This window comes from Anabas testudineus, chromosome 12, assembly GCF_900324465.2.
Source record: "Anabas testudineus chromosome 12, fAnaTes1.2, whole genome shotgun sequence".
In the NCBI taxonomy this organism is placed as follows: Eukaryota; Metazoa; Chordata; class Actinopteri; order Anabantiformes; family Anabantidae; genus Anabas; species Anabas testudineus.
Window position 1 is genome coordinate 1395134 of NC_046621.1, and position 234735 is coordinate 1629868.

Genomic DNA, 234735 nt, shown 5'->3' on the forward strand with positions numbered 1-234735 from the left:
TGTACAAACAAATCTCTACATTTTAAAGTCAAATGTTCCTGTCAAGGGTTTTACGATCTGTAGAATGACACTCTCTGTACTTTGGATCAGGTACCATAGAACTGGAACGAACCTGACCCAAGTTCTGTTGTAAAATGCTATTGACAGATGAGTTGAGTTTGGCAAAGTGTCTTTTTGTTATTCAAACTTACAGCTTGAGAAGAGAAAGCAGAACTTGGGCCAGGTTGTGTTTGGCAGAGGACCAGAACATTTGAGATAGACTGTTTTAAATTTTTTGTTTAAAATGTTAACACCTTACAAGACTGGAGGAGGTATTTACAAGAGATCTGATGGAGAAACACTGAGCATGAAAGTGGAAGGTAGACGAGGAAAGTGTCCCAGTGATTCAAGGTGAGTAGTGAAATGATGTCCAAGATGGTCCGGTAAGCATGTTGGTTCTGAAAAGGTTTTAGAGGATGATTTGAGGCGAGAGCTTGAGACAATGCACACACCTGGTAGAGTCAAAGTAACACACACACAGGTAATATTGAATGACTGACAGCCTCAACAAGATCCAATTTACAAAGTAAAACCTCCAGGTGTTGATTAGAGCTGTTCTGTACATGAACAAACACATCTCTAGATGTTAAAGTCAAAATGTGTTGTTACAGCCAAATGCTCTAAGTCAGAAAGTGTCTGTAAGAAAGGGAATGAAGGGGTTTTAGTTCTTAGAGGACACAATTAAAAAGACACAATGTTTTGGCAAATGCAAGGTGTGGGTACAAACAGGGTCAAAAACTAGGCACCCTCTGATTAAAGAAATCACAGAAACAACTGTAACTGAATCTCAACCAGGAACTACTTATTATTATTGTTATTGTACCATCATCATCATCACATCCACAGGGCAACTGGGAAAGATCATTTCTGTCTGTGTTCTGAGTTAAATATCTTGTTATCACCAGAAAACAAAAGCACTTTTCTAATTTTGGATTCAACTATATGGACATTACGACTCTTTTGCTAATCATCATAACAGGTTCTAGTACAAAGAATAGGTTTGTCTCTTTCCTAACTGCACTACTGTACGTGTCATTTAGATTATATATCTGTATATATACTGAGTTTTCTGTGCTGATGTCGTTCTGTATTTGTGTTGATGTGGATCTTTTCTGGTTGTTGTTCCTTTTCTTTCTGTGTGAGTTTGGAGCAACCGTAACAAAGCAAAACAATTTCCCTCTGATTAATAAAGTGTTTTGAATCTTGATATTTGAACAAGTAATCAGTTTTTCAGGTTGCCTGTTCCTCAACACCCAATTCTAAAAACCTAAGAAATCAGCTTGAAGGGAGTTATTTAAAATTGGGCACAAATGTCACTTAATCTTGGACAGTTTAGATCTTGGTAGCCAAAAGTCAAAGGTCAAGGTCACAGTCACCTCATGTTTATCCAGTTCGTCGTCAAAGGTCATCAGCAAAGGTCACTGTGACACCATGTGTGTCTTATCCCTGTCAATGCTATTTCCTAAGAAACACCTGGAAAGAGTTTCACTACACAGGACAAACATCCACGTGGACTCATGTATAAACTACAATGGTCAGCTGAGCCAAACAACCACAGTGTTCCAAATCTAGTTTTACTGGCAGTTAAAGATGAGATAAAACTTTCAATCAATTCCTCATCTGATTCTGGCTCCCAGCTGTTTTCTTTGTTTCCTTGGAGCTAACACAGTGACTTCATCATGACGTCGGCTGTAACAGGGTTTATTATACCTGCATCTCCATGATTCCTGCAGCCTGCAGACTTCAGGGAGACTCACCGCTGCAGCAGTTGGATTAAGGTGACAGAACTCCAAATGTCTACTGTTCGTTTGAGTTAATATTTGTTTTACATTTTCATTTAAATACTTTTGTCTCTAGGTTATTTTTTATAATTGTTACAGTCACTACAACAGACAAGTTATTAGATTTTTTCATTTAATGTAAATATAAAAACGAATTTTTAGCTTTCTTTAACTGGCAGGTTAATTTTTAAAAGTATATTAATGTATAGAATGTAATTTGGATTTGGAAAGGGATATTATGCCAGTGTGACCTGAACTGTTGTTGGTTGAAAGTTGTGCAAAATCCACAAACATATTTCAAATTGTATGATCACATTCTAACAACACTGTTATAATATTGATCACTAACTAATTGTGATATAGAATATTTTTCCAGTTTCATCTCTAATTGATAACAAATTTTTTGACAGTGCTCAAGCTTCATCTTCATCATTTAGTTGTGTTCTTCTCGTTGAGTTGGATGCAGATTTGTGTGTTTCTGTGTGTGATCTGAGACATTTTCTGTAAAATGTGAGAGTGGAGTGGCTTTTTGTTAATACTACATTATTCTTATTGTATCTGATGATATCTTATAACTTTATATCCTGTAGATCTTATATCTTGTGATTTTCCACATGGCAGATAAAATATCCAACTATACTCTACACGTTGATTTGACATGTTTTTACACTTGATGCCCTGCCAGCTGCAACCCTCTGGGCAGCAGGGCTTGGGAGTGGCACCAAGGTCGACCTTAGGGGCTGGGTGGGGCCATACCTGGTGGGGTGGGATTTAAAGTTATGGCCTTCTGCATTCCAACCCAATGCTCTACCACTGAACCACCAGTAAAACCACCACCCCAAATAAAATATGAAACTATAAAACAGTTAATGGAGTTAATAATAAAGTAGACACACCATAAAAAATATTATCACCGTGAACACAGGTAAAGAAAAACAGTAGTGAAAGGGGGCAACATAACAGCTGAGTCAGTCAGTTACTACAGGTAACAATCAATAAACTGCAAATAATAGGATTTTAAAGTATCAGCATTTAATACAATTCCTACAGGTAACTGATTGACCAGAACAGTTAGCATCAGGTTACTGTCTTTACTGTCTGACTAAAACCCACTGAGTGCTCTGTGTCTTTCTTCCTTCTTAGTTATGTTCATAAGACTTTGGGCTGTTGCTGATATGTTTAAGTTGCATTGATTTAATTTCTCTCAGGTTGCAGACATGGCCTCAGAGAACATAGAGGTTGCTGCCCTCGGTCGACCTTTCACTGTGGGAATGCTGTACGATGCTCGTAAAGACAAACTGATCCCAGGTAAGAAGCACTCAAACAGCATTACTGTCAGACATGAACAGTATGTTACACTACGATGTCATTATCAGACAAGTAGCATGTCTGTGTTTAATTCATATTTAATTGAATATGATTTAAACTCAGAAAAGTAAACTAATTACAGGAACAACACATAATAATAATAATAAAACACAGTCCTGATTGAAAAGAGCTGAGACCTGTGTGTTTTCAATGGCCCCTGGTATAAGAGATACTGTGTGATATATGATACTTTACAGTATGTTGTCTTCAGCTTTCTCTTCTGACTTTCTGTGAAGTAGCTAGAAGGTGGACAGAAGATATGCCCCAAAAGATACACATGTATATACAGTACCTACACATAGATAACAAATCAATGGTGCTGTTGGTTTGAAAATCTTGGTACTCAGAAACATTCTTAATCCAAGTCAAATCATTAAAAGTTACATTTTGTGTTGAATATACCGGAACAACTTGTACCATTTGTTCTTTGCAAACAACTAAAGTTTGTAAATGTTATCAATACACTCAATTTCCAGCGGGGGCTCTGGGCTCTGACTTGGCCACTCCAAAAAGTAGATTTGTTTTTCTGTAGCCATTTCGGTGTTTTGGGATGTTGCATCATCCAACCTACGTACAGACGTTATCACATTATCCTGAAGAATTTTTGACACATATGGGAAATCTTCCCCCCAATCACTGTAAGCTGGCCCGGAACTGATGCAGCAAAGCAGGCCCAGAAAATGATGTTTCCTCCACCAGACTTTACGATTGGGATGACGTTTTCATGATGATGTGCCGCGACCTTTTTACACCAGATGTAGTGCTAAATCCTTTCCAAATAATTCAATCTATTTTAATCAGTCCACAAAACATTTTACCAATACTACTGTGCAGTGTCAATGTGCTCTTTCAAACTTCAAGCTGCAGTAATGTTCTTTTCAGTAAGCAGCAGCTTCATTCGTGGTGAACTGCCATAGACACCCTGCTAGTTCAATGTTTTACAGTTCTAGTGATGCCTTTTAAATCTTTGTCTGTCACTCTGCGTTGTTTCTTCACCTCATTAATGAGTGTTGGGTCATTTTGACTGGTCGCCCACTTCTTGGTAGAGTAGCCACAGTCCTGAAGTGTTATTTATATTTTATACCTGGTATTGTAAAGATGGCGGTCTTCATGTTTAACTGACGGGTGGTGGTTTATCCTTTAATAGGATTTACACTGTGGGATGATGCAACTCTACAAAACAAGATTCATGAAAGCCCTCAACAGGGCAGTACATTCCAGATCACTTCATCTGACTCCATACAAGAAAAGACCTCTCTGTTGGATGTCGAAGCTTCTCTCAAAGCCAGTTTTCTGGGGGGGCTGATTGAAGTTGGAGGATCTGCAAAGTATCTGAATGATCAGAAGAAATTTAAGAATCAGAGCAGAGTGACCCTTCAGTACAAAGCCACCACCCACTTCAAACAGTTATCAGTGACAACACCTGAAGCCAGAAAAACTAATCAGATTGACGATTCTGTGAAGAGCGTGGCAACGCATGTAGTTACAGCAATCCTCTATGGGGCAAATGCCTTCTTTGTATTTGACAGCCAGAAACTACAGGCTGACAGTGTTCAGGAAATCCAGGGCAGCATGGAAGCAGTGATCAGGAAGATTCCTGCACTTGACATTCAGGGCAAAATTGACATCAAGCTGTCTGATAAAGAGAAAGAACTGACTGACAAATTCTCCTGCACATTCCACGGGGACTTCATTCTTGATAGCAACCCAGCAACATTTCAAGATGCAGTGAAAACCTACCAGGAACTTCCAAAGCTACTGGGAGCACAGAAAGAGAACGGTGTTCCCCTGAAGGTCTGGCTGACGCCACTGAAGAATTTTGATTCTTCAGCTGCTGATATGGTGAAACAAATCAAAGCTACAGTGGTGAGCAAAGTGCAGGAAGCTCTAGACGGTGTAAACGAACTGCAAATGAGATGCAACGAGTCTTTGGAAGATAGTTTGGTAGAGTGTTTTCCACAAATACATAAAAAGTTGAGCAGATTCCAAAGAAACTGTGACGACTACAGATCTAGTATCAAAGAGGCCATTGCCAAGAAACTGCCCTCCATCCGGGCAGGTGAGGAAGACGAGTGCTCATTAGAAAAGCTGTTTGAACACAGAGATACGTCTCCATTCAGTGACGAAAACCTGAACAACTGGCTGCTGGATAAAGAGAGACAGATCAACATCATTAAATCCTGTTTAGATGGGATTGATAGAACAAACATCGTTGCTAATAAGTCACAATTTGACAGAGTGATGTTCACTCCAGGCGTAGAAGATCTTCTGTGCTTTGTTTTCACGTCTCTGGAAAGTGCCGACTCCTACCTGGACAAGATGGTCAACTACTTACACCAGCATGACTCAAAACAAGCAGTGGATGTCGATCCACCTTCTAAAGACCGCTGGTACAAATCAGATGAAGTGATATCAAGAATGAAAGAAAAGGCCAAACTCTTCCACGCTCTTTACAAAGAGCTGAAGAACAGCAGCAGAGTCCGTCTGGTTGTGACAACCAAGTCCGATGAGAAAAACCGAGGGGCAAGTTTGTACCATTACAGTAAAGGCAAACTGATCACTGCAGATTTTACAAAGCCTGACGTCCCTCCTGTGGAGAAAATCAGTGATAAAAGCTCTTTAATGTGGTGTAAGTACTTTTTTAATACATTTCAGTCAAAACAATACTGACTCTTCATTAAATTAAAGGATGTATGTACACAGATGTGGAGGCGAGATGATAACATAACAATGATCCCTAGCGATGAACTGTGTCTTGTTTTCTCCAACAGATGCCTGTGATCTCACCATGGACACAAACACAGTGAACTACGACCTCACTCTTTCTGATGGCAACAAAAAAGCAACACGTGGAACCAGACAATCGTATCCTGATCACCCAAAGAGGTTTCGTGATTGTCCTCAGGTGTTGTGTAACGAGAGTCTGACTGGGCGTCATTACTGGGAGGTGGAGTGGGAGGATGGTTATAATGAAGATGTAGCTGTAGGTGTAGCATACAAAGAAATCCGAAGGACAGACTATAGTTCTCAGCTGGGATCAACTAACATTTCCTGGTGTTTTGGCCTCAATACCATCATCACTAAGCTCTTTGTGGGGCACAATGATAAGTGGGAGAATTTCCCATTCCCCCCTACAGGCTGCAAAAGAGTTGGAGTGTACCTGGACTGGCCTGCTGGGACCTTGTCCTTCTACCAAGTCTCCTCCAACACACTCAGTCACCTCTACACCTACCATACCACATTCACTCAGCCCGTTTACCCGGGCTGCTTCATTAAGAGCCAGGGCAGCTCTGTGTACCTGTGCCCAATTAATTAAGAAACAGACAACACTCACTTTCAAAAAAAGAGTTTGTCGGCATCAATCATCTGTGACTTTTACTGTTCACAGACACAAACATGCAGTTAAACCTTTGACCTTCTGATAGATTACACAGGCATTTAACATTTAGGCTGCAGTTTCTTTCTCTTATTACCACTTATGGGGATGATGGTTTATTTTATGACACTGTTACTATGGGTTTGTCTTTCAAATATATTCTGTTATATCCCTTTATATTTTAGAGATTTATTCTACAAAGTAGTTGAACTGGTGCAGGATTTGAATGTGTGCAGCAGATTTTCTGGCAGTCCCTGTAACATTTCACCAAATGTCTGTTGACATGATGATCTGTTCACTAAAGTCAACTTAGTGGGTTCAAACCAACAAACCACTACCACAGCTAAAATCTGTTAATTTTCTAACTCATGTGAATCTATCTTTGCAACTAATGTTTAATGGTAATTATGTTGGACAGTTGGCTTCAAGAGACGTGTAACTGAAGACTGTTCTTGTTATTTCTGATTGGTGATGGGGGTTCATCTATTTCCTTTTTTTAAATACTTTACTTAGGGCGTTCAGGATTGAACCCCTGTGTTTTGTAAAGAAAGCTTCTGCTTAGCGTTCTGGTGGCTGAAAACATAAATTCTGTGATAATACATTTGCTTTCATGTGTAATATTCAATAAAGCAACGAATTAAGCATCAAGAATCGTGTGCCACTTATTTTATTTTAGTTATACTGGAACATATGAATCTTCCACCTGCTGCTCGTTTTCACAAAACTGAAATCTTGAAACGTGTGTAAATTCTATTAGCATCTTATCTCTATCTATCTATCTCTAACTTTTAGAGATACTTTAGGACTTACTTAAGGAGTTTAATGGTTTGACCTCTGAAGCAGGGCAGTCCAGTGTCCAGCATCAGGGTCACTAGAGAGACCACAGCATCCATGTAGGGAGAGAAGAACCAAATAACAACACTTTGGAGAAACGTCTTTCTTAAAGAGCTGTGGTCTGGGGTTTACACCAAAAACCCAAAGCCACAAAGTCTTAGAGAACCCAGGTTACACAAGTAACAACACTATCTGTATTTATTTATTTATTCAAAAAGAAGCTAAACGATCTTCAGCTGAAACACGGCCTGCCAAAGTGTTGGAGCAGCACTCACGTCTTTCTCACTTTATCTTTACTTTTACAGTTTCTTACCGTACAGCCAGATATCCTCGGACACACATCTCCATGAACCATTTGAAAGGCGTGGCCTCCATCTTTCCTCCCATGATCATCACCATCTCGTCTGTCAGCTTGATGTCCGGCTCCCAGCCCAGGTTACCACCAGGAGAGCTCTCAAACATGAAGCCAAAGTCTGTAGGAACCGAGGCAGACATGAACACAAACCTCATTTTGTTGTTCCTGGTTTCTGTAAATGAGATTCCTCTTTCACTCCAGACTTTTTGTATGCCTGACTCACAGATTCTAACTGTGTAGTGACAGAAAATAATGATTCCTTTAATTCTCTTTTTATTTTGATGTGTGTGTTGTGCAGACTGAGCACAGTGAGACAGGCAAACAGAACGAAGCTCCTTTTCACAGCAGGAACTGTCTGAATTAAACAAATACATGATGAAAACTGACTTATTTATACCTCTGAAGGCCACTGTATCATCGTATCATCAGATTTGGACTTAGGACAGACTCGTACAAACAAAGTGTTAGCAGGTTACTGAAGAGAATGGAAACACAGTCAATGACCAAATGACTCATGCTGTACCTATGTGGATGAGATGGCCTTTGCTGTCCAGCATAATGTTGCCGTTGTGTCTGTCTTTGATCTGCAGCAGGAACAGTAGGAGGCTGTAGGCGGCCATACTGCGGATGAAGTTATACCGAGCCTGTAGGAGGGAGAAGAGGACATGTGCTTGTTTAGATTGTGATTAACCTTCAACAGTAATACCATCAAATAAGCGACAGCAGCATCTTCTTGGTTTAAACATCTTCTGGATAAAAATGTCTACCAAATAGCTAAATGTAAATGTAAACACATTTTACAGTGAACGTGTTCCAGTTCCTCCCTCTGACCTGGTCTGTGGGCTTTGTTTTGTTCTGTCTCACTCTCCTGCCACACGCCCATATATGGACTTCCTCTGCTCTCCACTCTCACTCACCTGACTAATTGACTCATTCAGTTCACCTGGTCATCCCTCCACTTTATAAGCTCCCCTCAGTCCTCTGCTCATTGCTGGTTTGTCACTTCTGCTTATTCATTCATGCTCTCACACGACTCCTCCATGAATCTGGTTAGTCTGTCTGTTCGTTTGTCCGTCAGGAACCTCCATTTTGTTTGTACGTTTGGTTTGTCTGGTCTGCGGTCATGCAGTGTTTTTTAGTTGATCCTTTGTCCTGTTTGCTTTGTATGTTTGTTCTCGTTTTTCCTGCCTTCAGCACTGATTTACCTTTGTTACTTTTGTATTTCTGTTAGTGAGTTGTAGTTTGTATTTTTGTCTGGTGATTTCTTGGTTGGTACTTTGTATGTATTGTTGGTTTATTGGTTGGTACTTTGTATGTATTGTTGGTTTATTGGTTGGTACTTTGTATGTTTTTTGTTGGTTTATCGGTTGGTACTTTGTATGTTTTTTGTTGGTTTATCGGTTGGTACTTTGTATGTTTTTTGTTGGTTTATCGGTTGGTACTTTGTATGTTTTTTGTTGGTTTATTGGTTGGTACTTTGTATGTATTGTTGGTTTATTGGTAGATACTTTGTATGTATTGTTGGTTTATTGGTTGGTACTTTGTATGTTTTTTGTTGGTTTATCGGTTGGTACTTTGTATGTTTTGTTGGTTTATTAGTTTTGTGTTTTGCTGCATTATGGCAGCGCTTTTGTTTGTCACTTTGTTTTTGTCCACCGTGTTTCTTTCAGTTGTTACTTTGTTGGCGTTGGTTAGTTCCTTGTGTCCCCTGCCCTTTTTTGTTAATAAATATACTTTTTGTTCTCACCCGTTTGGTCCCCTGTCTGTCCGTTTTGTAACAGAACACTCACTTTGATATCTGACACACCTTTTTGGAAGGCGAGGGTAGATTCATCGCCGTACTGGTAACGGAAGTAATCGTACATCCCAAAGTCTGTTTGTCTGCCCAGCTGGTCTCGGGATTTACAGTCTGGGATGCACTCGATCACACCACACTAAGGAAAAGAAGATCAATAAGTAAAAATGTAATAATGAAGTCAAAATTCATTTTTTACAGCCTACAAATAAAGACGTTTGATAATTTTGATAACTTAAAACTATTTATTCTGACTGGTCTCAGTTTCTTTTTGGAGATCTAAAATTATCTCACAAACACTGTTAAACTCAAATTTCCTATCTTAATTTATTTTCCCTGCACAAGTCACCGAGTAACTCTTCAAAATGACAAGAGATCTACAGTACCAGATTTGGAGGAATTAATGAAACATGAATTCTCACCCCCGGTGCAGTGGCCACGACTCTATAAGGGAAGACAAACAGATCCAGCCCCACCAGCTGGAAGATATTCTTAAAGAGTCCAATGATCTGCAGAGCGAGCATATCCTGGAGACAGAAGAGAAACACCGGAGGACCACAAGACTCAGTCAGAGTTTATTCCTTCGATATGTCTGAGGAAATATGAAGGAAAGGAAATAAAAATACCTGTCTGCAGTCATCTCCTACTTTAAAGATGGCAGCCTGCCAGCAAACCCTGCGTGATCCATCTGGATTCTCCTCTCCATCCTCCAGAGACTCTGAGGGGCAGCGGAGACCCTCCCTCTCCAGTTCACTCACTCCACAGCGCTTCACCTTAAACTTGGCCAGATATGGAGCCTTGGCAGCGCTGTAACGACAACAGGTGAACAAAACAAAGCTTTCATGAGTTAGAGGAAACAGCATGTGAATAAATGATGGACGACAAGAAGTATAAACAGAGCAACAGACAAATCAAGACCATGAGCTTTGTCTAAAAGGAAAGTAGATTTCACAAACCTAGGGTCCGACTCCATAGCCAGAGACCACACAACACACAAATGCAAGTTAAATGAAGGTTTATTGACAAAAATGATGTGTAATGGAGTCACAGGACTCAGCAACTGGACAGGGCTGTCGCCAGGGGAGTATGGAGGTCTAGGAGAGGAGACAGAGTTAAGTCAAATCTGTGGCTGCATCTTGAGTAGTGTTAAGGGGGTTATTCACTGGAGTCTTGGTGACTGATGGTCGAGGGGCATGGAGGAGTGAACCAATTAGGAGACTGTGAGGAGTTTAGACTGTTGAATGGTGAATTGGAAGTGGTGGTTTGTAGACCGGTGAATATGGTGGAACTTCCAAGATGGCCGACAGCAGAATGAAGCACGTGTAGACTGGGAGCAGAGGAATATGTTCTGAAGAATGAGCTATGTTACAAAAGCAGAATGCTTATCATTTATATTTATTATATTTATTGCTTTGTAAAGACAGGAAGCTTTAAATATTTTTGTTCCTTTTCTGAATATGTGAATTTTGAGCTCAGTTCTCTTTCAGAAATGAATAAAGATGTGTCGTTGATGAGGTGTCTCTGAGTTTTACTGCACTTATCTATCATCATGCTTGTTGTGCTCACATCGTACCTGAAGGCTCCAACATTTACCCTCCTGCATGAACTGATGCTTCTCTATTATACACAGACTTCTGCAGACTGGTGCATGTTAATGTTCACATTATGTTAATTCTTCTGCATGTTCAGTGGAGACAGAGACAAACTGCACACATAAAAAGTGAAGGGGAGGTTTTAAAGAACATTTCAACCTCGAAAATAAACAGAATTAAAATGAAGAACAGAGATAAGACAAGTGAGGTCCAGTGGATTATTTAATGAAATGTTTAAATTTTAGAATGATATCTACTTATGTGACACTTTATGGAAACATCTCATCAGATCAGACATTTTCTCAGCAACCTTTAATACAACTTCTTAATTCACTGACTACAGTTAATATTTGAATTAAATGTTCTTTAATAAAAAAGAAGATGCAGCTTCCACTATCCAAAACAATAAAGCATCTTTTTCTATCAGTAAAAATATTTCTGTTTATTGTGCTTAAATACTTTTTGCAACCATAAACATTAATTTTAAGTTTAGAAAAAACATTTTTATTTCATAAACCTTTTACATGAGTCCAGTGACATCAAACAAGAAATAACTGACAGTATCTTTTAAAAACAGACGACAGCTAACTAACTAAGACTAACAAGTTTAACTAACTAAACTAACATTGATTAAAAAACACGTGATAATAAGCAGTGGTACTTACAGTAGTACTGCTATTTTATTTATTGTGTATTGAGTCTCAGACACTAGATGGACCTGTGGAGTTACAGTTTGGATGAAGGAAAAAGGTGAAAGAGTGACAATATTTATCACTGCACCGCCTTCATTAGTGTGTTTTAACTGGTTGAAATAGAATGAAATAAAAAATGTAGAAATAAACTTCTGGATGAGAACAGGGAAAAAAGACTAAATGTTTCACAAAGCAGCAGATTAACACACAGAAAGAGAAGAAACCATTAATTAAGGGAGCTCTCCTTCATTTATAAATACTGTTAAAGATGTAGTTTAGACCAAATGTTGAATCTTTAAAACATGTAGTGAAGAAGAAATGATCCTTGTTTCAGTTGAAATGAGTCAAATTCTCCTGCAGGAAACAATTAAGAGTGAACAAATACTTATATAAACCTTACATGGGCTGCTCTTCACATTGTTTCTCCATAGAAACATGAAACAACAATGAAATGTAGACGTAAAACAGACAAAGGAAGTCACACGTCGAATTCACACTCTACATGGTGACATGAGGATTGATGCTTTGATATTAAAACGACCACAATCATTCAAACAACTCATTTACTTTGAAACAGGACTTCAACAGAGCCTCTCTCTCTTTATATTTCTACAAGAAGTAAAGCAGACTCAATAATAACTTGTTTAAACCAGTTGTAAAGATGCGTCAGTGTCTCCTGATCCCTGTGACATTTATTCAGAACAAATAACACCACGAGTGTGTGGTTACTTCACTTGATGCTTTTTGTGTGATGAGCAGTGATCTACATAAAGCCCACATAGAGAGAAGCCTGACTCCCTATCAGGTTGGATGGTGTCTGGTCCAGTGCACGTTGTAGGAGCTTTTCTCTCGTTATGTTTGTATCTGTTTCTCCAGGTGTGTTGAGGTGTGGTTTCTGTGGAACCACTTTCTCTGGCAAGTCACCAAAGGCAGTAAAGGCATAAAGAGCAACTTCTGCCTGTCAGCATAGATCTAAATAATGATAATGAATACTTTATTAATCCCTTGGAGAAATTGTGGTTGAAAAGCTGCCAGACAGTACATGTCAGCTCTACTACATGGATTCAGTGTCGTGCTCAAGGACACCTTAGAAAGTAACCAAGAGGAACCGGGAATCAAACCACTCACACTGGTGTTTGTAGACAGCTGCTCCACAACCTGAGCTACAAAAAAAGTTTAATGCAAGACTGCTGTTCTGTTTGGGAACAGTACTGAATTCAGTACTGTTTCTGATATAGGAAATGTTTTATTTGCCATAACTTATTGGTCATATGAGTTGGAACATGAGTCGAATCAGGCTCACAGTGTTACAAACTAAGACTGAGGGGACCAAACAGGTAAGAACAAAAGGATATGTGTATTAACAAAAAGGGCAGGGACACAGGGAGGGAACAAACACTGAAAGTAACAACTTAAAGAGACCCGAAAACACGGTGGCAAAATACAAACTAAACCATAACCTGACATACAAAGTGAAGGCAGGAAAACGAGAACAAACATACAAAGCTAACAGGACAAAGTATCAACTAAAAACGCTGCATAAACGCAGACAAAACAATTCAAATGTACAAACAAAAACAGAGAGGGTCCTGACGGACTAACGAACATATGAACAAACAGACTGACCAGATTCGTGGAGGATACGGCGCAAACAAGACATGAACATGAGTAGTGTGAGAGCATGAATGAACAAACCAGCAATTAACCAGGGGACTGAGGGGTGCTTATAAAACAGAGGGATGCACAGGTGAAATTAGTCTGTATCAGTCCGGTCAGCGGAGAGGGGAGGAAGTCCATACATGGGTGTGGCAGGAGAGTGAGAAACAAAACAAAACAAAACAAAACAAAACAAAACAAAACAAAACAAAACAAAACAAAACAAAACAAAACAAAACAAAACAAAACAAAACAACAAAACAAAACAACAACTAAACTAAACAAAACAAAACAAAAAAACAAAAAAACAAAACAAAACAAAACAAACAACAAAACAAACAACAAAACAAAACAACAAAACAAAACAAAACAAAACAAAACAAAACAAAACAAAACAAAACAAAACAAAACAAAACAAAACAACAAAACAAAACAACAAAACAACAAAACAAAACAAAAAACAAAACAACAACAAAACAAAACAAAACAAAAAACAAAACAAAACAAACAAACAAACAACAAAACAAAACAAAACAAAACAAACAACAAAACAAAACAAAACAAATAACAACAAAACAAAACAAAAAAACAAAACAAAAAAACAACAAAACAACAAAAAAAACAAAACAAAACAACAAAACAAAACAAAACAAAACAACAAAACAACAAAACAAAACAAAACAAAACAAAACAAAACAAAACAAAACAAAACAACAAAAAACAACAAAAAACAACAAAACAAAACAAAAAACAACAAAACAAAACAACAAAACAAAACAAAACAAACCCACAGACAGGGACAGAGGGACGAACTGTAACACACAGCAGTCTTTACCTGCTCCCCTACTCAATGTTCTTAAACTTCAAATGTAAAATGCACATAAAATGGATCTAAAAACCTATTTGCAACATCAGTTCACTGGAATCTGTGATCCAACATTACAGAGACAGATTTTTGTTGCCACATCACACTGATAAGCTTAAAGCTTACAACAACTTGCCAGAATTGCCTGAAGAAGGATTTTTAACAGAGATGCTGATGCCAACTCACGTAAGAGTCATGTCACGGCAAATTCTGCCGCTACAGTGAGATTAATCAAAGAGTCACAAACCCAATCTGTCTTTCTGTGGTTTTAATCTTGGCCAAGAGAGAAGAACACAATAGCACACAAGGCGCTCTGTGTAGTTCAGAGGTCAATGGTCACATACATTCACTAAATATATTTAAGAATCCTCCAGTCATTGGCTGCATTCAGTTCCATTTCCCTTTATAGTGTAGAACATTTCAGTACAATTCAATTCAACTTTGAAGTCACCTCAGAAATGTATAGAAAACCCAACAACCCCACTGAGCAGCACCAGGAGACAGTGGAGAGGAAGAAACCTCCAGCAGAACCAGTGGTGGGCGGCCATCTGCCTCAACCGGTTGGGGTGAGTGGAAAGAGGAGAGAAAACAACAACAAGCAGCAAGAAGACTGGACAGGTTGGTAGAACCAGTAACTGGACTCTGGAGATGTACAGGTCCAAGGAGGAGGATACCTGCAGAGGAGAACAGAGAGGAGGAAACACAACTACAGGAGAGAGAAGACACAAAGTTAATGACATGAAATGGTAGAATTTGAATGGACAGAGGAGAAAAGAAAGATAGAGCCTGAATATTAAGTGCTTTATATGTGAGGAGAAGAACTTTATTCTGGATTTTACAGGGAGCTAATGGAGAGAAGCTAATGTAGGAGAAATATGATCTCTTATTACTTCCAGTCAGAACTCTGGCTGCAGTTCTCAAGAACAATGTTATCTATACTGATATCTACCAAGGGGTGAACTGGGTGCATCTGGATTTCTTCAGTCCTGTAGAATGACACTCTCTGTACTTATGATCAGGTACCATAGAACTGGAACGAACCTGACCCAAGTTATGTTGTAAAATGCTATTGACAGATGAGTTGAGTTTGGCAAAGTGTCTTTTTGTTATTCAAACTTACAGCTTGACTGTTTTAAATTTTTTGTTTAAAATGTTAACACCTTACAAGACTGGAGGAGGTATTTACAAGAGATCTGATGGAGAAACACTGAGCATGAAAGTGGAAGGTAGACGAGGAAAGTGTCCCAGTGATTCAAGGTGAGTAGTGAAATGATGTCCAAGATGGTCCGGTAAGCATGTTGGTTCTGAAAAGGTTTTAGAGGATGATTTGAGGCGAGAGCTTGAGACAATGCACACACCTGGTAGAGTCAAAGTAACACACACACAGGTAATATTAAATGACTGACAGCCTCAACAAGATCCAATTTACAAAGTAAAACCTCCAGGTGTTGATTAGAGCTGTTCTGTACATGAACAAACACATCTCTAGATGTTAAAGTCAAAATGTGTTGTTACAGCCAAATGCTCTAAGTCAGAAAGTGTCTGTAAGAAAGGGAATGAAGGGGTTTTAGTTCTTAGAGGACACAATTAAAAAGACACAATGTTTTAAGATACGGTGTGTAGAGGTGGAGGTAAATACAGGGAACCAGCAGGGGAACCAGGGAACTCTGGGTTAGTGCAGGAGAGAGCAGGGGGTGAAAAACACAAGGCAGAGCAGGAACAAGGCAAATGCAAGGTGTGGGTACAAACAGGGTCAAAAACTAGGCACCCTCTGATTAAAGAAATCACAGAAACAACTGTAACTGAATCTCAATCAGGAACTACTTATTATTATTGTTATTGTACCATCATCATCATCACATCCACAGGGCAACTGGGAACGATCATTTCTTTCTGTGTTCTGAGTTAAATATCTTGTTATCACCAGAAAACAAAAGCACTTTTCTAATTTTGGATTCAACTATATGGACATTACGACTCTTTTGCTAATCATCATAACAGGTTCTAGTACAAAGAATAGGTTTGTCTCTTTCCTAACTGCACTACTGTACGTGTCATTTAGATTATATATCTGTATATATACTGAGTTTTCTGTGCTGATGTCGTTCTGTATTTGTGTTGATGTGGATCTTTTCTGGTTGTTGTTCCTTTTCTTTCTGTGTGAGTTTGGAGCAACTGTAACAAAGCAAAACAATTTCCCTCTGATTAATAAAGTGTTTTGAATCTTGATATTTGAACAAGTAATCAGTTTTTCAGGTTGCCTGTTCCTCAACACCCAATTCTAAAAACCTAAGGAATTCAGCTTGAAGGGAGTTATTTTAAATTGGGCACAAATGTCACTTAATCTTGGACAGTTTAGATCTTGGTAGCCAAAAGTCAAAGGTCAAGGTCACAGTCACCTCATGTTTATCCAGTTCGTCGTCAAAGGTCATCAGCAAAGGTCACTGTGACACCATGTGTGTCTTATCCCTGTCAATGCTATTTCTTAAGAAACACCTGGAAAGAGTTTCACTACACAGGACAAACATCCACGTGGACTCATGTATAAACTACAATGGTCAGCTGAGCCAAACAACCACAGTGTTCCAAATATAGATTTACTGGCAGTGAAAGATGAGATAAAACTTTCAGTCAATTACTCATCTGATTCTGGCTCCCAGCTGTTTTCTTTGTTTCCTTGGAGCTAACACAGTGACTTCATCATGACGTCGGCTGTAACAGGGTTTATTATACCTGCATCTCCATGATTCCTGCAGCCTGCAGACTTCAGGGAGACTCACCGCTGCAGCAGTTGGATTAAGGTAACAGAACTCCAAATGTCTACTGTTCGTTTGAGTTAATATTTGTTTTACATTTTCATTTAAATACTTTTGTCTCTAGGTTATTTTTTATAATTGTTACAGTCACTACAACAGACAAGTTATTAGATTTTTATTTAATGTAAATATAAAAACGAATTTTTAGCTTTCTTTAACTGGCAGGTTAATTTTTAAAAGTATATTAATGTATAGAATGTAATTTGGATTTGGAAAGGGATATTATGCCAGTGTGACCTGAACTGTTGTTGGTTGAAAGTTGTGCAAAATCCACAAACATATTTCAAATTGTATGATCACATTCTAACAACACTGTTATAATATTGATCACTAACTAATTGTGATATAGAATATTTTTCCAGTTTCATCTCTAATTGATAACAAATTTTTTGACAGTGCTCAAGCTTCATCTTCATCATTTAGTTGTGTTCTTCTCGGTGAGTTGGATGCAGATTTGTGTGTTTCTGTGTGTGATCTGAGACATTTTCTGTAAAATGTGAGAGTGGAGTGGCTCTTTGTTAATACTACATTATTCTTATTGTATCTGATGATATCTTATAACCTTATATCCTGGAGATCTTATATCTTGTGATTTTCCACATGGCAGATAAAATATCCAACTATACTATACTCTACACGTTGATTTGACATGTTTTTACACTTGATGCCCTGCCAGCTGCAACCCTCGGGGCAGCAGGGCTTGGGAGTGGCACCAAGGTCGACCTTAGGGGCTGGGTGGGGCCATACCTGGTGGGGTGGGATTTAAAGTTATGGCCTTCTGCATTCCAACCCAATGCTCTACCACTGAACCACAAGTAAAACCACCACCCCAAATAAAATATGAAACTATAAAACAGTTAATGGAGTTAATAATAAAGTAGACACACCATAAAAAATATTATCACCGTGAACACAGGTGAAGAAAAACAGTAGTGAAAGGGGGCAACATAACAGCTGAGTCAGTCAGTTACTACAGGTAACAATCAATAAACTGCAAATAATAGGATTTTAAAGTATCAGCATTTAATACAGTTCCTACAGGTAACTGATTGACCAGAACAGTTAGCATCAGGTTACTGTCTTTACTGTTTAGACTAAAACCCACTGAGTGCTCTGTGTCTTTCTTCCTTCTTAGTTATGTTCATAAGACTTTGGGCTGTTGCTGAAATGTTTAAGTTGCATTGATTTAATTTCCCTCAGGTTGCAGACATGGCCTCACAGAACATAGAGGTTGCTGCCCTCGGTCGACCTTTCACTGTGGGAATGCTGTATGATGCTCGTAAAGACAAACTGATCCCAGGTAAGAAGCACTCAAACAGCATTACTGTCAGACATGAACAGTATGTTACACTACGATGTCATTAACAGACAAGTAGCATGTCTGTGTTTAATTCATATTTAATTGAATATGATTTAAACTCAGAAAAGTAAACTAATTACAGGAACAACACATAATAATAATAATAATAAAACACAGTCCTGATTGAAAAGAGCTGAGACCTGTGTGTTTTCAATGGCCCCTGGTATAAGAGATACTGTGTGATATATGATACTTTACAGTATGTTGTCTTTAGCCTTCTCTTCTGACCTTCTGTGAAGTAGCTAGAAGGTGGACAGAAGATATGCCCCAAAAGATACACATGTATATACAGTACCTACACATAGATAACAAATCAATGGTGCTGTTGGTTTGAAAATCTTGGTACTCAGAAACATTCTTAATCCAAGTCAAATCATTAAAAGTTACATTTTGTGTTGAATATACCGAAACAACTTGTACCATTTGTTCTTTGCAAACAACTAAAGTTTGTAAATGTTATCAATACACTCAATTTCCAGCGGGGGCTCTGGGCTCTGACTTGGCCACTCCAAAAAGTAGATTTGTTTTTCTGTAGCCATTTCGGTGTTTTGGGATGTTGCATCATCCAACCTACGTACAGACGTTATCACATTATCCTGAAGAATTTTTGACACATATGGGAAATCTTCCCCCCAATCACTGTAAGCTGGCCCGGAACTGATGCAGCAAAGCAGGCCCAGAAAATGATGTTTCCTCCACCAGACTTTACGATTGGGATGACGTTTTCATGATGATGTGCCGCGACCTTTTTACACCAGATGTAGTGCTAAATCCTTTCCAAATAATTCAATTTATTTTAATCAGTCCACAAAACATTTTACCAATACTACTGTGCAGTGTCAATGTGCTCTTTCAAACTTCAAGCTGCAGTAATGTTCTTTTCAGTAAGCAGCAGCTTCATTCGTGGTGAACTGCCATAGACACCCTGCTAGTTCAATGTTTTACAGTTCTAGTGATGCCTTTTAAATCTTTGTCTGTCACTCTGCGTTGTTTCTTCACCTCATTAATGAGTGTTGGGTCATTTTGACTGGTCGCCCACTTCTTGGTAGAGTAGCCACAGTCCTGAAGTGTCTCAATTTCAGAATATTTGCCTAACTGTAGACTGGTAAATTTCTAAAGTATTTGACATCACTTTGAAACCATTTCCAGCTTTATACCTGGTACTGTAAAAGATGGTGGTCTTCATGTTTAACTGACGGGTGGTGGTTTATCCTTTAATAGGATTTACACTGTGGGATGATGCAACTCTACAAAACAAGATTCATGAAAGCTCTCAACAGGGCAGTACATTCCAGATCACTTCATCTGACTCCATACAAGAAAAGACCTCTCTGTTGGATGTCGAAGCTTCTCTCAAAGCCAGTTTTCTGGGGGGGCTGATTGAAGTTGGAGGATCTGCAAAGTATCTGAATGATCAGAAGAAATTTAAGAATCAGAGCAGAGTGACCCTTCAGTACAAAGCCACCACCCACTTCAAACAGTTATCAGTGACAACCCCTGAAGCCAGAAAAACTAATCAGATTGACGATTCTGTGAAGAGCGTGGCGACGCATGTAGTTACAGCAATCCTCTATGGGGCAAATGCCTTCTTTGTATTTGACAGCCAGAAACTACAGGCTGACAGTGTTCAGGAAATCCAGGGCAGCATGGAAGCAGTGATCAGGAAGATTCCTGCACTTGACATTCAGGGCAAAATTGACATCAAGCTGTCTGATAAAGAGAAAGAACTGACTGACAAATTCTCCTGCACATTCCACGGGGACTTCATTCTTGATAGCAACCCAGCAACATTTCAAGATGCAGTGAAAACCTACCAGGAACTTCCAAAGCTACTGGGAGCACAGAAAGAGAACGGTGTTCCCCTGAAGGTCTGGCTGACGCCACTGAAAACTTTCGATTCCTCAGCTGCTGATTTGGTGAAACAGATCAAAGCTGCAGTCGTGAGCAAAGTGCAGGAAGCTCTAGACGGTGTAAACGAACTGAAAATGAGATGCAACGAGTCTTTGGAAGATAGTTTGGTAGAGTGTTTTCCACAGATACATAAAAAGTTGAGCAGATTCCAAAGAAACTGTGACGACTACAGATCTAGTATCAAAGAGGCCATTGCAAAAAAACTGCCCTCCATCCGGGCAGGTGAGGAAGACGAGTGCTCATTAGAAAAGCTGTTTGAACACAGAGATACGTCTCCATTCAGTGACGAAAACCTGAACAACTGGCTGCTGGACAAAGAGAGACAGATCAACATCATTAAATCCTGTTTAGATGGGATTGATAGAACAAACATCGTTGCTAATAAGTCACAATTTGACAGAGTGATGTTCACTCCAGGCATAGAAGATCTTCTGTGCTTTGTTTTCACGTCTCTGGAAAGTGCCGACTCCTACCTGGACAAGATGGTCAACTACTTACACCAGCATGACTCAAAACAAGCAGTGGATGTCGATCCACCTTCTAAAGACCGCTGGTACAAATCAGATGAAGTGATATCAAGAATGAAAGAAAAGGCCAAACTCTTCCACGCTCTTTACAAAGAGCTGAAGAACAGCAGCAGAGTCCGTCTGGTTGTGACGACCAAGTCCGATGAGAAAAACCGAGGGGCAAGTTTGTACCATTACAGTAAAGGCAAACTGATCACTGCAGATTTTACAAAGCCTGACGTCCCTCCTGTGGAGAAAATCAGCGATAAAAGCTCTTTAATGTGGTGTAAGTACTTTTTTAATACATTTCAGTCAAAACAATACTGACTCTTCATTAAATTAAAGGATGTATGTACACAGATGTGGAGGCGAGATGATAACATAACAATGATCCCTAGCAATGAACTGTGTCTTGTTTTCTCCAACAGATGCCTGTGATCTCACCATGGACACAAACACAGTGAACTACGACCTCACTCTTTCTGATGGCAACAAAAAAGCAACACGTGGAACCAGACAATCATATCCTGATCACCTAAAGAGGTTTCGTGATTGTCCTCAGGTGTTGTGTAACGAGAGGCTCACTGGGCGTCATTACTGGGAGGTGGAGTGGAATGAGGGTTTTAATGAAGATGTAGCTGTAGGTGTAGCATACAAAGAAATCCCAAGGACAGACGAAGGTTCTCTGCTGGGAAGAACTAACATGTCTTGGTGTTTTGGCATCTATACCAACAAACCTGAGCTCTTTGTGGGGCACGATTATAAGTGGGAGCATTTCCCTTTCCCCCCTACAGGCTGCAAAAGAGTTGGAGTGTACCTGGACTGGCCTGCTGGGACCTTGTCCTTCTACCAAGTCTCCTCCAACACACTCAGTCACCTCTACACCTACCGTACCACATTCACTCAGCCCGTTTACCCAGGCTGCTTCATTAAGAGCCAACGCAGCTCTGCGTACCTGTGCCCAATTATTTAAGAAACAGACAACACTCACTTTCAAAAAAAGAGTTTGTTGGCATCAATCATCTGACTTTTACTGTTCACAGACCAAAACATGCAGTTAAACCTTTGACCTTCTGATAGATTACACAGGCATTTAACATTTAGGCTGCAGTTTCTTTCTCTTATTACCACTTATGGGGATGATGGTTTATTTTATGACACTGTTACTATGGGTTTATCTTTCAAATATATTCTGTTATATCCCTTTATATTTTAGAGATTTATTCTACAAAGTAGTTGAACTGGTGCAGGATTTGAATGTGTGCAGCAGATTTTCTGGCAGTCCCTGTAACATTTCACCAAATGTCTGTTGACATGATGATCTGTTCACTAAAGTCAACTTAGTGGGTTCAAACCAACAAACCACTACCACAGCTAAAATCTGTTAATTTACTAACTCATGTGAATCTATTTTTATTGTTTAATGGTAATTATGTTGGACAGTTGGCTTCAAGAGACGTGTAACTGAAGACTGTTCTTGTTATTTCTGATTGGTGATGGGGGTTCATCTATTTCCTTTTTTTAAATACTTTACTTAGGGGGTTCAGGATTGAACCCCTGTGTTTTGTAAAGAAAGCTTCTGCTTAGCGTTCTGTTGGCAGAAAACACAAATTCTTTGATAATAAATTTGCTTTCATGTGTAATATTCAATAAAGCAAAGAATTAAGCATCAAGGATCACGTGCCATTTATTCTATTTTATTTTAGTTATACTGGAACATATGAATCTTCCACCTGCTGCTCGTTTTCACAAAACTGAAATCTTGAAACGTGTGTAAATTCTATTAGCATCTTATCTCTTGAGTAACTTGGTAATTTAATAATTAATGTGTTTATATAGTGTTTTGTTCTGGAGTCCACCACAGCTGATCAACTTTTTCATTGTCCTGCTTAAAAAAAAAAATAACTGATAAAATGTTTAATTTGTAAATATGATGGTGTCACACATGATACAAGAACAGATGTTAGCTTCATATGAACCGGCAATGATGCTGCCACAAACTGAGCAAATACAGACAGTTTATATTACACAGTACTGACCAACACTTGAGGTTCACTGAACAGTGGACGTACTGTAAGGAGTGACAAACGCAAGGAAAACAGCAACTCGGTAAAATCACCCACATTAAAATGGCTTCGTCAGAAACTTCTCTCTTTAGAAGCCACAAACCAAAATAGTGTAAATGTGTAGAGTTCGATAACGTTTCACACCTCAGGTCTGTAAAAACAGGGAATCATAGCTACAACATAAAAACACTTCTCAAGCTTTGGGATCAGGATGGAAGGAATCCAAGAACACAACACACGAACACATCAACATACATGGATATATTGCATAAAGTTAGAGTTTTTTGTCAAGTAATACTACAGTTAGCCGTCCACTATGAGCCTGGTTCTGCTGGAGGTTTCTTCCTCTAAAGGGAGTTTTTCCTCTCCACTGTTGCCTAAAGCTTGTTCAAATGGGATTGTTGGGTTTTCTATATCATTTTTTGTATAAATATTTTCTGTAAGGTCTTAAACCTTAAACACTGTAAAGTGCCTTGAGATAACTTCTGTTGTAAATTGGCGCTATACAAATAAAACTGAATTGAATTGAATTGTTTAGATTGTGATTTACCTTTAACAATGAGGTTGTGTTTAGACAACATCACAGATCTCAGTAAAAATATTTCTGTTTATTTTGCTAAATAATTTGTGTACAATAAAAATTAATTTTAAGTTAAACGTTTTTTTATTTCATAAACCTCTTCATGAGTCCAGTGAAATCAAACAAGAAATAACTGACAGTATCTTTTAAATACAGACAACAGTTAACTAACTAAGACTAACTAGTTTAACACCAATTAAAAAACACATGATAATAAGCAGTAGTACTTACAGTAGTACTGCTATTTTATTTATTGTGTAGTGAGTCTCAGACCACTAGATGGACCTGTGGAGTTACAGTTTCACACATGTTGACATTTATTGATGCAGGATGAAGGAAAGAGGTGAAAGAGTGACAATATTTATCACTGCACCGCATTCATTAGTGTGTTTTAACTGGTTGAAATAAAAAATGTGCCCATGCATTGATCATTTATAAAGGCTTAGAAATAACGTGCTCATGGTTAAGATGTACAGGATATAGGACTCCATAACCAGAGATACATGGAAAAAAAAAACTGGATGAGTTAAAAGGTTTATTACTGAAAGGAATATGATACTAATGTGAGGGGATCCAGTACAGTCAGCCTGAGTCACACAGCAGACTATTGATGTAATAAGAGGAGTAGATGACCTGAATGAGAGGAGCGAGGTGACCCAGGAAGTGAGGAGATGGTGAGATGATGACGACCCGGATGTGGTGTAGAGGTGAAAGGTGATGACATCACAATTCAAGATGGCCAGTGCAGATCAGAGAGCACATGGAGCTGAGAGAAAGGAGGTGGAAACAAAATCCTGAGGCACAGAGCAAAAGCCTAATGGATGGTTACAGGAGCATGCAAAGTCAATGCAGAAGCACCACATCAAATAATCCACAATCCAAATATCCGAATGATAAGACAGTCAGGGATCATACACAGAAAAGGGGGTTGCAAGAGGTGGTCGACAGGGTAGAACTAAAAGCAGAGTAGAGGAGACAGTCCGAAGTCATACAAAGAGAGATCCAACAAAAAGGCAAAGTAAGGGACAAGGGGGGAATGGACACAGGAAGGGATCAGAAACAGGGAGGAAGGCAGGTTGAGAAGGAGAGCAATTCTGAAAGGTTCTGAAATTCCTGAAAGGTTGTGAAAGGCTGTGGAACAGTTGCGATCAGCTAGAACGCACAAGAACCAAAAATGTGTGACGCTTCCCCATCTAAATAATTGGAAGCAGGTGTTCCAATCACTTCCATGGCCACAGGTGTATAAAATGAAGCACCTAGGCATGCAGACAGTTTTTTCAACATTTGTGAAAGAATGGGTCGTTCTCAAGAGCTCAGTGAATTCCAGCGTGGAACTGTGATAGGATGCCACCTGTGCAACAAATACAGTGGTGAAATTTCCTCACTCACTAAATATTCCACAATCACCTGTATTATAAGAAGTGGAAGCGTTTGGGAATGACAGCAACTTAGCCACGAAGTGGTAGGCCACGTAAACTGATGGAGCAGAGTCACCGGATACTGAGGCCCATAGTGTGAAGAGGTCGCAAACTTTCTGCAGAGTCAATCGCTACAGATCTCTAAACTTCATGTGGCCTTCACAACAGTGCACAGAGACCTTCATGGAATGGGTTTCCATGGCCGAGCAGCTGCATCCAAGCCAAACCAAGTGCAATGGAAAGCGTCAGATGCAGTGGTGTAAAGCACACCGCCACTGGACTCTAGAGCAGTGGAGGCACGTTTTCTGGAGTGATTTATCACGCTTCTCCATCTGGCAATCGGATGGACGAGTCTGGGTTTGGAGAACTATACTTGTGTGGCTGCATTGTGCTAAGTGTAAAATTTGGTGGAAGGGGCATTATGGTGTGGGGTTGTTTTTAGGAGCTGGGATTGGCCTCTTAGTTCCAGTGAAAAGAACTGTGAATGCTTCAGCATACCAAGACATTTTAGACAATTCCATGCTCCCAACTTTGTGGGAACAGTTTGGTGTTGGCCACTTCCTCTTCCAACACCAACACCAGTGCACAAAGCAAAGTCCATAAAGACAAGTATAACAGAGTCTGGTGAACTTGACTGGTCTGCAGTGAGATCAATCAAAGAGTCACAAACCCAATCTGTCTTTCTGTGGTTTTAATCTTGGCCAAGAGAGAAGAACACTATAGCACACAAAGCGCTCTGTGTAGTTCAGAGGTCAATGCTCACATACATTCACTACATATATTTCAGAACCCTCCAGTCATTGGCTGCATTCAGTTACATTTCCCTTTATAGTGTAGAACAGGGGTCTCAAACTCCATTTACCTGGGGGCCGCAGGAAGCCGAGTCTCGGTGAAGCTGCCTGCATCAGGTTTTCCACAAGAAAGGTTTTGTTTAAAAAAAATCCTATCTTCTCAAATCTCTTTATTTTTATTTTTTAATACAAAATAAATAAAAACATAAAAAAATAATAAGAAAATAAAACAGTAATAAATGAATAAAATAATACTAATAAAAATAATAATTAGATTCCTCTAGTTGCCGACTATATGTGGTTTCTTCAGTCTTCTATATCTGCTGTATTCAGATTCAAATGTCTGTATTAACAGTTCTTTAACCTTTAACCTTCTTCTGAACATGAATTGAACATTGAAGAACATGAACTGTTCTTCTCTTGTCTACTCCTTGCTGCTACAGACCTGGCAGCGCTTCCTCGTATAGTCGAGCCACATGTGGTTTTAGGGAGGAAGCAGCTGAGACCCTCAGTATGGTTTAAAGATGATCATCAGTAAGTCTGCTTTTTCAATTCAATTCAATTTAGAAGTCAATTTGGGGCAGCAGTAGCTCAGGGGGTAGGGCATTCACCACAGACCACAGGTCTGTTTGAATAACAACCACAAAGTGTTTGTTATTCAAACTCTACAGCTTGAGAAGAGAAAGCAGAACTAGGGCCAGGTTGAGATTGGCAGATTTGTGTGTTTCTGTGTGTGATTTGAGACATTTTCTGTGAAAGATGGGAGTGGAGTGGCTCTTTGTAAATACTACAATATTGTTATTGTGACCAACTAACACACAGGATACGAGAATAACGAACAAAAAAGATTTTATTGCAACCCGGTTTCAAAAAACAGAGGACAAAGGAAATCAACCAAGTGAGGGAATTAGAACGAACACGACAAGAACAGAGATTAGATGTGAAAACAAAGTGACGGATGATGGAAGAGGAGCCCTGAAGATACTAAAAGAACACTACTGTGTACTAATATCAGAAACCGAGAGTGTCCCAGACTACATCATAAGAGTAGAGAACATTATCACAGCTCTGAGAAGTGCTGGCGAGTCATTGAGTGACGGTCTAATCGTACTCATGGTCCTAGGCGGACTACCAGACTCCTTCAAGCCGCTAGCTGTTCACGTCACACAAAATGAGGATAATGGCACTTTTGCAGACTTCTAGAGAAGACTACGAGTTTATGAAGAATCAGAAAAAATGAGAGTGACAGAGACAACAGATAATATAATGAAGACACTGCATGGAAAAGCCGACACCAAGTCACACAACAGGGAAGATGACGACATAGATGTAATCTGCTACAAGTGTGGAATAAAAGGACACAAGGCAAGAAAGTGTTCCAGAAAAGTGTGGTGCAATCACTGCAGAAGCAACACACACGCAGGATCCCTTTGCAAGAAAAAGGGAGAAAGAGTTGGTTTCAGAAAGATAGCAGAGAACCAAGACACAGGCCAAGACCACCTCTTCAAAGCCAAGCACATAAAGAAAGAAACACCAGCAGGTACAAGAAAGTTAAAAGGCATCATGGTGGATGCAGGAGCAACGTCCCATATCGTCAGTGACATCAGAAAGTTCACCAACTTTGACAGCTCATTCCAGCCAAAGTCTCATTCTGTAGAATTAGCTGATGGGACAAGATGCAGTGGAATAGCAGAGAGAAGAGGCACAGCGGTGATCTACCTTCTGGACGACGCTGGGAGACAGCACAGAGCACAGCTACGAGACACACTCTACATGCCCTCCTATCCACAAGACATCTTCTCAGTGGCAAGAGCAACAAATGGAGGAGCAACTATTACCTTCAAAAGGGATGACAATCACATGATTACCAAAGATGGCAGCAGGTTTGACATTCATGAAACAGGGTAGAATCTGTATTACTTGCCAACTGTAGAAGAAAATGTTGACCAATGTAATGCATGTCATGATATACAAACCTGGCATGAAATTCTAGGTCATCGTAACTATGAAGATGTACAAAAACTAAAAAAAGTGTGCAATAAAGAGAAATTCAGCCAGTCAAGGAACAGGGAACCAGATGCAAACGCAAAGAAACCCTTAGAGCTAGTCCACACTGATTTACGAGTTGTTCACAGGCAAGAAGCTAAACCTATACAAGATGCAAATATTTTGAATCTACATGTTTTGCTTACAGGCAGAAGAGTGGGAAATTAGACTCTAGATGTGATAAAGGCATTTTCATTGGCTATGATAAAAACAGTTCAGCTTACCTGGTGTACTATCCAGACACAGAAAACATTCTGAACCACAGGTTAGTGAAGTTTGCAGCTAAAAAAAAACAAAGAGAGAGAAACACAAACTTCTGAGCCATACATTTAGTATGTGAGCATGAATCCTATGATTCAAAATCATATGATGCGATGAAATGGAATCAAGTGGTAGAAATGATGTTTGTGAGGTCTTACCAGAACAAACTGAATCCAAGTGTCCAGATGAAAACACAGGGGAGGAAATCAGAAGAAACCCACCGAGAACAAAGAAAAGACCAGTGCGTCTACGTGAATTTGAGACCGAGTTCTCCGAGGACAAAATTCAAACGTGTTGATTCCTGTTACAGACTAATATGTTACATATCTCAAAGCTATGAGGAAGCCATGTCATCAAGTGTTTCACAGCAGTGGAAAAAGGCTATGGATGAGGAGATGAACTCACTGGAAGAGAACGAGACTTTCACTCTCACCCAGTTAACACCCGGGAAAAGAACAGTGGGAGGTAGATGGGTCTACGCACTAAAGACAGAGATTGATGGTCATGAAAAGTACAAAGCAAGATTCGTAGCAAAAGGCTACAGTCAGAAATCAGGAACTGACTATGAAGAGACATTTTCACCCACAGCTGATATGACAAGTGTTGGAGGAGAAGGCAGCTCAAGAAAATTTAGTTTTACGCCAGATGGATGTTAAAACTGCTTATGTACATGCACCAATCGACTGTGAGATATACATGGAACAACCTAAAGGTTATGAAAAGATGTCAGAAACAAGTGAAAAACTTGTTTCAGAAACAAGTGAAAAACTTGTTTCAGAAACAAGTGAAAAACTTGTATGTAAGTTACAGAAATCACTTCATGGTCTCAAACAATCAGGGAGAAATTGGAATGTTATGTTACACACCTGCTTAGTTGAGAACAGCTTTACACAGAATCCAGCTGACAACTGTGTGAATACAAGAGAGAACTGTGATGGAAAAGTGATCATAATAATATGGGTAGATGACCTGATCATGGCGGCAGACAATACAAATGTACTGACAGACATAAAGAAAACACTTAAAATGAAAGACCTGAGAAAGTTAAAACATTTCTTAGGAATAGATTTTGAACAAACAGAGGAAAGTGTAAAGATGTCACAAGAAAAATATGTGATAAAAATATTGAACAGGTTTAACTGTAAACCTAGAGCAACCCCATGTGAACTCAAACTAGACAAATGCTAAGAAAATTGACGACCCAAGAATGTACAGGGAGGCAGTGGGAAGTTTAATATACTTGTTCACTTGCACCAGACCAGATCTAAGTTTTGTGGTCAGTAAACTGTCACAGTATTTTGCTGAACCAACAGTAGCATAATCTACTTGTGAGGCAGAATATGTATCTTTAGCATCAGCCATGCAGGTGAGTGTTCATCTGGAACAACTCCTCACAGGCATTGATTCATACCAATACACAAAGACCAAAGTGTATGAAGATAAGCTGGGGACTTTAGCACTAGCCAAAAACCCAGTTAACAGGCAGAGGTGCAAACACATTGACATCAAGGGAAACTGGTTTTGTCATTAGGTCAGCGACCATCTTGTCAGTTGGGCAGTATTCCAGAATGACTTTGTCACTGTTTACAGTTTCCCTAAGCTGAAGTTGACAATGTTTGCTGAAGACATGTTCGGTGCTTGAGAATATATGTAATGTACCACATGACCAAAGTAATGGGTTATTATTGGGATGTTTTAGGAGCTAAGTTCCTGAGCTAAGAGCGAGACTGGTATGTTGTGTGTGTTGTATGCGCCCTTACTCATTGTTATTTACGTAGTGATGAGGATGTTCTGTGCAACGTTTTCACCGGTTTGTGGTACATGTATGTGTGTAACTGTTGTGACCAATATCAGATGTACAGAGCCGACAAAAACGTTCCTGTGAAAAATAAACAGCTTGTTCTTCAGCCAAAAGAGAAGACTTAAGATAAGATAAGATAAGATAAAGCTTTATTGTCATTGTACAGTCACACTTGGTACAACAGTACAACGAAATTGCAAACTGTCCCACATTGGTGCAAGGAGAGAGTAGAAAAACAACATAATAATAATAAAACAGCTTACAATTACCTTTCATACAAAAAGTATTTAAATATATATACATATATTCATATATATAAATATATATATACACAATTATATATACAAATATACACATGCACACCAGCTGTATATACAGAATATACAATCTACATTCTTCTAGAAAAAAAAAAAACTAAACCAGATGTGTGTGTGTGTTCATGAGGGCTATTGCTCTATTGTAGAAACTGTCTCTGAGTCTGTTGGTCCGTGACCTCAGCACCCTGAGTCTTTTTCCAGAGGGCAACCATTTAAACACCCGGTGTCCCGGGTGTGTGCAGTCTTTCAGGATGTTGCGTGCCCTCCTAAGACATCGGGTGCTGTAGAGGTCTTTCAGTGAGGGAAGAGGGTGGCCAATGATCTTTTGGGCAGTGTTTATGACCCTTTGTAGAACCTTTTTTTGTGCCATGGTGCAGCTTGAAAACCACACGGAGATGCAGTATGTTAGCACACTCTCAATGGAGCAACGGTAGAAGGCAACCAGCAGCTCTCTCTTCAGGTTGACCCACTTGTTCTTTACAAACCAAGCATGAGTTGCTGCGCTCATCAGAGTTAATAATAAAAAGTAGATACGCCATAAAAAAATTATCATCCTGAGCACAGTTGAAGATAAACAGTAATGAAAGGAGCTACTGTACATAATAGTTAGGTCAGTCAGATCCTACAGGTAACAATCAGTAAATACAGGTAACTGATTGACCAGAACAGTTAGCATCAGGTTACTGTCTTTACTGTTTAGACTAAAACCCACTGAGTGCTCTGTGTCTTTCTTCCTTCTTAGTTATGTTCATAAGACTTTGGGCTGTTGCTGATATGTTTAAGTTGCATTGATTTAATTTCTCTCAGGTTGCAGACATGGCCTCAGAGAACATAGAGGTTGCTGCCCTCGGTCGACCTTTCACTGTGGGAATGCTGTACGATGCTCGTAAAGACAAACTGATCCCAGGTAAGAAGCACTCAAACAGCATTACTGTCAGACATGAACAGTATGTTACACTACGATGTCATTAACAGACAAGTAGCATGTGTTTAAATCATATTTAATCGAATATGATTTAAACTTAAAGCAAACAAATTACAGGTGTAGCGCTGACATAGTGTAGCGCTGACATAATGTCTAATAGCTGTCCACCCACAATTTCCCCAAGGGGATCAATAAAGTATTCATTATTATTATTAAGTCATTTCAGAATTGTATAGAAAACCCAACAACCCCACTGAGCAGCACCAGGAGACAGTGGAGAGGAAGAAACCTCAAGCAGAACCATGATCAGGCTGGGTGGCCATCTGCCTCGACCAGTTGGGGTGAGTGGAAAGAGGAGAGAGAGACTCTGTAGAAATACAGGTCCAAGGAGGAGGATACCTGCAGAGGAGAACAGAGAGGAGGAAACACAACTACAGGAGAGAGAAGACACAAAGTTAATGACATGAAATGGTGGAATTTGAATGGACAGAGGAGAAAAGATAAGATAGAGCCTGAATATTAAGTGCTCTATATGTGAGGAGAAGTGTTTTAAACTTTATTCTGGATTTTACAGGGAGCTAATGGAGAGAAGCTAATGTAGGAGAAATATGATCTCTTGTTACTTCCAGTCAGAACTCTGGCTGCAGTTCTCAAGATCAATGTTATCTATACTGATATCTACCAAGGGGTGAAAAACACAAGGCAGAGCAGGAACAGAACTACTTATTATTATTGTTATTGTACCATCATCATCATCATCACATCCACAGGGCAGCCGGGGACGATCATCAAGTGTTTTGAATCTTGATATTTGAACAAGTAATCACTGTTTTGGGAGTTATTTTAAATTGGGCACAAATGTCACTTAAACTTGGACAGTTTAGATCTTGGTGACCAAAAGTCAAAGGTCAAGGTCACAGTCACCTCATGTTCATCCAGTTCTTGTTGTGAATGTGATGTGTGAGGAACTCTTTGAGGGAATTTCTTCAAATTTACAAAAATTGTCAGTTGGAATCAAAGATGAACTGATTACATTTCTGTCGTCAAAGGTCATCAGCAAAGGTCCCTGTGACACCATGTATGTCTTATCCCTGTCAATGCTATTTCTAAGAAACACCTGGAAAGAGTTTCATTACATAGGACAAACATCCACGTGGACTCATGTATAAACTACAATGGTCAGCTGAGCCAAACAACCACAGTGTTCCAAATCTAGTTTTATTGGCAGTGAAAGATGGTTTGAGATAAAATATTTTTTCAATTCCTCATCTGATTCTGGCTCCCAGCTGTTTTCTTTGTTTTCTTCCAGCTAACACTGTGACTTCATCATGACGTCGGCTGTAACAGGGTTTATTATACCTGCATCTCCATGATTCCTGCAGCCTGCAGACTTCAGGGAGACTCACCGCTGCAGCAGTTGGATTAAGGTAACACAACTCTAAATGTCTACTGTTCGTTTGAGTTAATATTTGTTTTACATTTTCATTTAAATACTTTTGTCTCTAGGTTATTTTTCCTAATTGTTACAGTAACTATAACATAAAAGTTAATTGATTTTTATTTAATGTTAATATAAAAATACACATGAAGAATTGTCACATGAAGTTTGGTTTAACAGATTAGCTTTCTTTATCTGGCAGGTTAATTTGTTGTTGCGGTTATAATGTGTACAAAACCCAGTACTTTGTTAATACTTAACAGTACATTTCAGAGCTGTATATGTAATTGAAAGCTGATAGTAACAATAACAACTAAATTTTTCAGCATGTTTAAACCACACTGTTATAATATTGATCACTAACTAATTGTGATATGGAATATTTTTCCAGTTTCATCTCTAATTGATAACAAATTGTTTGACAGTGCTCAAGCTTCATCTTCATCATTTAGTTGTGTTCTTCTCGGTGAGTTGGATGCAGATTTGTGTGTTTCTGTGTGTGATTTGAGACATTTTCTGTGAAAGATGGGAGCGGAGTGGCTCTTTGTTAATACTAAAATATTGTTATTGTGACCAACTAACACACAGGATACGAGAATAACGAACAAAAAGGATTTTATTGCAACCCAGTTTCAAAAAACAGAGGACAAAGGAAATCAACCAGGTGAGGGAATTAGAACGAACACGACAAGAACAGAGATTAGATGCGAAAACAAAGTGAACGCAAACACGGTGGAGAATAAAGTAACAAACAAGGCGGCAAAAAAATACAAACTCACAAACCTGGAATACAACGTGACAACAGTGAAGTCACTGCAAAGGCAGGCAAACAACTCACAAAGTCAGAAAAAATAAAGACTAGGTCCAGGTTGTAGCAAAGTGGTGAATCCATGTAACAATCCATATAATTCCCTGTGCAACAATCTGAGGACTGAGGGGAGCTATATGGGTGAGGCCACTCCTGGTAGGGTGGAATTTGAAGTTGTGGCCTTCTGCAATTCAACCCAATGCTCGGCCACTGAACCACCAGGAAACCACCATCCGAAATAAAATTTATAACTATAAAACTGTTAATGGAGTTAATAATAAAAAGTAGGTACGCCATGAAAAAATTATCATCCCGGGCACAGTTGAAGATAAACAGTAATGAAAGAAGCTACTGTACATGATAGTTAGGTCAGTCAGTTCCTACAGGTAACAATCAGTAAATACAGGTAACTGATTGACCAGAACAGTTAGCATCAGGTTACTGTCTTTACTGTCTGACTAAAACCCACTGAGTGCTCTGTGTCTTTCTTCCTTCTTAGTTATGTTCATAAGACTTTGGGCTGTTGCTGATATGTTTAAGTTGCATTGATTTAATTTCTCTCAGGTTGCAGACATGGCCTCAGAGAACATGGAGGTTGCTGCCCTCGGTCGACCTTTCACTGTGGGAATGCTGTACGATGCTCGTAAAGACAAACTGATCCCAGGTAAGAAGCACTCAAACAGCATTACTGTCAGACATGAACAGTATGTTACACTACGATGTCATTATCAGACAAGTAGCATGTCTGTGTTTAATTCATATTTAATTGAATATGATTTAAACTTAAAGCAAATAAATTACAGGAACAACACATAATAATAATAATAAAACTGTGTGTTTTTTAATGGCCCCTGGTATAAGAGATACTGTGTGATATACAGTATATACAGTACCTACACATAGATAACAAATCAATGGTGCTGCTGGTTTGAAAATCTTGGTACTCAGAAACATTCTTAATCCAAGTCAAGTCAGTTTTTTTTACATTTTGTGTTGAATATGCAGAAACAACTTCTAACATCCGTTGTGTTAGCTATGCGTAGCTATAAATATTTCAATTTGTTCCTTGCAAACAGCTAAAGTTTATAAATGTTATCAATACACGTAATTTACAGCGGGGGTTCTGGGCTCTGACCTGGCCGCTCCAAAAGGTGGATTTAGATTTCTGAAGCCGTTCTGGTGTTTTGGGTCATTGTCCTGTTGCATCTTTCCCCCCAAATCACTGCAAGCAGGCCCAAAACATGATGTTTCCTCCACCATACTTTACTGTTGGGATGATGTTTTCATTATGATATGTAGTGACATTTTAGCACCAGATGTAGTGCTGTGAGTTTTTTCCAAATAGTTCAATATAGTTTCATCAGTCTACAAAACATTTTTACCAATACTGCTGTGGAGTGTCAATGTGCTCTTTAGCAAACTTCAGGCTGCAGGATTGTTCTTTTTACTAAGCAGCAGCTTCCTTCATGGTGTCCTGTCATAGACACCCTACTAGTTTAATGTTTTACCAACTGTAGACTCATGAACACAGAAGTTAGCCAGTTCTAATGATGCCTTCAAATCTTTGTCTGTCTCTCTGAGTTGTTTCTTTACCTCATTGATGAGTGTTTGTTGTGCTCTTGGGGTCATTTCGACTGGTCGCCCACTTCTTCGTAGAGTACCCACAATCCCAAAGACTGTTCAACTGTAGACTGGTGAATTGCTAAAGACATCACTTTTGAACCCTTTCCAGCTTCACATAAATCAAAAATTTTTTGTATGTTCCTTTTTCTGTATTAAATGCTGATACTTTAAAATGCTATTATTTGCAGTTTATATAATATTAATTTATTTGATAAAACTGTGGCCAAACTACTCATATGAAGACAGGTGTATTAATAGGAACTATTCACATTAAATCACAAATATTTGTTAATGGTGAGCAGCAGGTATCCATGATACATCTAGCATGCACTCATCCATTACTTAAATAAACACAATAATTTATACCTTATTATAGAAGAAGAAACACCTTAATTTGTCACATTACAGATGAAATTTGTCCTCTGCATTTAACCCATCCCCCTGGGGGGAGCAGTGGGCAGCTACATACAGCGCCCGGGGAGCTAGCGTGGAGTGTCTTGCTCAAGGACACACCTGGTGTCTGTGACAGGGTTTGAACACTGACCCTTCTGTATCTCAGGCCAATGATCTACTCATTGAGCCAGCAGGCGACATCAAGTGGGAATTTAGGTAACAGGATGACCAGATTGAGATTCATCCCCTAAATTATAGCAACCAAATCTCCTCTTGCTTTGTGCATCGTTTTCAGCGTTCTGTTAATTAGCCACAGCCACACAGCCAGTGCACCAGGTGGGGCTGTTCTGATGCAGTTCACATTAGTGGTCGACCAGTTTCAATTCAAATTCAGTTAGATACTGGCCCTCCACCTTCCAGCTCACTACGATTGGCATCAACAATCATTAAAAAAATCTTAGTTCACATGATCAGGTCAATGTCACTGCAGAGTCTCTTTAACATTTTTCATATTTACTTCTGGACACCACCACTGAAAACTTTGACATTTAAATCAGCAGATACCTGGTACTGTAAAAGATGGTGGTCTTCCTGTTTAACTGACGGGTGGTGGTTTATTTGTTATTTATTATAGGATTAACACTGCAGGATGATGCAACTCTACAAAATAAGATTCATGAAAGCTCTCAACAGGGCAGTACATTCCAGATCACTTCATCTGACTCCATACAAGAAAAGACCTCTCTGTTGGATGTCGAAGCTTCTCTCAAAGCCAGTTTTCTGGGGGGGCTGATTGAAGTTGGAGGATCTGCAAAGTATCTGAATGATCAGAAGAAATTTAAGAATCAGAGCAGAGTGACCCTTCAGTACAAAGCCACCACCCACTTCAAACAGTTATCATTGTCAACCCCTGAAGCCAGAAAAACTCATCAGATTGACGATGCTGTGAAGAGCGTGGCGACGCATGTAGTTACAGCAATCCTCTATGGGGCAAATGCCTTCTTTGTATTTGACAGCCAGAAACTACAGGCTGACAGTGTTCAGGAAATCCAGGGCAGCATGGAAGCAGTGATCAGGAAGATTCCTGCACTTGACATTCAGGGCAAAGTTGACATCAAGCTGTCTGATAAAGAAAAAGAACTGACTGACAAATTCTCCTGCACATTCCACGGGGACTTCATTCTTGATAGCAACCCAGCAACATTTCAAGATGCTGTGAAAACCTACCAGGAACTTCCAAAGCTACTGGGAGCACAGAAAGAGAACAGTGTTCCCCTGAAGGTCTGGCTGATGCCACTAAAGAAGTTGGATTCCACAGCTGCTGATATTGTGAAACAGATCGAAGTTGCAGTGGTGAGCAAAGTGCAGGAAGCTCTAGACGGTGTAAACGAACTGAAAATGAGATGCAACGAGTCTTTGGAAGATAGTTTGGTAGAGTGTTTTCCACAAATACAGAAAAAGTTGAGCAGATTCCAAAGAAACTGTGACGACTACAGATCTAGTATCAAAGAGGCCATTGCCAAGAAACTGCCCTCCATCCGGGCAGGTGAGGAAGATGAGTGCTCCTTAGAAAAGCTGTTTGAACACAGAGATACGTCTCCATTCAGTGACGAAAACCTGAACAACTGGCTGCTGGATAAAGAGAGACAGATCAACATCATTAAATCCTGTTTAGATGGGATTGATAGAACAAACATCATTGCTAATGAGTCACAATTTGACAGAGTGATTTTCACTCCAGGCGTAGAAGATATTCTGTGCTTTGTTTTCACGTCTCTGGAAAGTGCCGACTCCTACCTGGACAAGATGGTCAACTACTTACACCAGCATGACTCAAAACAAGCAGTGGATGTCGATCCACCTTCTAAAGACCGCTGGTACAAATCAGATGAAGTGATATCAAGAATGAAAGAAAAGGCCAAACTCTTCCACGCTCTTTACAAAGAGCTGAAGAACAGCAGCAGAGTCCGTCTGGTTGTGACGACCAAGTCCGATGAGAAAAACCGAGGGGCAAGTTTGTACCATTACAGTAAAGGCAAACTGATCACTGCAGATTTTACAAAGCCTGACGTCCCTCCTGTGGAGAAAATCAGTGATAAAAGCTCTTTAATGTGGTGTAAGTACTTTTTTAATACATTTCAGTCAAAACAATACTGACTCTTCATTAAATTAAAGGATGTATGTACACAGATGTGGAGGCGAGATGATAACATAACAATGATCCCTAGCAATGAACTGTGTCTTGTTTTCTCCAACAGATGCCTGTGATCTCACCATGGACACAAACACAGTGAACTACGACCTCACTCTTTCTGATGGCAACAAAAAAGCAACACATGGAACCAGACAATCGTATCCTGATCACCCAAAGAGGTTTCGTGATTTTCCTCAGGTGTTGTGTAACGAGAGTCTGACTGGGCGTCATTACTGGGAGGTGGAGTGGGAGGATGGTTATAATGAAGATGTAGCTGTAGGTGTAGCATACAAAGAAATCCCAAGGACAGGCGAAGGTTCTCTGCTGGGAAGAAATGACATGTCCTGGTGTTTTGGCCTCTATACCGTCAAACCTGAGCTCTTTAGGTCGCACAAAAATAATTGTAAGCATTTGCCTTTCCCCCCTACAGGCTGCAAAAGACTTGGAGTGTACCTGGACTGGCCTGCTGGGACCTTGTCCTTCTACCAAGTCTCCTCCAACACACTCAGTCACCTCTACACCTACCATACCACATTCACTCAGCCCGTTTACCCAGGCTGCTTCATTAAGAGCCAACGCAGCTCTGCGTACCTGTGCCCAATTAATTAAGAAACAGACAACGCTCACTTTAAAAATAAGAGTTTGTTGGCATCAATCATCTGTGACTTTTACTGTTCACAGACCAAAACATGCAGTTAAACCTTTGATAGATTACACAGGCATTTAACATTTAGGCTGCAGTGTCTTTCTCTTATTACCACTTATGGGGATGATGGTTTATTTTATGACACTGTTACTATGGGTTTATCTTTCAAATATATTCTATTATATCCCTTTATATTTTAGAGAATTATTCTACAAAGTAGTTGAACTGGTGCAGGGTTTGAATGTGTGCAGCAGATTTTCTGGCAGTCCCTGTAACAGATAGGACATTTCATCAAATGTCTGTTGATATGATGATCTGTTCACTAAAGTCAACTTAGTGGGTTCAAACCAACAAACCACTACCACAGCTAAAATCTGTCAATTAATTTACTAACTCATGTGAATCTATTTTTATTGTTTAATGGTAATTATGTTGGACAGTTGGCTTCAAGAGACGTGTAACTGAAGACTGTTCTTGTTATTTCTGATTGGTGATGGGGGTTCATCTATTTCCTTTTTTTAAATACTTTACTTAGGGGGTTCAGGATTGAACCCCTGTGTTTTGTAAAGAAAGCTTCTGCTTAGCGTTCTGTTGGCAGAAAACACAAATTCTTTGATAATAAATTTGCTTTCATGTGTAATATTCAATAAAGCAACGAATTAAGCATCAAGAATCGTGTGCCACTTATTTTATTTTAGTTATACTGGAACATATGAATCTTCCACCTGCTGCTCGTTTTCACAAAACTGAAATCTTGAAACGTGTGTAAATTCTATTAGCATCTTATCTCTTGAGTAACTTGGTAATTTAATAATTAATGTGTGTCCACCACAGCTGATCAACTTTTTCATTGTCCTGCTTAAAAAAAAAAAAAAAAAAAAAAAAAACATGAAAAGTAAAATATCTCAGCAACTTTGACACTGATAAAATGTTTAATTTGTAAATATGATGGTGTCACACATGATACAAGAACAGATGTTAGCTTCATATGAACCGGCAATGATGCTGCCACAAACTGAGCAAATACAGACAGTTTATATTACACAGTACTGACCAACACTTGAGTTTCACTGATAACAGTGGACGTACTGTAAGGAGTGACAAACGCAAGGAAAACAGCAACTCGGTAAAATCACCCACATTAAAATGGCTTCGTCAGAAACTTCTCTCTTTAGAAGCCACAAACCAAAATAGTGTAAATGTGTAGAGTTCGATAACGTTTCACACCTCAGGTCTGTAAAAACAGGGAATCATAGCTACAACATAAAAACACTTCAAGCTTTGGGATCAGGATGGAAGGAATCCAAGAACACAACACACAAACACATCAACATACATGGATATATTGCATAAAGTTAGAGTTTTTTGTCAAGTAATACTACAGTTGTGTTAGGAGTAATGGCTTTTAGGTAAAATCATCACATGTATTATAACATAAATATCATCAAAACACAAGAGGTTCAAGAGGAATGTTTGTTTTGTCTTTAAAAAAGAGGGAGTTACACACACTGAAGGATATGCACGACACAAAATACTGTAGTTTCACCAAGTATTCAGATCCCTTTACTTTCTGCACATTACTGTGCTTAAATGGATAATGCCATAGCTGTCAACTCAACACTCAGTAACGACAGTGAAAACGTTTTTAGAAGAACATTTCTTTAACATAGAAAACTGTGTAAAAAGTGAAGCGCTCTGAATACTTTCTGAAGTATTTCAGTCACCTAGTCAACTCCTTCCTGTTTTCCACTACAGGAACCTAACAGACTGTAATTTAATGTGAAGTCATGTCACAGGTTCTGCTTTAACTCCAAATGTTAGTGTCAGCTTGTTTTCAACTCGGCTGCCAGGAGGGTTCAGTGCACAGGTGATGATCTGTTCTATGGTTTGTCTGTGTAAACTGTAAATGTATGAAGCATTGAAGAGGACACCACCAGTTGAACCATGTTCAGGCTGCACAGGTACAGGTTTCTATTAAAATTAAAGCTTTTAGAGAGAGATCCCAGTTTTATGGAAACGTTTATGTTTGATTTTCTGTTTTTCTGAGTATATTTTGTAGATTTTTGTGTATTTGTGGGAATGGAAACAGCAAACTAGCTGAGGTAATGAATTCTGCAACAGGTAGAGCTGCATGTAGTATTTAATTTGTTAATTATCACATATTTAGAAATATTTTAGATTTGATTGATCAAACTACAAAGTGTTTGTTTCAGAAAATTTCAGCCACAGTTTGGTGAAATGAAGGTAAAATAGAATAATGTAAAATAAAAGATGACGGGTACAAACTGGGACTATTTGAGCTCCTCTATGAGAAACAGAATCCAAAATATTCCTGTTTGTATAAAACACAAACACAGGACAGAACCTGAAGCATCACAGTCTCACACGTCGTTAGAAGTTCCTGTAGTGAAAAAACGAATCTATACGACATCTTGTATCAAAAGACGGACATGAGGTTGTTCGACATGAGAGGGTTCGTTACAAGTTTTTAAAATATTCTGATAAATATGTTCACATTTAAGTTCCACATATAAGTTCCACATTAATCACAGAAAAATACTGTGATCCTGATGAGATTCTACAGTAAATAGCATAATGACTTAGACCCTCTAAAATTTCTACTGTTAGATTAGATGCTGATTGATTCTTGCATTGATTTTAAATCTATTAGACAACACCAGCTCATGTTCTACGGAATCATAACAACTAAAATGTCATTTATCAGCTGATTGAAATGCAGATTGTTTCTCATGTTTAATCTCTATTTAAGCTCTTTTTCACCGGCAGGTGAAACTAATGAAATACAGTGATCTATACAGTGATCTATAAAGTGCATTGAGTGGATAACAGCATAGTAACAAAATGATAAAGATGATGATGATGATGATAACTGGCTCCCTTTATGGCCACCTTCCTCTAGTGTGACAGTTTCATTAATGCTTGTTGAATAACATGAAGAAAATACTTAAAGGGTGATTCAAATACCTGTTTTGGTAAAAGTCACACATCGAGTTAAATCAACTAGATCTACTTCTCAACTCTAAACTAACGATCATTATAAAATCCGACAGTATGTTGAATAAAAGTGCCACATTGTTGTTTCAAAGGAACAGAGCAGTGTACAGAACAGTTACCTGTGAGGTCCCATCACTATATTAAAACCATCCAAAAGAAGGTTTGCATTGCTTGTGTGGAGACGTTTGTCTTGGACGTACAGTGCAGGTCCGGCAGAAGCTCTTCAGTATGGAATTTGGTTCTGGTAATACTGCAGCATGTCATAGGTTTTGCTCCTGTTGAAAACATCATGTTACAGGATCAGTCTGGTGAAAATGTATATTTTTCTTAAGCTTTTCGATTCAATGAGTCTGTCATCAAACCCAGAATTAAGTTCCTGTCTCAGCTCTGGTGAGGTGTTCCAGAACAGTATAGAGTGTAGGTCATCTGTGTTTCAAAGCGGACGTGGGTTCGAGTGTTTTTCTCACCTGCTACTGAGGAAACAGCTTTGGATGATTTTGATGATGAATGCTGCTGCTTCCTTCTCGCTCATTTGTGGATTAAACCGTCCTCTAAATTAAAAAAAAGTTCTTTAGTGTTTACACAGCTGTTTCTTCTCAAAAACCCAGAACCTCGATAAATCAAATAAAAACACACAGAACAAACACACAGTGATAAAAAAGACCAAACATTTTTAAATGTTTTAATCTATTATTCTCAGTGTGTCATTAGTCTTCGTTCTGGAACTTCCAGATACAGGTTTATTTCATCTTTTGGCTTTTGCAGAGTATAAACAGACGTCCTACTTTAGGACTTACTTAAGGAGTTTAATGGTTTGACCTCTGAAGCAGGGCAGTCCAGTGTCCAGCATGAGGGTCACTAGAGAGACCACAGCATCCATGTAGGGCCTGTATGTCGAGAGAACAACCAAATAACAACACTTTGGAGAAATACAGTCAAAAATACAGTCAGTGTTTTGACGTCATAACGTGTGTCTTAAAGAGCTGTGGTCTGGGGTTCACACCAAAAACTCAAAGCCACTGAGTTTCAGAGAACCCAGGTTACACAAGTAACAACACTATCTGTATTTATTTATTTATTCAAAAAGAAGCTAAACGATCTTCAGCTGAAACACGGCCTGCCAAAGTGTTGGAGCAGCACTCACGTCTTTCTCACTTTATCTTTACTTTTACAGTTTCTTACCGTACAGCCAGATATCCTCGGACACACATCTCCATGAACCATTTGAAAGGCGTGGCCTCCATCTTTCCTCCCATGATCATCACCATCTCGTCTGTCAGCTTGATGTCCGGCTCCCAGCCCAGGTTACCACCAGGAGAGCTCTCAAACATGAAGCCAAAGTCTGTAGGAACCGAGGCAGACATGAACACAAACCTCATTTTGTTGTTCCTGGTTACTGTAAATGAGATTTCTCTTTCACTCCAGACTTTTTGTATGCCTGACTCACAGATTCTAACTGTGTAGTGACAGAAAATAATGATTCCTTTAATTCTCTTTTTATTTTGATGTGTGTGTTGTGCAGACTGAGCACAGTGAGACAGGCAAACAGAACGAAGCTCCTTTTCACAGCAGGAACTGTCTGAATTAAACAAATCCATGATGAAAACTGACTTATTTATACCTCTGAAGGCCACTGTATCATCGTATCATCAGATTTGGACTTAGGACAGACTCGTACAAACAAAGTGTTAGCAGGTTACTGAAGAGAATGGAAACACAGTCAATGACCAAATGACTCATGCTGTACCTATGTGGATGAGATGGCCTTTGCTGTCCAGCATAATGTTGCCGTTGTGTCTGTCTTTGATCTGCAGCAGGAACAGTAGGAGGCTGTAGGCGGCCATACTGCGGATGAAGTTATACCGAGCCTGTAGGAGGGAGAAGAGGACATGTGCTTGTTTGTACTGTACTTTTCTGCAGGTATCCTCGGCCTGGAGCTGTACATCTCCAGAATCCAGTTGACCTGTCCAATGCTCTTGATGCTTGTTGTTGTCTTTATTGCCTGCTGTTCTTTTTTCTCTTCTCTTTCCACTCACCTCAACCGGTCGAGGCAGATGGCCGCCTACTATGAGCCTGGTTCTGCTGGAGGTTTCTTCCTCTAAAGGGAGTTTTTCCTCTCCACTGTTGCCTAAAGCTTGTTTAAATGGGATTGTTGGGTTTTCTGTATCATTTTTGTATAAATATTTTCTGTAAGGTCTTAAACCTTAAACACTGTAAAGTGCCTTGAGATAACTTCTGTTGTAAATTGGCGCTAAACAAATAAAACTGAATTGAATTGAATTGTTTAGATTGTGATTTACCTTTAACAATAATACCATCATATAAGCCACAGCAGCATCATCTTTTTGGTTTAAACATCTTTTGGTCTGTGTTTAGACAACAGCACAGATCCCGGATTAAACCTTTGGCTCAGTGGTTCCATGAAGGTGGAACGACCTATGAACCTCTGCACGCTCAGCTGTGTCACTCTCTCTGCACTTGAATCTTTCTCTTTTCTCTGCTCTTAAAAACCTCCTTTAAAAATAAACTACTTTAAAATTGGCTTAGATATTTTACCTGTTCACTTGTAAGTTGCTTTGGATAAAAATGTCTATCAAATACCTAAATGTAAATGTAAACACATTTTACAGTGAACGCTCACTTTGATATCTGACACACCTTTTGGAAGGCGAGGGTAGATTCATCGCCGTACTGGTTACGGAAGTAATCGTACATCCCAAAGTCTGTTTGTCTGCCCAGCTGGTCTCGGGATTTACAGTCTGGGATGCACTCGATCACACCACACTAAGGAAAAGAAGATCAATAAGTAAAAATGTAATAATGAAGTCAAAATTCATTTTTTACAGCCTACAAATAAAGACGTTTGATAATTTTGATAAATTAAAACTATTTATTCTGACTGGTCACAGATTTGAAAGGAATTAATGAAACATGAATTCTCACCCCCGGTGCAGTGGCCACGACTCTATAAGGGAAGACAAACAGATCCAGCCCCACCAGCTGGAAGATATTCTTAAAGAGTCCAATGATCTGCAGAGCGAGCATATCCTGGAGACAGAAGAGAAACACCGGAGGACCACAAGACTCAGTCAGAGTTTATTCCTTCGATATGTCTGAGGAAATATGAAGGAAAGGAAATAAAGATACCTGTCTGCAGTCATCTCCTACTTTAAAGATGGCAGCCTGCCAGCAAACCCTGCGTGATCCATCTGGATTCTCCTCTCCATCCTCCAGCGACTCTGAGGGGCAGCGGAGACCCTCCCTCTCCAGTTCACTCACGCCACAGCGCTTTACCTTAAACTTGGCCAGATATGGAGCCTTGGCAGCGCTGTAACGACAACAGATGAACAAAACAAAGCTTTCATGAGTTAGAGGAAACAGCATGTGAATAGATGATGGACGACAAGAAGTGTAAACAGAGCAACAGACAAGTCAAGACCATGAGCTTTGTCTAAAAGGAAAGCAGCGTCCTCTGGAGGAAGATCATTACCTCTGCATGGGTGTTCCAGATTTGTAGTCGATGTCCAGCACTATAGCCTCAGGGTTACTTGGCAGGTAACAGCCTACAAAACACAGAGAGGAAGAGACAACAGGGATCATTACTCCTTTTTGTATTTACTTTCTGACACTTTTCATTTTTAATTAAATTTTTTTTAATGAATCATTAAAATGAGGCCTGTTTTCAGTGCAGTTACTGTTTGTGGAGCTGGGTGTTACCTGGTTGGACTTTGATATCTGACAGAGCTTTGAGACAGGCCCTTTTTCTCTCCTCTCCCTTTGGAACTGGCCTGAAACAATAAAAAAAAAGTGTTATATCATTTATTGAGAACCAGCTAATAAAGGACCTGATGATGAATGATGACGTACTTGATAATGGCGGACACGTTAGTGATCTTGTTAAAAAAGTCAAACTCCCTCTGGTAAAAGTCTTTGGCTGGACCGGACAGAGATCCTGTGATCTCCTCGACCATCTGCTCCAACAGATCCCCGATGTCAGCTACAAATGAATGGGGAAGGAACAGGTGTGATTATATCAAGCTAGGTTAAGTTGATTAGCAGTTTTTTTATTTCCACTAGTAAAACATGGAAATACATCTCAAACTGGGTCCTTCTCACCTCTACAGAGATGCCAAAAGGCAGAAGACTTAAGCTGTGCGGAAACACTTTGTGTACGAACGTCAACACCCATCAGAGTACTTAATGATTTCACTGCATGTTTCGTGCGTGATGTGTGAAAACCACTCACGGTCTTTGGTGTGTCCTTCCTCATCCATGAAGATGTTGGTCTTCATGTTCCAAATAAACTGATGGGCCAGAAGTTGAGACTTCTGGGCCGCCCACAGGATGTACTCTCTCACATAACCCATCTGAGGAGGACAGAGACTCAGTCACACTGGTGTCAAAGGTTTGTGGATGGCTCCAATACAAACGGAGCCATCCACATAAAGTGCTATATAAACTTTGACAGGAACTCTATTAAGACAGTGTTATTAATGTTTACCTTATCATAACGGAGGGCTTGTACAATTTGAGGAATGTAGAACAAGATGGCGTCCTAAGAAGAGACAGTAACAAATGTATTATATGTTAGAAGAATTGTTGCTTTGTTGTTACAGCACAGAGGGGAAAAGGAAAAGAATTCCTGTTAGCAGATGTGACTTACTGGAGGAAAGGAGCGGAGCACCTTCACCCCGTACTGAGCAGTTAGAGGATGAGGAGGGTACATGCTGCTGAAGTAGGACAGACCAGTAGGTGGGTCTGCTGGAGCCCAACACAGTATATGACTCAACTCCGGAGAGTCGGCATCGATCGTGTGCCACGTCACCAGGAACTGGTGAAATAGTGAAAGAAAATATGATTCATTCACAAGTTCCCAACACGTATTGGCTGGGTTTTACTGGGCTCAGTGATGTTACCTTTACAGCCTCAGGTACGTCACTAACTGCTCCAGGGTCCAGTCTCACCAGCCTGGTCACTTCAGCAACAATGGCGTCATTTTTAAACCTGAAAACCAAATTAACCAAATTACAGTGGCACATTTAGTCGCAGTTTGTTGTTAGAAAATGTCTCTAGTAGCAGAGAGAGGGTGACAACCTTGTTGGTAGCTGCATAGCGAGATAAGGTGCAATACTCCAAGCCAAGTTGACGTTGTCCTTCCACTGTTTCTCGGTGAGACTGATGTATTTTGATCTCCAGTTGGCGATGCTGGTCTCCACTGACTGCTCTGTGGCGATGGCCAGCTCCTGAGTGGAGAGAGGGTTGTACCACGTGGTCAAGCGCTCTATCTCACTGGCCTGCAAAGAGAGAGGACACAGACAGAAAGAGGAGAGGAAGACGGTATAAAAATGGTTAATGATGGCCAGGTATCCTAGCTGGAATCAAAACAAGTATATGGTAATCCAGTCCCAGCCCTCACCAGTAAGGCCAGTAAAAGAGTCCTGCGCTTCATGTAGTATTTGTGAAGCTGCGTCCCTCTGTTACTCTTCTTGGACGTGCCTTGGACGAAAAGCAGTTCAGAAGTTAAAATACTCTGTAGTTGTGTTCTCTGTTCCAAGCACTGATGTCTCGATAACATTTTAAACCTACGACAACATTGGCTGAATAAGCAGAGTAGATACAGTCTGTTTGATCCTGGGCAGATACAGTGTAGTTGGTTACACAGAGTTACATGTTGATTTTAGGCTGCTGAGTTCGCTTATGTGATGATCTACATTTAAACAAACAACATACCTCATCTGCATTGAAAACAGTAATATCATGTTTATTGTTATTGCTCATATACAAAACGTAAATGCTACCTGATTTCTTGGATGTAGCGGACATGCCACTGGACAGTGGGTAGGTGTTGATCCAACCCTGGCCGCTCTGCTGGGATCGAGAGCTGGAGTCTAAGCTGCTCCTGAGGTCTGCAGCATTCATCACTGACAGACTGTTCAGTGACGGGTCCTGATTATCTGTACAAATACATATGAACTCAGTATCAATAAAACATAGATTAAAAAAAAAAAAAAACACAGAAATCGGAGGTCTAACTTATTTACACACTTCAATCAATATTATGACTTGTAAACAGTGAAAACATCAATAATATGATTGATGATGAGGGAGATTTTGAAGAACGAGATGAACTTAGTCCTCCTCTACAGTTGTGATGGTCATGCACTCGCGGGGAAATCCAGCAGGATTCATATGTTAGGTAGAAGTTGCCTTGAACCACTGATACTGGGTCAGATATCATTTTGTCATGTTAGTGCGCGGGAGGCTGGGAACTAATTATTCTGATCCAGGATCTGTGTTGAGGACAGGTCTACCTGAAGCAGTTCGAGGTTTATGAGAATGACATCTCAGGTTCATCAGGAATGAAGAGGAGAGGATTTTCTGGGGTGGAAGAAAAATATTTTATATTTTATAAGGATCCTTTAACACCAAATTGATCCATCAAGGAGAGGGGCAGACGGGTGGGCTGACATGATGAATAATCATGCATCTTAACGCGACTAACAAATTTGTGCTCTTCCTCACAGCTGCTTAAAATTAGTTTGTAACAGTACAAAGGGTAAGAAACTGAGAAGTAGGAGAAAGACGTATAAAAAAAGTTGAAAATGTAAGAATAAGAAATAAAAGAGACGGAGAGAAGAATGTTGAGAAAACAAATGTTTGTACTATAGATAGATGGAGGATCTATCAGCAACGTAGTGAGGATGAACAGCAAATCTGAAGCGCGTAAAAGCATGCCCCTGCTGCAGTGCAGTCCGAGCTCCACCGCTTTAGGCTTACTTAAGATCGATATCGGAGAAGTGCTGGACACGATAAGCGATCCAAATATCCCGGCAGAGAGCGTGCTCGGGGCTGGGGTAGTACCAAGCTCACCAGGTGGGACCAGGTGGCACGCTGCCAGGTACTTCTTGTCGGACAGGATGCTGGCGTAGAAACGGATCATGATGCTGATGTCCTCGCGAAGCCGCTTGTCACCTTGGGTGGGAAATTTCGGAGACACGCTGGAGAGAGAGAAAATGAAGTTGTGACGTGAAGAGTTAACGTTTCTTTTTAATTATATTTATATTTTGTCATTATGTGTAATTAATATTTTACTAACATTTTATCATAATCTGAACTTGTTTCCTTTGTGATTTAAGGTCTAAATCAAAAAAGTGCAAATAACATAAACATCAGTATTTACCAAAGTGACAATCAGATCATTAAGTGTATTAAGTATTAAGTATATGAGATTTTGTTTGCTTGCCTTGTTCCTCACATGTAAGTCGCTTTGGATAAAAGCGTCTGCTAAATGACTAAATGTAAATGTAAATGTAACTAGTATAGTAACAGTCACATCACAGACATGGATGCACATTTGATTTTGTACTTCACTGGGTGTCTGCGTGGATGAACATGTTCACACATTTATCAGCACCAGACCTAAAGTCCTGCAAACGGATGTCTGTGTGGACCCTCACAGACATGGGTAGATAAGTAAATATGCAGCTTTCAGACTCCGGCAGTAACTATAAATTGTTTATTTCATCAGTTAATTTGAAATATACCAGGTCTGGAGATCTTAGATACAAGTGAAGAATTGGATAAGTACATAAATAGTGAAATGACTGAATGAATGAGTGAGTGAATGAAAAAAAAAAAAACTCTGATAACCATTTTATATTTTATTAAGCACAAACTTGTAATTTGTCTATTTGGTTATTTATATAAAATGAAAAACATGATAACATCATCTTTTCATATGGGAAATTGAAATGGGCACTAACATAATAATGTGAATTACTGATTACATGTTGCAGCTGGTTTACGCTCTGTAATGTGAGAGTACCTGAAGTAATCAAAGGCTGTAGAATAGATCTTCTCTCTGAGAACATTTCTTATAGTTGCATTGGTGACGACATCTGAGTGGAGCAGAGCCAGACCCAGCGTCAGCAGCCTGACAAAGAGAATAAATACTTAATAATAATATTATGTTTCAAACTCATGCACACAGTAATTTAATTCTGCCTTTTTTGATAATTTGCATTATCAAACTATTTTCAGTACAGAAATAACTGACAGCACCAAACATTTTCTTTGTGTACCTGAAACGAGATCCAATAGCAGCAACGTGGCGGTTGAGGCTGCTCTTAGTTCCGCCTACATTAAGTGACAGCGAGCGCTGAAGCAAACTGCAAAATATCTCCACTTGATCTGCGCTGGAATACTTTGCTATCTCAAATCTCTGGACTAGGAACTAAACAGAAAGAGGCAGATTAAAGAGGCAATAAGGGGAGAACATTGACAGAAACATGTACTGACAACACAACCAAAGTTGTCTTTAGTCTCACCTCAATCCATATGTAGTGAGGGGTAACATCTGGGGGGCAGGGGACAGGCTGACTTTCCTCTGATGCAGCCAGAGGATCAGCCTCCACCTGGGCGTCTGAGAACAAGCCCATCTTCAGCTCTACAGTCATCTGCCACGCCCCTGCCATCTCCCGCATAAACTGGGTAAGAGACAAGCATGTTGACAATGCACTGAAAAGGTTCAAAGGACAAAAACATGACAAAATACATCTACGTACGGGTACTTCCACTCCAGCACGAGCTGCTAACAGCCACTCCCAGCAAGCAATAGCCGTTTCCATGCCATGCTCTGTAAACATCTTGAGAGGAGACCAGCAGAGGTGGTGCAGGAGCTGAGGATCACAGTCTAGAGCACAGCCAGAGGAGAAAATCAAAATCACAACAGCAGTCAAACAACAAATCCTGACCGTACTCAAGGGAACACAGATTGATGTTTCTGATTCTAAACCACAGAGAAAAAAATCAAACCTTTGGCGCTAATGAGCAAGGCAGCTAGTTTAAACATGGCCTCAGTGAAAGCTTCAGGCTGTGCTGAGTCCAAAGCTTCCCCCATCTGTTTGATCATGAGGCGGTTCAGGTCTGCCTGTCCCCGTATTGCCTGGGCAAAGTGGATCATACCTGACACCTACAGACAGGGCGGAGACGATATGAGCAGGAAAAGAGTTAATGTGTCTTCATGCATCACTAGATCTTTGTGTGATCACTTATTTTCTAAGTATAGAGTTGATAATCAATTAACATAACTGTTGTCATTGATTATTTGTATTTATGTATCAGAAATATAATTATCAATATGTTGTATTAAAACACAATACTGGTGATGAGAGTTTTAACATGATATAGTTATTTTCCCCCAGACTGTAATAATTGGTGTCATTCTGTGGTTTTACCTCTCCAGCGTATCTGTTCCTGAGATTGAGGGAGGCCATGAAGTTTGAGTAGTCCTTCTTCACACAGGCAGGTCTCTCAGTCAAAAGAGTGGACTGTAGGTGAAGGTGATAAAATAAAGTAGTGAAGAACATGAATTAGATTTATTACATAGACTGTCTGTATTCTGACTGAGTATCTCAGCTTCTTGGACAGATAACTCAAAAATGATAATTGTGTGGTGTCCCACAAGGCTCCGTTCTTGAGCCTGTGTTTTTCCTACACCTGTGTTATTAGCTCGGATTTCAGTAAATATATGCTAATGATAAAACAAAATTGATTATCAGGTAAAAACAATGTGGCTTTGGTGCTACAATTAAAACCAAACTACTAAATAACCATTAAGATGTGAAACTGTTAAGTTTAGAACCCACCCCCAGGGTGGTGCTCTGTCTGTTGTAACCAGCAAAGTGCAGGATGCTTTCTGTTGCCATGGCCAGTCCTGTGTGCTGGGAGAGACCTGAAACCCAGTTCTGATGTTTGTTCAAGTATTCCTGAAAAAGACACGTGCAGTACATGGATTAAAAGCCATTTGTATGGTCACCATGTTCATTTTATTTTCTACATAGGTGTTTATGTGTAAGAGTCTTTTTTTTTATAGAACTCAGTGTTTTAAATCTAAATATTACCTGCAAGTGGGATTTGGTCACAGATGGAGCCCACTTCATAGCTTCTTTAAGGATCTCACCACAACGAGCAGCGAAATCCTTCACTATGCTCTACAATTTAAAGACAGTAAATTTTTAAATCTGTTCTTTGTACATAAATAAAGTAAAATGATTTATGTCAGGTTCTGAATAAAACAATATTACCTCTCTGGCTTCATATGTATCCGGGACAGTGATTCTGTAAGGTGTGTCTGGGATGTCGTAATAAGGTTGGTCTTTATGAATGTCCTGCAAATATGCAGCATAAATATCACTATTAATATCACTGTTTTCACTTTAATTAGATATGAAGACAAACTGAAAGAAAGGTGATATACTGATGAATAGTCCACTTACTGCACTGAGTGAGAGAGACAGAGTCTGCAGGATGTCCAACATGGTCTTTAGCACACAGCCACTCCATAACAAGTGGGGGAAACTGAGGAGAGAGAACATACTGTTAACACTGCGTATGAACCTACATTTTAAACAGTTTATAGAAGCAGCAGTTTGGTCTTCTGAGGAAATGAGAGTAAAACTCACGTTTCTGCCAAGCCAGACAAATATTTGTCGGCCACTCTGCGAATCCTCTTGTGGATGTGATTGAAGTTGACCAGGAGGAACTGAGCGTGGCGTTCCAGTTCCTCTTCATGGGCTTTGGTTTTTGGCTTTAAAAATTTCATAAAGACTTGTAACTGACCTAATGAGTGACTGTTTTCATTATTAATTCACATGCATGTTATTCTCTCAGTTAATCAGTTATTCATTTGGTCTAAGGATAGTCAGATAATATGTGTAACATGATGAAAAGTATAATAACACACTTATCCTCTGTGAATTATTATAAATACATGCAGAAAGTAAAAAATAACTGCCTTAAGCTCCTCTATCTTCTTTTGCATTGTTAAGTACTTTTCACAGGATTTAGGATATTTCCAAACTTTACTTTAATTTCTTTGTGTGTGTGTTTCACTGTTTGGATTCAGGTTGTCTCTGCTGACCCAAATTTCACATCTGCTATCTCTATCATTCACTCATCTGCACAGAACAAATGTGTCTGAAATCACACAATTTTCAATAGCTTAGTCCTTTAATAAGGACAAACACAACTGTCCATAAGGAAGTGTCACACATCCTAAGTAAATATCCCCAACTTACCTTTTCAGCCATCATTTGCAGGAAGACCTCAAAAACCTTGTCACCGACAGCAATCACACACTGCATCATACCTGGAAATTATTCATATATATATATTTAATCTTAAATTATGTATATAAAAATTCTTTCTTTCTTCTACTTACCAGATTTATCCTTCTGTATTGCTCTGTCCTCAAAGTATCGAAACATGACCTGAAAACTATCGGTGTCCAGAGAATGCAGCATCCTGGCAGATTTTGAGAAAAGATAACAGATTAAAGGTTACACTTAGAAGTGCTGATCAGAGTCAATCCCATTAAGTAAATTGTAAACATCATGCTGGTTTACCTCATGTATTCCAATCTGTAAACAGACAGCAAATATGTTGACATAGCAAAGTCCAATTTGTTGATGAGAGCAGCCACCTCAGGAGGAGGATCCAGCAGGTTGATGATTGTGCTGCGCAGATCATTCAGCTCTGCCTGCGATTCAACAATGAATTAAACGACTACCAGAATACAAACTGTATGCATGTTGGCAGAAGCACATGAGTGTGATGTCATACCGGAGTGACAGTGTCATTCTTCAGTGCAGAGTTGTACTGCAGCTCTGAGCGTAAAGGTTCTCCGCTGGGAAACGTGAGAAGCGGTGATTTGGTCGCAATCTCACAAACACCTTCATACCATTCTTCTGGCCACAGACCTGAGACATTGGAATTTTAGTTCATTTAATATCTGAAGAGCAGTAGAGAAAGATGATAATAATTCAGTGTCAACATTAGTGTTAAAGTTTAACCCAACTCTTCACCTCCTTATATCTGCACTTTATCATGACACAGTTAACACATCCTCACTTCTGGACATCATCACCATTGCTTATTGCATATCACCTCTGTTCATGCTTTAAACTTTGAATTTCTGGAGGTGAACAAAATATCAGCGAGCAAGGTCTCTCTACCTGAGCCTTCCACAGCAAATCCCATGACAACAGAGTAGAGCCAGAAGTCCCTGAAGAGCTTCTGCAGACGTGGTTTTGCTTCCTTAATTGGTGGCAACCTTTTAGTCAGCTAATGGCAAAATAAGAGAGATAAGAGCTCTGCAGTTACTGAGGTAAATTAGACTCTAAAGAGCATTAAATAAGATACTGGAGAGGTGAATCAAACAGAACATCATGTGCTACATTTCTATTGACACAGAGAGATATGTGAAATGACTCAATCTCATATTAAAGAAGGAAAAGAAACCACAGTGACAACACTGAAAATCACTTACTGCTGCAATAACTGGAATAAGAACACCAAGGTTTCCAGCACTGCTCGATGCCTGTGGAAAAAAAGAGGAGAGTTGAATCTCCAGTGGAACATCTCGAGATATTCTTGTATTTTTCTAAATGTAGTGTAGAGTTAATATTTTCATGCGTGTGCATTTGTGTCTCACACCTTCAGAGCTGGACCTTTGTCTGAGGCTCTCTCACTGGCTCGTTTTCCTTCTAAGCCCAGCTGAACAAAAAGCTCCAGCAGGTTGACCAGCAGCTCATCGACCATCTGCTCAGCCTGAAGGTTTGCTGCTATGTTACCCAGAGCATTTATCACAGCCAAGGAACAGTGTCTGCACAGAGAGGATGGAACATTTATTAAGTGAATGATGATGAAAAACTGTGAATAACACGTCTGCAATAAGTGGAACACATTCTCCCACTTTATCATAGTGAGGTGGTAATCACCTGTATCCATGGTCCTTGTAGTCTTTGGTGGAGTAGACCATGGAACTGGCTTTGACACTGATCTGCTGGAACAAATTCCAGACCTCCTGGTAGATGTATTGCTAAGATAAAAGACAAAAAAGAGATTTGTTCTAAAACTGGGATTTAATTTGCTGCAGCTGACTCTGTTTAACAAACAACAAGGACGATCAAGATATAAATATGAGAGAAGCGTGAGTGGGAAACACCTGCTAGGGAAACACTAGCAGGATTTGGAATAAAGACTCTTCTCTTGGCTTTTTTTTTTTTTTACTACTCACATTCCCTGTGATGACCATGCAGCCAAGCTGGTCTATGATGAGGACATCAAGCTGGGATGGAGGCTGACAGAACTTCTGCTGCAGGATCTGTAGTATGGGCTCCATTACCCTGGGGGTGTCCCGTAAGGCTACAGCAATGTGACCCAATGCCCTAATGGTATGGTCTGGTATCAAATGGGCATCCCTGGGGGGAAAAAGCAGGCAATATGTAAATATAGTGTACATCATTACTTCACTCTGATGAGTGAGTTTAACAGCATGCTTCAGTTACTTGTCGTTTTCTTGGTAGATGTAGAGACGGTTCGACAAACTGGCGAGAAAAGCTTCTACAATGACGTTGTCCATGGTCAGTCCTGCTTTCAGGCACCTGAAGACAGAATAATTAGAGAGTAAAGGTTATGTTGATACCAATGTGTTTGAATGTGTTATATACAGGAAGTGTGTATGTACAGTATGTGAGTGTGGTCACCTGCAGATGTTGTCTATGGAGATGTCCCGTAGCTGCTCATACATGGACGGCTGGCTCTTCTTGGAATTGGTGCTGAGGGTTGACTGGGAATATTCGTTGGTCACATGGATCTTTATCTCACCACCCCCTTTGGAAAATTATTACTCTGTAAGTAAACTGTGAGGAAAACATTTGCGTGAAGTATCTGAGTGTTCTGTTGTTACCTGAAGTGCACTGGCTGTGATATTTGTACAGCTTCACTAGAACAGGAGAGGGAACCACCAAGAAGTCTCTTAATGACATGGTGACAGAGTGGGCCACCACAGGAAAGCGCTCACACAGACGCCCCAAGCCCTGAACACAAACAAAGAAAACGAATATTAAATATTTTAGTCACATCTGATCTTTGATAACAGACATGTATCGAGCACTGTTCAGTTTAGGAGTTCACACAAGCACAGAATTAACTGAAACGCAAGAAAAGACTAATAAAAACAAAACAAGTCAAACACAGATCGACAGCAGGTGATACATGTAAAGAGATGAGACATAAAACAAAACATTTATTCTGATCTGACAGTGAAAACACTTTTAAAACAAATAATTAGTCTTTAGGCAGTTTTAGTTTCTCTACCTTTCTTATTTTTATGGTTGCTACAGCAGAGAATGGCATAAGAAACAGGAAGCCAGCAGATTAAGAAGACGAGTAGTAAACAGTTACCTGCAGGCAGCAAATGAGGAGAGGCATGTGAGCAATGATGACTTTACTGGACGTTTTCGACTGCAGCTTCTCTGACAGCTTAGTGCAAAGGTTCTCAGCCCCTGAAAACAAAGAGACAGAATATAATGCAGAAGTTCCCTCAAAGACTGGTACCTCCTTTATGAATGGACTGTATGTAGTCTCACCCTGCTCCTCAGTAACAGCCCACACCATGAGGTCCACACAGGCAGCATTGGCCTGACAGCGCAGTTTGAGCGGGCTCAGTTCACTCTGGAGGTACTCGACATCATGCAGGATCCTCTGCAGCTCCGACTGGCTGCTGCTGAATTGCTCCAGCACAAAGTCATGAACTTCCTTTACATAGTCCGTCTGAAGGTCTGATTAGCAAAGAAAATACATACATAAAAGATTCAATCAAATGGTGGCTTCATTTCTGAAAGAGGAATAATGGTTTTGTTATGGTGAAGACAGAAATAAAAGGTTTCCTTACCTTTCAAATTGTACAGCGTGTCTCTTAGCATTTTAAATATAGCTACATACAGAGGATCACTGAAGGTTTTGTAGTGCAGGTGAAGACCAGGTTTCAACTTATAGGAAAGAAATCGAAATATAACATTGAGCCACATGCGTGTCATGAAAAGAACAGACAACCGTGTTTGGATTTAAGAGCTGTACCTCTAGAAGTTCTGCCAAGGTGTCATCCAGGGATTTTAAAAATGACTCTGAGACAAACAGTTCAACCTGCGAAGCAGAAGCAGGGGGAAAAGCATATTCAATTACACACCAATAGCTGCATGTTTGTGATTTAGTGCAACTTTTAGTGCATTTATTCTTTCACTGTGATTCCTGCTGACCATGTGAAGGAGTTGTCTGAGCATATCTAGAGGGACATGAAACTCCCCAGAGCTGCTTCCAGTGAAAAGAGGGGAAACAGAGAAGCTGGAGCTGATGGTTGAGAAGTAGTAATCAGGGTCCACTGCACTGCCATCAGGGAGGTATGAGCCTGAAGAGACAAAGCGGGATTATCTAAAACAATGAATCACAGATTTTCCTGAATCCTGGTAGGTTCAGAGGCACTTACCTTCGAAATACTGTGCAGAGGGATCTGCCGGTGAGCTCGGGGTCAGGCCTGCTCTCTCTGGGCTGGCCTAAAAACAAAAAGTATTAATATATTCTGTCTTTTACTCAGGTCATTAGTGCTGGCATCTTGTCTACTTAACTTCTAAATTCTTAATACCTGTTGAGACAAACTGGACACAGAGGAGCCTTTACGTCTCAGAGTGTCTCCCTGACACACCGTGAGCAAAGAGCTCGGCAGGATCGAACGGAAGTCATTGAAGGACCTTCTACGAGCAGTATCAGTGTCGTCACCTGTAGGCACCACAGGAGCGACTGGTCGAGGGAACAGCTTGGACAGTAGCGGCTCATCAGTGTTGCTGTACCGGCCAAATGCTCGGGCCACACCAAGTAAGGTGGGCACAGTGTACCTGCACAGGTATTCTGTGAGAATACAGAAAGTGGAAATGATCAATACCTATTAAAACAGAGAGGAATCATTAGTGTTCGTTGTGCTTCTACCTTTATCATGAGCCTCTGGATTCTTGCAGATATCTTGCAGGACCTGCATGAGATCCATGACCGCCTCCAGGATCTGAAAGAGATGTTATATAATCACATACACATCAGTCTCTGCATCAGCAAGGCATTAGACTCATTTAAGATGAGATTTGAACAGGTGACAGTTGGACGTGTTTCCAGGATATTCATAACAAATATGAGGAATCAAGTATATACAGACTATAAAGTCAGTTTTATCTCTCTGCATTAGGTCAGCCGTCATTAGTCTAAACGATGATAAAATGAGAAAGTGTTACAGTTCTGGCTTCTCCTAAGTTCATATTTTTAAATTATCATAGACACAGTGTTAATTTATGCAAACTTTCACAAATTACATATGAGGTGCTGCTGGTTTTCCTCACAGTCACATAATAAAGTAGAGGAGGTAAAGCAGGGATTCAAGTCATCACACGATGAGCACACACACCTGTCCTCGCAAGGTCTCATCACACTGGGCAACATCTGAGAGAAGAGTGGCAAGACAAAAGCTGAAATTCTCTGCGACAGGAAGGGTATCTGTAAGACAAGACGTTTACCAAAATACCATTAGACAGCAACATAAAAAATATTAAAATGCAACTAAAAAAAAATCTTGCAACTGAATAAAAATTCAGTTACGTTAACCACAAAACAATAAGGTTTGGATTTGGGAAGGAAAACACATTTTGTGACACCTTAACATGATGTGAGTTTAACATGTTTTGGTTCAAAATGTTATTGCTGGATATTGAGTAAATGTTTGGATTTCATATGTTAATACATTTAACTAACACTTAGTACTGCAGAGCTCTATTTGGTAATTTGGTTTTATGGCATATTTAATACTGTTACAAGCAGAATACTAGAATCTCTGATGCACTTTTACCTCTAGCTTTGCGTTCTGAACTTTCTTCAATCCACTGAACTTTAGGAAGCCCTTTAAGCAACCCAAGAAGGTAGGGGACAATGACATCTTTGTGCTGCAACAGAAGAATGGGGTTACCACTGCTACATCAACATCCTGTAATGTCATGAAGTGGAGTAATAAGTGCCTACACCGTTTACCTGCAGGTTAGACTCTACTAGAAAAATGCCCAAAGCAATGACAGCATCCCTCCTCCTCTCATCCAGCTGGAAAACCCCTCTGAAGTCTGCAGGGCACATGCATTGTAGCTTCTGGACCTGTGGAAAGTCAAAGCGTAGCAGTTACCATGTGCTTGACTTTTAACCCCTCTCGACTGGTTAGCCAAAGATTATACAACCTACATAGTTTAACTTTAGGGATTAAAGAGAGACATTGCCCACGTCTAGATGTATTAGCTCTGATGATTTTGTCTGACTACATGAGCTTCAGGAACAGAGCCAAAAACCTGCTTGTGGCATTAACTAGCCTAAGGCTAAAGGTCCAGAGTTAAGCTCCCATTAGAGAGGATTAATGACCATTTACACAATGTGAATGTGATCACTTGTGTTTTATCTATTACTAGAGGCACAGGATGTTTTTAACTTATAACAGACCATTAGGAAAATGTGTGATGTACTGTACTTAAGTACAAACAGCTGTTCTGAGAGCAGAGAGATATTGTTCAAACAATGAGGCCTTTGTGTGGATACACTGGGGCTGGGATGTGAATCTTCTTACTAAGATGTTCAGAAACTAAATTCTGCAAACAATCACAGGTTTGGGACCTTACCAATCAGTTAATGACTACGCAATATTAAAAGAAATGATTTAATCAATGATTAAAAGTCTAAATATATTAAAATCAAAATGGCAAATTGTTACTGCTACTACGTGCTAAAATGTGAATATGTGTTGTGAATTACTGAGATACTGAACTAAATAGTTTTATACCGTTGGTTGGATAAGTCAATAAATTTGATTCATTATTTTCTGGCATGTTGTTCACATAATATTTAGCCGATTATTCAATAAAGATTCATAGAATTACGGTTAGTTGTACCTCACATAGGTTAAAGACAAGCTTGATCTTTGTACCTACTCTTCATAGGTTAAACTGCATTTATAATTAGCACATTTCAAAAGGTGTTGCAGAAACAGTAAAAAGCAGAAACAAACGGTCACTTATCAAGTTCCACAAACTGACATCCAATAATTCACTACCATGAGCCGTTATTGCTAATGCAGCTATTTCATTACGGGATAAAGTTCCGGTTTCACATTTCCTCATTCTGAATCTCTGTGGTTTTCTTTTCTTGTCAACTTCTTCTTTAGGAGTGTTTTAGACCTTGTGTCTAATAAAATTCAACAGTTTTGTTCTAACAACGTACCTCAAAGGCGTTTAACACAAAATTTAATCTTTTTTTAATACTTCCATCTAACACATTGTTCAACAAGAAAACTGAAGACTGTCTGTTGTGAATTGTGCCTGCTCAATACCAAACGTTTATTCAGTTCCCAGCATGATGAGGACTATGGTGTTTATATGTCATCATTGTTGTAGTCAGATTAACTTGTTTTGGGCCAGAGTCGCCTCAGTGTTCCAACAGAATACATGATTCTAGTTTGGGTAGCACATTGATTTATATGATTATATATACCTATATTAAATATCTCTCAGCTACTAGTAAAATAACATCTTCAGATCACCTCATCTGGGGCAGATGTATATTAGACCGAGTACAGTCACAGAAAAGCAACAACAAAACAATCAAAACACAACATTTCTTTAGTGGTTTTTCTTTTGGCTTCTGTGATATTTAACTAAATGTCTTTGGGTTTTGAATGGTTGAATGAACAAACAACTAGCTTAACATTTGACCTTGGGTTTAGGAAACCTGTATCACTGACATTTTAGACTGAAAGCACTAAATACACCATTTATCAGTTTATTAAAACACATGTCCATTCATTTTCTGTTGACTGTTGTCGATTAGCTGCTGCAGCTCTATGGGATTTTAGTGGAGGCTGGCACAGAAATTCACTGTAGCACCTCTTCTCCATTGAAACTGACTTTTCATACATTTTCTATAGAACAACATAAAATAAAAATCTGAGTTTTCGAGCTTAAATTTCTGTGAAAATGAACAAACAGCCAAGTTTCCATCTGCCACTTGTTCCTGTTTGTACACTAAGATGGAACAAGCAACTAGGAAATCTTTATTTCAGAAGGAAAAAGTACACAATTGGTGATATGTCAGCTGTGTTATTCTTATAAATAAAGTATTTATGTTTGAGCTAAGGTGTTGGATGGTAGAAATTGGCTAACGTTAGCCGACGTTAGCCAATTTTAAAGTCAAATGCTATGGAGTAGCGCCATGAAATCACAAAATAACGATGTAATTCACACATTACACTTAATAAAATACATGTTTGTTGTATTCTCGGCTTCGTAACACGGATCACAGTCGTAGAAAATGTGAAGTTTGGGCCTTAACACCAAACACTCGGACTGGTCTTAGTTAGCTTGTTACTGTCGTTAGCTAACACCGTGCGCTTACCTTGTCTATCGGCGCCTGTCGGTGAGCTGCCAGTGACCGAGCCAAAGACAAGACAGTGTTAAAGTAAAATCCTCTGCTTCCACCTCCATGAAGAGACATGTTTTCAAATGAAACCTTAACACAGCTAAACAAACACAAACACAAACATCTTCTCTCAAATGTCCCGGAGACGAATCCGCACTGACAACTACGGCAAGCGGAAGGTCCAAAAACGCGAAGCAAGGTCACAAGTACTACAGAGATACTACAGGAGTACTACATGACTACCACATGAGTACTACATGAGTACTACATGAGTACTACATGAGTACTACAGTGTTAATAATACAATTAAAGGTCTCATCCTGTCTAGAGCGGTGGTAATTAACTCATTCACATGTTTACAATTAGGTAACAGCTGTATTTACTTACACATGTTGTTTTTAAGGTGAATTATTTTTATAAATTAATCTGTCAGAACATACATTTGTTGAAATCAGCTCCACATTTACCAGCTGCTGGTTTTGTTCAACTCAAGTCTCTGCACCCAACTGCAGACGGTTGACCTTTTTCTATTATTTACCAGAAAGTATTCTTTGGCTTATTTTTTTACCTGTGAAGGTTTAATTTAAGATGAACTTAAACCTTTGATTTTCTCTATTAACAGTGAGAAATGTCCAACAATTATTTCACAGTGCTTCTGTCCAAATAAGAGTATTAAAAATATTTTTACCATCTGGGAAACTGAACCCATTTATGTACTTTGACATGAAAAAAGCAAGAATAGCATGATAAGAAAAGTACCTTAAATTTGTACTTGGTCTATAATGAAGACAGAAATAAAAACAACAACATTAACAGTCTGATCCAGAATTTACTTGTGAGTATACATATTACAATTAATTCGACTCAAGGCACTAATACTGTGTTTTAGCTCCTGGATTTTTTTTTCATCCGTTAGTAGTAAAACTCAGAGATTTAAATACCTATGACACAGATCTACACGTATGCAAGGCCAGGTTAAACATCAATCTTAAAAGGGAGGCTCAAAGTAAACACTGTGTGATGAGCACAAATAAATTCTGCATTGCATGTAAACATGCCAGAGTCACAAGCTACAAACTCAAGTTTTTAACGTTGCATTTTACACTCATGCTGTCAGTTTATTAAGTACACCCAGCTGAAACTCAGGCAGACTATCCTTCTTTGTGAAGGGGACAATGTGTGAACTGTTGTATGGTCATTTTGTAAGATGCTGTTGAACTGAATGGTACTTGTTGAGGCTAGGGTAAATAATAACAGGGTTTCTGTATTAGACTGCATTATGTTCTGTTTCTCATACCTAATAATCTGACAGAGAGTGTATTTATGAGCAGCAGTTGGCACAAATTGGTTGTCAGTTCACATCATAAGTAAAAGGCAATTAAAATTTAAAAAAATGGAATCTGAAAATCAGCAAAATAGCTAATTCTAAACCACTCATCCTGCACAGAATGAGATGCAAGGCACCATTAATGGCATTTTTCTCACAGGCACACCTATGCAGTAAAGTAAATAAAAAGTTTAGAAGCATAAATACCAGCAGTGATGATGAATCGAGAAGATATGAACATCTCATCATGCCTGGAATTAAACATCTGGCACCACTGCAGTGCAATTGAGTAAGTGATTAAAACAATCTGTAGTGACTAAGTACATACAACATTCAATCATTCTTAATCTGAAAAGATCTCAAAATGAATCACATAATACATAGGCACTTTTTTTAGCATCAGTCTTGTAAATTAATGGAATTTAAGCATCTCTGCAACTTAAAAGTGAACCCTCTTTAAACCACTTCACCAGTTTTATGGAAATGTGTGTTTCTAAATAACTAGTAAATATAGACTATAATTAAAAATCTGCACCTCTACGGATCCTGCAATCGTAATTCATTTTTAAAGTTGTGATTTAAGGCATTTACTTCTTAACATACCAGTAGCCTCTGAGTAGTACTGAATATTTATAATTTTCTTCAAATACTGAATGAAATAATAGCTTTGAAAAGGAAAATTTTAAAGAAAACTGGAATACTTGCATATAAAAAGGGCTTTAAAGTATTTGACATCTAGTAAAATCTCTCATTTTCAAGTATAATTTCTCTGTCTCTGGCGCCTAAATCACATTATATTGGGTCAGGTTTCTCTTTGATTAAGTACATACAGCATTAACATAATAGAATTCTAAGCGCTGTACGAGAAACCCACTTCTTTGTGCTGATAAGTGTTCCCCTTTCTTTAGTCAAGCAGGTCTAAATAAATCCCCCGTCACCATCCCTGAGGTCTAAGGGAGCTTCCCCCTTCTAGAATTTAAGAAAAACAAATCTAAGTAAATAATTGTGCAGTCTGTGTGTTTTTTCTATGCAGATAGTCCTTCCTTAACTATGTTATTAAAAGAACCAAGAACCAATCTTTTTCTTTCTAATAATCAATTAGAGGTAGATATTAGAACCTACAAGCACTGTTTAAAGAGACTGGTTTGGGACTTAGCCTTGTTAATAATGTGGATGGTCTGTCCTAACACTTCTGCTTTGTAGCACCATGGTCTCCACTTCAGTCCGTCTTCCAAACTATGTTCAGGACCTTCACAACTTCTTCATAGATAACGAAGACTATGGCCACATCCATACACACCCGACCCAGCCGAGGCACAGTACCTTTGTAGAACCTAAAAGGAATGAAACGAGCCAGTGAATGTGTTACTTCAAGGTAATAATATTTAGTAGAGGTCTAAAATGAGGTAATGAGGGTTTGCAGACATCGTTTTATCTTTGTTAACATGGTGCTTTCTGACACACTGGACATATGTCACACACTCTCCATTAACACAGCCTACATTAAATATGTCTCCATGAATCAAATCAACGCCGCAGACAAACTTACGCCATTGGTCCCTCATGTTTCATGATCTTAACGGCACAGTCCAGCGTGCTTTTGTACTTGTGGGCTTCAAGACCCTGTTGAATAACACACGTATACACATATCAGTCTTATATATACATATTAGTCACTACAGTCTAGGTTAAAATTATGACACTATTAGAATTTCACGTTGTTCAACCAACCTGCATTCTGGTCTTGATGACATCCAGGGGAGTGTTTCCAAACACACTAGCAGCACCAGCAAAAGCTCCAAACATTCCAGTTATCACAGGATTAATGGATTTGTCGGGGTCATCGCCTTGATGGTAAAATATAAAGTAAAATGAGTCTTTGTCTGATTTTTGTTTGTACGTGTTGGTTAAAAAAATCTTTATTCAGTCACAAACCTTTGTACCAGTTCCTCAGTGAAGTCATCACGTAGAAGCGGATGGCCTGGTTGGAGCCTTGTTTCAGTACGGTGGCTGTTAGGCCCTGATAAGTCCCCTTCAGTCCTGTACATACACCACCGTCATTATTGTAACAGAGGCAAAGCCTTCACAGCTTTCCTGTTTAATTTCATCACCAACAATTACATTAATGACATTCTCAGGAGTGATGAGCTGCAGGAAGAACATTAAGCTCCTCGAAACAATAGATGCAGGAACTCAAATCCGTGAGAAATAATGAACCTGGAGGAGGATTTTCCTGTGTGCAACATGACCAAGTGGTGGAGATGGAACAGTAGGTGGCAGTAAAATGCAACTGACTCCGCACTTACCTTGAGATCTAATAATCTCCCTGACCCCATGGAAAAATCCCCTGTACTTTGGGTTCGCTGACGTCTGATCATGGATGAACTTGACCTAAATGACACAGTAAAATTTATTTTTATTATATAAGTGATTCTACAAGCCGAAGGACCAAACTAGCTACTTAATTTTATTTATTTAATTCTCTTTAGTGTGGGTCCTCCTATGACCCTAAAATCATGAGTTTTTCTTTATTGCTGCCACTTACCAGCCAGTATAATACAATCTTTAAGGCAAAATAAATTATATTTAGTTTGTATGTAGGCAGAATGGCTCACTGGCACGTGAGAAGGACTGGATGAGTGAAATGAACTCCAATCACTGCTGAGGTAAGCAGTCGACTTTGTTTAGGACTCTCTGTCCTTTTCTGTTACAGAGGTGGTGAAGGTTATTTTGTTTAAAGATTTACAAGAATCAACAAAGATGGGTTGTGAAATGTTCAGACTGCATGACGGCTGTGAGACAGGAGACAATTTATTACATTTGATGTTGTTGTTGATGTTTTATGGTCTGTAGAAGTTTGTTTAAAGTGTTTAAACCAAAGTAAAAGTTCTGAATTATACTTAAGTAAGAGTATAATCAGTAAAATGTACTGAAATAATCAGGTCAAGTATTTGTTCTGCAGAAATACGGCTTCTGTGACTGATATCATATACATGTACATACATGCTACATGATGCAGGTTTATTTTTGTACCTTAATCGTCTCCATAGGGCAGACTACAACCACAGCTTCTGCAACTCCGGCTCCAAGGCCACAGAAGAATCCTCTCTTGCTGTCTAGTTTACCGCTCTCATCACGCATTTTATTACTGAGGAACTCAAACATCCCAAACCTGAAAACAATAATGGAGAGTTAAGAAAAAATCATCAATGAAAATAGAAAATCAAACAACATATCCTTATAACGTCTTCATAAGTTGTATTAATTGTTAATGAAGCCATTAACGCATCAATGTTTGGGTTGCCAGGTTGTGAAAAATCCCTCTCAGTGAGGTGTGTTAGAAATGAATTGTTGTACTTTTATATAATGTCGGACTGAGCCGTTTGTGAAGTGTGTATTTGTGCATGCACATGAGTGTTTTAACTTGGAGAACTACATTACCTCACAGCTGCTTTAGGTATAGAGCCATAGAGCAGCGAGCTTAGGCCCCTATAAAGACCTTTCACCCCATGACTGTTCACGGTCTGCTTCACACAGTCAACTGTGGGAGAAATAGACAAACAAAGGTAGTAAGTTTTTTATATATATCCAGGAAAATAAAGAAAGAAAATGAACAGCAGACTTCCAAAAACAGAAACACTGATTTACTACTGGTATCAGAAGAGAGCAGCCAAAGAAAAGCTTACTCAGGCAACTTAATCATAAGCTGCATTATCACATCATGTTTTTAAGAGACGAGAGCAGTGAATTTCCAGGTAGAACGTGTGCATACTGCAGCCTGAAACAACAGCCCGTTACACCGAGTTCCTGCAGACAAACACGATCTATGCCAAAGTTCACAGATTCTCATCGAACAGATAACACAGAGCAACATGCTACGCAAATACACGTCTGTTTGTCCAAGCTTACGCTCTAATCTGCAGCATCACAACGTCTGGACTTACTATGGATTGTTACTCACACAGAAATCTACACAAAAGGAGTGCGCACACTTTAAACATCCTACAACCACTGTAACCTGTTGTAAGATCCCTGGAAACCAGTTTATTCAAACCAGTCAATCACTGAGGTTTAGATGACATCACAAGTCAAGTAGCACAGGTGAATCTGCTCTACAGCAGTTTGTCTGTGGTCCATAAGCTTTTCAAACTACTGAGACAACCTGCTTCACTTACCTACTATATATACCATGTTATGCAAATCAGTATCAATACTCTATATATAAATATAAATATATAATCTATATAAAATCAATATCTATATTATTGTCTACAAATACAAAAGTTTGAAACAAGCATAAACTCACCGATGCCTCTGTATTTGGGAGGATTTGCCTTCTCATCCAGCTGCAGCTGAGTTTTAACGTATTCTGTGGGGAAGGTGATGCAGATCTCTATACCTCCTGCTATTCCACCTGAAGCACGAGAAGAAACACGCCATTAAGAACAAGCTCATTTTAACTAGAGACTAAACAGACATGAGATGTTTCTGTCAGTCTACACACACACGTGCATTTCAGGGAGACAGAAGCATTAATCTGACAAACGGCATCATCACACCAAACCTTGACAAACACACACACCAGTGATTCATTATTGATCATTAAAGTGTAGTTTTTCTTTATTTAACGTATATTATATATGAACAAAATGTTCACTACACACCAGTTCATTTATTCACACTATTATAGCCTCATCCAGTTTCATTAGAATAACATCATCTGAAGCTGTGATGAACATTTGTCACTACTTTCTGACATTGTACAGACGTAACACTTCAATTCATTTTCTCCTACTGGCAGGAATGAGCTTCTGTATCAGTCTATTCCTGCCTCAGTGAACGTTGAAGAGTTTGTCAAATGACAGATGCAGCTTTCTAGTTCTGTTTCCCAAATTAAAAGACTATAAAACTTAAATATACATGAGAGAAAGAGCAAAACAAAGTAAACTTATAAATGTCACCACACATAACACATGCAGTACAACAGGGACGTGTTCAGTACAGTACAGAGCAGCTCCACCTTAAACTCCTGGTTGACACACATCTGCCGTTCAACAGCAAACATGCAGCCTGCAGTGGATTGGCTCTGCTGATGTCAGTGCGATGCTGTCTGCTGATACTCCCCTTGGCCCTGCTACAACTCAAGGGGGTGTGTTAACCTCCAGAGATCACACTGCTCACCACATCACCACCGGCAGATAGTGGTCCGATTCCTCTGGTGAGCTCCCGTCATGTTTGCATCACGTACGGTACAGAAACCCTGAGCTGAGTGTTCAGGAGCATCTGACACTAAAGATTTGTTCTGGTTAAACTTGACTACAGATGCTTAAAGAGACTCTGAGGGAGTGAAACTGATTAAAAAACTGCATATTTGAGCAGTGGTGGTAAAACTGAAACTACAACCTGAAGGCTGGAAGTTTAGAGCAGAGTCCTGTGTAGATGCAGTTAATGTGCATTCTTCTACCAAAATATCATGCAGGGAACAGTGAGCCATGCACACCGCTGCATGTACAACCACAAGATTACAGCTTAACAAATGACTGTTTTCACCCAAACATCCAAAGGGTTTCAGCTGGAGCCACATGAGGCTCTGACGGCGGCGGTTAGGACACACACCCAGGCGCTGCTTGGATTAGACGCTGGCTTTCCAAGTGCAGCTGCACCTACTAATTAAGTTCACCTCCAAAACAGTGCACATCATTATCATCATCTGCAAACAGGCCTCTGTGTCGTACCTGCATAACTCCTACGTGTTGAAGCTGGAAAAGACATAAAACCAGTTTATCGAGCCCAGCGTGCAGGTAACCTGAGGAGAGGGTCAAACTGTCAGTGTAACAGGCCGTTCACCTCCAGAAGTAGCTTCTACGTCTTCAGACAAAACCTGAAAGGTTTGTTGATCTGTCTAGAAAATAAATACGGATTTACTAACACAGAAAAACATGATTACAGCCGTATCATCACTGTTAACGGTTCCACCTGTGCTCCATCTGTTCAGAGCCACTATTTAATGATTATTTATTATTTCAGGCTGGAAGTGAACATGTTATCCTAATGTTGAAACATATCTATTTTTATTTCCACACTTTTTTAATAGTGTCACTGATTTTGCTCATTTTGACACTTATTTTTCCAGTCTCATGTTTCTCGTGTGTTAAATTTGAAGCTACTCTTAGCTTAGCTTAGCATAATGACTGGAACCTGGTGGAAACAGCTAGCCTAGCTCTGTCCAAAGGTAACAAAGAATGACTGAAGCTCACTCATTAACTGTCTCGTTTGTTAAGAGTTTAATGTGGGAAAAGAGGTTTGCTTGTGATTTGAGTGAGTGGGTATCAATCAGAACTAGTTCCTGAAGGGTCATTAACTGGTATTAGTTAATAATTCCAGAGTTGTTTTTCTCTTGCTTGTAGCTGCCGTCTCATCCACTCATATGATGCAATGACTGAGTTATTTTCATCCTAATTTGAGTTGCCATGTTACCATACTGTTTATTAACACTAAAAGACTTAACGAGAACACAGATCTGTGGTTTCGATGCACATCGCTGCAGGATCAAATGAGAAACTGCAGGTAAACCCAGGTGAATGTGTGCTGAGGCTGACAGAGCAATGTGATTGTCACTGTGACCCCGGCCTCCGGGCACGAACCATAATGACACGAGGTCAACAGAAAACACCGAGCACACTGCTGACAGGAACGTGTGGAGCCGGTAACAACTATCACATCAACTTTAAACATCCAAACGTGATTCATCATAATAAACTATGAGCATACATGTGGCTGCAGGCTCCTAATAGTTCCTCTGTCAGCTCTGAGTGACGTTTGTGACTGATTGACTAACGAGTCACTCAGGTGAGTTCATGGCACTCAGGCTGTTTTCCACAGGGTACTAAAGTCTACAAGTCCAGCAAATACCAGCAAACAGTCCAACCTTCAGCCCCGAGCTGAGCAACACGTTTTACTACTATAGTCCCAGATAATCTGTCCCGACTGGTTTGGCAGGACAAAGGTATGAAATGTTCAAAATGCAGCCAAAGCATATTGACCTAAAGACAATTCCAGCCAGATGAACTGCAAAGATCTGCAGTGAATGATAACTTCCATTTGCTTGTAGTCTAAAAGTCCCAGGACACAGGACATAAATAACAAGCTCTGTTACTGTGGCCTCAAATTATCTGTCCCCACGTTCAGTCAGTACTCTGGTTCAAAACCAAAGCTTTCTCTGTAAACTCTATTTATACTACTAAAGTTTGATGTTTTATTACCTCGCTATAAAGAGAGGAGCTACTGTGTCATTCAGGCTCTCTGCAGAGTTCCCCCATTTAAACTGAGCACTGAACATCAACATATGCACTGAAAACCAGTACAGATAATAAGACGGTGACTGTTTTTAATAAGTGCATTAAATTCCAACAACTCTGAATAAAACAATAATTATTATAATACCACTGGTCACAATACAAAGTAAATACTACATAAGAAGCAGTTTAAACATTATTACTACACCATTTAAGACCTTTAAATGAAAGGTTTTAAATAGTTTTTTCTAAGGAAACTGAAGTCCGTGTCTTTAATGACTCTTTAATGACCTGCACACATGGTGTCTTTAAGACAAGTCCAGCATGGTGAACCACACCTCGTCCACTTTCTCCAGCCTGCACTGCTCCATATCTTTCATATGCACGGAGGACAGGAGTGATATGAGAGGACGGAGCTGCAGCCAAATGAACTCACTGCTGCTCGAACCTGTAAACAGGTCAAACAGGCGCCTCCGTGCTCGAACCGCCGCTGCACAAACTTTCTTACCTGCCAGAATCGCTTTGCCCGGGTGCGTGAGTTTGGCTTTCCCCGCCGGAGCTGCAGCAGCCAAACACTGGGGTCTGCGGAACGGGTTCACGAACAGAGGCTGCCCGGACATGACTGCGATAACCTGGCCTAACTTTCAAACCCGATCCGCCTTCACAGCCGCCTGTTGTGTGCAGCAGGAGCCGCGGTGCAAACATCCAAAGATCAGGCGGCGCCGACCATTGGACCCGGTCTGGAGCTGATAAAGTCCGATGTGGACTTTTGACAGTGAAGTTCCCTCCGTGGAAAACACGCACACACGCACGCACACACGCGCGCTCACATGCGCCCACACACACAGGACGATAGCGTCGAGTCACAGTGTTCATTCAGGGCGGGGCGGGGGGGGGGGGGGGTTAGGGGGGGCATGTTTGTCATAAACACTTAAGGAGGACCGGAGAGGTTCTCTGCAAGAGAGGGTGAGGGGTGACCGGTAGGGGGCGCTGTTTGTCACCTCAGTCCTGCATCAAAAGAGTGAGTGGAGAAGAAGAGAAGAAGAACTGCTCAGTAATGAGTTACTGTAGAGAGTCATGTGGGAGGAAAGGAAAACTACTAAACGTGTTGTGCAGTTGAATGTTAAGATGAATGTGCCGTAACAGGAGATGCATATAATACAATATAATGAAGTTTGTCACTAGTGATGGTTAAACTGTTGGAGCACAGCTCTCCACTGTCTGAATATAGTCATCGTACAGGGTGATGGTTGTTGGCAGGAATGACTGTAGCTTTCCTCATCACAGCAGAGCTGCAGAAGTCTCCGACTGAAGCTGCTCTGCTGTTTGACCAGAGGATGTGAGCTGTTTTCCATGATACTTAACAGTTAGTTTATTAGTACTTCCTCTCTAACTAGATAACTAATGATGAGAGAATGGAAAATACCAAATTAATCAATCTGCAGTTACTGATTAGTGATTAGTAATTGGTAGTTTCTGCAGCAGATGGTGAGTTGATACGTTACTTGAAAGCGTTCTGGGAGATAATAAACTAGTGAATCAGTTGTTTCTGATTAACTCAGAACCTCAAACTATAGTAACAGCTCATTGATAATTAATTACCTAATCATTGGTTTCTTTTTTATGTAGGGTGGACCATCATTCTGAGTAAGTACTAAGTAGTCCCTCTTCTGGGACAACAGCAACAACAAAATCTCCAGGATATTTAGCTCCAGCTCCTCTTCTAGAATTGAGACGGTGGTTAACTTGGCACCTAAAGTGCACAAATATCCCACTGTTGTTTGTCACATTAAACTAGGCCACCTCACCTCTGTGTTATGTTTCACATTCACCCCACTGCTGCAGAGTCATCTGAGAACTGCAAGTTGGACACTTTTATCATTACTTACATGTGAGTAAGTAGCATTCAATTAAATTATTTAAATATTAAAAGAATGGCAAATAAAAGCACCCACACAAGAAAGTAATGATCTGTTTAAATGACTTAAATGATTAATTCTACATTTATATTGAGTCATTTATCAGAAGCTTTTATATTATTTTTCTATATTTTAAGTGCAGAGAAAGTTGTCATGTGGTAATTATACTTTTACCTGAGTAAATAATCTGAGTACTTGTCCCTCCACTGTTTATTCTACAACCCTGTCAAACATTTGTTCGTGTTATACTCTTTGATAAAGACCCAGGCAGGTTGGAATAGAGGGATTGTTCTCTTGCTGTTATTTCTAATCTTTGTTCACTTTCTCACTTACACCGCGCATGCTCCATATGTCTCCTTCATTGTGCCCCGTAGCTGTTACAGACAGTGCTAAGCTAAGCTAGGCTAAGCTAAGCTAAGCTAAGCTAGCTGTCAGTCAGTCAGTGAGCAGCATCACACCAGGGACACTCCAGGCTCCGCAGATTACATTTGCAAACACTTTAGTACTGGTAAGCAGCGTTAGCAATGCTAATTAATCTTTAATACAGCGACGAGCTTTATTCTACTTTACTTCTTTATTTTCAAGGTTAGCCGCACAGCTAGCATTTGAAGAGATTTAACGGTAGCTAACGGTCGCCCTGTGTTATATAATGATGTTTAGCCTTGTGCTGCCTGTTTAATCCTGACATGATTGGGTTTGGGAGTGAACAGATTTAAACATATAACGTTGGCCACGCGTTTAGCCACTTTAACAGCTGAGTCTGTGACATGCAGTCTGGATGTGAAGGGGTGTTCCCATTACTTTGAACAATAACTCGCTAGTTAGCTGTGTTTCTGTGCAGCAACTAGCTTAGTTAGCTGGCTGTCTAACCCCCACAGCTCCTTCACTGGTCCACCTGTCGTCCTTTGTCCCACTGAGAGATGCATGCTGCACGTAGCATCTGTTAACAGCAGAAATCGGTCTCAATCTCAGGATTTGTCTTCACCTGCTGTTCACACCCTGAACACACCTCCAGTAACTGCACAGCACTGATCTTTAAATTCATTTCTACAGACTTTCACATATGTTGACCATAATACAAAAGTCCACTTTCTCTGATGCATGAACATCTACTAGCCTTGCTGTTTCGTGTTTTCTGTGTACAGGCTCACGTTTCTCTTCTATGGTGCAGTTCTAGGAGTTTTTAAGTTCAAGGCTCCATTAGCGTCTGGGTTGAGTGCAGTGCAGAGCTCGTTAGCTGTTAGCTGTTAGCTTCCCAGCTCCCTCTAAACGAACAGATTGTTCCCCACTGCTGAGGCCCGCTGACAGACTCGGCTGTTGAGTCATACCACAGCTTTTTGCACTGTTTCTGCATTAAGACAGAACCACATTGACTTTGTTGCTAACAGCCTTCATTCAGGATCAGCTTTGCTAATGGTGCAGCATCATTAACATCACAGAGATCCTACAGGCACTAAAGGAAAGACGGGGGAGTGAAATGGAATAGAACAACATGTATAAAAAAATCCCTTCATACACACACAATGGGAGCCTACGTCTGTTCCTGATGTGTAGTATTGTTTTACACAAAGTCTGGCCTTCTCTCGTGCTGATAAACTTCTTTGTCTTCTGCAGAACAATGGCCGTCCCTCCTTCATACTCAGACCTGGGCAAAGCTGCCAAGGATATATTCAGCAAGGGCTATGGTGAGTTCTGTTTTAGTCCCGAAAGGAACGATCCAGTACCTTAAAAATCAAAGTAGTTTGTTACAGGGAGATGGTGGGATGGGAGATATTATGTCTATGCTTCATTTAATGACTTCTGTTCTTCTGAAATCCATCAGGCTTTGGTGTGGTGAAGCTGGACCTTAAGACCAAATCACAAAGTGGAGTGGTGAGTTCTTGATGTTCGTCCTTTATCTGGATGCTCAGTACATTTCCTCTGCTTTCTCTTCACAAACCCACTGCTTCTGCCATCACACCAATACGCCCCCCCACTACAAAACACTTAAACTCTTAAACTACACACAGTTTTTTGTTGCAGTAACTGAACCCCTAGAAACTGGGAGGTTTCTGGGTTGAGGGTCGACTGGTGCAGACCTGCTTGGCTTAATGTTTGCTCTGTTGTAGAGAAACACGACAGAAGCGCAGGTGTGTGTTTTGTGGCCTGTCTGTCTCTCTACCTGCCTTTCCTAACCCCTACTCTGTTTCCATGCTGCTGCCCTCCGTGCTGGACTGCTCACGCTCTAACGTAGATGGTAAGATCGGTTTTAGAGGAATGAGACCATTTTCCATCTTTGTTTTTCTATTAACCACTGTCTGATTATTTTTGTGTGATTAACACTTTATGTTACAACAAAGAGTTCTTTTCCATATTCTGTTTCATCTCTGTGGCGAGTGTTGAGCCAGTTTCAGTTAGTCAGCTGGACACAGATGTAGAAACTATGTTCTGGTTCAGTCAGATATATGTAGGTCAGACTAAAGGAACTAAACTAACTAAAAACAGACCACATTCTACTTCTTTTAGTAGATCTGTTTCCAGCTCCTCCTGTTGCTCTTCCTGCGGTTTCTTTAGGAGCTTTTCTCCTCAGATTACAAGATACTGTATATTTATTATATGTTCCATATAAAAGCTGAAAGTCTGCAAGTTAAACTCACTATTTCAGTGACACACTGACCTGAATATTCAGTCCATCAGCTGTGCAGAGCAACTGGGACAAAAAGCAAAGTCAGCCTGTTTAGGTTGAGGTCAGTAATCGCAGCTGTTTTCACTCTTGTCGGTCAGTGTTTTCTAACCATTTCTCCTACTGTCAGTTGCATTTTATATGGCTCCCTCACACCTGCAGTATCCATAAAGTGTATCTGTGTGTCTTTCTGTCTCATGTGTTACTGCCCGGCTTTCTGTGAACAGTTTATTTCTGTTCAGTTTAAGTATGTTTGCTCTGTCATAGTTGGCACAGTTTCCCGTTCTCTTTAAGGATTCTTTCTTTTTTAGGATCTTCTACCATCAGACTCTTTACTTTCACTCCTTGTGGCAGTTTCTCTACACTCGCTGTGTCTGATTAACCCTTTGTCCTACAGGAGTTCAACTCATCTGGCTCCAGTAACACAGACACAGGAAAAGCCTCAGGAAACCTGGAGACCAAATACAAGATGAAGGAGCTGGGCCTGAGTGTCAACCAGAAGTGGAACACAGATAACACGCTGGCTACCGAAGTTACTGTGGAGGACCAGGTAGACGTCGTGTGCTCACAGAAAACAGATCACATCAGACTGTTTGAGTCTTTCACTGTTAACTTCATGTTTGAACTTCACCCACAGCTGGCTCAAGGACTGAAGGTCGGTTTGGACACGTCTTTTGTACCAAACACAGGGTGAGACTGCATTTATCTGCATGAATGACTGAAACATTTACAGCAGCTGTTTTTTAGACTTTTCTGAATTAAATTTTTGAGCTAAATCACAGTTTTTTGTTTTTTTTTAAACAAGTGAAGATTTAAGTTTTGTTTTCAACTAATCTCATGAAAAGTCCAGAATGACCTTCTACCTTCAAGTTACAATCCTGCACGTCACACTTCTTCAAGTAGATTTGAAGTGAGATCAGCTTACGTGCACATCTGTGAGATGTAAGGTGAACTCGGTGAAAGTTTCTTTGCAGAGTCAAACTCGGCATCATTCAGATCAGCAAACAGACGACGACACTCGATCCAAAGCAGACATGCACAGATTGATTTTCAAAATGAAGAGACGGGATCCCAAGAAGACCCAAGGACAGCAGAATCATAGACCCAGTCCAAGCAGAGAGAGAACACAAAGCAGCATGATGCTCTGTCAGTTTTAGTAGGTTTTGAACAGTGGATTCGACCTTTGGTGCAGACGGCAGTTGTTGGTTCAGGTCTTTTCAGACCATTTGCTGATAACACGAATAGATATAGAAAATCTCCAGTGTTAGAGACAAACTAACATTTAACTTGTTCTTCCAGTAAGAAGAGCGGGAAGCTGAAGACGGGTTACAAGCGCGACTACGTGAACCTGAACTGTGACGTCGACTTCGAGGGTCCCATCATCCACGCGGCTGCTGTGTTGGGCTACGAAGGCTGGCTGGCCGGCTACCAGTTGGCCTTCGACACGGCCAAATCCAAACTGGCCCAGAACAACTTTGCCCTCGGGTACAGGGCTGGGGACTTCCAGCTGCACACCAACGTGTGAGTACTCCACTGACTTCACACGTCACCTACAGTTTACTGTTGGAGAGTACTATCACAGTACTGCCCAAATACAGTCCACCGAGGCTGTGGAGGAAAGTCGGGAGAATAAATCTCACCGTGTCTGAATCGGTGTCTTTTCTCTCTCAGTAACGACGGGACCGAGTTCGGAGGCTCCATCTACCAGAAGGTGAACGACGAGCTGGAGACGGCGGTCACTCTGGCCTGGACCGCCGGCAGTAACAACACCCGCTTCGGCATCGCTGCCAAATACAAGCTGGACAAAGATGCGTCTCTGTCTGTGAGTCCTGCAGCTGTGCACCTACAGTTGTGATTCTTACCAACACGCTCTGCTGCTTCGTTTCATGTCTTTTTTCTGTTTGCCACCACAGGCCAAAGTGAACAATGCCAGTCTGATCGGTGTAGGCTACACCCAGAGCCTCCGACCAGGTGGGCCACTATTTCTTCTTCTCTGATGTTAGTGACTGAAAACAGCAGTGAGGCGCTCAATGTTGAAACAGCTGTTTTTGGTCCTCTGGACAAACTCTAACTTGTTGTTTAGCTCTGGACTGAGTCATTCGTTCCTCTTCAGTTTTAAAGTGACACGTTCATTATTTCTACCAGTTACTGTTGTAATTCTGCAAGTTAGGAGCTGTTCTTAGTTTCAGGGTTTTTGTGTTTACAGGTCAAAGCCCATGAATACACGTCTCTATCCAGAACGAGCTTTACCTTCTTCTTTGAAAACATTGTTTTGTCAGAGTGATGACTCGTGACCGTGAATCTCGCTCAGATTCAGATCTGGCATGGACCTACATACTTTAGAAGACTCTGACAGACTATACATATTTCTGTCTCTGCACTCAGTTTAAATCATTAATCTTCAGATTTCTATTAAATCTGATAACGTGTTGTGACTCAAAGAAAACAGTTTCTGACACGTTGTGGTTCTCGTGTCTGTGCAGGTGTGAAGGTCACCCTGTCAGCCCTGATCGACGGGAAGAACTTCAATGCCGGTGGACACAAAGTCGGCATGGGCTTCGAGCTGGAGGCATAAAGGAGGAGTCCGATCCACCAACAAAGAAGAAAATGCCCAGAGCCACATCACCCCCCCCCACACACACACACACACACATTCCCATCATGTAGCTCCTCCTCTCTGCTCCTGTTTTGGCCGCAACAGTCAAGTCTCAGAGGAGCGGTGAGGTCGACCCTGGAACCGACACCATTTCTCTCCCTGTAGGTCTTTGTCGAAGTTGTGGTTGTTGTAGACGTCACGAAAGCTTCAGTTTTCCCAGAAATGATGTGAGAACGACGACATAGATGATGCAGCTGAGCGCTTATGTTGGTTTGGACACTTTGGCTGCTGTTGCCATCTGTGGACTGTTTCACTCTTCTAAATGTTTTGTTGTAACATGGCACTGATACGATGAAGTAAAGCTGCTTTACAGGAATAAATGTCTCCACATGTGCTGCTAAATAATCTTCAACTCCTTTGTCCTTCTCGTGGTGGTAGGTGAAACCAGTGCAGTGGAATCTTCCTGTCGCTTATGTAGTTAGTCTGCATTTCTACAACATTGTTTGCACCTATCTGTCCCAGGACAGCAGTTACAGAGGAGAGTGAGGTTATTTTGCATCTGTTTGAAGGTCACTCGCTGGTCAGCCGGTTCCTCTTGTTGCTCAGAGGCTGCGCTCGTTGCTGTCGGGGCTCTCGTAATGAAATCGATCTCTCACCTGTACATAAAACAGCTGATTGTCCTCTGAGTGATTCCCATCGTGACACCTGGGAGGCTGCTGTGTTCCACATGATGATCCTGTTCTTCTGTTTTTTGGAATCATGCATCAGTGTTTTTTCCATCTGACTGTTGTCATGATCACAAAGTTCATTTTTATTTGTCACTTAGACTCAGTACCTCATTTTTTTCCAATGTTAACTTAAGGGAAAAATAAAAACATTAAATTATGTCTGAAGGTTTGTGATTATTTCCTCCACTAACAGTGATAAAAAAATAGTAAGAGAACCTTGAATTAAATTACTAGTTTTTAGGAAATATAAGCTTCGAGAGAATGAGAGGATATCAGTGAAACCTCACACTGTTTATAATAAATACGTAGCTGCAGCAAATCAGTGGCATCATTTCAATCAGCTTCTGCAATGTCTCAACATTTATTCTCGTCCAGAGTTGCATGAATTTGTCTCCAAGATCGTTTTGATGAGATGACGAGATGAGAGACGCTGCACAAAGTCTTCTCCAGCACATTCCAAAGATTCTCAGAATCCATGTGTGAAAATGATGCGTCCTGCTCCCTGAACTACCAAGCATCAGTCTATTCCTGTAGGATTTTGTTTATGTCCAACAGAAGTGACATGAGAAGTTCTGCAGCTGTTGCATTAAAGATATAAATAATAAAATAAAATCTCTCAGCCATGTTTAAATGAGGTCTTTAATTTCTAGTTGGTACACATTAAAGTTCATATTGGAATTATTTGGACTGAAAGTGACCTGAAGTGTAGCATCTTAAAAAGTTCAATCTTACGCACAAGTCTGCACGTGTCTTTGGATTTTCATGTATTTAATAAATAAAATGATTCTGAGACAAGTACAAGATTCATTCTGTAGCAAGATAAATGTGATGTTAGGCCTCTAGCTGGTGCTGTTGTTCATCTGCAGGTCCAAGACAGAATTACTTCTACTGCAACAGCTCAGGAAGTTCACATGTTGCACGTAGTAGAAATGACTTCGGACCTTCCTGACTTGCACCAACATTAATTAAGGTCATGTTACTGTCAGTCGATAAAATAAATATCTGAATTGTCCCTTTTACAGTAAAATATGCAGGTTACTGCTCTCCTGTGTGTCTCGTCTTGTCCCTCAGGTTCTGGGTTTTCCAGTGAAAATTGTCCTTCACGCTTCACCATACATGTCTGGTTGAGCTGCCTGATACAGTATCTGGAGAATGCTCCGCTCAAAAGGGTTTAAAGGGTCGGTTCACCCAAATAACCACACAGTCTATTTTAGCCGTGTGGTTCTGTTGGGAGATTTAATTCTCTGATCCCCGTGAGCTGTGCAAACAAACTTCTCTCTCTCTAATTTGAGTGAACTGATCCTTTAAGGACACTTTGAGGCTTGGACAAACCTTCATATCTTCTCTGTTCTTTGTCTGTGCACTAACGGCTGCTCCCCCCCCCCTCCCCCCCTTTAACCAAACCACTTTTGAAAGCTCTGAGTTGTGTCATACGTTTCGTAACCACATCACCTCGCTGTGTCTTCACGGTTTGACAGAATGTGAAACATCAAACTACTTCCTGCAGGCCGTTCACAGCAGGTTGACCTTGGCCACCACTTGCTTGCAGCCCGTCTGGGAATATTCGTGCCCCCCCACAGCGGAGTAATATTCAATCTCCCCTGCGAGGCGCTCTATATTGGTATGATCCGGGTAGAACCCCTCTCGGGTCATTTCATCCAGGAAGCACTCCATCACGTGGCCTTTCTCCAACAGGCCCAGGGGTAAGACGTCCGCCTCCGTCCACAGGGGGTGAAGCTTTTTCAGAGTGTTGCGTAATATTGGAGTCAGCTCTTTCACAAGGTTGCTATGACGACCGGATGCTGTCATCCCCATAGAAATACTCGAGGAGTTGTGTAGCATGTGTTTGGTGATGTGTGCATGACCCAGATTGCTCAGGAACAGGTAGATGGCATTCAGGTATTCATTGGACTGTTTGGAGGCCACGAGCTGCCACAGCACGTCCAGGATCTCGCTGTGCATGTGTTCGGCCTCGTCGAAGATGAAAAGCGGGATCTTCTCCTCGTCCTCGGCTCGTTCCACCATCTCCGAGATCAGGGCGTAGAGGTCGTGGGCGCACTTCTGGGCATCGGCCTCCTGAGGGCAGTGGTGGAGGACATAGTACTGCAGCACCAGCGTCTCCCCCACCACGGAGCGGAAGTGTCCCGCCAGGAGGCGACCCAGGTGGCTCTTGCCCACTCCGGTGGGGCCGTGCAGGGACACAACCAGGGGCTTGTTGTGGACATAGGTGGACAGATAGTCCTTCAGGTGGGACAGTAAACCCTCCACCGCTCCCTGCTGCCCAAACACCTCCCTCCTCAGCGTCTTCTCTAGTCCCTCCAGGTCGTATCTCAGAACGTGGTCGTCTAGGTTCTCGATGGCGTTGTACACCTGCAAAGAAACAAGTGACAGATGTTCAGACACGATGAGTAAATCTGTGAAAGACCACCAGTGAAGAGTCACGTCCAGCTTTAGAGATCTCATCCAGGATCTCACCTGAAATCACCTGAAATCACCTGAAATCAGCCAAAATCTAAATCTGTGTTTAGTTTGTTTAGTTAGTTTTTACATCATATTCAATAATCTCCCAGGAAACAGATGATTGATGCTTTAATATTAATGTGGATTTAGGACATTAACAGAATCAGAGAACAAGAGATGTTGGACCTATTCAGACCCAGTCCACATGTTAACATCTGGAAAAGCAGCATGTGATCACATCCTCTCTTTGAAAGTGTTTCACAAAAACAAACGGCTCAGGTCCAACTTATTTCCACTGAGACAGGAAATAGTCTCAGTGTTTGTGCTTGAAGCTGCCACATGAAGTGCAGAGCTGTGGGACAGAGACACGTGAAGCGATGGAGAAATGAAGTCGAGTTGAACCAAACAATGATTAGTGTGTTGAAACTTTGTGTGACCACGAAACCGTCACAGGAATCTGAACTTTTGCTTCATACTGTGCAGGAACGTCACAGTCCAGCGAGTTCTTATAATAACAGGGTTTGATTCCTATTGTTCTCTTTCAAACTGAAACCATCTCCAATACAATAGTACAGAGAAACAAACTGTCTTATATCAGATGTGCTGCTTACACTGATGACGACACATCCTCAGCTTTAAACACGACCACATGAACAGCTGTTAGGTAACGAAGAACAGTATGAACTCTGACATGACCGAGCGCGTCTCACTCTATTATTACACTCAGCAGCTGATTATTCACAGTCCTCACTCACAATCAGCAGTAGAGGTGGAGACGGTGATGTCATCCTAAAAAACCTTCTAAATGTTAAACCATTAGAGGTCAAGCTGTGTGACCATGTGTACATCACACTACATGTTCACATTAGGGATAATTGAGCCCACAGGAAGACTTCCAGAGGCTGACCAATCAGAAGAGAGCAGGATCAGGAGGATTGGGGATCCCTACCCACCCAACTCCTCAAGGTGGTGACCATCGTTTTCTCCACTAAAAGACAGCTACAGTAAAAAGTTGGAGTTGGAAACCTCACCTGGAGGAAGACGATGGCACAGAGCAGGTAAAGGCAGTATTTGGCTCGGCTGTGCTCCTGCTTTGGCACCGTCCTGCGGCCCACCCCGTTGGGAAACAACACCCGCCTCTTCTTCCGCTTCTTCTTCTTCTGAGCAGCAGAGTACGTCAGGCCGGAGAAGGCCGAGGGGGTGAGTCCTTCGAAGGTGAAGATTTTGGGGCTGGCTCGTGATGGAGCTCCTGTGAGGGCCCCTGGTCCCAGGACCAGCTCCTGACGCCGCTTCTTCATGGCCTGGTACTTCTGTTTGATGCGTATGACGGCACGTAGAGATGAGGAGAGGGAGGACAGGCTGGGGGTCGGGCTTCCACTCCGCTTTTCATGCTTGTCTCCTTCCTCCTCCATCTCTTCGTCCATCTCTCCCTCGAACTCTCCCTCGGTTTGAGAGGCTGAGGCGCTGCTGTCTTGGTCACTCATCTGCAGAGAGAAACACTTTGAGCTGCTGTAATCTGTATTTTTACATGAAGCATGAAACACACAGATCAGAGCTTCACCTTTTGTGAGCAACCTGCCTCTTTTAGTTCTGATTTGGTCTCCACCAACTGTCTTTTTAGCTGCTGGACATTCACCAGCTGGTTTCTAACTGGGTCTGTCGGCTGTGAGACATGAGCCTGTTGCAGAGTTTTCTGTGTTCATGATTACGAGAGATTCCTTTTGCTTCATAACAGGTTGAAAATATGGCTTTTACAGTATTTCATCAATATTTTAAGGAAATTACTCAAGTAACCTGACCCAGGTATCTCTGCTCCCAACTACCAACTCATTAAGTGTGTTTTGTGCACTTAGGTGACCTGACTGCTCAGAGAAATCAGGTTACGCAGGTAATCAAGCCAATCACAGCGCTGCTTTCACAGTCTGCTGCAGGCTCATGCAGAGTTTCATCAGGGGGAGGAGGGGAATCTGTCATCTATCAGCTGGTGTAGGATCAGTGATAAAGCTGAATTATGTGTTTTCTTACATTACACAGTGAGAATCAATTAAATATTTACACAACAGTTTGAGGGAAAGTGTTAAAAAATGTAAATATATAATCTAATATAGACCAAGAGATTCACGGCATCACAATCAGCTACATAACCTGGACCTGAACGTGCACGTGCTTGTCCTCCAGCTATTTGTTCTGCACACATGCAGATTCATTTACCTGAAGTGAGGTTTCTCTATTCTAATCTACTGGTAACATGACATTAAAGACACCGGAGTGTTAAGTTAAGGTCACAGAGCCCAGCTTCAGATTTAATGGACGGACAAACTATTTCCCTGCTGCTGTGATCCAGTTAAAGAACTGAAGGTAAATAGAAACAGACTTTTCCTGCTCTAACCATCCTTCTTCTTCGTTATCTGACCATTGACGCAGTCGGGCTCACACTCCCAAAACATGTTGAATACAAACTACTTAGTCAGACTATCAGTTACAAAACATTCACATCAGGAGGAAACTGGACAGCGGGTGTGTCTAAACAGCTTGAGGAGCAACAGTTGGAGGTTCAATACTCCCTCTGCTATTTTCTCTTCTCTCATGGGAACAAACTACAGCGGGGCAACAAGAAATTAGGGGAAATAAAAGAGCAGAACCTAAAACCAGCGTCTAAACAGAGGATCACATCTCATTCTGCTCTTTTTCCCACGCTACTATTCTGTTGCATTTCTCTGCTTCATCTCATCTTTTATTGCTAAATTTCCTCATGCACAGCTTTCTATGGACACAGCTGCTGTTTCCCTTCAGACCGTTCGATATCATATTCAAATCATGTAAAAAAAAAAAAGCTTTGATGGTTCTGCAGAAAGAAGGAAGTGCCGTCCCTTCAGGAACTTTCTCTGGTCATTCACCTCTGCACTGTGAGAGCTGCTCCATGAAACACTAACTACAGTAAACTTTAACTTCATATTGATATAATCGTGTGCAGCTTGTAAAGCTCTTATCTTTCTGTGTTTTTTTGTAGCCTCACAGAAAACGAGGAACTCTCAGTTACACCCAGAAGGGGTCAGGTCCACGACAAACGGTGCAGCACCATTAATAAAGCAATTTGTCAGAAGTTGAACCTGCTTTGTTTTCCTGGCACAGTGGAGGAAGTTCTTTGGAAAAGCGAGAACAGTGTTTGCATTGTGAGAGTCGATATTAATCTCGGAACAGAGACACTTTCATTTCTGGTCATTTTATGACGCGGCCTCCTTTTCACTTCAGAACAAAAGAATTCAGAAAACAGGAGGGAGAGTTGGAGCTTCATCTTACTCTGACTTTCCGCATGCAGAGACCTGAAAGGACGAGCTGCATACCAATCATTTTACAGCACTTTGATGATCACTGTGTACAAGTCCCTTCACTAAGTCACTTTGTTCAATGCTGTGTCCATGCTGGCTGCAAAAACATGCATTTACTACAACACATAAAGACAAGTTGCAGGTTATTACAGTTCTAGTGTTTCCTGTTGCCCAGTTTGACCAGTTTGTACCAGAACATCAGCAGGTATTCACACACTCACAGCAAGATGTCTGCAGAGCAACGAGAGTAGAAGTGTGAAGTGAAAGAGCGTTCTTACCTTAAAACGTGTCCGGTGCCTTTGAAAGACAAGAACATTCAGTGCAGGTTCAGTCCATAGTTTGGCAGTGAAGAAGCAAAAGAGCTTCAAGTCAGGAAGAGCCCTCCTATCTATGTCACCTCCAAACCCTCGACCAGCCTCACTCGTGCTGACTCCTCCTCTTCTTCCTCCTCTTCGATTCCTGTGCCCAGTCTCTGCTGCTTTTTTCAGCAGGTCTCACACGTTTCACCACAGTCACATTTCATTCATGTAGTTGTTCTTTGACATCACTGACCACAGGTGGGAGCCAGTAAACAAACCCCCGACACTCTACATACTTCTGTTTTCACATGAAGATGCAAAACAAGATAAGAGGGTTTTTTCATTTAGATTCAACACATTGTTTCTTCCATCTTTGCAAATAATATTCTGGTTTCACTGTGGGTTCGTCTCACTTATCTACATGTTACACAGGAAGTGTGACTTGTAATTGCAGCTTATCTCCACCCAAAATAAAAGCATGCTAATGTAACCACATTCCTTATTTAGTCCCTTTTAAATATCACGCTGCACAAACTACAGTAAATGCTAGTGACTGACTTAGAGGAACTGTTCGACACATTCAGAAATATTCCTGTTTGCAGACACTAAAATAAGTAGATGGAGCTAAATATAACAACTCCCAACTTCATATTTACTGTGCACACGAGCGGCATCAATCTCCTCATCTAATGTTTAGCATTATAGTAAATTACTTAAAATAAACTCCACATGCAGCCTTCTGTTTGAAACGTGTACTTGTTCTGCTTGTACTTCAGTCAGTACTCATTGTTGTATTAGTACTTTGTATCACTGTCTGAAAATTAGAGTGGATTCCTCTGTTTTCATTTTAGCAGCATTGTGGTTGTTTGACTCGACCAATCAGTGACTTTCGACCAGATGCAACAAAAATATCAATAATTCATCTATAAAAGTGAATGAAATGAAACGTGCAGGCTGTAAATGTTAAACTTAGGAAATAAAAGAACGAGGTGTGAAACATATTTACATGAATCATTTGCCTACAATGACGAGGTGTAAAGTTAGAGCAGCTTATTACTGTGGCGCCTGTGCACAGATATCTACACACCCCAGCGTGGTGTCGACTCACAGTGACAGGGGCATAAACTAAGAGGAGTGGTGCATTATCAGACAGCATCAACATCAGGAAGTCTGAGCTATTATTAAGTGTGTTTCTACAAAGGAAGGCGCCTCTGTACACAATTTACTTTCAACAAGCTGCTGGAAGTAAACTGTTAATGGTGCCGTAGGAGGATGAGCGATAAGTCACACATGACACCGGTTTGCTGTCACACGAGGTAAAGGTCAGTCAGCCTCAGACTGATGAGCTAAAATACAAACGAGCAGCGAACAGTTCGTTTGAATATGACGCAGTGACCCTGTTCCCAGTTTTCATGCTGAGGCTAAGCTAAAGCTCTCTGTGTTGTAACTAACAGTTAAAGGTTGAAGCTGCTAATTAAGGTCCTTTGGATCCATCTACAGCTTTAACATGGATATTCTCAAAGTTCAAATGTTAAACTAAGAAATAAATCTAACACAAAATACAGTGAACAGACTCACTTCATCACATCCTTCTACAAATTGTGCAGTTCAGTTTACTGGAGTGACCTTTAATGTCCCTCACAGTTATGAAGTATTCCGATATATAACTAAAGTAATATTACTCCATTATTAGATATTAATATTTCTCGTGCATTTACTTGTCAGGACATTTTAATGTTGCAGTTAAATCGAAGAGCTGCAACAACATCAATTCTTCATGTGCAGATTATCACAGATCAGCTCAAACTCCTAAAGATTTAATATTTCAACACAAGGAAAAGCACAAAACATTGATGCATTTTAATTCACTTTAGGCCGTTACGAATTGATCATAGACTAATCACTGCAGTTCTAAGTGTCCACTTTATTAGGTACATTTATTAAAATACTCCTGATTCAATTCAACAGTTCTCCTTCACAAACTTGATAAAGTTAGGTTTTGGTTGAACAGCTGATTCGACTGAACGCACCATTAGTATCCAGCACGTTACCGTAGCTATGGTGACATGTAGCTACGGTGGCCCTGAGAGTCCAACAAATAGAAATGTTGTATTTGTGTTTTTTGATGTTTTCTCTATTTTTAAATGTCGGCGTTTTTTTGAGCACTCAGGGTCACGATTATAAAAATTAATAAAACATCCCCATAAATTAAAAAATCTAATATATTAAGAGAATAACTGACAGACATATCATATTATGACTGATACAGCACTTCCTATAAATCTTCTCACTACAAACCCAACAACAGGCCACGATTTAGCATCTGAATACTGCTCGATGTGTAAAGTGGACACTATGTCTGTGTGCAGAATGTGAATATGTAAAAGAACCACAACTACCAAATAAGAAATAAAGTAAGAAGCACTGTACACGGACATATAGTGGAGTATAAGTATCAAGTACATCAGAATTGTACTTGTACCATCAGTTCATAGTGTCCCGTGGCGCCGATGGTTATGACTATAAATATCCTCCAGCCTGCCTTTAACTCATTTGCAATCCAAATCGTGTGCTCATCTTCCTCTTCAACACAAATATGTGCATATACTGTATTACTTGTCTTTCCACTGACCCCTGACTGCAGTAGTACCCACTCTACTGTGGTACATGTACTTGTGGCTGTCCGCTGACTTCTGTCCCTCGATTCCTAACACTGATAAAATGTATTGATGAGAGAAGAGAAAACCTAAAGACAACATGTCAACGTTCATATTTCACCTCCTCTACTTCTTCTCGTCTCCAGTTTGTTTGTTTTTTTGAAAAACAAACAAAAAAAATTCAAAAGAAAACATTTCAGCTTTTAACTTAAGAACAGACACAGAAATCGAGCCTAAAAAAGGTTTATGAAAATATGACAAACCTTCAGAATTTTCTTTTACACAAATCAAACATTCGTCTTCCAGTTCTGTAAAATGTGTAAAAGAAAAAAACAGAACATCTTCACTTATCAAAGTAAAGACGTCAGACAGACTAATAAGAATGACTGATAAGAAGCAGAAATCAACATAACTTTGAGCAAATAAAAACTATTTATGACCAAAATAGATCCTCTTCTTACATTTGGAAACAGCAAGAATATATTTACTTCACATAGATGGAAAATATATTTCGAAGCCATAAAGGTAGTTTAGCAGTAACGACTGAACATCCACCCACGCGTTGCACTACTGTTCCTGTAGAAGCTACATTAAGTTAAAGAGAGACGCTGTGCAGGTGAACATCTCACATATTTACTCTTTCAAGTCTCGATTGTTCCGATGATGCAGACGCATGTTAACGAAAGCCAAGCTGTGACGTGTGTCCATGCTGAGAGGCTGCAATAGTCTCTAGCACTTTCCGGTAGATATTAACAGCGTCTACTTCCTCTTCCTGCCCCGGCCTCTCCTGCCTCTGCCAGACGAGGGGCCTGCTCCTGCTGAGTCCATGGCGCTGTCTGATGGGTTGGCTGCGATGTTGATCTGTCCCTCCTGGATTTCACTGCGAGCTTCTGGAGGCAGGTGTTCAATCTGCTGCTGCGTCTCCAGATAAAACATCACGTCTCTCAGCTGCTCCTGGAGTTCTGCTATCGTCATGTCTTTACGGTCACCTGAAGACAAAACACCGCACACGTCAACCACATTTTAAAGAATAAAACACTAACTGTCATCAAACAGCTACAGAGCAACATGATTCTTCATGTGGAGTGTTATTTGTGTCCTGATGAATCTTTTACCTCTTGTTTTGGTCTCCACTCACTGCTCAGGGTAATTTCTCGCTCGTTAGCCGCCAAATGCTTCACCATATACACCATATACACTATAAAGTGGCTTTTAAAAGCTTTTCTTCTGAAAACAGCTGCTTCCTGCTGCGGCCAGAGATGCTGCTGTGAGTGAACGCTGTGGTCTGGACGCTAAACAAAGTGAAACCCACTAAAACCTCTCTGCGAATCCCAGAGCAGCAGCAGATTCAGCTGATTATTCTTTGTAGGTTCATCACCTTATTTCTCTGCCCATGTATATACGGAACCAGCTGTGTACAAGAGCGAATGTGCGGGACACAGGGTGCAGACACACCCACCCATAAACATGTAAAACCCTAAGAACACGAAACCTTTGTCTAATGAAATAAAACATTATTGAGTGAAGCTGAACAGTGAAGAGTGAGAACTCCCTGTGAAGCTGCTGCACTTTCAAACTCTAACTAATGCTTAATGCTATAAAACCACTCGGAGCTGGTTCAGAGCTACAGTCTCCACACAGCTGTGTGAACTTCCTGTCTATACAAGAGGCTGACAATTTATCTCACAGATGATCTGGTGTAAGAACACATTCCTGTTTACTTCACGACACCCAGTGAGCCCACAGGACTTAGAAAACATGTTTCATCCAGGCGGCTGAGTAATGAAGGACGTGTACTTACGTCCAGCGCTGCTGTTCTAACCAGCAACACTCGCTCCAAGTGGTAGAAACATCTTACGTTGGAGAAATGGCATCAGTGACTCTTCAACCGTCACATATGACACGGCCATGTGGATCCAGTCCTAATGCTGGTTGATATATTTAGCAAATAGTAGCTCATTTCATCTATATTAGCATTTAAATGTGTGTATACAGTTCACTAGAGCTGGTTTAGAAACAGCTTTTCCAGCTCATTATCACCAGGTTTATTATTTAGCATGCCAGCTTGCTCTGCTTCACGATAAGTTCAACTTCATCATTTGTGCTTTGATTTGAAAACCTCTGTTTTTTCGGCACTCACTCAGTCACAGATACTCGCCCCACGGCAGGTTTCTGTTTACCTGCAGAATGTGACCCCCCTCAGCTACAGGTGTAGCTGCAATTTGTTTATGATTTGCACACATTACTGTCTGAATGAGGGAAGTGTTGTATGACCACAGACAGCTGCACAGAAACAGCCCTTCGAGCTTGTACGACCTTTGGTTATTGTCACCATGTTATGAATATCTAAACCAATGTTTGAACCAATGTTCAAACTCCTGTTGACCTTTCTTTTTACATGGTCCTGTTGTTCTGGGTTGTCCAGTCTGAAATTAAAAACCTCTGACCTCAGCAGCAGGTGACACAAAGACGAAAATGAGCAGATGTGCATGTTGGATTTTCTGCTCATGGGACCATTTTGTCGGTCGATCACAGCACGTTTTACTTTTACCGTTTCCCCTTTGTGTTGCTGACGCTCATTAAAAATGGATTTATCAGTATGATATGACTTCTTCAGAGTGTTGATAGGAGAATTCATTTAAATTATTTAGATAAAAACGTTTCTTTCATAGTTTATCACGTGTACTCACTACTCTCTTTTCCTTTGCGTTCCTCCTCCACAAGCTGGGACTGCAGCTGCGTCTGGTTGGCTCTCAGACAGCGGTTCATCTCCTGCTCCTCCTTCAGCTCTTGGCTCAGCTTCAGCACTCGACTGTTCAGCTGGGTGCACCTGAACATACAAACACGGAGCTGTGAGATGAGTTTATTGCATGTTGTACTGCATTTTTGCTGATTTGTCAACAGATTAAAATAAAAGCAACCCAGTAGTCTTCAAAGTGAGCATTTCCAGCAGGTATTTTGACTTGTTGTAACAGCAAAAGCACAGTTAGGAGCGACAGCAAAGTTAAAATGGTCTGAACCAGCATGAGCAAACCCAGGAACCTGAAAATAACTCGTAATCACCGTTCTTATCTTATTGTGTGAAAAGGTCTATTACACATGTTTAGATTCTTTTCCAGCATCAGTTACATCAGCGTAATGTCTGACTGGTCCTAAATTCATTGTGCTGTGGAACAACAAGCCCAAACACACAGACACACAAAGAAAGATGTTCAGAGAAGAGCAGAGGGTTCTGCTACAGATGGTGTGGACCCCATAGAGCCCTGATCCCTTGGAGTCAGTCTGAGACTACATGGTGGTGTCAGTTTAAATGATGTTCACACAGAACTCGTCAACAGAGACTGTGTCTTGAAACTGACTGATCACCAAGTCGCGGGTCCCAATTTAACACACACTAAAGGTTGGTGACGAGGTCGACTACTGGGAATGATGGTTCTGTATTTCCTAGAAACTTTTCACCAGAACCTGTTATTGAGGGACTGTGTACTTGTATTTGTTCTGTGTGTGTTTGTTGGTTTAACAGTAGTATTTAACTCTTGTATGAATTGTCTTCTGTTTTCTTTTTCATTTTGTAAAGCACTGCGAGCTACATTTGTGATACATGTACAGTATAAATAAAGTTTATTATGATGATTACGTGTCTTCTGCAAACCCTCTTTTTCAAACCACTGATGTGACTGAAGTGTGACTTTCAATTACACAGAAACCAACAAAACGTCTTCACAGGAGACAGTCTGGTTCGTGACAGCAGCAAAAGCAGAAGTTTAATTGATAATATTAAATACTGCTGCGGTCCATTTATGTGAGCTCCAGAGTTGTCGTAGTGTTGTACGGCCTCCTGGACAATTTTACTGCTCTTTTGACACCATAGACTGTTGCAGCTTTACTAGTGTGATCTGAAATTGTACTTAGCGTTAAGACAGTAATAACAGTAATATAACAGCTGTACAAAGGATGCGTCTGTCAACACCTACTTTTTATCTAGGCTCTGCTTCTCTTTGGTTATTTCACCAAATCGTTGCTCCAAGTTATCACAGCGCTCCAGGGTTTCCTTAAATTTTGCCTTCATGTTGTTAATCTGTAACACATGAGTTAGAGAACACAGTTACCACAAATGACAAAGTGATATCAGCTTAATTTAAAGGTACAGTGTGTAAAATAGGAAAGATTGAGTGGCATCTGGTGGTGAGACTGCAGAATGGAACCTCCTGAGCCCTCACACCCTGGTCTCCAAGAACAAGGGAGCCTCAATAGTGGTGATGACACACTGACACATAGAACTATATTTAATCTCTGCTGACAGATCACTCTAAAACTTACACACTGCACCTTTTAAGACTTAAAGCCTGTATTGTAAATAAGAATGAGTATCATTCATTAGGAGTTTATTGATCGATACAGACACACTATGACACTACATCTTCACCTCTAACCATACTTGTCTGTGTTTGTAGAAATACTCTTAGACCATTTGTGTAAAATGCAGTGCTCAATGTGGAGGTGTAGCTATGTGTTAAAGTGAAGAGGGCCGAGCTGAGGCTGCAGCCCCGCGGTGCTCTTGTGTTGAGAATGCGGGTGGAGTAGGTGCGACTGCCTGTTCTCACATGCTACACATGCTTCTTCCAACTACAGAGCATGCAATATTATTCACAACATATACGCATCACATTCAAATATCAGAGAGCAGGGCCCAGATGTTCTGTAGCTCATTGGTCATTAAATCCAGCTTAACCATGATTACCTCCTCGGCTGTCTCCTTCTCCAGATGAACAATCTTGTTCTCCCAGTAAATCCTCTGTGACTCCAGCTGACTTGTCAGCAGGTACGAGTACTGCAGACATGGAGCATTAATTAGAACACATAGATGTTTTTTTAAAAACACAACAACTAAATGACTCACTTACTTCTAACTGAAGTGCATCAATTTTCTCAGCCTGACAGGTGTCTCCCTCACATTCATACTGCACCATCTTCCCGTCGGTCTTACTGGCCACCAGCCGATGAACATAGTTATCTACAACAGCAGAACAGATGAAGACAAACATTCACTGGTTTCAGCTTCTCAAATGTAAAATTATTTTAAACTGCAGAAGTAGTCTGTTCTTCTGCAAGAAGCGTTGCTGGTAACAAGACATACACAGTTTTATGTATATTTAACCTTGTATTATTTTCACTGTGCCACTTCTAATTCACCATCTACACATGAGGTTAATGACATCAACAATGTTGTTCTAAATATTGAGCAACACTTTTTCCCCCAGGAGCTTGTGGACACTAAAGCAGATGAAACACTGGACTTAAATTCACTAGGTTGACACAAACACCAAGTCCAACCTCTAAGAACAGCTGTATCCAAAGTCGAGGCCCAGTTTTGAATTGCAGGTCCCTAAAATTCTCTCACAAAATATAATCTGAACAACAATTCAGGCCCCTTCATCTCTTGGTGAAGGCTCCAGAACTGCTGCTAAATACAACAGAGACAATTCTAATAACTAACAAGACTGTGTATGTTTATTTTTGTGTTATTCTACCCTCTGGTGTCCAAAATGGATTAATGCAGCTTGAAGTTGGGGTGTTTTTGCCATTGTACTGCCATCTGATTGTTGGCAGCTAGTTGAGGTTTGGATGAGATGTTTTGGGTTTTTAATTTAGCAGCACCTGCACAGAGGGCCTTTATCTTTGTACAATGAACTGACAATAATATTATAAATAATCTCCCTTCTCTTCCCTAGCTAGCTGAGCTGGACTGTAACACCCATAAACACACACACACCCACACACACACACCCACACCCACACAAACACACACCCACACAGATATCTATCCAGTACCTCCTGCATAGTCCCAAACGCGGTGGTTGGTGAGCTGCATAGCGTAAGTATGCTGGGTTTCTTCAAAGTGCTTATAGGCATGCCGGCTAACGTAGCGCCCACAACCGATGTGCCCGCAGATCAAACAAATCCACAGGTTCTATGGAAGCAGAAATGAGCAAATGTTGTATGTAATGTTAAAAATGTTGTAGACTAAACAGAAGTCAATGTAAAGTAACACTGGCATCAGTTACCTCCTGAACTCCACACTCAAAGCATTTGTTCTCCTCAACGGGTTCTGGAGTTTGACAGTACCTACACACAGGACACCTGAAAACAGAGCACACATTTAGCTGCAGTCACACATGTGCATCAGCTCTTTGTGGAACAGAAGAATACATGAATAGAGACGGACAAAAACAAACACCACATGACATGAAGCCTGGAGAAATAACCAGTACACTGAGAATCAGGTCAGAGAGCATGTGATTCTGACTGAGAAGGTTCTTTTATTGATACAGTTGTGGTTCTGTGCTATGCTGTACCTATACTAGGCTAAGGAGGGTAACGCTGACAATTGTAAAATCAAAGCTGAACAGATTTAACTTATTTTAGCTGCCAATTGTCCTTTAAACAACTTTTAGACTGTAAATTACTGGAGTGACCAAGCAACAAACATGTCGCTCAAATATAACAAAACACAAGACGATGTCCAAAGTCCAGAGGTTTTTTTCTAGGTTTGTGTCTTTACAACTCACGAGGCATCTTCCCACCGCTGGAGACACTGGCTGTGAAAGCTGTGGTTGCAGAGAGTGGTGAGGATGCCGTTTACCGACTCGTCCATTCTCTCCAGGCACACGGTGCACTTTGGCAGCTCGGTCAGCTCCATCACCGGCAGACTGGCACCCTGAGGAGAAAGGGGCGGATTAGAGAAAGTGAACCATGTGTAGCGTGGGGTCAAACGTCTGCAGGGTCACAGTGACCTTTACAGACAATGGCAGGAGAGGTGTAATGAACAAGTTCCCTCACAAAACAATATGACTGATTCTCCTTGTCCAGTGATCCGATGTTTGCTGAAACTTTATATATTCACAAATAGAATAAAAATTTAGAATTAAAAAAAATGTATGTAATAATAAAACAGTCATCATATATTAACTCTCTGTCATGTCACCTTGACAGGAACCAGTACAACGCCACTGTATGTAGATAAAGATTGTCTATAAAAGGTAAGACATCGCTCTGTAACACCTCTGAACAATCAAACCTTCAGTTGTTTAAAGCAATCTAACAACTCTACAGATGATATGATTCAACGTAGACAACAACATAAACATACTAACTCACAGGTTTTAGGGCTCCTCATTTTAGAGAGTGATTCTGAATTTGAGACACACCTCAGAGTGAATATATATTTACCTCTTCAGATTTTATAACCTCTGCCCGCTCCACATAGACCAGCTGACAAACTGCGTCTTCTATGGAGTTGAACTGACGGCCATTACACGCCGTATAAAAACTGTCTGCATCTGCCTAAACAAGGACAGAGAAGAAAACAGAAGCATTAAAAGAGAGAGAAACATGCACAGATACATTCATCTAGTACTACAAAGTATTAGAAGCACAAACCTCCAGATACTCTTCAAAATTCAAAGGTGAACTCTAAACTGTTTCGTGGGGGTTTCGTGAGGAAATAGCCGATAACACTGACTAACTGGGAAGTCCTAGAGCTGAACTTCCCTCCAGCACATGAGCACAGCACAGTTTAATCAAATAAAATACAGAGCTGGCTAAACATCAGATCGTGGATTTTATATCCACCAATGTTTATTCAAATCACTTTGATACTTAATACATATTATTCTCCTCTCCCAGGTATCTGCTTTGCAAAAGAACATTACTTTCATCATATAGAACTGAGCAACTCAGTCTAACCAGTCCCTTCAACCCATGAAGAACAAGTGGAAAAAAGACATGGACAGAAAAGTTGATGCCCCCACTAATGAATCACTGTTCATGAACAATAGAGTCTAAATGAAACAAGCTGCAGAGATCTTACCTGTGTACAGAACTTAATCAGAACCATGTACTGGTTCGGGGTGGAGTCCCGTATGATCTTCATATGCTCCATGACATCATTAAACGGCGCCATGAGCTTCATGAGGTCATGGCTGGTCATGGTCGCCGGGACAGTGAGGATACACACCATGGCACTGCGCCTCACGTCTTCAGTCAGTGAGGTCATTTTGCTGCAGTGAGACAAAATTAAAATCACATCTCGTACTGAAACAGCAGATCAGCGTTGGAGCAGAAAATGTAAATACACATCCAACTGGGCTCACTTGGTCTTGTAGAGGTGCATGATACCGTGGACGATCTCTACAGAGGGGTTCCCGCTGAAGAAAGAGATCTGGTCCGGCAGCTGCTTAGAGGGAGAGTCGGGAGCCGTGCCTGTTGCTTCACCGCCGTCTTGTGAAGCCTCCACACCGTCAGCTGCACTGCTCTGCTCTGCTGAACCACCAGGTTCTTCACCTCCTCCTTTATCTGCAGGTATATCAATTGAGTTTTGTGTTTTTATTTGTTCTGCTTGTTGGCTTCAACACATTCTGCAGGATGTGGGTCTTACCTGGGCTGGGTTCAAACGTTTCTATGACCATGTCCCCCATGGCTCTGCTGCCAATGTGTTGGTGCAGTACAGCTGCTCTCTCCAGGTCGGTCTTTCCACTCAGAGTGTGTTTGGCTAAACCCAGAGCTTTCTCCTGAAGTTCCTCCTCCGACATGTCTTCAACTGCAGATAAGACAAAAGACAAACAGACAGGTCTGAGTTCCACATCTTATTATAAACACAGCACATATGGTGGAAGTTATTTCGGATACATGACTGCCCCTTTCGTTTGAAAATGGTTCAAATCAGATGTGAATCAAACATATGATGTGTGAACAAAGATGTGGAACGATTAAACTCTAGATTTGGTCAAGAGAAAAAACTTTCATCCATCTCCTAGTTTTTAGTTCAGTATTTGATATTAATAGTCAGGTTTAGTTTGTGTTTAGATGGTTCATTAAGACTGATCACTGTGGCCAAAGATACTGTTGAATTTCAAAAATAGATTTCTGTTAATTGTCTGTCGATCTTCACTAAAGATTAATGAACAAATGCAGCTGGATTTTAATTTAACACGTTTTATGAGAACTTCTCGTCTACATTTTACTGTTAGCTTGTGTACTTTTACTAATGATCATATTATAGATCATTAAATCACTTCTTCACCATCAATATGAGTTCATAGTTAAACATTCACCTTCAGAAACAAAATCACCAAAGGAACTGCAGTTTAAAATGACAAGTTCACACATATGATGACTGATGTTTACATAATGTTTATCAAGGTAAAAAGCCTGGTTTTAATAACCGATAATTTAATAATCCATTTTAATAACTTGCTGACAGATGATCTTCAGTGAAGTCTTCACTTGTCACTTAGTTAGCCGTTAGCTCTTTGGCTAACTTGACACAAAAACACTGGCGTTAGCTGACGTTTTGAGATTTAACCTACCAGCCGAGTACTGGAAGTCCAGTGGGAAAGGAGACTGGTCGGCTAATTCCAGACGGATAACGACCAGAGACACGCTCATGTGTTATGAAACGAACTCCCAGTTCAGCAGAGAACGACACAACTCGGTCACAGCTAAAGCTAAAGCAGCTAGCAGGCTAAGTAGCTAGCGTCTGGACATAAAATCCGCCGCAATAAATTACTTTTAGTTCAATTACATGGAAAAGTTAGCAATATGTCAGCCACACTACTGATATGTTCGACAGTCATAAATACATATTTCAGCTTGATTTACAACGTAAACACAGAAACGAACGATCTCAGGCTTCAGCTAATGGTTCCCAGCTGTTTCTAGCATGTTGCTCTTCTTCACAAGTCAACGCGAAGAAGCAGCATTTAAGCGCAGGTGTGTTGCTGCCACCTGCAGGAGTCAGGTATGAACTGCAGCCGTAGAACTGGTGCTGCAGGGTGAAAACTCATTCACACTGTTAATGTTTATAGTTTGAAGCCACAAAGAGACAAAAAGCGACTAAAAAGAGACATGAAAATTATAAAAAAGATAAAGATAAACTCATATCAAACATTAAGAGTTAAAACATGAATACAAACTGTTGAAAAATGAACAAAAAGAGACACAAACATTAAGAAAATGATGAAAAACAAACACAGGACAACCAAAGATGAAATCAAATTAAACATTAATAGTTGAAAATAAATTATATAAAATAAACTGTTGTAAAATGACCAAAAAGTGACTACATAACTTTATAAGCAAACACACCTCCACTCACTAAGACACACAAAACAACCACAAGGTGCAAAATGAAGCTTTGTGTCTCACTCGGTGTATTAGTTTTGTGCCTCTTCCTGGTTATTTTGCATCAGTTTATACTGTACACGTATGTATGTGTTGTTTTGCATCATTTCTTGTTTCAACATGTTTTTTTAAGAACATTATCCATGTCTATGTAGGAGTTTTGTGTGTCTGTTATTTATTATTCTGCTTCTAATAATATTGTACTTTTACTAAAGTACGAGTTAGAATCCAGGACTTTTACTTAATAAAATATCCAAAAAGTACTCCAATCTAATAATCATATTCTTTTAGGTAATAGTCATGCATTCAGAAGTTTAGTAAAACAGGTTGTTGTCAAATATATATTTAGATATATTTTTCTCTCTCTCAATCAAATAGTAATAAGAGTTCATTCATTATATTTATAGTTTGGTAAATAACAATAAAATGTAAAAATGACTAAAACAATTAAAATAGTTGCAGATAAAGTTTCTGTGAATCAACTTTTAGATTTGAAATAATAAAATAAGAGGTATAGACAAAATTCTCACATATCCTTGTTTTCTTTTATTTAAAAAAAGCTTCGACATTCCAGTGTTTCGGTTTTCCATTTTCTAACAAAAGTGGGTGGTGCGATGCCTCCAGATTGTCGACCTTTACTCTGAACCTCAACAGCAGCAGCAGCAACACGCAGTCGGGTCACAGACGTCTTCTCTGCATTTGAACAGCTGGGTTCTTACTTCACAAAAGGCTTTTATTAGCAGAAGTGTTTGTGATCGTGATGCACGTACAAGACAAACAGGAAGGGAAGGTTTCAACGTTGACTCACATTTTCACACAGCTCTGCCAAAACCTTAATAAAACAGTAAAAACTAAAATCCAACTGCACTCGACCTGCAGTCGTGCATCAGTGCTTCTTGCTGATATCCGTATGTAAACTGTGCCTGCTCTTTATTAATCTCATCCATTATTCATAACAGCGGAAGATGCAAATTTTTCACGAGCTGACAAAATGCTGAAGCTGTTTTGGTTCATGATGTTTTTGAGGTGGTTTGGGCGTCTTTAGTGGGAATGACAAAAACATTAACACCAGGACAAAGCTCAGCATCTTCTGCAGCTGCTTTAAAAACCACACTAACATCCTCACACGCTATGCTCTGAAAAGGCTGCCTCAACTCCTATTTACAGTTAGGTCCAATGTTTTCCTGTGAAATCCACCTCTATGGGTTCAAGCTGGTAAAACCAAACTACATGCTGGCTGAAAGTAACTGTCCCTGCTATCAGATCCCCTCGGTGGTTTGGTCTAGACTGAACTAGAACACGTGGCAAAACATGCACTGTTTCATCAGGCAAATTAAAATTTGCATCGTTGATTTTGTCAGAACATAGTTTGTGATGATTTCTCTCGTCACTTGATTGAAACCAGTGGTTGCATAAGTCTAGAAAGATAAACCGCAGAGGATTTGAGAAGAAAACACTCATTTTCAGTGCACATACATACGCAGGTGATCACACATGGTGACTTAATAATTATCAGTCCAGTCAGTCTTAAAGGATTCTCATTAGTTGATCCATGTCTGATTGTGTTTGTGCTGGAACAACCCAATTTTTACAGACAAGTTTACCAAGCACCACTACAGCTGGAACTTAAAGGAAAAGAAAAGTAAAGCAGCAGACAAATGAGAATTAAAAAAAGGGTCCTGTTATTGAACTCATGCCACTGCTCTGTATAATACTGCAACTACAGAGGTGGTTCCACTTAAAGTATCAAAGCAACACACAAGATGCACAAAGCAAAAAACACACAAACAACAAAGCAAAGTCAATGACAAAACTTTTGAACGGAGAAACTTCAGTCTGGCGGCTTCTGCTGGGAGCCAGGTGTCCATGTTTCCACAGAGTGCATCAGTTTGAATGCAGAATTGCTCCTCGTGATGGAGAGAAACAGGAAGAGCAGCAAAGACTTCTCCTCCTCCGCAGTCACCAGAAAAACCGAAGAGGAAACGTAACTGACCAACGAACAGGATAGTGGTTTATTGTGTCTTATATTCGCATTTACTCGACGAGTAGTTGCTCTTTACTATGTACAATAATTTATTAGATTAGTTCATCTAAAACTGCTTATTCGTGATTCCTAATTTACTATATGTACTTTAAAGAAGCATGTTTGTTCCTCATCTTCACTTAAATTCATGACTTTACTTACAAGCTTATGTGCTATAAGAGTTGCAAATGTTCCAGGGGTGTGCGTTGAAGTCAAACTAAGAAACATCCAGACAGGAGGTCGTAAATGCTGAGTAAGGAATATGCAGGAAAGGAAGGAGCTCAGAAATGACGTGTGACGGGGGGGGGGGTTGGTTTGTTGAACCAGCCAACCAGCTGCTGGGCTGACAGTAGACAAGGTGAAGGTCACGGGGGTTTGACAGCGGGAGTATAGTCATCTTATTCTGGGGTGTGTGATGGCATTCAGATCTTGAGGTTCTTTAAAGTTTCTGCTCTCTTTTTGAGCAGATCTCCCACCTCCTGTAGCGAGCGCAGGTAGCTGCTCTGCACCTTGTCCATAGCAGCTTTTGTAAACGACGCCTCGTCCTGAAACACACACACACAGAAACACATCAGCGTCACAGAGCTTAATATTTTGTTGTAGATGTTACTGGCAGAATCTGATGAGCAGTATAATCACATAACACACTGTTGAGGTTTGTTAGGCTACATCTCGCTGCACACACCAACCTGTGTGTTTCCTTCTATGGTTAAACTGGCCAGTTTAAGGGCCGTCATGCCAGTCTCTTGTCCCTTTATATGCTCCAAAGCCTGCATAAGCAGATCCTGCAAACTCCCTGTCAACTCCTGGAACCCGCTCACCACCACCGGCTGCAAGAGACACAGCATCAGAGCAGCACTGATATTACAGACACCTGTTAACAGAAAAGTGTGTTTTATATATTGTAATATTTTAAAGTGTGTGATGGTGAATTTACCAGAGTTGTGTTAGCATCCTTTTTCTTCTTTTTCTTCTTCTGTAGACTTGTCTTGAGTGGTCGGAGGATCTTGGCACAGTAACTAGCCATCAACAAAACTATGCACACCGTCTGTGCAAAGCAACATTAACATGTTACAACATGACCACATCGAATTCAGTGAACGAATGAAGAAACAGAAACTGAAACACTGTAGAAGCTAGAAGACTTCTCACCTCAACAAAGAAGATGAGGTTTTCTAAAAAGGAGGGCTGGGTTTTTAATTTGGTCTCTTTCAGTTCCAATAAATCCCCTTTGCATTTGTGCAGTATTTCTGTAGAAAGCAGAGAAACATAAAGCACAACAGACACAGAATAAAGTTTAGCTCTGTTAATCTGCAGGAGATGAAAAAGACTTCAGCTGCTAACTCACCTTGAAGCTGCACTACTATTGATTTGAAACCATTACAGATCTGGGTTTGGAGCTCAGATGACTCATCTAGGAAGATACAAAGAGGAGTGAGTAAGAGGTAACAGGAAACATCTGGGCTTCATGTTAGCTACCATCTCTTCTTACCAAGTCCAGCAGTTTCCAGATCCTGTAGGTGGACAGACAGCTGGAGAGCTGCAGCCTGACACTGACAGCTCCCACTGGACAGGGCCTGGGCCAGGCGGGTGCAGGGTGGTCCCGGGAATGGGTACTGACGTGCAACATCAACATCAATACGGCAATTTACTCCTACTTACTAACATAGTACATTACAAGACCTTACCTTGTTAAAGATATTCTATGTATGCATGAATCTGTAATCACAGTAAATTTAGGGAGTTCTAAACTGAAAACCTGGAGCACTTTGTGCAAACCTACCTGTGTACGTTTTTCTGCTAACTGAGCCGCTGTCTGGAGAGTCTGGTTGAGCTGGGAGAGCAGGCTGCTGTGGACTGAGCTCTTGTCACCGACACCATTCTCGTGGGTCTTCTCCGAGTTTTGCTGTGATGCTGTGTGTCCCATGGCGGCCAAAGAGGCGAGAAGTCGAAGTGTAAGAGAGCGTATCCTCAGCCAGACTGACTCTTCCTCCAGAGACTGATGTCGGTGCTCGTCAGTTAGCTCTCTGCACAAGGAGGATGAACGAGTTGATTTGGGGTTTGAGAGTATCCAGGTAAGAATAAGTACATCAATTACTACTTATTATGATAATTGTTCTATACCTCTCTTTAGGGTTCCAGCTGGTGAAAACAGTCAGATCTCTGTTGTCCCTCATATTGTCCCAGGGGATGTCGTCCTCCTCTGCAGACAGGGACATGGCCTTCACACTCTCCTCCAGACTCAACACACTGGAAAACAGGTCAGAATGACAACCATCAAGACATCATGTAAATGAAGAATTCAGCTCCACATCAGAAGTAATATTAAGTAAATTATTCTTACATATCAGCCTCAAGAAACAGGTCGAGCAGCATCCTCTCAGTGCGAACTTGGGCAAAGTGCAGCGATTGGTTCAACCTGTTCCTGAGGGCAATGAACTCTGGGATCTTCTCAAACGCTCCGTACTTATACGCCTGGATGATATACTCTGAGGTCTGGTGGGAAGGGAAGGAAAAAGAAAGCAGGGTGAATAAAAGAACGAACAGAAAAAGGTAACAGAGAGCTGGAGATGCTTCATTTTAAAAGTCAGGAAGTGGGATAGACTTACATCTTTCTGGTTAGAGTGGAAAAACCTGAGGGAGAAATTACAGGACTGTGAGGCAGCAGCGAACTGACCCAGTGGCTCAGCGTAACGTGTTAACAGAAACCTGAAAACAAAAACATAAAAAGATATACTGCCTTGTTAGTATGGGTTTGTTGTCATCAAGCATAATCATCACACGTCTGTGTGACCACACAGCTTTCACTGCTGCTCTGACAGAGAAGTGAAGAAAGAGTTAAGACTAAATGTAGGTGTTTGTTTGTACCGACCCTATGGTGTCATGCTGTACATGCTTGGCATCCAGGCTGGAGTAAAGGTCCACGACAGGCTCGAAAGCTCCCAGATGACAGTAAAGGAGCAGCAGCAGCAGTTTGAACTGAGCGTTGGAGAGACTGTGAGACAGACCCTCCTCCAGGAGACCCAAACATTGCCATATCATGTTTTCATCCCCTAACAACACAGAGGGCAACGCATTTAGACACATCGTCACAGAAACACATGAAGGAACAAGGAATATGACAAAGAAACTCACCGGTCTCTGTCCATAAGTCAATGTATACATGAGCTGCCATGAGACAATACATATCAGAGAACTGCAGCTCTGTCTTTAGAGCGCTCTTCCCTGTTAAAGACAAGTCAGAAAAAGACTATTTACAGGTAAGCAACCAGAAATATGAACATTTAACTAGAAAACAATTTTCACAGCCAACAAAATAAATCACACGAGAGTTGTTTAAATTGTGTTTGATGTAAACCTTGTTTAAAAGTGAAACTCCATGTTCATTCACAAGACAGAAACTCTGCAGCTCCAGCTTTTGTATGCAAATGTCTTTGTACAGAAACACGTATTTGAAACAGGAATAACAACAGCGACAACACTCTTGGTTTGCATGTGAATGATCTACTGAGAATCATCATTTGACTGAGGCTGTTTGGACGACTGTTTCAAGCTTCATGAAGTCTACCGAGTTTCTGAGCCAGGTTTAGATAAGTCAGTATCCCTGACCTCCGTGCTTAATGCTGCAGGTTCCACTTTATGGTAAAGCAGTGGTCAAAGCTATTACCTACGACACAGAGAGAAGGCCATATTAAGCGTGGTTAAACTAAAAATAACAGATGTTCTTACCAAACTTGAGCCCATGATGATAATGAGCCTTGAGCTCCGTGATAAGCAGCAGTTTTCCATCCACGTCGAGAGAGTGGTGTAGTCCGAGTGCTCGACTCAGCTGACACATGCACAAATGTCTCTGCAGGGCTTTGGTGTCCTCTGGAAAAGCGAATCCTTCCTCTCCCCGCTCCCCCAGTGGAGCCGCTTCACTCAGACGGTTAATGAACTAAAATGTTCAAAGACAAATGTGGTTCTCAGTCAACCCGTTTTTAACTAGCTCTTCAACAACACTGCTGTAAGTGTGTCTTACCTGAACACGCTGCTCAGGAGAGAGCAGATGTAGGTATATTTTTAGATCTGTTATGCAGCAGGGTTTGTCTCCAAACTTTGCAAAGAACTGCACCATTAGCTCTAAAGGCTCACCTGTTCAGAGCCAAACAACAGACTGTCACATACAAAGGCTAAAACACCTGATATAATTACATTGTTTGTACAACCCATGTGTTTTACCTAGCAGGCTTTCTTCAGGACAGCCCCTTGCTCTCAGTCTGTGTATTAATTCCAGTCGAGCTAAATAGGGCCCTCTGAGGGAGCGAGACTCTTTCCCGTCCTCTCCCTTAATTCTCTCTTCTACAAACCTCACCACTTCAGCCACGGTGTGATGAACAGAACCCTCCGAACAGCTGCAGACAGACAGAAACATACAAATGCAGATCAAAACTGGATAACAGTCTCAAAAGGAATTCTGTTCTCGCTTGTTGACCTCCAAAGTTTAGAGGTAAACAACAGAACAGCACCCCAGGAACCCACAGAGATCCAAACACAGCAAGTCCTAGCTGTTCTAAAATTCTTTGACGCATGAGCTCTGTAATTATAATTAAATCAAATCAGCAGAAAATAAAATGTAATGTAAACTCTGATTCTGATGTTGACTCAGTGGGTGAACATCTTGTGGTTTTTCATCATCATCATCTTCATCATCAATAAAAGGCTGTGTTGGATTGAAGTTGGAAGCTGTTAGTGTTACTACATGTATTTTCAACTATTTCATGTGAAAACGTGTCTTGGTCAGTACATACATATAAAAACCTTTGTACTCACTGTTCTCCTTCTTCAGGCGGACTCCATGACTGATCCATCAGGTGGAAGAGAGAGTCAAAGTAGGAAGGATAGAACTGCCAGTCATCAGGACTAGAAACAGAGACACACACGTTTGTTTCTGGGGTTTTATTTCTGTACTTCTCTCTGTCTGATCTCAGGTACGAGCCTACACTCACTTTTTGAGTAGCAGCTTGTGAGCCAAGGCGTTACACTCCGGCCAGCGCTGTAGCCGCTGGTACAGCATCATACACTTGTTTTCTCTGCTCTGCAGCTCACTGGTCAGCTTCTCTGTGGGACGATACACAGACAAGGTTCTGCTTCATTTGTGTGCTTCCGCTCCACTCTGCTTAGTCCTCAAATAGTGAATCAGTGAATCTATTTCAGTATAATATTAGTATAATAAAGATGATTGCATAAGAAAGTTTTCACAATACATTTTTATTACCAACACATCTGGTCTTTCAAGGTAAGTTAAATACTAGAACTAGTGTCAACTAGTCTCAACAAAACATCAACCAGGTGCTGAGAGTTCAACTTGCAAACCTAATAAGTGATAGCCTAGCTAACAGCACGTGACACAAGCAGTTCTTGGTTCTAGCAAAGAGTTGGAGTCACTCTGGAACCCGTTTCCCTGGCCGAGAGCTGGTTATTTGGCTGTCGGAGGAAGAACTGGTTCAAAATTAAGCACTGGCTCTGAAGCAGACTGGCAACTCGCTCAGTGGAAAAGTGGTAACAGGAGGACATTATAAAAGTTTAGAAAAGAAAAAATACAGTCATATTAACTAATAACTCAAGAATCGAACCACAGGAAATAAAGAACATCCACCTACCCCCGAGTGGACCTCTGATCACTTCCAGAGCCTCTACACATTTTCCCAAACGCTCTAGAATCATAAAATACAGCTGCACCTACAATGACACATAAAAGTTATGTTAAGTATAAGTTCACATTTATCTGCTTGTTGGAGTTGGAAGTAAACTACAGTGTTGTGCTTTTCTTGGCCATTAAAGACCTCGAGTTTTGATGAAATAACATGACAACTCTCAGGACGTACAGACAGATTACTCACCTCTGCTTCTGCTTCTATCTTGTCCTCCTTCACCATTTTTTCCACCATGCGTTCAGCCAGAGGCAGAAACATGGTTTGGGCCAGTTTTTCATCTTGTGCGGAGATGGCCTAAACAACAGAGCACATGTCATCTACAGAACAGTGAGGATGTTAAAGGGATGTGAATGTGCCTGCACATACCTGCATCACCAGACTCATGACAGACCAGAAGTAATATGGATTCTTAGGGACGATTTTATACAGAGCCATTCCTGCCTGTAGAGAGTGAAGTTAACATCATCTGCATTATTCTCACTCTGCATTCATTCAGCTGTTGGTCTTTGTGTATTTACTCGTTTCTAAGTGCAGACACCATTGTCTCACCTGCTGCATCTTCTTGTACTCTCCCACACGAGCGTATGCCATGAAGAGGTGAGAGTGATACTCCTCGCTGAGAGGAACCTTCTTCACTGCAGCTTCATACAGCTTAGTGACCAACTCCGCTGTGAACAACAGCCACAGTATTCAACATGGAGTCCCTCCAGTGTTAGTAGCAGCATTCAAATAGGAGTGAACATGTCTGTGTGTACTCACGACGATGCATCTCTCTGTACAGAATAGTCAGAGCTTGTAGTGAGTTGTCATCGGTGGGCTCTAGAGTAGCCACTTCCTGGGCCAAACTGAAAGCTTCATCCTGCTTTCCAGTCCTCTGAAGGCCAATAGCCTTTAGGACCTGAGAGGAGGGGGAAAGATAAGAACAAGGACAGAAAAGAAGAGGAAAAACTGGTGTAAGGTGAAGTTCATACTCAACAATACAGCTGTGAGAAGACTGAATGTGTGGAAGGAGAACATAGAAAACCACTTCAGATAATCATATGCAGTGTAGCGTTTGTCTATCAGAACCACTGTGGGCAACTACAGTAAGTTACAAGGCAGCCAAAGATACAGTGGCAAGAAAAGGTATGTGAACCTTTTGAACTGTTGTGGTTTTCTGCATTAATTCGTCATAAAACACTTTGACATCACTTTTCAACCCTTTCCAGCTTCATGTAAATCAGGAATTCTTGATTGTAGATCCTCTGAAAGCTCCTTTTGGAGATGCATGGCTCACATAAGCAGATTCTTCACTTATTTGGTGCCATGCTTCTGTCCACCTGATGCATGCATGTGCAATATGTACTTTCTTTCTAGCTGGTTTGTTTACCAGTTAGTTTTCAACTGCTCCTGTTTGTTGCCGAATGTTTTCTTTCTAAAAACAGCAGCACTCCCTGCAGCTGAAAGACAATGTTATAAGAGCAGATGCTATAGTCCGACAATGGCCAACAGCCGACTGTCGGATTTATGCGCCACGACGCTAAAGGAGAGGACAGCAGATTGCCTCCTGTAGGTTCATTGTTTTATTTTTATTTCTTAATACTGTGTTGCCTGTGAAAAAACTCATTTTAGCTGCTTCAACAAGCAACCAAACTACCTCGTCTTTGTTCACAACAATCTCAGGGTAAAAAGCATTTCGTGCATGTGAAAACAATTAGCCAATGCATCACGTTGCTCACATTGTGTTGCAGATAAATATCCATCTTTTTTTAAGGCACAATGCCGCGTTGTTTTGATGTAACCTGTCTGATGTGTTATCACACTTTTCCATTTAAATGAAAGTCTGTCTGAGCATGATGATGTTGTTCTTAATATTTACATCTGTCGCCATGTATAAGGGGATGTAAGAAGACAGGTGGAAATGTAGACTAAATATATGTCTCCAAAGCAAACAATGTGAGGGTTTTATGGTCGTTTAGTTCTGCTTTAGTTTATAACCACATTGAAACATTCAGCAAGTTAAGTTATTTCTCTTTCAGTTTGTTTAGAACTATAATCTTCAAGCTACAATGTGCAACATAAGCTAGTGTTAGCATGACAATCCAACTCAATCCATTCTTACCCAAGTTGCCAAATTAAGCTATCAGCTGGAACTGGTTGTCAATTTAGTCTTAGAAAAATTGAAATTAAAAAAATCAATCAGTATAAAGGGCCTGAAATCGGACCATATAATCCGGACTGTTTAATAATTATTTACCATCTTTGCTGAGAATACAAACATTTTCAAAAGTATTCTGAGATATCAGACTGAGCCAGGTGGCCCTATCTAAAGTCTGGCAGCCGTGACCCCTACAGCAGCACCAGCAGCAGCAGTAGCACCAGCAGCATGTGTTCATCCCTGTCAAAGTGTCCTTGAGCAAACTGCTTCAGTGTGCCGGTCTGGTGAAATGTACGTTTCTCTTAGAGGAACGAGCAAAGAGAAATCCTGACAGTGGAATTTAATAAATTTAATTATGTATTAACAGCTGAAAAGTCCCTTTAGGTATTTAATTTTAGGGGTTACTTCAGAGTACTGCTATCTGTTTTGTATGCACAGGCTTAAACAAATCTGCATATTTGTAACATCCATTCAGGCTTATGCCAGCAGTGGAGGCGGCTTCATAAAAAGCAAACAAAACTTTCAGAGAGAATAGTCCCTTAGTCGCCTACCTTGGCACAGTGCAGGTCCTTATGTTTCTTCAGCAGTTTATCTGCCTGCTGTATCGCCATTTTATTGTTTCCATTATCAAGGTAATCTGGGGAAAAACAAGAGAAAACAGCACACAGTATATGAGTGTCAAATGCGTAGTGTATTCACCCAAAGCAACATCTTTAAATGTCTGTTTAGTCGTAGATTGATATGAGTTTTCTCTGGTTGAGACTGATTTTTAGAAAGCAGGGAGACAGATACATAATGCTAAGATGTTTTCCCCCCAAATTAATAAGTACGAATGAAACAGAAATATGCTGAACTAAAATGAGGATTTAATTAATTATATAAATTCTTTAATTATTTCAAGTTTAGAATACGTGGATGACCTACACTCCATACTATCCCTGAACGTCTTATCGTGTGCAGCTATTCTTAAAGAGCTATTTAGCAAGATTTCACCCTCTATACAGATAATTGTGTACAGAATAAAAGAAAGTAACACAAGCTCTCGGTTAAACGTAAATGTAGTCTGACACCTAGTCAGTGTCTTTTATGATTCACAGTTTCAGTACAGCTTAGTTTGGAATCAGACTGAACTTATCAGCCCTGGATGTAAAAGATACGCGTCAAAGTTCCTCAAATTTCTGCAGTCTTTCTTTGGTTCACCTGTGGTGACAGTTTGAACAGAGAGAATAGACATGACATAATCACTGTGTACTGTCTGGCACAGTTAATTTTGGCACCCAGCTGTCCTGAGGTTTTTCTGTGTGTGTGTGTGTGTACATACTCTGGCTTTTACCATCCCATCAGAAAGACAAAGCTCTATAGTTACACTGACAGCTGTACATTATAATTAATAGGCTAATTTTTTATAATGAAATATATAATTAGTACTATACATCAAAAACAAAATACATGTAATATAAACAGAACTGCCCAACCTGTCTTACATTGTTGCTTCCACAAGATATTGTGAAAATTCCCCCACCAGATGTCATATTACCATATTGACAATATTACATGACGATGTGTTTGCATATGTGACCCAACATGAGCATTTCACGTGACCAAAAACACAATGAGTAATGAGAGCAGACTTTTTTTTTTTTTTTTTTTTTTTAAAATCACTGTATGTGCACAGCTCTGATACACCATAAATAAATAAATAAATATTATGTTCTAACCAGCTAGCCGTTGAAAAGAGACTCTTCAGGCCTCTTTAGAATACTTTACCAAATCATTGTTACTGACTGGGTTTAATACAAATTGAAATTGATTATTATTTCTATTATCTATTACTTACTAAGTTTCTCAAACCAACAGATTCAGGTTACTGTCACAAAGCATCTACTTCTTCATGAGAAGTATCTGTCTTTAGCATCTTTAAAAATGAACTAAAGGATTAAAGATAATCCAAATAAATTCACCATTACTCTAACGATTATTCGTTCATTAGTCCCTAGACAGAAAATTAACCTGCAACTATTCACCTGTTATAGTGCTTTTTTATGCATATATGTAAAATTCTTTACATTTCCAGCTTCTCAAGTTTGAATACTTGGTGCCTTTCTTGGTAACATCATATCAAATTGAATCTCTCAGTCACATCACATCACAAGACGTGCGTCAGTGGTTAAATCTGGGTTTTAGGGTTAATTGACAAAAATGATTATCCATTTAATGTAAAATGTAATGTACTAGTCTTTTAATTAAAAGTATTTATGCTCATTATTTGTGAGAATATGAAACAGTGAAGTAGTATTATTTTTTATGCATTTCAGAACCATTATCAATAAAACAACCTGCAGACTGCTGGTAAAGGAAATGATCTTAACTACTCAGATGAAGTAACAGGAACTGTACTTCATCAGTGGACAGTAAACAAGTGCCAGCCATGAGAAGTTTGCTTCCACACATTCAAACAAATAAAACACAATTAAAAGCCCTGCATTTCCTTTTTTCATTTGTCTAATCGTCTGATCTAAACATTTAGATCTTACTAAGAAGAGCTCCGTGAGCAGTGACAGCTCCATGCTAGCTGGCTAGTTAGCATGCTAATGCCTCCCATGTACTGGAGTTAGCTTGAAGCATTGTCCTTAAACTATTATGAACCTGATGCTAGCTGGAAGAAAACCGTGTAACATTTAGCTACAAACCACTGGACAAACCCTGGACCCGGACAACTAAAGAAAACAGCCATCAACTTGTGTCACTCAAACTAGTTAACTCTCACAATTAACCAACTTTTCCCTTTTTAACGTGTGGAACTGTTGCTGCCTGATTAGGGCTAGCTTGCACATTAGCACGCTAGGCTAGCTGTCAAACACCGACCGTTAGCACATGAGAAAGCACTTTAAGTCAAACTGGTCGACAGAAAAAGCCCAAGTGCCGCGACACATCTGAGGATGTCCACGGGTTTAAGGCACAGACACGCACTTTCAACCGGAGACCCGCTGTGGCGGTCGTACAACAGACCGGGTAAGGTGCACTGTCATTGGGCGCTGCGGGCAGCGGAGTCCGTGGTTGGAGCTGGAGGGGCCGCACCGCTGCCCTCCGACTCCAGCACCCTCTTGTTTCAACAAATGCTCTGGTACAGGAAACTGAAACGTTTAGCAAAGCTCGGAGCACGAACAAATGTCCAACTCCCCATTGAGGGCTCACCGTATATTGGTCTGAGTCTCCTGTCGTTGGGGTCTTGCACATGGCCTCTCGCCGCCATGGTGGAGTTTACCTGCTGGGTAAAGGCTCGCACATGCGCACTGAGAGCTGCGTCTAGGAGCGATTAAAGGATTTTAGAATACTCAGGAGCAGCAGTACTCCAAGTACTTCAAGTACTCCAAGTACTGCAGTACAGTTACTCAGACACACAGTACAATTGTACCACTGCATTCATTTAACGGTTTAGTTACTTTGCAGATTCATGTTCTGAATAAACAAATGTTTATCATGATGCACTTTATCATATTTGTGATGAGTACTTCAGATTTTGGTATGTTTTCTACTTTTACTTCAGTAAAAAGTATTTCTACACTGTGGTAATACATTTACTCGAGTTGAAATCTGAGTAAATGTTCCACCACTGCTCAGTAGAACCAGAAGCCCAGTCCAAAAACTTACACTTAAACTTAACAAGGTGTCGACATTTTAGAAGTACTTCCAAACTGTACTTAAATAAAATACTTAAGTGAACTTAATTGGAGGCTGACAGTAGTACACTGGAACATAAGGCTAAACTGCATATCACCAATTTAGAAAACTGACAATGCGATATGAAATGTGATACAGTGACAGCCCTATTTTTGTCTGCATCCATTTCTTCTGTCTTCTTATTTACAATTCCCCATCAATACCCACAGTTCTGCGTTTGATAATGTTAACTTCTGTTATAAAAGCCATTTTTATATATGTTGTGCGAGTGTGGTGAAGATTAGATAAGAAATATTTGCTACACAAAAAACAAAACAGGAAACAGCACATTGATTCTCTTATTTGTTCAAATTTATTAGATATCCTGTTATGTTCCATTGTCTAGACCTTCTGTCACAGCGTGAAAGCTGTGAAAGACAAACAAACAAAAAAAAAAAAAGGAACTAATTGAATTACATTCACTACTAATTCCCCTGAATGTTGCCTTATCAGAAAGAGAAACTTGAATACATTGTGAATCTTTGTCTTTCAAAAACAAAAAGACATAAAAGAAAAGAACAGTAGATTTTTGCAAGTGCTTGTTCATGATTACAATAAAGAAAAACAGTAATTTGGACTCCATCTGTTCCCTAAGCTTCTAGCCCTCCCCTCACAGTCAGTACCTGGCTGGCATCACTGGTAATGCTACTAAACTGTACATCACACAGCCTTTTCTAACCTACAGGGCGACTCCCATCACCATCAAACTCAGCCAGGCTTTTCACTCCTCGTGGGTGAACGCGAGGTCGAGCTGGATCTGGTTTTATTTTGAGGGGAGCCGCCCTTTTAAAATGATTTTACTTTCCCTTCTAGTCTGATGCAGTTCAGCAGCATCTCAAAAACACTGGTGTACTGATCAAACACAAAAGGAGAATAATCAAGAGATAACAGGGATAAAGATTTATTTAAAAAAAAAAAAAAAAACAGAAAAAAAAAAGTGTTGAGCATGCAGATCCAAATTTCAGAAAATCCACTTGTCCTCATGTGTTGATATAATGGCTCCATGTCATGCTTGTACACATGTTGTACATTCATATGCATGGATGAGGTACAGTTCAACCAAGGTATGAACACATGGACAGTTTGCTCCACTTTACACGCACAGCACCACTGTCCACAGAGCTGACATCACCTGCTCTAACAACACCATAAACGTCCTTTAAGTTACTTTTAGCAGTACAGTATAGGATGAACCTGACAACGCCTAGTAGCTGTGAAAATCTCATTCAAGTCCGTGTTTGTATGTACAATTTGTCCACTTCTATAATAAAGCACAGTTAAAACTCTTTCTGACATAAACCACACACAGACACGAGACCTAAGAATTTTGGAAATACTCATACCTGATCAAACAAAGCCTTAATCATAGCTGTGAAACTGTAGTAAGCTATGCCATGATCATAGAAAACATCACTAAATATTTTACCTTGAGCCCAACGGGATCTGAATGAAGCTCAAAATAAACACAGCTAAGCTGAACTCCTCTGATAAAACAGTTACAACCTCAAGTTGATGCAGCCACAACAACAAAAAAAACAAACAAACAAAGAAACGAGAAAAATAAAGTAGTGACGCCGTAAAGAGACAGGGATAAAGATGCCACCTGTTTTCAGATCACCCAACATCAACCTAAACCATTAGAGTCAGACTGAGCGAGTTCATCCTTAACTTTAACTAGTCAAGAAAAGTTCAGACTGACCTCGTAGTTTCCTGTGGTTAAGGTAGATTACCAATAAAATAATTAAACAAAGAGACTATACATGGTGAGAATATAAAATTAAAAACTATACACCCCTTTCAATCCACAACTGCAACAAACATCGCACATCTGCCTGGACCCATTTGCTCTTGTCAGTTGAGAGAAGAAACAGCAGTTTGACAGATATAAAAGAAAAACTACTGTGATTCATGCACGCAGCAACGCTCATTTGTTTTAGTTTAAAATAAAAAAAAGAGAGAAATAAAAGCTTTTGTGGGGGCAGTGGGAGCCCTCCAGTTAAAGCCCTAGCCAAGGAGAAAGGACACGCAGCGACAGCATGAGGCAAAGTTCAACAGGCTGTTCGCAGAGTGAGAGCACAGCAGCTGTGTGCCGACACCACTCTGAAGCCTTGATATTAAGCTGAACGTTCTCCATCCCAGTCCACAAGAGTGAAAGTCCTTTAAGAGTGAAGGCAGTAGATAACACAAACAAGCACACAAATGCACACGCTAGCTGACAGACAGACAGACACAAACACACACACACACACACACCACCTGTGTGTTGTACAGACTCTCCTAGAGGGCGCCAACCCTCTCGCTAATCAACACTCCATTTGAGCATTGCTGCATTGCAGCAACTATACACATGCAATGACAGTTTAGTGAGGAGCTGCAGTTGTTGCACATGCACTTGTGACGGAAACGGAGGGCCGGTGTGCATGTCAAAATGTGGGACAGGTGTGGATGTGAAGGGGGAAAAGGAGACAATAGAGAAAGAATGATCCATCATGCATGAGCATTATATTTTGCTGTGAACTGTTAACAGGCATGGCTCAGCCTCAAAAGTTCAAACTGTAAAGGAAACGAAAACATCGGTAATCCCCGACTAACTGCCAGACACAGGGAAGGTGAGACAACAGGTGGGAGATCTAGACACCAGGACAAGGATACAGACAATATTGAGGTGAGAGACACGGATTAAAGTAGAGACAGTTAGAATACAAGGGTGGGCGGGGAGATAAATGGTCCAATACCTGCTAAAGTCATCTTATACCAATTTTTGTGGGAACCTCTTATACTTCTAAAAACAACATTCTAATTTAAAAGGCTTGACTTTCGGAGTCACGGTTTACACACCTGAATAAAAACAAAGCCCATTGTAATAATCAACTAACAATTACATATCAGGCAATTTACGTTCTGTGCAAACAGTTTTTTTTTCCTTTTTATATATTTATGCAAAACCATGTTTTTTTTGTTTTGAGTGAACAGGAGGCTTGTGATTGGGGTAGAATCTGTACAGTACTGTTAACCAATCGTATCAAACCCCCCAATGAATCATGTGAGACAGGAAGAGAAGAGGGCCACTTCTTCATCGTGGTGGACGTGTCTCTGATGACGTCATCACGACAGGGTTTGGTTGATTTGCCTCATTGCTCATGAGCAGCACTGGTGCCTCGAATCGGACCTGTTTTACGCAGCTGAGGGAAGAAGAGAGAGAGAGAGAGAAGGGGTCAGTTTGGTGAACGAGGGACGTGTGGATCTGACAGCAATCAGCCGTGCACATGCAGGAAATCTGGCTAACATCCAAACAAATCAAAGTGAAAGGCGTTCCAGCAAGGCGAGCTGTTATGTTTAGTCCCACGATCACAAAGCATCAGGAGGAAAACAAACTGAAAGCAGAGTGAAGAAGAATTGAAGCAGCTGGAAGAGAAGGTTAAGACGAGTGAGGAGGACAGATATGAGCTGATGAATGTTCAACAGGAGGAAAATAAACATGGCCCTGTTCTTCATACATGCTTCATTTTAGTTTAGGATTTGACAAAAGTCTGAATTTGGTTTAGTTCTTCAAAGCTGCTAAAGAAAGCAAGAACTAAAACTGCTACACAATAACAGTGTCAAGGATGTTGAAATAAACAGCATCAACTCTGCCTTGCAACAGCAGTCTAAAAAAAACACAATTAAATCTCTGAGTCATTTGACTAAACGATGCATTACATGTTGCAACCTTAAAACTTATGTATCTGTGCACAGCAACAGACTTGATGATACATTCATAGCTGGCAGTCAGCCAAGCTGAAATGGCCGCTGTAGATATGACATTAGGTGCTGCAGTGTGGTGAAGCATAAAGAGCTTTAGACTAATCGCTAACAGTCAAACATTCTCTCTTTACATTGGTAAAATAGGCTGCCTGACCACAGAGTGCAGTATTTGGGTATTTGCAGTACAGAGATACAGTATTTTGCTGAATTGTCCTCAATGATGAGAAGGATTAAGTATCTTGTACTTATATCTGCAGTGGTTATGTTAAGTGTCTGTTTATTAAAGAACTCAATCACTGCAGGTGAAAATGTCTTCAGTGTTAGAAACACAAGCTTATCTAATCAGAATCTAGTCAGTCCACCATCCTTCCATTACTGTATTAGATTACTAGGGCAGAGTCACACTGGTCATTACAAGGTAAATTAACAATTGTCCAACTTTATTTGTTTTGTTATTGTCGTATCTAGTTTTATTATGAAAGTCCTGCTAGCAGCAACATGACTAACAGAGAGAGACGAGAGCTACAGGCAGAACTGAAAGCTGAACAAAAAATAACTAACAATAAAGTAAAAAGGGACAGAGCTGCAGTTTACACTTTTCTTGCCGCTTTTTCAGATGATTCATCACATCTTTATTTGATATAGTGATGATGAAATGACCGGTGTTTTAGGTGGTGTTTATCTTACATTTTTGTAAAATTACACATTCATACTATAAAGATCCAACTATAATGGCATCAAATTAAACATGTATATGCTGATCAGAGCTGAGAGCTGTTATTAAAGATGTAAGCCTGTTGCAAGAACAGGGCCCATGAGAGGAATTAAAAATTAGAGTATAATGGAAAAAAAAAACAAAAAAAAAAACATGTACAGCAGCTGGACAGAGGTGAAACGTTAGAGGAGACAATGAGAACATTGTGAAGAAAATGTTGGAGAATGATCCATGCAGCTCCACCAATGAGACTTACTCAGCCTGCCTCTAGTGTTTGACCTACAGTGAAGGGCCTCTACTCGTCTGTTGCAGAGGTGCCTCGCACATCTCCCTTCTGACGCATCTGATGTGAAATTCAGGAGTAAAAAAGGTTAATTAAGGTAAATTAAGTGTGATGTGTCATCTCCAGCTGTCTGATGAAACAAAACATTTGTACGATTCACTCTCAACAGTATTTTCCTTTGCTGTTACAGTAGCTGTGAACTTGACTGAGTCCTGCAGTCCATTTATAATTTAACTATTTCTACTGCAACCCTTACTTGGATTTTTAACTCAAATCACCACATGAGAGAGAGGGGGGAAAACAGCCTATTTGGCAAGTTAATTACCTCCTCAAGCTCTTTTTGAGTCTCCTCTTCCATCCGCCTGATGTCCTCCATGGTCAAACCCACCCATTTGTCAATCCAGCAGAACAGCTGGCGGTGGAAGTTGGTGAAAATACGCTTTTCTTGCTGTGGAAAGAAGGAAACGAATTAAATAAAGTAAAATTAACTTCCATTCTGCACAGCCCAAATAACTGGCAGGAAGAAAGTGGGAGACTCTTGCTTCCTGTCTCCAGTAAATCTGTCAGCTTAATATTTAACTAGAAAGACAAAGACAGTATTAGGAAGGCATACAAACGCCTGTTAGGGAGATATTTTCTTTAATTAAATAGCTACAGATGAGTAAGCTTTACTTTAGTCATGCCATCACTACCTCTTCTGTGATCCAAGTTAAGCTTTTCTCAGTTTAATTTCAGGTGCAGGGATTTTAATTAGGTAAAACCAAACTGTTCCTGAAAGCCACGTCTCCCTCTGCTGAGCAAAAGAGAAACGTCAACTCTCACTGATGCTAAATGTGCTAAAGTTAATGCATCAAAGTTCACGTTGGGTAGAAAATGTTAAAACACAATGGTTCTGTGAGGTCTTAGGCTTAAACGACATAGTAAACTATGGTAATTTTTTATTAAAAAGCTTCTTACTATGACTTGCAGAAAAAAAAAAAAAAAAACAAACAAACAAAAAAAACAACAGATTATTTAAAAAGACAGTGGATTTTACCCTGTGGATGAAATTTTCCACTTTGGTCTGCAGTCCCCACCATCTGAACTTGACAGTGACCAGTTTGTATGCACACATGTAAGGACAATCTGTCTTCAGCTCATTCTGGGAAGGAAGGATAATGAAACATAATTCAGTGCTTTAAGTTTGTTATGTGTCATTTTACTCATTAGCCTTTCTGCCTCTTGGTATTACGTCTGATACCTTCCACTCAGGGCCTAGAGGTCCTCTGTCCGTCTTGGCAGAGTGGAAAAGAGCAGGATCTTCTTCTGGCTTATAGTCCTAAAAGAGAACAAAGCACAGCAAAGTGTTAAGATCCTGCATCAAGACAGGTTCTACCCAAGTCTCACCCGTCTACCACAGCTGCTACTGCATCAACACACTTTCTGCAGCGTTTCTCGCTCTGCTTTGCAGCTCACAGTGTCAAGAGCTAGTGGACGTCTTATTTTTTCCTGTAGATTTTTCAAATGTTATCTGAGGTTAAATGAGGCTCTGACAGTTCAAATCAAGTGGGTATTTTGCAAATTTCAAGCCTTTTTAGTACAGAATTCCCTGATAGTATTTGCTTTTTAAACAGCTGTTGTGGATGGATGGTAACACAAAGATGACTTTGTTTTAAACATATTTATTGCTGAAGCTTGACATAAAAGGCTACAAAGAACTTTTATCCTGATAATTTTCTAAGATAACAAAGTTAAGTTTAAATTTAAAATAAATTTAATTTTCCAAACTGTAGATGAACAAAGTTCATAAACAAAGGATTTCCTTAGGTCCACCAGGTAAATCCTCTGTCAGTGTTGATACTGATACTACCTTTAGTTTGTAGGGTTATCCTGTTCGTTAAGCTAAACAAACAAAACCTAGTTGATTATTAGACAAATTTTACAAAGCTTTAGCATGTGTTAGCTCACTAACACATGCATTTTGGAGACGCGTGGTTTTCATAGGACAGTGATGTAAGTGGGTTTCAGAGTAAGGTGCGTTAATGTCAGTCACTGAACTCCTGAATCCTACTTGTTTGTATGTATCCAAAAGAGAACACGTTCAGACTGGCCAGTGACTCATTCATATCGAAGCTGTTTTCCACCTGTGAACACTGAACAATCAGCAACCGCAAGACTGTATTTGAACTGCAAATCCCAACTGTGGAGCTTAAGGCTCACGGTGCTGTTTTAATCTATCAGGTCTGCTGGGAAAGAGTGATGGATACCTGGAGCAGATGGACATTCAGATTAAACCTCGGGCTCTACCCTGATCCACTTAAGTCATTAATGTACAGGACAGTGTAGGAAACATGGGGCAACTGAGGCCCACCAGGTTGAAAACGGCTGAAATGATTCCTCAGTGGTGGTACAAATTATGAGACTTAGGCTGAACAGCAAAGACATAATGAAAAAGTGATAAATGAATAGATAATGTACGTCCTCGAGCTGTTCCACAGAGTGACTAATGGATGAGTTACTGGACCAGTGTGACAACAGTGATGGAGATTAATCTGATGTTAATACAAAGAGTATTTTATTTTTTCTCTATGTTGGTGGCATGTTCAGTCCCAGCAGTTTCTAAATGTCAGTAGTTAAGGATAAAATAAAGTAGGAAGCTCGTCTCCGTTCTGTTGCTGATTCAGGATCTTTATTCTGGTCTGTGAGCAGCTGACAGTGTAAAATCACTGTTGCTGTAGCTGGAATATTCTCTACCAACTCCGTGGCTGCCTTCCCCTTCAACTCTGGACATAAATTTGCTTTATTAAAAAAATGTTTTTTAGTGTCTAACATCTTGTGGCCTCAACCATTCCATCTGTGTTTCAGTCACATTTTTACTTATTATCCCTTCCCACAAAGAGGAAGAGGAGCCTTATCTGGTGATTTTAGGGCTATTGATTATGCTAATGTGTGCTGCGTTTTGGTGTATGAGAAAAGTTCAAATTCGGAGATCTATTACTCAACAGACTCAACACTGTTACTTGTTCTCGCTCAGTGCTTCACACATTTGACAGATCCTCCATCACTACTCTATCTGGTAATGACTGATGGCACTGGGCTGAAAAACATGATGACTGAGATGGTCAGTGGAAGAAACTTGTTTAGTTTTAATTGAATGATGGATTCTATTACTTTTGAGATAAACAGATTCCAGTGTTTTTCCATGGCAGAGTCGTTGTCGTCACAAAAAATGGCAAAACATCTACATTAAAATAATTTATTACCCGTTAGCTTTTGTTCAAAGCAGCTGTTGACTTGAAATGTTTGCGATTAAACATAGAACTGATGCAAGTACCCACTGTGTCTCCTGTATGACCACACTCCTCCTCAGTGTGGAGACATCCTGCTGTAAATCAGCTTTCAGGTATTAACACCATCAGACTGGTCACATTCTTATGTCACCAGATCTTTCATCTCTGGTTTTGTGGTGTGAATAGGTCTTTCAAGACAACTCACCCCAGGGGCCACTTCTTCTTTGTTTGCAATATCTATGGGAACCACCTCCACAGTCCGCCACGTCTGCTCGTCCAGGTCGTGCACCTGTCACAAACAAAGACAAACCATTATAGCATTATGATATTGAAGATCACACCGAGTGTGCAAACAGTCAACAGGGGATATTTTGTTTCAGCTGAGGGCCATATTCAAATCTGTGTTGAGTCCAAGTCAAATTAGATTCAAATTCAAAAGCAGAGAGGTGCATTAAAACAACAAACTAAAAGAATCAACCTGCCTAGGATCACGTACACACATCAAGAGGTAAGATAGGGATAATCTGTGGACGTAAAGGAGCATACCATCTACTTTACACATGTAGTTCATTCAATCGTAGTTAATTCATCATGAAAATATACAAAACGGCAACATCGGTGTCAAGGCAAGATTACCATTACAGAAGGCACAGACTTCAGTATGTTTATTGCAGCCACACTGTGCGACATGAAGTTGATGAACAACTAAATTTTGCGCTACAACTGTCTTCAGCACTCATGATCTATCTGTGCTGCTACTTGATAAAATGATGATGAAGTCTTGTGAGACCATCATCCTAAATTTCTGACACTGTCCGAATTTGTGAAAAGTGACAAATGCAGTTTTTTTTTAACTAGTTTCAAACAGAAGAAAAGGCAACTACATTATTTAATATTAATATTTCTGTGTATTTCCTAATGAGAAAACAGATTTAAAGGTTCAACAACACTTTTTGTGTCACATATAGCATACGTTTGTCTAAGTTTTTTTTATTTTTTTATTAACCGTTAGCAACACTGTTATTAGCAGTTAAATATTAAAATTAAAATGTCAGAACACCATTTAGGAAATCATCTTATAACTCTACACAGGGTTTCAAAAGGACAAATGACCTACTCCTTGGTTGGTCCCTGAATGCCTCACACTGTGATGTGCTTCTAGCAGTTGATGGAAAAAAGTGGACATGTTGGATTATGGGAAGGAGTATGAGTGGGAGCCTGTGATTTTGTGACTCGTCAGAGGGATCTAGGTGCTCCTTTAAACACCAACATGCCTCCACTCTGTGTCTTCTGCTCACTTACGTTTTCTATTGTTCCCATGTCAGGTTTGTGCCACGTCTCAATCTTTATCATAAAGTCGTCCTTCATGTACTCATTCTGAAAAGCAGGAGAAATAAAAACTAATTCATAAGGAAATAATGAATATTTTGCTTTTTAAAGAAAACTTGAGCTATTACTCAGAATTCACATCCCACTCCTAAACTGACAGCTGCAGCTGACTTCAGCCAGTGCAAACAGAAAGAACCATGAATGGAGGGTTCTGAGAGATATACTTAAACCCTACAGCTAAATCCAATTAACAAATCAGACGTTTAGACTGAAACAACACTGGTGATGCAGCACTATTTTTAACCCTTGCAACAGAGGTCAGCTAGCAGACCAAGCACAACAGACTGTGGAAGATCTAAGCAATACAGTGGTATAAAATATCTGTGTTGCACCATAGTGAGTAATTTTTGTGTACAAAGGGATCATATATTATTACAGCCTACACGGTCAGCCACACTAACATTAAAACAGCTAAATATTGGAATCAAAATCAAAATGGAATTGGTGCAATTAACCTGCAGGTGTTTTGCATCATCCACTTTTATGAGAGAACAAACTGCTTCACACAAGAAGAAAAGCTTCACTTAATGAATGTACAGTAATTCAAATTAGAATTATGAGAAGCTTTAAGAACAAAAACAGACCGACATGGGACATGCAGATAAATTCCGCTGTTTTCATTTTGTGGTGTGACTTAGGAAGTTTAACACTCACCGTCACAACTGCAGAGGATAAAGGAAACGAGGGAAAGGGACAGGAGATAAAAACATCAGTATCAGCATGAGATTCATCACGTCATCAAACATCTGAACACTTTCAAATTATATATGGTTCAGCAGAAACTTACTGGTACGACAGTAGGGGTAGGCGTTCCAAGCCTTTTCGTGAAAAACTAATGCTCCCTCTGGTGCAATCATCTTCACATACCCTGGGACTTTACTGCAGTGGGAGAAAAACAAATCACACTCGAGTCAAAGAAAATCAAACTTAATTAAAATCTGAAACCTCAAATCATTTTGTCTTGTGAGGTTAAAGATTAAAGACAATTATCAGTATGTATCAGGGTTAAATTAAACATTTAAACTGTGTCAATTCTGTCCCTTTGTGGTTGTTTGTGTCAATGAGCACAGATTTCCTGCAGTATCAATTATGCAAAAATAAAGAGGCTGAACAAATGAGGAAGCACATGACGTGGAGAAGGATCTGTCTTCAGGACAGCTTCAGTTAAAAATTATAAACCATTGTTTGATTCTACGATAAACCTTTTCTTCACCTGAACCATAACAACAGAAGTGCTGGTGACACAACTGTGAGATTCACTTTACAACAAAGTATGAAGATGGCAAAATGTAACAAGCTGAGTACTTCTCACACCTAATGTCTCCCCTCTCAAGTTGGCAGCAAATACTGCTCCACTATCAGATTCAACAGCTGGCAACCGTCAACGGCGGTGAAAGGTTTTCTGTGATCCAGATGGTGGTAAAAATTCAGATCATGTTGCTCCAGGTTTTATGTGCCTTACTTGCTAATATTACCTGTTCGGGGAGTTGGCTGAAGATGACAACAATGTGATATACGACTGCTTTGTGCAGATGGTATTTATAAATGAGAAATGTTTCCAAGCAGCCGTATTGTGATGCTGGTATTTATGGCTGTCACAAAGGTGTTGCTTCAATTGTGTGGTAAATATTAAGGTTACAGATGTTCACCTGTGTGTGGAGCCTCACTGAGATGAGCCTCTCCTCACAACTGCTGCTTGTCTGACACACCCCTTTTTTCATCAACTGATAATAAAAATATTAAGTCCTCCTATATACATTTATTATCATTTTCTAAGACTTGCCTCTTTAGATGGTATATTTTGTGTGTGTACTGTCCCTTCTCGCCATCCTTTTCGTAGGGTTCATTCTTCAGAACCTCGATGCCTTCTCCTCCTCCTGTCTCATTCTTGCTGGCCTCAGCCACCGAGTACAACTGCCCTACTTGATACTGTGGGAATACAAGAAAAGAAAAGAGCACATGCAGCTTTGAATAACAGACTAATTCTGATGCTGCACAGAAATATGCTTTATTGTATTAAATTTTACTATTTTCATACTGTGGTGTTTTTGATGCTTAGCTGTAATTATATTTTGTTGTACCAACATTAGGCCACTGAGGCTTCTTCTTCTTTATCTATGCCAGCAGTGACCTTATGCCAGTAGGGCATCAGTGGCATGAAGTGGCATTCAGACCTTCATTTTGAGCCATGGTTCAGTTGTTTCTCAGTTTTTGTTGTGTTTTTCAGGGTTAGGGGCTTTAAAAAACACAGATGACCTACACCGTGGGTTTGTGTAGATAAGTAAAGCCTTTCCTAAGATAAACCCTGTGCACAAAGACAGTGATAGATCTTCGTATGACAAGAAATATGAGACCACCTGGAACCACGACACAGGACTGTGAACGTGTGTATTGCGGTCTTGGTTTCAGAAGAATGAAACAGGTACAATTTCCCCATGGGGATTGATTAAAAAAAAAAATAAAAACAAAAAAAGTTATATCATTTAATCATCTAAATGCTACAGTAAAAACTACCAAAATGAAATCTAGCAACACATCTGGACGTGTTTATTCTATGCAAATGTTTAATTTCTGTACAAGAAAACAGTTTTTGACATACAGGAGAAAATGAATATAAAACTATGACTCCAACCTGCTGTAGCTGTAATGTAAGAGTGGATTCAAAGGATGTGTTCAACATGACTTGTCACACAATATTAAAGAGGGGGTAAGGATACTCACCTCTTCCACAGACACTGGCAACACTACACGGCTGAGAAAGGAAGGATGAGGGAGAGGTGGTGCAGGAAATGGAGAGAGAGAGAGACAAATAACACATTAAAACAATCAACATTAAGTCATTGTGGATTATACAGGGAGACATGCAAATGTTAAAGATTGGATGGAACAGTGCATGGGCAGAAGTCAGTGTCCAAACCATTCTATTTTCTTGTCATTTTGTGCAGACTGTGCATTTTTGTATTTATATAACTACAAACACTTGAGCACTAAAGCCACCAGAATCTTAGAGTGACCAAACAAAGATGGGAAAGCACGAAGCTGTGGACAAACTTAACAGACTCTGACCATCTTTGGGAAAAAATGAGCTGGGCATGTGCTAAGAGGAAAATCTGGCTCCTAGTGTGCTGAATGTTGCCCCCAAAAGCCTGTCATTTAGAAAAAGCTCATGGTTTTATTTGCACTCCAATAAAGGCAGTAATATTTTCCCAGGCCTGAGAAACCAAAACACTAGGAGCCACTTTGTATTTACAGCAGTACAATGCAAGGACATAATAATGAAAATGAATTAACAGCAATAAAAAAGGTCCTAATACAATGACTATCTGTAACTGAGCATTCACGTTAGTAGCTAATTTATATTCATTCTCTAATAAAAAGCACGTAAATACGTAAAGTATTTTATGTTTTATGTCCCATCAATAAGACCAACTTAATTTTGGATCATAATAGTGTAGTTAGTTAAACACAGAGGAGGTTAAAGCAGCACACACAGCAATTTAACCAAGGTGCTGATCATACACAGCCTATACATAGATATTACGACTTAATTATTAATGACACAGACACACTAAAGGGGAGCAACTCCTCTGACCTGTCACAATTCATACAAATCCTGCACTAAAGTGAGCAGATTCAGTTCCCCATGTCTAACCTAAACATAAACTGAGCAGTATGAAGTACTCAATTCAGTCCCTCAGCCAAAATCTACAATAACACAAACGGCATCATGCTACGATATGATATCGAAGACAATGAGGAGAAATAGCGAATATAAAATAAGAACATTCTCCTATAGATTTTAAGAAAGATGAGGCCACTAATACTTAAAAGTTAATATAGTTTAGAGCTGAAACTATTTTAAAAATTTTAATTTTCTCAGTTATCAAGTGAAACTAATGAGAAAAAAAACCCACTTATTTCTGAGCTTTCAGTTTTAAAAATGAAGAGACTATTTATCATAATTACTGCATTTTAAGCAATGCATTGAAAAAAAATATTCAGCAGATTAAATTATATAAATGTGTAAGCTAATAACCTGATTATGGTGTAAGTATTTTTCCCAGCAAATAGTATTTTAGATGTTTATAAACTGAATATTTCAGTTTGACATGTTTCTCTGATATACTATATTACTGAGGTCACAGTGAGTGGGTCAACACCACAACCTCAACACTTCTAACATAAACTAAGACAGAAGATTATCACCTCTGTCAAGGTGGAATTTATGGCTGTGTTGTACTGTTTTAGATAGTACAGGTTAATAAGTGGCCAGTGTGTGTATATATGCACATGTACATTCCACATTTTGAAAGACAAGCCAATTTTGGCAGCGACAGCCATGTAACTGGAGGAACAATGAAGCACAACTGGAAAAACAAAAGCAGAGTGCAGTGTTTTCTGGTTTTGGCTCACACTAGCGTGTGCTGCAGCTTTTCTACCAGAGAGAAATTAACATGCTGGCTGTGACAAAATGTACACAAGCACCCACAGCATGTAGAAGCAGATCAATGAAGCATAGTGAGCATGTTACCCCAAAGGAGTTTTAATTCTGTGCCATGAAGAGCTGAGAGGTTTCACTCCCAACTGAAGTCTACACACCTGTTCATTTCCCCGATTAGCATATTGTGTCAGCACAAGATGAGAAGTAAATCAGTGGCCAGTCGTACACCTGCTGCCACCCTCTACGATATTTAGTACCGTTTTATATGGTGGGCCTTTGCTCTAAAGTAATGTTGCATGAGTTTTACTTCACTTCACTGGTAATAAAACAGTATATTGGGATTATGTATTCTTTAGTTTGCCTATAGGTATGTTAATTCATTATCTCTTTATTACGTGCTGTTAAGAAACTAATCACTTTGTGCTTGGAGAATAGCCCAACATCAACTGTTTAATCCTCCACTGAAGACAGACACGCATTACTTAATACGTCCAGTGACTGCTTGTAATTTGCATCCTAAGTATTCAGTGTCATGCATTAATTATACTGTAAACCCGAAATTAATTGTGATACAGAGCAGTAATAGAGGCGGCAGACTGATTGACACAGTCACAGTTCAAGTGGTTTTGTAGTCCAAGTAACATGTAGTTATGTCTTCACAGACACCTGAAGCACAGGTATAAGGATGCTTAAACACAGAAGGGCTAATCAGCCTTTGTTAAAGCTAAAGTCTGAATTAAGAGCAGTACGATTCATTTTTCTCTGCTGTGACTGCATAAATCATCCACTGTATGTGGAGATCATAATAATTTTAGTTATTTATTACGTAAAAATGTTACTGATTTCAACTCCTCATATGTGATGACTTGCTTCTTTTCATTGGCATAATGTATAATGATCTTATTCTGAACAAGCATTTTTACTTGGGTTTAAATTATAATGAACGATTTTCTGACATTTTACAGATTGAAATAGTACAGAGAAACATCTGAGTGTCAGCAGGTCACTTGGTTAAAATAGTTTAGCAGGTTAAGGAAAGATAATAATCTTTATTGTCAAATGAAGGTAAAATATTTTTGAAGCTGTGATTTAGTGCTCAAAGCCAATACTCTGAAACTGCCAAAAACACAGAACAGAATAAATATGACCAAGAAGCTGAATCGACATTCTCGTAGTAAAAGAAGATATTTTAACTGTTCAGTACTGCAACAACGCTCATACTGTACTGTTCAGTTTATGAATTTTACTGAGTCACAGTAATAACACGACCTCACAGTAACCGTTGTTTCATAGACCAGATGTCTTAGATGATTCTAGTTCAGGTTTTGAATGTGTAAAAGTAAATATAGGGTGGCTGCACTCTGACATTAAAATAATCAAGTAGACATATCTCTAAATGTTTGTAGTAGAAAACTCCCTCTGTCCCTCTCTCTCTTCAGCTACAGTGGAAGAACAGAGGGAATTTGCACTAGAAAAGCTGCATCTTTGGATGATATCCATTAATGTGACTGATTTGGAAGGTTGAAGCCTCATTGCTTCTAATCATTTTCATATTTTTGCACAGCATCTTCTGTAGGCATCTTATACACGCTTGCAGGGAACCTCACTATATCTCCAAGACAGATGTGAAACATTAGCTGATAATTATGATATATTCAGAATTACCTTGTTAATAATGCATTCACTTCTATAAATCAAGCCTAAAAAAGTACTTCACTACAAGCAGAAGAACAGATATATACTTAAAAACGCCGTTTGATTAGTGGCATTAAGAAATTAAATGATGTGAAACTTAACTTCTTATCTAGTGAAATAATTTTGCGACGTAATGTGCAAAACTGAACAAATATTTCAAATACCTCAAATCTGTGCAGAATTAGATTAACGTACATAGTTATTTGATCACCTCAGTATATGTGTATTATTATTATTACATCATAGTTTATTATGATATGTGATCCAGTTACTGTTTGTATATACAACACATTTTGCCAAGTTGCCGTTATCTGGAGCGGATAGGAGAAGAAGTGGATACACACGGACACTGAACAGTCCCGATACAAGTGATTTATAAGCAGCAGTGTGATGATTAATTCTATTACAAGGCAGAATTTCTCTCCTGTCCGTATTAGCCGCCCAGTTAAAGGGCTAACTCTTTACTGCTAGCGCCAACAAAGTAATAGCAAAGTAGTGCCAGTCCTTCCTAACCTAAGCTAGCTAGAGGGGTACAAGCTATGTGCTATGGGTCGGTATTGGATGATTACTCCTAATGAAATATCAGTTATCGCTAAGGTTGAGTTTAAAAAAACCACCAGGTGTGTTATAACTTCTAATTCAGTGTGACGTGTGTGCATTAGAAATAAACTCCGGTGTCACATAATTGTCGTGCTAGCAGCTAGCCGGTTGCTAAAGCTAACTGAGCTAGCTAGCATTATTGGTAAATCCGACGGAGAAGGAACCTTAATCTGTCACTCACGGGACCAAAGCTTAACATTATGGCACTTTAAGGATATAACGCTAGCTAACACGCTGCTAACGGGCTAGTTACACGGCTGTCGCTGATGCACTCAGCCATTCAAGCCATCCTAACTAACTGAATGTGCATGTTGTTTGTTTGTGGCCAGTGCAGCGTTTTTATGTAACTCATGTTCATTAAGAGGCTAATTATCCGCTCGGCTGCTACAACTCAAGCTAACGCTAGCTTGCACTAGCAACGCCTAAAAAAGACCGGTGTGTCCCGTTATCCACATCCTGATCCACCCTGCTCAAAGCTGGGTTTTTATGGGCTAACAGACAGTAAAATCCTGCGAACGACAGCAGTAAACGCCACGCACATGTCTACGCTTCAGTAATACACCTTAAGACTCATGAAAATGTCATTATAAATGCGACAAGAGACATTTTTAAATAACACCTCAGACTCACTATTCCTTGATGAGCACCATCTTCGTCACCCGGGCTGCGGCTGCGCAGTGGGAGTCGACACCACAGAGAATTATCAACAAGTTTGTCCCGCCCCCATGGCTGAATCTGATTGGCTGAAAAATCCACACCATTCTTCTTCTATTACCAGTGGTCAAAGGTAACTGAGTACATTTACTCAGGTACAAGTACTAAAGGGTAATTCTGAGGTTCTTGTACTTTAGTATTTCTATTTTATGTTTTCTTGGAATTACAATGAGGTGTAATTACTGCTACCTATTGTACAATACTCTATGCAGCCTCTCAGCTAATTGAGAATGGAGATTCTCAATAGAAAATGTAAACAACTTATCAATCATGCATTTTTGTGGATGAATCACCTGTGGCGGTTTAAATAGTAAAACCAGCTCCAGCTTTACCAGCTGCAGTTTCTGTTCCACATAAAGATCTTTGATTCTTTCTCTTTTAATCTTTATATGTTTCACCTTGTGAATGTGAAATGAGAATGATCAAAAATCATATAAAGTGTTGCTTCAGTTTAAGGTACCTTTTAGGAAAATACTTGAGTTTAACTTTAACCTACTTTATGCAGAATGGCCCCTTTAAATAGTAATTGTTATCTCACTTTAATTTCTTCATGTGCTGCAAAGTACCAGAACATTTCTTGCCATTTTATTAAAAGCTCAGATGCTGTAGATCTAAAGTCTAAAACATTTACTCTATTTGGTGTAGAATTCTACACATACAGAGAAAAAGTATTATATTTCCCTCTGAAATTTCATAAAGTTTAACTTGAAAATATTAGTAACATAAAGTATAATCCTGGGACAGGATAAACATTAATACCTATGATATTTGATCTACAATTTACCATTTTGTATTTATAATATAAAAGTAAAAATAATTTGTGAAAAATCTTCACTTCCATTTTGGTCACCAAAGCAAGACAAGGAAAGGGACATTTTTATTTGACAACTGGTCGAGAATTGTGATATTTCTGAATAGGAGTCTGGCACCGCTGCAAAATTGTACATTATAAAGGTCATAGAAACACTTAACAGCAAGAGGTACCATGCTGACAATCACACATTAAACCAAATCTCCATAAAAATTATCAAAATGTTTTCTTTACTCCATCCTTGTGTGGTCTTTATAAAATGTGTAATAATGAGTGGAAAACACTGTTTACGTTAAAAAATAAATGACAACAGTGAACAATAATAATGACATTTAACAATAATTATTAAATCAAGATCAAATTCAACTTACACAAATATAGCGAGCGTTACGATGAATATAAAATGTCATCTTTTTCCCAGGCATTCAGTCAACAGACTGTAAGTCAAAATGTAATTTCAGTGTACATGGAGGCATTGAGACACATGCTCTCTAGTCAATAATAAAAACACAGTTAAAGCCAGAGTCAGATTGTCCTTCCAGCTCTGTCCAGACAAAGGCACATTCATCACATTCAAAACATTAAAATCATGTGTAAAAATCACTGTCAGTTCAGTATGAGACATGACTTCCTCTGTTTTTCAGCAGGTATTGCTAAAAATGTGGCTGCATTTCACTTCTGTCACTGTACAAGCACAATAAAAACTAAACAGAAGCTTGGTCTAATGGGTTTCGTCTGGTAAATGGCCAAACTCAACATTTAGAAGATGGAAAAAAATGTCCAGGGGAGAGGAACTTGTAGCCGTTCCCAGAGGGAAGTCTGATGTCTCCTTTGGAGTTGGAGGGAGGGTTAGAAGTTTCCTCCAGCTTTTGGTGACCATTAGGTCTGTTGTCACCGTTGTGATCCTCACGAGCCTCAGTGTTTTTTCTGACAGACTCGCGTCTCGGTGAGAGATTTAACAAACCCAAAACATCTTTCTGAACTGTGCTCATCTTTTTACTCCCTCCTCGGAGTAAACTAGCATGGCAGGGCACATCGTGTTTTGGGCTGGCGGTGGCCCAGAAGGTTTTTAAGTTATGAATCGTCTGGACTTTGTGATCCTGTGCTGACTGGTTCAGTTTGGGGGTGTTTGCCGGGCTGGAAGAGGCTGAAACGGATCCTGTGGAGGAGTAAGAAAGAGCTGGAGATGGGGCACTGTCAGCAGGGGAGCGGGAAGGTGAGATGTGGGTGGTGTAAGGTGAGGTAGGGTATTTCAGTTTTAGCTGAGCCGGCACGTGCACATCTGGGGAAGGTGAACCCTGCTCCTTCACAGAGAGAGATAAAGAAGGAGAGGAATGAGCGGGGCTGTTATAGCCTGAGCTGATTTTCTGTAGAGAGGAGGAGCGGGACGGTGGCTTGGGTCGTGTTGGAGGAGGTGTTGAGATGGAGGTGGAGAGGGGTGAAAGATGACTAGAGAGTGAAAGAGGGGAGGACGAAGCCTTCAGACTTGCTCTGCTGGGTGGTCTGCTAAAAGCACTGGTCTCAGAGGGCTGAAAGCCTCGTGCTCCTCCAGTTGGAGTCATAGTTGGGGTTGTGGGAGTAGAGAGGGATGGCTGTCTGCCATGTGCCTCTTCTCTCCCCTCAGGTGCCCTCAGTGTCTTCCCTCTTATGTTTGCTTTCTGCAAGTTCTCCACAGCTTTCATGTGGCTCTGGGTCTCCTCCAGGATCTTCTGAGCCAGTTCCTGGGGATCCATTTGTCCAGCAGGTCCTGTCCTCTCTTCCTGGGACTTGACCGTGCTGTCGGTCTCAGTGCTCGACTGGTCTGAGTCTGAGCTGCTAACTTTGCTTTTCCCAGTTCTCTGTGGAGATGAGCTGGAAAAAATGAGGAAACAAATGATAAAGACATGAACATAAAAACTGGAATGACACCTGATTCAGCATGTTACCATGTAAAATAAGAAATATTTCAGATTCTGCACCAGTTACGATTAAGAAGGGAAACAAGGTCAAACATGTGATGGGCTTTTAGAGACGACTACTACAGCCTTCTTCTGACAGGACTTCTGCTGATTTTGGTTTTAAAATGCACATGGGGAGTGTACACAGCTACCAAGACAGACTGTGATCTGATCACTCAAACCACAGAGGTGGTCTGGGACACATTCATAGTATAAAGGCTGTGTCCTGATGCAGAGCATGCAGATGCAGGCATGAGGTCCTGACTGTCTTATGTCAGAAGCAGTGATGCAGAAGTAACATCTCAACACAAGTGGTCTGCTGGACTCCATGGAGACATGTATATGGACAGGTGTGACCGGTGAAGGGTCTCAGCAGTCCACTTGTGATGTGATCAGCGAAGGCACGTTTTGTAAACCACAGGTAAACAGGGTCATGCACTGCTTTTTGAAATCTCCGGTTCAGCTTTCAGCCATGACGTGACTCTGACAAAGCTCCTCTTACCACACTTTCAGTCAGTTCTGATGTCACATGTCTTATTGTCACAATGCTGCTTAGTCAGCAACGTTCTGCTGGAAACTTGGGGCAGCGTCACATTTGTAACCGGAGAACAATGAAGAATGGCTGCAGGTTAATTTACTAAACGAACTAAGAAAAAGATCAGAATCTGAAATATTTCTTCTTCAATATCTGTCTCAGAACTAGTTGTGTTTCTAAATCCTCACACCAGGTTCATATCAGATTTTCAGTGTGGTCCCTGCTGTACTGTCTGTCAGTGTAGTAGACCAGCATGGGAATTCATAGCAGTTTCACCTCTGTTCAGTGAATCTTAGAACAGATCTTCTTGACTAAACTAACAGAGCTGAACTTACATTTCCTGCTTGACTTTGGTTGGAGCAGTTTGGGGCAGTGGCGGTGGAGCTTTAATTGGAGACGTAGGTGTGCTGATGCTTCCTTTGGAGGAAACCGTTACAGGATACCCATGCCCCCCGGCAGATCCTCTCCCAGCACCACATCTCCCATGTCTGTGTCCTGCAGGTAGGGGCAGTGTGTCACAGTCCCTCCCCCCTCGTCCTAAGGGCTCACTGCTTATAATGGAGTACCCCTCGTACTCCTCGTCCTCTCCTTCTCCTGCCATTCCTCCTCCGTGGTTGCTCAGGCGACCTCTTGACAGGCCACCTGGATGGTGGTGCGAGGTGTAGAGGCCCGTCCCTCTCTGAGCTCTCTCTGGTTCCTGTTGATGTGAGCGCTGGCTGATGATGTCGCTTCCTGCTGGCTCAGGCCGGGACAGGAAACTGAGCGAGGAGGCGAGGGAGCTGAGGCTGTAGACGGAGATGGCGTCACAGGAGAGGTTGTCCGGGCAGACTGGGGGTAAGAAGGGGGGCTGAGGTTGGTAGCAGTTGAAGGAGAGGGGTAAAGAGTGAGGCTGGGAGGCTGATTGGGACGAGGACAGAGACTCCAGAGAGGAGGAACTGTCCATGCTCAGCCGTTTGGGGAGTTCTGTGGAGTCTAGAAAAAGATGAGTTACATATTAGATTAAATTCAGAAGGAAATAGTTTTGGAAAATATCCAAAGTTCAGCATGATTCTCACCAAACAGCGCTAAAAGGGACTGGAGGGCGAAGTGCATGGTGCGCCTGCTGGCCTGCTTCCCAGTCTTCAGCACAACCTCCTCTTGGCCCACCTCACACAGATCAAACCCTAAGACAGGCGGTTGAGGGAAGTAACTGAGTACATTTACTTAACTACAGCTTTTAAGTAACAGACACATGCTAACTTTGAGTTTTCTTCTAATCCAACACCTTTGTACCTGTGTTGAGTTTAACAGCTTTGAACTCATTTTCTCCTGTGTTTGCGTGTGTGTCCCAGTCTGACCTCAGATATGTATCCTCATGTTGATTTGTGTTAGGTCTGTATTCATACTCCTCTGTCTTTTCATAATAATGTAAATTCTCACTGGTGTTTGTACTACTATACCTACAGCTGCTAAAACCAGATGCATTCGGGGGCTGTGAACCAAACAGTGGCAAAACTAAAGAAGTTAGCTACTGTAATGACAGTAAAGTGTGAAAAAAATGAAACTGAAGTTTGGTTTCTTCTGTTGACGACTCACCGAGTGCTGCCAGGAACTCGTGGCAGCCTGGGAGCCTCCATAGCTGAACGCTTATCGACACCTGAATGGGAGCCAGTGAAAAGTCTTGCTCTTTGTCGCCTGACTGTAACTGCACCAGCACCTGGTGAAGCTATAGAGAAAAAAGACAATATAATGCCTGGAAGGAAGGACGAGAAAGAAAGCATGTGGATGCTGCTCCTCTTCTGACTAATGCCTCACAGCACATCTTATTACTTACCATTCCCACCATGCTTTTAACCGCCTTTGTGAGGTGAGTATGAGAAAGGAGGAAACACAACTTTAGTGGTTTATTCCTACGTAAATGTTGGGTTTGAGTCACTGCACACTCAGACATGCATGAAGGACAACTTGCACCCATATGGTATGGAAAAGGTCCAGAGTCATGCAAGAGCAACCACATGACCTAATACTAACAAAGAAGAGTGACATAACCAAGTGCCTGTCACTAACCTAAGCACATTCACCAAGGGTTTAACTGCACATGCACAGTGAAATGCAGCCATACAGCAGCTCTGCAGTAGCATTCTAGTAGTACTTTTATACAAAGCTCTAACTTGGAGTACTTCTTCCAGCACTATGTGACAGTACCTTATGAATGAGCTGTTCTCCAGCCTCAGAGGTTGAGACCAGTTTACACAGAGCCTGCAGAGCTGGAGGAGTGAGACCTGGAGACGCACAAAACACAACTTAGATCTTCAAATAAACATTAATAGCTCCACCACAGAACAGTTTTATGAATTAATACCCATTCAATACCATACTTAATTTTTAACAAGCATAATTCACTTATTTTACTTTATTCATGTTTTAAAATGTTTTATTCTCACAGATATTATTGTTTTATCTGTTTTAAAATTTTTTACTTTTGCTATTTACTATTTTAATCTATTTAAAAGTTTTTTATTATACATTACAATACACATGGTGCATCATGTAGTGAAATGCTTTTGTCATATGTTGTTTAAAACTTTATTTTAATATGTTTTATTGCTTTTATTATTTTGTCATTGTATATTATCTGTTTTAACATTTTTTAATATTTCTTCTAATCAGTTTTCTTACAAATTTTGTCATTGGTTTTATGTTTTTATCATGTTTTATGAAAGAATTGTCTGTCTTTCACACAAATTAAATATAATTTGTTAGCAGACAGCTCCCAATTCTTGAACACACTATTTTTTGACATTGTTGTTAATGTTAATGTACAAGCTGTGGTACCAAGCAGGGACTGTAGAGTGGTGCTGCACTGTTGTAGCCGGTCTCCAGGGTCTGATGTGGGAAAGAAAACCGCTGCAGGAAGACTAGCACTGCTACCAGAGAAGTCCAGCCGGAAACCCACTGCAGACAGGAGGGCCTGCCACCCGGGTACCCCGCCGACCTTTTTCAGAGAAAGAAAAAAAAAACAAAACACATGAACATGAGATGAGAAAATGCAGAAGTTGACATTTAAAGCACAGATGAACCAGCAGACGCTCAGACCTTATTCTCTACGCTCTGTTGCGATGTGTACATTGGATTACACTGTCCGCTCTGAATGCGCTGCAAAGACTTCTCAACCTGAAGAGACAAAGACACAAAGCTCATGTTATATTGTATCATCACTCACCTGGAAACACACACCTTTAACACAATTAGCACATCCTGAATCTGCATTGTGAGATCTGAGATCTGTAGTTTCCATCTATTTTTGCAGCGTATATCATATTTAATTAAATAGGTGGAAGAAAGTGACCATCATAACCATTAGACTCCAAACCACAAACATTTTGCTTAAATTGTGCAAAACTGCAGCTGCAGCTAGAAAGTCACAGCAGATCTGCAGTTTGTTCTTTATTAACAAGTGCTGATGTGCTCTATTCATAGAGCTGATGGCTAAATCTGCCTGTCAGTGTTAAACTTGAAAGTGTGAAGGCGTCTCACCAGGTGTAACATCACCCTCAGAGCGTCTCTGGCTCTTTCTGGGTACTGAAGAATCTCTGCCAGGGCTTGGCCGACCAGAGACATAGGGCTGTTCAGCTTCACGTCGTTGCCAATGAGCATGTAACCTAAAGAGAAATACACAACAGGATAGAAAAGACATTCAGGTTCATGTTTATATAGTTAGATATGCAATAATACATCAAACCTGAAAAAGGTGAATAAGTTGACCATTTAAAATTAAACATTATCGTTCATGGCAGAAGTCTCTGTAGAGACCATAAACAGAGAGGGAGATATCTGTTCCTTAGCTTTACTATGTTCACCAGTAAGATTTCAACTGTGTGTGCTGCTGCTAAAAAACAGCTGCCTACTGTGGTTGAGGGCTGGTAAGAGCTGGTTTCTATCAAAATAATACTGTTTATGCTCAGGAATGCTTCCTCACCCGCCCAGTTGGAGGGGTGAGAAAAGTGCTTGCTGCTCTGCAGTGTCTTCATGGCCTCTGTCAGAGCTGCACTGGCTTTGGTCCCATTGAGAAGAGCTGTGTAGAAAGTGTGTGTGAACAGTTTGGAGGCAGCTACCGGTACAGGCCACAGAGAGACGCACACACACTGGACCCCTGCAGCCAAGAAGGCTCGGGTCAGACCCACCACTCCATCAGCCGTCACCCTGCTGCTGGACTCTGGATACAACCTGAAGTGACGAAGAGTCAGGAGTAAAACGTCTTTCATACATAACTGGTTTTGTAGGATTCGGATTCTGTGAAAGGTTTTTACCTCAGAACCACCAATTTTACAGTCAAGCACAGGTCCAGTATGTCCGCAGCGGTGAGGAGGAAGTCTTGAAGTGGTGGACTATCGCACACACTCTCCACCTCACAAACACTCTCTGCATCCTCGCTGCTTTCTTCTGCTCCTCTAAGTCTCTCCGGGCTGCTGAGACTCTTCAAAAAGGAGCCCTTGACCTTTCCATCCCGCTCTGCAGTCTCACTCGAGGTCGAAGTCCCAATCGATGATTTCTCCTTGGGTCGGCCACCTGCCCCCTCCCCTCCAGCATGCTCCGTGCTGGGGGCGAGGACCAAAGCGGCGAGCTTCCAAGATATATGAGTCGCAAAGTGAACACACTCGGTTTGACTCAGAGCTGCTAAAACTCGTTCCTTTGTGGCATTTGATCCAGTTAGGGGATGACATCCAAGCTGTTCCCCCAGCCAAACAGCTTCATCTTCCGCTGAAGGTAAGGGGCCCCACAACCAGCGATCCATCACACTGGGGGGCAGCCGAGGAGCCCCGACTACCGCAGCCACTGAACCTCCATCAGAGCAAAGTAAAGGTCCACTACGGCGAGGATGAGGCTGTGGGTTGGTGTAGGGAGCAAAACAACAAACTTAGGATTCAACAAAGCAAAAGTTCCTCAAATTAGACTGTTTAGGTTTGTAAAAGTATAATTTTCCTACCTTGATTGCGGCTCCTAAGCTGGCTAACGAAGGGACAGAGATGAGGCTAAACCTTTCATACAGGTACTCATTAGAGGAGCTGCCTTTGAGCAAGGCAAATGGGATCAGGTACAGTTCTCCCTCCAGCACTAACACAAGTTGTCTGTGTCTGCCCACTGGTCCACTACTGTGCATCAGGCCCTACAGAAAAAAGATAGAAGACATTATGAAGGGACATGCTAATACGTGGTTTAACCATAGAACGAATGAGCCCCTAATGACATAATACTGTAAGTTCCATTAGTCTAACTTTAGCATTCATTACATGACACTGGCCCAAAAGAGCTTTTCCCCAAAGACAGAAGATCATTGGAAAAAGTAAAAAACAAAAACTAAATACTCGGGACCCGAATGGAGAAACTAAGCCTAGTGCTCATGAACTGTGGCTCCAAAATAAACATCCTGATCATGTTCTGGGCAAAATCTGCAAATCTGGAGTATGCACCACTGAGCAACTTTCCTTTTGTGCTACGTAACCAGTTCAGCTAAATGCATTCATAGGTTTCATAGGAGAACATACCCCTTCCATTGGGGCTATGAGTAAATCATAAAGGGCTCGTAGAGGAGGTTTGCTGATGTTACTAAGCTGGGAAAGAGGAGAGCACAAGCCATCCTTCACTGGAGAGACTGTGGCACTGTAAAGGCTGGTCATACTCTGACAGCTCCTGTAAGAGGCAGAATACACACATATCAGATCCAAACACAGCTGGCCTATTTGACATCAGTGAAATAAGATGAGGAGGAGACTATAGTGGGGGTCTGTGACTGTACAAGCTGCTCACACTGACAAATACATAGAGCTGAACTCAAACCTGTTGAAGAGGTTATTTCTGGACACCATGCGCAGGTATCCTGTGGGGTCAGTGCCTGAGGTGAGCTTGTTGTTCAGCTCCTCAAACTGTTGCTCTAACAGATCTCCTGCTTCGCTCTCTGTCTCACTGCTGGAGCAAACTCTGTGACGTAGACAGAAACACAGGCAGACTGCTTTATTTACTGCAGGTCATAAATACTGTATTTAACTCTGTGTTCAGAGGCTGAGGTACATTTTATTCAATACTCTAGAATTATGAATGTTTAGAAGTAGCACCTCTTCTTTTTATCCACTAAAAAGTGAATTTGGAAGCTGGTTTGTCCAGAGACAGAGCTGATGTTTAAATAAATACTAAGCATTTATTTCCATTGATGGAAGATGAGAAAAGGAGCCTCTCAGCACCCCGCCCTTTCTTTTTGGTTTTGAGTTATTTTGTGGTCACTTGACTTCTGCATCTGAATGTTTTGTCCATTTTTTGTTTATTTCTCAATGTTTTGTCCATTTTTTGTTTATTTCTCAATGTTTTGTCCATTTTTGGTCCCTTTGCACTGCTTCTGTTGAAAGTTTTGTATGGTTGGTCATTTTTGGGTATATTTGCATCTTTTATGCATCATTTTGTGACTAGTTTGAGAAACTAAGCTCTTTAAAACAGGAATGAACAGTGGCCCCCGACCTCTTAGGTCTCTAGACCTGTGCCTGGTAGGCCCATTCAGTAAACCATGCAAGTAGAACTTATAATGGTGATGAACACCAAATACAGAAACCATGTAGAACTTATAATGGTACTGTTTATGAAACAGTAATTAAAGTGTTTTGCAGTGATGCTGCTTTACAAGAAAGAAATTAGTTACAGGCTCATAGATTTAGTCATTAGCAAACACCATTACTTTTTATGGAATCCTCTCAGGGAGCTTTGGTCTGTGTAAAAAATGCTGCTTCTATCATTTTAATTTCATACCAGTGGGTTGGATAACATTTTAATGCTGCATATGTGCAAATAATTTTAATGCTATGGGCATGAACGTACTTTAAAGGTAAAGAGATACAAATACTCCAACCTATAGAAAAAGCAGCACAACTGTGAGGAGCATAAATAAAACTAGAAATAAAATCAAATGGGGGAGGGTCCATGTTTGCTACACACACAGATAAACACATGGAACAGTTACGCTGGTTACAGTACAATTCACTGAAACTTGTGCAGTTTTACCAACCAAGAGCTGAAGTTGCAGGCAGGATAAGTGAGGATGAGAAAAGGAGGAAGGATGACACACAGGAAGCAGCTTCCTCCCAGCTCTCTGATGCAATACATAGGAACAGTGGTGCTGGGAGCTAAATGTCATACAGCACATTATAATATGTTTAGCAGTTATAGTGTTGTTGAGTGGGAAGGTTGATGTGAATGTCATTGTTTTGCAGTTTATTGATGTACAAGTACAGCTCAAATTAAATATTTAACTTTAAGTATGCAGATGCTGGTGCTAGAGGAAAAGTCACCAAAGTTATTACTAAAAGAGCTAAAATGAGGTTCCTCTGTCACCGTCCTCCAGCAAAGAGGACTCTCAGCACAGAAACAAACTACCTGCTGTAATGACTGTCCACTCCCAGAGCTTCTCTAGTGTTGCAGATGTACTGCTCCAGAGACAGAGGACCTCCACCTCCACCCTGCGGACTTCCACCACCATCCTGGAACTCTGATGCCTCGACTCCAGCCTCTCCAAGATACACCTCGTTAAACTTGACGATACCTGTTACAGCATTTCAAGAAAACCGTGAGCAGATTAGTGCACTGGACATATGCTGAGGTGTTCTAGAAACTGGAACAGAAATTCTTTCTTTTTATTTATTCTTTTTATGAAGCACTATAAAAGCCGACATATAAGATTAATGCTCCAAACTAAGTGTGCAATTCAGATTTAGGGAAATATCGTAATTATTAATGAGACTAAAAGTCTGAAGCCGTGCTAGTTAGTGGATCACACAGGCCATGATGTTGGCTTCAATACCCAGTGCAAAAGTGTTGGATAGAAAAATCAGTAATGCAGCTTCAAGAGTAAAGTCTTCCTGAAGATGGACTTAGTGCAGTGCTTTAAACAGGAGGCAAAAGTAATGAAATATCATTTATGAGGCGAAATAATATTCAACACATCAATACATTTAACCTTTTTCAATAAAATCTCCCTTTTTTGTGGTTGAATGACACACGTTATGTTCCTGGTTTGGGCTTTTAACAGGTGGTATAACGGACAGGAATGAGTTACTGAGTGGGTCCACTGCAAAGGCACCAAAATAAAGAACAAAACAACCAAACTGATGAACCAGAGACACCACGACCACAGATGATATGGTTTGTGGCCTCTTTCTGTGTCTTGCTGCTGGTACCTCTACATGCCTGTGCCCAGGGGCTCATTGTGTCACAAACTGTCCAGGAAGACAGAACATGTTTGAGAAGCTTTGGAGAAAAGGCCACGCTGGCATTAAGGTTAGAATGGGATTCAAATCCAAAGGTCTATACCGGCCACTGCTCAAATGTCACAAGAAGAAGAACAGGAGATACCGCTCATTGCTGGTTTTATGGGAATTGTTGACAAGTAGAAAACACACAGAACATCACCAACTTTAACCTTTGACTCTACAGAATATATGTTATCATACCTGCGCCTGGACATATCAGCCAGCTGTACAGAAAGCCTCCTGCCAGAGAGTAATAGAGGACTATGGCCCTCTGACTGTTGACTGTCTCCAGGATGTGCTCTACAGTAACTGGGATGTAAGGGTCAGCGCTCGCTGCTTGTTGACTTCCTTTCTGGCGTTCAACCAGCAGATCAGCAAAAGCACGTGTTCGGCCTCGCTCGGCGATGGCCAGCGCCTCCTCGTGCCGGCCTGAGAGGGAACACAGGAGAAAGACTAATGAATAATAGAGAACAAATGGGAGAGAGTGAGCTGTTAATAGCACTAAATAACAACACAAGATGTGAGGTTAGTAAAGTCACCTAGGCTGACGAGGACCCTCTGGAGAGCCTGGTACGAGCTGGTTTGCAGATCAAACAGAGAGAGCTTGTAATCCGTACTGTGCTGCATCTCGTGACGAATGGTCTCGAATAACACAGACGCTCTGTACAGCTGAGACACAGTAAACAAACATACAGCACACTGAGATTCATATACTGTCAAATACAGATGCACATTGATTCACCTGAGGGTACAGATCACATGAGCCGGACTTACACACTTTTGACTTATTTGTTTATTTTGTTCCAGTATGTTTTACATTTTTAAACTGTACTATACTTTAAATCTTATTTAAGATGTTTTTTACTGAGGTCTTAGTTTGGCAGCTGTAACATCTGAATTCTCCCACAGGGATAAATAAGGTTTTATCTCCTGAGCTCTCCGGGACAACACATGCTGCACACTGAAACATGCACTGTGTCCCTCACTTTCTGATTTTACACTGACTCATGAAGCTTAAACACTATTAATTACTCCAGTGTGATTTCTAGTATTTTACTGCAAAGTAATTCATAGTGGAAATGAATAATTTTGTTAAATATTTTGATTTAAAAAGTTAATATTTGCATAAATACTGCTGTTTTCTGTAGTGTATATAATTCTTTATGTCAACTCTATTGTCTTTAATATTTGCCTTTTACTTTATTTATTTTTATTACCTTGTTTTTCTCCTGTGTCTGTGCTGCTGTAACTTGTGAATCAAAGTTTCATCTTATCATTATTATTAATTAATAATATTATATTAATATTAAAATTTTATTTTATAACAAACAAACAAATCTGTTGGAATATTAGTACATTTATTATTTGTAGATAAAAATGTCTTATATATTTTTTTCCCATTGCAATATAATCTGGTGAAATATGTATTCTACACACAGCTCACAGTGATATTACCTCCATCCACTCAGCATCTGAGAGTCCACAGATGTTGAACCGACTGTTCTCTGTGGGTTAGTCTCCTCTTCTTCTAATCTTTGATTTAAAATTAACACTTTGACTGTGGTCAACAGATTCATTCCTCCCTCAGTGATCTCTGTATTAATTAATGTTGTAATATCAGTGCATAAAAATGTGCAACGTAATCATCCTGTATCAAGCCTGAATGAGCTTGATGTTACACTACTGGCCACTGGGAGGCGCTACAAACACACATCAGTCAGCTGTTTGCTCTGACAGTTTGGTCCTTGTCAAAGCTTTTTCATTTCACCTGCACATGTTCACTACATGAACCGACTGTCTGCCTCTCACTGTTTTAAACACAGGACGTTCAGAACATCTCTACCGCTGCAGATCCCCGACCTGTCTGCACGCTGCAAGACGTGAACGCACACGCACACACACACACACACACACTCACCTGGTGCTGAGCCTCTTCCAGGTTTCCACTGGCCCAGAGAGACAGGCCCAGGCGATGGCGTATCTTAGCTTCATCTTCTCTCCGACCTAACTGCTCTGCCAGACGCAGTCCTGAGGAGAGGAGTGAGAGACAGAGAGCCGAGGAGATCAGATGCTGGTTCCTTGAGGCTGATCTGCAAATCATCTCTTTGAAACTTGTGGCAATTTGATGCTCAATCGTTGCAACTGTTGCTGCACAGAAGAAAAGCCTTTCGGAGCCCGGGGCCTCTCACATCTGCAGCTCTTTTTCTCTCATCGGTCCTTTTGTCTTTGTGTCTTTTTGTTCTGTCAATTCAGATTCAAAGTTCTTGTATTCTCTCTGCTCTCTTCAGTTTGTCTCAGATATGTTTGATCTCCCCTGCTGTGAAGGAGCAGACAGGCAGCCATGACAGGTTGAATTTAGTTCTCTTTAGGCTCCCAGATTGAGCAGAATCTCATCAAACATCAAGTTCTCGCTCTCACTTCTCTGCCTTTATGTCTCTTTCTGGCCCATGTGATGTTCAGTATCTGACGTTTATTCTATCATTCAGGGAGGTTAATTGGAGGCTCACTTCAGCTCTGTCCTCACGTCAACTCGGAGCCCAGCTCCTTGTTGCTTGCTCAGTTAATGATCAATTAAAATCCAGAGGATCTGCGAGTTAAGTGACAAACCGTGACCGTGTCTTACAGGACAGATGAGGCCCGAAGGGGTTCATAAATCAACCCAATCATTTTAAATATCCATTACAATTAGGCTGTTTTTTAATGTGCCTCAGCCGGAGCTCGTGTGTGTGTGTGTGTGTGTGTGTGTGTGTGTGTGCTTTTTAGGAAAGACTTTCAAATGGGATTATTTTCAACAAGGATGCAGCTTCAAAGCTGAAGACATGACAGAGGTGTGTGTTTTGAAGAGCAGTCTACTGTAGGATGGAGATGAGGTTTTATCAAACAACAAGCTGCCTGAAGGAACCCACGCTCCAGGGTAAACACCGAGCACTGATCCTCTATTAGCCTGTGTCAGGCTCATGAATACCTTTCATGCCTGTTCAGGGCTGCAGAGATCCAACTCACAGTGTTCTCAGGCGTAAACACCTCTGACTTTAAATAACAGAGGCCTGCGTGACTGCGGGAGGGGGGGTACAACTACGACCGACTCTTCAATAATGTCAAGAGTTTGAAGATAGGACTAATCAAAAAATCCTCTCCTGTGGGATTACAAGTCTCCAAATCCTCTAAAAAAAGGTTAGAAACTAGCTGCAGAGCTGAAAGCTGAACGTTACTGCAGAGCCACGAGTCTGTGATCGCAGGAAGCTGGTTTCTTACCTTCCTGCAGGTACATCACAGCCTGTGCATAGTTTTGCAGAGCATGGTGGATCCTTCCCAGGCTTCCGTAGGCCAGAGTTTTAGCTATCAGGTCATTGGTCTGTGCTGCCACACTCAGGTGCTGCTCCTGAAACACCACGGCCCGCTCGTAGTTTCCTAGAGCTTCGTAGGTCAGGCCCAGGTTTCCGTAGGCTCGGCCTTGGCTCCTCACACACCCCGTCTGCTCTGATATATCCAACGCTCTTTGGTGCCACTAAAGCAGGAGAGCTGGATTATTTAAAGGACTAGTTCCACGTTTCAGTGAATGTTTTACAGAACGTCACGTGTGCTTCACTGTTTCCTGGCAGAATCCAGTCACTGTCTCCTCCACTCTTTATGCTAAGCTACGCTAACATGCTGCTGGCTGTAGCTTTATATTTAAGGTAAAATACATGAGAGAACTGGCTGAAGAATATTTCAGATATACATTGAAATTATGGATATTGTACAGTGAGTCTGCACAAACCTGCAGCGCTGTCTCATTGTCTGCCATCAGCTGATAGACGGCTCCGAGTGCATCACTGGCCTCTGCTTCCAGAGATTTATCCTGACGGTTACAGCAGGATTCATTACATATTTCTATGCATGGTTTACCTTTCACACTGCAGATACTTTGTCATATTCAGCTGAAACTACAAACCTTTGCAGGTAAGTCCTTACCCCTGCTGTGCGTGCAATGTTAAGCTGGTGCTCCAGGCAAGACAAGGCCTGCTCATAGTTGCCCAGCTGGCTGTGTAGGGTGCCCAGCTCCCCGTAAGCCTGAGCCTTACCCCCTCCTTCTCCACCCAGCTCGTGGGCTACCACCAAGCGCTTCTCAAAGCACACCAATGCTTGCTGGAGGCTGCCTAAGGACCTGAAGAGCAAAACATGAAACAGCATGAGAAGGTAAAACTGTACACTGAGAACTGCAAATGGTCTCATAATAACAGGACGTTTCGATTTTATTAATACAAAAACCATTTTATCCTCTGAGAAATAGACTAAAAGAAGAAACATCTACAAAGGCTGTGTTTGCTGAGATAGATTCACACTCCAGATAAAGGATGCCCATCATTAAGCCTTGTTCTTCTGTCAGTGAACGTTACTGTAGGAACAATGAGTCTCTGCACGGTAGATGTTACATTTACAACATTAACGGTCTCTATTTCTGATCAATTAGATTTTAACGGACACAGAAAACGTATTAATAGTGGTGTTTAGAAGGACATTTAATGATTGACTGATGTATATTTAGGGACCATTGAAGACTTTTGGGTTTTAAGATCTTCCTTTGCACTTAAAAAAAAGAAAATATTCTACCCTTTCATTCTCAAATCTCTTGAAACAGAAACACTTTTTTGATAGCACTTTGCTTTGATGTTGTTTCTTCTTGACTTAGATTTTGTTTGCTTGCCTTGTTCCTCACTTGTAAGTCGCTTTGGATAAAAGCGTCTGCTAAATGACTAAATGTAAATGTAAATGTAAGATTAACAACATAGAACAAAACACGTTTCGTATCAGATCAGCCTCATTTTTAATGAAACGTACTGGAGCAGACAGATGTTAGGTCAATTAACAGGTTATATTATGTGTTAAGCTTTTCCCACCTGTGCGAATTGCCAAGTCCTCTGTAAGCTTTCTCCTGGTCCTGGACGTGGTTGAGACTCTGAGCCACCGTCAGGTATTTCTCATAGTACTGAATAGCCTCTTCATAGTCTCCCAGGGCATCGTAGCAGTCTGCCAGGTTCCCGTAGGCCCTACCTCTGTCCAGCATGCTCTCACTTCCACTCAGCTGCTGCAGCATGGCCAGCTGCTGCTCAAAATAGCCGATAGCTTCCTCAAACACCCCCATGTTTATTTTGGTGATGCCCATGTTCCCATGGACCTGGGCTTCCAGACGGGCATCCCTGAGCCCCTGTGCCAGGCCCAGCTGGGTCTCATAACACTGGAAGGTTGTAGCGTAGTCTCCCAGGGCCATATGCACCGCTGCCAGGTGTCCCAGGGCGCGGCACTCGCCGTGCTGATCACCTAGATCCTTTCGGATGGTCAGTTCCTGGCTGTGGAAGGACAAAGCTGTATCCAGCTGGCGGAGCAGCCTGGAGGGGCAGAAGACGATGAGGACAGAGAAGAACAGTTAGGGACAGCAGAGCAAATCACAACGCTGAAAATCTTTGTCGACCTTATTACCTGTGAACTGATCCCAGTGCTGAATAGGCGTCAGCCTCCATCTTCTGATCGTTGACCTTCTGCGCCAGCGTCAACTGCTGCTGGTAGAACCTCACCGCTCCTGGAAGATCTCCCCGACATATGCAGACATCGCCCAGGTTCCCAAAGGCCCTGAAAACGGCCTGCAGACAAACAAACCACGCAGACTCTGATTACAAACCGCTTCTTGGAAAAGGGATATGTTGTCAGAGTTTATAGTAGAGTGAGCACCAGCGTGTGACCTGTGTGTTATCCAAGGCTTGTGCTAGAGAGAGCAGGTATCTCTGACACTCCTCTGCTTTGTTGTACTCCCCCAGTGCTTTGTGAGCCAGACCAAGGTTGCAGTAGGCTTTAGCCTGGGCTAGTTTATCTTGGAGATCCTTTGCCAAGGCCAGGTCCTGCTCATAATACCTGGAATATAATGAAAACAACATGTTGTTATGGTGGCCTTGTACTCTCCTCATCATTTTAGTTCCTAACATTCAGTTTAATACAACTTAAAATAAATTAATAATTGCTTTAAACAACATTTAGCTGCAAAGCGCACGTTTGCAGTGAGTCACCCACTGGCCTGTGTGATTCACTTTCATTCTCATTCACAATATGCACAGGTTTTGTCTGTGGTGCATATCCTCATTATGTTGTCTCCCTCTGTTTCAGACCCAGCCCCGTCGACCTTCATGTCTTTGTTCTCCCTTCCTGCTGCTACTACCTGGCCCACCCCGCTTCTCCCTCCATGCACCTGTTTTTCATCTGCAGCAATCAGCTCCCGCTCAAAAAGCCAGCTCTCCACACTCATCCTGTGCCAGACTGTCGTTGAGCGCTGTCTTGTTACTCCCCAGTGTTCCTGTTTTGCATGCCTGTCTGATGTTTACCTTGCTTTTGTTTTTTGGACTCTCGTGCATGAACTGTTTCTCTGCCTGGACCACATTTTATTTTCACAACAAATCAAATGATCACACTTTTTTGCACGTTGCTTCACCACTTTCGTTCTTTTGCCCGACAGCTTCATCTTTTTGTTGATGAACTTCCTTTGTTTACCTGCTCAGGTTAACTTGTCTCTGTGCTTCACCTGTTGACTGGTGTCCTGTAAAGACTTCTGAATCAAACTGTCAAAAGTATTTTCAACTCTGACAGCGATGCTTCAATTCTAAAAGGAAACAATGCGAGTTTGTGAGATTCGTTTTGGCTCTGACCTGACGGCGTCTCTGTACTGTCCCAGGCAGTAGTGAGCATAACCCAGGTTGTGGCAAACTTTGCCCTCCCCCTCCAGGTCCTGCAACCCTGGGGCCAGAGCCAGGTACTGCTGGTAGTACTGCAGGGCCTGAGCGTACTCTCCTCTCCAGCTGTGGAAGTTGCCCAGGTTTGCTGAAAAAAGGAACATTACATTAGTACATTAATGTTATCAGTAAAGCTTCTCTCCTCAGTCCCTCCCCCTCGTGAATGTCTTGCCTAGTGCTCTCGCTTCGCTTTGTGTGTCCCGCAGCTCTCGTGTGATGGTCAGGTGATGAAGGTAGTGCTGGAGAGCCCGGTCGTGAGCGCCCAGCGCCTGGTACGCCACGGCTAGGTTACCGTGCGTGGACGCCTGTGATGGACGATCATTCACCTGAAACAGAACTAAGACATTTCACAATCTGTCCTGAACAGATGTGGAGATGTTGCTTGTGAAGAGCGAAGGGATTCACCTCCAGTGAGATCTGTAATTCTTGACGGTGGTACCGAACAGCTTGGTCGTAGACTCCGAGTGCATGATAGGCGTTGCCCATGTTACCGTAGGCCCTCCCCTGGGCAGCATAATCACCCAGCTCCTGGACGAAGGACAGGTGGGCTTTGTGGAGCTTCAGTGCCGTCTCATACTCCCCCTTCATTTGGTGTATGATGCCTGTGATGGTAAAAAAGGAAGAGCCACAGCTTTAGCAACAAAATAGTTGAACTTATTAACAGAGCTGCTTCTAACACTTCAGAGACAACTCCTGAGCCATTTGAGACCAGACCAGGTTAAACCTCAAGTTACTTCAAGTACAGAGAACATTTTGAATTCAAGAATGGATAATGTCAAAATAGGTTCCAGACGGTTGAAGGGCCCCACACCCGTCCTATATAAGATCCCAGGATCTCTTTTTGGTGATTTTTACTGTTTGTGGTTATTGTTCACCTCTTTATGTTGTTTATGTCATTTTACAGCTTTTAATTACATCAGCAGAGCAGTTATGAAGCCTTTATAATGAGGATTCGTGCCTCATTACAGCCTTATTCGTAGTGATTATTAGTAGTGAGGATCGAAGAGTGCTGAACATGGTAAATTCCCAAATGTTAGAGAGATATAGAAAATATCCAACATGTAAAGAAGTCATACATGTGTATTAATACTGTATAGATGCAGCACATGGTTTTCATGACCCTGAAAAAGATTTGAGAACAAAGCAGTGAATAATTAAAGAGCTACAGTAGGACTATTCAATAAATCTAATGTTATTCTGCTGATCTTCAAACTTCAGTAGTGCATATGCATAAATCCAGAGTCACACAGACTTCATCTGTCCAGGGAGAACAAACCGGTAAACTCGGGTCCCAGTGGTTTTACCAACTTGTTTACAGAGACAAAGCAGACAACAGTTGAGACGGAGGATAAAACTTAAGGAGGAAGTTTGGGACACATGAGGGTAAGATGGAAAGTGGAGAGGAAGACAGTAGCTGCAGCAGGAGAAAGGTGAGCACATGGGGTTTGTAGCGGCAAATGAAAACTGAACAGAAGCTGAAATAGTAAAAGAGAATGATGATGGTGGAGAGAAGGACAAATTTAGCCTTTCATATTTAAACCTCTCCTTGAAAACACAGCATAACAAGACTTTTTACTCAATATTTGATAAAATCTACAGAATTAGTTGAAGATGTTGCTTCAGTGAAACTTTGAACAGTACTTTCACTGGTAGATTGGAGTACTTGTACAGCGTGGTACTGTAAAGTTCAGCAGTTTACACACAGAACCTGTGCGTGCATTTGACCTTTCGAACCTTTCATCTCCGCTCTTACTGTCACTGTGTTTACACTTTATCTTCATCATGACCAGACTGAGGCAAAACTGTGATTATTGCAAACTGTGGTGGAAACACTTCTACTGCATTGTCTAAATCAGAACAATCATAACTAGATTAACAGGGTTTGATGGGAGCTCTACCTTTCTGTTACAAACATGCACCTTATCAGTCGGATTTCTTCTCACTGCGAAGATCGTCAGGGATAAACTGCAAAGCTGAGTGTTACATACGGTCTAGTACGAGGTAAACCTGCAAACTAGTTATTATTAATTAGTAATACAGTACAACATAGAGTATATTTAAGTAATAAGATTAGTAATATGTAATAATAATGATTACAGAATAGGTTAATTTGAAATATACTGTCTGCATCAATAACTGTCATCTAACAACATTAAATCAATAAACGTCAAATGCACCATTAACATAATGAGTGATTTTAATGTTCACATTTTCTTGTTTATTTGCAATTATTCCTTCAAATTGAATTTAAATAATAACCAAGTGAATTAATTCTAAAGCAATAACATAAAATGCAGTAAGTGGCATTTACTACAATAAAGCAGGAGGAGGACAGATGAGAGAGGGGTTACGAGGGGGGAAACAGGGATATGGGGGGTGTCGAGACACCAGATGGAAGAGGTTACATGTGGCTTCCGTGTCAGACTGTGTTGAGAGAGAGAGAACTGCACTGTAAATTCTCATTCAAGAATTTTGTGGAAATGGAAAATAGTTTAAAATCACGTCAACCTAAAAACCTACGATTAGTATTTTCAAGATAATTAAAATTAAATTGACAGAATTTATGAACATTAGCTGTATTTCTATTGACGTCTTAACTCATAAATTAACTTAAAATTATGAGTTAAATGAATTTAATTCTTAGACTTCACTTCAATTAAGTTGATAAAATACAAACAGATTAGCATATTACTTCCAAGCATGTATCCGTTTAACATTGTTCATTTTAGTTATTATAGATGATAGTCATGGTTGGTGCAGCTTAACATGAATGTTATGGTCTCATTTTAGTATTTTGTGGCTCAAGCACAAGCCGGTATATTATGTTAGATGTTAGATGCAGTACCGTGGTGGTTTTACTCACTCAGTAACTGAGAAAACATTAGAGGCTGTATAACATAACACAACTGGAAGTATTTTAAATATTAGATCAAACACGACTGATGCTCGTGAACAGATTGTTCAAATGAAAACAGATTTTCATTTGAACAACTTGTTCTGAATCTAAATCAACCAAACTAAGACGTCAGCTTACACAGCAGACAATTGAGTTTTTAAGTTGAAACAACAAGTTAAGTTTTACAGTGTGTGCATGTGAACCGTGAGTGCTTCTTCCAAAAGATGCGGCACGTGTCCAGCTCTGTTGTAACTACGCTGACGAGTCTGATGAGATTCTTTTACTTCTATTTCTAAAATCAATGAAGGAGCCTCCGAACTTATTCTACCCGAGTATCCAAAGCCTCACTTTCAGTTCAGTTTAGTTCCAAATGCAGAACTGAAGATGTCTGAAATAAACATCTGGGACGTGACTTTGGGCTGCAGACGTATGCAAACGTATGCATTATGTCGCTTTAGTCACACATTTGATTAAATATTTGCATATAAACACTTCTCTCAAGTCCTCTACAGAATCGGAGCCGTCATCCTTAACTGAGACCATTACACAGGCTGTGGCTATTTACAGCATCTGTACTTGGATTAAATCAATATTTCATCACAAATGCACCATTAAACCATCTGATCATCTTGCTCCAGCCTCATAAAAACAATCAATACTGATTTAGAAGCATTAGTGCATCTTTAATTTGCCAATACTAGAAGGGTTTCAAATGGGATTCATGCTCTGTGAAGCCAGTTAACAAAAGTTTTTTGTTTCCACTTCATCATATCACATGTTAGAAAACCACCGTGTTCTGGTTTTTATAAGCTCCAATTTAAGTTTGTGACATTTATGCATAGTTTTGCAGTTTTTACTTTGAACTCTAACATTCGCAGACATTTAAAAACTTGAAGCACTATGTTTTTGTCCAGCTTTCTCTAAAATATCTATGCAGAAGGTTTACGTGAGGGAGAGGAGGAGGTTGCTGATAACGAGAGAGGAGACCTTGTTCACAGAGGTCTTGTGCAAAGAGGATTACAGAGAAGCCTGAAGAGTCGGCTGGAATAGCTGGTTCCATTTACACCTGTCGTTCTCACTATGATCATGACTACACACACAAACACACACAGTCTCCCTCACGACAAACCCCTGCACTTCTCCGAGGTGTAAGGAGCAGCTATGTGTGGATGCTCAGCAGGGCTGTGGGATTCCCCCGACGTGGAGGGGACACAGTGTGAAGAGTGCAGAGCTGTGAGGATTAGAGGTGTGGAAAATTAGCCGAGATCTGATGACAGGGTTTCAGCTGAGACAGCACAGACAGATTAGACGAGGACTGTGGTGATCTCCGCTCCGCTTTTCTCCTCAGTGGCAAGAAAAACCAAAACAAATCCCGTGCATTTCATCGCATGTGTGTCTGCTCACGTTCTGTTCTTTTAGTATTTAAAGCTGCTCTAATCTGCAGTTTCCAATGAAAAAGGAACAAGCAGCACAAAAATTCCACTAAATGAAAGTGCTGAAGTGATATTTTACTGTAAAGTTGTAATTAGGTTTCAAATGGTCACTAGGGAGTTTGACTGGGTAAGACGAGACGGAGTGCTAGTTGGGATGTTTGGAGTTGGCAGCGTGATGCTGCCTCTGGTTTTAATACAGGGAAGATAGAGAGAAGTGAGGAGGAAGCAAGAGAAAGAAGAGCCTACGAGGGAACAGGAGAGGAGAGGAAACAAGAGCAGTCGTCTCTAACTCCAGGGTTAGTGGTTCGATTCCTGGTTCCTCCTGGCTACTTGTCAAGACACCAAAAACCTGTAGCAGTGCAGATATGTACTGTCTGACAGCTGTTCACAATGAAGTATGACATCATTACTATTAAATAAGAGAGGAGATGAGAGGAGGGGAGTGAAGATGGGAAAGAGAGAGAAAGCACAGGGGAGTCGGAAACATGGGAGACAAGAGAAAAAGAAGTTAAAGAAGAGGATGAGGAGGAAACACGAAGACATGAAGAGGGAGACGAGAAGAATGAAGGGTTGTCAAATCAGCATTCAGGAGCAGGGAAACGTAATCATCCATAAATGATGATCTGAATCATTGATCCGAACAACAGCTCGTCTGTCAGCAGAGCGTCAGCGGCGGAGCAGCTGAGTGTGTGTGTGAGAGTGTGTGTGAGTGTGTGTGAGTGTGTGTGTGTGAGTGTGTGTGAGTGTGTTCTGACTCTAAATAACAACATGATTCACTTGTTTTTTAAGAAGCTGCTGAGATGAAACAGCACAAAGAAAAGCTGCTGGAGTCTGGATGTGTTCTGAAGCTCATATTACCCTCACATACACACACACACACACACACACACACACACACACACACCGGCGGTGAGGTGTCCAGTCAGCAGTGGAGTCGGGTTCACCGGCTCTCACATATCACTGCGGCCGCAGAAAACAAAACCCGCTTAATAAAACATGAAGGTTGATCGTCCAGAGACGAAGAGCTGCTGCTGTCAGGTGATCGTTCCTCAGGTGATGGCAGAGCTGGACCATCACACGATTCACACGAGTTTTTATTCACTGTGACTCGGTGCTCATTGAAATACGAGCTCGGATTTTGACTCGCTGTCTTTTTATTCAAGCTTACAGAGTAACGTCGGCTCACATGGTGCATTGAACTGAACGTGAACCGGTAATTTAAAGTCAGCCTGCTGCCGGCTCTCAAATCCTTTCTTCTTTTATTCAGTAGATGTTTGTGGTGCTATTCCCCACTCCACAACGCAGAGACAAAGACGTCCGCCACCCTCCTCCTATTGTTTCTCATCCCTATCCTGTAGGTTGACCTTCAGCTACAAGGTGCAGCCCCAGGTCACACAGATCTCTGAATACCTGTAGTGTTTCCAGTCACTACCTCTCTAGTAATCCAGTTCAACCGAGGACACTTTGACAACATCAGGATTAGTGCCAGATGACGTGACTGTAATTAGAGTTTAGAAGCATAACTAATGTTTCCTGTGGACAGACTTTAATGATGAATTATGTCTGAACTACATTAACTTCAACTCAAAGCAGCTTCTGTTATGTATGAATATCACACTCACTTCAGCCCTGCATCTGAAATCAAAGCGCAGTGAACTTCCACTGCACTGTGTTTCTTATTGGCTGATGTGCTTGTGTTTGGATACCTTTAGGTTTTGTAAAAGCCCAGTTAAGACTCTCATTTAAACCTACCCAGGTTGGAGGAGGCTCTGCCCTGAGCTGCTCTGTCCTGCAGCTCCTCAGCAATTTCTAGCTGGTGTTGGTGGTACTGACGCGCCCTCTCCAGGTCCTGAGGATCACAGGAACATCAGCCTTCAGAAGGGACCGACACACAACAACTCGTCGCCTTTAAATGGATTTTAGACCAACCTGCATGCACCGGGCGGCGTGCCCAAGCCCGGCATATGCCCTCATCTCGATGGCTCTGTCGCCCTGCTCTTGTGCCAACTCCAGTACTCTCGTATGGTAGGATATGGCCTTGTCAAAGTCCCGCTGAGAGTGGTAGGCACTGCCCAGGTTACTGTACGCTCTTGCCTCTTCACGCCGGTTCTCCAAAGTCTGCCAAAAACATCAGTGTCAACACCAGAAAGTGGCTGGAGTGAAATTTATTCCATAGGTAACGTGATCACTAAGAGTGAAAGCAGGAAGCATTAGAACACTTTCATCAAGACATTATGAACTAAATGAATGTCAAACCAGTTTAATGACAAAGAAAATGTCCTAACAACAAGATTTACTGTTTGGAAACAGGGTGAAGCAGATGACACGCAGTGAACAGATGGTACTTTTTATGTAACAAGCTGCAGCGTTTCCAGCTAAAGAAAATTGACTCTATGACTGTGCACAACCGCACATTTTGGTACAAATCTAACTGTCAACAGATGATCAATTTCTATGATAAGTGAGGAAGCTACAGAGACTGAGATGATGTTGGCTGGAGAGGCTGGCTTTCATTACTGCGTTATTGCACTTCATCCAAAAAAGGAATAAAAAAAAATGAAATGTGCACTGGTTATTGTCTGTGTGATGGTTGTAATGTAAGATTTGCATGAATTGCTACTTCAAATATTGACAACGTTATCAACTAGCCTCCTGAATACACACACATTTTCAGAAAAATGCTTAGTTAGTAATAAAACACACCGCTCATCAAAATGTGCTAAAATATACACAGTGACACACAAAGACTCTCAGATGCACCTGCTGCTGCGAAACACGTGAGAAAACACAGCTCCAGCCTTGAAATAGAAATTACACATCTCTCCAAAATTCAGTTACTGGATGAACTGTTGTTCATGGCTTTGTATTCATTCAACCTTCTAGTTATTGTACATGAAGGATTCTGTGTAGTTTGTCTGCAGTTGCAGTGTCATAGCTTATAGTTAAAAAGTTAAGTGGTGATACAGTGTTTGTTAGTGATTGCCCATTGGTTCTTATTATAAAGCTTCATACGAAGCTTTGATGAAGACAAGATACTTGTTTATCCCTTTAGGGGATTAGACTGCACATAAACAAATCAACTATGAAGTCTGTTCAACGTTAAATTATTATCTAATCATCACAACGTTTTTTTGCAGATGTCACTTAATCTCTGTCCCCATCTACTGTCCCTGAACACCTCGCAGACAGTGAACCAGGGCTGCTGACGAGAAGCTGCTAACACCACACAGTGTTACACTTCAACATAAAACTGTCCACTTACAACAAGACAAAGACATGATCCAGTGCAGGATTTTGAATATGATGTGCAGGAGTAATGAAACTGCTACACCAGCAGAAGACTGCTGAAATGTCCCAAAAAGCAAGTGTGCAACATTGTGATGGAAGCTGCTGTGAAATAAGACGTTTTAGGCACAATAACAATGATCAGTTATTAATAATAGTAAGTTAGTAAAACTAGAGCACGTCACCAGACTCATCCTTTAAGCTCAGTGAAGTTAATCTGATGAAAACCAGATCACATGTCCAGGAGTTTTGTACCTTTGCGATTTCCAGGTGCTGCTCATGACACTGCACAGCGTTGGTGAAGTCTCCCAGCGCGGTGTACACGGCGCCCATGTTGCCCAGCTGTCGAGCCTCGGAGAGCTGACACTGGGTTTGTCTCGCCAACAGCACACACTGCTTGTGGCTCGCCAGCGAGTTGGGGTAGTCGCCGATAGCCGTGTACACGTGGCCCAGACTGCTGAGAGCAGCAGATGCAGCCTGAAATCACAGATACACATCACATACAGTCCACCGGTTAGAATCCAGAACCTGTTGTATTTGTTATCAAGTTCTATTTATTACTGCTGGACTTGAGTTCAGAGTAGCAGTATGTGTGTACCAGCGTGTATAAGCTGTATAAGTACACACAGTAGATACAGCAGGCAGTGATTAGTGGGAGATGTGTCAATACACAGATGATCTCATCTCCATTTCTCTTGTTAATTTGTTGTCCAGACCTCAAGAATATTTCCCATGACTCCACTGATCAATACCAATAACCTTCAGATTAGTTAACAAACGAGTCGGCAGGTTTCTCATTATACTTCTCTGTTCTCTCTCGGTGTCTAATCAGAGGAAGAGACGAGTGTTTACACGAGGGAGCTGACGCGTATCTGTACGTTTCTGCAGCTTGATGTGAGATCATGGCCCCTGCTGAAGACAACCACAGTGTCAACTTCAGCTGAGACACCCGTGATCTGCACCGTATTAAACCTGAAGAGGCTGTGGAAGGGTGGGGCTGAAGAGAGCAACAACAGTGTAATACAAACAGAACCACGAGACCCTGACGCAGAGCAGGAGAGACTCAACAACAGGGTCTAATATCCTCCAACACAGCACGTGTGTCTTTAAACACACCGGCTGCTGTTTTCTTTGTAACACATGTTATATCTGTGAACACAGAGTGTGGTGCACGGTGCAGACTCTGACTGTAATAGAGGGACAAACAGCAGCTACACACTCACACAGGCTCTGAACTCATTCTTTAAAGTATGAATTTGACCTTTCAAAGCAAACACAGAGGGACACAGAGAGAAAAAGAACAAGTCAGAGACTATAATGAAATGTTTGCAAGTTTGAACAGTGAGCGAGGAGGAGGAGAAGCTATGAATTATTAAAGAGGGGTTATTAGCATGTTCGTTACTCGTTGTGATCTGACATCCCTAAACCTCCTCCAGCTTTCTCCAAAGGATTCTCCAACAAAAAACATCAGTCAGCCTTCAGCTGTCAAACAGTCACAACAATCGCGGAGAAAATAAAGAAGAAGTCTGTCCAATCATATTAAGGTTAATGTGCAAATAGGACTACAATTAGAAATAAAGCAACTATAATGTTTAGGAGAGCGATCCAGGTCGTTTTCCTGCAGTCATCTGAACATTCGTTTGTTCTAATTAGTTATTGATTGTATTTACATTTTCCACAAAATGCAGAAAACACACAGTAATTTCTCTTCCTATCAATAACATAATTAAACCAGTCATTTCTTCAAATATGTTAATTAAATCTACTGTATTAGTGTGTTGATTTGTTTGATTCTAGCACAGCCTTGAAATATAATGCTTTTCACACACACACATACACACACACACACAGTGCATCATTTACACCGTATTTAATTATGTGTGGTAATATTTTATTTGAAGTAGAGAGATGAAGATGAATGACTTATAATAAGCGTGTCTTCATCCAAAGATCATCAGAGACCTCTGGAAATGAGCTTTACAGTTAAAAGTCAATATTTAAAGGTGCGTTGGGAACTTTAAAAACATTTTCTCTCTAAAACACGTCAAGTGAATTCTGGTCTAACAAACATTTGAATATTTCCAATGCAGCATTTTGCTTCTGTCTCGTATTTCCAGAATTCCTCTTTACTTAAAGGTACAGTTTGTAACTTAACTTAAATCTCACAGGTACCCACAGCCAGCTCTACTCCAGCTCTACTCCACCTCTAGCACCACCAGAGGACTCCTCACTGCAGCAGGCACCTCCGTGATAGATACTCTTCCAGGATCTGCTCCATATTTCACTTGCATTTTATAGAAATGAGGATTAATTGAGAAAATAATCTGCATATTAATTGACAGCCGAACTTTTCAAGTTTGTGAGGAGAGGCAGAGAAACCCCATGTTAATCCCACGGTCTTTCAAATCGGAGGCTTAACGAGTGCTAAAAACTGTCACTGAAAACAGCCAAACTGACCTTTAGTGGAATTTACCACTTCTAATTAACATCAGCACACCCTGCTCTTTTCATTTCTGTGCATACGTGTCCTTGTGTGTGTGTGTGTGTGTGTTCACCAAAGAACAGCACACATCCAGTGAAATCCCAATTCCCAGAAAAGTGATGAGTGTAAACACATAAAATCCACTTGACACATCTCCAAGACGGAGACCTAGGCAGGAAAGGGAGATTTAATAAATGACGAGAAGGCCTCTGTGTGTGTACAGTCAACCGTCCAGACAAGTGTTTGATTTCCCTCAAGGACACAATGTTTCTGCACCAGAAAACACAAAAAATCCAATCATGTTGTGTCTGGGACTCTGAGACGCACCGTGCGAGTATTGTTTATGTCTCTGTTTGGGAGAGACTGACAGCGCCTGTCACTTTGCACAAATGAGAATCATAACATCAGCCTGTCGCTGCACTAGATTTGTATATACTGTTGCAGAAAAGACCCAGATCTCATTAGGAGTGTGTGTGTGGGCAAAAAGGGAGAAAGCCAACGAGTATAAAGGTGTAGGCAGGAAAGACGGAGCTCTAGAGCTAGTGTATAAGAATAGAATAAGAGAGATAAATAGAGACGGATTAGAGGCGGCGCTGCCTCCTCTGCTGTGCTGGATCAACTGGTCAAGAGAGGTTCAGGAGAGTTGGAAAAATGATGCTCGGTCACCCACTGGACTCCTGCTGTGTCAGGAGGAAATGACAGACCCGAGGTCAAAGGTCTACGTTGCCAGGGTAACAATTATTAATTTAAATCAAGGTTTCAAACAAACTTGTCAAATATTGGTTTCAGTGTAAAAACTGTGGAGGGTTAAACTGACAGTCATTTTAAAAACACATTTTTTAATTAGGAAACTATAACTGTAATTAAATGAATCATCAGAGGTGTTTTTTAATTAAAGTTTCACCTGTTGATGACAGTTTTGAGTCATTGTTGAATCGTTTTGTGAATTAAAGGCAAGAAAATAGTAAAAAGGTGTCGACAGTAAAAACTCTAAAGACGAACAGTTGATTGATTTTAAACAGAGAAAAGCATCAGAACCAGTAAAAGAAGCAGCTGCTGAGTGTTGCACTGACTCACTGTAAAGGATGAACTGATCACCAGAGTCGTGGCTAATTGTCTGAGAGCAGGTTGTACTGGACACACACACACACACACACACACACACACACACACTGTACATGTGTGTTCAGAATTCCCATTATTTGAAGCAGTATGAAAACAGACAGCGACACATGATTAGAAATATTCTTCTCATTAGAACAAACTTGCTCAAACATCATTCGTCTTACTGACAGCTGTTCAATCGAGCTCTCTGGATCCAACATGTAATCACACGCTATTAAGTGACTGTGTGTGTCGTAATATCGTGTAATACGGAGCCACTGGTGTGTGACAGTCCAGTGGGGCCTTCAGGAACGCTGAGATGTAATAAAACCATACGTAAGACATCTTATTGAATTAACAGCTGGAAGATGCAATAACGAAGCCGCCTGTCCAGTCATATTAGAGCAGCATCAATCAAGAGATATGAAGTGAGACTTGTGAAAGCAGATGAACCTAGAGGAGAGAGGACATGAATTCAGGCTAATTTATTTATGTAAAACTTTATAACAATTACAGGTGGATGATGATTAGATCCTGTGAAGACTCCTGGGTCCCTGGGGAACGTGCTGCTCATGTTTGCTGCAGGTTAGATGAGACAGGAGATGGTAGCTGCTACAGAAAGTTAAATAACTAAACTTCTGTTCTGTTAGCTTCATCAACGTCATGTCATTTTGTTGTCCTGTTATTTTCTAGAGATTTAAGAAATGTTCTTTTTTAAGATTGTTGCCTCTTAAATAAAAACGTCTAACCATGCAGAACCTCTCTGCACGGCTCTCAGTTCTGTTCAATAAGCTTTGACAGCACCTCTCCACATGAAGAAGAGCTTTGAAACATATTTCTAGTAAAAGAAATATTGGAATAAAGATATGTACTGGACCTTTAGTGAAGGCACAACTGTTGCATTAGACTGTAATAATTAAAGCTCCCTGGATCAGTGCTTGGCAGCGGAGTCATTTTGGCATCGTGCACTAAACAGCATCAGACAATTTTTAACTCTGGAACCTGGAAGAATGAGGAGTTTATTGAGACGATTCAACTCTGAATGTGCTCCGTGTTTCTATCTGTATCCAGTTCTTTAATATTTCATTCATATTGAGATATTAAAGAACTAAATCTATCACAAAACCACCTGAAACTAACAAGAATAAACTAATGCAGCTCAGTAACTAGTAGCATGAACACGTTGAGGAGACAAATGCACAGAATCATGAGATCAAATAAATCCAGTGAGAAATACATACAGACATAAAACACAGGTAAACACACAAACAACCTGACAGCTCTGATGTGTGTTTTGAGACATAAAGGGGCCAAAGTCTTATCTGTTACAGCTCCTTAATTAACTCTGGTTTTCACAAGTGTCCAAAGTGTTTTAGAAGAGACACGATGAGTTTGGCTGCAGCCCGAGGCGAAAGAAACCCGCTCTCGAGAAACAGGGAGAGATTAGGGAGAGTCTGTGCTCCGTGATTTAAATAACAAGAAGTTGGTTCTTCGGCTTCAATAATGCACAGTTACACTAATTTATAACTAATCTAATAAATGACTGAAATGAAAAGTCATATAAAGATTTTAAGAACCAGAGGTTTGAAGTACACAAAGCCAACAGTCAATGAAAATGTCTTTAAATAGAAAGTACACACTGTAAAACGCACAGTACCACAGTAAACATGCATCAATCCAACTGAGTCGCTGATGAAAACAATAAAAAAGATAAAAAGCATTAAACCCTGTTGAATCCAGATTTGTTCTGCAGAAATCTAAGTTCTATGTTCAGGTAACAGGTTTTATTTTGGGATCAAGAGCTGAAGAAAAATGAAAACATTTCCATCCAAGTGACCTCAGGGTCATGAATGGACCTCTAGCCTGAGTAATAATGACATGTACATGATACAGTACAGTGGTAATGTGTCGGCCCTGCAGGGACGTTCATGGGCTCCAAACCTGAATCTGTGGATGTGTATTTGCACTGAAATAAGCTGAGAGCGTTCTAATGTAAATATTCATGAGCACACATGCATGCAGACGTACTTCTCTGTCCTTGAGCTTCATGGCTAACACCAGCTGGTTTCTGTGATTGGCCAGTGCTTCTCTGTAACTGCCTTTGGAGAAGAGGGCAGAGCCAAGGTTCCCGTGAGCGCGGCATTCCCCTGATTGGTCACCTGTGGGCAAAGAGAACGTGACATTCACTGACACCGTCTCATTTCTCTCTCCTTTTCCCCGGAGCCTTCTTCTCCTCCTCCGTACCTAAAGTCTTCGTCACCTCCAGGTCCTGCTGCATGTAGGCCATGCTCTTCTCCGTGTTACCTAAAGACCAGTAGGCAGAGCTCAGGGCTGAGAAGACGGATCCGCGCAGCTTCAGCGAGCAGGTGCCGATCTTCAGTCCCGCCTCCAGCACCACGACGGAGGCTCCGTGGAAACCGTGGGTCAGCAGCTCCTGACCGATGACGGACACGACCACGAACGGGCTCTTGTCCAGCTTCATCTTCTGAAGCTGCTGGTAGGTGGGCTCAAGGGAGTCTGTGAAGGTGAAGGACACACAGACAAAGATGCTGCCAAAGTAAGAAACAGAATGGGACAAACTACCTCCTCCTCTCTTTCCACAGTCCTGTTTCTGCTCCTCACGTTTGCTGTTTCACTTTTCTCTAAGAACATTCTTGTAATTATTTTACTGCTGAGACTGTGACACAGTTACAGTTTATTTAAGTTACTGGACAAACACTTTGCACGAGGACAGACACTGACGTGAGGACATGTAATTAAAGGGTTTATGATTACAGTACATCTCAGTACTACTGTAGATGCATGTTGTGTATTATCAGCCCAAAAGAATGAGGATGAAAACCAGAGGGAGAGAAAGAGAGTGTTGTTTGGTGGAGTCCTAACTTTACATATTCAGTGAAATGTTGGGTAAATTACTTTTTCATGTGATCCAGAGCTTCACGCTCTCATTTAGGATGGATTGTTTGGAATATGTTTAGGCCCAGCTGCCTGAATTCTTTACATTTATTAATGGCAGCAGAGTCACCCAGAGGTGGTCTGAATGGATGGTGGGCGTTCAGACTGCATAACTAAGTGTAGGCTCATCGTAGTCTGACTCTCTCGGGGTCTGGCTGCGCTGGTCCTGGTACTTCTTCTGTTATTGTCTGAAGAAACTAAGAATAAAAGTGGTCAACTTAATATCTTAGGTTAATACGTTCCTTTAAAATCATGTTCATCTATGTAGACACTCTGTATTATTTCTCATTTCTTATACACTCTTTTATCCATGTTGGGATGTTTGCAGGGATCTAATCAACCTGAATTCAACTTTATCTGAACAGAATAGGTTAAAACTCACGATTTAACTTCAGCTTCATGTAAACTTGAGTTTTTCCACTTGAGCCTACTCTTTCCCCAACCCTAACCTAAACTGGGCTGAGCTCTGAGCTGAGAACCAAACACATAAGATACCTCTGACAGGTGTGTGGAAATACAAATGAATCAGATGATGTTTTTTGCACTGAGCATATTCAGTTTAGTTTTACAAATGATGCTATGTTATATAAGATATCTCAGGTAAGTGTATGTAGTTGTTTTCCTAATTTAGCCACTGAACACTGCAGCTCTCAAAGACTGAGATTTAAAACGACATCTGTGAAGGCTGCTTAAAATGGGTAAATCTATACGTCCCAACTCACGTCACTGATTGAAGTAATAACTTTAAACCTACAAGAAAAAACTAATGGCACAAATACTGTAGTTTTTTTTACATCACACCACCCTGTCTGTGTGTTACAAACCGTTTTAGTCTCTGGAAGTTTGTCAGCTTGTGACAGAAGGACCACAAATCTAAAATGAAACAGTCTCATTCTGCTGTGCTACTGCAGCATCATGCTGACTTACAGCCTGCCAGATTTTACACTGTGCACGCCCAGTTTCTCCGGGCTGGACCAGTGAGTCACCGAGCTGGATCTCATCATTTACCAAGTCCAGTCTTCCTACCCATTCGTCCGAGAGTAATGGCCCTGGGAGCAGATCTGTTTGCCAGCTCTGAAAGCTGCAATTTCTGAAAAGGGAAGTAAAGCTGGAAATATTCCAGCTACCACTTGAACATGTGACGACCTCAAGCTCTCCGAGACAGGATGGGGCATATTATGGGGCATACGGTCTTTCTCTGACCAATAACCAGTCAAATAACATTCTTCTTATTTCGTCAGGCTTTGGCACAGAAAGAAAAGTGTCACAGGTTAAGTGTCTGTGTTAACACTCATAAAGCTCTACTGTGTTAAATGAACTCTAATAAAATCACTGTACCTGCAACATGCACTAAGAAACGAACCTTACTGTGGTCGCTGTTGAAGCTCTTTTTAACGGATTCATATTTACAGGTGCAAAACCAACATAAATACACACAAATAGCTGCTGCCTCTGATTTATCACTGCAGCAGGAAACTGCATCTCAAATTTAAAACGTGGAAAAAGCAGCGCTGCGGTGCTTTTAAACCAGGAGAGACATAAATCATAATTTTGGCAAACCAGTCCATATTTATACTCCAAAATCTGGAGCAAGTCAGCTGCTAATTATCAACTGTTAATTTTCTCTTTCAGACTGACTATGGAGTTCTTGGTCACCTCCCTGACTGCGGCACTTCTCTCTCAATAGCTCAGTTTTGCCGGGTGGCCGGCTCCAAGGAGAGTCCTAGGTCCAAACATGTTCCATTTATGGATGATGGATGGACCTTCAATGCTGCAGAAATGTTTCTGTCCCCTTCCCCAGATCTGTGCATCATCACAATCCTGTCTTGGAGGTCTACAGACAGTTCCCTGGCTCCTTAGCTCCTTCATGTCTTGGTTTGTGCTCTGACAGACGTTGTTAACTGTGGGACCTTATAAAGACACATGTACACCTTTCCAAATCAGGTCCAATCCATTGAATTTCTCACAGGTGGACGCCAATCAAGTTGTAGAAACATTTCAAAGGCTGATCAGTGGAAACAAAATGTAACAGAGCTCAATTTTAATGTCATGACAAAGGCATTACGTGCCGCAAATACTTTCTGGATGCACTGTACTTTTAAAATCACAATATCTTACAATATTAATGACAAAAGCCTGCTGGTCGAACAGCCGAGCAGCTTCAGTCAGAGACTTCTGCAGCTCCACTGTGATGAGGAAAGGTACAGGAAGTCATTCCTGCCTACAACCATCACCCTGTACGATGACTTTATTCAGACAGTGGAGAGCTCTGCTCCAACAGTTTAACCATCACTAGTGACAAACTTGGTTTGGTACATTCATCTTAGAACTACACAACATGCTTAATAGTTTTCCTGTTTTGTGCAACTTTGCGTTTTGTTTTGTTAGATGTGTATGTTTTTCGAGCTTATTCCTATTATCTGCATGTGTGTGTATGTTTCTTTGTGTAATGGTGACTGTAACACCAGAATTAAATAAAGTATCCATCTGTGAACATGAATGAAACACATCTTTTACCCTTACAGCTTCGTGATCCATTTTTCTGTTTGAGGATTGAATCTGTTTGTGAGAATATGATAAATGCAAACACATCAACACATCATCAAAACTCTGACCGTGACGATAGGATGATCATTGGAGGGGATTTTATCACAACTTACAGCTCAACGTCACTTTATCACATTTTACTTTACTTTCTCCTCTGATGGTCTCATTTGCACCTGTAGTCTTTGCTAGACTGAAAAGCAGTGATTATATAAAGCTCTCACACATGAATCTGAAGCAGGATCAGTAAACGGTCTGTACTTTTTTAACAAGTTGATCAGTTCTCATTCTCTTCCTGCAGCTTATTCAAGCACTAGAACTCCTGCTAACTGTTGTTAGCTTTGAAGCTGGAGAGCGGTTGAGTTTAGAGGTTGCAGCCTCTGAACGGCAGAACAACCTCCCACAGAGCATCGGACCTGCAGGAGAGCTTTGGAGGAGTTCAGGACGGACTCTGTCACAGCTGCTGCCACCGATCCCACCATGATGGAACTGATGGTGAACAGCGGTTTCTCTCCCTCCTGCACTGCTTCTGCTTAGACTTGACACTGATTCCTTTTTTTTGCTATTTGTAAAGTATTTGGTTAAAAAGAAACTTGTTTAGTCCGTTACCAGCAGCCTTGTGTTCAATACACCTCATCTGGATCGACGTGCTCTACCTCAAAGGGAAATATTGTGAATACTAAACCAGATTTGCTCCGAACTATATTCTACCCGAGTATCCAAGCCTCCTGTTCAGTTGAGTTTAGTCCAAGACAGAAACTGAAGAAATGTCTGAAAAACATCTGGGACGTGACTTTTGAGGCTGCAACGTATGCAAACGTATAGCATTATGGCGCTTTAGTCACACATTTTTGATTAATATTTTGCATATAAACACGTCTCTCAGTCCTCATACAGATAGGAGCCGTCATCCTTAACCTGGAAGACCATTACACAGGCTGTGGCTATTTACAGCAGCTGTACTTTGGATTAAATAAATATTTCAGCACAAATGCACCATGAAAACACATCTGATCACTGCTCCAGCCTCATAAAAACAATTCAATACTGATTTAGAAGCATTAGTGCATCTTTATTTTGGGCCATACGAGAGGGGTTCAAATGGGATTCATGCTCTGTGCCAGTCTATAACAGTAAGTTTTTGTTTCCACTTCATCATATCACATGTGAGAAACCACCGTTCTGGTTGGTTTATAAGTCCAATTTAAGTTTGTGACTTTAATGGCATGAGTGGTTGCAGTTTTTAACTTTGAACTCTAACAGTTCGAACATTTAAAAACGTGAAGCATATGTGTTTGTCCAGCGTTTCTTAAAATATCTATGCAAAGGTACGTGAGGGAGAGGAGAGTTTGCTGAATAGACAAGAGGAGACCTGTGTTCCAGAGTCGTGTGCAAAGAAGATTACAGAGAAGCACTGAAGAGTCGGCGGAATGCTGGTATCAGTTTACACCTGTCGTTCTAACTATGTATCATGACTACACACACAGACACAAACACACAAGTCTCCCTCAACACAAACCCCTGCCTTCCCGGGTGTAAGGAGGCGCATGTTGGACTCAGCAGGGCTGTTGGATTCCCCGACGGGAGGGGACACAGGTGAGAAGATGCAAGAGCTGTGAGGATTTAGAGGTGTGGAAATAGCCTGAATCTATGACAGGGTTTCAGTGAGACAGCGACAGACAGAGTTAGACGAGACTGTGGTGATCCCGCTCCGCTTGTTCTCCCAGTGGCAAGAAAAACACAAACAAATCCAGTGCATTTCATTCATCGCCTGTGTGTCGCTCACGTTCTGTTCTTTTAGTATTTAAAGCTGCGAATCTGCAGTTTCCATGAAAAAAGAACAAGCAGCACAAAAAATCCCACTAAAAGAAAGTCTGAAGATATTTTTACTGTAATTTGTTTAAGTAGGTTTTTCAAATGGTCCTATGGGAGTTCGACTGGGTAAGACGAGACGGGAGTGCTAGTTGGGAGTGTTGGAGTTGGCAGGCGTGTGGAATGTACTGCCTCTGGTTTGAATACAGGGAAGAGAGAGAGAATGTGAGGAAGGAAGCAATAGAAAGAAGAGCCTAAGGTAGGGACGGAGCATGAGATGGTGAGACAGGGGACAACGAAAAAGAAGATCGTGTCGTCTCTAACTCCGGGGTATGTGGTTGATTCCTGGTTTCCTCCTGGCTACTTGTCAGACACCAAAAAACTTGTAGCAGTGGCAGGAGTCTGTACTATCGTTCGGCTTTAGTCGCAAAATGTAATATGACGATCAGAGCTAATTAAAGTAGAAGAGGAGATGAAAGGAGGGTTGTGAAGATGGAAGAGAGAGAACGCACAGGGATGTTTCGAAACATGGGGAGACAAGAGAAAAAGAAGTTAAAGTAAGAATGAGGAGGAGCACGAGAGACATGAAGAGGAGACGAAAGAATGAAGGTTGTCGAAATCAGCAATCAGGAGCAGGGGAAACGAATATCCATAAATATATCTGATCATTGTCCGAACAACAGCCGCTGTCAAGCAAGAGCGTCAGCGGCGGACAGCGGAGTGTGTGTGTGAGAGTGTGGTGAGTGGTGTGTGAGTGTGTGTGTTGAGTGTGTGTGAGGGTGTTCGACTCTAAATAACAACATGATTCACTTGTTTTTAAGTAAGCTGCCTGAGATGAACGGCACAAGAAAAAGTCGGAGTCTGGATGTGTCGGAAAGCATATTACCCTCACTACACACACACACACACACACACGACACACACACACACACACCGGCGTGGGTGTCCAGTCCAGGTGGAAGTCGGGTTCACCGGCTCTCACATATGCAATGCGGCAGCAGAAACCAAAACCCGCTTAAAAACATGAAAGGTTGATCGTCAGAGACAAGCTGCTGCGTCAGGTGGGGGGGGGGGGGGATCGTTATCCCAGGTGAGGGCAGAGCTGGACCATACACGACGATCACACGAAGTTTTTTATTCACTGTGACTGGGGTGCTCATTGAAATACGAGCTCGGATTTTTGACTCGCTGTCTTTTTATTCAAGCTACTACAGAGTAACGTCGGCTCCATGGTGCAATTGAACTGAACGTGAACCGGTTTAAATTATATAAAGTCAGCCTGCTGCCGGCTCTCAAATCCTTTCTTCGTTTATTCAGTAGATTTTGTGGTGCGTTTATTTTCTCCCATGACTCACAACGCAGAGACAAAGACTACCCCACCCTCGCTCCTATTGTTTCTCATCCCTATACCTGTAGATTACCTTCAGCTACAAGGGGCACCCCAGTCACTACAGATCTCTGATAGACCATGTAGTGTTTCCAGTCACTACCTCTCTAGTATCCGTTCACACCGGGACACTTTGACAACATCAGGATTAGTTGCCAGATACGTGACAGGAATAGATTAGAGCTAACTGAATGTGTTCCTGTGGACAGCTTTAATGGATAATTGTCTGAACTACATTAACTTCACTCAAAGCAGCTTCTGTTTTGGTATGAATAATCACACTCACTTCAGCCCTGCATCTGAAATCAAAGCGGCAGTGAACTTCCACTGCACTGTGTTTTTATTGGCTGAATGTTGCTTGTGTTTGGAATACCTTTAGGTTTTGTAAAATGCCAGTTAAGACTCTCATTAACCTACCCACTACCCGTGTGTGAAGGCCTGCCCTGAGCGCTCTGTCCCTGCAGCCCTCAGCATTTCTAGCTGTGTGTTGGTGGTACGACGGCCCGCTCCAGGTCCTGAGGAGCACGAGGAACATCAGCCTTCAGAAGGGACCGACACAACAACAACTCGTCGCCTTTAAAGGGATTGTAGACCAACCTGGCACACCGGGCGGCGTGCCCAACCCTGCATATATGGCCCTCATCTTTGGCTCTGTTCGCCCTGGCCTTGGCCACCCAGTACGCGCCGTTGGTAGGATATGGCCTTGTCAAAGTCCCGCGTGAGAGTGGTAGTGCACTGCCCAGGTTACTGTACGCTCGTGCCTCTTCACGCCGGTCTCCAAAGTCTGCCAAAAACATCAGTGTCCCAACACCAAGAAATGGCTTGAGTGAAAAAGTTATTCCATAGGTAACGTATCACTAAATAGTAAAGCAGGAGCATTAGAACCTTTCATCAGACATATGGACAAGAAGGTCAAACGTTTTAATGACAAAGAAAATTGTCCGTAACAAAGATTTCTGTTGGAAACAGGGTGAAGCAGTGACAGCGCAGTGAACAGATGGTATTTATTATGTACACAAGCTGCAGCGTATTCCGCTAAAGAAAATTGACTCTATGACTGTCACAAACCGCACATTTTGGTACAAATCTAACGTCAACAGATGTCAGATTGTATGATGAAGGAGGAACTACGAGAACGAAGATGATGTTGCTGGAGAGGCTGGGCTTTATTACTGCGTTATTGCACTTCATCCAAAAAAGGAATAAAAAAAAGAAATGTTGCACTCGTGATTGTCTGTCCGTGATGGGTGTAATGTAAGTTGCATGAATTGCTACTTCAAATATGACAAGTTATCACACGCCTCCTGAATACACAACATTTTTCAGAAAAATGCAATAAGTTTAGTAAGTAAAGACACCGCATCATCAAAATGTGCTAAAATACACACGTGACAGCACAAAGACTCCTCAATGCCGCGTGCTTGCTGCGAAAACAAAACATGAGAAAACACAAGCTCCAGCCGTGAAATAGAAATTGCAACATCTGCTCCAAATTCGGTACTGGATGAACTGTTTGTTCCTGGCTTGTATTCATCAACTCTATTATTGTACATGAAGATGTGTGGTAGTTTGTCGCATGCAGTGTCATAGCTTTGTTTTTATAGTTAAAGTAAGTGGTGATACAGTGTTGTTAGTGATTGCCAGATTGGTTCTTATTTATAAAGCCTTGCATACGAAGGTTTGATGAGACAATGAACTTGTTTATTCCCTTTAGGGGGATTAGACTGCCCACTAAACAATCAACTATGAAGTCGGTTCAACGTTATTGTTATCTAATCATCACAACGTTTTTTTGCAGATGTCACTTATCTCTGTACCCCATCTACTGGGCCCTAACACCTCGCAGACAGGGAACCAGGGCTGCTGACGAGGAGCTGCTAACAAACCACAACATGTGTTACCTTCAACGATAAACTGTGCCATTACAACAAGACAAGACAGGATCCAGTGGGCAGGATTTTGAATTGATTGTGGCAGGAGTAAATGAAACGCTACACCAGCAAAGCATGTCCAAAAAGCAAAGTGTGCAAACATTTTGATGGAAGCTGCTGTGAAATAGAGACGGTTAGGCAGGCATAACAATATCATATTAATAATAGAAGTTAGTAACAACTGACACGTCACCAGACCCCTCATCCTTAGCCAGTGAAGTTAATCTGATGGAAACCAATCCATGTCCCAGGAGTTTTGTACCTCTTTGCGATTTCCAGGTGCTGGCTCATGACCTGCACGCGTGGTGAAGTCTCCCGCGCGGTGTACAACGGCGCCCATGTTGCCGCAGCTGCGACCTCGGAGACTGACACTGGTTGTTTTGTCTCGCCAACAGCACACACTGCTTTGGTGGCTCGCCAGCGAGTTGGGGTAGTCAGCCGATAGCTGTGTACACGTCCCGAGCTGCTGAGAGCAGCAGATGCAGCCTGAACTCACAGATACACATCACATACAGTCCACCGGTTAGAACCAATAACCTGTTGATTTGTTATCAAGTTCGTATTTAGTACTGCTGGACTTGAGTTTCAGAGTAAGCAGTAGTGTGTACCAGGTGATAAGGTAGAAGTACACACAGTAGATACAGCAGTCAAGTGGATTATGTGGATGATTTGTCATACATCAGAGATCTCAGTCTCATTTCTCTTGTTATTTGTTGTCCAGACCTCAAGAATAGTTTCCCCATGACTCCACTGATCAATACAAACCTTCAGAGTATGTTAACAACGAGTCGGCAGGTTTTCTCATTATAACTGTCCTGTTCCTCCTCGTGTCTAATCAGAGAAGAGACTAGTGTTTACACGAGGGAGATGAGCGTATCTGGACGTTTTCTGCAGCTTGAATGTGATGATATGGCCCCCTGCTGAAGACAAGCCACAGTGGCAACTTCACCTGAAGAACACCCGTGACTGCACCGTATTAAACCTGAAGAGAGCTGGGAAGGGTGGGGCTGAAGAGAGCAACAAAGTGTAAACAAAGCAGAACCAGAGACCCTGACGCAGAGCGGAGAGACTCAACAACAGGTGTTAATATCCTCCAACACAGCACGCGTTCTTTAAAACCACAGGCTTGCTGTTTTCTTTGTAACACATGTTAATATCTGTGAACACAGAGTTGGTGCACGGCTGCAGAACTCGGACTGGTATAAGAGGGACCAAACAAGCAAGCTACACCTCACACAGGCGTTGAACTCATTCTTATAAGTATAATTTGAACCTTTCAAGCAACACGGGATAACACAGAGAGAAAAAGAACAAGTCAGAGCTATAATGAAATGTTTGCAATTGAACAGTGACGAGGAGGAGAGAAGCTACTGATTATTAAAGAGGGGTTATTAGCATTTCGTTACTCAGTGTGATCGGACTCCCTAACCTCCTGCCAGCTTTCTCCAAGGATTCGCCAACAAAAAACCTCAGGCAGCCTGTCAGCTGTCAAACAGTCCACACATCGAGGAGAAAATAAAGAGACGTCTTCAATCATATTAAGGTTCATGTGGCAAAATGGATACAAGTTAAAGAAAGCATCAACTGATTGTTTACGGGAATCGCGATCCAGTTTCGTTTGTCCTGCAGTCATCTGAACTTCGTTTGTTCTAATATTATTGATCTGTATTTACATTTTCCACAAATGCAGACAACACACAGTAATTTCTTCGCTGTCCTATCAATAACTAATTAAACCCATCATTGCTGCAAATAATGTTAATATAAATCTACTGTATTCCGTGTGTTGATGTGTGTTTGACTTCTACGAAGCAGCCTTGAAATATAAGGCTTTCACACACACACCATACACACACAACACACAGTGGCATCAGTTACACTGTATTCCATTATGTGTTGTAATAGTTGTATTTGAAGTAGAGAGATGAGATGAATGACTTATAATAAGCGTGTCTTATCCAAAGATACATCAAGACCTCGGAAAGGAGCCTGTTACAGTTAAAAGTCATATTTAAGAGTCGTTGGGAGAACTTAAAAAACATTTTCTCTCTAAAACACGTCAAGTGAAGTTCGTGTCGTAAGCAAACGATTGAATAATTCCAAGCAGGTTTGCTTCTGTCTTGTATTTCCAGAATTCCTCTTACTAAAGGTAACAGTTTTGTAACTAAACTTAACTCACAGTACCCACAGCCAGCGCACCCCTCTACGTCCAGCTTTACCTGCCACCTCTAGCACCACCGAGGACTCCCTCACTGGCAGCAGGCACCTCCGGGAGTAGATACTCTTCCAGGATCTGACTCCCATATTTCCTTGCATTTTATAGAAAGAGGATTAATGTGAGAAAAAATGCTGCATATTATTGAACAGCCCGAACTTTTCAAGTTGTGTGAGGAGAGGGCAGAGAAACCCCAGTTTAACAAAAATCCACACCGGTCTTGCAAATCGAAGGCTTAACGAGTGCTAAAACTGCACTGAAAACAGACAAAACTGACGCTGTTTAGTGGAATTTACCACTTCTATTAAACATCAAGCACACCCGCGCTGTTTCTGTCTGTGCAAAGTGTCCCTTGTGTGTGTGTGGTGTGTGGTTGTGTTGTGAGTGTGTTCACCAAGAACAGCACACATCCAGTGAATCCCCATTCCCAGAAAAAGTGATGATTGTAAACACATAAAACCACTTGACACTCTCCAAGACGGAGACCTAGGCATGGAAGAGGAATTCAATAAATGACAGAGAAGGGGCCCTCTGGTTGTGTACTCAACCGTGCAGACAGTGTTTGATTTCCATCAAGGACAATGTTTCTGCACCAGAAAACACAAAAAATCTCAATCATGTGTGTCGTGTGGACTCTGGACCGCACGTGCGAGTATTTGTTGTATGGTATCTGTGGGAAGACGACACGCCTGTCTTACTTGCACAAAGGAGAATCGATAACACAGCCTGTGCGCACTAGATTTTTGTAAGTCTTGCAGAAAGACCCAGATCCATTAGAAAAAAAGTTGTGTTGTGTGGGCAAAAGGGGAAGCCAACGAGATGAAAGGTGTAGGCAGGAAAGACGGACTCTAGGCGTAATGTATAAGAATAGAAATAAGGAGAGATAAATAGAACGGATTAGAGGCGGCTGCTCCTCCGCCTGCGGTGCTGGAGCAACTGGTCAAGGAGAGGTTCAGAGAGTTTTGAAAAATGATGCTCGGCACCCCCACTGGACGCCTGCTGTGTCAGGAGGAAATGAGCGAGACCCCGAGGCAAGGTCTACGTTGCCCAGGGTAACATATTAATTTAAATCAATGTTTCAAACAAACTTGGTTCATATTGGTTTCAGTGGTAAAAAACTGTGGGAGGGTTAAACTACAGTCAATTTTAAAAAGACACATTTTGGTTAATTAGGAAACTAAACTGTAAGTTAATGAATCATCAGAGGTGTGTTTAAATTAAAGTTCCCTGTTGATGACAGTTTTGAGTCATTGTTGGATCGGTTTTATGTGATTAAAGGCAAGAAATTAAAAAGGTTCGACAGTAAAACTAAAGACGAACGTGATTGATTTTAACAGAGAAACATCAGACCAGTAAAAAAGCAGCTGCTGAGTGTTGTTCACTGACGCACTGTAAAGGTGACTGATCACCAGAGTCGTGGCTAATTGTCTGAGACAGGTTGTACTGGGACACACACAACACACACACACACAACTGTACATGGTTGTTCAAGAATTCCCATTATTTGAAGCAGGATGAAAACAGACAACGACACATGGATTGAGAAAGATTCTTCTGCATTAGAACAAAGATTAGCTCAAACATCATCGTCTTACTGACAGCGTGTTCAATCGGAGCTCTCTGGATCCAACATGTAATCAACACGCTATTAAGTGCAATGTGTGTGTCGTAATATCGTGTAATACGGACCACTGGTGTTGTGTACAGTCCAGTGGGGCCTTCAGGAACGCTGAGATGTAATAAAACCATCACGTAGAGACGATTAGTGAATTAACAGCTGGAAATGCATAAACGAAGCCCGCCTTCCCATCATATTAGAGGCAGCATGCAATCAGAGAATAAGTGAGACTTGGAAAGCGAATGAAACTGGAGGAGAGAGACATGAATTCAGGCAATTTATTTTGAAAACTTTAATAACACTTACAGGTGGGTGATGATTAGATCCTGTGAAGACCTCCTGGGTCCCTGGGAGCGTGAGACTTCTGCTGCCCCATGTTGTGCTGCGTTAATGAACAGGAGACGTAGCTGCTACAAAAGTTAATAACTAAACTTCTGTTCATGTTGCTTCATCAACGCATGTCATTTTGTTTGTCCCTGGTTAGTTATCTAGAGATTTAAGAAATTTCTTTTTTACAGATTGTTTGGCCTCTTAAATCAAAACGTCTAAACCTCAGACCTCTGCTGCACGGCTCTGCAGTTCTGTTCAATAAGCTTGACAGCAACCTTTCCACACATAAGAAGACCTTTGAGAACAATATTTAGTAAGAAATATGGAAAAAGATATGTACTAGGACCTTTAGTGAAGGCACAACTGTTTCCATTTAGACTTTCAATAAAATAGCTCCGGATCAAGTGCTGTGGCAGCGGAGTCATTTTGGATCGTTCACTAAACAGCATCAACATTTTAATTAACTCGGAACCTGGAAGAATGAGGAGTTTTTATTGAGACGAGTCAACTCTGAATGGGCTCCGTGTTTCTATCTGTATACAGTGTCTTTAATATTTCGATAAGTGAGATATATAAAAAAACTAAATCTAATCACAAAACACCTGAACTAACAGAAGAAACGAATGCGCATCAGTAATATAGCATGAACACGTTGAGGAGACATGCACAGAACATGATGATCAAATAAATCCTAGTAATACACATACAGACTACAGGAGTAGTGAAACACAGTAACACCACAAGACAACCTACAGCTCGAGTGTTTGTTTTGAGACAATAAAGGGGCCAAAGTCTTACTGTTACAGCCCTTAATTAAACTCTCGGTTTTCACAGTGGTCCAAAGGGTGTTTTAGAGAGACACGATGGAGTTTTGGCTGCAGCCCCGAGCGAAAGAAACCACGCTCTCGTAGAAACAGTGAGAGATTGAGGGGAGTCTGTGCTCAGTGATTTAATAACAGAAGTTGGTTCTTCGCTCATTCCCAATAAGCACAGTTACACTAATTATAACTAATCTAATAATGACGGAAATGAAAATCATATAAAGATTATAGACAAGGTTTGAATGACAACAAAGCCAACAAGTCAATGAAAATGGCCCGTTAAATAGAAAGTACCACGGTAAAAAGCACAGTACCACAGTAAACAGGCTCAATCCAACTGAGTTCCTGATGAAAACATAAAAAGATAAAAAGACATTAACCCTGTTGAATCCAGATTTTTTTCTGCAGAAATCAAGTTCTATGTTCAGTACACAGGTGTTATTATTTTGGGATCAGAGCTGAGAGAAAAGAAAACAGTTTCCATCCAAGGGTTGACGCCAGGTCATGAATGGACCTCTAGCCTGATAATATGAATGTCATGATACAGTACAGTGGTAATGTGTCGGCCCTGCGGACGTTCATGGCCCAAAACTGAATCTGTGGATGTGTATTGCACTGAAATAAGCTAGAGCGTCTAATGTAATATATTCATGAGCACACATGCAGTGCAGACGTACGTGTCTCTTCCTTGAGCTCATGGCTAACACCAGCTGGGGCTTTCTGGATTGGCAGTGCGTTCGTCTGTAACTGCCTTTTGGAGAAAGAGGGCAGAGCCAAGGTTCCCGTGAGCGCGGCATTCCCCTGATGCTGGCAACTGTGGGCAAGAGAGCGTGACATTCACTGACAACCGTCTCATGTTCTCCTCTCCTTTTTTTCCCCAGAGCCTTCTTCTCCTCCTCCGGAACCTAAAGTCTTCGCACTCTCCAGGTCCTGCTGCATGTATGGCCTGCTTCTTTGCCCGTGTGACAACCTAAGACCAGTAGGCAGAGCTCAGGGCTGAGAAGACGTGATCCGCGCAGCGTCAGCGACAGGTGCCGAACTTTCAGTCCCGCCCTCCAGCACCACGACGGAGCTCTGGGAAAGCCGTGGGTCGCAGCTCCTGACCGATGAGGACGACCACGAACGGACTTCGTTCCAGCTTCTTTCTACTGCTGGTAGGGGCTCACGGGAGTCCTGTGAAGGAAGGACACACAACAAAGATGCCTGCCCAAGTAAGAAAACAGAATGGGACAAACTACCTCCTCCCTCTTTCACAGTTTGCTGTTTTCTCTCGCTCCACGTTGCTGTTTTCACTTTTCGCTAAGACATTCTGTAATATTTACTGCTGAGACGTGTGAAACAGTTACAGGTTTTTAAGTACTGGACAAACACTTTGCACGAGGAAGATACACTGACGTGAGGACATGTAATTAAAGGGTTTAGATTACAGTACATCTTCAGACTACGTAGATGCATTTGTGTATTATCAGCCAAAAGAATGAGGATGAAAACCAGAGGAGAGAAAGAGAAGTTGTTGTTTTGGTGGGTTCCGAAGCTTTACATATTCAGTGAATGTGGTGGGTAATTACGTTTTCATGTGTATGCGGCAGATGCAATGCTTATGAGGGTTTGTAGCTGTTAGAGTGGAGCGCGATTGTTGGAATCATTTTAGCCGTGCAGAATTCTTTAATTATAGGCACAGAGTTCACCCCATAGGTGTCTGAATGGTGGTGGGCGTTCAACTGCATACTAGTAGGCTCATCGGATATCGACTCCGCTCTGGGTTCTGTGCTGCGCGGTCCTGGTCTTCTTCTGTTATCTTGTCTGAAAGACGTAAGAAAAAGTGGTCAACTCTTAATATCTTATGGTTATACGTTCCTTAAAATCAATGTTCACTATGTAGACCTCGTTTATTTCTCATTTCTTATACACTCTTTTCATCCATGTGGGAGGTTTGCAGTGATCTAACTCAACCTGATTCAACGTTATCTGAACAGAATAGTTTAAACCTACGATGTTAACTTCAGCGTCATGTAACTTGAGTGTTTTCCACATTGAAGCCTACTCTGCTTCCCAACCCGAACCTAAACTGGGCGAGCTCTGAGCTGAGAACAAACACATAAGATCCTCTGACAGGGTGTGGAACTACAAGGAATCAGATGATGAGCATATTGCGTTTAGTTTTACAAAGGATGGCTATGTTATATAAGATAATCTCAGGTAAGTTATGGTAGTTTTTTCCTAATTGTAGCCACGAACACGCAGCTCTCGCAAGACAGAGTTAAAAACGACATGCTGGTGAAGGCTAGCTTAAAATGGTAAATCTATACGTCCTAGCAACTCACGTCCACTGATTGAAATAATCGTTTTGAGACCAGACCAGGTTAAACCTCAAGTTACTTCAAGTACAGAGAACATTTTGAATTCAAGAATGGATAATGTCAAAATAGGTTCCAGGCGGTTGAAGGGCCCCACACCCGTCCTATATAAGATCCCAGGATCTCTTTTTGGTGATTTTTACTGTTTGTGGTTATTGTTCACCTCTTTATGTTGTTTATGTCATTTTACAGCTTTTAATTACATCAGCAGAGCAGTTATGAAGCCTTTATAATGAGGATTCGTGCCTCATTACAGCCCGTAGTGATTATTAGTAGTGAGGATCGAAGAGTGCTGAACATGGTAAATTCCCAAATGTTAGAGAGATATAGAAAATATCCAACATGTAAAGAAGTCATACATGTGTATTAATACTGTATAGATGCAGCACATGGTTTTCACGACCCTGAAAAAGATTTGAGAACAAAGCAGTGAATAATTAAAGAGCTACAGTAGGACTATTCAATAAATCTAATGTTATTCTGCTGATCTTCAAACTTCAGTAGTGCATATGCATAAATCCAGAGTCACACAGACTTCATCTGTCCAGGGAGAACAAACCGGTAAACTCGGGTCCCAGTGGTTTTACCAACTTGTTTACAGAGACAAAGCAGACAACAGTTGAGACGGAGGATAAAACTTAAGGAGGAAGTTTGGGACACATGAGGGTAAGATGGAAAGTGGAGAGGAAGACAGTAGCTGCAGCAGGAGAAAGGTGAGCACATGGGGTTTGTAGCGGCAAATGAAAACTGAACAGAAGCTGAAATAGTAAAAGAGAATGATGATGGTGGAGAGAAGGACAAATTTAGTCTTTCATATTTAAACCTCTCCTTGAAAACACAGCATAACAAGACTTTTTACTCATATTTGATAAAATCTACAGAATTAGTTGAAGATGTTGCTTCAGTGAAACTTTGAACAGTACTTTCACTGGTAGATTGGAGTACTTGTACAGCGTGGTACTGTAAAGTTCAGCAGTTTACACACAGAACCTGTGCGTGCATTTGACCTTTCGAACCTTTCATCTCCGCTCTTACTGTCACTGTGTTTACACTTTATCTTCATCATGACCAGACTGAGGCAAAACTGTGATTATTGCAAACTGTGGTGGAAACACTTCTACTGCATTATCTAAATCAGAACAATCATAACTAGATTAACAGGGTTTGATGGGAGCTCTACCTTTCTGTTACAAACATGCACCTTATCAGTCGGATTTCTTCTCACTGCGAAGATCGTCAGGGATAAACTGCAAAGCTGAGTGTTACATACGGTCTAGTACGAGGTAAACCTGCAAACTAGTTATTATTAATTAGTAATACAGTACAACATAGAGTATTTTTAAGTAATAAGATAAGTAATTGTAATAATAACGATTACAGAATAGGTTAATTTGAAATATACTGTCTGCATCAATAACTGTCATCTAACAACATTAAATCAATAAACGTCAAATGCACCATTAACATAATGAGTGATTTTAATGTTCACATTTTCTTGTTTATTTGCAATTTTCCTTCAAATTGAATTTAAATAATAACCAAGTGAATTAATTCTAAAGCAATAACATAAAATGCAGTAAGTGGCATTTACTACAATAAAGCAGGAGGAGGACAGATGAGAGAGGGGTTACGAGGGGGGAATACAGGGATATGGGGGGTGCGAGACACCAGATGGAAGAGGTTACATGTGGCTTCCGTGTCGACTGTGTTGAGAGAGAGAGAACTGCACTGTAAATTCTCATTCAGAATTTTGTGGAAATGGAAATAGTTTAAAATCACGTCAACCTAAAAAACCTACGATTAGTATTTTCAAGATATATTAAAAATTAATTGACAGAATTTATGAACATTAGCTGTATTTCTTTGACGTCTTAAACTCATAAAATTAACTTAAATAGAGTTAAATGAATGTAATTCTTAGACTTCACTTCAATTAAGTTGATAAATACAACAGATTAGCATATTACTTCCAAGCATGTATCCGTTTAACATTGTTCATTTTAGTTATTATAGATGATAGTCATGGTTGGTGCAGCTTAACATGAATGTTATGGTCTCATTTTAGTATTTTGTGGCTCAAGCACAAGCCGGTATATTATGTTTAGATGTTAGATGCAGTACCGTGGTGGTTTTACTCACTCAGTAACTGAGAAAACATTAGAGGCTGTATAACATAACACAACTGGAAGTATTTTAAATATTAGATCAAACACGACTGATGCTCGTGAACATCAACTGATGCTTGTTCAAATGAAAACAGATTTTCATTTGAACAACTTGTTCTGAATCTTAATCAACCAAACTAAGACGTCAGCTTACACAGCAGACAATTGAGTTTTTAAGTTGAAACAACAAGTTAAGTTTTACAGTGTGTGCATGTGAACCGTGAGTGCTTCTTCCAAAAGATGCGGCACGTGTCCAGCTCTGTTGTAACTACGCTGACGAGTCTGATGAGATTCTTTTACTTCTATTTCTAAAATCAATGAAGGAGCCTCCGAACTTATTCTACCCGAGTATCCAAAGCCTCACTTTCAGTTGAGTTTAGTTCCAAATGCAGAACTGAAGATGTCTGAAAAAAACATCTGGGACGTGACTTTGGGCTGCAGACGTATGCAAACGTATGCATTATGTCGCTTTAGTCACACATTTGATTAAATATTTGCATATAAACACTTCTCTCAAGTCCTCTACAGAATCGGAGCCGTCATCCTTAACTGAGACCATTACACAGGCTGTGGCTATTTACAGCATCTGTACTTGGATTAAATCAATATTTCATCACAAATGCACCATTAAACCATCTGATCATCTTGCTCCAGCCTCATAAAAACAATCAATACTGATTTAGAAGCATTAGTGCATCTTTAATTTGCCAATACTAGAAGGGTTTCAAATGGGATTCATGCTCTGTGAAGCCAGTTAACAAAAGTTTTTTGTTTCCACTTCATCATATCACATGTTAGAAAACCACCGTGTTCTGGTTTTTATAAGCTCCAATTTAAGTTTGTGACATTTATGCATAGTTTTGCAGTTTTTACTTTGAACTCTAACATTCGCAGACATTTAAAAACTTGAAGCACTATGTTTTTGTCCAGCTTTCTCTAAAATATCTATGCAGAAGGTTTACGTGAGGGAGAGGAGGAGGTTGCTGATAACGAGAGAGGAGACCTTGTTCACAGAGGTCTTGTGCAAAGAGGATTACAGAGAAGCCTGAAGAGTCGGCTGGAATAGCTGGTTCCATTTACACCTGTCGTTCTCACTATGATCATGACTACACACACAAACACACACAGTCTCCCTCACGACAAACCCCTGCACTTCTCCGAGGTGTAAGGAGCAGCTATGTGTGGATGCTCAGCAGGGCTGTGGGATTCCCCCGACGTGGAGGGGACACAGTGTGAAGAGTGCAGAGCTGTGAGGATTAGAGGTGTGGAAAATTAGCCGAGATCTGATGACAGGGTTTCAGCTGAGACAGCACAGACAGATTAGACGAGGACTGTGGTGATCTCCGCTCCGCTTTTCTCCTCAGTGGCAAGAAAAACCAAAACAAATCCCGTGCATTTCATCGCCTGTGTGTCTGCTCACGTTCTGTTCTTTTAGTATTTAAAGCTGCTCTAATCTGCAGTTTCCAATGAAAAAGGAACAAGCAGCACAAAAATCCCACTAAATGAAAGTGCTGAAGTGATATTTTACTGTAAAGTTGTAATTAGGTTTCAAATGGTCACTAGGGAGTTCGACTGGGTAAGACGAGACGGAGTGCTAGTTGGGATGTTTGGAGTTGGCAGCGTGATGCTGCCTCTGGTTTTAATACAGGGAAGAGAGAGAGAAGTGAGGAGGAAGCAAGAGAAAGAAGAGCCTACGAGGGAACAGGAGAGGAGAGGAAACGAGAGCAGTCGTCTCTAACTCCAGGGTTAGTGGTTCGATTCCTGGTTCCTCCTGGCTACTTGTCAAGACACCAAAAACTTGTAGCAGTGCAGATATGTACTGTCTGACAGCTGTTCACAATGAAGTATGACATCATTACTATTAAATAAGAGAGGAGATGAGAGGAGGGGTGTGAAGATGGGAAAGAGAGAGAAAGCACAGGGGAGTCGGAAACATGGGAGACAAGAGAAAAAGAAGTTAAAGTAGAGGATGAGGAGGAAACACGAAGACATGAAGAGGGAGACGAGAAGAATGAAGGGTTGTCAAATCAGCATTCAGGAGCAGGGAAACGTAATCATCCATAAATGATGATCTGAATCATTGATCCGAACAACAGCTCGTCTGTCAGCAGAGCGTCAGCGGCGGAGCAGCTGAGTGTGTGTGTGAGAGTGTGTGTGAGTGTGTGTGAGTGTGTGTGTGTGAGTGTGTGTGAGTGTGTTCTGACTCTAAATAACAACATGATTCACTTGTTTTTTAAGAAGCTGCTGAGATGAAACAGCACAAAGAAAAGCTGCTGGAGTCTGGATGTGTTCTGAAGCTCATATTACCCTCACATACACACACACACACACACACACACACACACACACACACACCGGCGGTGAGGTGTCCAGTCAGCAGTGGAGTCGGGTTCACCGGCTCTCACATATCACTGCGGCCGCAGAAAACAAAACCCGCTTAATAAAACATGAAGGTTGATCGTCCAGAGACGAAGAGCTGCTGCTGTCAGGTGATCGTTCCTCAGGTGATGGCAGAGCTGGACCATCACACGATTCACACGAGTTTTTATTCACTGTGACTGGGTGCTCATTGAAATACGAGCTCGGATTTTGACTCGCTGTCTTTTTATTCAAGCTTACAGAGTAACGTCGGCTCACATGGTGCATTGAACTGAACGTGAACCGGTAATTTAAAGTCAGCCTGCTGCCGGCTCTCAAATCCTTTCTTCTTTTATTCAGTAGATGTTTGTGGTGCTATTCCCCACTCCACAACGCAGAGACAAAGACGTCCGCCACCCTCCTCCTATTGTTCTCATCCCTATCCTGTAGGTTGACCTTCAGCTACAAGGTGCAGCCCCAGGTCACACAGATCTCTGAATACCTGTAGTGTTTCCAGTCACTACCTCTCTAGTAATCCAGTTCAACCGAGGACACTTTGACAACATCAGGATTAGTGCCAGATGACGTGACTGTAATTAGAGTTTAGAAGCATAACTAATGTTTCCTGTGGACAGACTTTAATGATGAATTATGTCTGAACTACATTAACTTCAACTCAAAGCAGCTTCTGTTATGTATGAATATCACACTCACTTCAGCCCTGCATCTGAAATCAAAGCGCAGTGAACTTCCACTGCACTGTGTTCTTATTGGCTGATGTGCTTGTGTTTGGATACCTTTAGGTTTTGTAAAAAGCCCAGTTAAGACTCTCATTTAAACCTACCCAGGTTGGAGGAGGCTCTGCCCTGAGCTGCTCTGTCCTGCAGCTCCTCAGCAATTTCTAGCTGGTGTTGGTGGTACTGACGCGCCCTCTCCAGGTCCTGAGGATCACAGGAACATCAGCCTTCAGAAGGGACCGACACACAACAACTCGTCGCCTTTAAATGGATTTTAGACCAACCTGCATGCACCGGGCGGCGTGCCCAAGCCCGGCATATGCCCTCATCTCGATGGCTCTGTCGCCCTGCTCTTGTGCCAACTCCAGTACTCTCGTATGGTAGGATATGGCCTTGTCAAAGTCCCGCTGAGAGTGGTAGGCACTGCCCAGGTTACTGTACGCTCGTGCCTCTTCACGCCGGTTCTCCAAAGTCTGCCAAAAACATCAGTGTCAACACCAGAAAGTGGCTGGAGTGAAATTTATTCCATAGGTAACGTGATCACTAAGAGTGAAAGCAGGAAGCATTAGAACACTTTCATCAAGACATTATGAACTAAATGAATGTCAAACCAGTTTAATGACAAAGAAAATGTCCTAACAACAAGATTTACTGTTTGGAAACAGGGTGAAGCAGATGACACGCAGTGAACAGATGGTACTTTTTATGTAACAAGCTGCAGCGTTTCCAGCTAAAGAAAATTGACTCTATGACTGTGCACAACCGCACATTTTGGTACAAATCTAACTGTCAACAGATGATCAATTTCTATGATAAGTGAGGAAGCTACAGAGACTGAGATGATGTTGGCTGGAGAGGCTGGCTTTCATTACTGCGTTATTGCACTTCATCCAAAAAAGGAATAAAAAAAAAATGAAATGTGCACTCGTTATTGTCTGTCTGATGGTTGTAATGTAAGTTTGCATGAATTGCTACTTCAAATATTGACAACGTTATCAACTAGCCTCCTGAATACACACACATTTTCAGAAAAATGCAATAAGTTAGTAATAAAAGACACCGCTCATCAAAATGTGCTAAAATATACACAGTGACACACAAAGACTCTCAGATGCACCTGCTGCTGCGAAACACATGAGAAAACACAGCTCCAGCCTTGAAATAGAAATTACACATCTCTCCAAAATTCAGTTACTGGATGAACTGTTGTTCATGGCTTTGTATTCATTCAACCTTCTAGTTATTGTACATGAAGGATTCTGTGTAGTTTGTCTGCAGTTGCAGTGTCATAGCTTATAGTTAAAAAGTTAAGTGGTGATACAGTGTTTGTTAGTGATTGCCCATTGGTTCTTATTATAAAGCTTCATACGAAGCTTTGATGAAGACAAGATACTTGTTTATCCCTTTAGGGGATTAGACTGCACATAAACAAATCAACTATGAAGTCTGTTCAACGTTAAATTATTATCTAATCATCACAACGTTTTTTTGCAGATGTCACTTAATCTCTGTCCCCATCTACTGTCCCTGAACACCTCGCAGACAGTGAACCAGGGCTGCTGACGAGAAGCTGCTAACACCACACAGTGTTACACTTCAACATAAAACTGTCCACTTACAACAAGACAAAGACATGATCCAGTGCAGGATTTTGAATATGATGTGCAGGAGTAATGAAACTGCTACACCAGCAGAAGCAATGTCCCAAAAAGCAAGTGTGCAACATTGTGATGGAAGCTGCTGTGAAATAAGACGTTTTAGGCACAATAACAATGATCAGTTATTAATAATAGTAAGTTAGTAAAACTAGAGCACGTCACCAGACTCATCCTTTAAGCTCAGTGAAGTTAATCTGATGAAAACCAGATCACATGTCCAGGAGTTTTGTACCTTTGCGATTTCCAGGTGCTGCTCATGACACTGCACAGCGTTGGTGAAGTCTCCCAGCGCGGTGTACACGGCGCCCATGTTGCCCAGCTGTCGAGCCTCGGAGAGCTGACACTGGGTTTGTCTCGCCAACAGCACACACTGCTTGTGGCTCGCCAGCGAGTTGGGGTAGTCGCCGATAGCCGTGTACACGTGGCCCAGACTGCTGAGAGCAGCAGATGCAGCCTGAAATCACAGATACACATCACATACAGTCCACCGGTTAGAATCCAGAACCTGTTGTATTTGTTATCAAGTTCTATTTATTACTGCTGGACTTGAGTTCAGAGTAGCAGTATGTGTGTACCAGCGTGTATAAGCTGTATAAGTACACACAGTAGATACAGCAGGCAGTGATTAGTGGGAGATGTGTCAATACACAGATGATCTCATCTCCATTTCTCTTGTTAATTTGTTGTCCAGACCTCAAGAATATTTCCCATGACTCCACTGATCAATACCAATAACCTTCAGATTAGTTAACAAACGAGTCGGCAGGTTTCTCATTATACTTCTCTGTTCTCTCTCGGTGTCTAATCAGAGGAAGAGACGAGTGTTTACACGAGGGAGCTGACGCGTATCTGTACGTTTCTGCAGCTTGATGTGAGATCATGGCCCCTGCTGAAGACAACCACAGTGTCAACTTCAGCTGAGACACCCGTGATCTGCACCGTATTAAACCTGAAGAGGCTGTGGAAGGGTGGGGCTGAAGAGAGCAACAACAGTGTAATACAAACAGAACCACGAGACCCTGACGCAGAGCAGGAGAGACTCAACAACAGGGTCTAATATCCTCCAACACAGCACGCGTGTCTTTAAACACACCGGCTGCTGTTTTCTTTGTAACACATGTTATATCTGTGAACACAGAGTGTGGTGCACGGTGCAGACTCTGACTGTAATAGAGGGACAAACAGCAGCTACACACTCACACAGGCTCTGAACTCATTCTTTAAAGTATGAATTTGACCTTTCAAAGCAAACACAGAGGGACACAGAGAGAAAAAGAACAAGTCAGAGACTATAATGAAATGTTTGCAAGTTTGAACAGTGAGCGAGGAGGAGGAGAAGCTATGAATTATTAAAGAGGGGTTATTAGCATGTTCGTTACTCATTGTGATCTGACATCCCTAAACCTCCTCCAGCTTTCTCCAAAGGATTCTCCAACAAAAAACATCAGTCAGCCTTCAGCTGTCAAACAGTCACAACAATCGCGGAGAAAATAAAGAAGACGTCTGTCCAATCATATTAAGGTTAATGTGCAAATAGGACTACAATTAGAAATAAAGCAACTATAATGTTTAGGAGAGCGATCCAGGTCGTTTTCCTGCAGTCATCTGAACATTCGTTTGTTCTAATTAGTTATTGATTGTATTTACATTTTCCACAAAATGCAGAAAACACACAGTAATTTCTCTTCCTATCAATAACATAATTAAACCAGTCATTTCTTCAAATATGTTAATTAAATCTACTGTATTAGTGTGTTGATTTGTTTGATTCTAGCACAGCCTTGAAATATAATGCTTTTCACACACACACATACACACACACACACAGTGCATCATTTACACTGTATTTCATTATGTGTGGTAATATTTTATTTGAAGTAGAGAGATGAAGATGAATGACTTATAATAAGCGTGTCTTCATCCAAAGATCATCAGAGACCTCTGGAAATGAGCTTTACAGTTAAAAGTCAATATTTAAAGGTGCGTTGGGAACTTTAAAAACATTTTCTCTCTAAAACACGTCAAGTGAATTCTGGTCTAACAAACATTTGAATATTTCCAATGCAGCATTTTGCTTCTGTCTTGTATTTCCAGAATTCCTCTTTACTTAAAGGTACAGTTTGTAACTTAACTTAAATCTCACAGGTACCCACAGCCAGCTCTACTCCACCTCTACTCCAGCTTTACTCCACCTCTAGCACCACCAGAGGACTCCTCACTGCAGCAGGCACCTCCGTGATAGATACTCTTCCAGGATCTGCTCCATATTTCACTTGCATTTTATAGAAATGAGGATTAATTGAGAAAATAATCTGCATATTAATTGACAGCCGAACTTTTCAAGTTTGTGAGGAGAGGCAGAGAAACCCCATGTTAATCCCACGGTCTTTCAAATCGGAGGCTTAACGAGTGCTAAAAACTGTCACTGAAAACAGCCAAACTGACCTTTAGTGGAATTTACCACTTCTAATTAACATCAGCACACCCTGCTCTTTTCATTTCTGTGCATACGTGTCCTTGTGTGTGTGTGTGTGTGTGTGTGTGTGTGTGTGTGTTCACCAAAGAACAGCACACATCCAGTGAAATCCCAATTCCCAGAAAAGTGATGAGTGTAAACACATAAAATCCACTTGACACATCTCCAAGACGGAGACCTAGGCAGGAAAGGGAGATTCAATAAATGACGAGAAGGCCTCTGTGTGTGTACAGTCAACCGTCCAGACAAGTGTTTGATTTCCCTCAAGGACACAATGTTTCTGCACCAGAAAACACAAAAAATCCAATCATGTTGTGTCTGGGACTCTGAGCCGCACCGTGCGAGTATTGTTTATGTCTCTGTTTGGGAGAGACTGACAGCGCCTGTCACTTTGCACAAATGAGAATCATAACATCAGCCTGTCGCTGCACTAGATTTGTATATACTGTTGCAGAAAAGACCCAGATCTCATTAGGAGTGTGTGTGTGGGCAAAAAGGGAGAAAGCCAACGAGTATAAAGGTGTAGGCAGGAAAGACGGAGCTCTAGAGCTAATGTATAAGAATAGAATAAGAGAGATAAATAGAGACGGATTAGAGGCGGCGCTGCCTCCTCTGCTGTGCTGGATCAACTGGTCAAGAGAGGTTCAGGAGAGTTGGAAAAATGATGCTCGGTCACCCACTGGACTCCTGCTGTGTCAGGAGGAAATGACAGACCCGAGGTCAAAGGTCTACGTTGCCAGGGTAACAATTATTAATTTAAATCAAGGTTTCAAACAAACTTGTCAAATATTGGTTTCAGTGTAAAAACTGTGGAGGGTTAAACTGACAGTCATTTTAAAAACACATTTTTTAATTAGGAAACTATAACTGTAATTAAATGAATCATCAGAGGTGTTTTTTAATTAAAGTTTCACCTGTTGATGACAGTTTTGAGTCATTGTTGAATCGTTTTGTGAATTAAAGGCAAGAAAATAGTAAAAAGGTGTCGACAGTAAAAACTCTAAAGACGAACAGTTGATTGATTTTAAACAGAGAAAAGCATCAGAACCAGTAAAAGAAGCAGCTGCTGAGTGTTGCACTGACTCACTGTAAAGGATGAACTGATCACCAGAGTCGTGGCTAATTGTCTGAGAGCAGGTTGTACTGGACACACACACACACACACACACACACTGTACATGTGTGTTCAGAATTCCCATTATTTGAAGCAGTATGAAAACAGACAGCGACACATGATTAGAAATATTCTTCTCATTAGAACAAACTTGCTCAAACATCATTCGTCTTACTGACAGCTGTTCAATCGAGCTCTCTGGATCCAACATGTAATCACACGCTATTAAGTGACTGTGTGTGTCGTAATATCGTGTAATACGGAGCCACTGGTGTGTGACAGTCCAGTGGGGCCTTCAGGAACGCTGAGATGTAATAAAACCATACGTAAGACATCTTATTGAATTAACAGCTGGAAGATGCAATAACGAAGCCGCCTGTCCAGTCATATTAGAGCAGCATCAATCAAGAGATATGAAGTGAGACTTGTGAAAGCAGATGAACCTGGAGGAGAGAGGACATGAATTCAGGCTAATTTATTTATGTAAAACTTTATAACAATTACAGGTGGGTGATGATTAGATCCTGTGAAGACTCCTGGGTCCCTGGGGAGCGTGAAGACGTTCTGCTGCCCATGTTTGCTGCAGGTTAGATGAGACAGGAGACGGTAGCTGCTACAGAAAGTTAAATAACTAAACTTCTGTTCTGTTAGCTTCATCAACGTCATGTCATTTTGTTGTCCTGTTATTTTCTAGAGATTTAAGAAATGTTCTTTTTTAAGATTGTTGCCTCTTAAATAAAAACGTCTAACCATGCAGAACCTCTCTGCACGGCTCTCAGTTCTGTTCAATAAGCTTTGACAGCACCTTTCCACATGAAGAAGAGCTTTGAAACATATTTCTAGTAAAAGAAATATTGGAATAAAGATATGTACTGGACCTTTAGTGAAGGCACAACTGTTGCATTAGACTGTAATAATTAAAGCTCCCTGGATCAGTGCTTGGCAGCGGAGTCATTTTGGCATCGTGCACTAAACAGCATCAGACAATTTTTAACTCTGGAACCTGGAAGAATGAGGAGTTTATTGAGACGATTCAACTCTGAATGGGCTCCGTGTTTCTATCTGTATCCAGTTCTTTAATATTTCATTCATATTGAGATATTAAAGAACTAAATCTATCACAAAACCACCTGAAACTAACAAGAATAAACTAATGCAGCTCAGTAACTAGTAGCATGAACACGTTGAGGAGACAAATGCACAGAATCATGAGATCAAATAAATCCAGTGAGAAATACATACAGACATACAGGAGTAGTGAAACACAGGTAAACACACAAACAACCTGACAGCTCTGATGTGTGTTTTGAGACATAAAGGGGCCAAAGTCTTATCTGTTACAGCTCCTTAATTAACTCTGGTTTTCACAAGTGTCCAAAGTGTTTTAGAAGAGACACGATGAGTTTGGCTGCAGCCCGAGGCGAAAGAAACCCGCTCTCGAGAAACAGGGAGAGATTAGGGAGAGTCTGTGCTCCGTGATTTAAATAACAAGAAGTTGGTTCTTCGGCTTCAATAATGCACAGTTACACTAATTTATAACTAATCTAATAAATGACTGAAATGAAAAGTCATATAAAGATTTTAAGAACCAGAGGTTTGAAGTACACAAAGCCAACAGTCAATGAAAATGTCTTTAAATAGAAAGTACACACTGTAAAAAGCACAGTACCACAGTAAACATGCATCAATCCAACTGAGTCGCTGATGAAAACAATAAAAAAGATAAAAAGCATTAAACCCTGTTGAATCCAGATTTGTTCTGCAGAAATCTAAGTTCTATGTTCAGGTAACAGGTTTTATTTTGGGATCAAGAGCTGAAGAAAAATGAAAACATTTCCATCCAAGTGACCTCAGGGTCATGAATGGACCTCTAGCCTGAGTAATAATGACATGTACATGATACAGTACAGTGGTAATGTGTCGGCCCTGCAGGGACGTTCATGGGCTCCAAAACTGAATCTGTGGATGTGTATTTGCACTGAAATAAGCTGAGAGCGTTCTAATGTAAATATTCATGAGCACACATGCATGCAGACGTACTTCTCTGTCCTTGAGCTTCATGGCTAACACCAGCTGGTTTCTGTGATTGGCCAGTGCTTCTCTGTAACTGCCTTTGGAGAAGAGGGCAGAGCCAAGGTTCCCGTGAGCGCGGCATTCCCCTGATTGGTCACCTGTGGGCAAAGAGAACGTGACATTCACTGACACCGTCTCATTTCTCTCTCCTTTTTCCCCGGAGCCTTCTTCTCCTCCTCCGTACCTAAAGTCTTCGTCACCTCCAGGTCCTGCTGCATGTAGGCCATGCTCTTCTCCGTGTTACCTAAAGACCAGTAGGCAGAGCTCAGGGCTGAGAAGACGGATCCGCGCAGCTTCAGCGAGCAGGTGCCGATCTTCAGTCCCGCCTCCAGCACCACGACGGAGGCTCCGTGGAAACCGTGGGTCAGCAGCTCCTGACCGATGACGGACACGACCACGAACGGGCTCTTGTCCAGCTTCATCTTCTGAAGCTGCTGGTAGGTGGGCTCAAGGGAGTCTGTGAAGGTGAAGGACACACAGACAAAGATGCTGCCAAAGTAAGAAACAGAATGGGACAAACTACCTCCTCCTCTCTTTCCACAGTTCTGTTTCTGCTCCTCACGTTTGCTGTTTCACTTTTCTCTAAGAACATTCTTGTAATTATTTTACTGCTGAGACTGTGACACAGTTACAGTTTATTTAAGTTACTGGACAAACACTTTGCACGAGGACAGACACTGACGTGAGGACATGTAATTAAAGGGTTTATGATTACAGTACATCTCAGTACTACTGTAGATGCATGTTGTGTATTATCAGCCCAAAAGAATGAGGATGAAAACCAGAGGGAGAGAAAGAGAGTGTTGTTTGGTGGAGTCCTAACTTTACATATTCAGTGAAATGTTGGGTAAATTACTTTTTCATGTGATCCAGAGCTTCACGCTCTCATTTAGGATGGATTGTTTGGAATATGTTTAGGCCCAGCTGCCTGAATTCTTTACATTTATTAATGGCAGCAGAGTCACCCAGAGGTGGTCTGAATGGATGGTGGGCGTTCAGACTGCATAACTAAGTAGGCTCATCGTAGTCTGACTCTCTCGGGGTCTGGCTGCGCTGGTCCTGGTACTTCTTCTGTTATTGTCTGAAGAAACTAAGAATAAAAGTGGTCAACTTAATATCTTAGGTTAATACGTTCCTTTAAAATCATGTTCATCTATGTAGACACTCTGTATTATTTCTCATTTCTTATACACTCTTTTATCCATGTTGGGATGTTTGCAGGGATCTAATCAACCTGAATTCAACTTTATCTGAACAGAATAGGTTAAAACTCACGATTTAACTTCAGCTTCATGTAAACTTGAGTTTTTCCACTTGAGCCTACTCTTTCCCCAACCCTAACCTAAACTGGGCTGAGCTCTGAGCTGAGAACCAAACACATAAGATACCTCTGACAGGTGTGTGGAACTACAAATGAATCAGATGATGAGCATATTCAGTTTAGTTTTACAAATGATGCTATGTTATATAAGATATCTCAGGTAAGTGTATGTAGTTGTTTTCCTAATTTAGCCACTGAACACTGCAGCTCTCAAAGACAGAGATTTAAAACGACATCTGTGAAGGCTGCTTAAAATGGGTAAATCTATACGTCCCAACTCACGTCACTGATTGAAGTAATAACTTTAAACCTACAAGAAAAAACTAATGGCACAAATACTGTAGTTTTTTTTACATCACACCACCCTGTCTGTGTGTTACAAACCGTTTTAGTCTCTGGAAGTTTGTCAGCTTGTGACAGAAGGACCACAAATCTAAAATGAAACAGTCTCATTCTGCTGTGCTACTGCAGCATCATGCTGACTTACAGCCTGCCAGATTTTACACTGTGCACGCCCAGTTTCTCCGGGCTGGACCAGTGAGTCACCGAGCTGGATCTCATCATTTACCAAGTCCAGTCTTCCTACCCATTCGTCCGAGAGTAATGGCCCTGGGAGCAGATCTGTTTGCCAGCTCTGAAAGCTGCAATTTCTGAAAAGGGAAGTAAAGCTGGAAATATTCCAGCTACCACTTGAACATGTGACGACCTCGAGCTCTCCGAGACAGGATGGGGCATATTATGGGGCATACGGTCTTTCTCTGACCAATAACCAGTCAAATAACATTCTTCTTATTTCGTCAGGCTTTGGCACAGAAAGAAAAGTGTCACAGGTTAAGTGTCTGTGTTAACACTCATAAAGCTTCACTGTGTTAAATGAACTCTAATAAAATCACTGTACCTGCAACATACACTAAGAAACGAACCTTACTGTGGTCGCTGTTGAAGCTCTTTTTAACGGATTCATATTTACAGGTGCAAAACCAACATAAATACACACAAATAGCTGCTGCCTCTGATTTATCACTGCAGCAGGAAACTGCATCTCAAATTTAAAACGTGGAAAAAGCAGCGCTGCGGTGCTTTTAAACCAGGAGAGACATAAATCATAATTTTGGCAAACCAGTCCATATTTATACTCCAAAATCTGGAGCAAGTCAGCTGCTAATTATCAGCTGTTAATTTTCTCTTTCAGACTGACTATGGAGTTCTTGGTCACCTCCCTGACTGCGGCACTTCTCTCTCAATAGCTCAGTTTTGCCGGGTGGCCGGCTCCAAGGAGAGTCCTGGGTCCAAACATGTTCCATTTATGGATGATGGATGGACCTTCAATGCTGCAGAAATGTTTCTGTCCCCTTCCCCAGATCTGTGCATCATCACAATCCTGTCTTGGAGGTCTACAGACAGTTCCCTGGCTTCTTAGCTCCTTCATGTCTTGGCTTGTGCTCTGACAGACGCTGTTAACTGTGGGACCTTATACAGACACATGTACACCTTTCCAAATCAGGTCCAATCCATTGAATTTCTCACAGGTGGACGCCAATCAAGTTGTAGAAACATTTCAAAGGCTGATCAGTGGAAACAAGATGTAACAGAGCTCAATTTTAATGTCATGACAAAGGCATTACGTGCCGCAAATACTTTCTGGATGCACTGTACAAATTTAAAATCACAATATCTTACAATATTAATGACAAAAGCCTGCTGGTCGAACAGCCGAGCAGCTTCAGTCAGAGACTTCTGCAGCTCCACTGTGATGAGGAAAGGTACAGGAAGTCATTCCTGCCTACAACCATCACCCTGTACGATGACTTTATTCAGACAGTGGAGAGCTCTGCTCCAACAGTTTAACCATCATTAGTGACAAACTTTATTGTATTGGTTACTTTATTTTACTCTTGGTTTGGTACATTCATCTTAGAACTACACAACATGCTTAATAGTTTTCCTGTTTTGTGCAACTTTGCGTTTTGTTTTGTTAGATGTGTATGTTTTTCGAGCTTATTCCTATTATCTGCATGTGTGTGTATGTTTCTTTGTGTAATGGTGACTGTAACACCAGAATTAAATAAAGTATCCATCTGTGAACATGAATGAAACACATCTTTTACCCTTACAGCTTCGTGATCCATTTTTCTGTTTGAGGATTGAATCTGTTTGTGAGAATATGATAAATGCAAACACATCAACACATCATCAAAACTCTGACCGTGACGATAGGATGATCATTGGAGGGGATTTTATCACAACTTACAGCTCAACGTCACTTTATCACATTTTACTTTACTTTCTCCTCTGATGGTCTCATTTGCACCTGTAGTCTTTGCTAGACTGAAAAGCAGTGATTATATAAAGCTCTCACACATGAATCTGAATTAGGATCAGTAAACGGTCTGTACTTTTTAACAAGTTGATCAGTTCTCATTCTCTTCCTGCAGCTTATTCAAGCACTAGAACTCCTGCTAACTGTTGTTAGCTTTGAAGCTGGAGAGCGGTTGAGTTTAGAGGTTGCAGCCTCTGAACGGCAGAACAACCTCCCACAGAGCATCGGACCTGCAGGAGAGCTTTGGAGGAGTTCAGGACGGACTCTGTCACAGCTGCTGCCACCGATCCCACCATGATGGAACTGATGGTGAACAGCGGTTTCTCTCCCTCCTGCACTGCTTCTGCTTAGACTTGACACTGATTCCTTTTTTTTGCTATTTGTAAAGTATTTGGTTAAAAAGAAACTTGTTTAGTCCGTTACCAGCAGCCTTGTGTTCAATACACCTCATCTGGATCGACGTGCTCTACCTCAAAGGGAAATATTGTGAATACTAAACCAGATTTGCTCTCCAGTCTAAGAGCAGATGCAGAGATGTTTGCTAAAGCTTGCCAAGTAGAAGACTATTCCTAAGATGCCCTGTTCTCATTCTGATCCAGCTGAAGGGCAAAAACACAACCCTGTGCAAAGTATTCTTGATTGTTTGCACTCTTCCTTCATCTTCTTATGCTGGTGAGATCTGCACCTAAACGTGCACCGTGAGCAGTGGGACACACAGATCAATGACACACACAATATCTACCTAGTAAATATTTCATTGTGGTCGGCACAAGAAACAATGTGTGCTAAGAAACATGATAGTGAAACGAACCCAGGGCCTTGACTGTCCTCAGCTTTACACAGAATTATCCTCCTCACATTAAAACCACATCTCTTTACTTTGAAATGCATTAATGGCAACTGCAATTAAAGAGTGAGTGAAAAGGACATTGACCCTTCAATTAACCTTAAAGTAACAGTATCTGTACACTAAATGTCGTAAACCTTCATGTACTCGCTCAGTGTATTTCAGTGTCCTGTTGCTATTTGTACCTATGAAATACAACAAGAGTCAAACCCACTATTAAAGTCAGTGAAGCAGAAGGAAGCTGCAGATTCAGATGATGAATTCTCATGTCTCATCACCAGTGAAGAGAGACAGAAGGAGAATAGAACAAGAAACAGGAGGAGGGAGTGACAGAGAGGGAGACAGGTGTGTGCACCGTCCTGATAGACAGGTGGCAGGGAGACAGAGCCAGAGAGAGAGACAGAGAGAAGAGAGACAGACAGAGAGAGAGAGAACAGAGAGAAGAGAAGAGAGAGAGAGTGAGAGAGAGACAGAGAGAGAGACAAGAGAGAGAGAGGAGAAGACAGAGAGAGAGAGACAGACAGAGACAGATAGAGAGAGAGAGAGAAAGAGAGAGAGACAGAGAGAGAGAGAGAGAGAACAGAGAGACAGAGAGAGAGAGAAGAGAGAGAGAGGGAGACGAGAGACAGAGACAGAGAGAGGAGAGAGGAGAGACAGGAGACAGAGAGAGAGCGAAAGAGACAGAGCGAAGAGGAGACAGAGAGAGAGAGAGACAGTGAGAGATAGACGAGGAGAGAGAGCAGAGAGAGGAGAGAAGAGAGCGAGAGAGGAGAGAGAGTAGAGAGAGAGAACAGAGAGAGAGGGAGAGACCGGAGAGAGAGAGTGAGAGGACAGAGAGAGACAGAGAGACAGAGAGAGAGAGAGAGAGAAAAAAAGAGAGAGACAGAGAGACAGAGAGACAGAGAGAGTATGGATGCGTGTGCACTTGTGTAAACCAGAGACTGAGGCTGGAAACTGAAACACAGATTCTGAGTTTACAGTAGAAATGTCTGTTTGAGGTTTAACATCAGTCTAATCTAATCTAACAGTCCTGCTCCTCAGGAGACTGAAACTCTTTACTGGAAAGTCACGAGCTTAAAGGGTTGTTGAATTTGTTCTTTGGTAAAATAACTGTAATGTACAAAAGCAGCATTAAATACTGCAGAACCTCAACGTACTCAGTTACTTTCCAGCCCAGGTCCTAACTCCAGTCCGACCCTCCTGCTGCTTCATCACTTTCAGTTTCAGCTTCTATGTTTTTCTGCTCGTTTCACTTCTTCTCTGCGTCTCACTTTTTATTTCTTTTGCTCTTTTCTTATCTTTCTCACATCTAGTTGGATCCATTTGTTTGTGCGGTCTGAGTCATCAGAGGCATCTTTTTACTTCTTCTCATCGCAGTCCCAGAGGAGGCTCACTGAATAAAACAACAAAAGGAAAGTGATAACTTGACAGTTTCCCCAGTGCACTCAGTGCATCTCTGTTCCTACAACCTTCAGTCACAGTGCTGTAGTTTGTTGCTCATGTTCTTCATTTCTTTGAATGCTCCTTTCTCTAAGAAGCTGCCTCACGTTGCTGTGGACAGACGGACGGGACGAACGAGACAGAAAAAGAAGCTTCTGCCAGACAAACCCACCTCTGAGGGGCGACTTCATGGCAGCCTCCACCATGCCCACGAGTAGCTGCAGACTCTTGGGGTCTTGGGCGAGGCCGGAGGCAAATGCTGCCAGGGCGTCTGCATGACGACCCAGGTACTGCAGGGCAACCCCCTGACGAAAGTAGGCCTGCAGGGGGAAAAACAAGCACGTTATAAATAACAGAAAGGTTTTGATTAAGGGTTTTGACATTTTGACACTTCTCAAAGAGTCTCACTGCTTCCACAAACCATCACATGCACGTCTGCAAGTTTTAAGATGAGCTCCTTGTAGCTTTAAAATCCCAGCTGACATAACTAAGATAATTAAAAGACGTTTGTGTTTGAATGCAACTTTAAGCTGCAGAACACTGCTACAGCACATTACACACTGTGCCCTTCTCACACACACACACAGTACACACTTCATTAGGACCCCTCGAGCATTTCACAGCAACATTAGACACAATGAATCATGACATCAAATTCATGAAGACACACACGCCACAAAGTGCCGACCACACTGTAACTTAATTGTCTCGTCTGCCTCCCTCTTCCCCTTCATTCCTTCCCCTTTTCCCTCTCATTTATCATCCTGCCCTCCCTCCCCCCACCGAAGAATAATCTGTCATGACAGTGAATGAATGAAGACAAAGAGGAGAGGAATTAGATTACATGGCAGCTCCTGTCCTGCCTGACACTCTCTGCAGCCGCGCTGCCTTTGTCCTGTCCTCGTCTCCAGACAGCTTCATTGAAATGAATGGAGGCGGGGGTCACGTCTAATCTAATGCGCTGAGCCTTTCGATTTCAGTGTGTTGGTGCTGGAGCAGAATGCGACCAGGGCACGGTGTCGTCCTCTGTTGGTTAACACAAAGTGGGATAAATGGCTGGTAATTACGGACGGAGCCGTGTCCCTGTAAGACTCGCTGAAATGAGTCTCAGCTATGATGATAATATAATCACCTTTATTTTAAGAGCACTTTGAAAACCCCGGGTGATTCTAACATAACTCACTAATTCTAAATGCTATTATAGAAATATTAAATCTAATCAGGTGGATAGGATTTTGATGATAAATTAAACTTAATAATAACACTAATGTAACTTAAAGGTAATGAAAAGCAGGACGAGGGGCCCCCAACCTTATGGGCTCCTAAATGTTTTAGTAAAGCCACACTGCCACATAATCTCATGGTATATTTTTACTCTCTGTCCACAAAGAGGTGTTTAGTGTGGAGGGTGCACGTATAATGCCATGCACGCAATATCACCACCAAGCCCCAAGTTATGCTAATTTCTGTTAGCATATTCATTGTAAATTCTATTATGTGTTAGCATTGAGCTAAAAGACTAGTCAATACTAAATTCGTATGTGTCTGACAGTTATGCCGACTTCATCAAAAGTTACTAGCTGTATTTTACGTGGTGTCATTTTCTGAATTTTCTGTTCAGCATTTCTTTTTTCTTTTTGTGTATTTAAGTTTTGTAGGACTTTAATTTGAGAGACGACAAATAAACAATTCTGTTTTCAAACCAGTACAAACATTTTCCAAACTAACCAGAATATCCTGGGTATGTACACAAACACTCATTTTTACAAAACAGGGGAAAAATGTATCATAATGTTAATTAAGTATTTTCTGTCCACCTCGAGGCAGTGGACAGTGAAACCACAGCCGTGAGCTTGTGTCCACAGTCCAGTGTTAATTTAAGGCAGACTGCCATCTTCCACTAACCTTAACCAAGTGATTATTCCTGGAATTTATAAAAAGACCATCAAGCCTTCCAGTGTGGTGTATTCCTGATCGTTATATGTATGAATTCAGGATAATTTCCCTTTAACCAGTGACACAGACTTTTCCTCGGAGGAGGTGAACTGGTTCATCCAGTAATCTCAGGATTCCTCAGGTGAGACTGAACCTTTCAGTTTGCTGGATTTCCTTTAAAGTATTAAGGCTCTGTGTGAGTGCAGCCGTAATATTACAGGAAGAAAATGATTTTATGATGATACACTGGTCAAACCAGGCTGAAATACAGGACAGCAGCTCTGCTTCAGCTCTCCACTCTGATGCCAAGAGTCCGTGCTGAGGAGAGAGAGACGGCAGCCTGCCCTCTGACCCTCATCCAGGCTGGAAAGAAGAGCAGCAGCACTGGACCGGGATGAGGAGCTTGGCTGGTGACTGTGGCGACATATGGACGCCCCACCTGTCTGCCTACCTCTACTTAGCACTGCCCCCTCAAATCTGCAGCCATCACGCTGATTTGGCGCCGTAGAGAAGATTTCGGCCTCCGTGTTACATTTCTGACTAAATTTCACTTACCAACCTTGATTGGAGCAGCTTCAGCAAGATAATTTCAGTCAGATGAGGATGATTATATCAGAGGAGGAAAAGTTATAATCATAGGAAGGTGGTCGTTATCTCTGCGTGACTCGTGTGTGTGCAGCACAATAGGTAACTGCTATTGTGTGAGATGCTTGAAGGTGTGTGTGTCAGAGCTTCTTACCCTCATCAAGGGTGTAAAGATGCCAGAGTCAGACAGAAAGTGACAGCAGGGAGAGTCTGCCTCCACCACCACCTCCAGCCTCCCGCTCACACACATCCTGCCTATTAGCTCAGTCTGGCTACGCTGCCTGCTAAGAGCAAACAGGGGGTACGTGTGTGTTCGAGAGGCGGCGGCGTTCCGACTCTGTGTGTGTGTGTGTGTGTGTGAGGCTGTCTGGGTACAATCCAGACATCCGAACACACAACACACTGCACGTCTGTTTTTTTCGTCTGTCTCTCAGCAGTGCTCCAGAGCATCTCAGAAAAATCTTGTCAGATTATAGAGTCTCTTCACAAACCGCTGTGCTCGTGTCTGGCTCGTCTGGTTCAGAGGTAATTTCACACTGATTCCCAATCGAGTACTTAGACAGGTTCTTCAACATCATCTGACAGGTCGGTGCCAGTTTGAGTGAAGTGATCAATGAGAAAAGACTAATCCAGGCAGTACGAGTGTGTTTGTACAGTGCCTCCATTTATCTGTCTAATGTGACAGGTTCGGATTAATGTTAATGATAAAGTGAGGACTTCATCTGGCTGTTAGCTTGGTTTAGTGGCGTCCATGTTTGGGAATGTCTTTATTGGTTCAAAATAAAGTAATAAAGAAAAAAAAAACACTCTATATCCTAGATACAGTAGAAGGATGTTGTGACATCATTTGTAGTCTTGCTCTGTCTCTTTGTGGTTAACCTCCAACTAGTTGTGATCATTTTATGTCCATTTTCATCCATCTGTGGTCTTTACGTGTCTATTTTGGGTCATTTTTTAACTATTTGTGATCATTTTGTTTCTACTTTTAGTCATTTTCCAGTACTTTTTGTCATATTGAGTCTATTTTTGGTAAATTTCCATCTATTTTTACTAATTTTAGTTCATTTTTACCACTTATGGTGTCTGAACTAATCTGGATCTGAATGTTCAGTAGAACAGGGTGGATAGGTGTGGAAATGAAGTGTATTACTCCAATTACTTTAACACAGGAGGGGGCACCCTGGTCCTTAAGTGATGCTGTCCTGCTTGTTTTCCAGCTGTTGATTATCAGGATCAGTTGTATTCAGCCAATCAGAAGCTGTGGACGGTGGCCTCGAGGTCCAGGGTTGGTAATAGTTCAGTCTACAGTCTACATGTACTAAGACACAGTGATGATTTGTTCTAATTGCTAGCGATCGCTAATTAATGTTTGCTGACATTTGCTAATCAGCAGTAAACAAAGTGATTAAAATGAATCCAGAGGAGAACGTGAACATCTGAATCCGATCGCGATGTCTCAGAGATGTTGAAAGATTTCTCTCAAAACAACAACTGCCAACCTCATGTTGGTGCTAAAGGAAAAGTCAGGGATTCATTAGGACTCAGGAACGTCGGGACAAAATGTCATGGCAGTACGTTCAATAGTTGGTCCACCAGCTGATGACACTAAACCAGTTCAGAGATGGTGTGTTTGACAGAGATATAACAGAAACAGAATAACAAAGGAAGAGACGGAGTGAGATTTGTGTTGTGTGTGGATGTGTCAGAGCAAAGGATGCACACCGGATGAACAGATGCTTCAATTAGTGCTCGTAACTCACATTAATCGAGAACAGATGGCAACACAAGTGGTGGGAGAGAGGAAGAGAGGGTGAGCTCGAGTGAGAAAGGATCACATAAACCAGACATGATAGAGATTGATGTCTTTTCAAATGAGGGATTCTGCCTCAAAACGCACAGACCCAACCTTCACTATGGTCTAATGTGGACACAAAGTGGGTTAAATCGTATCATTTCACCAGGCTGCTCGTGGCTAAACCGTTTTAACAGCGTTTAGAAGCTGTGGAAGGAGGAGATGTGGCCTTGAGTCATTTAGTGGAGGTGTGGAATAAGAGGCCTGCTGACGAACCTGACACACCGAAACCAGCTTTAATGTTCTCACAACAAACTATAACCTTGATTTTCCTACATTTGATAAATGAATATTGTTATGTTCAGAGGAAAACATCCTGACAGGAGTAAGATTAGCAGAATACAGCAAACTACCTCTTCTGAAAGGACTTCTCTACACCTTCACCTCTAGAGCAGTGTGAACAAAATCTGAACATTATCACCTTCATGAGGGAGGATCTACTGTATTAGATGCATCTGTTGTTGTAGTTGTACCTAATAAACTACAGCGATAGATGCAAAGGCAGCTAAGGGTAAATTGACTCTAACGCTAAGACAAACAAAAAGTTGTAAAACTGGAATTATCTATGGCTACTGAACCGAGGGGCGGATCCTGATGACACTTGGTCGTCACTGACAGACGCCAGGTTCATTTTGCAAAGTCAATACCCCACTTATCCCACAGCGGGTGATAGAACGACAAGCTGTGTGAGTTGTGAGCCGAGTGCTGTAAGCCTTGGAGAGTGAGATCATTATTTAAGAGCCTGAGAGGGTCTGAGGGAGTCATTAAAACAGCAATCTGTATTGTGAGGATGCCTCTTTGTAGAATTTAATGCACCTCGTTACCGGGGTAAAGTATGATCAAACCCAGTGAAAGACGCAGAGCAGGGTACAGTTACTCACAGTCTGGGAATTAAGAGCCCTCTTATCTTGCAGGGCGACGTGAATCAAACAGGTTCTTCTAATAGACTAGTCAGCCTGTAAAGCACAGTGGTGGAGAAATAACGCTGCTGAGTCAGCAGATTCACAGAAAACTGCAAACACATAATCTAACACAGACAAGAAACAAACAGCCTCTGCAGCCATTCGGCAAAAAACTCATTGGAACCTGTGAAAATGAGTCAATATGCAGTGAAGTGTGGGAATAAAAGAGGTACGTTGGTGCTTTACTTCCTTTACTTCTACTTCAATACACATGTAAGTTAGAGGATGTTGTACAGTCTGAGCCGTCTGAGGTGAAGTTAGGTTGAACTGTTTTATATTCGTGGTTTCCAACTGTGAGGTCGGCCCAATCCGAAAGGTCACAACATAAATCTGAGGGCTCATGAGAGTGAGGAAGAACTAAATAATGTTCTGCTGCAAAAATCTGAATTCAAGGTTGTAGATAAAATCAGACAGAGGAGGAGGAGGAAGCTGCATTCAGATTTCTACTTACATAGAAAAGTGTTCATCACTCTATAATTACAGGAGCAGCAGTTCAAGATTTTATGATGCATTAAGTTCATTAATAAGGTCGTTCTGTATCACACGGAGTTATATTAGCTTCAAATATCATAAATAATAATAATAATAATAAAATCAGCATTTATTCAATGACCATATTTCACACTGCAAAGTGTCAAAGCCTCAAACTAACAAAGTATTTTAGGACAGAAGCAAAAATGTCCTCGTGTCCTGGTATAAAATAAAAAATAGAAAAAGACACACACACACACACACACACACACACCCCAACTGTTCCCAGGTTAATGAGTATGAATATTTATCACCGTCTCACTGGGACATTAACTAAGAAGCAATAATTGAGTTGGAGTGGCCATAACCACTGTTGCCACTGGGACCAGTACAGATGTTCCCCGACCAGCTGTGGTCTCTCTCACACAGACCTGCAGAACCGCCCAGCAGCTTCACGAGCCTGTGCTCTGCAGTGTGTGTTAACCTCAGAGCACTGAAACCATTATAGAGGCAGACGCGAGGTCTTAAATTTAACTTCTCTGAGTCTGTTCTGATCTTTATCGGATCAGTTCTAATATTTGTTGGATCATTTTCCTGCTTGGACTCGGTGCCAGCTAATAGTCTGGGTTTAAATTTTGTCTTATATCAATAAATATCAGCGCCGCCCCCTAAACAAAAATCTCTGCATCTCCCTCCATCGCTCCATCTGTGGCTGGATGTGCCCCTGTTTACTTTCTATTTTAGTCAGTCACGCAGGATCAAAGTTCGTTGAATGACCTGGGCTGATGATGGGAGTGTTGAAGTGTAACGTCCACACATGAAGACGTACTGTATCTCCCTTTGAAATGTGATGTCTGGAGGTCAGCGTAGAGGAGCAGCTGACACATCCTCCTCTTTCTGTCTCTCTGTAAAGAGCACAGAAGCTCATTTCATGGCAGCTGTTCAAACACCTGAGCTCCGGCTTTAAACTTCCTCTCTTCTAGTAAACACGCTCGTGTGCTCGGGTTTCGTCTCTCGTGCGTTTTGCAGTCTGTCAACGTACCAGCTCTTTATAGTGGAGAGGTGTGTGTCTCAACTAGTCTGTGTCCACATGGACGCTGCTCAACGTCCTCCCAGATGATATATGTTTATTTGAATGTGTCCATCATGATAAACTACGATGCTTCTCTGTCCTCCACACTCAGTTTTTGTTCCAGGTCCGACTCGAGGGTTTAAAGACACAGAACGTTGGAGCCCACACAGACTTTGGTGATTGGTGATATCGAACCACATAAATAAGAGTTTGACTCGGTTTCTGACTTGAACATATAAATATACCGTGAGTGCTGTTTTGCCCATCCTGCTGTAAGTCTGTGGATAACCTGAGTGGGACGTCAACTCAGACATTTAACCTTGGCGCACAGACACAATTACTCTGAACCGAGAGCTCTAAATTAAAGAAAGCATTTTCTCTGTCACACACATACACACAAGCCTCCTAGTTGACCTCAGCACAGAGGGGCTATTCCCCGGGTGAGCAAAAGCAATTCCCCTTTTCTTCTCTCCGTGCTCTGCTTTATCTACAGACCCAGACCTCGACTCATTCCTTTGACCCCCTCTTGTACTGTATGTGAAAACGCCAACAGTCTACCTTCCTCTATGCTTCACGCTGATACTGCATCACATACAAGAAAAATATGCATAAGGGGGAAGCGGGAGGGGAGGAGGACAAGTGGCCCTCTGATCCTGTTAGCTGCCGTACAGAGGAGCAGTTTGCTTCTCTTGCTCTGGGTAATTAGGCTGTCACTCAACCGCTGCTGCTGCGTTAGTGTGTGCATTTGCTCGTGCAGCAGGCCGGCCGATCATTTGATTGCCTCTGTGACCTCTGACCCCGAGGGAGCATGTACACCTGCTGGGAAAAGTAGCAGGGAGGAGGTAAGAGAGCAGAAGTGTAAAACTGATAGAGAGAGCTGCAGTGGAGCAATTTAGGTTGATATAAACTAGGGCAATTATTTTTATTATGGATGAATCTGCTGTCATTTTATAAGAATCCCAGTTTCTCAGAGTCCAATGATGCATCATCAGACGTCTGACCAACGCTTCAACACCTAAACACATTCACAGTACATCATCATAGCTGAGGCCACAATATAAACTGATGTATTTATCAGTGCAGCAGTTATTAATCACATATTGACTAATGGAGGGAGGTCCACTGCATCGAACCAAGTGCTTCTGATTTCTGTCCAAGGTGTGTCAGCAAACGACGAGTATGTTCCCTCACATGACAGACTGTGCACAGGAGCAGCTCAACCTCTGTGCCCCAATGTTTCCTCCTTTCTCTCTAATGTCAACTATAAAGTAAAGGTGTAGTTCACAAACATGCATTCATGTCCAAGTCTGTGGAGCTACAGTCAAACAAGGTCACAAGCACCAACGTTACTTTGCAAATAATCTTTTGGCCCAAAATGCAGAAGTGTGCCGAACATCCAGTGACCTGTTAAAGCTGAGAGGAATGAATGAGTTCTTCACACTATGATCCACTAAGGAACTTTCAAAGCATCTTAAAATGTAGTATCCTGTTCTCCTAAATACATCCATGGAGTAAGATGGAAACTTCAGGGACTTGACTATGACACTTGACTGACTCCAACTTAAATACTGGACTTGCTTTGCAACTCATGAACAAGAAACAAAAATGCAGAACAGAACTATAGTCTGATGTTCTCCCTTAGTTAAATAAATCACCGGCTGTAATACAGATAGTAATGTATTATCTTTTTAAAAGAGGTCCTCATGAATCATAAGAAGAAAGAAACGAAGTCATGATCTCAACTCTCAGCAGAACAAACCATGATTGTCATTTTGACCATCATCTCTCGGCCTTGTTCCACATTCATTTGTATTTATTCTCCTACTTTTTCACCTTGGCTTCCTTTTCTTGAAGAAAAGGAAGCCAAGGTCTAACCCCGCTCTAATGCCGAAGCTCGGAGCAGGGTCAACGCCCCCTCCTTCTCTCTCGACAGTGCACCGTTTTAATTAGAGCCAAATCATCCAGGAAGAGATGAGGAGAGGTGGAGGACAGGTGGGGAGCGGAGACGGCGCCGCACCGAGACCAGTGATTATTACTCAGGGGAAGATGTCATGAATGAGGTTCCCACTCAGTGAATCAGGGCAAGGAGAGAACACACGCCTAATGATTCCCTACAAAGCTAATTAGACCCTCTCACCGTCTCAAATCCAGCCTGATCACGCTCGCAGGTTGTGATCATTCATGGAGAGGCAGCATTCAGTCATTAATCCACCACGCCTTTGGTCTTTCAACAGTTTGTTATCTACAAACACATTCCTGCTCCCAGTCGCGTCCTCCAACCTGATACAGATACACAGATTTTGTTTTGCTGAGGTCCCAGAGCGTGCACGTACAAATGTGCATATTTCTCCAGTGTAATTGATTCATTGACAGCTCCTTTATTCAGCCTGACTAATCCAATAAAAGGATTATCGGTTCAGAATACAGCAGATGTTGGTGGAAGGGAACAGAAATACACACTTTCACTTCCTACTGACCGTCAGATAAACCCCAGAAAGTTACCAACACACAGCAGATCTGTCAGCCTCCATCTCTCCACACTTAGAAATCTGTTGGACAGTTTTGAAAAAACGATTTCCAAAAGCAAAAATACTGATTAGAACATGAAGTAAGAAGCACTCGTTGTTCAGATCATTATACGACAGTAGTGGTTCATATGAGATTTGAAGTGTACATGTTCAAACAGCCTAATGTCTCATCTCATCTACTTAGCTGTGCTAAAAATACAAAATACATTGAAAAACCACGATTTAAACCTCTTTCTTCCAATAAAAGCTCCATTACTTCACAGGAGATCACTCAGGTATGTAAGTAGAAACCCCGCTGCTGCTGTCACACACAATAATTACTAATGACACTGGTCCCAAAGGGCAATTCATTTTCAGACTTAGCACCGCTCCCTTTCTCCTTTCTGCCTTCATGTTTCCTATACGTGCTCTGCTCCCTTCTTTATTCCTTCATTAACGCTCGGGGCTCATCGGTAAGCATGGCCCACTTTAGGCTCAATTTAGACGAGCTGCTGCTGCATGAGCCAGCCAGCGAATCGTGATGTTACGCCCATTGTCTGCCAATTACAATTCAATTTAGCAGAAGAAACGCTTTGCAATGTGATTATTGGCAATAGATAGTGTGTGTGCAGCAGAGAGACAGAGACACAGAGAAGGATCTTAGCGAGCGCTCATTATGAGGAGAGATTTGTGATGTTTTCCACCTTTCACTCAGCACTTTTCATTTTCTGAAGTGGCTTCCAGTTCGTCTTCCCCTCTTCCCAGTTCTCCTGAGACTTTCCACAGTCAGTTAACTTAGCTTTTTCAGACAGCGTGACATTTGCACCTCCCCACTGCCTCGCTAAGCCACAGCAACACACACAACTTAGCCTACTGTACACACACACACACATACACACACACACTACTGTAGCAGCGAGAGCAGAGGAGAGTCTGATATTGGAAACCTGTCTTCGTTCCAAGTGAATATGTCATAATTTCAATAGGTTTTTTCTGAATTATTTAGAGCTACACTGCTTCTGGTGCTCTGCTCGCGGGTTTACTGGGATTGAGTCAAATTGCAGTAAATGATGACTTCAAGCAAACAGACTCGTACAACAAACACATACTGGGAGTAAACTGGGAGTTTGTTTTGATATATCTCACATCAACTAATCCCATATTGTACATATCATTCCACCACAGAAATTAAATGATCTGCTGGTTATTACTGTCCCTTGTGACCATAAATATCTCTGAAAACATTTGTGCAGAATCAGCTTCTTACTGTGAGTGATGGGTTTGGTTTTCTGGCCTGCAATTTTGCAAAACTGATGACTCAGCTTATTTACAGTAGCCTGCAGAATGCTGGCCGGCATCACAGTAATACAGCCTAATGTTCAACGTGTCACATGCTGGACGTTCAAAGCACAACTTTAAAAACAGTGGTGTTTAGAGAACTGATGTGCTATTTGTGATCTTTGTAATCTCACACATGATGCAGCTCAGTTGATGTAGAACATATTGTGTTTATATATATATATATATATTGAGTGATTCTGTAATTGTGAGTGTGTCAATATGCAGAAACAAGGAGACTCTCAATGTGCAGATGCTTGAATGAAAGCAGCTCAATACCATGGTCACCGCTCCAGACTTCTGTTATGATGCTTCACATGACCTTAACTTTACTCCAACCCCACCAGTTACCTCAGTCTACTCCCAAGCTGCATGTCGCAGCGCTCTTTAGAAAGCCTCCCAGGAGAAGCTGGCCCCCCCATCCCTGGTGTGGATGCAAAATGTCACTAAACTCCTGCAGCAAGGTGGTAAAATGTTGGTTTCATTAGGATCACAAGAAATAAAGGAAACAATTCAAAGGCCTCAGTCAAAGCGTGCGTCAGTTTCTCCTCCTACTTTGCTTTATGACGTTTTTTATTAGCACGATCATTTTTAAGTTTCCTGTTTTCTTGTGAAAACAAAACTTTATTTGTTCTTCACATAGAAAAAAAAGATCCTACGATGTCTGAAACCTCATCTCATATTAAAATCTTTGCCTGATGTCACACCATTATGTGTGTGCATTATATGCAAGCACACACACACACACACACACACACACACACACACACACACACACACACACACACACACACACAGAAAAGGGGTGTCCCAGCACTGTTAGCTCCAGTTATGAACACAAACACTGTGTCTACTCTGTTATTCCCATCATGTCACGGGCAACTCTTTCCCCTCGTTTAGCTCAGCGTCTTTCTTCTTTTCACTCCATTAGGTAACAGAGACTCTCTGTGATCAGAAGTCCAGTACTTGAATGTGCACGCCGTACGTCTGGAGATGTGCTCACTTCACTCTACTGTATTCTTTGTACTGAGTCTAGTATAAAAGCAGCTGGCAAGCGGACCATCTGTGTAGGCGAACAAAATTAATGAACAGTTGTTGAGGACACATCTGAAGGACGGAGAAGATAAAGTACAAACAGACTGAGGTCACATGAAAAAGAGAGAGACGAGTGGTTTCATGGAAATTCTGGTTAAGTCGTAATTTGTCCACTGTGATTATTGTCTATAAAATATGGCACGATAACATTTTACTTGCCACCTCTTTTGTTAATGTTCATTTTGTTCCATTACAAATGCATTACAGCCCAAAGTAACACAAACACACTCGACACGTAAAGTATGGTGCTACTATAACTTCACAAACGTCCCTGCAGCCACATTTGCATAAATAATACTCAGTGAAAACACTGCCTGAACAGAGCTTTAGCAGAAGTTTAACAGAGCGAAGCAGCTGTGCAGTGATAACAGGAGTCTGCCTTCAGCAAACAGCACAAGTTGAAGCAAAGTGCACATTATGAACCATGTCGTTCTGTTGTTGAGGCCACCTCCTCACTTTAACTCAACAAACTTGCCCGAGTGCATAAATCCACCAACGCAAAGAGCTCTGGGAAGTCTGGCGAAACCTTGTGTCTGTAGCTACATGGCCCAAAGCAGTGCATCACGTCTTCTCAGTGCAGCGGCGTTCGATGTGAACGCCGTTCGGTCAGCTGGAAGATTCACCAGGAGGTGGATCTGCTATGTTAAACAGTCTGCTACAGTACTTTAGTGTTTAGGAAGCCTCAAAGAAAAGTGTTGGGGGTGATTTCTTTTACAATAAAGTTTTCTAGAAAGCTACAGGAGCCTTGTGCTGCTTGTCCATCACACAGGGAGTTCTAATGAGGAAGAATATAAGAATAAATAAAGGTTGAGATAACCACCAATAAAACATATAGTGAAGAGAAAACAGCTTGAGAACAACAAACAGCTTCTGTAGACCGAGGTCGCTGCACCAACAACATAATGACTGTGGCTAATCTTTCTTACTAACGTCACACAGCTCATTTAAATAAAACATTAATAAAGGACGCACGCTCTGACTCTTCTCTCTCCCCCAACTGGTTCAATCCCATTTGGTTGCTATAAAGCAGAACATGAATACAAGTATTTCTCAGCTGATGCTGTTTAGGGACCAAACACAGGAATCACAGCAGTGGTCACAGTCGCATCCACTGTGGCAGCTACACTGGAGGACGTGGCTCCAAACTGCATTTAACACGCTTCAGTTTGAATTTTACTAATTAAAATTCACCTTACATGCATAAAAACACCTTCATGATGATGGGACAGAAGCTTAAAGACAAACTACCCTCTAATCAGACCAGCTCACATGCAGCTGCTGGATCATCTTCAGTGGATACAGACGTATCCAGGGTCCACGTTGCCTGAATCTCTGCTTGTCAACAGCTTCACATCTTTGGTTCAGTGCCACAGCTTCCAGGTCCGTGCGAGATGCCCACGTTACAGCACATATGCAGACATGTCATCACACAACTACTGTATATTAACAACATCATTGACAAATTCCTATCATGGGGAGGGTTATACAACATATTAATATGTAATAAGGTACAACAGTGTTCAGCCTCAGCTCAGTAACTCATTTCTTTACTGTTCACTCTGGTTTTGGAAAAAATGAACTTGGCCTGGAAACGCTGACTTTATATAACACAGTCAAAAATCACATTCACGAATATTTCATGCAGAATTTAACAGTTTTATCTCACTTGTCTCTGGTTCTGTTTAGTTCCGTGTTCTCGTGTAACTGCATCAAGAAAAAGTAAATGAATGGGGCAAAAAGGAAACTACAAACAAACATGAATACATATGTGCAACAGGACAACGTCAGAGCGGCTGTCTGCAAGACGACGCTCAGAAGACGTCTGGTGAAGTCCGTTGTGCAGGTCTAATCCACAGCAACAGGAAGAACCTGCTTCTAAATGTGGTTCAACTAGTTATTAAAACAGTGTTTCACTTACTTCTTCCACCATCAGTGTGTATGTGTTCAACACACACATGAAAACAATATAATAATATAATAAAGTTTGTGTTGTATGAGCTTAGAAATTATGTGTTTATTGAGTTTTGAGACTTTGTGAAGATCAGTTTACATTTCATTACAAATTAAGACCAAGAAGCTGTCGTTGTCGTTACTTTTTCTCACTGACGTAAAAAAATAAATCCAACGGGTTAAATGGAAATCGTCCGCACCAAACAGACCCAAACAACGACACCACTTTTTAAAAATGAGACGTGGAACAAACCAATCAGCTCAAGTGTTTTTATTTGACTGTAAGCACCCACTTCAGCACAGTCGAGGAGCGTTTAGAAAAAGCTTGAAGAAAAACCAGTAGACACACGTTTTAAAGCCATTCACAGATAAAGTGAGTCATTATAGACAGATGAAGTGCGACTGGGCCGATGTTACTGCACATCTGTTCTGGTTGAGTGGGTGTAAAGTAAAGAAGAGGAGCTACAAGAGAGAGTGTGTGGTGATGTGTGACAGCCATCGCTCATTCAAATGGAGCCACAGACTAACGTCAATGCAAAAGGCAAGAAAACAGCACAGAGAGGAATAGTAGTAGGGAGGGTGTGCAGTCATGCACGGTCCTACAATAAAGAAAAACAGGTATACTCCTGCTCCTCCTCTGCTGGGAGCAGTGAAAGGATGAAGGGAGGAGTCGGCACAACGAGGACAGTGGTTCGAGTAAAAGAGAGAGAGGACGGGCGAACAACAGATTAGAGTTCAGTAGGAGACAGTATCTCCACCAACAGACGCTGTGATAGGCGTGAAATAAACGGAGAGCTATATCAGGAGGAGAGGAACAGACATGTCCTGATGATATTGGAGTCGTGCAGCTCTCTCATCATGTCAAGCTCCTGGTGGAGCGTTGTCCCCTGCATTTCTGACGGAGACCGTCTGGCTTTGGTCACTGAGGGAATTTCTTTTATGCAGAACCATTTTCTGCTTGTGAAATTCAACGGGGGAAAGAGAAGCAGCAGACACAAGGACACGTTTAAACCATAATTCTATTCATCACTGAATGCAAACTTCACACTTTCCATTCCTCGGCTCAATATGCATCAATTTAAACGCCTGAAAAGACATTCTGACTACTGAGCACATTAAATATCACTATTAGCTGCTGAATCTTTCTAGTTAAGGACCTGAACTGAATATCAATGACTACTTCTGTGTTTACAGCAAATATTTTCATAAACGTCGTTTATAAAACTTTAATTAAATGCAGCACAAAGACACACACTTATTACAAAAATGAATATCTAATATTTTAACCCCTTAATGTCTCATTCATCCTTCATCCATACTTTTTAGATAGAGACAGAGATTGTGCACACACAGGAACATTAGGCCTGAATGTCACACAGGTTTATGACATATTCATAGTTTTTGTTTGTTTGTGTCCTCAAGATTTCAACACATTGCACATATCTGCATATACAGAGATCTAAAAACCACGTCAGTAAAACCTTTTCCCAGTTCAGTCTTTTACATAGTCACTTGTCCACCTGTCCACGTGTTGCTGACATGTTGTTAACAGTAAAATCCTCTGTTCTACAAATCCTTCCTGCAACATCTGCAATTTATTCACCATTGAAATATCTAATGAAGATGAAGATTAATGGAGAAGCACCATCACTGAAGTATTGCTAATATCAGTAACTAGACACGTCTGAAGTAGATCACATCTTAGATTTTAATATATTAGCAGCTAATTAAATCCAGCTCCGATATTTTCTGTCCTGACCTCGGAGATGTTTTGTGTCAGCCTGCTGTTCTTACAGCTGAGCTCAGTGCAGCTCTCTGCTGCACAGGAGAGAGAAAGTTAGAGTGTAAAACACAATTTGGGCACTCGGTAAGTCTGAGTTCAGACACCGAGGTCGACAAATGCACAGATAAACTGTTTATCATTCAAATCATTCAGCTAGCAGCTTCTCACTTTAGCCAGCGCTGATCACAGCAGTCAAAGACTGTTTGTCTGAGCACAGTGAAGTGAAGTGAGTGTTTCTGTAGTTTCAGATTTCTGAAAACAGAATTGAAGCTAAACTCCAAACCACTGAGGTTCAGTTAGAAGCTAACGAGAGCTGAACACAAGCCTGTAACCAGCTCGTTTATGTGCCGTTTGTATTAGAACCAAATATGCACAGAAACCATCACTAGATTGCTGCTGATGCTGCAGAAAAGGTCGGATCTGATGACTAAGAGGAAGCATCTTCACTTAAAAGCAGCATCAACGTTGCAGAAAGTCACTGCAAACAAAATGTGTCTTAGTAATATTTGAAGAACTTGATTTCTCAGAATGATTGACTAGTTCATGTTTGTTTTAATTTCTGTTGCCAGTTGCCCACTGGCTATAAAGATGGTGCTTCTGTACAGCGTGAAGCCAAATGAGCAACTATCAGTGGAAAGACTGATTCCTGCAGCATGTGTAGACTGAGGAGAGGGGCTCAGGTTATTTTAGGTCAATTCTGTGATTCATTTCCAAAGTGTTAAATGGGATCCAAGACATGCTTTAAATAATGGCACACTGCCTGGTATATGCAGCGAGGATTATGAAAGTACTACAGCTGTAGTTAAACTGCAGCTATTTTCTGTCCACAGTGTTTCCTCTGGGTTTTTCTCATCATGCATTGCAGCACATCAAGGCTCTCAAACAGTGGCTGGTAGCTTGCAGTGCATCTTTCCCCCTGGATTACAGAAAAATGTGGTGATTATGTGGTGGACACTTTCAAACAATGTGTCTGAGAGAGCCCTCGTGCAAAGAGGGCTTTTAGATGGAGGGTTAAGTCTTAAATCAGAGGGAGGAGTGTAGCTTTAAGGCGCTTAGCCACATTGTAAGTAAACACATTACACTGGGTGCATTGCCAATCCAGCAGAGCACAATGTGAAATGTTTCATGAACTCCTGCCGGGTAAATAGCGAAGCCTCAGAGAAAGAGACACACATGTGTAAAGTCCTTATGTTATATACTGAAAATATAAAAAATAAAAAACTGTGAACTAGAGTTGAGCTCCAGACATTGAACCCAACATGCACACACTGTTTCTGGAGAGACACTGTCAGAAAACTAATATTTAATTCACGTCTGTCTAAGTGTAAACACACACATACAAACTGTACTGTCAAAGTCTAAAATATGCTCTGGATAGAACTGATTCAACTTAAATATGACTTCAGTCCTTAAACTCCACCACAGCCTGGTCTAAAAACAGCTTTTACATATAGTACTATAGTAATTCTAATAGTAATAGAGTTCAGAGCACGGAGACAAGCTGCAGGTCAGAAAACCAAAACAATGAGCTGAAAGATCCTAAAACAGTGAGCTGATACAGTTCTTCTCATTCATCATGATGACACACGGCTTGAAGCTTTAAGGGAAAAAGCTTCATAAGCCTAATGAACTTGTTGTCATAGCACAGTTCAGCTTCTAAGAGTGAGTTTGAAGAAAATCCCGTACATACATAATGTTCATTGATATATCCACATTGGAATAAGACTATATGGGTCAAGGAGGGATAAATAGTCATAAATCAGGTACTAATGAGGACAAATATGAGCACACATTATACACCTGCTCATTAGAGATGGAAATGTAATTGAGGTCATCTAGTTTCACGCTGCAGGTTTTCTGCCATATTCATAAAGACAGATACACCGAGGCCTATTTTTCCAGCCACCTCAGAAGGATAATAACTGCACTCTTCCTCCTCACTCCTCCCCACTCCTCCCCACTCCTAGTTCCTCGGCCCTCTTCTCACATCAAGATAATACTGATAGAATTTGGTCCCATGGCTGGGAGACCGTTCTGAGGGATAAGGTAGGTCCCTCAGCACCCTGCACTTTCATTTTGCATATTCTTCACATTTTCATACATGCACCCATCATGTCTGTCTCCTTCCACTCCTCTACTTCTTCTTTCCTTCTGTTCTGATCTGCATTTAATTTCATTCTTCACACAGAACGACCCACAAGCACAAGCTGGCAAAAGCAAACCTCAAGTGTGTACAAAACTGTATCCGCACAAACGTGTATTTGATGCATTTGAGCACATGCATCTGCTCTAATTTGTTGAACATGGTGCTGAGCAGAAAGAGAATATTGATTTTATGGCGCCTAACGTGATTAAATACCAGTTTGAATCAAAGTAATACGTCGCAGCTCATCTCATACACTGGCTGTCCTCATTTGATTTCTGCTGGAAAATAAGAGCTTTAAGTCGTACAGTAAGCGTTTGTGTCTTCATTCCCAGCTTCAAAATAAAAGCACAGCAACATTACAAGTAGATTCTGCTCCAGCAGGAGCTCTTATAAATATTCATCTTGCAACAAGTGTTGAAAGGAAGTATTTTGAGGATTCAAACCCCACAGGAGGCTGATAACAGTTGTACTGTAGATCTGCAGCCACACAAACACACACTGCAGATGGTCCAGTGAGTCTCTTTCAGAGACTTTCGTCACCCTTTAAGGATCCTGAGGCGGTTCTACGTGTAAACCAGAGCAAGATGTCAGGTCAGCGTGGAGTCTTCTCAGAACAAGCATGCAGCTCAACACTGATTTGAGCATTTGAGCAAGTAAAGGTTGAATTTCCTGTGAGGACTGAGTTCATTACAGGCATCACATTGAGAACTGAGAAGAAAAAGCTGAACACCAACAGACCAGCAGACGGTATAGAGACATCTATGGTTCCTCGTCTCCTCTCATCACAACCATTAGCGCTGTAACAGCTGACTGTCTGGCCTTAACACGCTCCACGAGATGAGAGGGGAACTGTGCTCCGCTGGGAGTTCACTTGTCTTTACAGCTGGATCTACCACTTCAAGATCGGGGCTCAAGCTATTTCCAGAGGAACTGTCGCTCCGTGTGATCTTTGAGCCAGAAACTAATTCGGTTAGGTATCGAGTCCCGTGCCAGTTCCCACTACCCACTCACTACATGGAGGAGGTTTCAAAACATCAGCAAGTGTCTTCGCAGACGTATTTTCCAGCACAGCGGGAAAAAGAATAGTAAAAGATCACAAGGTTATTATAAGGTATATTCTTCAGTACAAGTTTGTTGATACTACTTTTGTACCTTTACTGACTGTGTAGTAATCTAATACTAAGAAGGAAAGAAGCTCTGATGTAATGATGTAGTGAGTTAAAGTTAAAGTTGGTACAAACAGCCTGATGGACGGTGACTGTGCAGACGTCTTCTCCCTGTCCTCAGCTTATTGAAGACACTGTTCTCAGGTCTCAGTCATATGTGCTCATCTCTCGGACAGTTTCCACAGTCAGCAGCACTTACAAACCTGGTTACATGGAAGGTTCAATTAAATAGAAGTAAGTAAAATGTCAGAGCTTCTCAAGAGTCTGTGCTATTAAAGCTCTCGGCACCATTTACAACATGTCATAGCAATCGATCCAACCGTCTGGGTCCAACGTTTCCGTCCCAGTCTGTGATATCTGAAGCATGGTTCAACAGTAAAAAGGCTTAAACACGTCATGCGTGGCGTCTGTGCCTCATGCTACAGCTAGTTTAGCTTCATATGAAACGTTAACTGTTTTTATACTTCATGAATGAAAAGGTTAAATGTTGTTTTTCATCAGTTTACTCTGTCAGAGCTACAGCTGCCACAGAAATGTTAACGAGGACCATCTGAACCCAAGGTAACTACAAATAACCTGCTAGATATTTCATTTACTGTAACCTGATAATCCATCAAACATTTGTGCTTTAAAAAATGTCTGATTCAGTTTACTGAGGAGCAGCAGACGCTCTGAAGGCTGCAGGTTTCCTCAATGATCAAACCTGGATGTGCAGACAAACTACAACCTACGTGTTTCACTACTTAACATTTTACTGTGTTTGCAGCATGTTAGTGTTGAATAGTGACTTCTCACTAACTGGGTCTTGTGAACTGCATGCAGCCTAATCTCTGGACCCCCCCACTGACCTCTGTGGTATTTTTAATTCTCTGTATCTACACTGTTTCTGTAACTCCTCTGTTTCTGGTGCTGAACAATGAGCTTAAATCGACTTTATCCAGCTCTGTGGAATTTTTCATCTCCTTATAATCCACCAATAATCCCACACATGTAGCTGTGTCTCTGAAATACAGGCTATTAACGGCTTATCCTCAATAAAGTGTCCGTGGCTGCGCTCTTGGAGAGGTTTACCCAGCCCTGTTGATCCAAACGGTGCCACTCAGCCTCCCTCCACATTCCGCTGCAACTTTGGAGCAGAGTCAAGTGAAAAGCAGCCGCAGCTCACTCACCTTCTTCCGGGGCTGCCATTTCATCATATTTGGAAAGCAGAGGAGTGAAGCATCAAAGTGTCACAACAGCCGGCGCGGAGCGAGCAGGACGCGGCGTCACAGGCATCTCACACCCGGCTCGTCGGGGAGTCGGCGCCGCGGTCCGCTCGCATCGGTGGGAGTCTGCAGACGCACCGGGTGGAGGAGGTGGAGCAGGGAGTTTGTTATAATCCCGTTAGAAAGACGCTGGAAGCCTCCAGGTACCAGCGAGCACGGTGTGGTTCGAGCAGAGCATCATCTGTCTGCTCCGACAGGACAAGACTGAGAGCTGGAGGAGAAACCAACACCAGGCTCCTCTCTCCCCCCTCCTCCTCTGTCTCTCTCTCTCTCTCTCTCTCTCCCCCCCCCAGCTAGTTACTACTACATGTCACATCATCATCGCTGTAAACACAGAGATCAACAACAAACAAAGATATAATAGAAAACATCATTGTACATGTTCATTAACGCCTGAAGAGCTAAAAAGACGCAATGAAATATAATACTAATAATACTATTAATACTAATACTACTACTACTACTAATATTACTAATACTACTACTAATATTACTACTACTACTACTACTACTACTACTACTAATACTACTACTAATATTACTAATACTAATACTACTACTACTACTACTACTAACATTACTAATACTACTAATACTACTACTAATATTACTAATACTAATAATAAACAGCAGCTTATCTGCAGTAAATCATCTTCATTATGGCTCAATCCAAACTGATGCTGGTGAAGCTGATGCTCCTAAAAGCTTTCAAGTCAGCACTGTACAGTCTATTTCCAGCATTATGCAGAGAAATGCCCCCTGCGGTGTCGACGCATGATGGATTACATTAGTGTGGTAACAGTTTAACTCCACCTCACCCACAGGCAGTAAAGGTGCATTTTACACATCCTGTATTTTCTGGATAATTAACTCAAAATGTTTCTCATCACTTCTTATTTCATCTTTCTCATAATTTACAATTAAATCTGGCATTTCGTTTTTTATTACTAGGAAACCACAGTTTCCCTGGGGAAATCCAAGCCCCCTTCTATTATAAAGGACATGAAAAACACAGACATACACGTATTTATCCATCTGAAATGAAATGTTTTGATTGGACAGCAGCAAGAAACCACTTTTGTGTTTCTAGTCTAATGCACAAACAGAGAAATAAATATATATGGCTACTAAACAGCTTTTAAACAGATCAGGTTTCCTCCTGTACTTCGCTCATCATGCATTAACACCCCCATAAACCTCAACTGTACTTTATAACTAGTGTAATGTAGCAAATGCTAACACGCTAACACACTAACGTACCAAAATGACGGTGAACATGGTGCCGTCTGAACATCTCCATGTCAGCATCGTCACTCCATGTCATGTATTCACTGAGCCTCAGTTCAGTGTCACAGCGTTGTTAACATGTCTATAGACTCATTTAATCTATCGCTGGTTGATTGTGGATCAAGGTGTTTCTATATATTATTTATATAAATGCTTTGTTCTGCAGGATAATCTTCACAAACAGTTTGTAGGCGACCTGATCACGTTGCTGTACACCTCCACCTTCATATAATGAGAAACAATGAGTCATGGAAAGAAGAGTTCCTGATTGTGATGGAAAGTTTTGAAGGACAGTGTCATGTTGTTTTTTGTAAAATCTGGTGACTGAATATTTTCTACTATTACAAAGATGACATCACATTTCTATATTTAGAAAGAGCAGAGACCACGATAGGAACATCAACAGTCGTGCTCCTGCTTGTGCCCCAGTACAGAGTATTAATATTAGCATAATATTATTTCAGAAGGGATAAAAATCAAAAACATGGATGCTCACAGACACAGTCTCAGCTGATATCACAGAGGAACCAGTAAAGTGGGATGAAAGAAATGGCAGCGCCAAGCAGGTGAGAACATTTTCCACTGACCTTTAAAGGTTTTAAATTACCTGCTCCGTGCACATTGTTAGTGTCTTTATTTAATATTAGAGCTGTATCTCAGCATTCTGGTCCTTTCAAGCTGCTTCAAATAGTTTTATCATGTTGGTTTTAAAGCTTTAATCACAGTAATCACACCTCAGAGCTACACACAGGTGCTACATACTGTACACACTACAGAGAGACCTTCAAATTAAAATGGTAACTAGGACGTGTCAGATTAATAGAATCGAAAATAATCAGTGGAAGACAAAAACAGATGTTTATTTAGTCCAGATGTTTTTCTAGACTAAATATGATTAAATGGCCAATCAATTAATCAAGGTTGGTTAGATATAGGCACATTAATTATTTGGTTAGTATTAAAAAAGATAAAGATAATAGTCTGAGGCCTTGAACATAAATACATGTTGTGCTTCTTCTCTCACAACAGGAGCCATGTGGCCGATTTCAGACTGGGAGAACACAGGTGGGGGCAGCAGCAGAACCCTACACCTCTCTGTGTATCTCTGCACTGAGGGTGGTGGAGGGAGGGCTGTTTGAAATCGGAGCTGAGGGTCATATTATTGGGGATCAGGGAGGTTGAAGAGGCCTTTAGGATCCTTTCCCCTGTATAAACAAAGACTTAACACCCACAAGCCTGAAGAGTGAGGGAGAGAAAATCAGCAGTGGTTTAATCTGAGGTTTGAATCAGTGCATGTACACATCTATATGTGCATATGACAGATCGAAGACGGAACGGTATTCACAGCTGTACGACAGCTGACGGGGTAATAAGCACCTATAGGGTGCAGGAGCTCCTGATAATTAATGTGCCATCACCTGTGTCTGCTCTACAGAGAGTATCAGCACTAAGACTGATCAGACATATGTGCACACAGACGTACAGGGCACCAGATAAATCCAGGGTTTATATTTTATTCTGAGGTTCCACTGATTCAAGATTATATGATCTTCAACTGGAAAAGTGCAATAATGGCTCTTTATGCTGCAGCTCTGCTGCCTTTGAGACTGAAAAGGTTCCACTGGTCTGATTGGTCTGTTTGTGGAAGTCTTCCTGTGGGCTTCAGTATGTCCAACAGTGAGCAACAAGCCAGCTGAAAAATGAGGCAAGCTGTGAAAACAGTCGTCCGTTCGGTGCCGTGCACGGATAAAAACACACTGAAGCCCAAAAGAGATGATTTTATCTCTCTTTCCCACCATTATTGTGTGGATAAACCCAGCAGCTGTTTGGTCTGTAGAAGCAAAATTAAGTCTAATTCTAGAGTGAATGATGTTTATGTATGATTGTAAAGGGATCCTTAAATCAATAACAGAAATCAACTTCACACACGGACGGTGAAGATCACTAATCACCATCAGTCATTTAAAGAGCAACGATATCTCCAGAAATAAACAGCCAAGAGCAAATTAGACGTAGAAGCAGAATCACCAGTGGATCATCAGCTGAGTGATCGGCTCTATCAGTACAAACCATCTTAGCTGACATCAGCGGCTGCTATTGTTCAGCATCTCACTGCAAAATAAAACGTGTTCTGTCATTATGAGAATGATTAGCTGTAAGTAGGACACGTCCAGATCACATTGTATGAGACTGAATGCTCTGTCTAACTCTTAGTTATTGTCGCCGTAGCTCATCTGTCACGCTTTTAGTGACACACACGTGTTGGGGTTCGTTCAGAGTAAGTAAAAGGGTTTTAAATGTGGAGATGATGGTTCCACACATGACGGCAGTGCAAACAGACAGTTCAGGATTTAATCAACACTGTTGATCAGAAACAATATCACACGTTTCCATTCGAAACAATTAGTGTGCTTCTTTATAAACACGTTCACTCAGAGATTTCCCAACTTTTATTGAACAATATCATGCACACAGTAATAGTGGGAAATATCTGCCCTGGATCAGTTTCAGTGTAAAAACGATCCACATCTTTCCTGCGGGACAACGAACATTTTCTTTTGTCAAACATTTGCAGTTTGTGCAGTTTTAGACACAAAACCAACTTTTCATGCTGATCTCCTGATAAGGTTCCAGTTATTTGGGGTTGTTTTCTGTCCCAGTCCTGCATGTTCACTGCATTCTCGTCTATGTCGAAGACAAAAGGCTCTTAGGGTGAGAACTGAAAGATTACTCTGACTAATCAAGTTACTAGAACTCGAGTGAACTTAAACAAACTGTAGAGAGCTGAAGTTGTCTGTAATGCTGCCTATTTATAGGCAGGACTTGTAGAATGAGTGACGAGTGTCCTATACAGACGTCCAAAGCACTCAGCCGGCTCCAGACGCTGTAATCAAAGTGGCTCTTTAGCTCAAATCATTGGTCCACATTCGGTCAGTCAGCATCAGATGTGCTCTATCTGCACATTTTCTGTTTTCATTCTCATCTTTGTTCCTCATCTTCCTTTGCATTTGAGAGATTAGACTAAGTTACAGTATTCAGTGGGAGAGAGCTGTAATGTCTCTTCTGTTCTCTATGACGACTAACATGACATACCTTTATCAGACGTAATGCAATTAACTTCACGACACAGCACGAGTCGAGTCTGAACACCACCGTCCATCCAATTTACATTAAGTCTTACTAAATAAATGAGGCAGCAGCAGTGTAGTGCGCTGTGCTGAGAAGTGTAGGAACACAACAGGCTCTGAAGACCGAGGCAGGCGGTAGTGATGTAACATGTGTGTAAGTGAGAGGCAGCAGGAAGTGGCGAGGAAGAGGTGGCACCTGACAGCAGCTGCACCACCTCTTGTACTCTGGTCTACAGTTGCCCTCCTGGATGCTCATGAAAACTTAAAACCTTCTGTCAGAGAGAGACGTTTATATTTGCAACACATTTCCACACCTGCTTCTGTAACAGGCAACATTACAGGTTTACAGCATCAGGCGGTGACATGTTCAGCCAAGTTAATTACAGTAAACAGACCATGTGACTTCTCAGAGTCTTCGATGACCTGCAGACCTGCATGTTTAATTTAAACCTTGTACAAAACTCAAAACTCCAAATTTATGTTTCTGAAAAACTCTAATTCGACTCTTAAACAGAAACAATTTTCATAATACACAGTCTAATAATAATAATAATAATCAAATAATGGAAAATAACAGTTTTGTACATTAGAATAGTCACAATTATTTATTTTAATATATTTAGTGAGATATAAAGATGTATATGAATTACATGAATCTCCCCCTAATAGATTACAGTGTGTATCATTTAAGGTTAAAGTCCAGTTCTCCTTGTGTTTTGCATTTATTGAAAACAACAGGAGGAAGATGCAACATGCAGCAGTTCACCTTGAGATCTGGGAATTGATACAGAGTGTGTTTCCCAAGTATCTGCATGCATGTCTGAGTATATGTGTCTATGAATAGGACTGATGATTCAGGAGCTAAAAACAGATTTTATTTCATTGCGCTCCTTCTTCCACTGTCTTTGCCACAAAACATGACTGAGTGTGATCTGCATCCTGCACACAGGAGCTAATGAATTAAGCATCCTGAAAGATAGGGTGGTACATGCATCACCAAACCCTCACATTCACACCACATAGAGACGTGCATTAGAAGTATGAACTGTACATGACTGAATAAATATTTTATCACATATCTAAACAAATGTGCTGAGTACTGTACGTCCATAACAAGTTCTACTGAGACTCGTTAGACTCTGGTCCTCTGTGTGGGGTGAAAGCCTTCAGGGAGATCTGTGACTCCTGCTGCGTTCATACAAACATCAAAGACGGATGTCTACAGAGAATCTTCACATCTGTATTAAAGAAGACCAGTTTGAAACAGCACTAGTCCTCCTCCCTGTGCCAGTGCAGCTGAAAGTAAACTGTCGACACTCGCTGCCGTGATACGAGCTTCATGTGGCCTGCAGACTCCTATTGTTCCTAACAAATGAGGCCTGACAACTTTGCAGCACAACTAACAACTTGTGCAACACACCGATGCCAAACTCGGCAACGATCAATTGTATGTTTCCTAAACAATGTGGAAGTGTTAAAAATGAAATGAAACAGTGATTTTGCCAAAACTCCAGGGAGGTGAGAGCTCCCAGAGCAGCGGAGCGAGGTCCTGCTGCAGCAATCACGCCACAGTCTGCAGCCGCTGTTAGAAAACACAACCTCTCCACTTCCTATTTTATTCATTTGTACATTTCTAACGAGCAGAATGAAGGTTCGTCCGTTGTGTTGGACACAGTTGATCTTAAAAACCGGCCTCATAGTTTTTAGGAACTCTGTAAACTGCATTTCACAGACCATCCATACACACTTCAACTCTGTATGACGGTAATGAAATGAAATTCTACAGAACTGTTTCAGTGAGTTCTGTGATGAGATAATAAACTTCACCTTGACCTCTGAACTTTCACCTTTCCTTTAGAGGCTGGAAGACGGATGTCAGGAGACTAAAGCTGCATGTCTCTATCAGATCTCTATCAGGTACATTCGGTGTGACCGGTATGATCACTCTGCCTCCACACACACACACACACACACACACACACACACACACACACACACACACTACACTGATACACACCATATTTCTGGAAAGTCAATTTGATGGAGCACCTTCCACAACCAACATGGCTACTAAACACACACCTTGGCAGTGATGAATGCAGTGGCTCGATGTGTGTGTGTGTGTGTGTTTGTGTGCACTGGGCTGGGAGACAGATTTACTATCAGAGTGTGTGTGTGTGTGTGTGTGTGTTGTTAGTGCTGCTGTTTTCCCTGCAGTGTTTAAAATGCTTTGTTTTTATCAGTCACTCATCGACTACGTCACACTGATACTAAGAGAAATCACTTTCTTAATGAACGACTACATTTTAGAGCTCGTACTTCACCAGATTAAACACTTTGAGTATTTTGTTTTTGTTCTACTCGAACTGAAGAAATGCTTTTCGAGCTACACATGGTTCACAGATTAGGTTTTGTTCCTCACAAATGAGGCCAAACTACTTCGCAATACAACTGACAACTGAATACAAGCAGCTGTAAACGACATGTTAGAATCAAACCTTTCGATTCAAAGTAGTAATTTAACAATTAAATAAATTAAAACAACAAATTTACCTACAGTACTGTACACAGCACAGCAACATCTACATCTACTAAATGAAACAGACTTTTTATTAACACACAAACTAGTTTTTGAACTGATAATATTACAAAGACTTTGTTTCCTGGTAGGAGGATGAGAATATAGTCTGATGACTCCTGTTACTCCAAATGAACACAATCAACTTGGTTCTCATATACTAACGAGGAAGTTAACGGCTGTGGGATCCTGTACTTCATGGTGAGCACACAAGACCACAAGACCATTATAAGTACAAGAAAAGGTTTTTGTTGCCTTCACATAAATACAGATTTGAAGAATGTGTTGTGCAGGTTTGCTGTTTCTCATATGAACATGTATTACATCTCTCTGTGGCTCAGCTTTGTTAATTTGCCCTCTCACAAACTCCTGCTCTTTACTCTTCCTCAGAACGCCCCCTGATCTATCGACAGCTCGCAGGACCCCCCAGTCGGACTTCTCATTGACCGCTACTTAATAAAACTCGAGGCCAGTTCATTAATAACACTTCAATAAAATAAACAACTGTATCATCTGCAAAATATCAGTTTCTCTCTCTCTCTCACACACACACACACACACACACACACACACACACACACACACACACACACAGATCCCACCAAGAATCAATAAGCATTTAGTGTGGTAAAGGAGGAAATGCTATAGGAAGTGTAGAACGAGGGAGGGGGAAACTGTAGTGTGGGTGTGAATGTGTTGGAGGACGATCTACTAAACACACATCTACCTCTGCACATCTTGTGTTGCAGTAACTCCTCTGTGAGCTTCTTTACACATCAACACCGGCTCAGCAGTGAGATAAGGAGAAACACAAACGTCCTTTAACCCATTTCTGTTGTCATTCTGTTTTTCTATGTAGCTGTGTTATGTCTCTTCATTAGATTTTCTGTCTTTCAGTGACATTGTGCAGGTGAAGCCCGAGGCCTGTCTCACATTTGGACCCCTCGGCCTGTTCATCCATCCAAGCGCCTGCACGGTGACAAGACCCCACAGGTTGTTTGTGTTCAGCGGCAGAAATTACGTCTACATTCACGTAACAACGGATCACTGTTATTTAAAGAAGAAGAAGAAGAGAAAAGAGGAGGCAGGAGATACACGGCGTCTAAAGGAGGAGGGAGAAGGAGGCTCAGACTGGACTTCAACACTTCTATTAACATTTCAGTCCAGATGGCAAAATCTCAGGACGCGGTCTTCCAATGCTAACAGGACACTGTTCGAAACAGAAAAGCTTTTTCCACATTCATCAGGACTTACAGTACCGTGGACATGGCCTGAGTGTGAGATAAAGTCTGCAGTGGTGTGTCTTCATCAGTCTGTGCGGCCTCAAGGCGACGGCCACAAATGAGACCATTCATCTCTGCTGCCTCACACACGACCACTAACGCCGTCACACACACAAACGCGCTCACCTATAAAACCAGTAGTGGATTAAAAAAACCTTTCACATCTTATTTTGTAATAGAAGTTATTAATATTAGTGATGTATGATTTACTGCTTCAACAATAATTATAATAAATAATCAAGGTGTCACAGTTTATTAGCGTTCCAACTAGTACTTTAGTAAAGGTCTGTTTCACTCTTTATCTGACTCAGGACTCTGACCTTGACTCCGACCTTCTTTACATCTTCCACATGTTTTGAGGTCTGGGATCAGCAGTGAATTTTAAAATCCAGCACCCACAGTAAAAATTCAAAGGCTTTAAGAAATAAGGCACAATCATCTGATGAGACAGGTCACGGTGTGAGAGGAAAGCTTGAAGTAGTTAGTTTGATCCCTGCAGACCGAAAAACCCGGTGTGGTTTACGGCAGCACTGGTGACGAGCCGGAAGAAAGTTCGTCTGACCTTAAACCAGCGGTTCTCCCTCATCTTAACTCCACCCCCCCCCCCCCCCCCCCCCCCCCCCCCCCACACACACACACACACACACACACACACACAAGATGAATCAACGTTAGCAGTAACCTGAGACACACACACACACACACACCGTCTCCGCCATCGTTGCCGGTGAATCGCAAGTGCAGATCATGAGTTCAAAGGTCAGATGCTGCTGTGTTGCTATTGGAGAAGGTGGTCACATGCAGGTCACTGGGGGGGTCAAAGTGAGGGCTAATCCAATGAGCGGCGTGCAGACAGAGGTTGTTTGGTTATCAGATGTGAGCAGCTGTGTGAGTGTATGCTGCTTATCTGTGTGCACATGTCCACGCTGTTAGAAAAAAATATTGATTTAGTAACAGATCCTAAAGCTTTTGACATTGATCAAAGGAAGGATGGGGGGGGGGGGGGGGGGGGCTACCCGGATGATAAACCCTCAGGTTATCAGCTCCAGTGTGTTCAAGTCCCATCAGCTCTGCAGAGACAGTGCACCTTAGGAAATAACATCAAGATGATGTCTTTAAAAAAGCATTCAGATATTTAAACATTCAATTAACACAGATTCAATGTGTGGATTCTTATTTAAAAAGGGTTTTAAAAGATTTAATCAAACCCTTGAAATGATGACAGTAATTAGTTAGTTAACTGCAAAAGAAACAGTTTTTAAGCAGTTTAGAGCTTCACACCTCACACATCAACAACAAACCTTTCATTTCTGTCCTAATGTTATTTTTTAATTAAGGCGTAAATAAATAAATCAAATACAGATATTGAATAAGGCTTTTCAAGGCTTCTTCACATTTAGTTGAATGTTAGGAACCATTTAAGGTATAAATTCAGGAATTGTTGTTTTTGGTCACTTCAGGATGTGTTGGTCTTTAAAAGCCATAAATAAAATCTTACTTCACCCATTTATTATCCTACAGCTTCGCCATATATAGTGGGTGGTGCAGTGGTGTTGGACACACACACAAAGGATAAAAGAAAAATAGATTTTATAGCATCAAGTTGATCAGAAACACCGTGTAGACATGTTAATATTGTAAATGACTTGTTTAAAGGAACATCTACATAAACGAACAGCAGCCGATCATCTGCAAACATCAGTACCGTCCTCCAAAAGCACGTTAGGTTTACTAATTACTTAAAAGGAAAACTGATCCTTAAACAGTTCTTGCACACGACTCATCTGTTCTCTCTAGATTATTTTGGTTTGAGAAGAAAACTCGTCCCTCTTATTTGATCATTTCTATCTTCAGCTTTTTCTTTTGCTCTTTTTAAACAGGTTCAACCTAAATGGAGCCGAGTTATTTCACAGTTGTACGATGTGTGTGTTTGTCTGGAGATAATTACATAGGGCACCGATTACATTGATCCTCACACACATCGGGATAATTACACTGCCATGAGAAAAGAAATAACATGTAGTCAATGAAAAAGATAAGAGAGGTCAGCGTGTGTGTGCTGCCTGTTCTGTCTGTTTCCTTCCTTATGGCGAGGTTACATTAAATAGTGTGTCTTCTAATATTCAGCTTTACTGGCGACAGGCGTGTTCGCAGCACGCTGTCGGCTCTGGTCCCTCTGGACGCTTGTTAAGGTCAGATTTACCCACCTGACATAACATTACTGTAGATAGAACAGGAGCAAGCTGTCAGAGAGGAGAAGGTGCAGATAACAATTAGAAGAAACTTGAAGACAGGTAACAGTGGATTACTGAGGGTCATTGATTTTCAACACTCAGCTGTGACTGATGACTCTGAATCAGACTGACAGCTTATTGTCTTCTTGTTTTCCCTATAAAATAGATCATAAATAACATCTTAAAGCCATTTCTATTTATGTTTATAACACATAAATATACATGAATCGTGCTGCTAAACACAGCCCACTGTAGAAACACTATATTACTCTAGAAACACTATTGTAAAGAACATCTTCCCCGTTAAATTTTTTATAATCAGTGTGAAACGAGCCCAGGCTCTCTGAAGGAGATCTGAACATGCAAAAGCTGCATATTTGATGACTTATTTCAGTCTCCCTGCAGTTACGCTGTCTGTATCTTGATTGGGAGAAATCACGTGCAGCTTTTCAAGAGTTTCACTCAAACCCGTGGATATGGAATTTCATTTTTGGGTTAAAGATAAGCTGGAGCATACAAGAGAACTATCTGATGGTGAAACTGCTGAGTGCTGCACTCATTAATCCTTTGACGGCTTCAACATTTTGCCATTAGGATGAAGAATAAACAAAGTCGAGTCATTTTTCGTTGTTACTGATGCTCTTTGTGGAAGCAGCTCAGACAGACAGTTGGTGGCACATATGCCTGGTGGAGCTGGCACAGTGTCGCTGGGACGCTGCCAAACAGATGAGCCTATAATTGTGTTTGGTGTGACGGTGACGAGAGCTTGAACAAGGTTTTACACGTTGATTGATTTGGAAAATGAGGAGTTTCTATCCATTTCCTCTTGTTCTCACTCATTTCTTCCCACAGACAATTTTTCTCGACTCCAGTGAAGGAAAAAATATCACTTCCTAAATTAAATCAAATACTTCATTACATGCACAAGTTCTGCAGTCAAATCTAATTTAAGTACAGAGGCATTAGCAGAAAAAGTAAAAGGATTCAATAAGCCAAATAAAATAGTGAGTTTATGTAAAAAAGCAGAAATAAAACACGAACGATTGTGAAAACTGTTTAAGTTAGAAAGTGGAGAAGAGACGGCACCAGTCCCACAGCGGTATCTGCACATGACGTGCTCCCAGGAAGACGTGGATTTAAAAATCTGCATCTTTAATCACTTCACTTTGAACTAGTTTGAGCACGATGACTGTTTACACCTGCAAATACAAAGTATTGTGAAACTGCTCCACCCTGATCTGCACCTTTCACTGACTGACCCCTAATTTAAATCATTTCCTCATCAAACAGAAGAAAAGCTGCTCGTTCTCCATTAAAGGTGATTTACTGCACATCTACATATCTCAGGACACATTATCTGATGTACGTCACCAGTTACTACAGCACAGTAACATGTAATACTCCCTCGTTGTCCTCAGTGGCATCATAACTGACCAACTCCTTTACTCCAACACGATTAGAGCGAGATGGACTGACTGATCTGATTAATGCTGCTGTTTAATTATTTTAAGTGTAGCACATAAAAAGAGGCCGAACAGGCTGCTGTGAACGCAGCTTGTATTACACACACTCCCATCACATTCACAAAACTCTTTGAAGATTAAACCCAACCCCACCCGCCTCCGCAGACGCCCACACAGACATCACAGGAGTCCCAAATATGCGATTGTTCATTAACCTCAACCTCTGTCTGGAAATAGCAACACACATCCGATTATTAGCGACTCGTTCTCCCTGCTGCTTTCCAGCCTCTCTCCTCTCTGTCTATTCTGAGATGTAACCAGCCAAGAGGACGACAGATCCCAAAGTAAAGCCTAGATCCTCAGGTGATGTCTGTTTAAATACACCTGGATCTGGGAGGTCCAGGTAGTGCTGGATCAGTGTTCAGGTCAAAAACTAGGTCATGGAGACAAAAGAAGAGTCCAAGAAACTCTGCAAACACGTTATTGAAAAGCACAAGTTAGGAGATGGATACGAGATAAAGAAAGTACAATTAAATCATCACTTCCAGTTCTTAATCAATCGTTAGGAAACGGAGTGACTGAAGAGTTTGAGGCTCAGAAAGGAGAAACTCCACACAGAAGCTAAAGAGAGCACCTGAAGTATTACTGTTCAAGACAAACTGTGAAGGTGAAGAATCATTTTAAATATTCCTTTGTTTTCTCATCTGAACGCGTTTGACTGAGAACCAACAGAGACGATGGATAAATCTGTAAAAATACGACCTAATAAACTGGCAGTAACAGTTTAAGCCTCATATACTGTGGAAGAACTGAGACATTCACTTTCACTTCTTCACACCACACTGTGTTCGAGTCCGACCGAGTCATTATATCCCACTGCTGTTATCTTTCTCCTTTCTCTGCAATTCTCTTTGCAAAGGCAGCTGAGGCACCCGACTGTCAGCAAGAGAGATGTACGCAGAGAGAGGATAAAGAACAGGCAAAAAAAACCTGTTCCAGTAGCTGAAGACGGGTGCTGAGACAGCACAGTTTGGTCGGGTCTGGCTGTGTGTGAGCAGATGTCTTACAGCAGTAGAAGAAGCAACACTGCAGGCAAGAAGGAGCATATCTCTGGATTTATACCAGACAATTAGAGCCACTCCACTTCCAGGCAAAATCCAAACTCATTACACTCTGCAGGAGAGAGGGGTGTGTGTGAACAGCAGGCTATTTGCTGCTGATCTGCACTTTTCTCCAAACATGTTATCACATTTACTTACAGATGAGAAGCTGGAAGGTAGCTTCATGTGGCCCCCGTGCTGCTGCTGCTGCTGCTAATGGGAGCGATAAGGTTCAGGGTAAGACACAGATAAGAAAAGGCTGTGTGACTATTTAAACTTAGCCACTTGAAGAACAACAGCTGCTCCATTACACTTCCACAAGGTGACACAGCAGCTATTAAAGCCAACACTCAGCCTGGGGGTGGAGGTTCACAGGGACAGTGTGTGTTAGTGAGCTGCACAGCCTCATGTGATGAGGGTCATGAGAACACTAATGTAAGGATGCAACAAAGGGAATGAAGCAGCTTCCACACATGTCGCTGCTGCTCTCTAGTGGCTGTTTGTTCACATCCGTTTATATTTAATATGACATAAGATTAAGGGTTTTTTTAAGCTTTGTTTTGCAGGTTGTTTCCTGTGAAGAAGAATGAAGCAGCAAATGTGGAGCTAATAGGAAGTGAAAGAAGAACGATCTCTGTCGGATCTCTGTGGCTCAGACAGGCTGAAGACAGGCTAACTGAGCTAAGTGAATAATTAATAATAATTTTTTTATAAAGAAAAGTGTTGTAAATCTGAAGATTTATGAAATGAGTCAATCAGCAATAAAAGAAAAAGAATACAAATCTAAAAATGAAGATACTATAAAGATTCTGTACTATTTCAATATCTGGCTTTTTACTGCACGGCTGCAACTGAATTATTTTTAATATCAAATGTTCTGATTATTAATCGAATGATCTTTTTAAAGTCTCTAAATTTCTGTCTGAGTTTAAAACACAAATATTCAATTTACCATTAAAAACACAATTATAAACTAAGAAAAGAAAACAAACTGCAGCTTTTATTTATCAGATTGAGTGATTGAGAGTGAAAATATAAAACCAGTGAAGCCTGTGTTGACACCAGTGCTGCACCGACTGTGCACAGCAGTAACTTAAGTGGAGCTTGTTCCCTCTCCTCACGTGCGCCCCAGTTCTGAATTAGCCTACTGACCCACACTCAGCTCTCACAATTCAGATATTGCACGAACTCAGTAGAGAACATTATCATCACATCAGCACAGTTCCGGGTCAGTTCATTTGTCAGATGAGGGAGGAACCCAAACACGAGGAAACTGAATCTTTTCCTCTCGGTTCACGTTATAATATAAACTCTGTCATGTGGGGAACCTTCCTCCACGAGCCATTTTAGGTCCCGAGTTGTGCTTAAAGAAACAGGACTATATAATATTTTTTGCAGCCCTGTGGTTGCAGAGCAGCTTCTTAATGACAGGGGAAGCCTGAGCGGTGCGAGGCCAGTTCCACAGCCTTCTGCGTAAACAGGCGGAGCTGGCTGCCATCTGGTTGGCTTCTACTTCAGAGCAGAGACTCTGCTGAATGCTGATCTGCACCGAAGGCAGCAGCAACTCGCAGATAGAACCTTTAGGAACCGTTCAGCAGGGGACCATCGACGTACGTAACACCCACACGGTTAAAGGATCAGTTCACCCCAGTTACAAATAAATATATTTTTTATTTCTAGTTGAAGTTGTAGTTTTGTTTTGACATCTCTTTAATGTAACGATGATGAACTCCTGTGTGTAGCTGTGTGTGGAGTCATGTCGTCACTGGGCTGATAGCATCTGTATCATCATGTGTGGCTCATGTAAGGGAAGGTGAACTTCTAATGTAATGAAATCTGTTTATTAGACCCTGATCAGCGCCACGTGTTTTACTCCGTCTACGATTTGTTTCTCGCTGTAGTAAAGCGGTGCCCACTACACTTATCTCTTTAAGAAAACAGTGTCACCATTACTCTGGATAACTAACAGAGCAAAGTGAGCAGTTTGTTTTAGTTGTTCAGTAAAAGCTGTCGTCAGTGAAGTCTGAGGATTATCTTGAGGAACCACGATGTTGTTTTTGGGATGAACACAATACTTTTCATGTCATTTCTAAATGACGTGAAACAGCAGCTGCGACTAACTATTGTCTTCACCATCACTGATTCATTTGATGAATGCGTTTACTTTGTTCTTTTAATTACTCGCTCTGTTAAATCAGCTTCAGAACAGCTGCTGAATGGACCGAGTGGTCAAACTGTTGTAACTCAATGTTTAACCGACCCTCACTTATCCAAAAACTACAGTATATCCCCATCAGCATCCTCATCTTTGTTGACAATGGACCACAAAAACCCAGCTTATCCTAAAGCAGATCAGTGGCACAGTCACACTGCACCTCTGCAGCTGCACCTTCATCCTCTTTTCTGGGACATGAGACAGGCGTCTTTATCTGTGCGACCTAAAAGCACAGCGTCTGTGTGGAGAAGCAAAAGGTTCCCAGCCTGCTACGGCTTAGAGATCTGAATAAATGCACCTGTGTAGGAGAAAAAGGCCTCTTTGAAAATAAGTAACGACTTCACGAACACACAGGGCGAGTGTGTGGATGACTGCGAACATTCATCCACAGAATAGAAAAGAAAGGAGAAAAGAAAGACGCTCGCTCTGCAGCACTTTTACTTCTGTGATGTGACTTCATTTGAATGACAAAGAAACAAAAGGTTTTCTCAAAGCTTTGCACTGAAGGCATCAACAAAAACATACAGCGGTACACGAGAAGAGAAAAACATCAAAATGCAAAGACGTTTTGTTTCCAGATAAGCACCCAACTTTTGACCAGCTACACCCCCCGTTCCCATGACCGAGTCGCTGCTTTCACTGTGTCTGAGCCTGTTGTGCCAACAGAAAAGTCGATGGAGGCAGCAACGGGGCAGCAACGGGGCAGCAACGGGGCAAACTGTGGGGGGCGGATAGAAAAACAGAAAAGAGAAAAGAGAGAAGAGCAAAGACGCCGGAGTGAAGAACAGAAAGAGGGAAGTGAAGCAGAAGTAAACGTCCTCTCAGAAAGCAGTTCATTAGTCTTGACCTTGGCTTTGACCCACGACAAAAGCTGCAGCAAGCCCACTGCTATGACACCACCACTACACACACACACACACACACACACACACACACACACACAGGCACACACACACACACACACACACACACAGGAATGCTGCTGCTGTTATTGTCTTTAAGTGCTAAACTCAGGCCAAGGCCTCGCCAGGGTTGCATAAACAACATAACAACTGTGCAAACCTCTCTCTCTCTCACACACACACACACACACACACACACACACCCAAACACCACTTCCGTCCATTCTCTCTCACAGAGAAAGGAAGTGGAGTCGAGCTGGCCCGGCCCCAGTTGTCCAGACAGCGGCAGTCTGCCTACTTTGCCCTCTGAAAGGCTTTAAAGCCTCTCTCTCTGTCTCTCTGTCTCTCTCTCTCTCTCTCTGTGTGTCTCTCTCTCTCTCTCTCTCTCTCTCTCTCCGTCCTTCACTGTTTTCTGTTCTGTTGTAAAGAGCCACTACAAGTGTAAAGAAGCGCTTGATGCATTTTCCAACCGTTCGTTCCTCTGGTTAATGTGGTAGAAATGTGAAACACTGCACATTTTAACACAACACATCACTGGAGCTCATCTCGTAACTGGAAACTGCTGTTTGTGTTCGTTGGTAGTTTTAAATGAGACGAGTCTAAAAACGAGTCACTACAGAAAGTGGCCCAGTGAATTTAACCTGGATTAAAATCAGTTGATAAGCTTCCTCCAAAGATCAGGACGTTTAACCCTCAAACATCATGACAGCAGCGATTGATCAACCATTTACTGAAGAGACTCATTGAAATGAACGTCTTCTTCTTCTTCTTCTTCTTCTTCTTCTTCTTCTTCTTCTTCTCAGACGTCCTGAGTCTAGTTTCCTCCATTTTACATAATGACCTGTCTAAGTCATGACTACGACAGCAAAAGTTAAATTCTTCTGCTTCTGACTTTGTACTAAAACATAGAAAACATCATTTTGTTGTTGTTTATTGATTAAAAAGTTGGACTCTCCTGTAGTTATTGAGGCGTCCGTGCAGTGTCGTAGTCCGACCGCTGCACCTTGTAAACTTGGGAGTTTTCTTTACCTTTGCTCTCACATGACGAACGTCCACAGTGACAACACGTCCAGTTGTTCTGCATTGTACAGAAACCTCTATGATGTCACCGTATAAACAACCCAACGTCTGAACTTTATTATTTTCCTTCTTTAATGACGTCTGGTTAAGGAAAGTACAGATTCATCAGCAACAACATACACAGCCTGTCTCTTTGTCCAGCTCTCCATCATCATCGCTGTCATCACACGGGTTCTCCAAACGCCAACATATTTACAGACTCTTCTGCACAAGCTTCAAATGATGCTATAAAAGCAAAACATGTGGACTGTGGCAGCGAAATAGCAGGTTTGTGTTGAGCTGCCGTACACCGGTAACAATTAAAACTACAGCAAAACAAGCCGTGTGACACAATCTGGGAAGGAACGAGGCGAAATAAGGACTCGCTGCTTTGTGTGCAGGCAATTAAAAAAATTGTCAGGTACGACCTTTGCCAACGGCAGAAAAAAAGCAAAGACTAAATCCAGAAACAGGCGATTAAGATGCTTCTAAAAGCAAAAGTCAGACAAATGAGAGGAAAACATGACGACTGGGCGCCCAGAGCTGATTGGTCGAGATTTGAATGAAGCTGCAGCGTTACTGAGATGAAGAGAAGAACCATGCACACGATCAGACGTGCATCTATGGAAGGAGCCACACTGGTTTTAAATATTAGATATATTTATAGATGGATATTCACAACACATGTCTTTACTGTACTAACTGAGAGTTCAGGGGTCAGAGTTCAGGGGTCAGACCTCCTACCTTGGGCCATTTGGGGTTGATGAGACGTGCTTTGATGGCGTCGTCCAGGGCGGTGTTGTACTGGCCCTGTCTCAGATAAGCTGCAGAGCGGTTACTGTACAGGATGCAGTTCTGGGGTCAGCGCTCAGGGCCTCGCTGTAAAGGCGCACAGCCAGAGCATACTCCCCCTGCTGGCAGGCCTGGTTACTGCGCCGCACACACTCCAGGAATTCTGCTTTGCTCAGTCCATTTGGACCGGAGATGACGCTCGCTCCGACCTTTTCAGGGTCAGGGCTGAAGGAATCACAGGTGAAGAGAAGACGAGGACGACGAGGCAGCGATTGTGGTCCTGCTGGTGGAGCGAGAACCAAACAGGGAGAACTGAGGAGAAAACAAAAAGACATCGGTTAAAACGAATCAGCACCTCTTTTTGGCAGATTCTCTGGTTCCAGCTTCTCCAGAACGGTTTGTCTGTTTTATCTCTCTGTAAACGGAATATTTTTGGACTGTGGTCTGTGTGTTTACTGCAAAAGAGCAAATACTAAAGGCTAAACCTGACCACTAGAACACAGCAGACAACCTAAAAGCTGAAGCTGAAGCTTGTTAATGAAGGTTGAGTTGGAGCAAACTGGGCTTCGGGACACTTCTCGACATGGTGCTTATTGAACCTACTCGTCACACGGTGCTCAACAAATGACTCGATTTACAAAGACAGAAAGAAAATGTTCATGTGCCTGTTGTTACATAAGTCACAAAAACAAGATACTGCCAGCAGTTCTGTCCAGGACCACACGGAAACTGCAGCAGTCTGCATGACAGAAAACTGTAGCTACAGGCAAACAGGACGCGAAATGCTGCGTCCACTGTTCTCTTGCTCTTGACAGCCCGAATTCCTCAGAGAGACAAAAAGAGAAAAGTCTCGGCCCAGAGAGATGAAGGTTCTGCTCTCCTCATTCGTTTCTGTCACAGCTGCTGAAACTAACTGAGGTTAGTTCTCTGTAACGCTGCCTCCCTCCCTGATCTGGTGTTTCCAAATTTGTACTTTCACCAGCACTTACACCAAGGCCTTCATTATCTCTTCAATTCCCCTCTCTCTCTCTCTCACACACACACTCAAATGTTTGAATACACTTTTCAAATATGCAGACTGGAGGGATTCCTAAATCTGTATCAGTCAAAAGCTTTAAAAGAGGCTGGAAATGCATTGATGAGACATTTGATTAAACTGCATTAAACTGTTTGGCACCATCAAGAACTGATGAGATTTAGGCTGTTTTCAACAGGACAAGTGATCTAGAAATAACAGGGAGGTCGATATTGTAGTTTGTAGTTACACTTTCAACACAACAGCTTGTTGAGGAACTGGGTATAACTTTAAAAGTGTCGACCAACAATGGATGGCGTTTGTGTCAAATATATCACCCCTGTTCTTCTGCTGATCAGTGAAGTGAAGATCTTTGAATTCAGCTCAGACTGTGAGAACGAGCCTTTGTTTGTTCTGCAGTTAATTCAGTTGAATTTTTTAATGGATTGTTTTGGGATTTTCCAACAGGGTCTCTGTCGCCATAACTTCTCCTGCTCTGTGCAGCGGCCGGGTCACATTTCACAGAGAACACGAGTAAGCTGTAAGAAATGGAGACCTGGTTTTCAGCCCTTGTTTAGTGCACAATGCACCCAAAACTCCTCAGCTGAGACTCATACTTAACATCATCAATGGTACTGAGCCAAATCCAGTTGGTGCCTTTTAAACATAGACAGTGTATTAGAAACTTCCTGCAGTTTTCATGAAGGTGTCGCGTTGTTGTGAAACACTAGCTCAAGCAGAGCTTGTTTAACACGAGCAGGGTGGTGCCGTGCATCATGTGCACGGAACTACAGCGTAATCTGTAAGCCTATTACTGTACAACTATAATAAAGTTAATATAGAGCATGAGGAAACAGAACAGAGCAGCTCAGCGTGGACTTTTGCAATCACACAGTTTACTTTAGGGAGTAAGTTGTATAAACTGTTGTGCTGCAGCGTTCTTTAAACAGACTGCAGTCTGCGGCGTTGTGTGGGAGCACCTGTGCACAAATGGTTTGTTTGGAAGAGCTGGGAATATATTTGTAAGTCGTGTTAAAGTGAAACTGGAAAATGAGAGAGCAGAGTTGGACATACTGAGTGATGTATGACATGTTTGACCAGTCTCTTAGTGGTCGAAGTTAATAGTCCAGACAGGATGATTAAGCTCACCTCACAGCAGGGAGGCACTTCATCTCGGTCCTGTAGAGCCTCAAAAGCTCAGAGGAGAACTTTTCATATTTATGCACCTTCACACACTGTTAGTGTAAATTCCCCCATGTGCCGGTGTCAGAGCTGGATTAATGTGCGCTGTGCAGCTTCTCTAGACTCCTGGTGTTCCTGCAGCCAGTTGACTGAGGCGCTGAACTGCTGAACTGTTTGGTCAGAAGTTAGTCCAAGTCAAGTAAAGTCAAGAAGAAGTTCGTTAAAACAATAAAAACCTAAATGAAAATGGTCAAGACTCAGAAATAGGTCAAAGCAAAAAGGTGAGTCCGCCTCGTCCAACATGTCGACAGTGGAACTCAGTGTTTTGAGAGTGAAGAGGTAGAAATAAGAGAGGGGGCACCTTAAAACCAGATCTCACAAGAACCAGAAGCTAAAACATTTGGTACCAGAGTCCATAGTTGTCTGGTTTGTTGTTAAGTTCGGACAGATGACGTCACGCTTCCATAATTGACTAATGTGATTTAAATTAAATTAGATGATAGAGTTAAGATCATGTTAGAATCTGTCTCATTAGTTTGCTAAAAAGTAAGTTCTAAAAACTTTCTCTATTTGTCGATTATTCTCTTTGAACTGTCTTTAAAGTCTAAATGTAGTTTATATGGAAGCTGCTCTCATGAGTTAGAGTTCAGCAAGAAGGGAGCAGAGGATCAATACAAGAGTTTAAAGACAAAACAGAGTTCAGACTGTAAATCAGCCACAGAAGGACAAGAGTCAGGGGACAGGCGGGGGTCAGAACACAGTCCAGGGCAGGAACATCGCCCAACAGCGAGCAGATGAAGATAGAGTCTAGATTATTAGACAGCTAGGTGGTTCCAAGAATTCAAGCAGACAAGTAATCCAGCAAAAAGAGTCCAAGTCCAGAATCAAACAGGAAACAGGAAACACCGGAAAGGTGGGCGGAGCAGAAACAAAGCAGATGCTGCAACAATCAGGCAACGAAACGAGCGCACGTGGACTGGTTTAAATAGAGACTGGATGATTAGTGGAGTAAACAAACAGGGATTATTGATGAGGTCACTGATCTACCTGAGTGATGCAGTAGCAGGTGAGTGTGTGTGGGTTTGCTACAGAAGCTCAGTGTGGTGCACGTCCTCGACTCCTCTCAGGTTAAAGAGTGACCGTGGTTGGTTTGTTTCCTATCGTACCTGTTAACACAGAGCTCTGTAGTGGAGAGCTGCCACTGACAGAGAGCCGGGACTTTCAATCATCTTCATCTGCCAGGAAAGAAAAACGGGCGGAGAGAGTTCTCCACCTGCTTTTAATGTTCCTCTCATTTGGACCAGAACACACATGTGCGATCACATCTACGAGACTCTTCCTGTTCGGTGGCATCATTTGATCCAGTTTCACACTCTAATTTTGAAGAACCTACTTCCTGTCTTCTTGTCTCATGTGGGTCCCTAAACTCCTGCACTTTGATGCACTTGACTTTTAAGTGGCTCTGCTCTCTCGTCCTGTTGTCGACTCTGAATTTGGACCAAACTATATAATATTTTGGAGACTTCTGAGATCAACGGCACGCTGTGGAGCGGCTACGATTCTTAGTAGGTTGGTTTTAGTTGATAATAAAAAACATGGGCAGATGAAGCGGTTTGGCAAAAACAAGGAGAAGCATGAACTATGTTACACTGATGACACCGAGCATCAGCTCTGATGATCACTGTGTCCATCAGTCATTCACTGTGTGTATCACTGCATTAGACAAGCTGGGGTTGATTCACTGTAATGTGAAAGCATGAAGCTGTAAATTCTGCCTTTCACAGAAGAGAGATGTTGATAATTTCCATAGTGATGTTTAGAGAATCAGAGTTTGACCATTAAAGTCAGTATTCAGGAGGAAAATGAGGAGCATCACTGAAATGTCCTTCACAGAGTGTTTTCA

The 234735-nt window shown here is 41.2% G+C and overlaps 13 protein-coding genes and 1 long non-coding RNA gene across 17 annotated transcripts in view; 4 read left to right on the forward strand and 10 right to left on the reverse strand.

Annotated features, from left to right (window-relative positions):
* The first annotated feature begins 2994 nt into the window (after positions 1 to 2994).
* LOC113158138 (stonustoxin subunit beta-like) lies at positions 2995 to 7201 on the forward strand. The gene is made up of 3 exons (XM_026353853.1): positions 2995 to 3128; positions 4336 to 5817; positions 5960 to 7201. Exons 1-3 carry the CDS (start codon positions 3038 to 3040, stop codon positions 6502 to 6504), a joined length of 2118 nt encoding a protein of 705 aa, XP_026209638.1. The 5' UTR covers positions 2995 to 3037; the 3' UTR covers positions 6505 to 7201.
* A 381-nt stretch (positions 7202 to 7582) lies between these two features.
* On the reverse strand, positions 7583 to 9559 carry LOC113159344 (putative phosphatidylinositol 4-kinase alpha-like protein P2). The gene is made up of 3 exons (XM_026355979.1): positions 9544 to 9559; positions 8277 to 8397; positions 7583 to 7871 (listed from the first exon to the last, which is right to left on the reverse strand). The coding sequence occupies exons 2-3, from the start codon at positions 8371 to 8373 to the stop codon at positions 7708 to 7710; spliced, it is 261 nt and encodes an 86-aa protein (XP_026211764.1). The 5' UTR covers positions 8374 to 8397; positions 9544 to 9559; the 3' UTR covers positions 7583 to 7707.
* A 41-nt stretch (positions 9560 to 9600) lies between these two features.
* On the reverse strand, positions 9601 to 10351 carry LOC113159440. Its single transcript, XR_003298624.1, has 3 exons — positions 10175 to 10351; positions 9971 to 10075; positions 9601 to 9687 (listed from the first exon to the last, which is right to left on the reverse strand). It is a non-coding gene; the product is annotated as an uncharacterized LOC113159440 (long non-coding RNA).
* Positions 10352 to 17040: 6689 nt separating this feature from the next.
* Positions 17041 to 21937, forward strand: LOC113159715 (neoverrucotoxin subunit beta-like). The gene is made up of 5 exons (XM_026356570.1): positions 17041 to 17154; positions 17566 to 17606; positions 18370 to 18469; positions 19751 to 21232; positions 21375 to 21937. The coding sequence occupies exons 3-5, from the start codon at positions 18379 to 18381 to the stop codon at positions 21917 to 21919; spliced, it is 2118 nt and encodes a 705-aa protein (XP_026212355.1). The 5' UTR covers positions 17041 to 17154; positions 17566 to 17606; positions 18370 to 18378; the 3' UTR covers positions 21920 to 21937.
* Positions 21938 to 32493: 10556 nt separating this feature from the next.
* On the forward strand, positions 32494 to 38316 carry LOC113159714 (neoverrucotoxin subunit beta-like). Of its 2 annotated transcripts, XM_026356569.1 has the most exons (5): positions 32527 to 32578; positions 33015 to 33055; positions 33962 to 34061; positions 36048 to 37529; positions 37672 to 38316. In XM_026356569.1, exons 3-5 carry the CDS (start codon positions 33971 to 33973, stop codon positions 38214 to 38216), a joined length of 2118 nt encoding a protein of 705 aa, XP_026212354.1. In that variant the 5' UTR covers positions 32527 to 32578; positions 33015 to 33055; positions 33962 to 33970; the 3' UTR covers positions 38217 to 38316. The 2 variants fall into 2 exon arrangements, with proteins under 2 accessions (XP_026212352.1, XP_026212354.1); XM_026356567.1 differs by lacking the exon at positions 33015 to 33055 and having other exon boundaries at positions 32494 to 32578.
* An 838-nt stretch (positions 38317 to 39154) lies between these two features.
* On the reverse strand, positions 39155 to 60782 carry LOC113159713 (phosphatidylinositol 4-kinase alpha-like). Of its 2 annotated transcripts, none has more exons than XM_026356565.1 (54): positions 60574 to 60782; positions 58177 to 58293; positions 57998 to 58091; positions 57560 to 57648; positions 57094 to 57166; positions 56753 to 57015; positions 56597 to 56663; positions 56370 to 56518; positions 56191 to 56256; positions 56006 to 56102; positions 55701 to 55892; positions 55516 to 55616; positions 55019 to 55148; positions 54816 to 54942; positions 54618 to 54713; positions 54347 to 54530; positions 54048 to 54148; positions 53764 to 53932; positions 53597 to 53647; positions 53283 to 53391; positions 52891 to 53027; positions 52674 to 52807; positions 52490 to 52572; positions 52347 to 52417; positions 51732 to 51856; positions 51546 to 51627; positions 51354 to 51437; positions 51171 to 51260; positions 50916 to 51035; positions 50505 to 50597; positions 50083 to 50239; positions 49833 to 49960; positions 49596 to 49754; positions 49350 to 49501; positions 49094 to 49201; positions 48046 to 48266; positions 47067 to 47222; positions 46685 to 46764; positions 46363 to 46562; positions 46185 to 46272; positions 45932 to 46099; positions 45770 to 45823; positions 45515 to 45635; positions 45136 to 45265; positions 44986 to 45056; positions 44759 to 44831; positions 44416 to 44596; positions 44212 to 44316; positions 43927 to 44052; positions 43016 to 43136; positions 42451 to 42610; positions 42066 to 42155; positions 41736 to 41819; positions 39155 to 41543 (listed from the first exon to the last, which is right to left on the reverse strand). In XM_026356565.1, the coding sequence occupies exons 1-54, from the start codon at positions 60670 to 60672 to the stop codon at positions 41492 to 41494; spliced, it is 6378 nt and encodes a 2125-aa protein (XP_026212350.1). In that variant the 5' UTR covers positions 60673 to 60782; the 3' UTR covers positions 39155 to 41491. The 2 variants fall into 2 exon arrangements, with proteins under 2 accessions (XP_026212350.1, XP_026212351.1); XM_026356566.1 differs by having other exon boundaries at positions 48139 to 48266; positions 60574 to 60781.
* A 624-nt stretch (positions 60783 to 61406) lies between these two features.
* slc25a1b (slc25a1 solute carrier family 25 member 1b) lies at positions 61407 to 70038 on the reverse strand. The gene is made up of 9 exons (XM_026355400.1): positions 69728 to 70038; positions 66231 to 66338; positions 65366 to 65465; positions 64958 to 65096; positions 64231 to 64315; positions 63860 to 63964; positions 63656 to 63771; positions 63474 to 63547; positions 61407 to 63258 (listed from the first exon to the last, which is right to left on the reverse strand). Exons 1-9 carry the CDS (start codon positions 69837 to 69839, stop codon positions 63144 to 63146), a joined length of 954 nt encoding a protein of 317 aa, XP_026211185.1. The 5' UTR covers positions 69840 to 70038; the 3' UTR covers positions 61407 to 63143.
* Positions 70039 to 71446: 1408 nt separating this feature from the next.
* Positions 71447 to 77276, forward strand: zgc:56235 (porin). Of its 2 annotated transcripts, XM_026356205.1 has the most exons (10): positions 71447 to 71646; positions 72753 to 72823; positions 72961 to 73010; positions 73372 to 73374; positions 74198 to 74350; positions 74438 to 74490; positions 75100 to 75321; positions 75472 to 75622; positions 75714 to 75771; positions 76284 to 77276. In XM_026356205.1, the coding sequence occupies exons 2-10, from the start codon at positions 72757 to 72759 to the stop codon at positions 76373 to 76375; spliced, it is 849 nt and encodes a 282-aa protein (XP_026211990.1). In that variant the 5' UTR covers positions 71447 to 71646; positions 72753 to 72756; the 3' UTR covers positions 76376 to 77276. The 2 variants fall into 2 exon arrangements, with proteins under 2 accessions (XP_026211990.1, XP_026211991.1); XM_026356206.1 differs by lacking the exon at positions 73372 to 73374 and having other exon boundaries at positions 71469 to 71646.
* Positions 77277 to 77745: 469 nt separating this feature from the next.
* tor4aa (torsin family 4, member Aa) lies at positions 77746 to 83327 on the reverse strand. The gene is made up of 3 exons (XM_026356625.1): positions 83192 to 83327; positions 80616 to 81068; positions 77746 to 79494 (listed from the first exon to the last, which is right to left on the reverse strand). Exons 2-3 carry the CDS (start codon positions 81066 to 81068, stop codon positions 78637 to 78639), a joined length of 1311 nt encoding a protein of 436 aa, XP_026212410.1. The 5' UTR covers positions 83192 to 83327; the 3' UTR covers positions 77746 to 78636.
* Positions 83328 to 86096: 2769 nt separating this feature from the next.
* brap (BRCA1 associated protein) lies at positions 86097 to 95609 on the reverse strand. Its single transcript, XM_026355977.1, has 13 exons — positions 95238 to 95609; positions 94307 to 94468; positions 94023 to 94224; positions 93740 to 93929; positions 93100 to 93213; positions 92439 to 92587; positions 91935 to 92010; positions 91702 to 91840; positions 90774 to 90883; positions 90611 to 90700; positions 89844 to 89947; positions 88560 to 88699; positions 86097 to 86858 (listed from the first exon to the last, which is right to left on the reverse strand). Exons 1-13 carry the CDS (start codon positions 95314 to 95316, stop codon positions 86629 to 86631), a joined length of 1785 nt encoding a protein of 594 aa, XP_026211762.1. The 5' UTR covers positions 95317 to 95609; the 3' UTR covers positions 86097 to 86628.
* A 968-nt stretch (positions 95610 to 96577) lies between these two features.
* Positions 96578 to 109199, reverse strand: naa25 (N-alpha-acetyltransferase 25, NatB auxiliary subunit). Its single transcript, XM_026355845.1, has 24 exons — positions 109103 to 109199; positions 106459 to 106544; positions 104530 to 104668; positions 104320 to 104438; positions 104137 to 104211; positions 103957 to 104064; positions 103717 to 103795; positions 103063 to 103174; positions 102887 to 102976; positions 102296 to 102468; positions 102096 to 102208; positions 101804 to 102011; positions 101210 to 101299; positions 100947 to 101127; positions 100684 to 100783; positions 100419 to 100570; positions 100199 to 100324; positions 99858 to 100101; positions 99567 to 99690; positions 99423 to 99488; positions 99227 to 99324; positions 99012 to 99122; positions 98764 to 98904; positions 96578 to 98619 (listed from the first exon to the last, which is right to left on the reverse strand). The coding sequence occupies exons 1-24, from the start codon at positions 109158 to 109160 to the stop codon at positions 98497 to 98499; spliced, it is 2916 nt and encodes a 971-aa protein (XP_026211630.1). The 5' UTR covers positions 109161 to 109199; the 3' UTR covers positions 96578 to 98496.
* A 722-nt stretch (positions 109200 to 109921) lies between these two features.
* On the reverse strand, positions 109922 to 126432 carry pitpnb (phosphatidylinositol transfer protein, beta). Its single transcript, XM_026355906.1, has 12 exons — positions 126394 to 126432; positions 121749 to 121779; positions 120811 to 120956; positions 119815 to 119906; positions 119682 to 119689; positions 118941 to 119015; positions 117844 to 117927; positions 115610 to 115687; positions 115406 to 115510; positions 114695 to 114817; positions 114343 to 114429; positions 109922 to 112809 (listed from the first exon to the last, which is right to left on the reverse strand). Exons 1-11 carry the CDS (start codon positions 126411 to 126413, stop codon positions 114382 to 114384), a joined length of 810 nt encoding a protein of 269 aa, XP_026211691.1. The 5' UTR covers positions 126414 to 126432; the 3' UTR covers positions 109922 to 112809; positions 114343 to 114381.
* Positions 126433 to 127330: 898 nt separating this feature from the next.
* LOC113158491 (tetratricopeptide repeat protein 28-like) lies at positions 127331 to 161969 on the reverse strand. The gene is made up of 32 exons (XM_026354420.1): positions 161885 to 161969; positions 158233 to 158505; positions 158017 to 158147; positions 152658 to 152879; positions 151047 to 151235; positions 150870 to 150966; positions 145194 to 145390; positions 144961 to 145114; positions 144705 to 144876; positions 143751 to 143919; positions 143491 to 143651; positions 142911 to 143399; positions 141985 to 142177; positions 141791 to 141871; positions 141286 to 141538; positions 139949 to 140058; positions 138570 to 138699; positions 138232 to 138459; positions 137159 to 137324; positions 135578 to 135718; positions 135286 to 135430; positions 134727 to 134906; positions 134050 to 134624; positions 133719 to 133966; positions 133277 to 133401; positions 132836 to 132913; positions 132575 to 132734; positions 131945 to 132021; positions 131336 to 131465; positions 130816 to 130923; positions 130096 to 130732; positions 127331 to 129139 (listed from the first exon to the last, which is right to left on the reverse strand). Exons 1-32 carry the CDS (start codon positions 161967 to 161969, stop codon positions 128041 to 128043), a joined length of 7203 nt encoding a protein of 2400 aa, XP_026210205.1. The 3' UTR covers positions 127331 to 128040.
* A 9960-nt stretch (positions 161970 to 171929) lies between these two features.
* LOC113158492 (tetratricopeptide repeat protein 28-like) overlaps positions 171930 to 234735 on the reverse strand; it is a 109388-nt gene continuing 46582 nt past the window's right edge. Inside the window, exons 4-15 of the mRNA XM_026354421.1 lie at positions 230823 to 230947; positions 230588 to 230698; positions 192640 to 192787; positions 186724 to 186996; positions 186507 to 186637; positions 181109 to 181330; positions 179503 to 179691; positions 179326 to 179422; positions 173331 to 173404; positions 172608 to 172774; positions 172279 to 172415; positions 171930 to 171946 (exon numbers count right to left, since the gene is read on the reverse strand). Coding sequence (XP_026210206.1) covers positions 171930 to 171946; positions 172279 to 172415; positions 172608 to 172774; positions 173331 to 173404; positions 179326 to 179422; positions 179503 to 179691; positions 181109 to 181330; positions 186507 to 186637; positions 186724 to 186996; positions 192640 to 192787; positions 230588 to 230698; positions 230823 to 230947 — 1691 coding nt within the window. The remainder of the gene's footprint in view (positions 171947 to 172278; positions 172416 to 172607; positions 172775 to 173330; positions 173405 to 179325; positions 179423 to 179502; positions 179692 to 181108; positions 181331 to 186506; positions 186638 to 186723; positions 186997 to 192639; positions 192788 to 230587; positions 230699 to 230822; positions 230948 to 234735) is intronic.

What these genes read in the sequence shown, in the direction of transcription:
- LOC113158138 (XM_026353853.1), top strand. Translation starts at nt 3,038, where the DNA reads ATGGCCTCAGAGAACATAGAGGTTGCTGCCCTCGGTCGACCTTTCACT. An exon ending in TAAAGACAAACTGATCCCAG is followed by an intron (nt 3,129 to 4,335) that starts GTAAGAAGCACT and finishes ATCCTTTAATAG; the next exon opens with GATTTACACTGTGGGATGAT. An exon ending in TAAAAGCTCTTTAATGTGGT is followed by an intron (nt 5,818 to 5,959) that starts GTAAGTACTTTT and finishes TTTCTCCAACAG; the next exon opens with ATGCCTGTGATCTCACCATG.
- LOC113159344 (XM_026355979.1), bottom strand. Translation starts at nt 8,373, where the DNA reads ATGGCCGCCTACAGCCTCCTACTGTTCCTGCTGCAGATCAAAGACAGA. An exon ending in AGGCCATCTCATCCACATAG is followed by an intron (nt 7,872 to 8,276) that starts GTACAGCATGAG and finishes CGGTTCCTACAG; the next exon opens with ACTTTGGCTTCATGTTTGAG.
- LOC113159715 (XM_026356570.1), top strand. Translation starts at nt 18,379, where the DNA reads ATGGCCTCACAGAACATAGAGGTTGCTGCCCTCGGTCGACCTTTCACT. An exon ending in TAAAGACAAACTGATCCCAG is followed by an intron (nt 18,470 to 19,750) that starts GTAAGAAGCACT and finishes ATCCTTTAATAG; the next exon opens with GATTTACACTGTGGGATGAT. An exon ending in TAAAAGCTCTTTAATGTGGT is followed by an intron (nt 21,233 to 21,374) that starts GTAAGTACTTTT and finishes TTTCTCCAACAG; the next exon opens with ATGCCTGTGATCTCACCATG.
- LOC113159714 (XM_026356567.1), top strand. Translation starts at nt 33,971, where the DNA reads ATGGCCTCAGAGAACATGGAGGTTGCTGCCCTCGGTCGACCTTTCACT. An exon ending in TAAAGACAAACTGATCCCAG is followed by an intron (nt 34,062 to 36,047) that starts GTAAGAAGCACT and finishes TATTTATTATAG; the next exon opens with GATTAACACTGCAGGATGAT. An exon ending in TAAAAGCTCTTTAATGTGGT is followed by an intron (nt 37,530 to 37,671) that starts GTAAGTACTTTT and finishes TTTCTCCAACAG; the next exon opens with ATGCCTGTGATCTCACCATG.
- LOC113159713 (XM_026356565.1), bottom strand. Translation starts at nt 60,672, where the DNA reads ATGTCTCTTCATGGAGGTGGAAGCAGAGGATTTTACTTTAACACTGTC. An exon ending in TCCTCATTTGCTGCCTGCAG is followed by an intron (nt 55,149 to 55,515) that starts GTAACTGTTTAC and finishes GTTTGTGTTCAG; the next exon opens with GGCTTGGGGCGTCTGTGTGA. An exon ending in GACAGAGCACCACCCTGGGG is followed by an intron (nt 50,598 to 50,915) that starts GTGGGTTCTAAA and finishes CTTCACCTACAG; the next exon opens with TCCACTCTTTTGACTGAGAG.
- slc25a1b (XM_026355400.1), bottom strand. Translation starts at nt 69,839, where the DNA reads ATGTCCGGGCAGCCTCTGTTCGTGAACCCGTTCCGCAGACCCCAGTGT. An exon ending in GCCCTATGGAGACGATTAAG is followed by an intron (nt 64,316 to 64,957) that starts GTACAAAAATAA and finishes TGTGTCATTTAG; the next exon opens with GTCAAGTTCATCCATGATCA. An exon ending in GGAGATTATTAGATCTCAAG is followed by an intron (nt 63,965 to 64,230) that starts GTAAGTGCGGAG and finishes GTGTATGTACAG; the next exon opens with GACTGAAGGGGACTTATCAG.
- zgc:56235 (XM_026356205.1), top strand. Translation starts at nt 72,757, where the DNA reads ATGGCCGTCCCTCCTTCATACTCAGACCTGGGCAAAGCTGCCAAGGAT. An exon ending in TTCCAGCTGCACACCAACGT is followed by an intron (nt 75,322 to 75,471) that starts GTGAGTACTCCA and finishes TTTCTCTCTCAG; the next exon opens with TAACGACGGGACCGAGTTCG. An exon ending in CACCCAGAGCCTCCGACCAG is followed by an intron (nt 75,772 to 76,283) that starts GTGGGCCACTAT and finishes GTGTCTGTGCAG; the next exon opens with GTGTGAAGGTCACCCTGTCA.
- tor4aa (XM_026356625.1), bottom strand. Translation starts at nt 81,068, where the DNA reads ATGAGTGACCAAGACAGCAGCGCCTCAGCCTCTCAAACCGAGGGAGAG. An exon ending in GTGCCATCGTCTTCCTCCAG is followed by an intron (nt 79,495 to 80,615) that starts GTGAGGTTTCCA and finishes GTTTCTTTGCAG; the next exon opens with GTGTACAACGCCATCGAGAA.
- brap (XM_026355977.1), bottom strand. Translation starts at nt 95,316, where the DNA reads ATGAGCGTGTCTCTGGTCGTTATCCGTCTGGAATTAGCCGACCAGTCT. An exon ending in AACGTTTGAACCCAGCCCAG is followed by an intron (nt 94,225 to 94,306) that starts GTAAGACCCACA and finishes ATATACCTGCAG; the next exon opens with ATAAAGGAGGAGGTGAAGAA. An exon ending in ACGCAAAGGAAAAGAGAGTA is followed by an intron (nt 86,859 to 88,559) that starts GTGAGTACACGT and finishes TTTTGTCTTCAG; the next exon opens with GTGACCGTAAAGACATGACG.
- naa25 (XM_026355845.1), bottom strand. Translation starts at nt 109,160, where the DNA reads ATGGCGGCGAGAGGCCATGTGCAAGACCCCAACGACAGGAGACTCAGA. An exon ending in TCATGAGTCTGGTGATGCAG is followed by an intron (nt 104,065 to 104,136) that starts GTATGTGCAGGC and finishes TCTGTTGTTTAG; the next exon opens with GCCATCTCCGCACAAGATGA. An exon ending in AGGATGCTAACACAACTCTG is followed by an intron (nt 98,905 to 99,011) that starts GTAAATTCACCA and finishes TGTCTCTTGCAG; the next exon opens with CCGGTGGTGGTGAGCGGGTT.
- pitpnb (XM_026355906.1), bottom strand. Translation starts at nt 126,413, where the DNA reads ATGGTGCTCATCAAGGAATA. An exon ending in AAGAAGAAGTGGCCCCTGGG is followed by an intron (nt 115,688 to 117,843) that starts GTGAGTTGTCTT and finishes GTTCTCTTTTAG; the next exon opens with GACTATAAGCCAGAAGAAGA. An exon ending in CTCTAGGCCCTGAGTGGAAG is followed by an intron (nt 115,511 to 115,609) that starts GTATCAGACGTA and finishes CTTCCTTCCCAG; the next exon opens with AATGAGCTGAAGACAGATTG.
- LOC113158491 (XM_026354420.1), bottom strand. Translation starts at nt 161,969, where the DNA reads ATGGTGGGATCGGTGGCAGCAGCTGTGACAGAGTCCGTCCTGAACTCC. An exon ending in TGAAGCTCAAGGACAGAGAA is followed by an intron (nt 152,880 to 158,016) that starts GTACGTCTGCAT and finishes CTGTGATTTCAG; the next exon opens with GCTGCATCTGCTGCTCTCAG. An exon ending in TGAGGGTGATGTTACACCTG is followed by an intron (nt 132,914 to 133,276) that starts GTGAGACGCCTT and finishes TTGTCTCTTCAG; the next exon opens with GTTGAGAAGTCTTTGCAGCG.